The following is a 274904-nucleotide window of genomic DNA, read 5'->3' as shown; positions in this document are numbered from 1 at the left end:
TATTCACTGAAGTTCAGTTTCAGTAACCAACATCTAGTTAAATCCTTAGGACCTAGTGACCGCATTCCATGATGATAATATTGTCCAAAGTGTTAGGAATGTCATTAGATACCATTTTGGATGATTCCTTTAGACTTGAGACAACATCTAATATCAAGTTACAAATGGTGCCTGCATTTAACAACACACACACACATACACACAATAGGTATGCATGACCTTGAAAATTCAAGAACTTAAAACTTGTTCAGCAGAAAGATATTGGGAAGCATTATTATGAAAATAGACTTTAAAATGTTATTTGCAGGGAACATTGGAAGCATTAAGAGAAAAAAAATCCTTTCCTTCTTAGAGGCAAGTCTAAGAGACCGAAGTAAAGCAAATAGGATAATATGATTTGAATAAAGAAAGAGTTTGATTCTGTGAAAGACTCCTGAGACTTTATTTATATGGCTCTGGAGTAAACTCAATCACTCATTCATTCATTCAACACCCATGGAATATCTGAGCCCTTAGCACACGCCACCCACTAAGTGCTGGTATGGTTGCTTCAATGAAGATAAACAAGGTTCCTGTTCTTGGCAAGGTTCCTGAAACTTAACTTCTACTAAGGAGGTCAACAGACCTGCCTATGACTCCCTCTCTATGGACCAAGATGGCAAGAGAATAAGAAGAGAGATTTTTCAGAACATTCACACAGAACGGTGCTTACAATAACGTAGTCTTAAAGCTTAGCAACCTGGCCACACCTAGCAGCAAGGGAGGCTTAAAAAACATAATCATATATTTTAGATGACAAATGCAGAAGGGACAACTAGATACTGGAAGGCAACTAGCGGTCTATGCCATAATCTGTAAGGAAAGATGAGGAAAGTTTCAGCCTAAAGCAAGAATGGTGGTGATAAATTTTTAAGACCTTTTGCAAGCCTATATGAAAAACCTATTCAAGATGTTTTGTAATGATTGTCTCTTAAGTTTAGAGGATAAAAAAAAAATTGGAGAGAGGGAAGCTTAAACTGTGGAATGAAATTAGGTCAGATGCAAGAAAGATTTTATGGCAGTCAAGTGATAAAGCATATGCATCATATGTGTTGTGACTACCTGGTTTCCATCTTGAAGGCCATAACTAGTTGTTTTTATAGAACAGGATTCTGTGGATAAATCATATGTATATATATTTTTTCTGGGCAGTCTATAGTTACCATGTTCTTAAAGTAGTCTGTAAACGAAAATGCTGAGAAGTATTATCATACTGATATGATTGATGTATAACAACTTGATTTCTCTCTCAACTTTGAAAAATTATGATGTTTGTTGTTGTTTTAGTAAATCTGACCATTCAATGGTGCTGGTATTCACATTTTAGTCACTGTCGGTGCCTCTTCCACCTGTCTCTTTCCACTCCTTCTCAATTATCCTCCCACCTTTCTTTCTATGAATAGTATATGGGTTTATTCCTGCCAAACTGAGTCAGTTGAGATGAGAATGCTAATTTACCTGAAATGATGCTCTCAAAAAAAAAAAAAAAAGTATCAGTTTGCCATACCATAAGTACATATAATGTCCATTGGCCCCAAATGTCCAATGTGACTGTAATTCCTAACACCAGGCCATTTTATGAGATGAGCCCTAGGAAGGGCCTGCAGTTTGTTTTTTGTTGTTGTGGTACTGGGGATTGAACCCAGGGCCTTAGTGCTTATGAGGCAAGCACACTACCAACTGAGCTATCTCCCCAGTCCACACCTGAAGTTTTAAGAGAGTCTAAGAACTTCCTTTTTTTTCCTGAGCCCTTTACTCTTCTCCATCTTTTAAAATTTATTTGCTGCTGGTTCCTTTTCTCTAGATGCTATGGAAAATCTAAAACCTTTCTCAGCTTACACTAGTACTTCCTCAGAGCACCTCCAAATGAGGCTAGAAGAGTGGCTCAGGCGCCTGCTTTTCTAAAGCAGATGCCAACTCTACCCTCAGCATCAAGGACTCTAATGGCATGTGGTCTGCAGCAACTAAGGGAGCTGTCCTCTACATTTGGCCAGGAAACAGCTCACTGCAACATCCCTTTGGAACAAGGCAGAATATAAATAAATATATTGAATACCTCAATTATTTTTTTTCTTTCTCCAATCCTTCCCATGCTCCCCTACTCTACCTTCAGGATTAAATGCTTCACTGTTTCCAGTTGTTTCATTACATGAGATCTCAGTGTTTTTAAAATGTGTCAAGTTCTTCCCCTGGCTCCTCCCACCCCCAGTAGTGGGGATTGGACCTTGGTGTCCTCTACTGCTGACCTTTAAACTTTTAATTTTAAGACAGGGTCTTACTAAATTGCTAAGGCTGACATTGAGATCCTCCTGCTTCGGTCTCCCGAGTCACTGGGATTACAGGCATGTGCCACCACACTGGTTCTCCTGTAGCATTTTTTAAAACAATCACCACTTTATAAGGTTCGTAACTGATAAGGCAGGGCATAGTGGGGATCATTCCTCCCTATTCCTGAATGTCTGGAGCCTCAACTGAAGTAGATTGATCTAGCAACTGGATATGGCTGAGATGGCTTACCAGGGGCCATATTTCTGGATTGTCAGTACTGGCTGTACCTGGGTTCCTCTGTTCTCCTTGTCACATTTCTGAGGTGGGAAAGTCTACAGTGTCTTCTTCATCACATGCCATGGAGCCAGTTTGCTAAGTCTTAGATTTGTCATGACTTTTAATTGATTGTTAAGAAAGAAAAAAATGCATTATTTTTCTTCGTTAATGGGGAGTAGTGGGAAACAGGAGTAGGTAATCTCTCAGAGATTACCTCCCATGGCTGAGAGCATGACCTCTAGAATCCACCCAGTCTAGGTTCAAGTCCTCACTTGCAACTTCTTAGATGTGTAGTATCAGCCAGGTCTGTCACTTGCACTGAGTCCTGGTTTTTCATCTGTAAAATGGGTAATAATGATACCCTTAGCCCATGGGGCTGTTTCTAGTCTCTGGCCAGACTAAATTTGATTTCTTGGATCTCAATGAGTTGGAAATGTCAGGACACCAAGGATCAGAGATGAGTTCAAGGAAACCAAATCTAAGTCTTCTGTACCATCTGGTATCGAAGTAACCCTATTGGTCTTTAGGCTTTTTAGTGGTTAGAAAGAACATACATTTCTGCAGGTACTCTCAGAAACATTTGCTATAGGTTACTCTATTTTGTGATGTCCCGCATATTAAATCAAACTGAGAACATAGAGAAAATTTCTTAAAATGTACGCATTATTAATATCACATTTCTTAGTGATTATTTTGACAGTAGAACTTAGAATTCATGGTTTCAGCAAAGTTGTCTTATGTAAAATGAAATTGTTACATAAAACAAGATTTAAAATGAGTATCATGGTTTTGGGGAGGTACAGAGTACTGGGTATTGCACTCAGGGGCACTCTACTTCTGAGCTACTCCTCTAGCTCTTTTTATTTATTTGTTTATTCTTAAGTTTTGAGACACCATCTTGCTAACTTGCAAGGCTGGTCTGGAACTTGTGCTCTTCCTACCTCAGCCTCCTGAGTGGCTGGGATTATAGGTGTGCACCACTATGCCTATACTCAAATAGAGTCTTCTTTAAGTGTAGATAAAGTAATATCTTCAAATAACCCATGCTATGGTAATATGAAACTACCTTGGGGAAGCCTCCCCTGGGACCAAACACCTGCCTGACTCCATCATGCAAGGATTGCTCCTTCTCCTGGGAAGTTGCTGGGGTGAATGTGCTATTCACTGTTGCCTGTTTTCACAGCAAGGTGTGCCAAGGTCTATGTGCCCTTCTCCAGAAGTATCAAGGGAGGAGTCTGCAACATCTGCAAACTCTGCTTAGTGCTTTTATTGGGTAGAAATCTTGCTTTGTTGGCATTTTATGTTTCTATAAAAGATTAGAGAGAAACCTGCCCCTCAGTCCTCAATGAGGTGAGAGACCTATGATTAGGTAGCATTGTGATTAGGTAACTTACACAGGGGAAAGGAACAAACAGAGTTAGAAAAATGTATATTCCCTCCCTGGCAACCTATCCAGGTTTTTACTGAAGCCCAAATAATCATGGAGTAAACAATGCTAATTCTTAGGCTCAGAAGAATGTAATAATCAATTAAAATAAAGCAGCACTTAATAATGATTTGGATAATTGATGGTGCCCTATCTACCTTCAGGCTGTGGGCTGGGAAGCAGTGCTTTTCTGAGCCATAATGGAGCATGAAGCAAAAGAGAAATCAGTAGTACTTGTCCTGTCTCTATTGAAAGTGTTGGTTTCTTGTTCATTACAGATTTTTACATAACTTTTCATTTTTTTAGGGTAGTGCTCTAAACTATTATTTGATTACTGAGTTTTTGTGGTACTCCTTAAAATTGGCCCAAAGACCAATAGGGATAAGTGTTACTTTGACTGTGGCAAAAACCTCACTACTCACCCTAGTCTGGGCTCTGTGCCTAAAGCAATGTGAGTGGTATCTGAATATTGCTTTGGTCTGTGCTCAAAAGTAAATAAAGGGATAATCAAATCATGAACTTGTCTCTGACCCTTGGTGTTCTGACATTTCCAAATCATTAAGATCTAAGAAATCAAATTTAGTCTGGCCAGAGACTGGAAACAGCCCCATGGGCTAAGGGTATCATTATTATCCCATTTTACAGATGAAAAACCAGGACTCAGTGCAAGTGACAGACCTGGCTGATACTACACATCTAAGAAATTGCAAGTGAGGACTTGAACCCAGACTGGGTGGATTCTAGAGGTCATGCTCTCAGCCATGGGAGGTAATCTCTGAGAGATTACCTACTCCTGTTTCCCACTACTCCCCATTAACGAAGAAAAATAATGCATTTTTTTTTCTTTCTTAACAGCTAATTAAAAGTGATAAGAAAATATCTTCTATTAACTTTTAATGACTTTGTCTTTTTCCTCTTATGGAAGTATTATATATCCATTACAAAATACAGATGAACCAAAGAGATAAAAATAAATTAAAATCCTACCCCAGGAACCACCTGCTATTAGTATTTTGTGGTATAGTTCTCCAAACTTTAATAATAAAGAATAAATTATATGTATATGATTTAAAAATGAAACAATGGCACCCTTATAGTTTTTGTAATTTGCTTTCTTTGCTTAACAATATGCCTTGATCACTTTTCTCTGTCATTGCCTTTTTGCAGAGTAATTTGCAATGACTGCACAGTATGCATTCATCCACTCATGAATATTTATTAAGGGCCTGCTTCTCTCCAGGCATTGAGCTAGGCTCTGAAGATATGTCAGTTCACAAAAATAAAGAACCTGGCCCTTTGGGGTTGATATTTAAGTAGAGGGAGACCTTTAAAAAGTAACATAAAAAATAGATGAATAAATGTGCTAGTTAACAGGGGCACTATTTTATAAGGAATGGTCTAAGAGTCTCCTTGATAAGAGACTATTATGGGCTATATTGTGTCCCTTCCCCAACAAGATTTGGATGCTGAAGTCTTAACCCCCAGTACCTCAGAATGTGACTGTATAGAATATAGGATCTTTATGGAGGTAATGAAGTGAAAATGAGATCCCTAGGGCAGGTAGTAGTCCAATAGGAGTGGTGTCCTTTTAAGAAGAGGCAGTTTGGATACAGACACAAAAAAAGAAGATGGTATCTATAAGCCAAACCTGGAGTGGATCTTTCCCTTATGACCCTCAGAAGAAACCAATCCTTCAAGGACCTTGATGTTGAACTTCTAGCCTCCAGAATTGTGAAGTCACACATTTCTGTTGTTTAAGCCACCTGGACTGTGGTACCTCTGTTTTGGCCACCTGAGCAGATTAATAGGGTTGGAGAAAAGGCCTGAAAGATGTGAGAAGGTGTGAGCCTTGTGGGTTCTGGGGGACAGACGGAAAGCAAAGCTTAGTAGTTTGCCAAGAGGCCAGGTGCCTGGGAGGATAAGGGAGGTGGGGTAAGAAGAAGCAGCAGATTCCACCAGGTCCTTAAGCCCCCCCAGGCCTTGAGAAGGACTTCAGAGTGGGGGAAAAGGAAGCCGCTGGGCAGCCATTGGTCATGACATATTTTACAGAGATGCTTATGTGGAGTCCAGATTAAAAAGACAGTATCCTTACTAGTCAAATTATTTATCAGTGTCTTTTAAAGGTTTGAGTTACATGGGGAGGGGCTTCTGGGACACTGGCCCAGGCCCTAAGGCATCTTTATAACCCCAGCATCCTAATAAACAGGATAAGCCATTTTTAACCAGCATCAGACCCTTCCATGAGTCCTTCATAAAGGCCATTTGGTGGGACCTCTCTTCCCCCACGTAAAGGCCAGCTGGGCAATGTCCCTTCCCCTCCCCTACGGCCATTCCATTTCCCGGGCCATGCACTCAGGCTCCCAGGCCTCGGGACTTTCTGCTAACTGGCACCAACTGCTATCTGCCAGGATTCCAGTGCTCACTCACACTCTCCCCTCTGTGCTCCTCACTCCCGGCTTTCTCCAGGGCAACGCAGAAATGTAATCCTCCTCTGATAACTGCAAACCAAATTTCAGAGAAGCAGAGCACCTCTACCAGTCAAGTTGGGGAACAAAATCATGAGCATTCTGCCCTGCTTGGAAACTGCTGTCAAGTCAGAGGTAATGGCCATGGTGGGAAACAACACAGTCCAGGGTTGCACCCAACTGTGACTAACGTGCTCCCCTTTGGAGACTTTGTTATTCTCTGTCCATTCTTAAGCTATGCAGGGGTCTTCTCTTATGGATAGAGACCTCAGCAGCATCTTCCTTTAAGGGTATTTTTGCTTCCTTCTGCTCAAAGTCCTCCACCATTACCCACCCTCACAAGGCCTAGTAACTCTATCAAGATACAGTTGTCCTTTTGCTTTGGGCTGCTTCAACTTTATCCCTGAAAGCCAGATCAAAACCAGGGCACAGTGGAAAAAAATAAATAAAATGGATGACATCAGTAAGTGTGCCAAGTCAGCTCAGGACCCTGGACTTATGTGCTCCCTGGACCACGGAAGAAAGTTGACATCAAAAAGACAGGCAGTGGTACCTCTCTACATGAGCTGGACATTCCAAATGCAAATGCCCTGAGATAAGAAGGGCACCCCATGAAGGCCTCAGGCCTGGGGCCTCACTGTTGCAAAGGGCCTCAGTGCCCCCAGGTTATCCTTAGTTACAGAGAAGCCCTGGTTGGTTTGAAGAAGGAAGACATAAAGCAGTCAACTCAGTATCTCCTTACAGGGCTTCTGTCATGATCCAGAGCCAATTTCTTAATAACCCCCCTAATAACTCCCTTATGACTTTAAGAATGACATAATTTACATTGAACGGAATGTATGTTGGAATTGTTTACATGTTACATATTGAGATCTAAAATAGCCAACAAGTTTCATAGCTCAATTTTGGCATATCTTCCTCCTTTGGGAATTTTGTTTAGTATGAAAGTAGCCAGTACCTCTCCTGACCTCTGAAAGGTCCTACGAAAATCTGAAACCAAGGCAAGGTGACAAAGTCTGGTCATTCAGCACTAAGGGCCGCCTCGAATTACTTCTTAGAAAAAGAAAATGTTGCTGCAGAAGACCCAGAGGTACAAATGTTCTTCCCAGCCAGCCAGCTTCCGAATTCTTAGATGTTTAGTTTAATTTAGACTTCAGGGAATTTTCGAGACTAGAAATATCTGGGCAAAAAGGAACCAAAATCTCAAGTGTGAACCTGAATCTTCCTGGTTGGCATGAATCAAATAGGTCTCTGGAGTGAGGTGAGTGAAGAAAGGGATGTTTATCCCACAGAATCATCTCAAAATCAGATAGACAGTGAGTAAAAATGTGCATGTTCTTGCTGTGTATATTACCAGATTCTCAAGCTTTTTTCCTGTGCAATTCCAGTCTACCTTATTAGGAATGTTTTGCAGAACTATACCTTAATCTTTGTAACTGCCGTTACTAATCAGAAACTAACATGCCCACATGGTCAGCATAGAAATAACAGCATAAAACCTATCAACACTTCTCCTCCGTAGTAATACCATCATCCGGAGTCTGAGGGATCATGACACCGTCTGTATGTAGTTTTAAATTCCCCAGTGATGCCAAATATATTCATGTCAACAGATACTGTTCCAAAATACCAGCATTCAATTTAGCTGAATACCAGGAGACTGACTCAAACTACTTTGAAGCAAATAAATATATCTTTAACTCATATGACAAAATAGTGAAAACTCAGAAAAATCTACATTCCAAAGAGAAAATAGTAAAGACCTTTCCAAAAAGTTTCATAAATTCTATGTTTTCTTTAATTATATTATTGTAACTTTTAAATTCACGTGTTAATCAGCCATATGTGAGAATGCAGTTTTTACCAATTCATGATAACATTTAGTTCATTACAAATACATATGAGAAATGTAGAAAATCATCATATACCACACAATTTGACCTTTTTTTGGGGGGGGGGGTAGTGCTACAGATTAAACCCAAGGCTTCATGCATGCTAAGTATATTTTCTGTCACTGAGCTACATCCCAGTCCCTATTCAGTGTAGCAAACTACTAATAATCATGGTAAGAATAATCATCAAAGTCATGTGTCTCTTTGAGTACTTGGTATGAGCTAAAAGCTTTGCTAAACACTTTTATGATTGCCATATATAAACTTCTCAATGACTTTATGAGATAGTAAAAGAATTTGTTAATTAATGTCCTAGTGATCATAATGGCTAAGGTTTTTATTGAGAGCTTACAGTGTACCAACTGCTGTTCTTAGTGCTGTATATGTATTATTTCATTGATCTCTCATAATTTCTCATAAAGCGGTTCTTTCATTATTCCTATTTAAGGCTAAAGAAATGTGGCACAGAGTTGATAGGGCCTGCCCAAGGTCACATGGCTGTAAGTGACAAAGCCAACACACTCAAACTTGTACAGTCTGGCTCTCAGCTCAATCCCTGTCTTGCTAAGTGGTCGCTCAACTCTAGCTGCGTTTTCTTTGAGCCTTGGTGTGCAGGCACTGTATAAAATGATCCTTATGTCGTATATATTAATCAGATTTCTGTCTCTGCGGCAAAATACCTGAGGCAAAAACCAAAAAACATCATAGTTTCAGAGGTTTCCAAGGTTGACTGGCCCCATTACCATGGGCCTGTAATGAGGCAGAACAAAATGGCAGGGAGGGCAGGTGAAGGAAAGCATAGTGGCAAGGAAGCAGAGAGAGCAGGGGAGAGGAAGGGGCCAGGGACTCAATATAGTCCCCAGGGACACACCCCCAAATACACACTCCCTTCAACTAGGTCCACCTCCTGCAGCTTCCACCACCTCCCTCTAGTCCAATCAGCCATCATGAATTAATCCTTTGATGAATCTATCGCCTTTATGATCCAATCACTTCCTCTTAAAAACTTCACCTCTGAACACTGCACTGAGGACCAAGCCTTCAACACAAGAGACTTTGGGGGACATCCCAGATCCAAACCATAACCCTGTGTGAATTAAATTATTTCTCCATGAGGAGTTCATTGTTTTCACAAGTCTTAAGATGAAAGAAACCCTTACTGGTTTAGTATAAACATATCCAAGAGATCAAATGAAGTAAACCAATACCCCATCACCTTTGCACCTAACCAGTAAACTTGCTCTATCAGTTTAAGCGCTACTGGCTCAGGGTTTAGAGCTGGAATTTAAAACCTACTCTTGCATAAATCCCAAGCTCATACTCTTTCCACCTTATTGCCCAGGAAAAGTTGGTATTGCTTCTACAGGTGCAGAAGGCTGACTCCAAGGGAAAAGTATATGCACTGTGAGAATCCAGTTAATCAGGTCATGAAACAGGAGAAACACAGCAAACAGTGTGCACACATTAAAACCAGGACTAGACACACTTGTGCTGGTCCCAAAAAGGAGTCTAAAGGAAGAGCAAGTGAAGTTGCCATTTTCAGGAAACCAGCCCTGGAAGGTATCCAGCTTTTCATGGGCTTGTCCAGGGTGGAAGATAAGGGGTCAGAATCTATCCCATGGTTTCTTGTATTTTTTAGTTATTTGTTTAGGTCAATGGTTCAAAAAGACTCAAATGACAGGCAAATGGTGGAAACTAAAAAAAAAAAAAAAAAAAAAAAAAAAAAAAAAAAAAAAAATCTATTCTTGTTTGTGAAGTAAAAATCAACTTGTAGTTTTTCCTGTTATTCATTTTGAGTTTCCTCTTCCTCACCATTGAACGTTGTTTAAGGAATTACTTTGATATTAAGTTGCAGTGGTTTCTAGTTTCTTAAATTAATTTTTGAGATTCATTCATAGCCTAAGCTTTTGGCAGAGATCTTTCAAAAATTTGGAGATGGTGCCAGCCTAGCCTAGTTCACTGTGCAAGACATTTCTCCTGCCAAATGGTGCTTCATTTTTCTGAATGGTCTACATGATGACCTCTTTTCTTTCTTTCTTCAGACATGAGTCCCATCACACAGTAAGCTATTGTCATTTCTGTAGTTTGAAGTCATCTCAGTCTATTTCATTATTGAATTGCACTGCTTGAGCCCACAATCAGTGCTCACTGTGAATAGCGCCCCCTAGGGTTAGTCAGTGCACAAACTCACAAGTGTGGGCCGTGGCCCCAGTTAGAGCTCTGTGCAGGAACTGAGTCATGGAGGAAAGAATTTAATAACAGAAACTACTATCCTTTGATTTTTTTTTCTTCTCTATCTACAACACTTTGCCTTATTTCTTGGGCACTGTGACTTTTAAATTATTTTCTCTGGTATTGCAGGATCTAAATAGAGAAACTATACATTTATGTATGTGCACAAGACAAATGAGAAATCATGTTGATCTTGAAATAGGTTCAACTTAAGGTTTTGAAATTTGGGTTCCCAGGAAAATTTGTGCCATGGGGTACCTTTGGTTTATTTGATCACAGGGTTGGTGGTGTTTTCTTAATTTAAAATTTATAAGAAGCTGGAGTTTGTAAAAATGCTCTGTTAGATGTATGTTCTGGTTGATTAAACATTTTGGAAAGCCAAAATGGTTTTCAAATGTAGTTACAAAAGTTCCCATCAAATCCAGAATTTTAATTTGGGAGCAAGTCTGGGAAAGTGGTAATTTGATTTCCCCTACTGGTTTAATGCAGATATATGCTAGATATCAAATGAAACAAACCAACACTCCCTCACCTTTGCTCCTAACTAGTATGCTTGCTCTGTGAAATCTTTAAGTGCCCATCAAATTTCTCCACATTAGGGTTTTTTGCTGTCTAAGATCCTATAAGCCAAACATAAAAGGAAGCTGCATTATTTGATGTTATTATTTATACCTTTTCCCTTTTTAATAAATGCACACACATACACCCCAAATTTTCTACATGCAATGACTTTGATAATTAAAGTAAAATAAAAATATAATGATAATTATACAGAGAAAAATTGCCTTGCATGTAGGGTATGCTCAGTAAATTTAGCTCAATTGAAATAAAATACATTTGAATACATAAGGATCAAGACATGTCTCTTGACTTTAAAAAAATCATAATAGATAACCTAAGAACATAATCAAACCCACAAGTATTTATTGCAGTTATAACAGTGAAAAAATGGAGGCAATCTTCATAGACAATAATGAGAATTATGAAATAAATGCTGTATCCGCAAGAAAATATTATGTGATCATTTAAATTATACTTATAAATAAGTTATAAGTACACAGGAAATTCACATGATACAAAGTTTATAAAATTTATAAAATAAAGGATATACTGAATTACATTTTGCTGAAAGTTTAGCTTCTAAGGAAATATTGCACAGGAAAAGGTATTGGAAATAAATATGCTAAAACTACAGTGTTTTTGGATAGTGAGAATATTGATTTTTTTTTCTTACCTCTTTTCCATGTTTCAGTATTTGTCTCAAATAGTAAAGATTATTATTTTGATAGAAAAAAGCTAAAAATTATAAAAATATTTCCTTGGGAAAATTTATTCATATAGCAGCTCAAAGTCAATGAAAAGTTTATGAATTTCCAATCTAAAACAATCAGGTAACTTTCAATACAATACAGTGATAGTTGCATAATTGAGTTTCCATAATTCCTGTAGGTAATTTACTCTAAAGTCTAACCAATCAAAAAATTTGAGACCTGGCCTGGTGGTACATGCCTGTCATTCCAGGGACTTGGGAGGCCAGAGTAGGAGGATTGAGAGTTCAAAGCCAGCCTCAGCAAAAGGGAGGCCTAAGCAACTCAGTGAGACACTGTCTCTAAATAAAATAAAAAATAGGGCTGGGGATGTGGCTCAGTGGTCGAGTGCCCTGCGTTCAATCCCTGTTGTCCTCCCAACTCGGCTGCCCCCAAATTTGAAGCCTACCTTCAGTTTTCCAGTTTCAGTCTGAACCCTTTATGACTCAGTGAACCTGTAGGGATATGTACGGTTATGTCATATTTGAACACTTCTTTCTTTTACTAAACCACATATTCCTTTCATCTTTTCCTCTTTGTGTTCATTTATTTAACTGTATTTGTCTTTGGTCTATTATCTCAAGTTCTTGGGGTGCTAATTCTCTGACTCCATCTCTCCTGACTCCCTCAATGCATCACTCCCTCTCTGTAATTTTCATCTGTAAGTACATCTTTAGAAGGACCTTTAGATGGTCCATCTGCCTTGAGCTATAAGGGTCTCCAAAATTTTTTTGGAATTCCATGCCACCTAGGACCCATGTTTTTGCTGATCTCTAGTCCTGGGTTCTCATATCATGTGGACAGTATAAATTCAGATCTTATATCTTTGCACGAGCTCCACTTTCTTGAGACTCCTTACCCACAAAGAGCACGAGCTTCCTTTAGGCCATGGATATGGTATGTCTAGTTCTCTTTTCACACAGGAACCAGCCCTCCTGGGCTTCTGCAGCTAAGCAGAGGTCCTGGTCCAGCTCCCGGCCTCAGTGGTGAGCCTGAGTCACTGGCCTTCATTCTTGCTAGAATGATAAAATGCTAGCCAGAGGCCAGTAGGACCTATGTCTGAGTAGGGTACCCCTAGGGCTTCTTTAACATCATTTCATCATCTCATATACATACTGTTCTAGTTTTGGGTTTTATCTTTTGTTCTGGTGTCTAGGCATTTCTTTTTAAAGGCTATGTGTGTGTGTGTGTGTGTGTGTGTTTTAATGTTATTGCATTTGATCCAGAAATTATTGCAGTGGGATAAATTCTAGGGGACCCCTGAATTTTGGGGTGGAAAGAGTTACTTCATCTGGACTCAAGGAATGTTCTAGACAAGAACATCTCAGACTCTGTTTGCACAGCTGGTGTAACTATCCATTATGAGGGATTCCACAAGAGATTAGTCAATTAACAACAGAGCATCTAAATTTTCAAAAAAATTTCACCTTTTCAAATAAATTCAAGGCTCTTCCTATATGACACCAATTCTTTCTTTTACAGAAGTTATCTCAGGATGTCATCTTTTGCACATGTCAAGATGGGCACAAGAGCTAAGAAGTTAGGACTGTATTCATTATCCTCTTAGGCAACCTCTGAAGACACCCTCAACCCCCAAACATTAAATATCAATTCTTAAAAAGTAAACATTGTGCTTCATGATGACAAGGAGAAAACTAAAACTAGATTTTCTTTCTGCATCTTTCCCAGATTAGCCCCATGATAGACACTGAAGTGCAAAGTACTGTTACCATAAAGAGAAATGAGTTGGACTTTTTCCCTCATCACACTTGCAGTCTTGACCCTGCAAAAAGACTCAACAGAACAAACATGAAGCCTGCTTCAATAGGGTGTCCCCAACCTTGTGCCTCTTCTCCATGCCATCAGTCACTCTTTTTTTTTTCATACTAGGGACTGAACACAGAGGTGCTTCACTACTGAACCAAATCCCCAGCTCATTTTTATATTTGATTTAGATACAGGGTCTTGCTAAGTTGCTTAGGGACTCACTAACTTACTGAGGTGGGATTTGAACTCACAATCCTCTTGTCTCAGCCTCCCAAGTCACTGGGATTACAGGCATGCTCCACCGGCCCAGGCTATTAGCCACTCTTGCTGTGGAGATCTCGTGTTTCTGCTCATTTTGTCCTTATTGTGTTAAAAAATAATAATAATAATCAAGGGCTAGATACAAATAAGCACAACCCAGGAGGTAACTGATTGGTAGTTCTGATTTTTATCTACAACACTCTAGTGAATTTTCTTTGATTACATAAAACCTAAAAGAATAATTTTTTAACTTAATTTTTTTTTTTCCTGAGGAGAACATTACCAAATTTTATAAGCTCTTTTCACCTGTCACCTCAGTGACTTTAGGAAAAGGAGAGGGAGTTATAATTCCTTTCATTTCACAGCAGAAGCTTCCCAGTGCTGGAACCAGGGCTAGAGACCCTCACTGCCATGGAACCCACAGCCTGTCTACAGGGTGAACCTGGGACAGCTAGGCTAGCACTGATCTGAAACCTTCTTTAACTCAAATTTCCCTTTCGCAGCCATGATCTTGATTTTGCAGTTCCTTCTAAACTTCTTTCTCTCAGCTCTAGAGATGAGCCCAACCCTCTCATTACAATCTCCCTGCGTGTCGGTTCCACCACTAGTGGAATTCTCACACATACCTTACCACCATAAATCATCGCCCTGTTGTTTCTAAGATGAATCGATATGGGCTTTCACATGATCCCACTGCGCATTCATCCTGCTTGTGTTGATCATGGGCCACAATCTTCTAAATTATAACTGATAAACCAGCGTGATTCATGCAGGAATGGTCGGAATGACTGTGACAAATCTTTGGAAAGACAAACATTACTTTGTACCTCCCTTGTGATGGGAAAATTGTCCAGCATGCGAAAGGCAGCTGAATTTATTAGGTTGATATAACAATAATGTAACCCCTAATATATGGGATTTTTCTCACACTCTGATAACAGCTTTATTGCATATTATTCCCTGTCATTTATTGCTTTCTAGGACTATAAAAACAGAAAAAGAGCATGTTTTGCCTTGACTGGCTGACTTGAATTTGTGATTTATTTAACCAGAAATGTGCCCTCTAACCAAAGCACTTCAGTTTATGGTCATAGTTGGTTTGATGGTAAATTCGAAAACACGATTAAAGAGTGCTCAGGAAATTGAGCTACTTCCCCAAATTAGAGTTTCTAATTTGGTTGTTTATTTTAGGCCCAAACTCTACTTGAGATCTTATTTTTGTTCTCTAACTTTGTGAAACTTATACAAGATTAAGTCAAAAGGGCAAACAAGGTGATTTTAAAAGACCACACAGTCTCTTTATATTGCTTCAGCCCCCATGAGAGGTTCTGTCCAGGATGACACCCAGACACGTGAGGACTAGGAGACAGAGGCAGAGAAGAGCGTGTAAAGATGGAAATACCTCTGTTGGCAAAGAAAATGGGCAGAGAGGAAAGAGGCCTGGTCCTCAGCTCTGCCCTTATCCTGTCCACAGAAACAGGGGCACAGTATTCTCCAAAGAGAACATAAGAGAAAAATGTCCCAAGTAATGACACTGAAGGGTGACTGGCATGGTGGGAGGACAGTGCACAACAAACTCAAGTGAAGAGTAACTGAACCTGGCAGTGGGGAAATATGCAGATAAATACATTAAAAATATATATATTTACATATACATATATTTATATATTAATTACTGTGAGTTGGGAAATGTCACTTATTTGCACTTATTTGCTGTACTTAAAACATACATTGCACATGATTTTAAACCCTAGCCCCAAGTTTTTTTTTTTTTAATCACAAGACTGAGGCTGACACTATTGTAAAAATAGGTGAGAGCATCTGGAAGTTAGCACTTACAGGTTCTTATTCAGAAATCTCATTTAAACTCCTGAGTATACTATCAGAGAAGAGGAAGGAGATCAGGGGAGGGCGGAAGTAAAGGAGGGCAGTGAAGGCTGATCAAAGTTTGTTATATGAATGTACAAATATGCCACAATAACCGCCCCCCCCCCAGATCCTGAGTACACAATGTGAGAGATGAGAGGGATTTTCCAGACAGAAGCTGACAGATGATGAAGAAATAAAAAGATGAAACATTGAACACCCTCAAATGGTATTTCTTCTAGCATTTGAACCTTTTTAAACCTCACGATTTCAAGGTAATCCTCAAAAAACAAATTATTTTCCATTTAACAACCGATGAAGAGGTATCCACTTCCCACATGGGTCATTTCTTCACATAAAAACCATCTACTTCAGAGAGAATATATTTTCAAAAACCTTAGAAGTTATATTCCCTTTCCTTCCGTTCTTTTCTCTTCCTGAACAAGTTGGTTCTAAAGTCATTGGGTGGAACCAGTGAGGCGTGTGTCTGTGGTGGGAGGGGTCAGGGTTGGGAAGCCACAAAACCCCCAGAGTTGGGTGCAGGAGTCTGAAGGGTTCAAGCCTCAGGGCCTCAATGGAGGCCATTCTCATGGAAAGACAGTTGGCATGGTCTGGGAAGAGAGAGGGTTACCAGATGCTATGGTTTGAACATCTCCCCCAACCATGTTTAGGAATTTAATCTAATTCATGTATTGCCGACCTATGATGATTACATGATGAATATATTGATGAATTTGGAGGCAGGCTTTGGGAAGTAATTTTAGATGCGATCAGGAGGCTGGGGGACCCAGTGATCAGATTAGTGGTTTTATAAGACAAGGAAGAGACCTGAGCGCACACCTTCCTCTCACCTTGTGATGTCCTCTGCCATGTAATAACAGCAAGAAGGCCCTCACCAGATATATTGGACTTCCCAGCCTCCAGAATGGAGAGAAATAAATTTCTTTTTTTTTTTTTTTTTAATAAATTACCCAGTTTGAGGTATTCTATCATAATGGCAGAAAACTAAGACACCATGTGTAGGGGAAGGAAAAAAACAAAAAAAAGCACGATGCGTGATTAAATTTGAATTTCGGATAAACATTGAATAATTTTTTTAGTATAAACGTGTCCCAAACCTTGCTGCGCTACTTGTAGTTTATCTGAAATTCAAGTTTAACTGGGCATCCTGTATTTTCCTGAGAATTCCCTGAGAAGGACATTCACACAGAGCACAACCTGGGCTGGAGTGCCGATTTGGGGTGGCCGAGGAGGACATCTGGGAAGCAGGAAGGAGGTGACCCGCGATGGGGAGGAAGAGCAGGAGCAGAAAAGGGAAAACCTGGGCACAAGAGCGAGATTTCCAGGGTGTGAACTCGGTGGCTTAAAACCACAGAAATGTGTTCTCTCTCAGCTGTGGAGGTGAAATCAAGGTGTCTGTAGATTGTGCTACCTCCCAAGTCTCTAGGGGAGAATTCTCCCATCTTCTGGTGGCTCCAGGCATCCACTGGCTTGTGGCAGTAGAATTCCAGTTTCTGCCTCTATTGTTGCATGATTTTCTCCTTTCTCTGTGTGTCTTTTATAAAGACACTTGTCATTGGATTTAGGATCAGCCTAGATAATCAGGGATGATCGTCTCCATCTCAAGATCCTTAACTTAATCCTGTAAAGTCGCTGTCCTATGCAGTCATATGTCCATAAGTCTGGGACTTGGAACATGGACAGCGTCACTCTGCCTACCATGCCTTCCTTTCCCCCTGAATTTCTCACCCACACAGGTGTTCCCCAGCCTGGCTGGAGCCCTCCTTCCCAGTGTGAATTCTCTGCGCTCAACCACACCTCTTCTCTTCTTTTTTTTTTTTATAATTTTTATTGTAAACAAATGGGATACATGTTGATTCTCTGTACATGGAGTCAAGGCATACCATTTGTGTAATCATACATTTACATAGGGTAATGTTGTTTGATTCATTCTGTCATTTTTCTCCCTTCCCCCCACCCCTTCTCTTCTCTTCTAACACCACTTCCTCCCCTCTTCCAGTCCAGATTCTGCTCATTCCGCAAGTCCCAGTTCCTTTGGGAGTCTCCCCAGGCTAGTGGGCCCCAGAGACCACACTTCCTGAATCCCAGCACGAACATCAGCCACACCATTTATTCGGCAAACACTCTGTCTTACTGCCACATGTCCCCGACACATTGTGGGTGCTGCATACGTGTTGAGTGGATGCATTATCACACCATAAGCAAATTGAGAGCCATGACTGAGGCTGCTTTCCAAACCTGGCAGTAGAGGAGGTGAGGGGAGATACATAGCAAGAATGAAAAGATGCCTTACCCCTTCCACCGTGTGAGGACACAGAGAGAAGGTGGCATTTGTGAGGCCATGAGAGAAAGTGGGCTCTCATGGGAAGCCTGATCTTGGACTCCCCAGAATTTAGAACCGTGAGAAAGAAGTTTCTGTTGTTTATAAGTCACCCAGTCAACGGTATCTTGTCGCAAAAGCCCAAACAGGCTGATATTCTTCCTGCAAGAACATACCAAGAGCAAGGTTTTTTTTCTCGGCAGGCTGGTGTCATGGCGACCTTCGGTGACAATTTTGCCTGGGCCCTTTCTGCCCACTGCTCATGCTCTCTCGGTGACACCTATGTGCATGGCCAGAGGAGGCTCTTATGGGACGCCAGCAGCACCTATGCAAGCATTCTGGTAGCTTGAGACCATCCCTTCTTCCTTCTGGCCACCACGGTCTGTGGAGGGGTGGGTAGAAGGGGGACATGAGAGGGCCCCCCCAAACCCTCCCCCTCGTCTTGACGTTCTTTGAAACCGGTGGCCTTCTTTTGTCTGACCATCACTAGCAGGTTATTTATTGACTTGTCAACGTATTTTTTTTTTCTTTTCTTTTCTTCTTCTTCTTTTTTTTTTTTTTTTTTTTTTTTTTTTTTAGAATTTTGGCTAGGGGATTCAGCTTCTATGTTACTGTATCTTAACTTATAGGGTGAATACCTCTATTTTATGTGTAAATCAATCTTCCCAGTTAATGACAATTGCTTTCTGAAAATAGATGTTTTTACTTTTACATTAATATTTTTGAAAAAGTGTCACTCATAGATTAGTTCTTCCTGGTCCAGGGAAAGGGTTTAGGAAACTGCTGGGTTACTGTTGGCCTTATGATTCTAAGAGAGTTTACATCAATGAACACATCATAAAATGTTATCTGCTGTCGGACATACTTTGGGCGGTACTGGGGGTTGAAACCAGAGGTACTTTACCACTGAGCATTGAGCTACATCCCCAGCCTTTTTTATTTTTTTATTTTGAGACAGGGTCTTGCTAAATTGCTGCAGGCCTTGTTAAGTTGCCTAGGCTTTCCTCAAACTTTTGACCCTCCTGACTCGGTTTCATGAGTAGCTGGGATTACATGTGTGTGTCACTCACTGGGGCTCATCTGACACTTTTGACTGATGAGTTGAAATCTTTTTGAAAGAAGAGTTGAAACCTTTTTAATGTCATTCAACAAACATTTAATATAGGAACACTTTGCTGAGTTCTGGTGAAATAAATAAATGAATAAGAAACTGTCTTGGCCATCCATGGATGATAAGGCATGAGAACAGATAACTTTACAAGAACTATGTCAGGCATCCTTCTGACTACCAGTGCTGATAGATTGGGCCTTAGACCAAGAAATTTAAGCCCAGGACTTGGGGGGGGAAATAGGCTTTTCAACTTTCTGGGCCGAGAATCAAAAGTAGACCTCTCAGGTTTTAGATAACATTACAAAAAATCTTCACAGATTATGTTTGCTCTTGTTGAAATTTAAAACTTTTTTTATGTTTATAGTTGAAGTGATGTTTTATGAGTATATTTTACATTTTTTTATAAATGTGGATTTTGGCTTTTTTTCACTGATGATAAGAATGTTACTAACTTTCCCCCTCCCTTTGGAGAAAAAAAAATCAGGAAGGAACTTAAATACAAGGCTTTTCCTCCCATTTTACATTCAAAGTTGTCTTACAGGAAATGAACAAATAATGATTCTTGACTATAACATTGTAATTTTCAGCGCTGTAGTACAAAAAGAGCTTTACAGGAATTTTGTGTGTTCCGGAAGTTGAGATTTTAAGGACAAATGTGAAACTTAGATTTTCATTTCCTGTGGAATAAATGGCAGTCTCCTCAGCCTAGTGCTCAAGATCTGCAAAATCTTATCCAAGTTCATTTCCAACTTTATCTGCATTCATTCTAATTCCAAGTACCCACCAATGTCCTCTGAACCTTGCTGAGTTTTTTTTATTTTCATACTTTTTGGTGGGGAAACTGGAATGCTCTTACTGCCCCCCCCCCCCCCAATTCTGCTGTTAAAATCCCTAACTTCCAAGGCACATCTTCCAAGAAAAAGCATCCATTAAGTTTCCCACTCTCTGTTCTCCAAATTAGATTTTCCCCTTTCCTGAATTTTTATAATTTTTTGTAATTAAAAGTTATTGCTGCCAGGCCCAGTGGCACATGCCTATAATCCCTGAGGCTCAGGAGGCTGAAGCAGGAGGATGGCAAGTTCAAAGTTAGCCTCAGTGAGACCCTGTCTGTAAATAAAATATAAAATAGGGCTGGGGATGTGGCTCAGGGGTGGAGTGTCACTGAGTTCAATCCCTGGTACCAAAAAATAATAATAAAAAAAAGTTATTGCTTCCATTATCAGAAATAAAAACTAAAATTATTTAATTAATAGCTTACCAGATAAAATATGAACTCATTTTTTTTAAAGGGAAGGGAAATATTTTAAAAACCAAAGTGGTATATTCCTACTTCTAAATGCTTACACTAATTTAAAAGGAGATGTAAGTTCCAGGCAATAGAGGAAACACACTGACAAAACATAAAGTTGTTCTATAGACCACAAATAAGTATTTTTTTAAGTAATGTGGGGGAAGAAGCAGTAAAGACCTTGAATTACCTTAATAAAAAAAAGAATGTGATTATAAGAAGAAAAACACATTTTAATGGGAGGTTTTTAAAATGACAAATTAATGTATGCCATATTCCTATAGATTTTCTTCATATTAATATATGGGTTTAATGCAAATAGTAATAATGATTTGTTTTTTAAATTACAAAAATGAAGTTAAGTTTATTGAGGAAAGTTAGACAAAAATTAAAATACATTTTGAAAAAAGAATGCAGTGGGACTAGTTCTTCCTGATATTAAAGATATATAAAATCTGCAATAATTAAAGCTGAATGCTATTGGTAGATAGAGAGTCAAATTAATAGAACAGAAAAGATATCTCAGGAAAAACTCCTATTATGTATGACACTTTTAGTAAATGATAATAAGAAAAAGAATTTTCCATAAATGACATTTAAAAAATTTTAGCTTTTAAAAAAAGAAGCCCCTCACTTGATAATAAAATGTGTTCTAAGTAGAATTCTAAAAAGATAAAAATGTTTACAGATAAAATAAAACAGTAAAATTTTCAAAGTAGAAAAAAATGAATATTGCCAGGTGTGGTGACTCATGCCTGTAAGCCCAGTGACTTGGGAGGCTAAGGCAGGAAGATTGCAAGTTTGAGGCCAGCCTCAGCAACTTAGCAAGGCTTAGCAAGACCCTGTCTCAAAATAAAAAATTAAAAGGGCTGGGGGAGGTGGCTCAGTGGTTAAGCGCCTCTGGGTTCAATCCCTTGTAACCCCCCTGTCTCCCCCCCAAAAAGAATATCAAACATTGGAGGAAAGAGTTCTTTAATGTTACAAGTATGAAGAGGAATCAAAAGGGGAATGAAGTACTATAGAACCCCAAACTTTTGCCTACAAAGTATAAGCAAAAGCGAACAAATAACATGCAGCAACTTCATGCCCTGATAAAACTCTCTGTCCCCCACCTTCAGCCCCTCATTCCAAACACCTGGCATTCATAAGGAGGACACAGAAAGGGAAGATCAAAATGATACAATTTGGTTCTAGAAAGCATAGATGTAAATACTTCCATGGCAAAGATGCAAACAAAAATGGTCCTGCTGAGAGCTGAATCACAGTTGGACACCTGCTGGCTTTGTGTTCCCAGGTCCAGAGCTCCAGCTCACACTGGTTAGTGAAGACAGTGTCCAGGGTGGTGCAGGGGCCCTCGAGACTGGGGCTGAGGGTTGGGGCTCCCTCTTGGGGCAGAAGCCAGCTCACCCACTGCTTAGAACCACGGGCTCACTGGAAGCTGTGGAGGTTGGGCAGTAGGAACCTGAACCCTGATATAGTAATGGAGTCTGGGAATCTGTGAGATCAACGTAAGGCAGAACACCAATATGTGACTGCGTTCCTCCTCCTGAACTGGGGTGCCCAGGCGGCTCTGTGAAGGCAGAAGCAACAGTATCAGGTAGGAACAGGAAGCAGGCAGGAAAAGGGCAAGTGGAAATTAAGACTAAAACCCTTTCCACTCCAAATGAGCCTCCTGCAAAGTAAAATTCCAAAGCCACACTGAAACATCTAACAGAAGAAAAAGTATGAACCCCCTCATCCCTGTTGGAACATCAATTCACTCTAGATAAAATTAATTTTGTGGAACTGTTTGATAAGGAATTGAAAATAAATGTGATTATGATGCTCAAAGGGGTAATTGAAGATATTTCATTTAAAAAAGACATGAACGTATGACACACATAAAAAATTTAAAGAAATAGGTGGATCTGAAAGAGATTCAGTTTTTCAGGATGCAAAAACTCTGGAGATCTGTTGTACCACAAAGTGAACATAACTTAACATAACTTAACGCCACTGAACTATACACTAAAGAAAGGCTGAGATGGTAAATTTTACACTGTGTTCTCTCTCTCTCTCTCTCTCTCTCTTTTTTTTTTTTTTTTTTTTTTTTGGTACTTGGGATTGAACTCGGGACACTTAACCACTGAGCCACATTCCCAGTCCTTTTTTTTGGATTTTATTTGGACACAGAGTCTTGATGAGTTGCTTAGGGCCTCGCTAAGTTGCTGAGGCTGGCTTTGAACTCTCAATCCTCCTGCCTAAGCCACTGGGATTACAGGTGTGCACCACCACATGGGCCCACTGTGTGTTCTTTTTTTCCTATTTTTTACAGACAGCATTTTGATTCATTGTACACAAATGGGGTACGTCATTTCGTTTCTATGGTTGTACACAATGTAGAGTCATACCATTCGTGTACTCTTACATGTACAGAGGGTAATGATGTCTGTCTCATTCCACCATTTTTCATACCCCCCTCTCATTTCCTTCTATATAATCTAAAGTTCCTCCATTTTTATCTTACCCCCCACCACCCCACCCCCATTATATATCATCATCCATTTATAAGGGAAAACATTTGGCCTTCGGTTTTTTGGGATTGGCATATTTCACTTAGCATGATATTCTCCAATTCCACCCATTTATCAGCAAATGCCATAATATTATTCTTCTTTATGACTGAATAATATTACATTATGTATATATACCACAGTTTCTTTATCCATTCAAGCAGTGTGGAGAATCCTCAGAAAACTTGGAATGACCCATATTTTGACCCAGTTATCTCACTCTTTGGTTTATACCCAAAGGACTTAAAATTAGTATACTACAGTAACTCAGCCACATCAATGTTTATAGTAGCTCAATTCACAATAACTAGATTATGGAATCAACCTAGATGCCCTTCAACAGATGAATGGATAAAGAAACTATGTTCTTTAATATAATAAAAATGCTCATTGTCAGGTCCTAAGCAATCTTGAGTTAATTTTTCCATAGGGACAGGCAGAGAGTGGGAAGGGAAAGCAACGGGTATTTTCTAAAAGCTCCTAGTTGATTTTTAGTGTACAGCTAAAGTAAGAACCACTGAATTGGGGCTGGGGTTGTAGTTCAGTGGTGGAGTGCTTGCCTCTCATGTGTGAGGCACTGAGTTCCATCCCCAGTCCCACATAAAAATAAAGGTATTGTGTCCACCTACAACTAAAACAAAAAATTAAAAAAAAAAAAAACATTGAACTGCACAATACCTTTAAAGTCTCACCTAGAACAAAGCCACATGAATTTGAAAAACTAAAACTAACGCAAAGGATGGAAGAAAGTGTGTCCAAGGATACATCAGAGATATAAGGTGAACAAAGAAATAGAAGAAACAGCCAAACAAAGGCCAGTATGGCAATAATTGATATTGGACAAAACAGAACGCAATGCAAACACTTAAATAACAAGGGTGGTACATAATAATCAAGGGGGGAAATATCACATTCCACCATAAAGTTGTGTGGACCTAACAACATAGTTGCAAAACATGTCAGGCAAAAAGTGATAGCGTGAAAAGGAAATACAGATCTAAAATCATGAATGGGAAACATTTAACCCCTTTGTGAGAAACTATTAAAACTATCACAGGGACAAAAAACTTTAGGTAGGAAATAGACTATTTAGAGAATAAAATTAACAAGTTTGATCTAATAAGGGATATAGAGAATCCTGGAACTGGTAAACAGAGTATGTTCATTCTTTTTACAACACATGAGACAATTATAAAAATTGACGACATACAAGGTCACAAAATAAATCTTAACAAATTTCAAAAAAATCAACCTTGTACAGATTGTACATTTATTCATTTTATTCTGGTACATATTCAAAATTATGACCAGACATTTTTTAAAAAAATCAGATGTTATATATATTTTTTGGAGTGGGGGTTGTAGATGGACATAATACCTTTATTTTTATTTTTATATTGTGTGGAGAATCGAACCCAGTGCCTCACATGTGCTAGGCAAACACTCTACCACTGAGCCACAACCCCAGCCCCATGGCCGGATATTTTTTGATAAAGCTGTGTAACTAAACCACTTCAAAACTCCATGGATTAAGACAACAACTTGTTATTATCTCACATGATTTGGGGGCATTGAGTCAAATGATAGCTCAGTCACAAGAAGCCTTTTTCAGGGGCTGGGGCTGTGGCTCAGTGGTAGAGGGCTTGCCTAGCATGTGTGAGGCACTGGGTTTGATTCTCAGCACCACATAAAAATAAAATATATGTTTTGTGTCCACCTACAACTAAAAATTATTTTAAAATAAAAGAGGGCTTCTTTACTCACAGATATTAGGCACTTGGACAAGGAGGACTAGAAGAGCTGGGTGCTGGGTGGGCATCTGCTTCTTCATAGGACCTCTCCATGGGGCCAGCTTGAGTTTCTTCATAGCCTGGTGGCCTCAGGGAATCTGGACATTGTGACTCTGAGCTCCAAGAGAGAATCTTCCAAGAGACAAGAAGAGGAGCAGGGGGGTTGGGGCAGGGCGGGGCTTGGGTAAGTGGCAGCTGGGAGTCTGTGGAAGAACTTCCCAGATTGAAGAAGGGGGACGTAGACGCCATCTCCTGATATCAGGCATCAGTGACAAAGAACCAGTAGCCATCTTTAATGTGCCAAAGATTGGCAGGCCACACGGATTATTTCCATATTCCTGATGGAAAGGCTGTCAGTGGGTCAAATGATTGGCAGTTTTGTCCTTGTTGTGCCTGAGTTTCATTCGCAGGAGAGTGTGACTGTTTAGGCCAGGGGAGGGCAGAACACCTTGATGAGAGTCCCACTAAAGACATGCAATAGGGGAGTGGTAGGGCCCCAGAAAAAGTCAAGGTGGCATTCTCACCACAGCAAGAGGGGATGGATGCTGCAGAGGTAAAAACCAAAACGAAAACTGACACAAACAAACAAAACCCCCCAACGCAATGTCTGCCTCAGATATTTATTATTTGTTTTAAATCTACTTTTGTCCTCAGTGAGAATATTCCCACTAACCCATACTCTTGCCCTTTTCCTCTTTACACCTCAAACTTACTCTGTATCTCTCATTTTACTTCAATAAGAAATGCTTCCTAGCAGCAGGCCTTGGCAGGCATAGGTTGGGCTGGGGGATGGGGAGTGAGGATCAAAGAAAATTCAGACGTGGCATTTGCCCTGAGTGCTCACTCTCTAGTTGAGAGGAAATCACAGTCACATCAGAGAGAAAGAGGAACGTGCCATAAGGGGCACAGAAAAAGTGCTCTGGAAATTCAGGAGAGAGATTACTTCCAGCTGCACCCTTAATCACATGCTGCCTCCCGACATCTAGTGTATTGTAGTCTTGTCTGGTTATTGACTCTGATGTTGAACCACAGCAAAGCAGTCGCACTGAACAATCCACAGCGCTGCTCCTTCCCCCACATCCAGGTCAGCAGCTCCTCCAAGTCGGGACTGGAGAACTCTGATAGGCATATTGCAGAGGCTAATAGCTATAGGCTTAAGAACACCTGCTTCAACAGAAGAGCATGTCAATCAAATGTCATCCGAATAAAGCCTATAACAATGCAGTCCTTTATTAACTTACTAATATTTCTTCATGCATTAAATGAAATAGGAAATTCAAAGAGATAAATTAAAGATTGTTTTTCTCTATTGCCACCTTTATTTTTGCTGGTAGGAGAAAATGTCTTCCTATTGGTTTCTCCTGCTTCCAATTACTGACATCTCAGTTGGGTGTTTTATTTCACCTTGGCTGTGTAGGAATGTCAAATAAAGGTAATTGACCGTAACAGTGAAACACACCTCAGGGGTGTAGACCCTTTATATTGTAATCTCAGATTTCTTCATGTGTACACCATCAGCGTGTCACTTTTTGGCATTGCTTCCAAGTCTTTCTGAAAAAAACATACTATGTTTTCTTTCTTTTTTTTTTTGTTTCTTATTTTTCATTGACAGATGGTTAGGAAATATCTTCTTCACTCTTATAATTATTTCCCCCAGTTTTTCTCCATTTAACAGCAATTACTCTTATGCATAATCTTCCTAAGTAGTTATTTTCTAGCTCCTGAAGAGAATAATCACAGTGAATGTATTCATCTTATGTACTTCATGGTTTTTCTCAGCATGAAACTTCTACTGAATGTAATTTGTACCACAGTAACTAACATAGACACTTAAACACGCTTGGCAGTTAATTTTTTTTTAAGTGGACCATTTTTTTTTTTCTGATGAAACATTCATCTATTTTATGAAGGATTGTTTTCCTGGACTCTATCCAAAAGTACCTTCAAAGAGAAACTAGAAATATGACTACTGCATTTCAAACATTTTCCAAGGGAGAGGCGGAGTGAAAAAAATCTTTTTCTTTGGCTTAAATTACCTCACATTTATGCCATGGTAAGCAGTTTACAAAACATGCAAATTATCTGCTTTGTGGAGAAGTAAAAACCCTTCTGAATTTATTTCTTAATGCTAGCAATGTTGAAAACAATTTAATTTACATTATACCAAAAAAAAACCACACCACTTTAGATGGATTTTGTGCTGCTGTAACAAAATATCACAAACCAGGTAACTCATAAGAAACAAAAATCTATTTCCCAGTTCTGGAGGCTGAGAAGTCTAAGATCAAGGCACAGACAGCTTGGTTGGCTGGCGAGGGCCTCATTTCTGCTTCCAAGATGGCGCCTTGAATACTTAATCCTTTAGAGAAGACTGTCCTCACATGGCAAAGGGTGAAAGGCAAGAGTGATGAATTCCATTTGTCAAACCTTTTTATAAAGTCATCTAATCCCAATCACTAGGGCTACACCCTCAAGCCCTAATCATCTCCAGAAGGCCCCACCTCCTAATACTGTTACTTTGGCAATTAAGTATCAAAACAGGAATTTTGGAAGGGACATGCATTCAAACCATAGCAGACACCCAGGACCTGAATTTCAGTGTGGCCTACTTGCCCTCCAAAGGTCACACATTAAATCTGGAAAGCATTTACTACTGTGGTGTTTCTCAAATAGATTTAAAATGGTCTCACCCAGGATGCACTTCTAGAAAATGACATGCCATTCCTGGAAAATACCATAGAATGGAGATAAAAGAAAGATAAATGGAAAGTAAATGAATTTCTGGAGATAGTCCCCAAATCGGAACTCTCTAATTAATTTAGGAGAATCACAACTTCAAATATAAATGACAATATTCAAGAGAATCAATGCTGCTGTTAAAAAAGAGAGAAAAGAAAGGAAAAGAAATCAATAAGAGGGAGAGGGATCCTTTTCCCTTTCCCAGAGACATTTAGAGCAAAAATTACAAGCCAGTTACTATCAATTTCTGGAAGGGAGTCTTCTGTATCAAAACACCTCTCTGGCAATATCAGTAGGACAATACCCAGAATTACCCAGCCGGGCAATGTACATGATTATACACCTGAGGACTAATGATAGTGGTTCCCAGCCACTCCTGCATTCCTGAGTGCTGTCACATCTCCTTCCTGTTTCTCTCTGAGCCTGTCCCACCCTCATCAGCCCATGTCTGGACTGTCCCAGGCCCTCCAGCTGGTCTCCAGGTTCCAGTCTCTTCTGCAACTAACCCGTGAAACATTGTCCTCAGAGGTGCTGCTTAAAATGCAGGTGTGAGCTTGTTCTCCCAAGCTTTAAAATCTTTCAGGGAATGGCCTATTGCCATCAAGAGCCTGTGCCCAGATCTGGTCTTGGGCTTTACCTCCCTCTTCTTATCCCCCTTCTCTCTGGAGAAATGAATTCCCTGAGATTCCTCAAAGAAGGGTTGTGCTATTTACATCTCCACACAGTTCCTGATGGGATGGTGCCCTCCTCGAACGGGGGACCATTTACACTAGTAAGACCAAATCTACTTCTGGCAAAGATTACCTTGAGGGAATTAATTCATTTGGGAAACCTACTCTCCCCATGTTCCATAGTCCGATACCTCCTCCCACAGAAGTGGGTTGACTTTCCTCTGGATCATCAGTTTACCCTGTATGCAGGGCTGGTCATGCGTGCGTGCGTGCATGTTTTAATTTACCATCTGTATCTCACTTCCCTCAACCAGACCCTAAGTTCCTTAAAGTCAGAGTTAATAATAATATTTAACTTTCAAACTCCAAAGCCTAGCAAGAAGACTGCCATGAAATCTGTATTGTTAAATATTTTCTGAAGGAAGGAACTTTGGTGGTTGGGTGGGCAAGCAGGCACAAAGGGAGACACAGGACCAGGCTTCCCTCTGTCCCCACCTGACTCCCTATGCTGCTGGCTCTCTGCTCAGAACTAGAGGATTTGACCTAGCTGCCCACATGGCTACACTCAGGTCTCATGTAAACCCTTGACTCTACTTCCAAAGCTAAGCATTCTTTAGTCCTCACGAAGGCAACTCTTCTGCTTCCAGCTGTGGGGCCCAAAGCAGAGCCGAACATCGAGAGTCCAGTGCAATCTGACCACTCTACAGATCAAGCCTTGGGTAACTGAGGAAACGCCACTGTTTATGAAGCATCTGCTTCATGCCAGCTGACACACAAAGGCCTCCAGTACATGCCCACTGGGAGCACTGTAGGCTGGTTCATATGAGCATCACCATAGACACGGGGGCAATGTGCTGTGTTCCAGTGTCACCAGCTGACAGGAGTTCTTCAGCTCCATATATAATCGTATGTCATAGTGCCATCTGTCATTGACTGAAACATCATTATGTGACACCTGGTTGTATTTATTAGTTGTCTGCTGTATGGATTCATCATCTAAGAAGCTTTTGGAGCTGGGAGACGTCTTTGAGACCCTCTAGTCTAGTCCCCTCGTTCTATGAACCAGGTAACTGACAACTTGACAGGTTTGTAAACTGAACAGTGCATAGAATTATGATACAATCATGCTGGGCAGAGATGTTTAAACAGTTTTTTCCCTGAAAATAAGAGGAATACAAGCCCAATGTTGAAAATTTTAAAACTTAATAAAATCAGAAATTAAAAAAGGTCCACATTTTACGTGTCAATAATGTCATTTTATTGATAAATGTGGTTTGAGAATGAGTTCATTTGTGCCTCACATTTAGTAAACAGATGTATTGGGTGACTGATTATTTATACATCTGCATATACGTAAACGGCTGATATCATTTTCTTTATAACATGCTGTATTCTTTTCACTGAATATTATGATTATTTCATTTTAAATTTTTCTATAAATATTCTTAACTGATGAAAATGATTTTTTTTTTACTATAATCTGTGAGTAATGCTGTTTCACTGGGGGGAAAACATTTAAAAAGATAATTCCTAAATAAAAACTACCTCAGCCCATCATCAAGAGTTAATGCCACCATTACATTGATTTTGGTGGGGGGGTCATATTGTCTGTCATGCATATGTATGTAATTGTAGTGGAATAGACATTTTAAACTCTTGATACATTTTGCCAAATTGTTTTGAAGAAACTTGCCCTAAATTATCAGCATCCATGAGATGAGAATGTTTACCTTGTAATATCTTCATTAACTTTATATATTGTATTTTTAAATTTTTTTTTTTTTTGCTAATTTTATAGTGGGAAAAATGGTTGCAAGCGTGAACTAATAAAAAATAAATATTGGTTGTTGTGATTATTATCGCTCCCTTATAACTGTCTTATTTTACAGGGCAAATAAGAATGGGCATGTACTATTAAGAGCACTATATAATTAAGTTCTACTTTATATCATGTCTATGTACACTCTTTTAAGCCAAGGGAAAAATGGCTTAAATACAGTCTTGCAAAACTGCATTATATTAAAGGGAATCAAAAGAATAAGAAGGTACCTGGTAAGGCAGAACCTCAAGTAGAAGTCATGAAGGCAGCTTCACTATGTAATATATTTATTTATTTCCTCCCATGTTCCAAAAAGGGAAACCAACTAATACTGATGCATGCAACACCACGTGAAGCAGTCCGATCCCACCCACTATCAAAATTTCTTAGATATTCTGCTTGGCTATACTTTGAAGCCACACCTGATCTGGAGGATCTACACCAGTGACGTAATTCCCAGAACAGCCAAAGTCATAAAGCACAAGGATCTCAGAAAAAGCTGATTATCAGTCCACTTACCGCCCTATTCAGTCTCCCTAGTGCTGGGGTTGGTGCTCCTCCCGGCACTTGAAGCCTGAGGGTTTTTAAACAGATATTTATGCCAGCGAAAGTTCTAATATGAACGAGACACCATTGTTGATCCTACTACTGTGACTGCCCCGGTCTGGCGAAGGGAAAAGAAATCACAATTGCAGAAAGTCCGAGTGCAGGGTGGGTATTTAGAGTGCACAGCCCCGAGAAGCTTCCTCTTCCTTATCTGGGGGCAGGACAGCTGGTTTGTGATGTCAGTGTGAAAAGCTTCTCTAGATAACTGTGTGAGATAATCAAGGGAGAAGTAGAGCAAGAGTCAAGTAGAAATGCCTGGATTGTATTTCCTAACTATCAAGACTGGTGGAAACAAGTGTAACACTTTGAAAGCCGTCACAGCTGGAGAAGGCAATCCCAGGCTGTCATTAGTGTTGCCATCTGAAAATGAAATCACTTCATTCTGAATGTATTTTGTGGTCTGTGACTGTTACTTGTCTGGGATCAATGCTGTCATTGTTCTGAAGCCATTGTGTTAAAAATGCATGATAATCATGATAATGGAAGTATGGATTTCTCTTTCAAGGCCTTAGATAGCGGTGCCCTAACCAGTCTTTGAAGCCTGATCTCTTCCCCTATGCAAGGCTTTGCTCCAGGAAAACTAGTTACTCAGCATTCCCTTCCCTCTGCCCCGTACTCGAACTGGTTGGTGCTGGTCACTCAGTCTGGAGCACCCCTCTTACTAAGGCCAACCGGCAGTTTTTCCTATCAATCAATGATCATTTCAAATGCTATTTCTTCCAAGGCGTTTTTCTTCCCTGAACTCATTCTTTTCTATTCTGATGCAAGTTCTTTTTTCCTTTTTCATTTCTTAATTTAAAACTTTATACTTTTATAGAAGTTTTAGGTTCATAGCAAAATTGAGAGGAAGGTGTAAAGATAGCTCATCCACCCCTTTTCCTCACATGTACATAGCCTTCTTCATGATCAATATCCCCAGACTGGTAAATTTGTTACAATGAGCTTACATTGACGCTTGGTAATCTTCCAAAGCCCATAGTTTACATCGGGGTTTACTCTTGGTGTTGTATATTCTATGGATTTAGACAAATGTATAATGCCATCCATTTCAGTACCATCCAAGGTATTCTCAGTGTGCTAAAAATCCTCTGTGTACTCCCTAGTCATCCCTCTGGTCCCAATGTCCTTGGCATTCACTAATATTTTTACTCTCTCCATAGTTTTTCTTTTTCTTGTATTGTCATATAGTTGGAATTACATACAGTTGGAAGCATACAGTGGAATCTTTTTCAAGATTGGCTCCTTTAACTGAAAGTTCACTGAAAGTTCAGTCCTTGTCCTGATGCCAATCCAACAATGAAGACAAAGTTTTAAGAAGAAGGAAAGTATTATTATTTTGCTAGCAAAGGAGAAACACAGGGGACTCCTGCCCCGAAGTCTGTGATACTCCCCTCCAAGGGAAGCAGTGGGGTTTACAGAGGTGATTCAGAGAAATCCCAGTTTCTGAGATTAGGGAGGAGAGATCAGGAAGGAGAAGATCAAGGAAGAAGATCGGAAGGAGAAGATCAGGGAAAAGAAGATTAGGGAGGAGAAGATCAGGGAGGAGAAGATCAGGGAGAAGAAGGTTAGGGAGGAGAAGATTGAGGAAAAGCAAAGAAAAAAAAAAGTCAGTTTTAGAGCAACAGGGATATAGTCAAAGCATTAAAAGAACCAGTGTTACAGGAATATGCATTCAAGAATTCTCCATGTCTGTTTTAGTCAGCTTTTGGCCATTGTGACAAAATATCTGAGAAAAACAACTTAAAGGAGGAAAAATTTATTTTGGCTCATGGTTTCAGAGATTATAGTCCATAGTTGGCTGGTTCCATTGTTTTGAGCTTGAGGAAAGAAGAGGGCATGATAAGGGAAAAATCTGTTCACTTAATGGCAGCAAGGAAGCAGAGGGAAAAAAAGAGAGAGGGACCAGGGACAAGATTTGGTCTCCAAGGACATCCCCAGTGACCTTCTTCCTTCAACCAGGCCCCATCGCCTACAGTTTTCACCACCTCCCGATAGTCCTATCAGATATGAGTCCCTCAAAGGATTAATCCATTGATGAGGATAGAGCCCTCATAATCCAATCACTTCCCCAAAGCCCCACCTCTGAATATTGCTGCCTTGGGGACCAAGCCTTCAACACATGAGCCTTTGGGGAACATTCCAGATTCAAACCATGACAATGTCTTCTCATGACTTGATAACTTTTTTTCTTTTTCAGTGCTAAGTAAAATCCCATTGGAGGTACTGCAGTTTATGAATTCACCTACTGAAGAATGTTTGGCTTCAAAGTTTGTGCGGTTATGAATAAAGCTGCTATAAGTATCTTTGTGCAGATTTTTGTGTGGACATACATTTTCAGTTCCTTTGGGTAAATGCCAAGGGGCCCAATAGCTACAGCATAAGAATTTATTTAGTTTTGTAAGAAGCTGCCAAACTGTTTTTCAAAGTAGCTGTGCCATTTTGCATTTTCACCAGCAATGAATGAGCATTCTTGTTGCTTCACATCCTTGCCAGTGTTTGGTACACTATCATTGTTCTGGATCTGGGCCATTCCAATAGGTTTGCAGTGGTATCTCGCTGTTTTAATTAATTTGTATCTCCCTGATACCACACGATATGGAGCATCTCTTATGTTTATTTGACTTCTATGTTTCCTTTTTGGTGAGGTGTCTGTTAAGGTCTTTTGCCCATATTTAAATTGTTTCTTTTCTCATCATTGAGTTTTAAGAGTTCTTTGTAATAATCCCAGCATCCCTCCTCCACAAAATAGGGTTCTTTGTTTATTTTGCATAAGAATATTTTATCAAATGCACCTTCTAAAAATATTTTGCCTAGCACATTCAAAGGCCTTGGGTTCAATCCTCAGCAATGAAAAAAAAAAAAAAGAAAAGAAAAAAATATTTCATGCTCTTCACATTTTCTTTTGAAATATAGAAGTTTTCAACTTTAATAATATCTAATTCATCTATTACTTTTTTCATGGATTATGTCTTTGGTGTTTTATCTAAAAAGTTATAACCACACTCAAAATAATCTAAGTTTTCTAGTATGTTATCTTCTGGAAGATTTGTAGTTTTGTGTTTTAGATATATAATCTATTTCGAGCTAATATTTGTGAAGAGTGTAAGATCTATGTTTAGACTTATGTATTTATTTTTTGTACCTGTCCAGTTCCAGAACCATTTGTTGAAAAGACAATTTTTGCTCTATTGTATTGCCTTGGTTCCTTTGTCAAAGATTAGCTAAGGGTCTTTATGTGGGTCTTCTTCTGGGCTCTGTATTCTGTTTCATTATTCTATCTGCCTGTTTGATTACCACTGCCACATGGTCTTGATTACTGTAGCTTTGCAATAAGTCTTGAAGTAGGTAGAGTCAATCCTTGAACTTTGTTCTCCTTCAACATTGTGTTGGCTATTTGGGTTCTGTTGCCTGTCCATATACAGTCTGTTAAGATCAGCACGTTGATACCCTCAAAATAATTTGCTGGGATTTTTGACTGTGATTTAGAAAAACTTACAGCTTGACAATATTGACTCTTCCTATCTGGAAACATGGAACATCTCTCCATTTAGTTAATTTTTATTCTGGAAAAGGCTGTGTGAAGGGAGAAGCCACATCTTACACAATAGGAACAGACGTCTCCAGCTTGTTCCCACCCATTTCTACTGTGAACTTGTTGCAGAGAAGTGCCTATCCTGTTAGGGACTGTATGGGTCAATAGTTTGCATACAAGCGTGGCTGTATAACTTGTTCTTACCAGCAGTATGTACATGGAAGTAGTGGATGCCACTTCTGGGCTGGGTGTTTTAAGAAGTCATGTCTTTTTCACTATTTCACCTCTTTGCTAGCTTGAAACAGAAGAATCTCATACCACGATAATAGAAGAACTCAAGATAGCAGCTGGGATCACTGCGTCACCATGTGGAAGAAATTTGCCCTCTGACCTAGAACAGTAACCCTGCGCTGTTAAGTGAATGAAATAAAAGTTCATTGGGTTAAGCCACTGTAATCTAATATTTTACTTGTTACAGAGCTAGAGCCATTTCCCTGGCTAATACAATTTGGTATCCTTTTAGTGCTTAGCTCATTGCATTTCATATAGCAGGTGGTCAAAAAGTATTTATTCAATTGAATTAAAATTTCAGAGACAAACACAGGAAAAAAATTAGTTACACTGTTAGGACATAGTTTGAGACATCTGGATAACTCCAAAATTCTCTTCCAATCTTACTACTGAGTGCATTATTGGGGGGTGGGGGGGGAAGCCTCCTTTCCCAAGCCATTTGCTTACATGATAAGTACTTACATTTTGAGATCAGTTGTCACTTTGTTTCTGGCAAAGAGAAAAATAAGATGTTTTGAGAACTGATGGTCGTTCTGGCTGAATGTGGATGCCAAGTTTTCTTCTGGTAATGTGAGCCAGACTGCATAAGTGCGAACAAATAATGGCTGGACGAAAAGATACTTCTTTTTGATTGTCAGATACAATACTTGGGTCAGATTTTCAAATGAGACATATTTAGTAAACATGGGCCCTTGGCCAACAGTGTTTCCTCTCACACGGCAATCAGACTTTCATTATTAAGTGGTAATATTGTTAGCTGTGGTGTTGTTTCTGAGGTTGAGCTAAGTCCTAGAAAAGGGAGATGACTGTTTGCCCTACTGCCAAAATGTCACTGGGCCCTGGAAATCAGAATCTAAAGCTTGAAGAATATGAGGGACGAGATAAAGTAACCAGAAGCTTGGCATACAGCTTGACTTCTCTTTCCTTTTGGTACTAGGAATTGAACCCATGGCCTTAAGAACGAGCACTCTACCACAGAGCTACATCCTCAGCCTTTTTTATTTTGAGGTGGGCTCTCATTAAGTTGCCCAGGTTGACCTTGAACTTGCAATACACCTACTTCAGTCTCCAGTACAGCTGGGATTACAGACAGGCACCATGGTGCCTGGCTTAACTCTTTCTCTCTGTCTTGCTTGATATACAGCTTTTGTTGGGGGTATTCTCCAATCTCTCAGAGAGTTCTTTGTTTTTTAAACGTCATTATTTTTCCCATTTTATTTCTCTTCCATCTCAATAAACAAGCTTCCCCATTAAGTCAAGTTCAAAGACATTGTCTTATCCAGATAGCTTGAGTTACCAGACTGACCTACTGTACCATTTTCCACAAAAAAATGTGAATTAACTTCCATAATTTGATTTTTAGAGTTTTTGTTCCCAAGTATGAACTCATACTTTCTGATAGCCAGTGGGCTAATGATGATTTAGACTTACTTTGGGGGACCCATCAGTGAGTCATAAAAATCAAGATCAGTTTACTGAATTACAAGCACATTTCCAAAAATGAAATAAAATAAATAAAATAAAATAAAATAAAATATCATCCCCAGCACCGCAAACAAAACGAAACAAAACAAACAAACAAACAAACAAACAAAAAAATAGTGTTTTGGGCTGGGGAGATAGCTCAGTCAGTAGAGTGCTTGCTTTGCAAGCACAAGGCCCTGGGTTCGATCCCCAGCACCGCAAAAATAAAATAAAATATCAGAGTATAGCATAGCAGTAGTTATAGTACTGTAGTGTATTATAGTTGTGGAAGTATCAATTCACAGAACTTCTGTTTAGGTTTATTTTAAGTCATTATGTACTATGAGGCAAAAATAAAACATTTCTTAGTATGGATTGCATTAAAAATTTGATACCCATTGACCTGGCAAATATATTTCTGTCTATTATCAAATTTATAATTTAACTACACTATTGGGATTTTGGGGAAGAAAAAGGTAAGCTCATGATTTTAATAATACTTTGTTCCTTGAGGTAAAATGAAGACATGGAGGTAATTCCTTTATGAAGACACAGAATAAATCCTATGTAAAAGAATTTTACAATAAATACTTCAAAAAATGTTTTCTAAAACATCCATAAAATTCATAGATTATCACATTGTACTAAAGTCATATGTACTAATATAACATTAGCCTTAATGACTCACTTTTTAAAAAGAGATTTTTTGAACTACAATCCACATACTATAAAATTCACTCAGAGTGTACAATCATTTTTAGTATGTTTAAAGAGTTGCACAACTATTATCTGAAAAAGAAATCCTATGCCTGTTAGCAATGACTTCCCCCAATCCCATCATCCCTAAACCTGCTTGACCAGTATTCTTTTTCTGTGTGTATAGATTTATTCTATTCTGGACATTTCACATAAATAGGATTATACAATGCATATAACAAAACATTTATATTATATATATATATATATATGGAAGATTTTCAAGATTCATCCATACTATAACATATATCAATAACTCCTTCTTATGGCTGAAAAGAATTCCATTGTAAGGAGAGAACCTATTTTGTTTATCCATTCATATTGGGTGTTACCTATTCTTCTAGTTCCTCCAAGGAAAATATTCATGAAGTTGAAAGAAGTGGTTATATTTCCCAACAGTTTTTTGTCTGTTCCGTTCTGTTCCTCATGAAAGGGCACTCTGCTTATTCCATGTCACATCTGTCTCCAATGCTGGGCTGAGCTGCCACTCTTCTCTGAACATTCAAGGGCATGAGAAGGTTCATATTGTATGCACTGTTTTGCTAACTACTTTTTTTCCCACTCAGTTACTCAGTGTGAACTTTTTCCAGTGTTTTCTAATAATATAGTTTATAATGACTGCATGGGAATTCATAATGGCAAAAAGGAATACTAATTTTGGTCATTTGGTTGAATTTTGCCATTTCCCTGTTAAAAATAACATTTCAATGATTTTTAATAGGCTCTGGCGAGGGCAGAAACCTTGTTGATTCTGTTCTTTGTTGTGTTGCAGCATCTAATAGAGAGGTAAAAGGCACCCAGTAAGTATGTGTAGAATGAATGTGTTTGAATAACATGCATTTATGTATTTAAGCTTTTTTTTCACCAAGCTGATTAGTTCCTTATGAGAAATCCCCAGAGGAGAAATCGACAAGTAGATAGATGTACATATTTTTTGAACTCTTGGTCGGTATTTTCAAATTACCTATATAAAGGTTTGGCCAATCTCTGCCCCACTGGGTAAACAAGGAAAGTCTCTTCTTTAACGTGACCACCTGCTGCTTTGTTCAAATCTCTGTGATTTGTGGTTGAAGAATGGAGTATTCTTACAGTTTTAATACACATTTCTTATAAGACAAATACATTAAAATTTTTGAGGTCTTTGCCATTTTTCTTCCTTGACCAACCCAAACACATGGATTTGGGGAGGAGAGTCCAGGGACCACAACTGTGATAGCTCAGGGGATGAAAGGGCTGTTTTGTGGTGGGCCCAATCCATTTGATTTTAAGGCAACCTCGCAGGGTTCATCCTCATAGGTAAGGAGGAAAGCAGGGAATGGTTCAGTTGTACCTTGCTTCTGGCAGCTTCTCCTCTCTCTGCATCACAGCCTAGGCAATTCAGGTTTATCTGGTTTTGTTTCAGTTTTAACCAATGAGCTACATCCCTGGTCCTTTTTATTTTCTGTTTTGAGACAGGGTCTTGCTAAGTTGCTTAGGACGGCATTGAACTTGCCAATTTTCCTGCCTCAGCTCCCTCTGGAGTCACTGGGATTACAGATGTGAGCCACTGCGCATGGTCAGGTTTATCTGTGGAAACTTAGGAACTCAGTGCGGGCTCCCACAGCCCTTACTCCAGTGATGTTCACTTTGTTCTAGGTAGAGAGTCTTCAAGCATTTTTTGTTTTGCACTTGTGGTGGTAAGCAATTTTCAGCCAAGCCTTTCCAACACATATCAATTAATAAAGTCTATACCTTTACACAGTTACTATAATATGAATATATTAAATACATATAAATACATCACACAGAATTCAGCATTTTAAAGGGCATGGTTAATATATATATATATATATATATATATATATATATATATATTCATATGTATTCCAAATGTTCCTTCTTGTTCAATGACATTTCCCTTTGGCCTCCCCTACTTTGGAGTCCACTGATCTGGTGCATTTGCAGAAAAGCGGGTTGTGTCTTGTGTGAGCAGAGGAGGTGTTCATACATTTCTCAAGGAGTTTTGTAGTCAGCTATCTACAAAACCAGCACTTGAAACTACTATCCAGCAAACTGAACCCAGTGCCCTCTGATGCAAACTCTATACGATGAACTCCCCCAGAGGAGCTAACAGCACTAGCAGTCTTTCCCAGTCTCTCCATTTCCCACTACCTCAGAGTAAGGAACTGATCTGCTTTTTCAAAAATTGCCATTGACATTTAAGTAAGGGAAAGCATGAGCCTAGTCAGAACCCTCCCATTGCTGTTAGATTTTGCTTCCCAATGACTCAATCGAGTAAAATATTCACATCGCATCTTACTGTGCAAACACCTAAGGTCTCTGTTCAAAGAAATATACATGCAAAATAATGTAGAAGCTTAAACTAAAATAATAAAATAAAAACATACAAATAAAAGTAAAAGGAAATTTCTTTCCAGAAAAATTTACTGGCAAGTGTTTTCACATTTCTTATTTTAAAATTAAAAAATATATATATATGTGTATGTATATATGTATGTATATATAGATACATATATATATATATACATACACACACACACACACACATATATATATATATATATATATATATTTAGTTGTAGGTGAACACAATATCTTTATTTTATTTTTATGTGGTGCTGAGGATCCAATCCAGTGCCTCACATGTTCTAGGCAAGTGCTTTAGCACCGAGCCACAACCCCAGTCTTGGTAAAACCTTTCTTTAAAGAAAGAAAGACAATCATCCCATAGATTTTAGTTGGAAACTTTGGGGGGTAATGAGGTAACCAGGACCAGGGCCCAATAATGCTACCCTGAGAATCATGCTGTATTTGAAAAGTCAAGGGGCTTTGGAGCCAGACAACTACATTTCATCTAGTTTTGGATCCAAAGTCTGTCATGCACTAGCATGTGATCTTTAGCATTGAGATGTTTGGTCTAAAAAGGGGATAAACATCTCCTTCCCTTATAGCAAGATAGTCGTCTCTCCTTTCCACAGTTGCACTTTCTGCAGCTTCAGGTACCCTTGGTCAACCATCCTTCAAAAATACTACATGGAAAATTCCTGAAATAAACTATACGTAAGTTTTCAATTACATGCCATTTTGAGTAGTGTGATGAAATCTCTCTCAGTTCCTGTCTGTCAAACCTTGGATGTGACTTGTCCCTTTGTCTAGTGTATCCATATGTTAAACTATCTGCCTGTTTGTCACTTAGCAGCCATCTAGCTATCGGATTCATTGTCATGGTATTGCAATACTTGTATTCAATTAACCCTTGTTACTTAACCATGGCCCTGAAGAACAAGACAGATGATGCTGGTAATATGGTTATGCCAAGGAGAAGTCACATAGTTCTTCCTTTGAATACAAAGACAAATGTACTATATGATACTTAGATACCACATTCACATAAAATTTATTACACTACATTGTTAAAATGATTCAATTTTACTTATTGTTAATCTATTATTATGTCTAATTAATACATTCAACTTTATCACTGGTATGTATGTATAGGAAAAAACATGGTACACATAGGGTTTGGTACTATCCATGGTTTCCGGCATCCACTGGGGTCTTGGAATGTATCCCCCACAGATAAATGGGACAACTGTATTTTAAAAATCAAATGAGAGAATATCCACCAACCATCTTGCATGTGGTAGTTGCTCAGGAAATGTTATTCATTTCTTTCTCTCTTTCTTTTTTTAGGCCATGGAAATTTCTTTCATTCCCTAACTTCAAAGTTTGCCTTTTTGTCTTTCAGCTTAGATGATGTAGAAATTTCTCCTCAGAGTTCTTTAGAATCATTATGTGCCATTCAATCACCTCTAAGTCCATAACATAACCAAACGATGAAAGCTGGCACATACAGCCTCAGGTACTTCTATAATATAATTGACATCAGAATTATTCTTGGCATCAGAAGATGAATTTTTTTATTTTCATTTTTAATTATAGGTAACTCTGGTGTTCTAGAAATTCACATACATAGCAAAACACATACCCACGCCCACTGAAAAACCTGTCTTAGGAAAAAACTTCTCCATCCAGCTCCTTCAGTTCAAATTTTCTTTGCTCCTGATTCAGTTCTGTAAATAAAGGTTTATATTTAGGCCCTCTTTGAGTCCCCATATGTTCCTTCTAAAAGCATTTCCTATTGAGGAATTTCAAACAGTTGCTCTCTTAGAGAACCACTGAGTGAACGTGACCCTGTGTAGGTATGTGTTGGGCTTGTCTGTCGGTGGCACTGTGGCTGACCCAGGAGTCAAGGAAGCTCCTTACAGAAAGTTCTGCTGCTACATGGCTTTCCTGTTTTTCTGAAACCCTTTTTGCTAATGACCAAACACAGCGTCTGTGGAGGTCAATTTCATGTCCCCAGGGGTTCAGCTTTTCCCTGCCTTCCTCCTTTGGTCAGGTGTTCCTCTGTGGTACAAGGAGAGGAGTGGGCAGCCAGAGGCTGGGAACTGTCAGATCTAGCACCACAGGCCAGAAAGTACACAGGAAGAGGCCAGTGAGCACACACCGGCAGGCAGAGGCCATGGAGCTCTGAATCGTCCTCAGCGGCTGGCCCAGAGTGTCCCAGCTCCAGCCCAGGGCCCTGGCTCCAGAGCTGAAGTCCTATAAATGATCTGATCCCGGGCACCTCAGGCTGCACCTGCTCTCAGGGAAGTAAGTCACTTATGTGTGGTTGAAACAGCAAGCTAGGAGAGGGGAAGGTTTCAGAGTCAGTGAAACTGGCCCTGTAATGCCTCCACTGGTCTTTGGGGATCACTCTGGGGATTACTCACCCTACTTGGCAGGGTCCCAAATGTGAAGGACCCACCAGGTCTGTGATTGTGATGATTATAACTTACCTACTGGCCACTGGCCTCTGCTCCATCACTGGTCTGAGGTTAGGCCTTTTCTTGTTTTCCTGAATTTAGCATCTATTTCATCAGCACATCTTGTATCCCGCCCCCTACCCCTAGTTCCTGACTCTTGCTGTAGCTTTCATTGTTCACCCCTGTGGATGGTGCTCTGCTTCTTTCTTTCTAGAATTTTACTTGTTTCTATGGTGACTAAATGTTAACCATATTGACCATATTTTCTGAGCGACGGGCCCCTTAAACAAAGTCAGGATGACCATGGGGAGCCAGTGAATAGACTTGGCTTGGCATGTTAAAGAAATCTTTCCCTGGGGCTGGGGAGATAGCTCAGTCGGTAGAATGCTTGCCTTGTAAGCACAAGGCCCTGAGTTCGATCCCCAGCACCACCCAAAAAAAAAAAAAAAAGAAATCTTTCCCTAGCCTTCATGGACTCCAGAGCCATGAGGAACAGGTTAGTGAGGCATGCTCCTGGCCCCTGCTGGGGGCTCCCTGACTGCCCTTTCCCATGCTTTAGGAACAATGAGCTCCTGAAGCGTGGCTCAGTCCAGTCCCCTCCTTTCTCCTTGAAGCAGGACTGTCGGTAGAGCCCACAATCTGCCTCTGCTCCTCGGTGCTGTAGAAATGGTGTGGGAGGCCTGTCCTGAACCAAGTTGCCTGGAACCCAGTGGGGTAAGTCAGTGTGGTATTCTGCAGAAGCCACGGCCTCCAACCTCTTCTCTCTTCCTAAGTAAAGGAGATATTTTGGCCTCAGCTTTACTTATTGTTTTCTTTCTCATCTTCTTTAGAACCCAGAGAAGAAAAAGTAAGATGCTCTTTATGGGTGCACGCCTGGAGACTCCAATAGGACTGGGAAAGAATGGAGCTGGCACAGGTAGGACCAAAAGGAGTGGAGGGGACAGAGGCAAGCTGAAGAGAGCATACTACCCAAAAAGGGGAAGGCTACTCGATTCTAGCTCATTGCTCTCATGTGGGCATGTGGACCTAGACATTTCAATTTCTCAAAGAAATCCAGAAATCTTGATTTTTTAAAATCTGGTATGCCCCTACTTGTAAATGTTGACAACGAGACAAAACAAAAGCAAACAAATAAGACATGATGGAAGCCAAGTCTGTGTGGGACAAACAAAACATACTTCTGGTCCACGACTGTGTGGTGGCTGCCAATCTGGGATGTCACCTACATTCTACCAGGAATCCTCAACACTGCGTCCTCCCAGGTCATATTTACCGTAACTGCACCCTCACTTCCTTAAATCCTATCAGAAAAACTTGAACTCCAGATTCCCTGTGATGCCTGGAAAGGGGCACAGCTGTAAAGTATGAGTTCCTTTGGAAACACAAGCTAGCATTTTCATTTGCTAATTTGCTATTCTCCTTTGGAGGATATCTTTTGATCTGTCCTGCAATGTACCCACTTTTTACACATGACTTAGCACACAGAGGGTGGAAAGACAAATGGCTCTTTCCCTCTTCTTGGCATTATCAAAAGACTGTCCTGGTTTCTTGCCCAAACATGTGGTAATTACTAAACAAATAATGAAAACTACTAATTCTTCAGCATCATTGATTCTAAGGTAGCTAATAAGTGGAATTTGAACTTAAAATCTCTTGTAGTGAGGTAGGCAATAATTTGATGGGATGGTTTTGTATTGTAACATTCATTGAGCCACTTAACAAATATTTATTCAGCATTGTTGTTCAACTGAAAGACACAAATGTGATTGCAAACCCACCAGCACACAAGACTAGAAACTTCTCCCCAAGCTGCTGCTTCCATTGTGTTGCTGAACAAGAGCATCAGGCACCACTGCGGTTGTCAGGCAGCTGTGAACAAATGTGATTGACTAGCAAAATGAAAAGCCCACATGCTGCAGTTTATGTGGCGCATTGCTTCAGTGTAGCAGAGCAGTTGCCTCGGTCTCTTCTCTACGTGGTCAAGTCCTACAGAGGCACGGAAAACGTGATGATGAGGAGCACAGTTATATCAGGACCCCATTACAGTTAGCTTTCCAGGGTACCACCTTGAATTTAGTCCCCTACAGTTTTAAATTTTTAAAAATTTGTTCTAATTTGTTGTACATGACAGTAGGATGCATTTGTACATTTTGATAGATCATACAGAAATGGAGTGTAACCTCTCATTTTTCTGATTATACACATTGCAGGATCACATCGGTCATGCAGTCATACATGTACATGAGGTAATAATGTCTGTTTCCCTCTACTATATCATTCCTAGGACAACTCATTCATTGACTGAAAATTGGTGCCATCAAGGGTAGCCAGCCTGGGGTCACCTGGGGTTCTGTGACTCAAACAGAGGAGTTGGGTAGTGACGATGCAGAAGTGCCTCTCCTAGGGAGTTTTGGCACTTCCGGCACTTGGTTTGGTCGTATGACTTACTCCTTAGGCTCATTTCACGCCAGCTCCTCCTTGCTTGTGGCTGATCAGCTCTCTACCTGTGGGTTTTTGCATGTTCTATTCCCTTGCTTGAAATGCCTTCCTATTGGCACTTCAGCTAGCTGTTTCCTTCTAAAGTTTGAGATTTCTATTGAAGTGTCACCCCCTTGGAGCCCCCTCCTTCCCCCATCAAATGGCCTGTTCTTGTGTATTAGTAAAGATGGGCTAGACTTCACTGCAACAGCGAATCAACCCCAGATCATGAGGGCCTGGCACAACAAAGGTTTATTTCTTGCTCTGGTTTTAATGCAGTGTGAGTTGAGCAGCTCTCCTCCAGGCAGTGACTCAGGGACCCAGCTCTTCCAGTTTGCCCAGTCTGGGGGTGTGCAGATCATGGGGAGAGGGCTTTCATACAGGGGCATTATGGCCTACCTCCTGATGACCAGAATCCAGGTGCAGGAACTTAAGTTATTTGAAAGGAGGAAAAGGGCTGGAAATAATCTATGTAAAATCGTTTATATAGATTATTTTATTTAATCATATAGCAAACCTATGAGGAAAATAGTAGTATCATACTCATTTTACAGATAGGACACAGAGGCTTAGAGAGGGTAAGTGACTTACCCAAGGTCCCACAGCAAGGAGCTGGGATTAGAATGCAGGGCGCAGGCCATACTGAGCACAGCCTCTGTATTGCTTAACGTATTGCTCTCATGTCAAAGATAATAAAATAATAATATGCCAATTATACATTTGTATCCAGTGTTGGAAACTCCATGGTTTCATTTATTATTTATTCCCTGAAGAATAGTAGCTTAGATAGAAAAGACAGCTATGCTAAGAAGGCTAAGGAACACTGTAGACTAATGATTCTCAAATGTAGTCTATAGTTTTGGGGAACACTGATACTTTTTCAGTGCATCCATAAGATTGAAAGTATTTTCATAATAATACTAAGATGCTATTTTCACTTTTCATTCTCATTCTCTCATGAGTACACTTTGGAGTTTTCTAGAGGCTCCCTAACATGGGACAATGTAATTGCTGCGATGTTAGTATGTAATGGAAGTATGGTTGTTACTTTTAAATGGACTACCAGTTTATTATTTTAGGTTGAAATTTTTAAAAAATTAACACTACTAACAATGAATATCAATAGATATAACTCCCATAAAGAAAAGCTCTTCTAAGATCAGTCATGTGGGTGCTCTGTGGTCCAACATCAAATGAAAATCCTGGACACCAGGGTTCACATGGCATTCCTGGTTGGCAATACTTTGGAGGTGTTGTCGTATATTGTTACTGAGAGAATAAAACATGCTGTTTGTATAGCTGTGCTGAGGGAGGACAACTAGAAGCTGGTATCTCATCTGTCCTGTAATCTGCTCTATGCATCTTTTACCTTTGCTAATTTTAGTGTGTATGCTTTTACTGTAATAAATCACAATTGTGTGTAAAAAAAAAAAGAAAGAAAAAATTTTTTTGGGATCTTCAGTAATTTTAAAAAGGGTAATGAATCCCTAGACCAAAAAACTCGAGAAATGCTGAATGTAAATCGTTTAAAGCAACATGTTTTTGACAGTTTAATTTCAAGTATATAATAATTAAGAGCCTCAATTTAAAAATATCTTTAAAAATGCTTATGTTTCAATATCTTTATTTTTAAAATGAAATTGTAGCACACGTATAATACTAATTTCAGAATATCATGGAATACAAGATTAATTTAGAACATCAATCATAGTAAACTGGATTAGAGTTCTAAAACATGAAGATGGATGAATATTAATAAATTCAAAGAAATTTCCTCAATTTTCTTTGTTTTCCCTTTCTTTCTTTCTTTCTTTCTTTCTTTCTTTCTTTCTTTCTTTCTTTCTTTCTTTCTTTCTCCCTTTCTCTTTCTTTTTATTTTTGTGGTATGGGGATTGAACCCAATGCTTTGCGTGTGCTAGGCAAGTGTTCTACTACTGGGCCACATCCCAGTCCATAATCCCTGCAGCCAGAAGGGCCACCTCCAGTCATGCTGTAGAGAAGTCTTGGGGTGAGATGGGGCAAAACCTGGTGTTGGCCCAACAATAGCTCAAACAGAAAATCTCAGTAGGTCACAGAGAACAGAAGACAGACTACCGTTGGGGAACCCAGAGATAGCAATTCTTGCTCATTCTTAAAATCCTGATCCTGTGGGCAGGAGAAAGACAGTACGGTGGCAAGGCCAATTAGAAGTAGTTCAAGAGTCTTTAGGTAACAGAGAACAAGTCAGGGACCTAGCCTCCTCAGGACTGGAAGGAAACAACACCCAGGGCCATTTGTACTGGTGGTTGGCAAGGGGAGGATCAGTTCTTCATCCTAGAATGGATAGAAAGAGGTAGCCAGAGATTACGTTCCATTTCACAAATATTTATGGAATTTTGTGCTAACTCCAGTCATTGGCTGACAGTGAGTGTGATGAGGAGCCAGATGTCTTCCCAACATACACCTGTTAGGATCAATTTTTTGTTGTTTTATTTTTGCAAATATGACACCAGTTAGCTGTGATCAAATCATGTATGAGGAATTTTTAGGATGTTTACATTATTTCTACATTGTTTCCTAAAGACAACAAAAAAACATGGCATTCAATGGGACAGTATGCATGTATTAGGCACTTAAACCAGCTTAAGCAACAAAGGGAAATTTACCGGATTACCCTGCTGTCCCATGGGACCTGAGAGTCCAGGTGCAGCCAGGAAGGACCCAAGCTTCTGCAGAATCTTTTCTGCCCCAAGCTTCTGCAGGCTGGCTTCTCCATTTACACAACACTCTGAGGACAGTCCTGCACAGGCGTGACTTTATATCTTCTTCAGTCAGATTGAATGTATTAAGATTGTTTTTCTTCTAGAGGGGACACAAAAAAAGCAGCTCAAAGGGCTTAAACTAATTAGGGAATTTAACAGCTCACATAACAGAAAATTCTAGGACAGCTGGCCAGGTGGTCATAGGGCACCATCAGAAGCAGCCTTTCCCTTCACTAGGGCCTCACTGTCTACATTCTCTGCTGGTTCTGTCCTCTTGGGAGGAAAGACCAACAGAACCTCCAGGCTTCTTTCCTTTCCCAACGAAGCTGGTTCTCTGAGAGTCCTAGCAAGTCTTAGGATGGGCTCTGGTCAAGCTTAGTCTTGGTCACATGTTTACTTCTAAGCCACTTGACCAGAAGGGAGGAATGTGCTCATTTGGCCAGATCTGTGACATGTGCCTGTTATAGAGCGTGGGTCGAGGTTAGCCCCCCCCAAATAAATAACAGTAACAGCAATTGTTATATAGAGTAGGTGCTTTGGAAACAGTTCTAAGTAGACAACTCATTTTAACCTCAGGTTATTATCTCTTTGTTAACTAATTCAATCATGATGTTATTCTTATGTTAAGGAAACTGACACACAAGTCCCCTCCAGATAACAGGTCTCCAACTTACAATGTGCAAAAACAACATGCCCTCAGAGGAAACTGTACTTTGAAGTTTGAATTTATATCTTTTCCTGTGCTAGTGACGATATGCACAGTATGATCCTCCCTTAGGATGCTGGTCAGGGTGACAAGCTGCAGCTTCCAGTCAGCCACTTGATCATGAAAGGGAACAACTGACTCTGTAGTGTTCTGTGTTGCTAAGCTTACTGCCAGGAAATTGGGAGATAGATGCTGGGCAGGGAATAACAACACAGTGGATTCTAGTTCCACAGAGAATTATTCACCCATCCCAGGGTTGGATAACCACCATGGTGGGGGTTCAGGAGAGGAGGGAGAGATCAAGTTGCACCACGGTGGTTGCCTCTACTGTGACCTCAAACATGGACTAGTTTCAGAACTTAGAAAGGATGAAAGAACAAATGTCCTTCTATCATTATTGCCCAGTGAGGTGTCATCTGATTGGGGAAGGCAATTTTAGTCATACAGATAAAAAAAGGTTGGGGCGGGGAGGGAATTTATAATTGCATCTATGAAACAAACTGAGTAGACAGATCAACAGGAAAGAAGGCATATGAATTTGTTACACACATGGGGGATTCACGTGAAAGAAAAACGAATACCCCACAAGCTGGGTGAGATCTGGAAGCTTATATAGTATCCTAGGCTACAGAAAGCAATAGGGTCATGAGGCTGCTTGGGGAGCTAGTGATGACAAGCTATGGGAGGGAGAGGGGGAGAAATGTACAGGCTATACAAGTTGTCTTTGTGTGCACATATCATCTCTCAGGTAATGAAGCTTGTCTCAAGGAGGCCTGTCAGAAGAATAGGTGCTAGCCTGTGACAGCCCATCTGGGTAAGGTAATGACCTATGGAGTCTCTTTTCCTGTGATGTGATCTTCCCTGGTTGATCACCCTCTCAGGAGAGAGGATCCATGATAACTGGCTTCCTTTCTGGAGGATCTCTCCGTAGAACCAGAGACGAGGGAGCCTCAAAGAAAGCCTGGTCAGCATCTGCTCACCATATTCTCCCCCATCCTCCCAACCCATGCCCTCAGCAGAAGAGTAATCGCCATCCCAAGAAGATTCCCAAACTTCAGGTTGGCACTCCCAAACTCCTTCACTGTCACCAAAGGCCTCTGTGGCTATTTATATTCAAATCCACCCTAAATTCTGCTCCCCACAGGGACGGAGTGAGTATGAGAGTTTAGCCATCTGAAGGTGCACGGGGCGTTCACAGAGCTGGAGGGCATGCCCAAGCCTGGCCCCTTTTTGGTTGTAAAGGTTCAAGAGAGGGCCAGAGAAAAGGAGCCCAGCCCTAATTTTTTTGTAAAGAAAAAGCACAATTTTAACCTGTTATTATGATTAAGCTGTACTTTGGAGTCACTCATAGATAATGTGAAAAGTAAATCTACCTTTCTGCATATCCTCAGCAAGGCTCTTAGCAAATGGACTGTCTTCAGTTCTTAGAATCACCATTTGACTAAGGTGTTGAGTCACTGGGGCTGACTGGGGGCCCAGATGGAGGGCAATGAAGGAAGTCCTTATGAGCAAGGCAGATCTCCAAAAAGAAAAGTACCTACTTTGCTGAACAGCCAAACATCCATACTAAAAATATTCTACCTCATTTTTGAAATCTCATGGCATGTTCATACCTGTGTTCTGACAGCTTCTAAGTAATACTAACATAACAACATCCAAATCTCAGTCATTACAAAAGAGGTTCGTCTCTCATGTTTCTATATATAGTTTTGCTTCAACTGGGGACCCTGGTGCAAAGGGCTTCCTAACCTGAGATCTGTAGTTCTGAAGCAGCAGAAAAAGAGAAGGGGCACAGCCATAAGGGGTACCCACTGCTCCTGCTTAGAGGTGACAAACGCCACTCCCACCTACATTCTGTTGGCCAGAGCAAGTCATAGGACTAGGCTTAACTTCAACAGGGTGAGGAGATGCTACCAGGCTTGACTTCAATAGGTTGGGGAGACATGCTTCCTCCTGGAAGGGACACCAGGGACTGGCCTGTGAAAGACTGAGTATTGTAAGTAATATGTAATCTACCATACACCCATTTTTTTCAAGGACTAAAATGTTATTTTTGAATATTCACAGGGAGCCAATGGTTGTTTTGGTTTATGTGGATAGAAACAGAGCTCTGCTTAATGTCTACACTGCTGTACAAGTTGCATATGTTCTCAATTGTGTGTATGCACACACTTCCTTGAGTCAGTTGGTACCAATTACAGCATTAGAAGGGCTAAATGAACAAGTGAACATCTTTGTAGCAAACTGTAGGTAACTGTAGTGAGTCAAATATCCTATGTTGGCAGAGCACTGAAGAGGCTGGGAAGCTGACTTAAAGTCACATATGACTTCAGCAGAGAAGATGGAGAACAGGGAGAAGGAACGGCAAGGTGGGCAGACTCTGTGCCTGGCTTTAGCTAGGATAAGGACCCTGAGATCTAGCATTTAGTAATTACTCAAAGCCATCCTATTTAAAGTGTCAGAGGTACATGTATGATTACACAAATGGTATTACTCTACTTCACGTACAACCAGAGAAATAAATTTTACCCCGTTTGTTTACAATGAACCAAAATAAATAAATTAAAAAAATAAAAATAAAGTGTCAGAGGCAGAATTTAAATTTTCAAGATTCCTGGCCCCAAAGCCCATACTTTTTCTTGTGCTTAGTGCTTATTCTCTAAAGGAAAGCGATAAGAGGGAAAAAAAAAAAAAGGGGGAAGAAAGGGAGTTTTTCCTTCTTTCATTTTTTGACTAACATGTACTAACTGTACATATTAATGGAGGATAGTGTGATATTTCACCTCATGCACATAGCATGCACTCATCTATCGGGGTAATTAGCATTTCCCTCTCTGTGGAAAGGGAGGTTTTTTAAAAAAGGAAAAAGTCGAGAGGCAGTAGCAGCACAAAGTCATAGAGGACATAAGAGAGGACATACTAAGAGAAAAATGGAAAGTGATAAGTCCGAAAAATAAAAAAAAAAAAAATAAAGTAAATGAAGAGGGGAAAGGCTTTCACTGGTGGTTTTAAAAGTTCACTCAAGTCATTTTGACAGCTCCTGGCCCTAGCCTTCTGCCGGCAGGTGATGGAATCTGGGGAGGCCGGGACGCCCCCTGCCGGCTGGGAGAAGCGAGGACTCCAAGTGGCTCAGGCCACGCCCGAGGCTGTTACCCACGAAACACAGGGTTCCTGCAGGGGTTTTTAGAAGTATCAACTGACTCTCAGGTGGTGGGGTCCGGATTGCAGGAGTTTGCTCCAGTTCACTCTAACGTGCAGCCCGGGGTAAGAACCACCCGGAAGGAGGTGGTAGAGTAGCGTGGGTCCAGGAAAGAAAGAAAATCTTCAAGAGGATGCTGGTCCCCCCGCGGTCACACTCGCACGTGCTCATGTCGACCCCGTGCTCTCCGGAGGCCTTCAGACTGGTGCCCCGCCGCCGGCACCTTGCACATCAGGCGTGGGAGCCCCGGAGGAGGGACACCAAGGATCGGAATTTGCACAATTGCCTGGATCCGGGTCTAAGGCCTCCGCCAACGACAGCGGCCGCGCCCACCAGACCCGTTTTAAAATACAGACACGGGTGTCACGTGCCCACTCCTCGTTAGCGCTTTAGTTAAAAAGTGCTTTGTAAAACCAGCAGAGAAAGGGGATCACGTGGAGGGAGGAGGGGTGGGAAAAGGAAGGACTGGGGATGGAAGTGAAGCAAATTGTATGCAACTGTGAATTTCAAAATGAACCCCACTGTTACGTTTAACTACACTGCGCTAATAAAAACAAAAATATTTAAAAAGTGCTTTGTGACTTTCCACTCCATTGCCACCTAATTGGCGGTTACACCTCTTCGGACCCCACTTAGAAGACGCGGGACGTGCATTCTTCAGAGTCAACTTTCTCTTTCATCCGCTAACTGGTTGCCTTTAAAACTAAAATCCAAAAGAGCAAAAACAACCAGCGAGAATCAGCACAAGAGCATATCCGGTGCAAGGTTTCCCTCTCGCAGTCACCAGAACACTCCATGCTCTCTGAGCACCCTCCAGCGGCTCAGCATCTCGCCTTCTCTCCTCCCGCGCGTCACCCCTTCTTCACCCCGCCCCTCTCCTTACCTCTTTCGCACGCACCCTTTTACCCCCATCTCTCTTCCTCATCCCTCTCCCTCTCTACCCCTACCCCCGATCTCCCAGGCTAACTAAACTATGGAGCCAAATTCTTAAGGGACCTAGCCGAGGAAGCCCGGACCCTGCCCAGCCTCGCAGCGCCTCCTCTACGCCCCGCCCCCAGGCCCCTCCGCACCCAAGCACCTGCCCAGGGAACGGCGCGGGTGAGCAGGGCCGGAAACGCGTGTCTCCGGGCTCGGGACCCGCCTCCGAGCGCCTCCGAGAGCCTCCGAACACCACCCAGCGCCTCCGAACGTCTCCGAACGTTTCCGAGCGTCTCCGAACGCCTCCCGACTGCCTCCCAACTCTCGGGCTGGTTCTTTCCGCAGCCAACCCCCGGGCGGGGGAAGCGTAGCGCGCACGCGGCGCCGGGCACCCTCCCGACTGTAAGTACCCGCGTGGCTGCGTCCCGGGGACGGGTGTCCCGTGAGCCCCGCTGCGGGCGGCCCCAGGCGCCGTGGCCTTCACCCAGAAGCTCGCCGAGCTCCAGGGTGCAGCCGACTCTCCGCGCGGCCCGGGGGTCCCAGAGGGCCCTGTGGAACACCCCCTCGTCTCTCACTCCCACCCCTCACTTACTCCCGGAGCTCTGGCCCATGGGCAGGAAGGGGCACCTGTCAGTCCTTTAGGTGGCGGGCGGGGGCAGGTTTACCGGGATTCGGGGAGGCCTCCGAGTCACCCCAGCCCCACGGCCGCGCTCTGCTCGCGAGAGACTCGGAGCCCACGAGAGCGGTTGACTTCCAGTCTCCAGGAGATGGTACAGTGTCCACCGTATACACCGGCTGGTGTTCAAAGGCAGGACAAACCGTTAACACTCAGTTCCATCGTTGTCACTATTGACTGTAGCGGTTTAGAGGGGAGGATCAAAATAATAACGACCCTGCCCCCTCAAAAAAACCCCAAAAAACCAAAAAAAAAAAAAAAAAAACCAAAAACAAAAATAAAAAACCAACAGTAACAAACCCGAGCCAACCGGCGGCTGGTTGCAGCTGCAGTGGAGTGCTGTGCAGGCATCTTGGGGTCACCGAGCAGTCACCAATGCTTTGCACACTGTTCCGCAACTCCAAGTATGCGCAATGGTGACAGTGAAACTGTAGGACATCCTACAGGAGTCGGGTGCTCAAGGACTTTTTGCTAAAAGATACCATTGGCACGAATTCAGAACCAAATCTCACTTCCCATAAAACTGAGGGGAAGAGTCATGCCAAAGGAATTAGACTGGCTCCATCTCCTTTCTTCTTCTTTTGAACTTATATAAACAATTTAACAATCATTTGGAGTTACTTAAGAGATAATGCAATTTCTGGCCAGAGTGTCACGCAGGATACTTTTGCACGACAGGTCTCAGCAGAAGGCTGGTTAGACAAAATGGCCCTGGTGCCCTATGAGGAGACCATGGGAATGGGGCTCCAGAAATTCCACAAGCCTCTTGCCACGTTCTCCTTTGCAAACCACACGATCCAAATCCGGCAGGACTGGAGGCAACTGGGAGTCGCAGCAGTTGTTTGGGATGCGGTAAGCAACCCCAAAGAGTCTCTGAAAACATCCTCAGTTATTTAAAATGAAAAATACCATTATTGAGATACAATTCATGTACCATGCACTTCACCTATTTAAAGTACACAAATTCATTGTTTTAGTATATTCAGAATAATGTAACCATCACCACTTCAATTTTAAAACATTTTCACCACCCTAAAGCCCCTTCCCCTTACCAGTCATTCCCTTTATCCTCTCCACATACGTTGCATTTTAAAGGCGAGTAACTGAAAACATAAAGGGGAGTGAAATGACTTGCCAATAATTACTCAGTGAGTAACAGAAGACTGAAATGCTGGAGCCCTGGCTGCTTTGGACACTCACTGGGTTCTCTTTCTAAAATACCTCACCTAAGAATACATATAGTGACAAAGCGCAAAATGAACATCACGTTTTTTCTTTAAGTTTTTCATAGTTACAAATCATAACTGCTTTCCTACTTCCTCTTCCAGCACTGTTCTCTTCACTTGAGAATGGTGGCTTGTGACCCTGCACCACAAGGACTCTGAGAGGAGGGGCTCAATTCCTGTTGAGTAACTGAATGGCCTAAATACAGTTTTACAGTCTCAACATTGTATTAGGGTGGTTAGAGAAACATTTAGGGTTCATAATATTAATCTAACCTAGTAATACCATTTCTAGGAATCCATTTCTGAATAACTACATGAAAACTATTCCCATAATTAGTAATAAAGATAAATAATAACAAGAAATAGGATGACTGGTAGGTACTTGCCGAGGAGGAGATTTGCCAATTATACTCCTAGTATGTGGCTATGAAAAATAAAATATAGTAAAAATCATATTCCTTCTATAGGATTATAAGCAAATGCTAACTGACACAAGTTCTAAAACTGGCCAGAACTTCTTCTGATGCCCAAAACATGTGGCAAGGGCCCCTGTGGGCAATAAGAGTCAGTGATGCAACTCAGGCAGCCGTGGGTACTGCGCTGCCTCTTCCTTCTAGGTGACGTTGTGGCCTTGCTGACCTGGCTTGGTTTAGGAACTGGACATGCCTTAAACAAAATCACTGTTCAATGTCAGTTCTTCCAGAATGGTTTTGTGAGTATCAGTGTGAAAGTGCTGTGACAAAAAGTTGAAGCTTCACAGATTTGGTGTGCTCCTAACTATCAGTGCAGCGGCCTGCTGGGATGGTGGGTCTCTGTGTCTGTGCCTCTCTAGGAGGTTATCTCAAAGCAGCAATGCCAAGTTCCTGTGCACATTAGTGGATTGGGTGATGCAGGGCAGGGGGAGAAGGGCACATGGGTGGTCTCCTTCTGCCAGCACATAGACATCCTAACCCCACAGCTCCTGAAGCACTTGCTGACCTTAATCATACTCACACTGTGTTTTGACTCAGGCTGTCGTCCTTTCCACGTATCTGGAGATGGGCGCTGTGGAGCTCAGGGGCTGCTCTGCCGTGGAGCTGGGTGCTGGCACGGGGCTGGTGGGCATAGTGGCTGCCCTGCTGGGTGAGTGTGATGCGCTGGCTCACTCTGTGGTGAGCAGAACTCGCTGAGAGCTGTGTTTGCTATTTTCTTTGCATAAAATCCATGGTTGTTTCTTTCCCACGTGGGTTAATTTCTTTTGCGTGTACATAGATGAGCTGTCAGCCAGCTGCTGATGCTCATGGTAACTCCAGAGGCTAACAGGCTGATCTTCCATGCTGTGTTCATATTTTCCACAGAAGATCACTCTGCCCCCTTTACTTCCATGATGCTGATAGTATGGTCTTCAGGTGATTTGATTTCAAGAATAGTCTCATCCACATGTATAGTTTTTTCAGTTTAAGGTGCTTAAATCCATATGCTGTTGGATTTAGTCCTATGTTTTAATCAGCTTTTTGACTAAAAGACCTGACAAGAACAGTTTTAGAGGAGGAAAAGTTTATTTGGGGGCACACAGTTTCAGAGGTCTCAGTTGACAAATGAGACCCATTACTCTGGGTCCAAAGTGAGGCAGAACATCATAGCGGAAGGGTGTGGTGGAGGGAAGTAACTTAATGCATCACACCAGGAAGCAGAGAGAGAGAGAGAGAGAGAGAGAGTGAGAGAGAGAGAGAGCACACTAGCTTTGTTCATCAGACAGAATATATACTCTTAATATATATCTGACCCACCTCCTCCAGTCACCCCACTGGCCTACAGTTACCACCCAGTAAATCCCTGTCAGGGGATGGATTTACTGATTGGGTTAAGACTTTCATAGCCCAATCATTTCACCTCTAAACCTTCTTGCTTTGTCTCACAAATGAGCTTTTGGGGGATACCTTATATCTAACCCACCTCCTCCCCACCTACCCTACCTGCCTTCAGTTACCACTCAGTCAGTCCCATCGGGATTTCCATCAGTTTGCTGACTGAGGGACTTTTTCTTCTTGGTAGTATCAGCCCTTCCAAAGTTTGTACAGACATCTTATTTTAAGAAATCGAATTACTGATATACAGTTCTGAATTGATAGCAATGTTTTTTGGTTTTGATTTGGTATATAGACATTAGTTTAGGCCTAGAGCATGTGTAAGCTTTATTTAATATTTTTGAATTATTTGCTGTTGACTTCTTTCTACAACTTATATAGTTGAAGTTATGCAATGATGAGGATAGACCAGCTTCTAAGATATCACATATAATATTCACTACCCAGAATTGTCACCTGTGGCACTTGTTACTGACTCACTAAGTCTGGAGTGGGGCCTGATGAAGACCTACTAGATCTCAGACCACACTTGGTGGGAAAGATCCGACTTTCCAGAGCATTTTTAACTCATCACCTGTCTACAGGTATTCCAGGCTCTGCTAAGGCCCCTCTTTTGTTCTGTCCTTTTGCTGGTAACTCATTTCTTTGTCAGTATTGCTTTTGTTGCTTAGGTGTCTCCAAAAGGTGTCTCCAAAGTCTGATGGGGAGCTTGAGCAGGGGTTGTGGTTTCAACGAGATATCAGTTGATTGAGGCCCCTTTCTGTCTAGAACCACAGTCCTTCTGTCCTTGATGAGGCCTTTCTTGGTCCTCTGCTTTTATTCTCCTACCTGGGCCTTATAACATCCCCATGTATGTTGGGTATTATTTTTAATTTTCATTTTTCAAATGAAACTGGTATTCTGAGTATCTGAGGGCACTTTCTGAAGTTCCAACGAGTGGAACTTCAGAAATTTTTGAAGTTCCAAAACCAGACTTATTAGACACAGCAACCCAAGTTGTCTTTCTACGATAGCAACTTTTCTCCCTGCTGATAAGAGTTGAGAATGGACCCACCATTTGACCCAGCTATCCCACTCCTTGGCCTATACCCAAAGGACTTAAAATCAGCATACTACAGAGATACAGTCACATCAATGTTCATAGCTGCTCAATTCACAATAGCCAGACTGAAACCAACCTAGATGTCCTTCAATTGATGAATGGATAAAGAAACTGTGGTATTATATATACAATGGAATATTACTCAGCTATAAAGAATAATAAAATTATGGCATTTGCAGGCAAATGGATGAAATTGGAGAATATCATGCTAAGTGAGATAAGCCAATCTCAAAAATCCAAAAGACCAATGATCTCACTGATAAGCAGATGATGACACATAATGGGGGGTTGAGGGGGGCAAGAATGGAGGAAGGAGGGACTGTATAGAGGGAAAAGAGAGGTGGGAGGGGTGGGGGGAAGGAAAAAATAACGGAATGAATCAAACATCATTACCCTATGTAAATGTATGATTACGCAAATGGTATGCTGTTACTCCATGTACAAACAGAAACAACATGTATCCCATTTGTTTACAATAAAATAAATAAGTAAATAAAAAAGAGTTAACTTGAAGGCAAAATAGCTTTCTTCTGTTTTCTCCTGAGAACCAGGGCGTTGTGCAACACTTTATTGGCTGGTAGAGAAACATGTTAGTGTGGTAAACTGCGTAGGTTTAGTTGTACTTGGTTTTGACCATCTCTTTTTAACTCTTAGCTTTGTGACTCTAGGCAAGTTGCTTAATCTCTTAATGTTAATTTCCCCATCTGTAAAATGGGGGTAATAAGAGTATTTCCTTCACCACAAGGATCCAAGGAGATTGTGCATGGAATTCGTTAGCTCACTGACAAGTGAAATACTGTGTGTCGATTGTTCTTCTGAGTATTTCTTTTTCTAATCTAGAACTCTTGATCTGTGGGGTTGGGAAAGATAGCCTGAGGTATTTCAGTCCTGTCACAGAGCAAAAGATTAGTTAGTTGTTGCCACAAAAGACTTGGTTGGTTCTGGGAGTGGGCTGGAAGGACAGAACAGCGCACATATTCTGTTGATTGGAAAATGTGCTTCTTGGCGCAGCTTCATTCTCTCCTCTGGAAGTTCTTTCCTGCTCTATCCCAAAGAATTCATTGCTGCCTTATTTCTTTCCCCTGTACATAGGTTTCCCTGTACGTAGGCAGTTGTTTCATGTATCTGTCTCTCCCAGTAGGCTGAGGCTCTTGAGGAATGGGACCACATCTCAGTCTGTGTGTCTTTGGCCCCTAATATAGCACTTGTCATTTAGTAGATGCTCAAATAGTTCTGGAATAAGACATGGAAAAACTAGATTGAAGGCTTTTCAAAAATCAGGAAAGTTATTGTTTTTATTATAGAACTAGTTGTAATTCTATTACAAAAATAATTATTCATCACTCTACAACATAATTACCTTTAGGATTTTGAGGTATTCCCTTCCATTCTTTTCCTCCATTTGTATTTTTAATGTGGTTGTAGTTATGGTTATGTATATGTATACCGTCTGCATGTGTGTATACACACACATACATATACAAATGATAGTTTATTTACCATGACATCATAAGCTTTTCCCTTTGCTGCTATGTGATTTTCATATTGACTGTTTGTAATCACTGCACCGTGTTAGGCTGGAGAAGTTTTGATGTTCAAACCTGAGGGTAAGAAAAAAAAATCTTTTTAAAATAGAGTGAGTGGTTGTTTTAGTCAGCTTTTTCATGGCCATGACCAAGAACAGTTAGAGGAAAGGTTTATGTGGGGGCTCCCAGTATCAAAGGCCTCCGTCCACAGACAGTCTCTCCATTCCTCAGGGCCTGAGGTGATGAAGACATTATGGTGGAAGAGTGTTGTGGAGGGAAGTAGCTCACCTGAAGATCAGGAAGCTGGAAGAGACTTTGCTAGCCAGATACAAAATATATACCCCAAAGGCATGCCTCCAGCAACCCACCTCCTCCCGACATACCCTACTGATTGGTTAAAGCTCTCATAACCCAATGATTTCACCACTGAATCTTCTTGCATTGTCTCACACATGAGATTTTGGGGGGCACCTTATGTCCAAACCATAACAATGGATTTTTTTTTTTAAATGGTGATTTTGAAACATCTGAAAGGAATTAATTGTTACCTTTTGAAAAGTATTTTCACATTAGCTGATCCAGAGTCTGCACAGTGGGAAAAAAAAAAAAAGGTATTTTCATTTTTTAGGATCTTTGCCATTTATTTCTGAATTCAGAGAGCACCTACCAGGTGCCTGGTGGAATCTATGTGGATAGAGCAGGGGGCAGGCAGGCAGAAATGATGTCTCAGAAAGTTTACATTCTGAGTCCAAGGTGGGTGGGTGGGGGAGACAAAGGCTAATTAACATTAAAAAGCCCAAAAAGCAGTAAGGGCTCTGCAGAAGTTAATACAGGGCTGCTGATCACTGAGCTCTTCCTGTGTTCTGAGAGGGGGCGGTGTGTCTGCAGTCTCTCATTCTCAGTCAGCCTGCATGGTAAGTAGGACTGACCCACTTACAGTAATGTTCAAGAGTGAAACGAAGGGTTAACAGGGAGTAAGTAACTTGCCCAAGGTCACAAAGTTAATGGGTTATGGTTAGAATAGGAATCTGGTTCTGACTTTCAAACCCTGGTTTAGTTTGAAAGTCTTCCCAACCTTTATTCTACTTGGGAACTACTTACAGAAGAGTATCTTGCCCCATTTAAAAAGTTCTAGGCAATTTGATGCCTGACAAGGCTTGGGAGCCACTGTCCTAAGATACACCACTTAGGAAGAAGTTGCTTTTACTTTTCTATGATTCTAGTGCCCTCTCTGCTCTTTGACTTATGTATGTAACTTAAAGCTGGATCTCTCTACCTGGCTAATTCCCAGCACCTTGAGGAATACAGGATAACTCCCCATGCCGCTCACCTTTCCAAACTCTTCCTCCTCTGTTGTGAGTTGGCATGACTGTCCTTCATGACTGCCCCTCCCCCAGTTCCCTTGCTTGCTTATTCTGTCTTTTAACTCTCTCTCCACTCTGCCCCCAACTCCACTCTCCCTGCCTGGCTTGAGCTCTCATTATCTGTCTCCCACATGATCATAGAGCCCTCGCACCTGGCCCTTCGGCCTCTGTGGGGGGTCTCCTCAGACCCTCTCTCACAACAGCTGTCAGAGAGTTCCATCCGAAAGGTGAAGTTGATGGGGTGCCTTCCCATGGCCTGTCTGTAGGCCAGACCCCAGACCTCCCAGCAAGGCTTTGCGATCAGCCTCTCTCGGGCTTTGAGATGTTCCTGGGACACACACACTGCTCTGGCCTTTGCCTTTTGCCCTAGATATGTTTCCTTCACTCTTTTCCCTGGTTCATGACACTGTTCTGTGTTTCAAGTGTAAGCAGGTTTCCCTTCCTTCAGGAATATTCCTTTGCCTCTGCTCCTTTCGAAGAGTTTCTCCTTTGTGACACGTGATTTCCTGTGTGCACCCATGTTCCTTTATTTTATGCTCTCTCTCCCTTATGAGGCTCTCAGCTGTAGTGAGTTCTTTCTTGCTCATCTTTGTAGCTCATAATATGTGCTTGAATGTATGCATAAAGTGTGGCTTACAAAACCAAAAGTAATGATGCCTGTTTTTCTATTTCTAAATGAACGATGGCCTCTGTATTGTCTTATTGAGTCCATTTCCCTTCCTGACCCCGTGGAAATCTCTCCGACAGTCGTGTTGCCCCATCTTCACTTAGCACAGTACCAGTTTCTTGCCTCATCTTACTCTCTAGGCTGAAGAAATGCAAGCCAGATGCTTCCTCTGTTCCAGGCGTGGTACGTGCATGTGCATGTGACAGCAGGAGCATGGCTGCTAGGTTTCACTTTGAATTCAGGTTGGAAACCTCGGCGGGTTCTGTTTTTCCAGACTTTTTTATTGGTGCATTATGATCACACATTAATAGTGGCATTGTTGTTGCATCAGGGCCCTTGACTCCTGGACAGTCACACTCTATTTCCTGTCTTTCTCTGCTAAGTGACTGTTCCATGTTTTCGCTCTCATGCCTCCAGTCTTCTTTCTGCATTCTCACCCTCAGCCAATGACCCTTCTGCTTTCACAGGGGAGACTGAAGCACTCGGAGGAGGATTTTCCACCACCCTGCCCCCACCCTGCTGCCTCTACCCCCACCTGTGCCTGGACCATCATCTCTACCTTTCTTCCTGAGGCTGTAATTGAATGTCTGTCCCATTTAGGGCTAGTGACCTCACTGTGTCTCAGATCCTGCCCACTCTCACCCAGTCAGTGATGTTGTCCCTACATTGCTGCATTTTTGCCTTTCTACCTGATCATTTCCATCAGCATAGAAACTTGCTGTTACTTCTCCCATCTTTACAAAATAAGAATCATAAACCTATGTGCCTGGTTCTAGGTCTGTGCAAGGAACGCATAAGATGACCCTGGAATGTCTTGCCATAGTAGATTGCAAGGAAGCGTTCAAAGATGACCAGGGTTGTATCAGAGGCCACTAGCAAAAAATGGGGCAATTTGAACATCAATAATAATAACTTCAATAGATTAGAGTACATCAAATATGTTTAAGTCATGAGTTTACAACAACAAAATGAACCTACATATCTTTGGAGAATCCTGAGAAACCAGCTCTTTATTTCAAAATCGGGTTTATTAAAGGGAATGGAGAAGCAAAATTTATCCTGCCTGTCCTGTTGATACACAAAATGAGTAGCCACTTCTCTTTATAGAATGTTCTTAACAAATGCAAAAAGAATAATGTTGAACTAAGGATTTGGGCACTAAGCACAATATACCTCTAGATAAAGAATACACTGCTATCTCTGAAATGGTCTCATTCAAAAAAGAAAAACAAACAAATAATAGGAGATGCAGAGGACAAAGTCTAACTAAACAAATGATGCCATCTGCAAAATCCAGACCATGGAAACTAGAGGACAAATGATCGGTTCCTTTCTTAAACTGCAAAGGAAAAAAGGCTGTAAAGGAAACTGATAGATCAGAAGTAGACTTAAGACGTCCTCCATACCTCCCTCCCCAACCAGGCAGAAAAAGAAGAAACATGGACAAAGTTGTAACATACGGGGAAAGACATTTGGGTGATAAAACCTAAGTCAACAGTAAGAGAGGGATTCCCAGGAAACTGGAGTAGATACTGAAGGGTGAGCTGCATTTGGGAGCTGGCTGTGGCGGGTGTCTGGGGGTGGTTTCAGCAAGGTGCAAGCTCCTGGCATCCTTCACTCAGACCACGGTAGGGGTCTTCACTGGTTTTCTTACTTCTGGCCTTGCCCCACTACTAGGGATTCTTTTAAGCCCAAGACACACCACTGGTACCTCTGCTGAGCACTTTCCAGTGGCTTTCCATCTCAGTGAGAGCCAAAGTCTTTTTTGAAGCATGGCTAATGAGACCATACATGATTGTCCTCCCTGCCTCTCCCCCCTCCCCCCGACTTCTCTGGCCTCATCCCCCCTGACTTTATCCCTTGTTCACTCTGTTCCAGCCACACTGGACTCCTTGCCTGCCTGTACCCTCTGAGCCTTTGCACTCACTCTTCCGCTGTTATGGGGCACAACTTAAGAACAGACCGATCACCACTGAGAAGTCCAAATTTGAGAGTCTTTATTAAGCCAGGCAGCTGACTCTCTCACACAATGCCCCCAAAAATGGCTATTGGTAGAACAGCCCCGACCATAGGGTTGTAGGGGTTCTTACACCAAAAATCACATCAATCATAAGTGTCTGTTGCTATGATTCAAAATTACAAACTAACATCATGAGATGATCAACAGAGGGGGAAGTGGGTCAAAATGACCCTTACCTAGGTACAAACTAAAGAATGGTTACTAACATCCCACAATCACTGTTCACATGGTATATTGTTTAGGAGCAATAGGAATCAAAAGAGAGCAATTCTTTACTACATAGGAATTGTTATTCTGTGTTGTTAAACATGTCACACTAAGTAACTGATGATGGGTACAGAGGCGGTGTGTTCCCATGGGAGAAAGTTATTTCCTACATAACATGGAATCTCAGAGCAAAATGGAGTCTGTTTAGTCATTTCCCTTAGAGTCTGGCCTGTAACATTCTCATGGAGCCAGATCTGTTGGCCCATCACACCACCTGCCAGGAATGTTCTCCACCCACCCCCACCCATGTGCACTTGATGATCCCCACACGCCCTTCAGGCCTTCCCAGGTCACCTCAGCAGGCATTCTCTGTCTACCCAATCTTGAATTCCGCGCCTGCCTACCTTACCTCCTGACATTTCATGTTTCTCTGACTTTGTTTTTTCCTTATCTTATATCAACAACTAACATATTAGATATTATACTACAAAAATCATATTGCTTATCTTTTCATTTGAATGTAAGCTCTGTGAGGGTAGGATTGTTGTTATCTACCTGATGGTAGCCACTTAGATGTTTGTTGAACTGATGAATGTTATAGGAAATGGTCAACTGACATTAAGATCCTATTCAAACTTCTGGAATACTTAGTTGGGCAGAAGTAGCCTCCAAAACCCTCAAGACAGGCATTAGAGAAGCTATTAACGTGGATACAGAGGGGTTGTTGAGAAGACTAGATCATTCCAGTATTGCCAAGAAAGTTGGGCATCGTGGCACATGCCTGCAGTCCTAGCTCCTTGGAGGCTGAGACAGGAGGATGGCTTGAGGCCAGCTTGGAGGCTTGAGACAGGAGGATGGCTTGAGGCCAGCTTGGGCAACGTAGTGAGAACTTGTCTCAAGAAAGAAAGAAAGAAATCCAGAGAGAAAAGTTCTAAGTCCAACCAGAAGTCTGTCTACAGTTTGCATTATTCGAAGAGACGAAAACTACCATTGAATCCTGCTCCTCAGGTAGCCTACTGTCTAGCCAAGAGTAGTCAAAGTAGTAGTTCTAGGCTGGTCAGATCTAACAGTGTGAACATTTTCATTGTATCCCACTCTAGAACTACAAATGTCAAATGTTATGTGCCAAGATACAAACCTGGGTGAAAGCTGCCACTGGCGTGGTGCTGACCATTGCTGGTCTGGAGTCCTAAACTGAAATCTTACACTGAAAAAAGGTGCAAATGAGAAATACTTTCACGAAAGAATGAAACATTTTTAAATTAAGAATTTCAGGGACCAAAACTAAGCAGGATTTTAATTTCTGTAGATGAGATATATTAGGGCTATTGTTGCTTCACTTTAAGAGTAACTACAATTCAGGTTTTCTCTTTCCTTGGTTAAAAAAATTAGATCTTATAGTTCATTGTCAATAAACCACAAAAAACCATTAATAAAATACTGCCTCTTAATTTCCTACACCACACCTAGTAACTTAGCAGTTAATAAAGCTGAAATTTTAACTTATATTATTTTACTACTGTACAGTAATTCTTAAGTTTAAAAACTCTCCATAATTGTAGATGATTACATAAACACAGGTTGGCTGCTTCAAACAGCACTAAGAAAGATGGACTGGGGCTTCTCAGTATCACGTCTGTGATTCTTTTAAAAACTTTAACCTCACAAAATAGTCTTTCCCCATTTTTGATATCTTGTCATCTTTGTAATAATATTCTGCTCCCAGACTTTTCGTTTTTGGATTGCACTTTATAATGAGGTCTGTTGACATGAAGATCATGAAGTGGAAGAAACATATGAAGGTTGGCTAGCTCTGTTTGCAGCATTCAAAAGCATCAGCTTGTGTCCCTTGGTGACTCTGATTTATAGGCATAACTTCAGCAACAGCAGGTGTGTCATTGGGGCAAATCAAAGGATTACTTTTACCAGTAGGCAACGCAAAAGGAGCAACCAGTCATTGTTCTGATCCATTGTAACTCCCCATGAATGGTGTGGTATTCTGCACATCAGGTGGAATGTTTGTATGTATTCTTTCTATGTTTAACTTGACCCCTTCTCTCCCTCCTACAGTTGTACTGATATGCACCTTGCTTTCTCTTTGTTCCATGTTGTAGGTGCTCATGTGACTATCACGGATCGAAAAGTAGCATTAGAATTTCTTAAATCAAATGTTCAAGCCAACTTACCTCCCCATATTCAACCCAAAGCTGTTGTTAAGGAGCTGACTTGGGGACAGAATTTGGGGGATTTTTCACCTGGAGAATTTGACCTGATACTTGGAGCTGACATCATATATTTAGAAGAGACATTCACAGATCTTCTTCAAACACTGGACCATCTCTCTAGCAACCACTCACTGATTCTTTTAGCTTGCCGAATTCGATATGAACGGGATAACAGCTTCTTAGCAATGCTGGAGGAGCAATTTACTGTGAGTAAGGTTCACTACGATCCTGAAAAAGATGTACGTATTTACAAAGCACAGAAAAGAAACCTGAGGGAGGACTTATAATTAGCTTATAAGAATATTGTCATTGAGTGTGTTAGTTAAGGTCTTGGACTGTGAATCTCACCAGACTTAAATGAAATGGCTTGTTATACTATAACATCTATCTAACCAAAGCTTGTCAAGGGACAAAGCACATGAGCGGTTTTAAAACAAACGTAGTGCTTTGTTCCATTGCTGTGATTTTAGTCCTATCTTACTCACTCTGAAATTCCATCAACATTAAAGGGAAGTGTGAGATTGTCTAAATGCTGTTTCTGTCTCCCGTGTTGTTCCCTCTTGGTGAGCAGTGATCTCTGACATGAGGGCTGGTATAAAGGTGACTTTAAACCAGCTAAATTGTTTTTGGTGAGGGTAAATCATGCAATTTATTTTAAACACGTTTGGAGATACATAATGTTTATCCCAGTTTCCAAATTTTTTGAGGTTTAACATACATTCCCTGAGTTACTGTGGCTGTTGAAAACTTTTGTCCATTTAGGTTCTAAGCACTTTTGGTTGTTTGAAATTAGGTTGTGAATTTTCTGTGGCGTCTCATATTCTTTGAGTTTCAATTTCAGGCTTAGGTGTATAAACAAAGGAATAAGTAAAAATAAAATCTTACTTTTTGGAAGCACCTGAAGTCTTGAAAGATTTGTAGATTTGGAGAAGTTGTCTTCTTTAAATCAAAAACTGTGGCTCCCCTTCAGCTTTGCCATTCCTCATGCTTTTGTTTATTTGTTTCCTAGGCTTTCCCTGTGCCCTTATAATGCATAGGATGAGAGTTAAAAAAAAAAAAACAGTTTAAAATCTCATCCCTCCACAAGAGGGTAGCTTCTGTCATGTACCTGCAGTTGCTCATCCAAAGGCAGCATCGCCCTGAAGATCACAGCTTCTGGAGGGCCAGAGATGTTTCTGCTTCTTTCATTGTCGCTTCCCTATTATCTAGTATATCACAACCAAATAATGAAAAAGGCACGTTCCACTTAGAGGGTATTGATTTTTGGATTATATGGTTGCTACATTGTTTTATGATTATCTTTGATAGACTTTATAGATGAAGTCACCGTACATGAACTTTCCTTTTTGCAATGTAAAAACTTACACTACAGCTTAAATAAATTTAGACCATAAGACTATTGTAATCTCAATATGCTATTTGGCACTAGAGATAAATGCATTTTACAAAATATTATAAATAAGACCTTCTCCTTTTTTAACCTTTTAATAAATATTTTGGATATGAAAAATATCCAAGAATACATTAGTTTCTACATATATTTAAAGATTTTACTTTAATAAAGGTGAACTAAAAGTTGTGGACATTCTGTGATGTGCCAGTTTTGCACAATTCTGACAAATACACATGAAATGAAAGTAGCCCTAGCTTACTGAGTCTATAAGATACTAATATTATACCATGAACATGGAAGATCTCGTTAAATAAGTTTAAAGCTTGGCAGTATCACCAGCACTATAATGAAAACCCAATCTCATTTAGGTTTGTTATTAGAAATGAACATACTAATTGAAGTTCAGCTCTCTAGCATTGGCAGTAGGTATGTAAGTGGGTAGAGGTGGGGAGCTTCAGGAAAGTACCTGGACGCTGTACCAAGTGAGAAAGTAAGGTAAGATGTTACTGAGCTATAGAGTACATTTTCATAAAATATTAACATAAAAATCAGAAAAGCTTGAAAGAACTACTCCCCTATCCTGTTCTACAAATAGAACGTGCAAGAAGAAAAATCAGCAGGAATAGTTTGGTTGTCTGAGGGAAATCAAGTGATTTTTCTTGGCTCTGGGTTTGGAATGTTGTTGCAGGTCAGGTTCCTTGGGGAAACAGACTGAGAGATGGAGATTAGGCTGTAGAAAATTTAAATGGGAAGGCTCCCAAAATCAACACTCTGAGAGAAAGAAGCAGGATTGGGATGAAGGGAGCAAGCAGGCTGAGATGCAGTCAGAAAAGCCCTTAGCTCCTCTTTAGAGCTGGGATGGCCCTGTAGGGAGGCCGTACCGGGGCAGGGTGATGGGCGTTCGTGTCCTGGTGTGGATTAGTTTGCATGCAGGGGGTACAACCTTGCGCTAAAGACCATACCCAGAGGAAAATGAGTCCTTTAGAGGTGTGTGTAAGGAGGGAGAATGAGTATCTGAGTAGCCACACCATTGTCCACAAATGAAATTATGACATACTTTTTACTTATAAGTATTCATTTATCTGATATATGTACACTGTGCTTGTTTTGTCCTCAAAGATAAAAACCTTGTTCTATTAGTATCTTACTAATAAGCTTTAACTCTTACATTGCTTAATTTCTTTAAGTGGTTATGCAGTTTGGTAATTTAGTGTGTATCAGTAACTTTCCCCCAAGGAATGCCATATACTGCTGCCAAGATGCTATGTTAAAACATATATATGGCACCAGATTCTTTCTAAGCAGATTCCTTCTTAAGGGCAGCTTAATTTAGTTGTGATAGAGCTCTCTGGAGCCCTGCTATACCATTTGCAGGAAGTTTCTAGCAGAACTTTTGTTTTTTCGCACAAAAGGATCAAAATTCTAGCCCATCAAAATACTTTCTCTAATTTTGTTTTAGTGCAAAATAATAACATCGTCTGGAATGTTTTATCTTAGCAAATACAATTTATGCTCTCAGAAGACCAAGATGATGATACCTTATACTTTGTGTTTCAAGTGTTAACAGTGCCCTGTTCATAAAGGGAGCCCCATAAACACTCATGGGACAGATTCCTTCATAGTTACTTTATTAAATTACCTAATCTCTGTGCTTTATTTCTCTTTGCCCAAGGTAAGAAATGAATTCTCAGGAATATTAAAATAACAAAGCATACTCTTTATTTAAAATTCTCATTATAATGTTACACATGACAATAGAATGCATTTTGACACATCATACATAAATGGAGTATAATTTCTCATTCTTCTGGTTGTACATGATGTAGAATCACCCTAGTCATGTAATCATATATGTATACAGGGTAATAATGTCCAATTAATTCTATCCTTCCTACCCCCATACCTCTCCCCACTATTCACTCCCCTCCACCTAAAGTAACTCTATTCTTCCCAACTCCCCCACCCATTGTGAATTGGCATCCCCATACCAGAGAAAACATTCACCCTTTGGTTCTTTGGGATTGGCTTATTTCACTTAGCATATTCTCCAGCTCCATCCATTTACTGGCAAATGCCATAATTTCATTCTTTAAGGCTGAGTAATATTCCGTTGTGTGTATATACCACATTTACTTGATTCATCTATTAAAGGACCTAGGCTGGTTCCATAGTTTAGCTATTGTGAAACAAAGCGTACCAATAACAAAATTACATGAATTTTTATGTGAATTAATTAAAAATTGGTGCATTATAATTATATAATAGGGAGGATTCACTATGCCATATTCATACATGCACATAATTAGATGAATCCCATTTCCCAGTACCATTACTTTCCCTCCCCCGATCCCCTTACTCTACTATCTTTTATTATTAGTGCATTTATAATTATATATATAAGCAGGATTCGTTGTGGTGTATTCATACATGTACAGAGCAGACTTTGGTAGATTTCATTCCCCAGTACTTCTTCATACCCTCTCCCTGCTCTTTTGGCAGAGTCCCATGAATTTATATGCAATTTTTTTCCTTTTTGCAGTACTGGGGGTTGAACCCAGGGCTTGCTGCATGCTACGCAAGCACTCTAACACAGAGCTACAATCCTGGCACTGTCCCCTTGCCCCCGTGTTTTTGAAAATTTGAGACAGGGTCTTGCTACGTTACCAGGCTTAACATTTGCTTGTGATCCTCCTACCTCAGCCTCCCAAGTAGCCTGATAGCTGGGATTACAGGCCTGTGTCAGCCATAGCACACGGTTACACTGTGGCCCCCTGGCCCCTGCAGTACTGGGGACTGAATCCAGGGATATTCTACAGACTAATCTACATCCCCCACCTTTTTTGATTCTTTGAGACAGGGTCTTGCTGAATTGCCCAGGCTGGTCTTGAATTTATGATCCTCTTGCCTCAGTCTTCTGAGTTGCTGGGATTATAGGTGGATACCACGGCATCAGGCATACACAGTTCAGTGTTTTACAAGTGTAAATATTACTTTAAAAAAGTTAAACAATGAGAATATTATCAAGAAAGAATATTATCAATTTAGCAGAATTGGAGAAAATATTATAAGGGTCTAATATACAGAATGTATAAGAAATTCTAATTCAATAAGAAAACTCAGTTCAAAAACAAGCAAAGGACCTGAATAGACATTTTTTCCAAAGATATGTAAACAAAAACATGCTTGACATCATATAGTCATTAGGGAAATGCAAATAAAAAATCACAAGTCCACTTCACACAAGTGGTTATAATTAAAAAATAGTAAAATAAGTGTTGGTAAGGATGTGGCAAAATCAGGACCCTTGTACATCCATGGTGGAATGTAAAATGGTGCAGCCACTGAGGGAAAGTTTGGTGGTTCATAACCCAGCAACTGCACTCATAGGTGTGTGCACCAAGCACTGAACAGGGACACATTCATAATAGCACTATTCACAATAACCAAATGGTGTAAAGAACCCACAGGTCCATCAACAGAGCAAATGGGTAAATATATAGTATATGCATTTAATTAAAAATTATTCGGCTATAAAAAGGGAAATTAAGTACTAATACATGTAACAGTGTGGATGAACCTCAAGCAACCTGTTAAATGAAAAAGCCAAACACAAGTCACATTTTGTGTGATTCCATTTATTTGAAGTATCCAGAGTTGACCAATCCATAAAAACAGAAAGCAGACTGGTGGTTGCCAGGGGCAAGAGGGAGGAAGAAATGGAAAGAAACTTATTTAATGTGCAGGGTTTTACTTTGGTGCGTTGAGAATATTTAGAAACCGAACAGAAGTGGCAGTAGTATAACATTGTGAATGCACTAAATACCACTTAATTGTTCACTTTAAATGTGGTTAAGTTTGTTATGTGAATTATACAATTAAAACCAAGCAAAAATAACATTCAGACTCCTGGAAATTACCTTTCTTTCACTAGATGTTAGAATTCTCAGCTGGTTTGGTCAGTATGTATAAGATGCGGAGAAATTAAGGGTGGCACTTATATAAGGAAGTACTTTTCTGGGTCTGCTTTAGGCAATTCAGTGGACAATAGCACCATTTATGAAATAGAAAAAACAAGCTAAAGGAGGATTTGGAGGAGAAATTAGAAGTTTTATTTGGGACTCACGTTTTGCAATCTGAGTGGAAATGACAAATGAGTCTAGAATTCAGGAGAGAGGAAAGGGTCACCACTGTTAGTACGATTATATTCTTGGATGTCTTAGAGCGTTTGGAGGAAAGGAACTTTTCTTCCTTGTCACTCACTCCAGTGCTCAGAAATGTGTTCTCAGTATTTGTCAAGTAAAAGCAAAGATACACAAAGAGAAAATATGTATTCTGATTTTACTGGAGGTCTAAGCATCTGAACACAGCTTGCAAGTGAGCAGAGGATCCAACATGCTCAGCTACAATCTGGTTTATGCCTGTTGTCCCCATGAAATTAGCTATCACCTGTTCATGCTCAAAAACATCTGTACAAGTTATGTGGTCACTATGTAGAAGGGCAAAATTTATCTAATTCTTTCAATACAGTGACAGGTACACCAGGCTTAATGAATACCTCTTGGCAATTAAGAACATCATACACAGGAATAAATGTAACTGCTCATTTTCAGAAGTCCCAGACCTTATTTCAGAATAGTGTAGGAGAGAATCTTTCCTTACCCCTCAAGCAAAGAATAACTTTACTCCCTTTCTCTTCCATTTTGTGTGATCACAGAATTTTAGAAACCCCAGGGGACCAGAGAAGTTATTCTCACTATTCTTACCATGCAAACATGCATTTTATGACACTGATGAGAGTTGGCCATGTTTTCATTAGTTATCTCAGGAGAACAATAACATCTCCAAATCCTTAAATAAGTACTGTTCTAGCTTACTCAAAAAGTCTTGTGCTTACTAACTAGGAACGAAGTAAAATTAAGAAACTGAAGATATGTTCTTGTTGCTTGAATTACAATTTTCTATTGCTGTGCAACACAAGCTTGTGATAATACTCCAACCTAAGTTCTGCATGCTTAACAAAATAAACCCAAGTCCAAGAAAATATGACTGAATTCTACTAGCAAGAAACAAAAGCAGAGATTCCCATTCCCCAAAAAAAGAGACTTACAGAGTTTTAAAAAGCATATTTATGTGTCTGCACATAAATGTTTGTGTAAAAAGGGCATTATGACAGTTGATACCACAAAGATTACAGTAAGAAAAAGCACTTTATGACAATATTTCACAAATTCACAAGAATCACTTTAATATACAAAGCAATTGCTACCATTCTGAACACAAAGCAGCTACTATGTACATAGTGTTAATAAAATGCATTGTAACTTAGTACATTTTTTTCTTTACACGTAAAGCACAAAAAAATTTAGATAAAAAATTAAAACAGGGATGCTTTTAGAATGTAGGGAATTTTATTAGAAATGTATTTCCCTCATTACAGTTATTTATTTAGTATTCAACTCCAATAGAAACATCAGAGCTAAAAATTGATACCCTGTTTTGTGCTGATAGTTTTGGGGGAGGTATTCTTTACCCTAATCCTCAAGGAAAAAAAACAAAACAAAACAAAACGAAAACACAAAAACTCAAACACCTTTCTAGGAACTTCCCTGGTTATTCTGTTTCTAAAAAGTTTCAAGTGACACATCTGGGTTAGAAATAATTTCTCTGCTGGGATGGGGAAGGGAAGATTATAAGGGATGCATACAAATCAGTCAAGGACAACTTCACAATTGAAAATTGCTAACTAGCACTCTTCTTTGCCACCCCTAATAAATCTATACTCACAGAAAAATGTTGACAAATTATTTCCCACTTTTAATATAAATAATTTTATTACACACACACTGGAGTGGCAACCTGGATAAAAATATGTCTATAAAGCATTTATGAATTCAATTTTTAAAACATAAGAAAATAAAACCTCCCAACACAATGATAGATCATTTCATGTGGTTAATTAACATAAAAGATATTATCTACAGGGATTTTCTTCCTTCCCTACCAATTTTTAAACTATCTCAGATTTATTCTCACAGCTGAGATGCTCCTTAGACAGCTTAGAAGTACCATGCTTCTACAGACAATTTAAAAAGAAAGCCTGTAAAAGGAGGTAAAATGTGAATTTCATACTCTCTGACCCTTTTTAAAGAAATTTCCTGTAGATTGTTCGTTTTCCTTTTACCTGCTGGTGAGAATAATTTGAAATGTATCATGTTTTACCCAGCTGGGATCTGCATCCCATAGTACCAGAATGCAGTCAGGTCAATATTTTCTCTCTGTGCTAAACAATTCTGCCTGCTTATATATCAACTTGCTTCACAGGCTTTATTTTTTTTTTAATTTTTCTTTTTTTAAAAAATAAAATTTCAAGCTAAAACACCTGAAATATAATTCCTCCATTCAAATGTTATCTGGTCCCTCTTAAGTTTGTCTGCCCCCTGAGGACCCATACAAAGGCTTAAGCTACATTCACTCATCAGTAAGAACTTATCATAAGCAGAGGAGACAGATGGAACTGCAGCACCCTGTTTGATTTGTATGAAATTCTTCCATACTGACTCAACTGAATGATATGTTCATCCTCTCAAGGATTAATGCCTCTCCTGGCCATCAATTCTAGAAAGTCAAGGAAACCAGTTCCTAATACATAGAGTGACTCTTTAGTCAACTGAAAACCCAACATTATTAATATTAAAAGTATTCAAGATGTATGTAAGCCACCCAATAAAAAAGTTCCAGTTGTGCTTTGTACAACCAAGTGAAGAAATTCATCTCATAATTTTTCACCTGTAGGCTTACTAAAGCACACTTCATACTTGCCCCTTATTATCTGAGATCAAATTTAGGTAGCATTTCTTTGAATGTTAATAACAAAGCCAATTTAAAATGAGAATAATCTAGTAAAAATGACATGTGGTCTCCCATAATGATAATACTTAACTGCTTTAAAAAACCTTTTACTATTCTGGAAAAATGGATTATTTTGGCAAACTATACATAATATTAATGTTGGGGTGAGGATAAAAATCTCATTTAAAATTAGGAACATATTATTCTTTTATTTTTCCTTCAGTCTTTATTATCCATGATGAAAAAACTTAAGGTTTGAGCCCCCCTCTTTTAATTAACTGGGATAGTCAAACATTTCCAGATATTTTGCTTTCACAGCATTTTTAGGGCTAGCTTTTAGGTGTTAAAATATTTTAATTGATGAAAAGATTCCATTTAAAAACATCACATGATTTGGAGAGAGGAGAAAGACTAAGTCAGTTGATAATTGATGAGGAAATTTCTTAAGTTGCTGATACCCAAACTGGGTCTTTTTTAAAAGTGCAAGTTACACCAAACATTTACAAAGAATTAATGTAAATATAATCCAAATAAATATACAACGTTTGTTTTAGGTCAATGGGAAATAATATACCAACAGTTTTCTGGGTTACAAAAGCAACAAAATAAAACCTCTTGAGAAGAAATGAAAAGGTATGTAACCACTGTTTCTACTACGTGAGTCCTGCAAATGAAGCGGCTTTTGATAAAGAGACCAATTTGTTAATTAGCTGACTATACATAGCTGATCACAGAATTTAAAAGGTATTAAACACGAGAAGAAGAAATCTAGATTTAAGTCACTTCAAGTAAGTAAGAGCATCCTGGTTTATACAAGCCTTTGTATGATTCCGCCTGTCACCCATATGGTCAAACAGTAGGGATTAGTCCTGAGAGACAAACTTCAGCCAGATGACTTCTGATCGGACAGCCTGCTTGATTGGTATTGTGCTTTCAGATCCTAGCACTGATGCTGACCTACCACCAAAATACATTTTCTGACAAAATCCCTGCCCAAATAAAACACCAAAATTCCTCCCCCAGGATGATTTTTGAAAAATCAGTGGTTCCTTTTAAAAGCTATCTTCAAAATGTTCTTACCACTGTTAATAGCTGCCAGAGACAAAGCAGAAGAAAACCCAAATATTTCTGGGGAGTGGGGAGTTTTCAAGTGACTAGTAGCATATTTAAAAGTATCAAGCCAAAGAAAACTAATAAAAAAAAAAATACTTGGAAAAAATTAGATAATAAAATCAACCATTGAGTGCCAGAGTAATGCAGTCATAGAAACTATCAGAAGGGATGCAATAGAACACACAAAAATGTAAAATTTCATCTGACCTCAGTATACTATAATACTCAGCATTCCTGACTTAAGAGCTCTCAGAGCTTTAGATTATATACTGTATGTATATATATATATATATATGTACACATATATTATACAAATGCCATTTCTTCACCCCCCCACCTAAACAAACAGAGCACCTATGACAATATTATGGTTGCCAATATGGTACTTGAGTTTTAAAAAGAATGAACTTAAAATTGCATCTCATCGATTTTTTTAATAATATGAACACATTGGATCTAGCCCTTTCTAAGCCACTTTTCAGTTAAATGCTATCAAAGCTTGAAAACTCATGAGTAATATATCAAAAATAAACCCCTCCCCAATCATTTTTATTAGTTAATCTGTCCTATAGATAAAAGTGCCACATGGCCCTATATTTGCAAAGTGAGCAGTACCAAACTTGCTATTTTTCTAGGCAAATCAGTAGCATATGTACAGATTCCTATGATATTGTCATTCCCTTTTGGCCAATATGAAGAGAAAAACATTTATTACTAGTAATGTGGCCACATATATTCTTGGTACAAGATTTTTTTTTTATTATGTCATTTTCTTAATAAAGGTTCTCAAAGTTACAAGCTTAAAAACACACACGTTTTCCCTAATTCTTATATTAAAAAAAAAAAAAAAGCCTGCACAAAAGATACTTGATTTCTGTCTGTATAAACTGAAATCTTCAAGTCTCTCCAAGAGTCTAAACAGATTTAGCAACACAATACATTTCTCACCTCGCTATTAAAGTAACTGACTTCAAACCAGTGCAATCATCCTCAAGGCAGAGAGGACAGGTCTTTGTAACTTATAAATGCACCCAGCTAATATGAACATGATTGCCTTAATTTATTAGGGATCAAGAGAACCACTAATTTCCTAGTTAAGTAGAAACCTGCAACTTTTGAAAAGATGGGCAACTTTAGAGATTACAACTTGCCACACACCAATTTTTCACTTATAATGCTTATGACATTCAAAATGTTCAATTTGACATTTTGACTCAATGTGAAATAATTCCAGTTTGTGAACATATTTGTGATTTTTGCTTGGTTTCAGTTAACACCAAGTTTAGAAAATGACATCTATGCTGGTATACAAACAATTTTATGCTATCACTTTCCCCATTAGCTCAGCAGGACAAACATCAAACTTTATAGCCGTTTGAAAGCCTTCTTGAGAATCTGGTGAACTGTCCAAATATAAAGACTACATCACTCAATTCTTAGAATGATGCTCCTTCATAAACTCTGTTCATCCTTGAAAAAAGACAATGGTTTGTTATAAACAAAAATATAACATTTACAAATATTAAAAATCTTTTTAAAAAATGGACCCAATAAACTAACACTTGTATCTGCATTGTTATCATGATAAACAAATTTAACTTTCTTAAATAACCTATGACTAAATAGGCAACATTTTCTAAGTTGTCTGACTTTTTAAAAAGGAATTTCCTTCTAAAATAAGAAATCATAATCTAACATCATATCAGTGTCCAATTAAAAACAAAATCTACCTTGTTCTTACATTTTTCTTTTAAAGGGTAACTTTTAGATTTATTAGGCTTAGTGAATAAAATGGGAAATCAAAAATATTACTGGAAACAATGTATGATACATACAGACTGTTATAGTCAGAAATTTTAAAAGGTAGCTCCTTTATAACTGACAAAGGCTATACAGTATATTGGAAACCTAAAATGTAACTACCCTTTTTAGAAGAACACAAATGTTTTATAAGAATGATAGTCCAAATATTATAGTACTGTAGATTCTGAAGAAAATTAACTTTCCTTGTGCACATCTAACACTGTACTTTTTAGAACCATATCCTTATCAATTCTTCACTTAAAAAATTCACTAGAGGTTCTCTGATAAAGCATGTGAATCTGGAAAAGATTTAAAAATCAGTATTTTTCTATAACATAAATATATATCACTTTGCTTTTTTTAACATCTTGAAGGCTTTTCTGTTGGTGGTACAATGTAAGTGCAAAGGGCAGCAGCAAATTAGAAATATCTTTTTAAGTAAATGAGTGACGATATAAATATTTTTGAAGGTGAGGACAAAAACTTTTATTTAAAAACCTTGTTATATAACTCAAGGGGATAGTTTACTAGCCGGCATCTTTTTACTAAGATTTAATACTAACTAAAATAATCTTTGTACTTTTATTTATCTTGATTTAATTTAAAATTCAAATAACATGCTTTTTCATTCAGTTGGTTACTTCTTTTAATGTATTCAAAAATGCTGAACACATACAGAACTGGATTAAGAAGCAACAACTGCCCTAGGGAAGAGCTGTAGTTAAATACAGAATGTTTTTAAGAACCAAGGACAACTTTTCAGTACTGAAGAAAAGAACATACAGAGAAAGTACTCCGAATTCATTCCTAATTTCTTCAACACCATACTAAAATTCTTTTTTGGAGGGTGTTTCTTTTAACAATTTTACATAATTTACAATGAAAATGTGAAAACATGTCAATTTGGCAATCAACACTTCCTCATTGCAACTTACTTACTTTATGCATGCGGCCCACACATTACTTCAGCTCAAGAGGCTGGGGAAATTCTGTCCCTAAGGCAATCAAGGAGCTCAGCACAAACCTTGAAATCATTTTAAAAAAGATTTCATTTTCCTCATTTCCCCCATCAATTTACAAGTAAACACATTATTACTTCTTGAGGAGGGTGGGAGTTGAAAAGCAGAAGTCTCTTCATGATTCCTGGCGCTGAAAATTTCTTGAGGGGAGAAGTGGAGGCAGGTGTTGGAACATTCACAGTTTAATGCAAAAAGCACAAATGAATGAAATTCTGTAGTTGCTTTCAGGCAGTTTTGCGCATAGAAAAAAAGAAATGTTTAGAAAATAAAATGTTTATTTTGTCTTTCTGGTTGTGGCCAATCCAGTTCATTTTCCACCTTAACAGGTGAAAATTTAAATCCCAAATTAATCTGATTTGTGGCAGTAAAGGTCCTTAAGTGCTTTTAGCTCCTCAATCAGTGTCTTGTTTTGGTTTTCAAGCACTGCCACTCTGTTTTCTAAACATTTCACATATTCTTTCTTCTTTCTACGACACTCTCGTGCTGCTTCCCTACAAAGAAAGAAGGATAGGAAAAGTTATGCAAATTATTTTCATTTCATTTATTTTAGATTACTCTATTTTTAGAGAAATAGATCAAAACGTTTTAATGTATATTAGGTGTTTGAAAGATAAACGGAATGACTTTGCAATTTCCTTATATCAAATTCTGATAAACTATACGGAAGGCTGATTAAAAAACAAACAGGAAAACTCCATATAAGTTAAATGATCCCTTAAAGTTGCATCTCTTACTATTTATTAAAATGTCTGTTATACCTATAAAGCTTGACATTGTACCCATATCAATAATGAAGAATACATTAAAACAAAAATTCTTTAGAAAATCTTATAAGCTGATCATTTCAGAGCATTTTAAAAAATCTAATACAAGAGTCTCTTCATGATGGAAAGTTCTACCATGTTCATGGAGAGGGAGAATTAATATAATCAAAATGGCTATATTACCAAAAGCAATCTACAAATTACAGATTCAATGCAATTCCCATCAAAATACCAATGACACTCTTCAAAGAACTGGAAACGAGGTCTAAAATACATATGGAAGAATTAAAGACCCAGAATAGCCAAAGCGATCCTGAGTAACAATAGCGAGGATGGAGGAATCACAATACCTAATCTCAAATTATTCTACAGAGCTACAGTAACAAAACCAGCAAGGTACTGGCATAAGAAGATATGAAGATCAATGGGATAGACTGGAAGACACAGAGACAAATCCACATAAAATCATATGGTCCTTGACAAAGATGCCAAAGTCATATGTTGGAGAAAAGATAAGACTTTTAAACAAATGGTGCTGGGAAAACTGGTATGAAGAAGAATGAAATTAGATCCCTTTAACCCTGCACAAAAATCAAAGTGTATCGAAGAAAGACCTAGGAAGTACACCAGAAACAATGAAAATGCTAGAAGAAAATAAAGCAACAGAACATCCAACACACTTATTTTGTAGGCACTGATTAATAAAACTCATAAAGCTTAAGAAATAAAACCAAGAATTAATAAGTGGGATGGCACTAAATTAAAAAGCTTCTGCACAGCAAAGGAAACAACAGCACAAAGAGAGAGCCTACAGAATGAAAGACAATCTGCCAGGTACTCTTCCAATAGGGGATTAATAGCTAGAATATATAAAGAACTAAAAAAACTTAACCAAACTACTAACTGCATATACTCCATAAATGGACAAAAGATCTAAAAAGGTGCTTTTCAAAGAAAATATACAAATGGCCAGCAAATTATGAAAAAATGGTCAATATCCTCAGCATGCAGGAAGATGTAAATCAGAACTATACTGAGATTAGAACTGCAATCATTAACCATGTTGGCCTAGGATCTGACTTCCTTAACAAGAACCCTAAAACGCAAGAAGTAAAATCAAGAATCAACAAATGGGATGGATTCAAACTAAAAAGCTTCTTCACAGCAAAAGAAACAATAATGTGAAGACAGAACCTACAGACTGGGAGAAAATCTTTACCACATGTACCTCAGATAAGGCAATAATCTCTAGGATATGAAGAACTCAAAAAACACCACCAACAAAACAACCGAACAATAAATGGGCTAAGGAACTGAAGAGACACTTCACAGAAGATACATAATCGATCAACAAATATATGAAAAAATGTTCAACATCTCTAGCAACTAGAGAAATGCAAGACAAATTACACTGAGATTTCATCTCACTCCAGTCAGAATAGCAGTTATCAAGAATATAAGGAACTTTATTTAGATTACGTAGAGGGAAATGGGGGGGGGTATGAAAAATGGTGGAACGAGACAGATATCATTACCCTATGTACATGTATGATTACACAAATGGTATGAATCTACACCATGCACAACCATAGAAAAGAAATGATGTACCCCATTTGTGTACAATGAATCAAAATGCAGTCTGTAAAAATAAAAAAAAAATTAAGAAAAAAAAAAAGAACATAAGCAACAGTAAATGTTGGCAAGGATGTGGGGAAAAAGGTACACTACATTGTTAGTAGGGCTGTAAATTGATGCAACCACTCGGGAAAGCAGAATGGAGATTCCTCAGAAAACTTGGAATGGAATCACTGTTTGACTCAGTCATCACACTTCTCAATTTATACCCAAAGGACTTAAAATCAGCATACTATAGTGATGCAACCACATCAATGTTTATAGTAGCTCAATTCACAATAGCCAGTCTATGGAACCAAACTAGGTGTCCTTCAACAGATGAATGGATAAAGAAAATGTGGTACATATACACAGTGGAATATTACTCAGCCTTAAAGAAGAATGAAATTATGGCATTTGTGGGAAAAGGATGAAGTTAGAGTATATCATGCTAAGTGAAAAAAGCCAATCCCAAAGAATTAAAGGGCAAGTGTTTTCTCTGATATGCACATGCTAATTCACAATAAAGTTGGGTGGGGTAGGGAAGAATAGAGCTACTTTGGATTAGCCAGATGGGAGTGAAAGGGGTGGAGGGGACATGGGAATAGGAAGGACAGCAGAATGAATCAGACATTCTATGTGTATGTGCATATATGATTACATGACTGGTGTAACTCTACATCATGTACAACCAGAAGAATGAGAAGCTATACTCCATTTATGGATGTGTCAAAATGCATCTTCCTGCCATGTATAACTAATTACAACAAATAAAAAATTAAAATTAAAAATGGGCTTAGGACTTGAATAGATATTTCTCCAATGAAGATAAACATGTGACCAATAAACATATGAAAAGATGTTCAACATCAACTAATCTATAGGGAAATGCAAATCAAAACCACAATTATCTCACAGCCATTAGGATGGTTATTATCAAAGACAACTAACACTTCCTACCACTACCAGAAAATATCTATTGAGGAGGACATGATAAAACTGGAATACTTTTTGGACTGTCGTTGGGAATGTAAAACAGTACAGCTGCTATGAAGGGGGTTTCTTGAAAAATTACAAAAAGATATGTCATGTGATTCAGCAATTCCACGTATCACTATATACCCCAAAGAATTGAAAGCAAGATCTCAAAGAGACAGGTATAGTATTCAAAGCAGCATTATTCAAAACAGCCAAGAAATAGAAGCAAATCAAGTGTTCACTAATTGACAGATAAAGAAAATGTGGTATGTGCATACAATGGAATATTTCTCAGCCTTTAAAAGGAAAGAAATTCTGACACTTGCTATAATATAGATGAATCCACAGGTTGGGAGATAGGAAAATTCAGAGTTGTTGAATGGGTATAGTATGTCTGTATAGCAAGATGAAAAAGTTCTGGATCTGTTCCATCCTGATCAGAATATACTTAACCCTACTGAACTATACACTTAAAAATAGAACGTTAAATTCTGTGTTATGTTGTATTTTTTTTAACCACAGTTAAAAATAAAAATTATTAATTTTAATAAACTAAATTAAGTTTATTTGATAAACTGATAACTATAAACTTTTTTAGCTCTATGTGATCAAAAGCTGTATCTTATTTTTCATATCCTCAGTCTAGTGGGATCAATAAAAGATAGGTACTTATTGTTAAATGAATGAGTTAAAAGCAAAAAGATTTTAAATCTTTAAAATATGAAAACCCCTGCAATTTACAATCAATCATTTACATCAGGGTCAAGAAACAGTGTAGTAGTTAATATCTTCAGTGCCAGATTCCTGGGTATAAGTGGTTTCTATCCCTTACCAAGTACGTAAGGCAGAGATAAATTATTTAACATTAGTTTTCTGACTGTAAATGCGATCTACCTCAAAAGGTTTATGAGGAATAAATGTTAACACATACAAAGTACATGAAATATTATTTTCTGTTAAAGTGTTACCTACTATTTCTAGATAACTCGAATGGTAGGATAATTCCATTAATGTTAGCAGTAATTCCATTAATGTTTTCCTTCTTTACACTATCAATTTAGAATATCTGCTTCTAATGCAAGCTGATGGGGAGTGCTGCATGTAATGTTTTTTTCCATGTAGACATGCACATAATCCACTTTGCCATTTGAAAAGCTGCTTGGAAATGGGTTGAAAATGGCCCAACATTCCAATAAACACTGAAGAAAGCAAGTCAAGAGGTGCTTTGGGGTCAGAGGTAAGTGGTAATCTAAAAAGGACGATAGTGGGAATGAGTTACAAGTCAATTTGGATGTTCTATATTTGGTGAATTCTAACACTCAGAGAACGTGTAGGATATATGTGTATTCACAAGTCTAATTTCAACTACAGTTGACTAGTCTTTTTTCTCTTCTCTATTACATGAGAATTTATGGTCTATGAGTTGAACTGCCCAAATGAATGCTATATCTACCTGTTAAGTTTCCAAAGTTTCATATATTGCAGTACTGTGAAAGATATATTCCTCAAAAGAAATATGAAACACTGGGCTAAGAAAATTAACTTACTTCTTTTTGTAAGACCTCCTAGATCCTTTCAATGTACTAATGTGAATCGAGATCCTCCAAAGAGGAATTCCACACAGCATGTTCTAAATTTAACTCTCTCTGGGCTGGGAGAATACTAAATGTATTTCTAATAACACTGATGTATACAATGATACTCATTACTCACAGTTTAAAACAAACCAACTTGGATACAAATTTAATATAATATTATGGTATACTAGCAAGAGTTCTAAACTGGGGATCAGAAATACTGGGTTCAGATCCTGACCTTTACACTAACTAGTTGAGTAGTTTCTAGTGGGTCCTTCCCCATTCAAGAACTGCATACTCATCTGTTTAAAAATAAAGAAAAAATAAAACAAAACTCATCCTAAACTAGAGTATACGATAGCTTTGTATTAAGGCATATGCAAAGAAAAAATATGGTGTATCATTCTAAAGCATTAACTGATGAGGTGGTAGGCATTTTAATATTAAAATAAATACTATATGTTAAAGTAGAATACAACGTTCAAATGAAAAATAAAATTTTAAAAGAATCTCTTGCTTAAAGATTGCCTCTTAAAGCTTCTTGAAACTTTCTAACAAGATATTTTTAAGAACAAAAGAATGAAAGAACCCACCCAAGGGACTGGTCTGGGGACTCAGTGTGTACATTAACGTGACCTCTGATGTCTCTTTTTATACAAAAATAAGATTTTGTAATTCTAAGAATTCATGTAAACAGATGACCTGTAAATTCTCAAACTGGTTTATTAGGCATGCTTTAGAAAAAAGTTCTTTGCCTCTATGATATTCTTATTTTGTTTTACTTATTCTTCTTTGAGCACCTTCAGTTCTTCCTTATTATGTGTTTTTTCTTGTTTGCCTTTAAATTTGTACAGATCTTTACAGTCTTCGCCCACATGAATTATATTAATTTAAAAATCGGCACACTGGTTCTGGCTTCTACCCTAAGATGTAGAGAAGCACAAAGAATGTTACTCCTACCCTTACGATGGAAAAAAGAGTAACCAAATTTATGAGTGTTTTCAAATCTATCAGAGACCTAAGGCTACATAGCAAAGTGATCTAAAATTTAAGGAGACAATGCCTCAGAAAGGGAGGAGACAAAAACATACTCACCTTGGATAGAGGCAACTGGACAATGGTAAAAATAATTTTTTACCATTTCTCCTAAAATAGGCAAAAATCTGATAAAGTCCAGAGTGAGGGTAAGCTGGTGGATCAGTTTTTAACCTTTGAAAACTACTGTAATTAGGAAGTCTGAGTGCTCTCAAAGGCTTTTTTCCATGAACATGCTATCAGTCACGCATAGAAAAGACTGCAAAGAGTCCTTTGAGGATTCACTGTGGCACAGACCTTGGGAACATTAGAGTGGGAGGGACAAGAAACTCTATGGGGAGTTTATTTTCATTTTGGAACAAAAAGTTAATCCACTGAACACCAGTGGCCTTAGATCACTGGTGAGTACTCACTACAGTCTGGGGAATGTCTGAGGCCCTGTTAAAGGAGGGGCAAGAGAAGACCCTACCCCATGAGATCAACAGAAATACAAGCATGCCTAAAACCTAGTCTTAATTAGGACAACAATTTCAAATAACAACAGAAAGCTAATGGGAAAGGGAGAAGAAAGAAATGAGCTTGCAGACAGACCCTATGTAAGGCACAACACAAAAGGAAGATAGGAAATTTAGAATCAAACAGATATTGTTCTGGAAACTACTCCCCACCTTAGAAACATGCTAGTTCTCCAGGTATTTTAAGCCTGTGGTACAAGGACAATAGCCCTAATGACTCACAAAACAGCCCAACTCCTCCTCCAGATTGCAGTAAACTCCCTCCTTTCTCATAGGAAGTAAGTGCCCACTGCCAGACACAAAAACTGTTCCATGCAACATCTCTGGTCATACCAATACAAAGCAAGAGAACTGTCAAGAATAAAAAAGGACAATATGTAATGATAAAGGGATTAATCCTCTAAGACAATAATTCTAAATGTATATGCTCTTAACAGAGCTTTAACAAACACAGGAGGCAAAAGCTGATGGAACTTAAAAAAGAAATGAACAAATTTATGAATATAGTTGAAAACTTATCTTCTACCTATTTTATCTTCGCTGAGTGAAGACAAATTGATATTATTAACTGACTACATCTATTTGACATTTATATGACACTTGCTATTTAAGAGACTAGAATACAACATATGTTTTGAAGTCCTTGATTATTTGAAAAATTAAATATTAAACATTTCTAAGTGACTTCAAAAAAGAAGTCTCAAAAGTAAGAAAAAGTATTTAACTAAATGCAAATAAAAACACAACAAATAAAAATTTGTGGGATGCAGATAAATTAATGTTTGGATCGATATTATAGCCTCAAATACTCATGTTAGAAGAGAATGTCTTACATCATTCATTTATGTCAGGGGATGCCAAATTGTATCTTGCTACTTGTTTTAGTAAATAGGAGTTTTATTAGAATGTAACCAAACTCTTCTGTTTATATATTATCCATGGCTATGTTCCTGTTAAAATAGCAGAGCTGAGTTTTGAAAGGGACCATATGGCCTGTAGGGCTTTAAATATTTACTAAAAGTTTGCCAACTCATGACTTAACTTCCACCTTAAATTAGAAAAAAAAGCAATTAAAACCAAAGAAAGAAAATAAAGGAAATAAAGATCGGAGTACAAATCAATGAAGTTAATTATAAAAAGAAATTGAAAAACTGGTTGCTTAAAGAACTCAAATTATAACTATCAGGAATGAAAGAAGGGGCATTCTTACTGACCTTACATACATTTAAACAGTAAGTAAATACTACAAATAACTTTACATTCATGAATTTGACAACTTAGGAGAAATGGGCCAATTTTTTAAAAACACAAACTTCTAAAACTCACTAAAGAAATAGTCTGAATTGCCCCATATCTATTAAATAAACTCCACTTGTACTTTATTTATTTGGAGGTATTGGAGACTGAACACAGAGGTGCTCTACCACAGAGCTACATGCCCAGCCCTTTATAATTTTTTATTTTGAGATAGGGTCTCACTAAATTGCCCAGCCTGGTCTTGAACTTGTGGTCCTCCCGCCTCAAGCCTCCTGAGTCACTGGAATTACAGACATGCACCACCACGTCTAACTATATTTGTAGTTAAAAACCAAACAAATAGGCAGAATTGCCCTCCCCCGCCCCCTTGACAAAAACAAAACAAAACAAAACAAAAAACCCACCTCCAGGCCTAGTTAGTTTCAATGACAAACCCTACCAAACATTTAAGGAATAAACAATGCCGAGACTGTACAACCTCTTACAGGAAAGAAAGGGCAAACCTTCCAACTCTTTTTTTTTGTGTGTGTATGTGGGAACCCAGGGCACTAAACCACTGAGTCACATCCCCAGCCCTTTTTATTTTGAGTTGCTGAGGTTACAGGAGTGTGCCACAGTGCTTGGCTACAACTCATTTTGTGAGGTAAGCATTACCCTAATAAATAAATTTATGAAAATATATCATGACCAAGTGGGAGTACATTCCAAGTAATGCATGCTAAGAAAAACTATATGAGCATTTCAATAGATTCAAAAACAGCATTGACCATGATCAATGATTTATGATAAAAACTTCCGGAAAAATAGGAATGAGCTTTCTTAACCTTATAAAGAACATTCATTAAGAACCTATAGTTATTGGTTTTTTTATGGTTCCCCCAAAATGTCTATGTCCTAATCTCTGAAATCTTGAGTCTTATCTGATGAAGCTAAGGGGAATTAAGGTTGGGTTACTTAAGTGGGTCCATTGTAATCCCAAAGGTTTTTAACAGTGGAAGAGGGAGGCAGAAGATGTGACTATTAGAAAGAAGACAGAGAGGGGGGTAGCCAACAGCCACAGAATGCTGGGTAGCATCTAGAAGCTGGAAAGGGCAATAAAGCAGATTCTCTTCTAGAATCTCTAGGAAGGAATGTAGCCCTGCTAACACCCTGATTTTAGCCTAGTGAGATCCATGGTGGCCTTTGATCTTACCGAACTGCAAGATAACAAATTTGTGGTGTTTAAGCCATTAAATTTGGGGTAATCGTGTGAAAAGGTAGAACAAGGCAAGGAAGTTCTCTCTCTCTTTTTTTGGTACCAGGGATTGAACTCTGGGGCACTCTACCACTGAACCACATTCCCCAGTCCTATTTTGTATTTTATTTAGAGACAGGGTCTCACTGAGCTGCTTATTAGTACCTTGCTGTTGCTGAGGCTGGCTTTGAACTTGCCATCCTCCTGCCTTAGCCTAGCATTCCAAGCTGCTAGGATTACAGGTGTGCGCCACCACACCCAGCTAGGAAATCCTCTTTTATCACCCTTCAACATCATACTGAGATAAATCCTTAACCCTGAAATAAGGAAATAAAAGGCATGCATACAGACAAGAAGGAAAGAATTAGAACTTAGTTTATAGATAACATGTAGAAAATCCCAATCACAAAAACCCAAACAAAAAACCTTCCAAAGCATTGACCCCCATTCCGCCCCACAAAAAAAACCTAGAACTAAGTAAATTTAGAAAGGTCATAGGGTAAATTAAAGGTCAATATATTTATTTGGTCCTCCTTTTGGGCATAATTCCTAAAATGCTTGGAATCTCCATGGGATGGCGTTTTGTTTGCTAATGAGCTGACAGATGGCTTGGCAATCCCTACACAGATTCAGGATGAAGACCAGAAAGACCAAGGTAAGATTAGAAGGTTGGACTTTGAGTCCTATTTCTGAACCTCAGGGTGAGACAGGGATTTAGGATAAAGATAGCAATAGACTGAGTTTTAAACCGGTATGAAACTGTGTAGATACACCCTGGTACCACCTCCAGTCCTGTTCCTGACTATAGTCCTATAAATATTGAATCCCAGTCCAAGGCAGGGCTTCTCATTTGAGATAGCCTGGATTCTCCCTTGAATATGTATTTATTTTCTAAATATACCTCTTGTCTATCTCAAGTTTAAATTCTTTTCCATCATGTATGCCAAGAACCCTGCATATCCTGAGTTGAATTCTCCCCTCTGCCCTGGGAACTCCTTGGACCCTTGTCCAGAAACATCTCATCTTCCATGACAAAGAGGTAGAAGGGCTGAAGGTTGAGTTGATCACCAATGTCCAATGATTTAATCAATCATGTCTATATAATGAAACTTCCATCAAAACACAAAAAGATTGGTTGAGAAATTTCTGAACAGCTAAACACAGGGAGGCTACCAGAAGGATGAAAAAGAACATACTGTGTGCCTGTACAGTGTTATGCCCCAACTCCAGGAGAATCTGGGACCTTTCCAGACCTTGCCTTACGTATCTCTTCATCTGGCTGTTTACTTGTATCCTGTAAAATATTCTTTGTGACACTCAGTAAACAAATGTGTTTCCCTTTGTTCTACAAATTATTCTAGCAAATTAATTCAAACCAAGAAGAGGGTCATAGGAACTCTGATTAATAGCAGGTTAGTCGAGATCACAGAAAAAATAACCTAGAGCTTGCAATGAGCATGTGAAGTAAAGTAAAGGGATGGTCTGGTGGGATCAAGCCAATCTGTAGGATCAGAAGCTATCTCCCTCAGAATTATTTCTGAATTAGAGGATACCCAGCTGGTATCCCCTGTAGAGCTGATTGACTGCTTGGTGTCGTGGGGAAAAACTCCCCACACTTTGATTACAATAGTCGTCTTTTTAAAAAAAAAAAACAAATTTATGTAGTGCTAAGGACTGAACCCAGTGCCTTGCACATACTAGGCTATGCCACTGAGCTACAGCCCCAGCCTCTCAATAGTCTTCTGTTTATATGTTCAGTGAGACTACAGAAACTGGGTTTGGCCAGGTTTGGTGGTAATCAAATCAGCCCTGTAATCAATCAGCCCTGTAATCCCACCTTGTGAGGCTCAGGCCCTAAGCAACCCAGCGAGACCCTGTCTCTAAATAAAATATGAAAAAGGGCTGGAATGTGGCTCAGTGGTTGAGTGCCCCTGGGTTCAATTCCCCAGTACCAAAACAAACAAAAAACAGAAACTGGGTTTGCTTTTTCCCCATATTCTCAGAAGTTAGTTTTATTTCTATTATACCATCAGTGAACTGTTGAGTATTATTTCAACAGTATTATTATTTATTAGTACCTGCCACAAAACAAGAGCAGAAACCTCAGAAGTACTTAAGGTGTAAATCTAACAAAATATGCGCAGAAACTGTATGCTGGAAAAGAAGTGAAAAGTTATTGTATTCATAGTGTGGAAGAGTATTGTTAAGAATCGGTTCTCTTGAATTTGATGTATAGACTCAAGACAATCAAGCTTTCCATAGACACTAACAAGCTGATTTTAAATTTATCTGAAAATCCAAAACGATTCTATCCTAGAGGTTGGAGGATTCAGTAAAATGTGAGACTTCCTATGATGCTGTGGTTAGGGTTAGGGTTAGATTGTGTGAAACTGGTGAAAAGTATAGACACACAGATCAGTGAGATGATGTTAACCCAGAAAAAAGACCCACTCAGACAAATATAGTCCATTAATTTTTGAAAAAAGAGCAAAGGGAATTCAATAGTCTTTTTGAATGGTATCAGAACAAATGGATATCCATATATAAATAATGAATCTTGATACATCCCTCACATGTCACATAAGTTAACTCAAAGGGATCACAGACCTAAATGTAGAACAAAACTATAATGTTTTTAATGGAAAACAGGAGAAAAATCTGTGTGATTGTGAGTTAGGCAAATAATTCTTACATACAGTAGCACAAGGGTGACCTATAAAAGAACAAAATTAATGAACTAGATCTTATAAAAATGAAAACCTTTTGTTCTGCAAAAGACAGTGTTAAGAAATGAAAAGCTACAGACTGAAAATATTCACTATTAAAATATCCAACAAAGGACTTGTATCCAGAATAAAGATCTCTCAAAATAAAAAATATTAACCCAGTAAAAAATGGAAAAGAACAAAGAAAATACACAAATAAACACATAAAAGATACTTAACATTATTAGTTACTAGGGAAATGCCAATTATAACCACAACAAGATACCATTTATATACCATACTTTGTAGGACAAGAAAAAAAAGAAAAGGACCTAATAATATCAAGCTCTGGTATATGATATAAAGTAGTTAGAACTCTCATATATTGCTGGTGGGAATACAAAATGGTACAGCCATTTTGGAAAACAACTGGGGAATTTATAATAAAAGTTAAATATATATCTACATTCTACCCTGTCAACTTCCTTCTAAATATTTACCCAAGTGAACTGAAAATTCAAATAAAAACCTTTATCTAAATATATATAGTAACTTTATTCCTCCAAAATTGGAAATAATCAAGATAAACTTCAAGGTAAAAGGATTTAAAAAAAAAACAAACCCAAAACATAGTATATCTATATAATGAAATGTTTAGTGATAACACCAACTACTGATTCCTATAATAATATTAACGACTCTTAAATGCATTAAATGGATATAAAAAGCTACATATTGTCATTCTGTTTATATGAAATTCTGGGAAAGGCAAAACTATAAGGATGTAAACAGTTCCGTGGTTTCCAGGGACTCAGGGAAGGGGTAGAGGCTGATTACAAAGGGGTATCACAAGGGAGTATTTTTAGGGTAGTATTACTATTCTATATGGCATTATGGCGGTAGATACATGACACCACACATCTGTCAAAAGTCATAAAACTATAAAAAAGAAGGAATTTGCTATATGCAAATTTAAGAAAAAACAAGATGTTGGGGAATCCTAGACTGAGTAAAGATGGTGACAAATCTAATCTAATTACAAATGTATGACATAATTTCACTAAGCAGGGTGGAGAAATGTAGTTTTAAGTACCTTTGGAAAACAGCACTTTCACACAATACAAGGCTGAAAACAAAAAATGTATATAAAACACTGCACTGTAATGAAGTAAATTAGTTTCTCACAGGGGTACTCACTATCAACTCTGAACCTGCTACACATGTACACAAAGTTATACAAATATGTAAGCCAAGTTTCTGTCGGAAAAAGAAGTTACAAATAAGCCTCAAGGGGGAGGCTAAAACGAACCCTGTGGTTATATGGATTAGTCAGTGATGTTACCATGAATTTATTCACTTTCGTATACAAGTAGAGATATAGAAATAAGGATGTGTATGTACACGTATTTCCTAGTTCTATGTTGTGAGGTCCTACAAGTGTGTACGTGGTGGTGAATAGCATAATCTAGTGCCCAGTTCTGGGTTTCTAAATAGTATTTTCCAATAAAAAGGAACAAAGGCACACTGAAAAAATGGCTGATTCCAAGGCTAAGAAACAGAAAATGAGATGAGTAACTGAGTCTAGTTAATCTGGTAGCACCAGAGAGGAAGGTGCTTAAAAGCGGGGGTGGAGGGCATGTTCAAAGGACACAGAAAAGCTGTACGAGAGCTAGCTCCCAATGACTAAAGTTGGAACAATCTGAACAATATAACAATGACAGTAATAAATTATAAACCCCTCTCAATTACTGAGTCTATATTGATGTAAATAAATGGGAAGAAGGGACAAACTGTTCTTACAGAAAAAAATCAGTTAATAAAAGTAGAAAGGTTGAGAAAAGTAGAAAATTCCCATTAGAATAGCATAGTAATAATTACAGTGGTTATGATTCACTGGTGAATATAGTTTGAAAATTATGGATTTTAGATATTCTAACTAAAGATGCTTAACTGGCTAAGTCTATACAAATATTAACAAAATCAGAAAAACTCTGAAATCTCACACTTCTAGTTCTATGCATTTTGGATAAGGGACACTTGATTTATATTAAAATCAGTGGGTAAAACTTACAGGGAGATACTTGCATAGCTTCCAAACATTTTCTCTAAAAAACAACTACTGTGGTGGTTGTAACATGTGACCACAAATTCTTTGATACTCCTCCCCTTAAGTGTGGGCTGCACTTAGTGAAATCATTTCTAAGGAATGCAGTATATAAAGAGAAAAATGATAATTCTACAGTGGAGATACCATGGATAGTATTTTAACCAACTGATCAATGTTAATATCACCAGTAATAAGTCTTGCTGGTATGTGTTTCCTGATATGTTGTGATGAGAAGGGCATAGTAAACCACCACAGGATACTAAAAGAAGTCAGATCCCTACTCTTCAAAAGTGCCAAATATAGAAGGCTATGAATAACAAGCATATAAAAACTTTTAACAGATTGGAGGAGACTAGGAAATGTGACAAATAAATGCAATGTGGTATCTGGATTGAATTCTGCAAAAGAAAAGAAATATAAGTATAAAAAATGGAAAAATCTAAATAAAATATATAATTCAGTTAATAGCTTTATACCAAGGAATTTTTTAGTTTTGATAACTGTATTCTGCTTATGTAATATACTAGAATTAGAGGAAGTTGAATAAAAGGTATTGGAAACTTACCTTTACAACTTATAAGTCTAAAGCTATTTGAAAATAAAAAGATGTATGCAGGGCTGGGGTTGTAGTTCAGTGGTAGAGTGCCTGCCTGTGAGGCACCAGGTCCAATCCTCAACACCACATAAAAATAAATAAAAGTATTGTGTCCATCTACAACTAAAAAATAACTCATAAAAATGTATATATATATTTCTTTGTATTGGGGAAAAATATACTCTAATATTTTGGATGGTCCAAATAGATGCGATATTTTTAGCTTATGCTTTCTAATTTACTTATAATGAGCATATTTTACCTGTGTAATAATACATTTTTAAAAACAAAAACACATACACTCTTGAGTAACCTGCTTTTGTCCACTAAGAACATCTTCCTTGGCAAAAAAATACATCTATTTTCTTTTTTAATGAACAGCTGTATGTAGTTGAATGAAAATATCTTAATTCATATTAAATATACTTTGTTTGGAATTTTAAATACTTTTTACCCTATTGTTTGTGAATCTACCTTCATATCTTCATCAGTCTTCTGAAACTGTTAAAATAGTTCCAGTTTGTTTGCTTTGTAAATTTATATAGATCTGTTTAACTTTTCCTTATTTTTGTCCTTGCAAGTCTGCTATTAAAACCCCCCTCTGCATGCTAATGGTACATATAAACAAGGGTGGTAAATTATATTACTTTTGCAATCATTCCCTCCTTCCTTCCTATGGAGAGAGCTATCATCCAGTCTGCTAACTTTGGGTTTGTCCTTGTCTGTGCTGTGTCCAATGGAACACGAGTAGACATGATGTTCACCACAGTCAAGCAGATGCTTTAAAAAGCATTGCCCTTTTCCTGTTGTCACAAGAAAGGCATGTCTCAGAGGTGCTGCTTCTCCTTGGGCTGGGATCCATGAACCAGACAGCATGTGAAGAAGAGCCATAGGCAAGTGACTTGCACCTACCAAAATGTGACTTATAACTGAGGAAGAAATGTTTGTTCTAAGACAGTGAGATTTTGTGATTGTTACTGTAGCAACACAAATAAATATAACAACCATCTATATTTTCTCTTTCAGAATAATTATCACTTATTTTCATTTTGGAATAAATGGCTATTGGAGACTGTAGAATTTTAGAGTTCAAACTTTCCTGTCCAAGTTTAATTTAATACAGGTTATGTTTGATGTATATAAAAGACATTCACTCTGGTGAATATGTCAAGAGGAGTGCTTCTCTAAAAGTACTCATTATAACAGGAAATTTATGGGGATTCTGGGGTCATGATTCAAAGGCACTACTACAGTGTGAATTTCTTCTGAATCTTTTATTTTTACCTTAAAAATAATTTTTACTTGTCTCTAATCTTTGAGCAAAATGAACACCCAAGAAAAGCATTCCATAATTCACTTCCTGTGTTATATATTCACATTCCACTGCCATGGGCTCTAGTAAGAGTGCCACAGCAGTGAAGTAGCAGGTTAACAGGCTTTGGCAGCACACACAGGATCAAATCTCAATTCTATCAGTTTCTTAAAAGGTGTGAGCTTTGGCAACATATTTAACTTCTCTTTGGTTATTTGTGGGAATAAAATTCTACTTCACTGTAGGAAAAATTAATCATGTATATATAATAACCTAGAACTGCCCATACATAGTGGAACTTAATAAACAGTACCTCAGAGGAAAGGTCAAAGTCAGAATATATAGAATTATTAGATACCTGCATATAGGCGGATCTGAAATACATGAATATGGATTAAAGTTCCACGAGAAAATTTGAAAAGTAGTCAGAAAACCAGGTGGTGAATAAGCCAAAGAAGTATGCAGGAGTAATGAGCAGTCAGAAGTGGTACACACTCCATAGAGGTGAAGTTAAACAAAGTGTGTTTTGCCAAGTGTGTGTTTTGGGTGTGGATTTGTACCTTTTTATAGATGTATACATGGTATGATGGTCACAGAAGCCATATTTGATTGAAAGCTGAGAAAGTAGAAGCAGCAGTAATCTGATAACGAAGGAAAAAGGGAACTAACTAAATTCAAACAAAAGTATTTTATCAGAGTACATGGTTAATCAGGTGGTTTCCCTGTAGATCTCATTTAAATAAAGATTGTTAAGAACTGTAGCTCTTTCCCTAACTCAGAATGTGTTGTAGAGGGGGATGGGGCTCTCAGAGGGGGTTATAAATCTGAAGGAAAAATTATTAAAGAATAAAGGAAATTAAATTTGCCAAAGGAGCAAGTTTTCACAAATGGGCAGTGATATGGGTTAGTCTCTATACAACAGAGCAGATAAGAAGCAATAGTGAGGCCATCTTACACACTACAAAAAAAAAAAACAAAAAAAAAAACAAAAAACAAAACAACCAAAAAAGACAAACCTTTTTTCCTGTTTTGTTCCTTCGAAAGGATACTAGAGTTTATTCAACTATTGGAAAGGATTAAGAGTAAGTCCAAATCATGCACTGCAATTATACTGCCTCTGCAGTTTTTTCTACATAGGGGGAAACACCTTTTGTCCCAGAACCAAACTACATAGACATAATCTGAAGTTCTGCTGTTTTTAATAATCAGAAGGACTTATTTTTCTGATTGCTCTGCTATGTGTACTTTGAACTGTTTTTAGTAAGTGCTGTTTTTAAAATTTTATAACTAAGCTTTTGCTTGAGGCTTCTTAAACATTTGACTTATTTCTAACTTTAAAAAGGGTTAAGCATTTCCTTTTACATACTTTAAAACTGAAAATATTTAAATGCAAAATTTAATTTATATTTTAAAATACTTTAGAATAAGAATGCGGCTTTTATACTTTTGTTTAGAATTATAATTTAAATATTTAAAAAGAAAATCACTGATTGATGAAGAACATATAAAATAAAAGTCACTCTGCTGCTTTGCAACTTTTCCCCTAATCCCAAAATGGTTCTGCCATTGCTAACAGCTTAGATAATAATTTATTAACACAGTGACAGCTAAAAATATTTTAGAAACAAAGAGACTGACCTGCTGAAATATGAAATTGCTCAAGAAAGAAACATTTATGTTTCAGAGCACTGTGGTTACAAAGTACTTTCAGGGAAATAATCTTATTTGACCCCTTAGATCACCACTTTGGGTAGATGGTGGAATCCTGTTTTACAAAGGAGACAACTGAGGTTCAGAAGATTAATAGGTTCTCTGAAAGTCACAGCTCAAGGGTGGAGCCAGACACAAAGTTATATCTTCCAAATTCAATCTGTTTCTTTGACTTTATCACAGAATTAAGAACCCTGGGGTAAAAAAGTAAAATATTTTCACCAATTTAAAACTTTTTATATCTTCGTACATCTTTATTTTGATTTTTTTCTGTTTGTCTTAGTCCTTTTCATATTAAAATCTTAAACTATGCCAGGCATGTGGGAACAAGCCTGTAATCTTAGCAACCAGGGAGTCAGAGGTAGGAGAATCACAAGGTTGAGGCCAGTCAGGGTAACTGAGACCCTGTCTCAAATAAAAGAGAGGCTGAGGATATAGCTTAGAGGCAGAATACCCCATCCCCAATACCAAAAAAAAAAAAAAAAAAAGTACTTACTTACTTTTATTTTGATGGCAAAACCATTTATAGCAATGAAGTTAATTTCTAAGAATGGCTTTGTCTGTATTTCATAGATTTTGATAAGTAGTATTTTCCTCATTCAAGACTACCTATTTTAAGGTTTTTGTCAATAACATGGTATTAAGTTACTATTTTGAGTAAAGAAAATATTGGTCATTGATACATTTACTTTATTACACATAAATTTAATAAAATTTAACATTTAACATTTAATGTTAATACACATGTAATACTCTTGAACATGAACAATACTACTCATGAAAAAATTTTTAAATAATCTAGCTTGTTGGTTGGAGCAAAGTATGAACACAGAAAAGCTGCACATTAAATCTCCTGTGAGGAAACTGCATGAAAACTGCTTTATGATTTAGCCTAACCCACAATCCCATTAGTCACTTCACATGAATTTATTAAATAAAGTTTTAGTGAGATCCATCAATTCTATGGGGAGTAGGAGTGGAATTCAAGGCAAAGATCCTGTTATCAGATGTCAAACACATTTGGCAGAATCTATGGACATACTCAAGCCATAACAATCTAAGTAAATGGATTACACATACCTGTTCTTCATTAGACGAACCTCTCTCTTTCGTGCTGCTTCTTCAGCAGGCTGTGTAGGAAGTGCTGGGGAGGATGCCATAACAACTCCAGGGGCAATGGTGCTAGTGGGTGCTGTGCGAATCTGATACGTTTGTACATCTCCTGAGGCAGCTGAAAAGAATGGTGAACAAGGTGTAAGACACAGAAACAACATGACTTGATTCAACTATGTGTGTCAATCATCAGTCTAAACATACTTTTTGAATTAGAAAAGAAACAATAAGGAACAGATGATTCTGGCTAAAATGTTGAAAAAAATCACTTTTTGGGTCTTTACTGAGAAATAAACCCCAATTTAATGTATTTATTCGTATAGACACTCAAGTGAAAGATGTCTTAACCTATGTCTGCTGGGTCTTATATATGTCTTTCATTGGAATGTAGTTCTATTCTGTTGTTAACATGCTTACCAACCTTAAGTCTAAAAGGGAAGTAGGGCACAGCTTGGATGATCTTCCTAGATAGAGTATAGTCCTCAATGTCTTCCTTTGATATTGGTAAATTCATATTAAAAAATTTCAAGTAGACTCTTGCCACGACATAAAAACGACCATGATTTTTCATAAAATAGCAAAATGGAAGAGAAAATAAAGCATTATGGTCAACTACTGTAAATTTCTAATTCAAACAAAACTGAAAGTATGAAAATGTGTACCAATTGATGCCAATTATATTATTTGTAAACATTGTTTAATATAAATGATAATGGCTAGATAAACTCTAAGTTTTAATTTCCTAACTAAACAATCTACCATTTGTGAAAAGAAACAATCACTGTTTGTCAAATTGCTTCTAAAATCAGCTTAATAATATGCTCACCTAATAAGGAACCTAACATTTGAAAGAATTTGACGATTTTTATATAAAATTATTCATATTAGATATCAATATCAATTAAAATGTGTAGTTTGAGTGGAAAAGATTTATATACTAAACATGTTACCATCTTCAAACTGACGTTCAGAATTCAAATTCACTGACATCCTGCTTTACATTTTTTGAGTACCTGCATGTAAAGTGAAAAGGTGTTTTATTCCCATTAATAAGCAAAATATTATCTTTTTCAAATATTATTTGTTTAATAACAGAATATATTCTGTAATTACAGTAGGGCCCTTCAAATAAATTATGATTCTCTAGTCAGTGTTTTAGGATTATCCAAAAATAATTATCCATGGCGTAGGGATAGAACTGTCATTACCTAACATAGGCAAAATGCATCATTATTAATGAAAATATTTTTAGAAACATTATAATTTCCTCAATCTATAAATTTCCAATCTGGCATAAATTTATATTGATGAAATAGTCAAATGGATTCAATGAAAAACAGTCAACTCCTATCCATAGATTCCTGAAATAAATATAACAAAAAAATTAAAAAAACAAACAAACAAAAAAACAAAACAGAAAAAAAATCTATTTGATAATTCCTCAAGGATTTAACTACTACTTTTCTTTCCAGGACCAGTGGACTTATACACTGGTGTATGCTCTTTTGGAATGTAATGTTTTTATCCAAATAAAAATAATCTTAGAAAAGAAGACCTAAATTTCTTTTGAATAAAAACAAAACAAACAATTGTAGACCTCCGAAATTCTTACATGATTTAGCACAATTTCATTTGATAAACAAAAAACAAACAAAAAGGCCCAGAATAGTTGGATCCTGCTCAGTCACAAAGCAGATCCATGCAGAATTACATCTAAGAATCCATCCTTCCTAACTTCTGATTTCACTGTCTTTTGTTCTAATCTACCCTATTTCTCCTGTCCCCAAATAGTAAAAGTGTTAAAGATAGATATTAAATTTTTAAATACTGAAAATAGTTGTTTTTATGCCATGACATTTTGGTCCAATTTTGGGATAATGGAAGAGTTCTGGAAAATATTATCTATATCAAAGAAAAATTAACTACATTTTAGTTGTGCTTTGTAATGTGATACTTACTTTTTCTGAGTTTATAAAATTTTAATCTTTCAGAGAATTTACCACACCTGTGAATTCTGAATTCCCTTACCTTGAACAACAACTTGGTTGCTGGGCACTAAGATCTGCTGTCCATCAGTGGTCTGTGCATACTGTAGAATGGTAGTACCCGGCTGAGTGGCGGCTGCATTGGTCATGGTTAATGTTTGCAGGCCCTGTACCCCATCGGTACCATTGTTAGCCAGCTGTATTGCTCCTCCCTGGGTAATGGCAACTAAAACCCAATGGATTTTATTGTTACAAGTTTAATTAATACCATGTAAGACCTTTAAGACACTAAATTCAATGTAGAATAATTTGTAAGGCATCATCTAGGAGAAATATCACAGCAAGTAATATCACCATGATACTTGGTACCCCCAAGTAACTTTCTACTCAGGAAAACCACATCCAATTTCTACCACAGAGATGCATTCTCTAAACTGCATTATAATTTATAATACAATGCCAGTTAATAATTTTTTAGAAACAGGTAAGTGGGAAAATATCAAATTCCTTTGGGAATTATTTGGTTCCAAAGAGGTCCTGCCTATGATCCACACTGCTTTATTCTAGTATTAACCATATAATGATAATAATAATAATATATTAACAATATATTAATTGTTTAATATTTGTTGGGCGAACAGTAAATAAATTACTTGAGTGTAGAAAATGTGATTTTTCTTCTCTACACCTTTATCCACTCAGCACAGTGGTGGGCATGTAACAGGCACCCAATAAATGGTTATTTTAAAATGTAAACAATAAAACAGCTCATCGGTACATTCCATTTAACTCTTCTAGCAATTCATAAAATGCATCAAAAGTCTACTCAATAATCCAGGTGGGGTGGCACACACCTGTAGTTCCAGCTACTTGGGATACTAAGGCAGAAGGATCATTTGAACTTAAAAGAGTTCAGGACCAGCATTAGGAACACAGAACACATCGGAAAAAAAAAAAAAAAAAAAGTCCGCTCAATGAAACAAATGAAAAATCTATGAACTCAGCACAAGAAATCTCTTGTAGAGCTTAAAATTAGAGCTCAAGATCATTATTTAGAAAAAAATAACTGGTGCAATGGTGCATGCCTGCAATCCCAAAAACTCAGGTAGCTGAGAGGAGGATCAGAAGTTCAAGGCCAGCCTCAGCAACTTAGTGAAGCTCTAAGCAACTTACTGAGACCCTGTTTCAAAATCAAAAATAAAAAGGGCTGGGAAAGTAGCTCAGTGGTTCAGCACCCATGGCTTCAATCCCTGATGTTAAAAAAAAAAAAATTTACTGTCATTTCTATTCTATATATCTCAGCATTTTCGTATAGGACCTTTGCTTGATTATTACTAATTAACCACACTTGCTTTTCATCTGATAAATTAATCAATGTTCATATTAATAGATATTTGACTTTATAAAGAACTGAAATCACCTGTATGCTATGGTACATGGGAAAAGTTAATAAAAAGAGAAGTTATTCTTTTATTTGGCAGACACAATCCTTTAGATACCAACATTAAGAAATTTGATTCCTAGACAAATCTCCCTGCTGAGGGTCAGGTTTTCTAGAAACAAAAGGAGCAAAAATCACAATATTACACATAAAACCACAAAAGAGTTTTAAATGAATTAAGAGAAAAATAAAAAATACGAGATCAACAGGTCTGACTTAAATATAGTACTGTCCATTAGAAGGGAATTAGTTTGGGGGAAATGGGGTTGTGGCTCAGTGGTAGAGTGTTTGCCTTGCATGCATGGGACACTGGGTTTAATCCTCAGCACCATATAAATAAATAAAATAAAGACATTGTGTCCATCTACAATTAAAAACATAACAAAACAAATTTTTTTAAAAGGGAATTAGTTTGGAATCAATTGTCTACAAGCTCTGGGAAACTAATATCCTGAGTCATCAGTACATGGAAAAATGATTATTCACTGCTCAAATGGGAAATAAAAAGAGTTAATAGTTATTTGGTTAGTTTAGCAAAATGATACTTGTGGACATTAAGACACTGAAATATATAATTTATCCACTTTAGTAAATCTCAGGCAAGGGGAAAAATGCAATGTATAAGAATTACTTTTAGATTAATTTTGCAAGATTACTTGAAAGAATTAGAAGGTTAACAAAATCAATCTACAATTTCACACAGAGTTATATTTAACACATTATTTCTTTTTGGTTATACAGCCATGAATTAGATGTGGGAGGGAGGAATAAAAAAACTATACTTGAAAATATTTGTGCTGTAGTCCAAGTTCTATTACTAAATCATTATTTAATTCTGTTATCACTTCTGTAAAATAAAAACATCTAGTTGTAGCCACAAAATATAATTGCTGTAAACATTAAATAAGGTCACGTATATGAAAGTACTTTGAAAACTGAAGTCTGGTCCTGTTGAAAATATTTTTTTCTCTATAATAATGATTTATACATTTGATTACTCCTAAAGGATTTGAGAGTTTCAATAAAACAAAATTCATTAAAACAAAAATGAAAAGATAGAAGTAACTGTCTCTAGGTTTACATGATGATTCTACTAAAAAAATCTAGATTTAAGGAAATACACTAAATATAAACTTAGTTAAGATTCTATATATGTACATGTATATGTACAAGACATGTAAACATAGAAGGAAAAGAACAGAGGGATATTTCACTCCTACTACTGGGGAGGAATGAGAGAATTTTAAAGTTTTATTAATACTATAACCCTTTAGCACTTGAATTGTGACAACCACATGTTCATTTTATGAGCTAAGAATTATAAATGTTGTACATATATTAGTTATATTGTTCCTTAATGAAAAAAAAAATCAAGAACACAATGTTAAACTAGTTCTATCAAAACTGTGTGTGCCTATATAGAGAGGATAAGAAATAAAAATAGAGCTTTAAAAAAAATCTCAAAAAATGAATCTCTTGAAATTAGTTATTTTTGGTGGGGTGTGCAGAATCAAACATTTAGGGGGATAATGGAACTTCTCTAAACTTCACTTCCCTCTTTCAGATTCTGATCTCTTTCCTAAAAAGCATACTTTCTAATTCAAGTGAAAACTAGAAAGTTCTGCATTTGTGACTGTTACGAATAAGAATATATCATATCCCAATATGCTAACGTAAGCAAAAATAAAGGTCGTGTATCCATGTTGTAAAGTCACATCTTGAATAACTATATTTACCTGGATACACATCAATCTTAAACTAAAAATACACATACATGCACACACTCACACAGAGCTATGGATAGGTACCTCTTTGCATCTGTCAACAAAAAACTTAAGAAAGAAAAAAAAGGATAACTAAGCTTATTAAGCTTTAATAGTAAACCAGTAGCTTGGTCCCACCATCAAAAATTTTAGCTCTAGGGGTGATAAAAAGTTTGCTGCTTGGGAAATCTGTTTCTAATATGGTTAGAATGCAAATTACTATTAGGCAAACTGACACTGGTTTAAAAATAAAGTTAGTAACCTAGGTATCATGCATGAGGCACACTGAAAGGCAAAGGTGCAGAGTAAAAAAAAAAAGAGTACCATTCACATAAATGTGTCTGATCAAACCAAAGCAAAATTCAAAAGTACTTTATAATATCTAGGTGAAGATAAGAAAACATAAGAGATAAGAAGAGTGATCTAAGTGCCAGACAAAAGACATCGTGAAATGGAAACTTGAATAATTTTGTAAGACAAACTTCTGCTTCGTGTGAGCCAAAAAACAAGTATTCAGTTAATTTTAGTAGTCCTTGTATTTACATAATCTTAATTTGCTATACTACCTTTTACATGAAAAGGAGTAATAAGTGAAAGTGCTGGCAGACTACAACAAAGTCAACCCCACCCAGATTTGAAACATTATTAAATATGAAGATTTTTAAATGCAATTTTGGAAGGTAAGACAAATTATTGAAAATAAGTGAATAAGAACATTTTTGGCCTTAAACATAGTCAAAGTATGATTTATTTCCTTCATCTGAAAAAACTCATGCTCTTCCTGAACATCATATGAAGACTAAAATCTCTTTTCCCCCTGGTGCTGGGAATTGAATCCAGGACCCATGCATGCTAGGTACTCTTATCACTGAGCTACACCCCCACCAGCCTGAGGACTAAAATCTCCAGAGGTTCATTCAGTTCTTCAAAAAACTTTGGACTATGCATCTGCATAAAACAAAGGAACATGTCAACAGCTCACATATGTCTGAGTCATCCTGACTAGAACTTAGAAGAAAATACTCCTATTACAGACCTCTGCATATTGAACAGTAGAGGAAATATAACAGACTTGGTAATTACGATTTCTTTTAAAGAGAATAAAACAGTTTTTATTTTCTCTTTATAAAACAGAAATCTATTACTCACTATACTGTCCACTGCTAGTTTGGTAAATCGGAGTTGGCACTGTTACAGTGGTGATGGCAGGGGCCGAAGTCTCCTCTTCAGACTTCTCTTCTTCAATCCTTGGCACTCCTGGTGCATCAGAAGATAAGTCATTCAGAATTTTCCTAGAAAAATAGAGAACTACATTAACCAAAAGTATTTACTGTTTGAATAAAAATAACGAAGATTAGAACATTGGTAGAAAAGTGGTCAGAAGTTTAACATTTAAGAATTTTAAGAATAACCTCCAAAAGAATCAATGATATCAAATACAAGAACTAGAAAACACAAAACAAATAAAACCATATATATTTACAAGTACATTATTTGTATGTATGTGTGTATATAGAAAACTGTAATGTGAAGATATATTTCTTATATATAAAAAAAAGGTTACTATTCTAGACCTGCAAATTAATCTAGTTCTCTTTTGCATGACAATTTTAATGTCATTTTTAATTTTTAGTCTTCTCTCTGCAATGTTTCAAATTATTGTGAAACCATTTTGGTCATCCTCCTTGGATATAGTTCATTTCCTCTTTAGGTATTTTCCAGATGTAGTCTGAGCAGTGGGATTAATTCCCTTCTTTAATCTAGACACTAAATTTTTACTAATATAGCCTTACAGTGTATTGGCTTCCCCCTGCCTCAACTGTATTACATCAGTGATAAAGAGCGTAAGTATCTTTTTCAAATGATTTTTAATCCAAAATCTAATACTTGAATAACTGATTTGATTTTATTTTATACTCAAATTCAGAAGTTTTACAGTTATCACTAACATTTTACACTATTTGTTTCAGCTTATTTATTCTCCTATCCATGAGGGTAATCTGTTAATGTTCTGTAACTTAAAAACTCAATAAGCATAATTTCTGTTTTTCAGCTAAATTGCTACTAAAAATATCAAGCCAACTGAGATCAAGTAGAATGCCTTTCAAATACTTCCTCTGGATACAAAAATTTATTACTATAAAGATAGAAAGTTCCAATAAAAATCTACCTTGTATTATCAATTAATTCCCATTTCCCAACCTTGCATATGTATCATAATAACTTTAGTGGATAGCTTCCTATAATCAAGACACAGGGGCTAGATTTCATAAACTTAAAATAATGGTACTTTAGTGTGGAAGTTTGTAAGGAAGATGTCATTATCTTTAATAACTTTCTCTACGTATGTCTGGACTTAAAGCATCTTTTATTTGATCATTAAGGTGTTACTATTTAAATAGTCTTTACTACAATGTAGGCTATAAGCCAATTTAGAAAAATTAAGATATTTTTCAATATAAAGCTCATATCTTAATTACAACTAATATTTGCCTAGAATTTATATAGAGAACCTATATGTATCCCTGGTTGGATCTGCTTCAGGATCAAAGGTGTTATATACTAACATGAGTTATACTTTGAAGTTAAAATTTAACACTAAATTTACTAAAATTTACAAGAAACTATTAGCATAAAAGCATACAACATATACCTAGTATCATAAAAGTTAAGCCTTCAAAATCAACTTATTTATATTCATTAAGGATGCTTAATTTAAATGTGGGGATAGAAAAAGGGATTAGCTTAGTAGTTAAAAGTGGGAGTGGGGGGGACAACTACTTCTTCAAAAAAATTGGGATATACATAAGTAGGAAATGTTAGACTGAAAAAAAGGAAGATAATTGTAAGTCTGAAATTCATTAAACTCTAAAGGAAACTTAACAAGACTTGTGGAATTGACCTTTCTGGAGATGATTCTACATATGACAAATGGTTTTGATCTACGTAGGAGTCAAGGCATGGACTAAACAACATCTATAGCTGGACACAAAAGTACAGTATAATGCCCTTGAAATTAGAGGATGTTAGCAAAGCATTACCCTAAAACAACTATTAAATTGATAAATAGTTATCTGCTAAGCACCAAGTATAAAAATGACTAGTAAACATGTAGCCAAGTAGATGAATAATACAACCTCAGAACTGACATGTAACCAGAAAATCCTGTAAATTTATCAAATGTATTCCAAATTTTTTAACCGAAAAGTAGCACCCAGTAGTCTACAAAAACAGAAAAAAATAGTGTTTATCCAGGAATGTTGAGAGTTAAGAACAGTTCATCCTGGAAGATAAGTGATAAACTTGAACTTATTTAGGAGGAGTAACTCAAGATGAAGGGAAATCATCTACAAAGTACTGACTTGAGCAGTAAACCAGTCTTCTGGCATATCTCTATCTGCAACAATCTAAGACTTCCTGTACATCTTTGATTCCAAGTTCTAACTATTGAATTTCATACCTGTAGGAAGGCCTCCTTGAAAGAATCTCCCTTCGTTTTTGGGAATCAGTTACACTATCCACTGACTCTTGTGAATCTTCACTTTCTGCAATAGTTGAAATCTGAAAATAAAGAAGAACTTGATCTTGATAATCAAATTTAGTTTCCATTTAATTTCATTAACTTTAAGAAAAGGTTGAATACAAAAGAATATATATATATATATATATATATATATATATATATATATATATATGTCTTATACATGCTTAGGTTTTTAATGGGAGACAACCACAACAACCCATTCTCCCTTCCCCTTTACTTAACTTGTAGAATATTTAAGTTGAATTTAGAGAAACTAAAATATTTGTCCTGAAAACATTTATCCTTAATTTCTTTCAGGACTCCATGAAATCAATCCTGAATTAATCAGTATTATTTGTCAGTTTTTTCTTATCAGTTGTTAGGACAAAACTGCCAACTTAAACAAGGTTTCTGACACTAGGGGAGGAATGACTAAATATTTGGTCCTAAGTCTATATAGAGACTAAACAAATATTTCCCTTTAACTATTATGCAAACACTTATGCACTACTTAAAACGACAAATAAGATTAGTGTTCCCTCACCACATTCCACAGTTATTTCTAGCAAGTTAGAAAAAAGTCCTCTATTACATATAGACATGTTCAAAAGTTGACATTCTACTATTTTTTAAGCAAAAATTCAAGGTAAAGAATCATGCATTTTTGATAAATATCCCTAGATTGAAAAGAAATGAAGATTTGTGAATAAAGATTTTACATGGGATAATAGAACCAAGAATTTACTGAAAACTTACTGTGTGCCAGGTGCTATATACTAAAGCACTTGCATATATTTATATATATATGCAATTACTTAATATAGTAACATTACTTAATATAGTAACATTAGGCACCAGATGGGTACTAGTACTATATCCATTTTATAGATAAAAGAACTAAGGCATAAAGAAGTTGATAGGTAATTTACCCAAGTTACAAAGCTATGAAGAAGTAGAACCCCTGTTAGTACTTAGCATCTCTTTCAGACATTCTTATCAGTATCAAAATTCTGGTGGTTCCTTCCAGTCTCATATCAGACTATTCCAGTCTGAAACCAGTACCGTCAGAAGCAACAACCCAGTAGTATTTTTAGACTTTCTAAACTAGAAGTTCACACACCTAAATGTGCTTCTCTGTCAAATTCATATTTACAGACCTCTCTAGTCTAAACTGCAGGGGTCACATACTCTTTCTGAACTAGGTGCACATGATACTGTCAGAATAAGAATCAGATTTAGCCAAGACAAATGGGCCTGTATGGATTAGGTCCACATCAAAGTATATGACCATGGCAATAAGAAAGACCACAAGTACTTCAAAGATACTTGAGAAATTCCAATGGTATGCAGTTGGAGTCTAAGGGTTCTAAAGAATAACATACTTTAAAAAGAAATCAGGTAAATCTAGCAATGCTTTGTAAAACACACCTATAGTAAAGTAATATGCCCATTCAACTTTAAAGTATATGAAACATTTGAAAGACCTAAAAAAATCAACAGGCAACAATTAATGGATCCAGAAATGATAGATAAAAAGATGGGCAAGGCTGAATTCAGTGTATAATTCTCAGCAGAGTAACAATGCTACAAATTACTGCCAAAGGATCATGAAGGAAAAATTTCCAATTATTATTTGTAGCAGCTGTAAGTAGCTCAATCAACACAGCATCTGCATAAACTTTCTCACAGATAATGGAAAAGATCAGGATCTGTGAAAAAGCCTTAGCAAGGCATCAGAAATTCAAGGAACAAGGCTAAACTCAAAGTGGACAGTACTATGACAAGAGTTGTTTACCTTCGTTAATACTCCACTCAGAATTTACTTAGTTCCTCTGTGGCTTTCTTTCTTTGCCCTCTGCTTTACTTATATATGCCCATCCTTATAACCACCTTTTTAAAAAAATTATTTTATTTTTTATTTGTTCAAATTAGTCATACATGACAGGAGGATGCATTTTGACACATACATAAATGGAGTATAGCTTCTCATTCTTCTGGTTGTACATAACGTAGAGTTACACCAGTCATGTAATCATATATGCCCACAGGGTAATAATGCCCAATTCATTCTGCTGTCCTTCCTATTCCCATATCCCTTCCACTCCTTTCACTCCCATCTGGCTAATCCAAAGTAGCTCTATTCTTCCCTACCCCACCCAACTTTATTGTGAATTAGCATGTGCATATCAGAGAAAACACTTGCCCTTTAATTCTTTGGGATTGGCTTATTTCTCTTAGCATGATAATACTCCAGCTTCATCCATTTACCAGCAAATGCCATAATTTCATTCTTCTTTAAGGCTGAGTAATATTCCACTGTACCACATTTTCCTTATCCATTCATCTGTTGAAGGACACCTAGTTTGGTTCCATACACTGGCTATTGTGAATTGAGCTACTATAATCATTGATGTGGCTGCATCACTATGGTATGCTGATTTTAAGTCCTTTGGGTATAAACTGAGAAGTGTGATGACTGAGTCAAACAGTGATTCCATTCCAAGTTTTCTGAGGAATCTCCATGATTCCCAGAGCGGTTGCACCAATTTGCAGTCCCAGCAGCAATGTACGAATGTACCAAACCCACATCTTCACTAACATTTATTGTTGCTTGTATTCTTGACAACTGCCATTCTGATTGGAGTGAGATGAAATCTCAGTGTAGTTTTGATTTGCATTTCTCTAACTGCTAGAGATACGACCATCTCTTATATATGTGTTCATATATGAACACAGGAGGACTTTCTTCCAAGTTGAAACTCATTAAAACAAGCTATAAAAACTACTCACACAATAGTTTTGAAATGATATAAATGTTGCTATTTTATATGTGGTCTTTGATATTTCCCCCAAACTCAGTTAATCTGTGGTCCTTGGTAGAAAATTTGCCCTTCTCTGATCTCAATAACTTGGTAAAGACACAAATAAAAACATACTAGAGCAATTTTAGCAAGTTCAGGATATTTATTAACTATTATCCAAAATAATTTATCTTCGGTCCTTCACTAGTAGTCAGTTTTAATAATACATTTTATAAATCTTTAGCTAAATTTACATTATCTTTGGATGGACAAAAGAGATTTTAGATCCAAGAATTTTAATATATGTAGAAACAAAATTAAAATGTTCTTTCATATCCACAAATTCTTTGTGATAACTTCAAGGTGTAAAGTATCTATTCATCACCTACTTCACTGACAGTTTAGTTGATGTCCCAGCAATGTATAGAAATAATGTTTTTCCAAGTTTCTAACTTCTTTTTGCATTTTCATTTGTTTCTGTCATTAAAAAACAGTGTTGCACTGAATGGCACACACCTGGAATGGCAGCAACTAAGGAACATAAGACAGGAGGATCAGAAGTTTGAGACCAGACTCATCAGTTTAGTGAGACCCTGTCTCAAAATAAAAACAAAAAAGGGCTGAGGAAATAGCTCAGTGGTAAAGTACCCTGGGTTCAATACTCTATACTGCAAAAAACAAAACAAAACTCCCAAAACAATGAAAATGTTGCTTTCCTTTCCTTGCATGGAGTATTTAGATTATTAAAACTGCAAAGATATAAGATTTTTTTAAAAAAAGATAGTCAATTCAAATAGAAAGAATTAATATCACTATTTAGTGACTAACTTTTTAATATAAAGGGAATAGTGACTACTCAATATCACATAATGAATGTAATACCTCCTCTTTTTGAGTACTATGTAGCCTAATTCTTAAGGGCTGTCAAACAAAATCAAACCACCATGGAATGTACCAATGCTAAGAGTGCAAAGAGTGCAGCCTAACGTCAACTATGGACTTTGGGCCATGTTGTCAACGTAGGTTCAATTTTAACAAATGTACCAATCTGGGGGAGAAAGTTAACATGAGAGAGGCTATGTAGTGGGGAGGGTATTCTATTTTCCATTCAATGTTCCTGTGAACCTACAACTGCTCTAAAAGAATTAAATCTTTAAAGACAAAAATCATATTGGACCCACAGTTAAGAATAAAAATCGTATCAAAATCCATTTTAAAGTTATTAATTATAGCTCAATATAAACTTAACAGATGTAAAATAACCATATATCCCAATTAGAAGTATCACAGGTAATCACATTCTAAAGATAGTATTCTTTCCTGTGACCCTCACCTCTTGCCATCTCTCTTATTAATCTCTTCTTGAGTTCCTTAAAAAGGTCTTTCATTTTGGCTATTTCTGACAGTTAAGAAATTTTCAAAACACCAAGCCACTGCTTACAGATATGAAGCTTTAGGTTTATATTTCTCAACTTTGGTTTGTTTAAAATCCTATACCTTCTGTTTACATAAGGGGAAAATCTTTTTATCATATGAAACTTCAAAATAAACTACACAGTGAAACATTCTTAGATATTTTCTAAAACTATACCTGGTGCCCTAGAAACTTAAGTACTTTTCCTGGATAGGACTGACACTCTTGATTTAGATAGCTTTTACTCACTGGATCAATAAGCTCAGTATAATTCTAGAACACTGTCTTCAAACTCTTTTGATCTGCTAATCCCTTTATAAATAAGAAAAAGTTTTTGTTACTTAAATTATGAAACAAAAAGGGTTCTTTAAGAGAGGGTAAGTGTATGCATACTCAACATTAATTTTTTAAATTTCTTAAATCATTTAACTTTTTCACTAACAGAATTATGTGACTGAATATATTTTATTAAATGATTAAATAATCTTTCTGAATCATTGTTAGATTTTTTTTTTTTTTTTTTTTTTTTTTTTGGGTGCTGAGGATTGAACCCAGGGCCTTGTGCATGCAAGGCAAGCACTCTACCAACTGAGCTACACCCAGTCCTTTTATAATCTTCACTAAAATATTATAATTAATCTAAAAGATGAATTAAGATTATTATTAACCCTTTAATGAAGATTATAACAGTGATTCTGGACTTAGGTTTTTGGAAATGTGATTTAACATTTGCTAGTTTTGAAAATGGGAATTCAACTGAATATGCAGATAACAAAACATAAGTGCATTTTAAGTCTGTACTTACAAAATAAAACAATGCTTTTCCATTTTCCTCTACCAAATTATGCTAGTTATTAATGAAATCTATCTAGTGTATTTTCACTCCCTGGCTTTAAGTCAATTATTGCATGCTAATAGGAAGGCATTATAATTTCATATTTTTAACAAATTAAGTTCAAAACTTAAACTAGAAGCCTTCTGAACAGTTTAGGAAATTCTTTTTTTTTTTTTTTTTTTTTTTTTGGATACCAGGGATTGAACCCAGAGGTGCTTAACCACTGAGCAACATTACCAGCACTTTGAACTTATAATCCTCCTTCCTCATTCCTCCTCCCCCAGCTGCTAGGATTATAGGCATCCACCACTGCACCCAACTATTTCTATGGTTTTAAAGTATATAGACTTAAGACAAACTTTCATTGTTTGCTGGAGAAAAAAACATGAAAAAAGTTTCAAATTTCTATTTTCAAAATGCTCTCCTCACAGCCAAAGTTTCTTTCAAAAAGCATCTCATTTATGGTTAAAATGTCACTTCTCCCAAAAAAGGTAATTAAAATGGATTCTTTTTTCAAAAATATCTGTTAGGTAAGATATCCCTTGTTAAGTTCTTGTCTGCCATCATTAAGATCAGAAAATTGGGAAAAATGTCTTAGGTTAAAAACAAAACAAAAACAACAACAATAAAAAACCAAAAGCAAACCATTCTTAAACTGTTAAATACTTTGCTATATAATAAGCATAGACTCTATGTTGCAAACTTTTATTTTTGTCCTCATCATATTACAAATTATCAAAATTCTTATGTCCAACCACTCTCTTCCTTGCTTACTCTATTCTAGCAACATCTTGCCATTCCTTGATAACCCAATCATACTCTCATTTCCAAATCTTTGGATATGCTTTGGTTATCTTCCTGGCTTAGCCACCTTCACCGCCTCTGGTCTTTCCTCACTGTGTTTTCAACCACCTTACATAAAATTAAGCATCCTTCCTTTCATGTCTTTCTCTATTCCTTTCCTCAGTTTTATTAATCTATCACTTACTCTTACCTGACACATTTTATTTTTTCATAGTCTATCTCTCTTCATTCAAGTGTGATCTTCATCATGTACCACTGTTTGTTTACTGTTATCTGATAGCACCTAGAACAGTGGCTAGCACATTGTGTGATCATTAGACATTTGTTGAAGAAATGGGATATAATAAAGTAATATATAATCTGCAAATCTTGTCTGTCAATTTAAACTGCACTGTAGTGAAATGTGGCCAAAACTAATGAATGTAAAGTGAGGATGCTACTGTAAACCCCAAACACAGTTCAACACCCAGTATTTTTGTGAGCATTCTCACACAATCTATGAGGTGATCTGTATGTACACACAGGAATAAAGTGAGAACAAAGTCAAGATGTATATAAAATATCACTATAACTTAGCTTCTAACATTTTTAGACTAAAATATATAAACAGAAATTCTAATATCTTAATCTTCCCATCAAAAGAAATATGTACCATGCATAATTTGGAAACTTTGTTACATTCCAATATTCTCTCATCTAGAAGTTTGAGGGGCAATTTCTCTCCTTATTTGATCATCTCTTCTGATGAAAATTATTTTATTTTATTTTACTTTTTTTGAGAATAAAATATAGCTTTATTGCAACACTGGAAAGACTGGAAGCCATTAAGGCCTACTTCTTAATAATCTTTTAGCCAGCTGAAGTGACCACTAAAGTTTAATAGATTCTCCGTGGTTTAGACCCTTTAAAGAAAAAAAAAAAAAAGAGTACAATTGTATCTCTATTTATAGAATCTGTTTCGAGAAGTTCAACTTTTCTTCTGTAAAGACACACATACTAAATTATAAGCAGAGCTCACCTTAATGGAAAATGTGTTCTTGAAAATATGAATACATGTTTTTATACATGTCTACATAATACCCAGATTCAAAATTATGTTGCCCCAAATAAGCATTATAATTAAGAATATAATCAACAATTAAATATATAACCAAAAATTGTAATCTTTGTAATTTTTTTCTCAATATTTTCTACTTTAATTGTTTTAAAAGGAAAAAGTAAAGACTAACATGCCCAAGATCATTTGACTTATAAATATGCACACTGGGTCTAGAATCTAGGTCTTCTGACTGAAGTCAAGTTCTTTTCATGGTCATCAAGAGGAAGACAGGGTGGGGAATCAGTAACAAGATAGTATAGAGAATGGTAAGGTAGCATTCAATGAATTAAAAACTAAGGCAAAGAACTATTGCTCAGTCACTGTGATTTCACAGAAACATCACATTCTTTGATAATTATTTGGATAACACTATCTCCTACTTACTAACAATGTCCACTCCCCATATCTTACAGTAATTTATCCAACTTGATTTCACATGAAAACATTATCCCCACTGTTTAAGTAAAGAGTTGAAGCAAACCAAAAGCACAAAGACAGAATGAAGTAGAGGAATTAATAGCAGCTCAATGATCAGTATAATATGGCTGACAAAATCTAGTATGTCCTTTGATCACATTAATAGAATGCTTCCAGGAGAAAGGGGGCATGGGCACCTCTCCACTCTACAGATATCGAAGAGTTCTGGCTATCATACTCAAGGAAAACACAATTCTATCCTAGAAGAAAACAACCAGGATGGTAAAGAGGAATATCAAAGATATACCATACAATAAAAGACTGAAGAAAAACAAAACTTTGTCCAGTCTGTAAATTTCTTTTTATAAATAGGAAGGGTGAGGGAAATGGGGAAGAGGAAACAGATCAACAGAAAAGGAATCACTTGTTAATCTAGTTTCTGAGGATAGAAATGGGACCACCAGGTGAAAATTTTAGAAAGATATTCTGGCTAACCACAGGAAAGAACATTTTAGCAATCACCCCTAATTCTAAACAGATTATACCAGGAGATACAGCTTCCTTTCTCTGAAAGTGTTCAAGTAATTCTGGACTACAATTTGGAGGAGAAATGTTATAAAAGGGATATAAGCAATAAAATAAGGGGTGGGTAGGCAACAAGTTTGGCTTAGATATGAAGACCTCTAAGACTATTACTCAAACCATGAAATTTCATGTTTATATAGAAGGACAAAGACAAAGAATAATTTCTCACCTTCCTTTCTAATAATAGTTCTCTTCAAATCTAGGACCTAGGACTCACCTGCGTTCCGGAGAAAAGTCTTTTTAAGTCCTTACAGGAAGACTGTGAAGCAAAAAATATGAAATGGGAGGCTGGGGTTATGGCCTACTTGAATGAATGTTCAAGTCTTTTTTTTTTTTTTTTAAATTTCAATAAGCTCAGTTGCAAAGATCCTACAATGCTCTTGATTCCCTAAAGTTAAACAGAGTAGTCACCTTTAGAGGTCAAAAGTGCCTTTATTTCCTTTGGATCAAACCAAAGAAAGAACTCTCCAAAGAACAGGATACACATAGCATAATCGACAACCTTTAAAATGTACTTTCTAAATATATTATTTCCAAGTTATATACTCTAACTGAAAGTCCTAACTATAGCCAATATTAAAAATGTTTTATGTGATCCCTCGGTCCAAATAATATCTCAGGTAAGATTATTATTTTATTTTTTATCAAGATTTTTTTTTTCACACAAATGAGGTTTTAGAAAATAATTGTGAAATTACAATTTTTGTATCTTAATTTTCCTTAACTGAAGTATGTCAGTCTCTCCCAAACATTTCCACTTTATCTCATGTATTTAACTGTTCTCCTAATCAATTCTTTTTTTTCTGAAGCTTACAAGTCATTTTCTTTATGTCTCTTCTTGTGTATATATGTTCCAATACATAAAGTAACTATTCAGATGCAGCACATTCCTTCACTGTGAAGTAAACTCTGAACTAGATGTGTCCTTATTTTCATAACTCATGAAAGGAGACAGAAATGGCTATTAACAACATATATAAAAAGACTTTTTATACACATACCTGAACTGTCTGGACTTGTGGAGACTGAATAACTGATGGCTGGGCCGCCTGAATAACTCCATGGACTTGAACTGTTTGCCCATTGGGCAGCTGTACTAAAGTTACGGTGGGAGCAGATGATGTTGCGTGAGCTGCTGGCATAGATACCTACAGTGTTGAACATGGAAAAAAATTACCATTACAGATACCTCCTTGGGATTACTCAGGTTCAATATGAAGTAACTTTTTAGAAGCAAAAATATGACCTTTCTGTGAGGCAAGTACTTACTGATGTGAAAAAACAAAACAGTGATTAAATTTAATATTCTTAAAGCAAACAAACACCCTACATATCCCTTGTCCCCTCACTTTCAACTCCTCTCAGTGATGAAAAGGTTATTTTAATGTAATATAAAAATCTGTAACAGACTTCTGAACACTGAGTACCACTTTATTTGTATGATGCTTTACATTTTCCTACTTGCTTGCATATCCTATTTGTCATTTCAATTTTCCAAGAAACTGAAGACTAAGTAATAAGGATTATTCTTACTATTACATAACAAGTTCTTAAAAAGATGGATTCCGCAAGATCAACAGATATGCTACCTTTGAGGAACATAAAAGTCTTCAGAATATCATGTTAAATAACAGTCATTATAAAATCTTAACTGTTTACTAACTTGAGCAAAACTGACCCAAGGCTAGAATATACACCTTACAATATGCAATTCAGTTTTTTTTTTTTTTAAATCTATTCCCAGGTATGCCTTTTCATTAATGAGAAAGTATTAAGAGGCATTATAACTAAAAATTTCTATTCCTTCCCTCCTTAAAAATCATTATAACTGGCAATATATGGTGTTTTAAGAGTCTGTTTTAATTTTGAGTAAACGGGCAGAGTTGAAAGAATGTAAGAGAAACCAATTTTCCCCTGTAGCACAAAGTATGCAATTTTAATGAGTTAATATTCAAGTTAAAAGGGACTGTAAGTCATATGTATTAGATGGTATTTATTGTTCCTATACTCTTAACACATTCAGGGTAGGAATTTTATTTGTTCATTTGGTAAACAGGTATTGGGACCTATTGTCAGGAATAATGTACATAAATTGAAACTACAAAAATGAGAAAAAGATATGGGTCCCTGACCTTAAAGAAATTATTGACATGTTGTCTACGAAGGAATGAGGAAGACACACTAGTAAATGCAATTGAGTGGAGTAATGAGGTTTGTTAAAAGAAAAAACCAACATACCGAACACAGCTACCCAATCCAACCTGAGAGGCTACCAGAGAACAATGTGAATTTGAAACAATGAATACAAGTTAGACAGGTTATGACTTGAAGTGGGGAGAGGCACAAAAGTTCAGGCGGAGAGAGTAGTAAAGCAAAGAGAAACAATGTAGTTTGTACATGGTAGACAGGGATAAATAGTAGTTCAGTACTACTATGGCAAGTAAGTGTCACTGTATCATATATGAAATCAGGAGAGATACAGGAACAGAGGTAGACAGGGAACAAATAAGATAATTATAAAAGCCCCAGTAAATGTCGCATTAAAGAACTCGTATTTTATCCTGAGTATTGGGGAAGCCACTGAAAGGCTTTTGAACTCCTAAGTATCATGGTGAGGTTTGCAGTTCATATTAGATACTTTTAGTGGCAGCATGGTAGATTTATACATGGTGGGGGGTAGGGGCTGGAGTTGGAGAAACAAAATGAGAAAGCCGATGACATAGTTAAAGTGAGATGGTGAAAGCCTGAACACAGTGCAGTAGTGGTGGTAGGGATAAGAGTAAGAAAAGGGATTTCATGAAAATCTGGAGGCAGAACAAAGACTTTATGAATAGGTGAGGGAAAAATAAAAAATGATCCACATGATTCATGTATGAGAGAATATGGGTAAACTATGCCATCAACTGATAGAGAATGTAAGAATAAGGTCAAGGTTTTGGAGAGCTAAAGTTGTGGTAGATGATGGAATTACTGACATCTGAATTTGCAGAGATGTTTAACATGCAGGTAAGCATTTGACTGCAAAGTTTTGGGGAAAAAACCCTACCAAAGAAGTCTTTGGCACATAGGTTAAAATCAGGAGGTTTCATCTTAGGATAGTTAGGAAACCCTTTCATATTAATCACTTTCTCTCCGGCCACTTTAAGGCTTACTTAGTTTTATCTAGTTCTCAAAATGTGGTCCCTGGACTATCTGCATTAATCATATGGAGTGTTGTTTGTAAAGTCAGAATCCAAAGGGACACAAAGATACTTCAACCCTAAAGTCTGAAAGGGACAACCTTATGATTATTCAGAGTAGCTCATCTTAATTACACAGAAAAGCTCTTCTAATATTTGAAGAAACTATGTCCTCTTTCCTAAGTCTTTTAGTGCAAATATAACAATCTAACTTAATGGATAATCCCTTTCCTACCCTGATCACTCTTCACAATAGCTCCTCTCATTATAAATTTATATCAAAGTTTAAAATTAAAAGCATTTATAATCCTACCACACAGACCTAATCATTATTAGTATTTTTGCTATTAATTTCCTATGTGTTTTAAAGCCATAGGAACACTTGATTATTACAACACTATCATGAAACTGTTCTATCTTTAAATACATAATAAATATCTTTCCAATACTATTAATAATCTTCGTTAATCGCTTCAATGGCTTAATTTAAAAAAAATTTTTTTTTAGTTGTCAGTGAACTGTCAATGATTTTATGTGTGGGGCTGAGACTCAAACCCAGTGCTTCACACATGCTAGGCAAACGCTCTACCACTGAGCTACAATCCCAGCTCTCAATGGCTTAATTTTTATAGGCAGAAACAGACAAAGTGTAGAACAAAGGCAAAGGAAGTAAGTAACAGTAATAACTTTTTTCTTTTTTTTTTTTTTTTGAGACTGGAGAGCAGATAAATGAACAGTAATGAATTGGGAAAATCTCAGACAGACTCATGAGCTGGAGATGGGGCAAGCCTGACTGGCAGCACAAAATCACAAACCTCAGAATCTATAGCATCCTAGAAGACAGTGAAAAGAGGCTGAAAACAAGGAATGCTGGTTGAAGGCTCTTTGAGAAACAATTTGGGAACCAATCCCAACTCCCTGTGGAAGAATAATCTACTGTATTCTTAAAGAAAAATGGAGATTATTCTTTGCTTAATCCCAAAGGAGCACTGCTGAAGGTGGCTACTAAACCTCAGCCCTCTTTTCTCACTTGGCTCCCAGGTCTTTTCCCTGTAAGAGACTAGTGAATCCTCTGGGAAACTTAATCAATACCAAGAAGACATAATTATGGTTGACATTAGGGCAACCATAATTACCCTATAGCAAAGTTCACTTCTCATAGCTATTAGGCTCCTAACATACCTACAAAGCTTCCAATACAGCCTCTTACTCCCCTACTTTCATTTACTTATTTGGTGCTGGGGGCTATATCCAGGGCCTAATACATGCTGTCTCTGAGCTACATCGCTAACCTCCAATTTTAAACCTGAGCAGATAACCACGTTATCAAACATTTAGAGAAAGCCTCTAATATGAAAGATGGAGACCAAAACAAATGGTAGAGGGGAAATATATGGTGGAAAACCTACGTGGGAAGAAAATAACTTGAAACAACAAAAAACTAATAACTGTTCTCAGATAAAGAGGAAATACTGTCTTTGTGAAACAGGACACTATTAAAACACAAAAGGACTATTCAGCAAACAAATTAAATTCTTGGAAACAGAGCAGAAATAAAAATATTCAATAGATGGGATGGAATATATTGAGGAAATATCCCAGAGAGCAGAGTAAATGAGGGAAAACAGGAGAGGATTAAAAAATGAGAAAAACATTCCTAGAGGTATAACCTTTGGATCATAAGAATCCTAGTGAGAATTAAGGAAGAGGAGGAAAAACAAAATCAACCAAATAAAGAAATTCCCTTTAACAGAAGACATGAGTTTTCAATATAAAAGGTCTCATTGAACATAAAGGATAAAAACTGGTCCAACTTATCAATCCCTATGATAATGAGATTTTGAAGTACTGTGACCAGAGATTTTATAAAATACCAGAGATGCAAAATAAATTTAGTCTTTCAAAATAACAACATTAAAATAAGTTGACTATAGATCAATGCTTTCAAACTTTAAAAAAAATTTTTTTTCTTTACCAAGAATTCCTCACCAGTCAAGCCCTTTCTGAAGATACCACTGGATACATAAGCTACAGAACAAGAACACAAATCCTACAAGAAAAAAAGTCAGTAGAATGAAAAGAATGCCCAAGATGATGCTATCATGGGAATGATAGTATCCCATGATGATAATGAGGACCAGACCAGATAGAATATGTGACCAGAGACAGATATATTGAGAATCACCAAGATGCCTGCTGGCATTGTATCTTTCTTTTATTACAGGGGAAGAAACCTTCGATGAGCCCATATTCTCATCGGTCTTGCTTAACTTGACCCTATAATGATTATGTCCTTCCTTGTCTAAATTCAATTATCTCCAAGTGTATTCACTCTGTTTTATCCTGACAGCTGGAGGTGGGCCCTGGTTATCTTAGGAGAAAACTCCTTCTGACTATATTTCTGCAGGAGCTCCAGTATGTGGTCCACATTTTAGCTCAGGCAGTTCCCCCAACCACCACACACTCACCCAACCGTGGTGAGTTCTCAGTTTTCCAGGACTCCTTCTTGCTCAGTGACTTCACTCAGAGCTTTTAAACTCTTGAGAAATTAAGCAAGACATATCAGAGCTTCTACCAGGGTTATGTTCCTTGGAAGCCTTCATCTTAAATAGGCAATAATACCAAATTCTTACCTAGCAGATTTCCATTTCCTATTTGCTTTTTACATTAACTACCTTTTTCACTTGTGTCCAGGTATAGAGTTATTAATAGAATATTTTAGGAAAAAAATACTTGAGAACAAAAAAGTAAGCAAAAGAGGATATACCCTTAAAAGACAGGATTTTTAAGACAAAGACAAAAATCAAAGAATCAGGTATTATATTTAAAATATCTATTTATTTACCTATCCTATTTTTTTAGTGTAAGCATACATAAGCAGAGGCTTTCATATTATGTACCTCCACGTTGATAAAATCTGAAAGGAAAAAAACTGCTGTCATAACCAATGTTCTCTGCCCTTGTTTGAGACTGCCAATTAATTCACACATCAGTTAAAAATGTCATTATTTTTGGATCATGTCACTACAAATGCTGTATTAGTATTTAATGATACATTTTACTGTTATGTTACTGAATTAATACTATATTTCTAAACATAGCCCAATACTAAGTAAACAGGAATTATGATAATCTAAAGAACATCTCTTGGAAGCATATTTCTCTTGAAAGAGACACAGCTTGGAATCTCTCCATGGTTTATACCTGGGCTAATGTGGCAATCTGTGGCTGGGCTTGAACTGTCATTTGTTGATTTTCAGCTTCTGTTACAGCTGCATCTCCACTCTGCTGGTTCTCTGCTCCAGATTCCATGGTCATTTAGTTACCTACAATAATATGGAAGAGTGTTACAAGCACTACAGTGCTTTGTGCTTTTGTAACTGTAAAGGCAAATTTTAAGTTATAAATAGGTATATGTGATGGTTAGGTAAGCAAATATATTTAGAAATATAGTTTAAATATAATGTAACTGAATTATTAGCAAATGTGTCCAAATTTGCTGAACTATAAAAGTTCTAGTCCCTTACTAAAAAGGAAAAAAAAAATCAATCTGTTTCCTTGATTATTCTTCAGACTGGGATATTACTTCATGTTGAAATAAGAAGGGACTTCTTTCTTCCTTAAATCTCCCCGTCAGTAGGCAGGGAGGGTAGCAGCAAAAATTGTAATTTTTCCAAACAACACTCATCAGGTACAGAGAGAGGGTAGAGAAGAGAAGCAAGCTAATGACAAAGTCTGTGAGACACTGGCTTTATGGTATGCCTTATAAAAGGTATTTTCTCCTAAAGGAAGCAGTACAAAAATTATAAGGTATTCCTACAGGAGATTATTGGTGGTAGGACAAAAATCAGTCCACATTTTAAGAGCCTAAGTTGTGGTTTAGCAAGGTAGAAAGATGGAATAAAAGATCACCGAGCCAAAGTAGAGGCCCCAAATACTGATGAAGTTAGTGTTCTGACTCCTTACTCATGTACAGTACGCAACATTACACTATGCACATACACACACAGAGAAATAAAATGCTTTTTTGAATGTTTAATTGTGAAGTTCTGGCTAAGTCAACCAAAACTGATATTTATCTTGTTTTGCTAAGAGCTTAAAGGTGTATTTGTTGGGTAATCTGGTATTGCATAGCAGCAAAAATAGTTACATGTAGGTTAGAGAAATTTCTGATAATTGGGGAAGCAATCCTATCTAAAAACTTTAGGATAAGAAGGGATGTTCCTAGTATACTATTGTTATTATTCAGTGCCTAGCATATTACCCAACAAAAATGAATTTATTGTGAAGGACTATTTATGGTTATTCTACAAATAACACAAAAAAATCCCAATGCTTTTCCAGAATATAGCATTTATTTTATTACTCTGTAATTAATATTCAAAATTGTCACTGATCCTTATGTTAGTATTATACATCATCACAATATACTGCAAGCTTATACATCTTAGTATCACTCATAGAGTTCTACAAAAGTGTTTTACAAGTAACAAAAATGGAAGTGAAAATATTTTGGTGGAAATGAATATTAATAGTTCAGAAACATCAGAATGTATAAAACACAGACGACAAAGGCAAACATAACAGACTTCACTACATCATTATTTAAAACATTCATAAAATTGCCAAGAAAAGTACACTGGGAGAAATATCTGCCACAAATAATCAACATGGTAACATCCAAAATATAAAACAACTATAAGTAAATGAGATCTCATTATTGACTGGTTCACAAAGATACAGTTCAAAGGTATTGACTATAGGATTTTTTTAATACCAAAAAACCCAAACAATCATTCATCATTAGAGGGACCATTTTAAAACAATTACAGCAGTAAAAAAGCATGAAATCTATATACAATGTAATGACATTATTAACAAAATACCATTATGTAAAATACACACAAGTAAACAAGTGGTTATAAAGACACATGCATGTTTTGAAAAGGTATGAGAAGTTAAGCACTAAAGTGGTAGCTCTAAAGAAGAGGATTTATAATTTTACCCAACAATGACTTTTAATTTGTATTCTTTATATACTTCAGAATTTCAGTATCAATTGAATTTCTCTTCTGTGAACATAGATTCAGGATTACTTGTACAATTTTAAGAAACTATTTTTTGTATTGGAGATTGAAAACAGGGTCATTTTACCACTGAACTACAGTCCCAGCCCTTTTTATTTTTAGTTTTTTATTTTGAGGCAGGGTCTTGCTAATTAAGCTGCTGAGGGTGGCCTCAAAGTTGTGATCCTCCTGCCTCAGTCTTCCGAGTTGCTGAGATTACAGGTATGTACCATCATGCCCAGCTAATTTTAAGAAACTCTATTATCAGATGTCATATACAACATTTTAAAACTATGAATCAGAAATATACTCCAATCATGATTTCGATACTTGCTGACAAAACTTTTTCAAATCTCGGATACCTTTATATGAAATTACATTTTTGATTAAATTTTGTTTAAACTGTTTATCCCACACTTCCAAATAATAGAGAAAACTTTTTAAAAATTATCAAATAACTTTGGTTATCATCATTTGACATAATTCACTGAGTTACTACACAAGGTGTACTTACAATCCGTGCTCTTTTAAAATACAAAAATCTTAAGAAAATTTCACATGTAACACACAATAACAACCCAAACAGTTCAGCAATCCTAAAACTTATCTACACTTTTGGTGGTGGAGGGAGGATGGCATATGAAAGCAAAATACTTAATCTCAATAACAATAAAACAAATAAATGAATCCATTCAAGAGTATGAGGCAAAGTATATTTTTCTCCCCTAAATCATCACTTTACACCAAAATGAAAACAGATACAAATTTATCATAATTGGTAAAACATACATAACAATTCTAAAAGACTTTGTTCCAAGCCATATATATCTATATGTATTTTTTAGCTACACTGTCATCCATGTGTAGTTTCTCTCTACCATTTGGTTAAAAGCAATCTAAGGCATAGACAGATCACACATCTTTTGTTTATCTAACACACTGAGACTACTTAGTTGTTTGTTTTTTAATTTAAGGTATAGGGCATCTCTACAACTTTTCGTTTCAGAAAATAAAGAACTTATATTGTAATAAAGGAACAAAGCCATTAACTAATAATAGCTGCAAAGGCACACTAAAAACAGGAATCTGACTTTCATCCTACTTCCCGCTCTAATTGGATTATTCTTTCTTTTTCTTTTCTTTTTTTTTTTTTTTTAAGGTGCAAAATTTCCAAGGGATAGAAGACCCCATTTAAACTACTAGTATTTCATCATTTCATTCAGGCGGCCTATAAACCTCTTCAGGGTAGAAGACAGTCTTAATTTCTAAAACTTTTTTTTTTTTTTTTTTTTTTAAACAGTGGGGATTGAACTCAGTAGCTTCAGTAAATACCAACCGTTTGGGTAATAGTAGAAATATAGTATTTTACTGGAAAATTTAGGCCTTTCTCAAAGTGCTGGTGAGAATTATTTCAGGAAGAACGACTGTTTCAGATAACAAACTCTTAGACTCAACTAAAACAGACACTTCTCTTATGCTTTTCAACTAGAAGGTATTAAAAAAGCAGTTTCCCAATTGGACTAAACTCACATTTAAAGTAAGTGCATTAATTTAGGTCTTTGAAAGTTTTTGCTCTTTTTGTTTACATACGCAGGTATGGGGAGAAGAGAACTGTATAATAAGTATTGTGTACAGAATTTTCAGTTTTTCTATTGATTCAGTGTCAATCTGGATAGCAGTGCTATATCCAGACATTAGGATTAGCTTAATTAGAACCAGTACCTGGGTTCCTAAGGTTGTTTGAAGACTGCTAATTCACTAAACAAATGCAAGGTTTTAGTGAATATTGGGGAGGAAAAAACACTGATCCTCCTACCTCAGCCTCCCAAGCCCCTAGGATTACAACAGGCATGTGCCACTGCACCCAGCTACTTTTGCAGCCTTTCCACAGTGGAGATAAGAGCAGATATTTAAAACTTTTCGTTTAGGTAAAGTGTCAAATGAACATTCCCATGATCTTTGAAAGAAGAGAATATTGTTCTATAGTTGTCACAAAAGTAGTGAAATTTCAAAGAGACATTAAGGATAAATACAGTATTAATAAATTTAAAGAGTAACTTTTGTGATAAAAATGGTACATAAACAAAGGCTTGAACTAAACATTGACCTTAAGAAAAAAAGATGGAAGTCAGTGGTTGGTATCAGACTTTCTATAGAAAACAAGAGAAAAAACAACAGTAATACAGAATGGTCACTCTAAAGCAACAGGCAAAATGAGAATGTAAGAATGATGTCTCTTAAAGTGATTTGGTTTAAAGTTTTTATAGTGCAATGGATTTTGCTTTTAGTCAATACAGCAATACCTGGGGGAATCTGCCACAAGTGAAAAAATCTACTTTACTAAAATTAACAATGAAGTCTAAAATTTTTATCAATTTACATTACAGATGTACTTCTTTTAAAGTATCATATCTGAATATTACATATCAGGCATTGTGCAAGCTACTGGAGATAAAACAATGAACAAAATAAATCTTTAGAAAAGTTTCCTTTCTAGAGCCTATATGTAGCACGTGGGGGCAGGAAACAAAGTAAACAGATAAAATGTACAAGTCGGATGGTGAGAATTGTGTAGAAAAATAAAGTTGGGAAAGATGTTGGACTGGTTTTCAATATTATGAAGGCTAACCACTGACCCTTATTGACAAAGTAGCATTTAAATTCACCTGTACAGAACTATACAGAATAAGGGACTAATTCTGGCAGTACTGTTTCCCAATTTGTCTATAGAAAGTTAACACAAATCTTTAAACTACAAGTTAAAGCTTACCAAAGAAAGCCCATACCTCCACTTTTGCTAAGAACACTAAGGAATGCTGTATATCTTCAATTGATGTTTTCCCTAAAATGTACTGACTTTTAATAAGTGCCCCAGTCTTAAGATTCTCTATATTCCAATTTATGAAAAATAAACCTACCTTCTCCACAGTCAACTTTTTAATCTCCTTAATTTATGACAAATTAAATACTGTTTAGGATGGGGTAAGTATTCAGAGAAATGAACAGTAAATTTTGGCTGAAGAAGAAATAATGCCTTTGTAATTAATGAAACACATTCTGGTTTTTGTGGTTGTTGTTAGTGGAAATGACCTTGCACCCCAGCCAAGTGTACAACTCCCCAATTCTCACCAACTCAAAATTTCAGGGATTTGAGATAATCACATAAGCAAAACCCCAAAGTCTCCACATTAACCATAGCAAAAGGCAGATTTGGGCACATTATTTTAAAACTAAATGACTATTTTATTGTCACTGTCAAATACCTTAACTAAAAATATCCTGTAAAAGTATTCCCTCAAACATTGCACATGATACATAATAGTTTATTCAGTTATTTTGTGCCTGTACTTAGTTTTTAGGATAAGTGGTTCAAAGTTTGGTTAACACATCCTTATACCTTTGACATGTGTTAATTTTCTGAAGTATTATGACTAATTTACTAAAGTAAGTTCAGGTGCTAAACAACAGACTTTAGCATTCCAGGAAACAATCAATAACCATATTAACCTAGACATATCTGTCATTTACCTTTATATCTGATCTGGCACAACTGAGATGTAGTCAATACCACAAATTTAGCAATGCTCCACATTTCTGATGCTAACAATAATCTACTGGTGTTAAATACAGCATACCTTCATTGAAACCAGAGAAGGAAGAAAGGATATTCGACTGCTGTAAAAGTATGTATGTATGTGTGTACAAACACATAACCACCCACAGGCAACATAACATAGGTCAACCTCAATTGTATAAACTGCATAGGCCGATCACACTTTAACAATATAAGATTATATACATCTGAAAGGAAGGAGTCAGAAAAAGCAATGTGATTAAATAAAATAAATTAGTATCTTTATCAGAATAAGAAAATTCTGACAGTTTTCAGAAAGTTTTCTCTGTCCTCCTACCAAGGTCTTTCTTCTCTATGGGAACAAGTCCACCTTTCAGGCTCTTATCTTCACATTGCAAGTCAAGGAAAGTTGTAGTATGAAGTTAACTCCGTGACATAATGAGATTTAAATTATTTATAGGACAAAAATAAAAACAAGCTTAAAGATTTCCTTATATATGTTCATGAATTCTTTAGTATAACCTCACCACCACCACCACCACCAGCAAAAAATGGGGAGCACAAGCAAAAGGAAATCTTTGTAATGCTATTTAATAAAACAAATTCCCTGATTTGCTCTTTGATTGGATTTTACTCAGAGAAATGGTTTAATTTCAATGTAAAATTTTATGATTTTTGTGACTACCAGGATATTTGATTACCATCTTTAATAAAGTTTATTTTTAAAGCATGTAGCATACCTTATGAAAAAGATATGGTCCTCAAAGGAAGTATTTAACAAGTGAATTAGAAAGATGTTATGTATACTGCATGACTTATAAAAGACATTTCTTGAATATATGGCTAAGTCTACAGAACTTTCTCAAACTTTTTGTTTGTTTTTAAAATACTGGCAAAATTTACCTGCCTTGTTTTTCTTGAGGGAAGACTACTGGTTGGCTCTGAAACAAGCTTTCATGTAGCTGGTCACCAAGAGACAGTGTTGCTTAGCAAAGCAGCAACCATGACTATGCATTATTTCAGATGGTAACATTTTTATGCCATTTTGTCCTATTCCCCTTTCTTACAAAAATCCACCTAATGTGTTTGTAGCTTTCAAGAAATGTCCATATATAAAGTGCTACTAAATGGATTTTTGAAGCTAATTTCTTTTTACACACCTCCTAGTTACTTGTATGTATGCAATTATTATGTTGAATTAAGTGTGAAGCTATCTTCATTATTTCGTTAAGTTCTGCTTTATAAACTAGCTCCATGCTGAAACTTTAAGGACTGAAAAAGTTATGTCCTAAATTTAAATATTAATAGCCTACCATCCCATTTACTCAACAAAACGTCAGTAACTATATGAAAATCACTACATTCAAATGGGAAATAAATATCCAAGTGTTTTTGGCTTTTCTGCTTCTAAGTGTATGATGTAACATTTGTTACTTTTATAGTTCTGTTTTGAACTAATATTTGAAATGCTATTAGTGGTGAAATTATTTACAAATGAGACATGGAAGAGTAAAAATTCAGTTTTTCTAAGTGAGCACATGTTATGCTAGGAGCCATAAAGACAGGAACTCTGGTTTTATCCCTGACTTCACAGAGAACTAAAGATGTTATACCACATATCTCTCAGTATTATAAAAACTATATATTTGGCAATGACACTGCATAGACTATGAAGCAACAATGCAAATTATTTCAATTACATGCTGCTTACTAATCAGGCAGCAAGCAAAGGAAAAAGCCCAAGAACTCGAGATACCAAAGATATATTGAACTATATTTAAAAATTGTCTGTGGTTAAACTATAAAGCACTTTATGTACAGTTTTTTTTTTTTTTAACATTAGAGTTCACTTTTGTGGTTATACATTTTATGGATTTGGACAAATGTATAATGGCATATATCTACCATCATAGTACCATACAGGATATTTTCCTCTATAGACAGTTTTGACAAAAGACTCACTTAAAGGTCAAGTATTATATCTTTAATCTTGAAACAATCAGCATCAAGTTTAACTTTGCAGGCAGATCAACAATTTTTTTACCACCATGGTACTGACTTCTGGAAAGATCATTTCGATTAGTATAATCTCACGCTATTCTCATGTTTCACAGGAGAGTAGTACTGTATTAGTAAAGAATCAGACAAAGTAGAAAACCTTTTAAAGATATGGAAAATGAATCTAATTTCCTCAGTTTTAAAAAAACAAGTAAATTGACCAAAACATGTATGTCTGCTTCCTTTAATCTGCACAACTCTAGACAACTGCTTTTAACCTTTCCTTTCAAATTTGTGACCCTGAGATCATTCATTAAGGAAATGTTTGGTGCCTTCTCTGTAAGTCTTGTTAAAACTATGGGGACGACAGCATAAAGTACACCAGAGATTTTTCCTCAAAGGGCATACAATCTAATAAGAAATAAAATATGTACAATACATTAAAGAGCTCCACAAGTACAAACTAATCCTATGACCAGTATACCTACAAGTTCCCTTCAAACATGTACTGTATAGTAATAGTGATTTAAAAACAAACTTCTAATTGGAAATGACAAGAATACAATGAATTATGGAAAAAAGGAAAACATGAGCTGGCCACTTATAGTACTCTTTATACTGATCAACAGATCTGATTAATAACATAATGAAATCAATACATTTTTCCATGACTTTGGCTAAATGAGCTACTTATAAACCAAAACCAATACTGCTTAGGAACAAAAATTTTAGTAGCCATTAAAAAGGCAAGAACCTTGAAAACCAGAGAGAATGCTACAAAAGAATGAAGAAGATTCTTAGTATGTGGCTTTACACAGCAAGTACCTCAGTTAAGGTCTCCAGAGCTCAGTTTAGTCACTTGTGAAAAATGAAGAATCATTACTCCCTTCATGCATAAAAGTCTATAGCTGATTTTACCCAATACAGTAGAGTTTGAGAGAGAGATTATGCCCACAGAGATCATAAGTAGTCTCATAATAAATAAATCCTCAAAGGTAGATCCAATTAAAATGCTTCATCAAAGTTTTCATTTCCTGATTTCCTACTTTGCTTTTCATCAGTCAATACCAAAAAGGAATATGAACACACAATAGGGGGAAGACCACAAGGAGATTGTGTATAACTCCAAATATACGTTAGTGGCTTTGGTTATTTTTCACTAAATAGTGGTATACTGTTTGTTGGGCTTTTATAAACATTAGAAAATACCTGTAATGGTTAAGTAAGAATTTATGATGCTTTGAAAAACACTGTTATTTCCTCAAATAGTTAAGTGTAGTTACCATATAAATCAGTAATTTCACTCCTATATACCCAAAAGAAAACATGACCACATAAACGTCTTAAGTTAAAAAAATCCAAATGTACATGAACTAACGAGTGAATAAAATGCTGAATATTCATAAAACGGACTACTATTTGGCAACAAAAATGAACTAATACTACAATATGGATGAACTTTGAAAACATTATGCTAAGTAAAGCAGCTCATCACAATAGAATTGTTTGACTCTATTTACATGCAATGTCCAGAATACGCAAATCTGGAGACAAAGTAGATTAATAGCTGCCTAGGGCTGGGTATAAAGGGAAATTAGTGGGGATGACTAGGAGATGTGGTGTTCCTTTCTGGGGCAATGAAAATATCCTAAGGTTGCTGTGGTGATAGACGCACCACTTTGTACGCATACTAAAATCACTGAATTATACACATCAAATGGATGGAGTGTATGGCATGTGAACCATATTTCAATGAAGCTGATAAACAATCTGTAATGTTCATTTTTAAACTAAAATAGCTGAAAGTCAGGGACTCTACATTTTAGGTCAATTCATCACATAATTCCTATGTATTTATCTTTCTCTCCTCTTATATGATAAAGCTCCCTGCCTCAAAGTCAGGATTCTTCATATTCATCTATAGTTAATCTTTCTTTTCTAAAAAAATTTTTCAGTTGTAGATGGACACAATATTTTATTTGTTTATTTTTAGGTGGTGCTGAGGATCGAACCTAGAGCCAGGTAAGAGCTCTACCACTAAGCTACAACCCCAGCCAATTAATCTTTCTTTACCAATTTCTACATATTAAGCTCATCATACTTCAGTGCCTTCATTTGTGTCTTTCAATGCTTTAGAATACACTTTAATTCACCTATTCAAGTTATTTTGAATTCAATTTAAATTCTACTTTCCCCACTAAGTCCCTTCTATTCTAAACTCAACAGTTCTTCAAGGCAGCAGTGAAAACTGATATTCTGCCATAAAAGAATTTTTTTCCCTTAATTATCATCTCCACTGTTGCATCAAATACTTGGAGGGTAGGAGCTGTACACTCAGGCTTTCTTGTTTATAAAAACTAATACAATCTTCATTTAACACCCAGGTATTATTTCTATAAATGCTTAACTAAATAACATTTCTTGTGATTATTTTTCAATTATAAAAGACTGATGGCCAATGAATGTTCAATGAATAAATGATTAAACAAATGGCAGTATGCAAAGTTCATGTACTACTATTATGTGTCAAAGCAAACAATAAAGGGGCTGATTCAGGAAAATCCCTTTAGGAGTACAAGTACCTCAGAATAAGCAGTAATTTTTCACTTTAGTGATGAAAAACAAGATACTTCTGAGCCTCCTATTGCCATTTATATGAATAAGGACAAACCCCTCAAAAACGGTTTATTCATCTTTGGCTGGATTACAAACATTTTTAGTTAAGATCTATACTATCATATAATTACAACCCCACTCTCACATGCAGGTAACTCATTAAAAATACACTTAAAATTGATAAATCAGAAGTTTCAGAAAAAAATTCACTAATCTTTGGGAAAGACACTTTTATCACTACTCGAAGAAGTCAACTTCCAGACCTGCCTCCCACTCTGAGGCGAAGGTCCTTAGTTGGCTATTTTATCTTCTTACTTAACTTTCTTCTTCAAACGTTGTCTTTTTTTCTCTCCTTTCAGTCAATCCCTCTGACATCATCCTCTCCAAACCTTGCTTTTAGGTTAGTGGTCCTAGATTAATACAACAGGAGAAAGAAAACTGATAGGTGTTTTCATATTTGTTCACATAGTCAATCTCATTTATTGTAAACTTCTTTATTAATTTAATGGTGAGAAAAGGCAACTTAGGCATTTAAAAGTTTACCAAAGAGTGCTCCTGGTTTATTTTTTTGTGGTGCTGGGGATGGAACTCTGGGGCCTCATGGTTCAGTGGTAGGTAAGCGCTCTACCACTGAACCACATTCCTAGCCCCAACTTTTTTTTTTTTTTGAAGTTGAGACTTGTGTAACTATCCTCAAGCATTAAGTGCACAGTTTCAGATAAGTTTTCACTGTTGGGGATGTACAATGTTTGTAGGAAATTACAGACTGGACATATTGTCTTCTTTAGGTTAGCAATTTATCTGTTGGGACAAACATCATAATATCAAAGATTGGAGAAGTTTTAAAAATTTTGGTAACTTAGTTAATAGGTGACCAAAAATCTGGGCAAAATATAATTTCATCTCAAAAACCTAAAAGGTACAGATATAATGTGGAAGAAATTTAAAATTATACTTACTTCCTACAACTTCAGTAAACTGACCAACTGTGGGCTCCTATAAAATGCCAAAGGCTAGTATATATGTTAAAATTGGCTGGAAGAATAACAGTCATTCTCACATTATGAGTTTGTTGCTTTAGTTCAATGACCTTTACTTCTACCCCAAGAAGTAATTCACTGATTCTATGATATGATGCAAAATCATTTAACTATCTAGTAGCCAGCAGATGTGTTCCAGAAGTAAAATTTTCTGCTTTTACACAGTTCAATCATCTATTCCATTTCCACCCAAAAATCTGTAAAAAGATACCTGCTTTGTAAACACCTTAATCATGTAGCAGGTTAAAAAACTGCACACATTAACATTTTATTTCAAATACTAGGAAAACCTGAACATACTAGTAAAAAGACAATTTTATATTAAAACCTGTATGGTCACAACTGCTTAACTATCAACTTCAGAAAATAAAGTATACCATGACTGTTTTATTTAATAATTTTTTTGGAAGATAAGTGGCATGTGTTCTTGCTGCTAGATTAGTTATCACTTTGAGTTTTAGTCAACCTAGAAAATATATAGCATGTGTATTTTAAAGATAAATATACTAATAGCATGTATATTGAAATGTACCATAACTTAATGCTGCTTTGAAGAGCCAAGAAAGAAAAATAGAGAGATACTGAAACTTGTTTTGTGCTTGAGAAAAAATGTGTATTATTTGGTCCACTGACAATTACACTAGGAAATATTAGACAATTATCAAGGTAAATTAATAAGTATGTAAAAAATTAACGCAGGGAGAAAGCTAGTACACTAATCAACCTTACTGGGTAATACATTCATGAACTGTCTGTTTTTAAAGAGGGAAAAATCCCTGGACTATATGAAACATTCTTTTCAGAGAACTTTAGAAATTCTTTTGGCCAGAATACCTGAAGGAAACGTCTCTTCAGGACTCTAAGAATCTCAATTAGAGTTAAACCCAATTTCACTTTGTGAGTTAGTTCTTACACACAGCTTGCTTGCCTCCTATATGTATACTGATGATTGAAAAAAAAACTTAAAAACTGAAGCAAAACATACCCATGTTTATAGCAGCTGAATTCACAATAGCTAAGCTATGGAACCAACCTAGTTGCCCTTCAATTAATGAATGGATAAAGAAAATGAGGTATATATACATAATAGAATATTAGTCATAAAGAATGAAATTATGGCTTTGCCTGTAAATGGATGGAACTGGAGACTATTGCGTTAAGTGAAATGAGCCAGTCCCCCCAAAACAAAGGCCAAATGTTCTGATACGTGGATGCTAACCCATAACAAGGGAGGGTGGGGAGGGGAAGAACAGAAGTTCACTGGATTAGACAAAGGGGAAAGAAGGGAAGGGAGGGGGGAGGGGAATAGGAAAGACAGTAGAATGAATCAGATGTTGCCTTTCCTAAGCTCATTATGTGAATACACTACTAGTGTTGACTCCACATCATGTACAACCACAAGAATGGGATCATAATTATAATATTACACTCCATGTATGTATATCAAAATACACTCTGTTATGTATATCCGAAAAGAACAAATTTAAATAATGAGCAAAAAAGGAAACAAAGCAGCTGAAATATCAACTTCTGATCACAAATTATTTTGTATTTTTCTTTCAAATGAAATGGTTTTCATGGTATAATGGCAAATTCCCATTGTTTAAAAGGTCCTTTTAAAATCTAAAAATAAAATCAGTTCAGTAACAGGTTAATACTTACAAACATATCCACCTAAAGAAATGCTCCAAAATTTATATTAAAAAAAAAGGGGGGGTCTTTTATGTGTTGATACAAACCAATTCCTAAGTCATATTTAGGGGTCATAAGGGGCAAGATCCATGATAGTGTGTACAATATGCTATCATTTGTTTAAAGGCAGATACAGTACATATATATGTGCTTGTATATATAGACATATTATCTCTGAAAAGACAAAAATTAGGCAACACTTTAGTGATGGGAAAAGAAAACACAGGACGTTTTGCTTATTTTATGCATTTTGAATTATGGATCATGTGAATACATTACTTGTTCCAAAAACAAAACTGAAAATATAAAAAATATAGTCTTCCTCCTTACTTCACCTAGGGTGATTTCTTTCATTGCTTTCTGATGACAAATATTCTGCCTTATTAGTCATTGTGTTTATAACAGTTCCTTGAAGGTAGAGGAAAGACAGAGTAATTCATCTTTGGATTTATAGCAGCTTCTGGTTCAATGTATTAAACGTGATTAAGTATGGATAAGTTAAGAAACTTGCCGAAGGTCCCACAGGCAGGAAGTTAAAATAAAGCTCAAGATGAATAGCTGTAATTAGTTGATTCTTCCCTCAGGTACTTTATCTTACAACCCTATAAATAGGTGCTATTATTCTAATCTTACAGATAAGGAAACTGAGGCTAAGAAAGATCAAAAAATTTCCCCTAGGTCACAAAATTCTCTGAGGGTAGGCACATGATAGTAGTGGCAATGCCAGGGTTTAAACCCAGGCCTATGATTATTCCAAACCAGATGCTCTTTCAACTACATTCTCTGTCACAGTAAGCGCTAAATAAATATTTGAATTCCTATAAACTGTTGTCTCAAGTGATACTGAAGTAGAAATTAGTTCACACATGGGCAAGAAAAAAAATCCTGCATTTTTCCACTCCCTGACATCTGTTACATTCTTAAATTCATATTTGAGCTCTATTCAAAATAAAGAATTCATTACTGGAAGTTACACCATACATAAAGATTTTTGCAAGACTATTTCACAGATTTGGCTATAAGCAAAATTATGTAGCTATGGCTACAAAGACATTTATGGAATAAATGAAATAATAAATTTCAGTGATACACTGTAAGCATTGTTACAATAATACTTTCTGCTATAAAAAAAGGAAAAAAACATTTTAAAATGAGGTGAAGTGGAACATACATGGTTTTCTATAACTATATATTGTACCCAAACAAAATCAAATAGCTTAGAATGAAAAACAAAATAAAGCTACTTCTCTGAGGAGAAATCAAAGTTCCTACTAATCAGATCTAAACAAGAATATGAGTTTATGGAAAGCAGAAAAATGAATTTTAGGGTCAGGTTTTCTAAGTTTCTTCAGGTTTCTATGTGAAAAATAATTTGTTCTAAAGAGGTAAACACTACAGTTTTAAATTCCAAAAGAAGTCCTCTTTTAACTTTCTTTAGGCACATTCTAAGAATTTTGTTTGCTCTCTAAATGCATGTATCCATCAGGAGGAGGGAGGGGGAAAAAAAAAAAAAGAATGAAATGTTTTTTACCCCTAGGAGAGTAGAAATAGTTTAGAACCAGATTCCAGGTGAATGTTCAAATACTAAATTAAAGAACATAAATGTTTGAAAAGTTCCACCTGAAATTGCTAAGAACCACAAATTATGAATCTATAAATAATATTTAAAAGATCTTTTGAATAAGATTAAAGAAAGAACACATCAGAAAACAATTTTTGAATGATCTCCTAAGGTAAGAATCATTGTATTTTTTTTTTTTTTTTTTCATTGTTGTATGTTGTCTACAAAGGAAAAAATTCTAAAGTGATGCTGGTTGGTAGAAAATCTTTAAGGAAATAACAGTAACATCATCAATGCTATATATAATTTCCTCAATTGGGAATCCTAAGTTCCCAATTCTTATGGGGAAAACTCCCTTTATTGTGTCTTTTAATTTCCTTGGCAATGACAACTTGCCAATGTTGTCTTTTAATTAACAATAAGCAATGCAAAGCTGGTTTTGGACTTCGATATACCAAAAGAAAAAAAAAAAAAAAATCAAGAAGACAGTGCTTATATTACCAATCAATACATTTATTCCTAACCAGAAGCCTTGAATCATTCAAAATTCAATCATACAGTGACAGGTAAATAACCTCATCTTTTAAACCACATAACATAATTGTCGGGGACTTTACTTTTAAATTAGAGAATGAGCAATAAGTGTACAAGATTTCAACAGACTGCAACCAAAACTATCTTAATCTAAATCTTTAGAAGGCAGACCTGATGCAAGCTGAGGCTAGAATGAAAATTTAACTTCTTGAAAAGGTTTGACAAATTTAAATAGGTCACACTGCAAGTACTTTAAAAACGTCTTTTAATCTTTAATGTGTCAATTACGTCTGTGGTTCTCTTTTCCCCACGTGCGAAGAAAAAATAAAGTTTCTTAGCTTAAACTGTTGTCAGCCTTCCACTGGGGTTACCTATAGCATTAGAGACAAATAATCCCCATTTTTATAAACAGTATTAATTACTTATTAAAGTTTAGACAAAATATGTGAGAAACGTGGTGTACGCTGGGGTGAGCAGAGATCCAGATGACTCAAACACCTTTGGCAAGATCGCCCCCACCAAAAAATTGATATAAAACAAGAGTACTTTGGCTTATATTCGTTTCTACGAAGGGTTTCAGAATGATAAACTTCAAGAGATTATTACCTTATTGAAAAGGGTTAAAACCGAAACTATTTTCAAACACCAGCTTCCCTTTTACAAGATCCCAACAGTTTCTTTTAAAGTTATAAATTTGTTTTTCTCAGCACCCCCTTCCTCTCAAAAAGAATGCATTCCCATGACTACTTTTTTTTTCCAAAGCGGGGTGGGGGGGGAGTTAAAAATTCCCTTAAAAAGCACGAGCTCTCATCTCAAGTCAGCAGCGAAGGGCAGAAAACAACATTTCCCCAACGGTGTTGGAAGCAGGGGGAAAGGGCAAGAAAAAAATACAGCACCAGAGAAAACCTTGGGTTTCGAACTTTATTGCACAAAGAGAGGCGAGAGGAGAGCAGGTCGGACGTTGCCGCTCTTCCCCTCGCGAAGCGGGCGCGGCGGACACGGAGGCGACCGGCAAGGCGGCAGGCACCTTCACCTCCTCTGCCCTCAACTGTCGCCTTCTTCCTCCTCCACCCCCCACGGGCACCAGGCGGCGGCCGCCCCGGCGGACCGGACAGCCCGGCCCGGCCGAGGCGGGCGGCGGGGGCCGGCGGGCGGCGCGGGGGGCAGCGCCGGCCCGGGCGGGCGGCCTCCCCCGGGGCGGCTCCCGGCTCCGGCTCCGGCTCCGCGCCCGGCCCAGCCCGGCGGCGGGAACGCGGGCGCCAGCTCGCCGCAGCCGGCCGGCCGCCCGCACACACCCCCGGCCGCCGGCTCCCACCCCGCCCGCCGCCCCCCGCCATGAGCGCCGCCGCTGGCTGCAGGCAGAGTCGCTGCCGCCCCGGCCGCCGCTGGCTCCAGTCCGCCGCCATTATTCTTTGTTCGCTGCGAGCGGCGGCGATGTTGTGGGGCTCGGGCGGAGGCTCCATCTTTACCGCGGCCCCTCCTGCGAGGGGAAGGCCCCGAGCGCGGGTGTCCGGCGCCTCCCCGTCCCCCCTCCGTCCCCCCGGCTCTCTCGGGCTCCTGCCTCCTCCTCCTGCTCCTCTTACCGGTGGTACAAGCTCCTCCGTCACTGCTTTCGTTCGCGGCCCGGATCTCGCTGGAGTTTTATTCTCTCCCCCACGTAACACACCGCGTCAAACTACACCTCCGCCGCGTCACTCACCAACACTCCGCTTCTCCCAGCCGCCCGGGCCACAGGCAGCAGCAGCCGCCGCCGACTGAGGAGCCGCAGCCAGGGAGCCAGCCAGCGCCGCCCAGTGCCGAGTGCGCAGCGGCCGCGCACGGAAACAGCCGAGCTCAGCCCGGAGCAGCTCGAGCGGCCCCGCCCCCGCGCTGGGAGCGGAAGTTGCCGAAGGCTTTCGGGCTCTTTCGGGCGAGGCGGAGGGGCTCTGCTGGGAGAGGGAGGGAGAAGGTGGGCTGGTACCCGCTGTAGGAGGAGCGATTCAAGCCTTTCCACGGCGTTCGAATGCATAAAACCAGTTGGCGGAAATTTGGAGGAAGCGGGGTTTGTGTGTGGCCAGGTGGGGAATTCCCGGGGTGTCGGTAGTGGTGAAACCCCCGCGCTGGCCTGCCCCTGCGGCGGCGAGTGGCGGGCTCTAGGGCGGCTGCTGCGGGGCGGGTCTGAGCTCCTGGCCCCGCGAGCCCGGGAATTTTCAAACGTTGGAGACGCGCCGCCGGGGCCGGGACGTGGCTGAAGTGCGGGAGTCATGCGGGCTGGGCAGGCAGGGCTGCTGGGCCTCGGCCAGCGCCCCGGGTGCCTGTCGACTGCGCTGGATGTCTGCCGGGAGGGGCCGGGGCGTCCAGGGCCTCGCTGGGGAGAATTTTCCCGGCCTGGCGCCTCTCCGAGCGGCTCGCCCTACCAACTCCGGGAGCCCGCGGAGCAGGTCGGCCGCTGGCCAAGCTGTTCTTTTCAAGGATGGAGGCCACGGAAGCCGTGACATCTCGCGGTGTTCAGCTCAGCAGTGCGGACAGGCAAGGCCCTAGTGATATCCGCCGCCGCCCGAGTTCTCAGAGCAGTAACCTGCCCTGGCCAAAGCTGCTCTGCGACATTCGAAATATGCCCTCACGCCACCTCCCCGCCTTTCTTCAGACAACATCCTGTGTCGCTTTCTTTTCTTAGCCATTTCGTATTGCAGTGGTTTGCACCCCTTGCATCTTTTTCTTCATCCAGCCCATCTTAACCTGACAGTGTGACTTCCGTGACCTCCAAGCTACTGCAAACTGCTCTCAGGTCGGTCAAGGCCAACCACTAACTCTCCGTTCTCCTATTTATTGAACCCTGCAGTCTTCTTCCTGGGCTTTCAAGTCTCTTAATTATTACTGTTCATTCTGATCACTTCCCCTTAATGACTTCTGTTCCAAAGGGTTGCTCTTCCTGTTCTTTTAGTTCCATCCCTGCTTTCTCAGAAGGAGTACTGAAGATTATATTTTCAGCTTTTCCTTGACAAGCTCTTTCCCAACCAATGTTTTAAACATGCTAATGTCTCTTATTTCTTTAAAAAGATTTCTCACCTCCCTAGATCTCTAACAACTCCAACTGTTTCATACCCTATAGATTTTCTCTCATATCCCACTGCTTTACCCTTTCTGGTCTACATTCTGTCCTTACTCACCTGAAGTGGCTCTGAATTGTTAACAAACAAACTTCATGTCTGTCAAACCAGATGGTTTTCAATTCTCATTTTACAAGACCTTATCCCAGCATTTGACACTGCATCACACCCTTTTCCAAATATACTCTTCCCCTTTGCTCTTAAGTCAGTTTTGCATGTTTGGTGTTTGCTTTTTAACCACTTTTTTTTTTTTTTTTTTTTTTTTTTTGGTACTGCAGATTGAACCCAGGGATGCTTTACCACTGAACTACATCTACAGTCCTTTTTATATTTTGAGAGGGGGGTTTGGGAGATGGGCTGTCTTGAAGTTGCTGTGACTGGCCTGGAACTTGCAATCCTCCTGCCTCAGCCTCCCAAGTGACTGGGATTACAGGCATGCTCCACCATGCTGGACATCATCTCCACTGTCTTTATCCAGCTCATGTATTGGAACGTGCTGAGCTGAGTTCTGATCCTCTTTGAGTTTCACAATATACGTTACTAGGTGGTCTCTTCCAGTAGCTTTACACACCAGCTGTCAAAAAAATTCTCCAGAGGTAGGTTCTTGGGGGTGTGCCTTTGTGGTTTATATTTTGTCCCTGGCTAGTACAGCTCTTTCTTTGCTTCCTGGTGGCCATGTCCTAAGCTACTTTTCTCCGTCGTGCCCTTCCGCCATCATGTTCTGCCTCAGCTCAGGTCCAGAGTTGGCCAGCCATGGACTGAACCTCTGAAATCATGAGTCAAAATAAGCTTTTCCTCCTCTAAGTTGTCTTTTGGTCACAGTAGTGCACACTGCCTAAAACAGGGTGAAGGGATATACCTATTGTGCCACAGCATCCTGTTGTTTATTTTTAAATTAGCAAAAGTGAATAGATGTATTTTCATATATGATACATTGTAAAGTGGCTAAATACAGATAAGTTATAATGCATTAAAATAAATGTAATTTCTATGTCGGATCTCACCTTGAACTCTAGATTCATATTTCCAATGACCTTTGGTACACTCTCGTTTGCCTGACTGGGACAGGTCAAACTTGACTATCTCATTCCCTCCAAAACACTCTTTCTGTAGCCCCAGGTTCTGTAAAAGTTAACCTACTCAGTGCAAGTTAGACACCATATTCCTGCAGTACATATGAGAATTACCAGATTCCTGGCTGGGGGAGGGAGGGATTTCTGACCATGCCACTTTTCCTCTCCCACTTTAGTCTAAGCTACCTTCATCTCTTTTAAGTCCTATAATAACCACTGTCTTCCAAAACTGCTCTTACCTTATTCCAGTCTATTTACCACACTGCTGTCAGAGTAATCTTAAAAATGTAAATCTGAACAAGTGTCTACCCTTCTTAAATTCCTTCAGTGGCTTCCCTTTGCTTGCTGAACTTTGCATAAGCTCCATTATCTGGACATGGCTTTTCCCCCAGCCTCCCCAACTGTCTACCCCTAATTCTCAGTACTCTAGTCATATTAATTAGTCTTTATTTTTTCCAGATCCCCCCACCCCACCCTGCCGCCATTATTTCTCTTTTCCCTACAGTAGTCTCTCCCTTCAAAGTATTTACACACGCCATTCCCTTTCCCTGGAATTCTCTCAACCCACTCCCCCTGCCAAGCTTTTCAGATTCATCATACTTGTATCCTGGAATTTCTTTGCAGGAAAAGACCACATCTGTCTCGCTCACTGCCTGCTTTCCTCTTCCCTCCCATCCCTAGCAACAGCACAAGTCTTGAACAATGTTGTTTTCACCAACATTTATTAGATAAATAGTGCATTTCTGTGTGGTCCCAGGAAAAAAAATTTTTTAAACATTTTTAGGTTCAATACCTGGCTCCGTGACGTTGAGTGGAGGGGCTATAATAAAGTACTATAGACTGGGTGACTTATAAACAACAAATTTATTTCTTGTGGTTCTGGAGTCTGGAAGTCTGAGATCAGGCTGCCAGTATAGTCAGGTTCTGGCAAAGACGCTCTTCTAGTTTGCAGGTGGCTGTTTGTTCCTTGTAGTCTCAAAATGATGAAAAAGGGCAGGAGTTCTCTTGAGGTTCCTTTATAAAGGACACTGATCTCCTTCAAAAACATTCATAAAAGCTCTACTTTCATTTCCCAGTTACCTCCAAAGGCCCAATCTTATGCCATTACAGTGGGAGTTAAGATTTCAGCATATGAATCTGGGGGGAACACAAATATTCAATTCATTGCACTGGTTCAGCCACTTACTAGCTAGAGACTTTGGACAAATTTTTTACTCTTGTGCCTCAGTTTTCCCATCTAAAATAAAAATGGTAATAGTGTTAATCTGATGATTAAATGAGACAATACATGTGAAGTGCACTTGAAACAATATTTTGCATGTAATAATTTTTAATACATTTTCAAAATTGAGTTCATCATTTTCCTGCTCTTTTTCTTGCCCTGGCCTTATACACAATACCAAAGTCTTGGAATTTTCTACTCATAGTCTATATTAATCCACCAAATATGACTTTTTTATCTTAAAATATTCTCATGGTTATTCTTCCCTTTTTTTCAAACTGATCTTGATGAATCCTTATCACATCTCTATTATTTTGCTAATCCTGTCTGCTTTGTAATTATAAAGGTATTTACACATGCCCTTATTCACTTGTGCCATGCTGTAAGACCAGTGGAACTCAAGTTAATAAACTGTGTTGCTCTTGATTTCTGCTCTAGTGGCGTCTACCCATTTAACTTGACCCATTTACTCATTCATTCACTTACCATTCATTCAAGCTCAGGTTATTTTATTTATTTTAAAAATTTTTCATGAAGTTGTTTTTGTTGTTTTGTTTTTTGTCAATGGACCTTTTAATTTTTTATTTATATGTGGTACTGAGGGTCAAACTCAGGACCTCATACATGCCAGGCAAGCACTCTAGCCACAACTCCAGCCCTCAGGTTATTTTATTCAGTGGGTTTAGTCCAGATTTGAAATTCAGTGTCCTAAGTTCATATATTCTGCTCCAACCTCTTCATAAAACAGGCATGAACTGGAAAGGTTAAACTTCAGCATCCAATTTTTGTCTCTAGGACTTGGAAGCCACTTCCAGTTTTAAATTAACTTTCCCAATTGGAAGATACGGTCAATATCAGAAGCAACAGATCAAAGTAGAAGGAACATGGATATAACAACACAGTAAAAGATGGATGAATATCTTGAAAGAGGCACTAAAAGAGGGGAAGTTTTGATGAGATAATCATACAAGTTTTCAAGGAGCAAATGATATACAAGAACTTTTTGCTAACCACAGCTTCCTTTTCCTGTTTTTTTTTTTTTTTTTTTTTTTTTCTCTCTCTCTCTCCCTCTCTTGTTTCCGCTGTTGAATCTTATTTTCATCCTCACAGGTTTAAGTTCCAGGAACCCTGTCTATCCTAGTTCATCACCCCTCATAACTTGATTTTCTTTCCTACCTAACCCCAAGGCCATGATGGCTTATTTATTCTAAAAGTATCTGTTGAGCACCAACTTTGTGCCGTGCTTTTTTTTTCTAGAAACTGGAGTTCTAGCAGTGAATAAAACATCATCTCTACTATCAAAAGACTAAAACCTTCAACTTCTCTACATTTGTCTTTTGGCTCACCTCTGTGTGCTCTCATCTAGTCTCAAGATAATAATTACTATTGTCTCTGTTGACAGAGCTTAAAATTACTTCTCCCCAAATCACTCTCCCAAACTCGACTCATTTAAATAATACCTACTCACATATCCACTAGAATGTTGTCCCAGCAGAACCTGAGGCAAAAGTTACCATGCTGCTATTTTATTAGGGAGTCATATCCCAGGGAAATAAGGGTGGGGAAAAACAGTAAATCAGAGGAGAGGGTCAGGATTCAATGAAAAGAATGCTAACCCTTGCCCCAGTGCACACCTACTTCCACAAGAGATGGGTATCAACAGACTGTTAAAAGATACATGACCAACAAAAAGTTGTACCCCATTTGTGTACAGTGAATCAAAATGCAGTCTGTAAAAGTAAAAAATAGATAATTAAAAATAAATATACATGACCTGGGCATGAGGCAGAGCACTGTTGGTGCCTACTACCTGAGGTTGATTGACCAGTGGCTTAAGGCCCACAGGCAAACCACACCTAGAGGATCAGAGGTGCTATAGATTTCCTCTAGACCTTAAATTCAATATGTCCAAAATAGAACTGGTTGTCCCCTTCACTCCTACACCTGCAGTCTTTCCCACTGTGATTGGTAAGGTTAAAAACTTTGTTTCATAGAGCCCTTCTTTCTCCCAAATCTATTCCATCAAGAAACTATTGGTATCTTCAAAATATATCTCTAACTACTTAACACCACTGCAAGTGAGCCTGGTGCATGACATCGTCATCTGTTGCCTGGATTGATGCGAAGGTATCTTAAGAAGCTACCCTGAATCTTTACTTGGTGCAGCCCAGCTACACTTCTGCCTCAGCACCTTGGCTGTACCAGTGCTTAAAATAGTCTTTTTCTAAATAACCAGAGAGCTAATTCACTCACCTTCAAATCTTTCCACAGAGAAGTTTTGAAATTCTCACTGAGGCCTTGATTGTACAACTTAAGATTACAACTTGACATGTAGGGTGTGCCAGGCCAGCTCAGGCGCAGGTAAGAGCCAACAGAGTCGTAACCCAGACCCCGGGAGTTGGGTAAAAACAGGCTTGTGGCGAGCAACCTGCAAACTCATTTATTGCAGGAGAAACCATACATTTTATAGACTTTTAACCCAAACACAATGTGCCACGGGAGATCAGACCACCAGGGCCCCTATACAGGTTCCCTTGGTAACACTAGGTAAATTTGGGGACAGTTTTTTACTTTCCTAAGTGACGAGAGCGGAATGCTTCTCTCCGTAGGTATTCCCGATGGGCATGAATGTGCAAAGGTTTTCCTTACACACCTGAGACCTTCATGGCTGCTAGCCAAGACTTAGGATTTCTCCCAACATTGACACTCACCTCAACTGTCCCATACACAGACCTTCCCCTAGCCTCTGCATGGGGCTTACTGTCTTCAAACATACTAATATATTTCTTTTTATGTTTAATGTTGACTATTTCCCTGGCTAAAATACAAGCTTTAAGAACCAGAATTTTTGAAACCATGCCCTGACATAATAAATCTTCAACATGTATTTGTCAGATGAATTTCCAACCTGCCTATCTTCAGTTTGGGTTTGTTTTCTTTATTGTTCAATCAGTTAAAACGAAGAGGTATACAATAGCTTTCCTTTTTATTTGATGGTATTTCCTACAGTGTTAATATGATGACTATCAATAAATATTTCTGCATGAGGACTCAATCAGAATCCTTAATATCCTTTTATAATGGCAAAACTTCAAAATTCATGAATGACCCAAATGTATCCACTAGTAAACTCTTAATTCATTTTCATCTCTCCTATGTACATGCACCTTTTAACACTATGACATTATAATTATTCATTCACTGGTCTACATGCTTTATTGAACTATGAGCTCTCTGAAGGCAAAGCTGTTCTGCTGGATGTGTATCCCTAGTAACTGGCACATTATAGGTGCTTGATGATGTTTCTTAAATGAAAGAGTGAGTGGATGGTTAGAGTTTCTTTGACACTTGTCAAGGGGGTAAGCCCTGCCCTGCCGGCTCAAGCAGCTGGTCCACTCAGTACTTCTTCCCCTACAGTGTAGATGAACGCTTGAGACCCTTCATAGTTGAAATCTGGGTAAGATGGCACTGTTACCAATGCTCACTAAGTAATCATGTAATTTTAAGTTGATTGTCTAAATACAGAGGAGAGAAAACACTGATCTCACAACAACTGCTGGTAGTCTGCTAGAGTTCCTCATGTAAATTAATATTTTGCATCTTAAGGTCAATTTATTCTAAAACAACAACAAAAAAAAAAAAAAAAAAAAAAAAAGAGAAACCAAAACTCTTGACTTCAACTTCTCTTTTCCAGCTATTCTATCATTTTTGTTGTTGTTCCTTTACAATAAATATCCTTGAAAGAGTTTTTATATTCATTGTCCTGTTCCTTTCTCCCATTTTCTGTTAAATCTACTTCCACTGGCTCTGGCAGCCAGCATCCCACTAAAACTGCCCTCTATGTTACTGAATCTTGTGGCTGGTTCCCATCTCCATCTTACTTGGCCTGTCAACTGCTTTTCACACAACTGGTCACTCCTTCCTCCCTGGACTTTTTCTTCTCTTACCTGGTAGGACACTTTACTCTGCGGGTTTCAGTCCTACACTACTAGTCACTGTTCTCAATCTCTTTTGTTTATTGAGAAGGTCTCTCTCTCTCTCTCTCTCTCTCTCTCTCTCTCTCTCTCTCTCTCTCTCTCTCTCTCTCTCTCTCTTTCTCCCTTTCTCTCCCTCTCTCTCTTTCTCTCTCCCTCTCTCTCTCTTTCTCTCTCTCTCTCTCTCTCTCTTTCTCTCTCTTTCTTTCTCTTTCTCTCTCTCTTTTCCATTGCTGTATCCTTAATATCTACAAGAGTACCTGGTACATAGTTGGTACTTAAATGTATGTTGGATGAATGCAATTGAAATTCTAGATTTCTTCTCTTAGGCATTTGGTTTGCAAAAGCATGGCTTCCTCAGGCTGATCATGTCTGAATGCATCTGTAAATACGTTTAATAGTTATTTGACAGAATGTTTTATGTCTTAAATAATACAGATTTGCAGGCTTATGTTTTCTATTTTTTGCTTTTAAAAATATTTACTTCTGGCTATTCATTTTTGTTGTCTTTTACAGAAGTATTTGCCAGCTATTGGAAATTTTAAAAATTTGGTCCTTTGTGACAGTCTTAGAAACACTGGTTTAGGGTATGAAGGTAAGGCTGGAGGGTAAAAGTATCTGAGAATTATTGTGCTAGAGCAATCAGCAAATGACCAACACTACATTTTCTGAATATCCTTTCCACTCCACAGTTATGTCCATGAGAAATTATATAGAAAGAACAGAAGCACATTGAAGTCTTCACTCCCTGTCCTGCCTAATTAAGTTGTTTACAACACACTCCTCTTCCTCTACCCTGACCCTTCAATAAAGCACCTGGAAAAAACCCAAAGAAAACAGTAGTATTTTCCAAGAAGCCGTGAGAAAAATGGTAGTTTCCAGGAAGCATTGGTAACCCTGAGAAGGTGAAGACATTGAACTCTGCAAAGATAACAAGCTTACTTTTTTGTAATCCCATCCACATTCTGCATTTCTTCTTTTTTTTGGCGGGGGAGTACTAGGGATTAAACTCAGGGGCACTCGATCCCTGATCCACATCCCTAGCCCATTTTGTATTTTATTTAGAGACAGGCTTTTGCAGAGTTGCTTAGTGACTCGCTTTTGCTGAGGCTGGCTTTGAACTCCTGTCTAAGTTTTCCAAGCTGCTGGGATCACAGGTATGCTACATTTCTGACTGTACTATTCTCACATAAATGTTGTTAGTTATCTATCCAAGGAAAAATCTAATCACACAAAATCAGAGAGGCGCTTGCCTTTAAACTGGCTTATTAGGTTCTTGCTTCTTTCTCTTTAGGCTTTATGCCCATGCTATCTAATGCTTATTAAAGGAAAGTGAAGAAAAATCTACATTAAATGTCTTTTGGGGCTTAAAAAATTGGTGCTTTACTATGATTGAAGTAAAGTTTCTCATAGGATATTTTCCATAAGTTCCAAAGAATATTTCTTTTTTTATGAGGTTTTTTTTTTTTTTTTTTTTTTTTTTTTTTTTTTTTTTTTTGTGCTGCTGGGAATCGAACCCAGGGCCCTGTGCTTGCAAGGCAAGCACTTCACCAACTGAGCTATCTCCCCAGCCCCAAAGAACATTTCTTGTTAAGTGACATTTCTTACAATATATGATTAAAAAGGATAAAATGGTCAGTAATTCTGCCAATCTAAATGCTGAAATTCATACACATCTTCCTATAACTATTCTATGTTGGTTTTCATTCAGTTATGAATGTTGTCGTGGTAACCCTGGAAAACAGAACATAGCAGACTCATGCCCTAACAGGAATCATTATGACCTAAGCTCAGGTACAGGAAACAGTCGTTCAAACCATGCTGGAAACAGCATCCTATTTCTGCATAGTGAAAGGTTATTACAGCATGCTGAGCTTATAAAGTAGGAGTTCTTGTGTTTCCTAAAACTAATCTTTTTTCAGCTGTCCAATACTTAATGGGTGGTTCTCATGTTTTCCATTTTTCTCATACACTGCACATCTCCATCAACAGCTTCCAAAGATGGAGCTGGAACGAGGCGAGGGACTCTGTATTTTCAAAAACTCTTTCCAGTATTTTTATTCCCTACTCACCTTTTCCCCTTCTGCAAGGATTTAGGAATACCTTCTTTTTTTTTTTTTTTTTATCGTAAACAAATGGGATACATGTTGTTTCTCTGTTTGTCCATGGAGTAAAGGCATACCATTTGTGTAATCATATATTTACATAGGGTAATGTTGTTTGATTCATTCTGTTATTTTTTCCCTTCTCCCCCACCCCTCCCACCCTGGAATACCTTCTCGTTTGCATGTATAAGAATAATGGGGAAGGGAAGAATAAATTTTTGTTTGTTATTGTTTTTCAAATTTAAGGTTAGTTTTTTTCCTATGACAATAAGACTGTGAAATATTACCTCTCTTTTCAGGATCTGTCTACCAGCTTTTTGAGAGTATAATTGACAAAAATTGTATATATTTAAATGCAATGTGATGTTTTGATATATTCATACATTGTGAAATGATCCAATCAAACTAACTTTTTGTCACCAAACACTTTTTGTGGTGAGTGTTATGGGACGCAACTTAAGAACAAACCAATCACCACTGAGAAGTCCAAATTTGAGAGTCTTTATTAAGCTGGCCGACTGTCTCACACAATGCCCCAGAAAATGGCTATTGGGAGAACAGCCCTGACCGTAGAGTTGTAGGAGTTCTTATACCAAAAATCACATCAATCATAAGTGTCTGTTGCTATGATTCGAAATTACACATTAACATCAGGAGATCATCAACAGAGGGGGAAGTGGGTCAAAATGACCCTTACCTAAGTACAAACTGAAGAATGGTTGCTAACATCCACACAATCACCGTTCACATGGTACATTGTTTAGGAGCAATTCTTTACTACATATGAGTTGCCATTATATATTATTAAACATGTCACACCAAGTAACTGATGATGGGTACAGAGGCGGGGTGTTCCCACGGGAGAAGCTCATTTCCTACATAACGTGGAGTCTCAGGGCAAAATGGAGTCTGTTTAGTCATTTCTCTTAGAGTCTGCCCTATAACATTCTCATGGAGTCAGATCTGTCAGCCCATCACAGTGAGAACTTTTAAGATTCACTTTCTTAGCAGTTTTATGAGTGTGCAATACATTAACTATAGTCACCATTCTATACAAAGAGATCTCTAGAACCAAGAATAAATCTCATTTGTATACATTCATAGGCAGCAAATGAGAAAAAAACCCTTAAAATATTCAATGTCATGATCACTCATATCCTTTGTGTGTGTGTGTGTGTGTGTAGATTTTTCTTACCAAGGAATCTAGTCATGTTAACTGGATTCTTATATTTGAGAATTTGATATACTTTTTTAAAGGCCTGTCAAACATGACAATGGTACAGTGTGTGTGTTTGTTATATTACACCTGCTATAGTGTGACAACTTCCCGGAGAAGTCTTCTTGCCAACAGGACTTAGAGGAGGACACACGTGTCTGTGTCTTAGTCAGCTTTTTTGTTGCTATGACTAAAAATCTGACAAGAACAATTTTAAGGAGGAAAAGTTCATTTGGAGGCTTATGGTTTCTGAGGCCTCAGTCCATAGATAGCCCCCTCCATTACTCAGGGCTCAAGGTGAGGCATAATATCATGGCAGAAGAGTGGCAGAGAGGACCAACTCAGGTGGTCATCAGGAAACGGAGAAAATCCACTCACCAGATACAAAATATATGCCCCAAAGGCACACCTCCAGGTCATGCCCTACCTGCCTGGTCACACCCTATCTGCCTTCAGTTACCACTTAGCTATCTCATCAGAGGGATTAATTCACTGATTGGGTTAAGGCTCTCATAACCCAATCATTTCTCCTCTGAATGTTCTTGCATGATCTTTTGAGGGACACCTCATATTCATACCATAACATCTATACTTCTCCTGTATACTTATAAGCAAAAAAATTTTTTTATCATTAGGGTTTATATTTGTAGATCAGAAAAAAATCTTTATTCCATCTCAATCTGTTGGTCAGAACAGACACATTTACAGTTCTGAGATCTGTCTGAGAGATCCCTTAGTATGTATATTCTCGAATTATGAATAAGGTTTATAAACGGTGAAATAAAATTGAATTTGCTCCCAACCCTGGATTTTAACAGTACTGCTTCTTTTTTTTTTTTTTTTTTTTTTTTTTTTTTTGTAGATGGACATGATACCTTTATTTTATTCATTTATTATGTGGTTCTGAGGATTGAACCCAGTTCTAGGGAAGCCTCACACATTCTAGGCAAGCACTCTACCACTGAGCTATACTCCCAGCCCAGCAGTACTGCTTCTTCATCAAAGTTCACAATCTCCCTAACTAGAATGTGATCTTTCAGGATGAGTACCCTTTTTGTCTCTCTATTCCTTCAGTACAATGACTGGCTAGATCCATAGACTGAACCTGCAAAACGCTGTTATCTAATATGTTACTTTTGAAACTCCGTAAATGTTACTGTCTCATATCTACTCTGTGGCACAGTACTAAGTAGTTTTTGTTATTGTGGTTTTGAGCTGAGCCAGTAGAATGCTTTTGTAATTGTGTGTCAGAGTTTCTTGTACTTTTTCCAGGAAGCTGGAACTGAATTATTTTCAGAACTTTTATATAACCTAGTCTATCATCTTTAGGCCAAGATTAAACAAATACCGTATGCTCCTGTGGCCTACATTATACAAAATGTGAAAGGGCTATAACTGAAACACTCCCTAAGTGGCTTGCTGCCACCAAGAATACTTACTGGAATTATCCAAAATACATGATGAAATCAAAAGAGCTTTAAACACGCCCTTTCTTCCCCCAGGGCTTTCCCTAAGTCACCCCTTCCCTTTGGAGCTTGCTGCGCATGCACACAGAGGCAAGGCACCTGTCAGGTGTTAGGATTTACATTACCATTCATGCAATTGTCTAACCCACTAGACTGTAAGTGCCTCAAGGCCAGGAACCATCCCTTTAGCCTCGGTATCTCCTTTGGACCCGTTTTTGTTTGTTTGTTTGTTTGTTTTTAACCTGAACAGAGGGAACAAATACAGGACCTGAAAGATTGAAATAAGTTTTCTCTGTGGAGCAGAGAGAGCAGTCACAGCTCAGGGTGACATACAAAGCAGGCACGAAAGACCCATACTGAAGATTTGTTCTCAAATTCTTACCGGTGAGAAATTACAGACATATCTCATTTTATTATGCTTCTTGGATGTTGTGGGATTTTTGTTTGTTTATTTTACACATTGAAGGTTTGTGGCAAACCTGTGTCAAGCAAGTCTGTTCAAACCATTTTTCAACAGGCTGTACTTCCTTCACGTGTCTGGGTCATATTTTGGTAATTCTCTCAATAGATCAAGTTTTTTTCATTATTATTATTATATCTGTTGCAGTCATCTATGATCAGGGATCTTTGATGTTACTCTTATAGTTGTTTGGGGTATACCGTGAATGTCATCATGTAATAGGCCAACTTAGTCAATAGGCCTTGCCTGTGTTCTGACTGCTCTACTGACTGCTATTCATTCCCCATCTCTCTCCCTCTCCTCTGGCTTCCCTATTCCATGGGACAAAACAACATTAAAATTAGTTCAATCAACAAACCCACAAAGGCCTGTAAGGGTTCCAGTGAAAGGAAGAGATTCAGGTCTCTCACTTTAAATAAAAACTGGAAGTGATTAAGCTTAGTGAGGAACACAAGCCAAAAGCTGAGATAGGTTGAAAGCCAAGTCTCTTGTGCCAGATAGCCTAGCTGTGAATGCAAAGGAAAAGTTCTTGAAGGAAATTAAAAGTGCTACTCCAGTGAACACAAAAGTGATAAAAAAAAAAAAAAAAAAAAAAAGCAAATAGCTTATTGCTGATATTGAGAAAGTTTTAGTGGTCTAGAAGGAAGATCAAACAAGCAGCAACACTCCCTTAGCCAAAGCCTAACCCAGAGTGAATCCTTCTCTTCAATTCTATGAAGGTGGAGAGAGACAAGGAAGCTGCAGAAAAGAAGTTTGAAGCTTGCAGAGGTTGGTTCCTGAGGTTTAAGGAATGAAGCTGTCTCCGAAACATAAGGTGCAAGGTGAAGCAGCAAGTGCGGACACAGAAGCTGCAGCAAGTTACTCAGAATATAACTGACGAACAACAAATTGTCAATGCAGATGAAGCAGCCGTCTATCGGAAGAAGCCATCTAGGACCTTGATAGAGAGAAGTCAATGCCTGGCTTCCAAGGTCAAAGGACAGGCTGACTTGTTAGGGGGCTAATGCAGCTGATAACTTTTAAGTTGAAGCCAATGCTTATTTCCCACTCACCAAATCCTAGGCCCTTAAGAATTATGCTAAACTACTTTGCCTGTGCTCTATAAATGGAGCAAGACTAGATGAATTTAAGCCCATTGTTGAGACTTACTGCTCAGGAAAACAAAACCTTTCCTCTTCCTCCTCCTTCTTTTTCCTCCTCTTCCTCTTCCTCTTCCCTTTTTCCTTCTCCTTCTCTTTTTTAAATGGGGTCTCACTATTTTGCCCAGGCTGGTCTCAAACTCGTGTCTCATGAACACACAAACTCAAGTGATCCTTGCATTTTAGCCTCCCAAGGAACTGGGACTACAGGTATGCACCATTACGCATGGCTAAAAATAAAGATTCTTTAAAAAATATTATTGCTCATTGACAATGCACCTTGTTTCCCAAGAGCTCTGATGGAGTTGTGTGAGATTAATGTTGTTTTCATGTGTGCTAGCACAACATCCATTCTGTAGCCATATATCAAGGAATAATTTTGACTTTCAACTCTTATTATGAAATACATTTTATAAGGTGATAGCTGTCATAGACAGTGATTCTTCTGATGGATTTGAGCAAAGTAAATTGAAACCTTCTGGAAAAGATTCATCATTCTAGGTGCCATGAAGAACATTTGTGATTCATGGAAGGAAGTCCAAATACCAGCACCAAGTTTGATTCCATTAACATGAGGTTAACCCTCATGGATTACTTTGAGGGGTTTGAGACTTCAGTGGGGGAAGTAATTGCAGATATAGTGGAAATAGCAAGAGAACTAGAATTAAAAGTGGAATTTAAAGACAGAACTGAATTGTTATCATCTCACAATAATACTTTTGTGGGTGAGGAGCTGCTTATCGATGATCAAAGAAAGTGTTTTCTTGAGATGAAATTTATTCCTAGTGAAGATTCCTAGTGAAGTTTAGAATAATATCTAAACTTAGTTAATAAAACAGTAGCAGGGTTTAAGAAGATTGATTCCAATTTTGAAAGAAGTGCCATGAGGATAAAATGGTACCACACACCATTTCATGCTATGGAGAAAACTCTTATGAAAGGAGAATCAATCAATGTGACAAATTTCATTGTTGTCTTATTTTAAGAAATTGCCACAGTCATCCAGCATTCAGCAACCACCACCCAATCAGTCGGCAGCCATCGACATGGAGGGAAGATTCTCCCTTAGCAAAATAATTATGATTCACTGAAGGCTCAGATAATCATTAGCAATAAAGTATCCTTTCGAATAAGGCATGCTCATTGTTTTTTAGACACCAATGTCATTGTACAATTAGTAAACTATAGTATAAATCTGTGATTTGTTTTACTGTGGTATTAGCTTTATTGAGGTGATCTGGAACTAAAACTCCTATATCTCTGAAATATGCCTATGTTATATAACAACTGAGGTTCCCCCCCAACATACAAAGTACAGAGATCATATGGTATGTACAGAACTTGTAGACATTACATTTTCCTTATTGTTTTGAAATTTCTCTTAAAAAGGGGAAAATAATGGTAATTGTGTCATAGGAATATTGGGAGAGTGAAATGAAAAGATCTGTATACATGATTTAACACCACCTCTGGCACATTGGAAGTGATTAGGGATATTGTGTATTATTGTATGTCATTGCATCTAATTAAAATAGAGCTTTCTTTTGTCACTAAAAAAAAATAATCGCCAATTAAACTGACATGATGATTTCTTATCACCCAAATTATTTTATATTAATTGAAAAACTTTTAGACTTATTCAGGCAGATTTTTAAATCATATTTCATTCTTGTGCTATATATAAAAAGTCAAATCATTTCAAGTATGTAAAAATACTAAAAGTCCTAAAGAACTTATGTTCAGAGTCTAATTCCTCTAAATCATTTTCCTGTGCAGACATTGATTTCTTTGGTTTTTTTTTTTCCCCCTCATGATAGTGTTGTCTATCACATTAGGAGTGTTGGAAATAAGAAACGCAGCTTTTCTAAAATGTGCCCCTCTGCCGAATCCCAGATTCTCTCAAACCACTAACACCCACTCTCCTTGTGTTTGCGCCATCTTACCAGAAAGTGTCAATGGACGTTTTCAGATAACAGATACATTTATATCCGTCCCCCCCACCCCGATTCCTGCTCTTCACCTCCTAACCTGTTTCTTCCTTTCAACTCCTAACCCCATGCTAGCAGTCACTCAGTACAAAACCCCCTGGCGTCCTCCCTGGACCTTTTCTCTCTTACGTCGCATATCCAATCCAACGAGCCTCTAAATCCAGAATCTGCCCCTCTCTGCTGCTGCTGTTCTCTTCATCTCTTCATCTCTCACCTATAATTACCTCTTAACAGGTTTTTCTGCTTTCATGTTGGCCCTACTACAATCCTGTTCCCAACACAGTGCCAGAGCAAATCTTGCAGTACTCAGTCAGACCACTTGTCTCCCCTCTACTCAAAACCATGTCCATTTCACTCACAGTGAAAGTGTCTGCAATGGCCCACAGGCCCTACAAAATGGATGCTCCCTGCTTCCCCTCTCTCCTTTTCTCCTTTTCTGCTGCACTTTGCTCCAGACTCACGGGCTGTTTCTCAATCTTTTAAGGTCTGTCCTTGCCAGAGGAGCTTTGCTCTAGCTCTTCCCTCTCCCTGGGATCCTCCTCCTCCAGGACCTGCAGAGTTAGTTCCCTCACTTTCTTCTAGACTTTGCTGAAATCTCATGCCCTCATCAAAACCTACCTTGAACACCCTCTCAAAGACTGCACTCTGAACCTCCTCCATGCCCCAGTCCACCTCGTTCCCCCTAAGCTACTCCATATTTTCTTTTTCCTTGGCACTTCCCGGTATAACATGCTATAAAATTTACTTATGTATGATGGCTTATTGTTTATTATCTCAGAAGGGTCAAAGCATCTTGATTTGTCTACTGGTATTTCTGAATGCTTGGAACAGTACCTTACAGGCAAGTCACATGCTTTTTGAATCATACTGCATTGTGATAAGCCCTGCAACTGAGGTCAGCTCCAGTGCCGTGAGAGTGTGTAGAGATAGCCCACAGGGAGGTAAGAGAGACTGAGAGTCAGTGCCTCAGCTGAGCTTTTAAGAATGAAGAGTGAGGCTGGTAAAGGAACCATGAGAAGAAATGAAATCATAGGTGCACATACTTCCTTGGTGTCTTATAGTGGGGGCTGCTGTAACAAAATACCTTAAACTGTATGATTAAACAACAAATGTTTATTCCTCACAGTTCCAGAGTCTAAGACCAAGGCACCCACAGATCTAAGGTTCTTCGAGCCAGAATAGAGACTTTTCTCCTTGGAGGTATTCTTTTAGCATAGACCAGGGATTGTATTCAGAGTTAAAATCTTTGCTATATTAGTACCTGGAATAAAACATAGACCCATTCTTGAATCAGCTTTTTAACTTATGATGTATGATTTATGTGTTTTTAACAATAGGTACCATCTGCTAGCTTCATATGTAAGTAATTATTTTTGATAATTAGATGTCAAGCTCAGTTGTTTCTAGCTGCTGGAGGATTGTATGTACTGTCAACATGAAAATATAACACATTTCAGAATTGTGCGTTCTTGAAAATATTTGCTTGTGACCTTTAAATTTCAGCAGGTTGGTGCAAAGTCCCTCTTCCCTCCTAATTTTGATGAGAAGAAATGTGTCCCTCCCTGGTACACAGTAATCCATATACATTGTTTAAATGAATGAATCACATAAACTTTGATCTAGAGGAAACATAGTGTAAGCCTTAAGGACTTGCAGAAACTGAACTTAATGTACTTTTTTGTGCCTGTGAAATAGGGTTCATCATAGTATTTACCTCAGTCTTTGTGCATGAATGTCCGATGATTTGCTTATGTAAAGTCTTTGGCATATTTCTTAATACATTTATTAATAAAATTTATTTTATTAATATATTTTAATTTTAAGGACAGTTTTAGACTTATATAAAAAGTTAACAGTACTGAGAATTCCTAGACACCCCTCCCTGTCCCATACCATCTAGTTACCCTATTATTAACATCTTACGTTAATATGGAATGGTCATGATATTTAATGACCTGCAAGTTGGTGCAACCATTATGGAAAACAGTATGGAGATTCCTCAGAAAACTTGAACTGGAACCACCATTTGACCCAGCTATCCCATCTCCTGGGTTTATGCCCAAAGGACTTAAAATCAGCATACTACAGTATTTTAGTCAGCTTTTTTACTGCTGTGACTAAATGATCTGACTAACACAATTATAGAGGAGGAAAGCTTTATTTGAGGGTTCACAGTTTCAGAGGTCTTACTCCAGAGAAGGCCAGCTCCATTCCTCTGGGCTCAAGGTGAGGCAGAACATCATGGCGGAAGAGTGTGGCAGAGGAAAGCAGCTTGCATCATCAGGAAGTAGAGAGAGAGAGAGAGTCTCCACTCTCCAGATACAAAATATATACCCCAAAGCCACGCCCCAATTCCAATCTCCTCCAGCCACACCCTACCACTTCAATTAACCCCACCAGGGATTAATTCTCTGATTGGGTTAAGACTCTTACAACCCAATCATTTCTTCTCGGAACCTTCCTGCATTGTCTCACATATGAGCTTTTAGAGGACACCTCACATCCAAACCATAACACACAGTGACTCAGTCACATCAATATTTACAGAAGCTCAACTCACAACAGCTAAACTATGGAACCAAGCTAGGTGTCCTTCAACAGATGAATGGATAGAGAAAATGTGGTATATATACCGAATGGAATATTACTCAACCTTAAAGAAGAATGAAATTATGGCATTCACCAGTAAATGGATGGAGCTGGAGAATATCATACTAAGTGAAATAAGCCAAGCCAAAAACACCAAATGGCGAATGTTGTCTCTGATATGTGGATGCTAATTCACAATAAGGCAGGGCGGGGTGGGGGTGCTAGGGAAGAATAGAGTTACTTTAGATTAGGTAGAGGGGAGTGAAGGGGAGGGAAAAGGGTATGAGAGTAGGAAGGATAGTAGAATGAACCCTATGCACATATATGATTATATGACTGGTGAGATTCTACGTCATGTACAACCAGAAGATGAGAAATTATACTCCATTTATGTATGCTAGATCTGACCAATATTGATTGCATCATCGTTATTACCTAAGGTCATTGTTCATTCAGAATTCCCTAGTTATTGCCTAATGTCCTCTTCTCTTCCACGATCCTATCCAGGATGCTTTATTGTATTTAATTGTATTATCTCCATAGTCTCCTTTGGCTGCGACAGTTTCTCAGACTTTTCTGTTTCTAATGAACTCAAGAGTTTGAGGAACACTATTCATATATATTGTAGTTACCACTCTATTGGAATTTGTCTTTGGCACATTTTAAGACATCTAAAAGTGTTGGTTACTGTTGTTATGGCTTATCGTTCAGATTAAAATGTGAAACAGAAGTGTGATGTGGGTGGGAGAGTATTGTTGAATATTCATTATTGAAAAGAAATATTGATTTTTTTTTTAAAGCTTGGTCAGTTTATCAATGCTGAAAAATTGTTTGGATAAAATTTGGTTTGCCCACATCCATCCTTCCATCTGTCCATTCAATTCAGTAAATATATGCCACATCCCTGTTGTGAGGGTAGACATGTGTTGGATGCTGGAAATTCAATGATAAATGAAACAATTGCCTTCATGGAGCTTCAGGTCAAGTAGGTAGACAGTTACTAAACAACTAGAGAAATAAAAAATCTGAAAGATAACTTGTAAGAAGTACAGAAAGTGAAATATCCTTATATTTAAGAATATTTCAGTAGGTGAGAGAAAGGGAGACTAAGTTTGTTAAGATCTTGCATTAGTTAGATGCTAATCTTTTTTGTTGTTCTTCTTAGTTACACATGACAATAGAATGTATTTTGATATATTATACATATATAGAGTGTAACTTCCCATTCTTGTGGTTGTACATGATGTAGAGTTACACTGGTTTTATATTCATATATGAACCTAGGAGAGTTATGTCCATTCATTCTACTGAGTTAGACTCTAATCTTAATTCTGAGAGACAAAATATTTAAAATAAGGAGCTTAAACAGGTTAGAAACTTCCATGTTCAACATCATTAGTCCAGGGCTAATATGGAAGCTTTGTAGTATCAGTGTACCAGACTCCTTCCGTCTTGTTGCTCTGCATGGATTCATTTCTCAGGATCATCTCATGGCCTAAGACAGCTTCTTGATCTCCAGCAGTCACAACCAAGTTCCAGCCAGCATGAGAGTGAGAGAGGGATAGAGACCTCCTCCCCTTCTCCCTGTCTGCTTACTTCTTGCTAGCCAGAACTTAGTCAAAATGGCCTTACCCAGACCCTTTAATTTTTACCCAGGTGGACATATGTACCAGTTAAAGATCAGTTTGTTACTATAGAACAGTGATTCTCAAACTGTAGTAAGCCACCTGCAGGATTTGTTGACATATAGATTGCTGGGCTCCACCCCTAGCTTCCCTTTTAGCTGGAGGGGGACAAGAATTTGCATTTCTAACAAGTTCCCATGTGCTGCTGATAATGCTGGTCCAAGACTACATTTGGAGACTCATGGCCATCAAAGAAGGCGGAGCATGGGTACTGGGGCAGAAGTCTTTGATGCAGATTGTCATTTGGTCTTTGATCATTTACAGTTCTGAATTGAGATGAGGCTTTTTGAGATCAAGTATCTCATCTTTGATACGTCAGTTCTGGGTAACTAAACACAATGTAGTCATTTTTGTATAAGGTCTCTGTTTTGGTTATCTTGCGGTGAGGTAACAAACTTCTTCAAAGCCCAGTAGCTTAAAGTAGTCATTAGCTTATGTTTCTGTGGATCCACAACGTGAGCAGGACTCAGTGGAGAAGGCTTGCCTCTGCTCTACAGGTGCTGGAGCAGGCAGGTGCAGCATGGTCTCCCCACAAGCTTGGGCTGTCAGTGGGGCAGTTTGGTCTTCTCTATGAATCTCTTTGGCAGAACAGCCTGGACTTCCTTACATGGAGGCTCCAATAGAGCAAAATGGAAGTTCCAAGTCTCCTTAAGGTCCAAGCCTACCAGTCATACTGAGTTCATCTTGCTAGATGCTGTTGGTCAAAACAGGTCATGAAGTCAGCCCAGATTTAAGCAGAGAGGAGACCACTGTCACCTATTGATGGGAGGAGTGCTAAGGACACATGGAAAAAGAACATGCAGTTGGGAGGGATTATTGTAGCTGTCTGCATGGTCCACCACAGAAAGGAACAAGAATGCCAATATTACTGTCAGAATCTCTTTTGATTATCACACGGACACAGACTTGTTATTCACTGGGGTTTATCTCTATCAGGACCAGAGTGTAATTTGGATAAAACACTTCCCAAATATTTTGGTGTACGGATAGAAAAAAATTATGGCCAGATCAAATGAGATTTTAGAAAGTTTTATCAGTTATTGAAAAAACTTTCCTATGCCTCCATTGATATGAAAATTCAGAAATGAGGGATGAGAACAAATCCTGGAAATAAGCTCATAAATAACTTCCTGTTGACCTTCTTTAAATACATGACTATTTTGGTTGAAAGATGAGGATCTCAACTTTTGAAAGCCAGTATTTAAAAAATAATGTTATCCTACCCATAGAATGTGACTGGACTGTGAAAGAGGTCTACTTACAGTATGTTTTTATGTGAGGTATCAGGATGTGGACAGAGACTCCTCTTCCCACCCCCACGCCATGGCATTTCTACACGTGCTTGAGATTTGAGAATGCGGAGTGAGTCACTGATTGTTTTGAGCATTGCTCACTTTCACTGCACTCTAACACAGAAAGTACTTCTGGGAAGGACAGGACAGGAAATAAGTAGCACTGTAGTATGAATAATTTAGAGGAACACTCCTCTGTGGAAGAATTCAGAGAGTTCCAGATGCCTTTGGAGGAAGGGGAAGCCGAGAGGCAGGCAGTGGGTGGGGAGAAGGCCTGGTAAGGGCTGGGATATGGCTCAGTGGTACAGTGCTCACATAGCATGTGCCAGGCCCTGGTTCATCCCCAGCACCCTTACCCTCCCTGCAAGAAGGACTTCTATGTTACAATTCCTGAGCCCAAGTTTCTCTGTCTTACAGGCTCCTGCTTAGGAGACGCGAATTAGGCTTATGTGATGCTAAAACAACCAATTTCATATCCTGTGTTTATTTTGGATAGAACCTTTTCTTCCCATCATATGATAGTTTTTCTCTGTTTGTGGTTTTGCCCCTAAGCAATTTTCCACAAGAAGTCTTTCTTTACTTTTAATATCCTATCTCTAGTAATGGGCTTTGGGGCTTTTCTCCTAGAATGTCTTTAAGCTTTTGTGATTTTGCTTCGGAATGAAATAACTCTTTCAGTCCTCAGCCCGGGCACTCAGGGGGACCTCTGAAGTTGCTGGTCCACTGTGGGAAAATTCCAGCCTGGGCAGAGGCTGTGTTGTTTGTTCACCAGGTGTCAGATAGATCACAGAGCGGGGCTGCTCACAGCTTGTGATCCCTGGTTTGAATAGCAAGCTTATTTACTTCTTCGACTTTCTTAAGGGTGCCCAGTCTCTCTTTTTAATTTATGCCTTTACCCAGTGAAAACCAAATCCAACCCCAAATTGTCACATTCTAGGAAGTTGCATTTGTTTGAGGAGCTGATAGAGCACAGGGCTGTGATTTTATTATTCCCCCAGAAAGCAAGAGCCTGTTCTGTGGTTCGGATGAAAAGCTCTGTGACTAACAGGATTCTTTCTTCCTTCCTTTCTTTTTTTGGGTTACATTTCTCTCCTCTGCTGCCAGGTCACTTCATGATGGTTCTCCGGCTGAAGTGATTTATCACGTAGATTGAAGAAGTGGGAACCGTCTGGTTTGCTTTTACCCGCTAACGGCGGGGCTTCTATTCCTGTGATCAGGGCAGGCGGACGGCCCATTGCTTCAGTTGTGTGAGCTGAGGGAAGGAAACTTGACTCATAACTACTGTGGTTCTGGAGAAGTCCCCGGCATGTCGGGCAGCGAGCCAATGGGTGCAGTCTGCCTTCTGGTACTCCCGCCTCAAGCAAAGGCTTTTGGAAGGCAGGGTTTAGTTTTGCAGCCAAACTAGAGATGGAGGTCTTTCTGCAGTAGTCATGGGGATCTACTCAATATGGATTTTTATAGTTAGCCAGAGTGAGCTGAAAAGTAAACTGGAACTTGAGCGGGCTGGGCATTGTGCCTCTTTTAAGACTCTGCCTGAGCTTCCTCCTCCTCCTCCCAGCTGGTTGGCAGGATCCCTGGGGATACCTACAGGCTGTTGAGAACTTCTCAGGATTGGACACTCCTTAGTCATAGACGAGCACATTTTTGAAAAGATGTGGCAGTTTGACAAATCCAATTAGTAGCTTACTGTCAAAACAATAGCTGAAAGAGCAGGTGATAAAGCATCTCTAGACTTGACAGCTTTCAGAGGTCCATCTGCAAAACAGGTGAGCCATGGACAACGAATGGGGAAAGTGCTAATTTGCTAATACATCAACAAGTGGAGAACAAATGTCAATACAATTCCTGGTATTCTCTTAGAAAAACCTCTGCTTAGGAGTTCTCTGGCTTCCAGCCTCTGTGCATGGGCTTCATCTATATGCCTAGAATTGCCCCAGTTTCTAAGTCAGTCATAGCAAGTAGGAGCCTGTCAGCAAACTAGAAAACCAGGAAGAGAGAAACCATGCTGAGGATCTGAAACAGAGGGCATTTAATACAGAGAACTGGTTATACAGGAGCTAGAAAAGTTGAAAAGCCAAACAATGGTTGGTGAAATCACCCAAAGCATAGCAAGAATAGAAAGCTACAGCTTCTAAACTGGAGGCTTAGAAAGAGGTACTCTTACTAAGGAGGAAGCACTAGGGTCAGCTGGAGGGAAACTACTGTAGGCCTGACTTTGGGTAGCTAAAGCTATGGAGGAGATTCTGAGATAGTGTCCTGGAGAAGGACAAGCCTCTCAAGATTCTATCTCCTGGGATCCAGAACAGAGCAGGAACATGCAAGGACAGGCTCCTGGGGGGAGCACCATGCAGTGCACGTACATGGGAGGGAGCTCAGGATCAAGTCTTACTGGGTGTAGACTTAGTGTCTGCTGTTGTGGGGGTGACTCCTGGTTGCCATGAAATCTACAATGGCAACACCTCCAGCCATCCCTTAAGGTCCTCCTGGTGTCATCCAATCACATGGATGTAGGTCTTTATTGAAAACTCGTTGAACCATAATTAAATTATACTTTAATAAAATATATGTTAGCATTAAATATACAACAAGAATATTAGGCTCTGGCGTCACATTGTGTTTGCTACTTACTAGCTATTACAAACTGGTTGTGTCTCCTTCAGATTCATTTGCCGAAGCCCTAGACCCCAGCATGACTGTATTTGGAAGGTGATAATGGTAAAGTGAGGTAATAAGGGTCCTGTGTTAGTAAGCATTTTACTGCTGTGGCAAAGTGCCTGAGAAAAACAACTGAAAGGAGGAAAAATGTATTTGAGTTCATGGTTTCAGTCCATGGTTGGTTGGCTCCATTGGTACAGGCCTGTGGTGAGGCAGAACATCATGACAGAGAGGATGTGGTGGAGCAGAGCTGCTTATTTCATGGTGCCAAGAAGCAGAAATAGAGAGGGTGGGGTGGGGGTGGGAGACAAAATACAGTCCCCAAGAGCACATCCAGAAGGACCCATTCCCTTCAACTAGGTCCCATCTCCCCTAGTTTTCATCACCTCCCAATAATGCCTTCAAATGATAAATCCATCAATGGATTGACACAGGATAAGGTCAGAGCCCTCATGGTCAACACTTCCCCAAACCTCACCTCTGAACACTGCTGTCACTGGAGACCAAGCCTCGAACACATGAGACTTTGCAGTGCATTCCAGATCCTAAGTACACCAGGCCCTAATCTGGTAGGACAGGGAGTCCTTAAAAAAGAGGAAGAGAAACCAGAAAAGTCTCTTTCTTCACAAGCACATAGTAAAGAGGCCATGCAAGAACTCAGCAAGACATTGGCCATCTGCAAGGAAGAGAGACTTCATCAGAGACTAACCATGCTGGTACCTTGATCTTAGACTTTGAGCTTCCAAAACTGGAGAAAATAAATTTTTGTTGTTTAAGTCAACCAGTCTGTGACATTTGAGTCATGGCAGCTGGAGCAGACTAATCCACTAGCTATATGACTGAAAAAATCATGTTTGGTTTGTTTTTTTTTTAATCTACCTTCCTTTGTTAATCTCAAGAACAGAAATGATGAAAGTTCCCCCCTCACAGAATTTTTGGAAGAATTAAATGAATGGGAATTTAAAGCCCATAACATGTAGTAGGACATGTAGCTTTTACTGTTTATAACCTTGGATTTTTGCCTTAGTATCCCTGCCCAGAATTCAGGGTCTCATCTTCAGTTAGATGCCTCCTGAGTTCCTAGCCTTGCACCAGATCTTCCTAGATATCTCCCTTAGATTCTGCTCCTGGCAACCTCCAGCCATCACTTAAGGTCTTCCTGGTGTCACTCAGAACTGTTATTTGCTTTACTTTTAGTTGTCTGTACTCCCTTTGGCAATTCCACCTCCACCCTAAGAATGTCATATTGTTACAAGGAGGTGCTTTGGTCTATCTACCTAGTGGCCCATGTCTGAGCCAGCATTCAGATTCTTTCCCATAACCCCATCCCCTCTAGTCCCAGCTCCATCCCACAGCATGTGCGCTTAGGTTGGTTGGTCCAGCACGATTCCCACCTTCTTTAGCACTTAGGCTTCTTACACTAAGCCCATTGACCTATGGCAGCTCCTGATTTTTCTGTTCAGAAGTGCTTTGGGCTGGAAAGGGGTATAGATGAGCTTGCTTTGAAGCTGCATTTGTAAGGCAAGCATGGTGTTTCAGGATATGTTATTGAAAATTAGGTTGTGGGTTTATTTGGGTTGAATTTTGGGGAGAATTATATTTGCCCATGTCAGGGGCCATGGTCACAGGCCAATCAGATACCATTTCCCAATATCAGTCCTTCTCTTGGCACATCGTTACTGGTTTCACGCAGGCATTGGGATCTATAGTGGTCTATCTCAGGTTTGTTAGGTCATTTGCAAACAGTGATCGTTGGTGTACGACTTCTTTTGTACTAGTTTTCTTTTTTTTTAAATTTTTTGTTTTTTATTTTTTTTTTACAGACTGCATTTTGATTCATTGTACACAAATGGGGTACATAATTTCTTTTCTATGGTTGTGCATGATGTAGATTCATATAATTCATGTAATCATACATGAATGTAAGGGTAATGATGTCTGTCTCACTCTACCATTTTTCATACTTCCCTCCCTCGTATTTCCCTCTACATAATCTAAAGTTGCTCCATTCTTCTCTCACTCCCCACACTCCCACCCCCATTATATATCATCCACTTATCAGGGAAAACATTCGGTCTTTGGTTTTTTTGGGATTTGCTTATTCTACTTAGCATGATATTCTCCAATTCCATCCATTTATTTGCAAATGCCATAATATTCTTCTTCTTTATGGCTGAATAATATTCCATTGTGTATATGTACCACAGTTTCTTTATCCATTCAAAGAACCTAATCAATAAATGGGTCAAGGAACTGGACAGGCACTTTACAGAAGAAGACATACAGGCAATTAATAAATATATGAAAAAGTGTTCAACATCTCTAATAGTTAGAGAAATGCAAATTAAAACAACTCCAAGATTTCATTTTACTCCAATTAGAATGGCTATTATCAAGAACACAAACAATAATAGATGTTGGCGTGGATGTGGGGAAAAAGGTGCACTTTTACATTGCCAGTGGAGTTGCAAATTGGTGCAGTTACTCTGGAAAGCAGTGTGGAGAATCCTCAGAAAACTTAGAATAGACCCACCTTTTGACCCAATTATCCCCCTCCTCGGTTTATACCCAAAGGACTTAAAATTAGCATACTACAGTAACACAGCCACATTAATGTTTATACTGGCTCAATTCACAATAACTAGATTGTGGAACCAAACTAGAAGCCCTTCAACAGATGAATGGATAAAGAATCTGTGGTATATACTAGTTTTCTATTGTTGTAATTACAGAATGATGCTAGCTGGTTATAACAAATTAAAAATTGAGAAGTTTATAAAGTACAAGGGATACACATGTCTTCCTTACTCTCCTTTGTTTCGACTCTCCACAGAAATCACTATTGGTGATCGTTCAGTGCATCCATTCAGATTTTTTCCTGTGCTTAGATGAACACATACTTTCATGCATGCACCCACTCTTTTCTCCCCACTATTATCAGAGGAGGGGGAGAGAGAGAGATAGATAGATGGAGAGAGAATGGCTCATATTTAAATTAGGATTGTTGTTTGCAAGTAATGGAAACCCTATGAAAAATCTATAAAACAAATAGAGGAATTCCCTGCTAAGAGAATTTAAACCTCAGGGCTCCCTCTTTTGTCTCTGCTTCTCTCAAATCAGCATATTCCACAAACAGGAACTATGGTCCCCAGAAGCTGTCTGGCTCACAGCTTTGTCTTCAATTCTAAATGAATTATTTCTAAGAAGCACTTTGATTGGTGAATCATTTAAACTACTTTTGACTAGAAGCAACTGAAAACCCAAATAAGAGTGACTTAAAAAATAGGAGCTCATTCTTTTCACAGATCAAGGTGTCTAGAGTTAAGTGGTTGCTTGTGGCCCAAGGCTGCCATAATGGATTAACTTTTCCTTAGTTCTCTAGGTCATGCCCCCATGGTTGCGATGGATAAGGTAGCTCTGAACATCATGTCTCCATTTGGCCAATGGCATCTTTAAATTCTCTCAAGCGCAAAGCCTGAGGCAAAGGCTCGTATACAGTGAGGTGGGTAGGTGATGGCAGGGTGCAGGACCAGGGACTGGGGGAAGGAAATGGGGAAAGAGGGCCAGTTAATGAGGGGGGTGACAGGCTGGGGATGACTGGTGCTCAGTCCTGCTAGGTCCTCCAGAGAGGCCTTATGAAATGTGTTTGAGAATTATTATCCTGGGGAAACAAAGATTCCCCATCACTTCTGTCCCCAATTAAACAATATGACAATGCACAGAGCTTCCTATCAGTATCTATAGGTGCAGAGCACACACGGTTCATAGCTACATCACACTTCACCATACACACGAGTTACGCTTTAACCATTCTCCTATTAACGGACATTTACAAATTTTACATCTCGTTGCCATAAGCATTGAGATGGGCGTGGCTTTGGTTAGGGTTTTGATTCTAAGACTGAGGGACCCCTCTTTTATCCTATTTCAAAACTTGGCACATTTAAAAATATAGAAAATTTCATCTTGCCAAAATACAATCATCTCATACTAACCTATTCAGAACGAAAATAGAAAAGAGGTAAAAATAGCTTCTAAGTAGCCAAATAGATGACAGACAGCCAGGAATTCCAGATGGAGTTGGCAGTTCTGTGTGCAATGTCGCTCTGGCTTTGTCTTGAATCTCATACTCTTCCCTTGTAAAAGAGAGCTTTATTAAGATCCCATTTAGCTTCATTTTATTTAAAATTCTGACTGGATTGGTATCCTAGTAACTATTTCCACAGCAAAGGAGAAGGGAAGGAAGCCACACTGGAAAAACCAAAATGAAAAAGTGACCACAGATAGTAAAAAGAGGAGGCAAAGGACAAATAAAATGTCCTGTACATGCCAAAGAAGGTCGGCATTCTATCTACTCCATGGAACAGTAAAAAATCCAGGGTTCACAGTCAGAAAGAATCATTAAAATTGCTTCCAGAGTGCTCTTTTAGGCAAGGAAATGAATAATTTATTTTAGGCTATTATATCTTTTCATGCAGTATTGACTCAGTATAGTTATTCTTTTTGTGTAATATATTTTAGAGAGATTTCCCAGTAGATAGGTTTAAAAAGATGAAAAAAGTTGGTTCTTAAAGCTCTGGGGATCTTCACTCTCGAAATAACCGTTTTCTATGGAGCTTTAGCCAAGAAATTTCCTCCAGTGAGAGGGAAGTGGAGCCACGGGGAGGCTTCTCAGCTCTTCTCCCAGGGGCTTCCGACCAGCGGGTACCAACTTCCTCCTCTGACTCAGGCCGGCCGGGCTCCAGCCAGGGAATGTGCTTCTGCAGTTACCACCAGTCCTTTGTGGTGGTGATATTAATTGAGGAGGAAAAAGTCCCCCATCCTCCTAGAAAATTTTTAAAATTTAACAGATGGGCTATGGAAGGAAGGGGCAAAATAAAAGTTATTTTCCAGGAAGACAGGAATTTGGGAACTTTTTCTAAAAAAGCTCTATAAATAACAGATGTGTCATTCATTTCTTGTTCAGTTTGTGTTGCTATCAGTAGACAGTAATATCTCAGTGGTGGCACTAGCTAACTGGATGTTTGTGTGTGTGTGTGTGTGTGTGTGTGTGTGTGTGTGTGTGTGTGCAGGCACACACAAAATTAGCTAATTTGTCTTAAGACACTAAGTCTGTAGTAATTTGTTATAGTAGTAATGGGAAACTACTACACAAGCTCTGCATTTAAGAAGTATTTATGAAATGTTTACTATGTGCTTAACATTGTGTATGGGCAGAAGATACACAAAATACTATAAATGTTGTAATATCACATGCCATTGATATTTCAGAAGATGAAATAGGATTTGTTATGTTGGCCTTATCGTTGTGGGATGGTCATAGTTGCCTAGGTAACCACTGATTCATCTGGTCATTCACATTTATTGAGTCTCTCTGTGATAAGCAAGATGTGAACAAGATATAGTGAATTAGTATGACCAAAGAGCATTCTTCATATACACCACCATACAGTTGACTCCTCCTTCAGTCTTTTCCCAATCACCCAATTCTTCAAACTTCAAGTCTACAAAATAATTAGAGCTGAGGCTTTCAACCAGTGGTTTATGTGAGTCATCATTGCAGTTGGTGTGAAGAGGCAGGCAAAACACAATGCCTGGACCTGCCCCTAGAGTTTCTGGCTCAGTAGTCCAAGAAGCGTTTGGCTATTAGTTGTCTTTTGAAAGCTCCGTATGTAATTCTACTTTGCTTTAGAAAGTGAAGTAAATATAGGAAAAAAGAAGCAAGTCACAAAAAAAAATCTCAAAAAGTTTAAAAATTTTGATATCAAATAGATGGATAGGTGGTAGTATGTTATTTGATTACAGTCTAATACAATGATAAGTTAACAAAAGACAGCCACTCAGAATCTACATGTGGAAATTAATAAAGCACATCACTAAATGTCTGACCAAAAAGAAAGTAAAAGATAATTGTAAAATGTTCAGAGAGAAACCACGACAGAAAGTAGTATATATCAAAACTCTAGAAAGCAGCTAAAGTGGCTTTCTAGAAGAATGTATACAGCCTTGATCTTTCTTTAGGAATTACAATTGAGAATAAATCAACTAAAAAAGAGAAAATAAACAATAAAAATAAATCCCAAAGCATTGATGAATTTACAGTCAACTAAAAGATATAAGATGGTAAAGATAAAAGAAATTTAATGAAGTGAAACTATCTTTGTAGAACTGATTAATAAGATCAAAAATCTGTTTCTTGAAAGATGAAAACGTCCAACAAATTTTGGTTGTAATAAAAATTTATTATTATTATTATTAGTAGCAGTAGTAGTAGTGGTAGTTGCAGTAATGTGGAAACATGTGCGAAGTGTTCTATACCAGACACATTTATTACCTACCAGGTGTGTATGTGTTTTTCTATATTTGCAGGCAAACCTGGAGCCTTACAGGTTTGCTGAACTGTAAGCAGTATGAACTAACCATTTCTGAACTAAAGCTTTTAAAAGCCTGTGTGTGATCCTTCAGCTCCTTTCTTCCCCTGCAGCTGTGATCTTGAAAGCCAGGTATTGAGATAGTGAAACCATTTCCAAGTGAAGTGTACATTTTGGGGAACTGCCCAATTGGCATAGCACTCTGTGAAGAAGAAAGTAAACTATTAAGTCATTGGCTTATATTTTAATGTAGCAAAACCTGTCTTATCTTAATTCTTTTTTTTTTTTTTTGAGGGATATATTTCTTTTTTAAAAATTATTTATTTTTTAGTTTTTACAGACTGCATTTTGATTCATTGTACACAAATGGGGTACATCATTTCGTTTCTATGGTTCTACACGATGTAGATTCATACCATTCGTGTAATCATACTTAAATGTAGGGTAATGATGTCTGTCTCATTCCACCATTTTTTATACCACCCCTCATTTCCCTCTATGTGATCTAAAGTTCCTCCATTCTTTCAACCCCCCACCCCTCACTCCCATTATATATCATCATCGGCTTGTCCAGGAAAACATTCAGTCTAATTCATCTTACATAAAATATGTGCTTTTGGCAGTTGTTAGATATACACCTATAACTTACCAATTTGTTGGAAACAAAGTGCAGAAAGAGTGGAAAAGAAGAAATAAGCTGAATTTTTCAACATTTGTTAATTTTCCTGTTTGTTGAAAAATGTATCTAAAGTTCCAGTTACCAAGATCAAATAGCCCAGGTTATTCACACCCATAAATACACATATACCTCAAAGGTTGTAGAAGGAAAGGGTTTTTAGTCACCTTCTTTACTGTTTTCTGTTTAGAACATTCCTCTTACTTTGCTAATTCAGTTACTTTAAAAAGAATAAGCATCAACTCTTTTTAATTTTCAACTTCAAAATGTGATTTATTACAATGAACTCTTTACAGCATATTTCCATCAAAATGAGAAAATAAAAATAAAACAAAACCAACAGGTCTCTACATTAAATGACCTGCAACTAAACTTGACCTGGTTTTGATGCCAGTTCTCACATTCGGATGCAGTACAGCTAGTTATTTATTAACATATGTTGGAATGCTAGTTCTGTGATATTCTTACAGGAACATTTTAAAGTATGAGTCCTATTTCTGTAACGTACAGAATATTGAATGAAGCCTGCAATGGTTAAGTACATTGATTCAGTTTGCCTAAGTTCATATCACAACCCCACCACCTACTAGCTAGGTGATCTCGGGCATTATTAAAGCTTCTTTGAGTCTCAATTTCCTCTTCTGTAAAATGGGAGTAACAATAGTGACCATCTCATGGGGTCGTAGTGGGGATTCCAAGTGTCACTCTATGTAAATTACTCAATAAATATGGCTGTGACTGTTGGTGGTGATGGTGATGATATTTTAAGACTGAAGATATTTTCAAGTCAAGAGCTGGCACCAAGGAACAGCTCTGCCTCTTCCTGTGTATCTTTGAGCATCTTCTCTCATCTTCAGATTTCTTGTGTATGAATGAGAATAATTATATTTAACTACTAGGTATGTCAGGAAGATAGAACCAAATAGTTTTACAAATAGTACGTTGCACAGAGATGGCACACAGAGCCATAATAGCTATTATTATGAAAACCAAAAATTGGAAAACCACTCTTTGGTTTACCTACCTACCACAAATATCATCCCAAATAATATTTTCCACCACCATTCTCTCCTACTCACTCCTACGCCTTAATCATTGTTAGTATTGTTTTCTGAACTATAGGCAAATTCTGAAAACAAGAATTCCAATATAATATCCAATATTTTTGGTGTTTCTATTTTTTTTTAATGTCCAGATGTCTTGGGGTTTCAAATCTGGAAACTTGAAAATCTTTTTATGTTGTTATTGTTATGGGGCACAATTTAAGAACAGACCGATCACCACTGAGAAGTCCAAATTTGAGAGTCTTTATTAAGCCGGCTAGCTGGCTGTCTCATACAATGCCCCCAAAATGGCTATTGGGAGAACAGCCCTGACCATAGGGTTACAGGGGTTTTTAGACCAAAAATCACATCAATCATAAGTGTCTGTTGTTATGATTTGAAATTACAAGCTAACATCACAAGATCTGAAATCATTAGCAGAGGGTGAAGTGGGTCAAAATGACCTTACTTAGGTACACACTAAAAAATGTTTACTAACATCTAAACAATCATTGTTGGCATCACTGTTCACATGGTACAGGAAAAATAGAAATAAAAAAGAGAACAATTTTTCATCATATAAGAATTGTCATTTTGTCATCTTGTATTGCCAAACATGTCATGCTAAGTAACTGATGTTGGGTACCCAGGCGGGGTGTTCCCATGGGAGAAGCATTTCCTACATAACACGGAGTCTCAGAGCAAATGGAGTCTGTTTAGTCATTGCCCATATAGCCTGGCCTATAACATTTCCATGGAGCCAAATCTGTCAGCCTGTCACAGTTATACAGATTTTTCTTGCCCATATGAAATTTTAACTCAGAGTCCATGTGTTTGCTTTTCCTCTTTTCCTTCCTTTCTTCCTCCCCTCACACCTTCCTTCTGATACTCCTTTCTTTACTTTCTTCCTCTTAATAATCAGGTTGCCTCCAAACTATTTCAGAAAAACTCCATGGCATGAAGGACTAGATCGGTTTTGTGGAAGAGCGGTTCTGAGAATGCCATATCAAAGTTAGCACTGACCTCTTGGCTTCCATGAACCCATCTGCTCTGCCATACGGAGGCTGCCATTGTGCCAGTTGTTGCTTTCACTTTCATTTCTGCCTAAATGTTACATTCTCCAAATGCACTGACTATTAATTTCAAGTTAGTCATTTCATCTTTTTTAACTCACACTTCTTTCTTAAATGCTACTGTAAACTTGTGGTTTAGATTTTGTTTTGCTTACTAAGTCCTTAAAGAAGACACTGAACAATTAAAATCCAATTTAGTCTGGCAAAATACTTCAGTAATATAAAATGGTATTGTTTTATGGCCAAGTCCTGACCATACAGGGAAATTGTTTCGAGGAAAGCAAACATTTTTTTGCTTGGATTCCAAGACTATATATTTGGTACTGAGGGAGATTGAATTTATCTCCAATAGAAGATTCTCACTTTCTGAAAAATGTTAAAGCATATGAACTTTTGAATATATTATTAACAATTTATTTCTAGAGAGAAAAGATACAAATGCATATTACTAGCTAGTGCAGGGTACTTATTATCTATCCTCTGAAGAAGGGGAAAGGTCATTGTGAGGTTTGGGGAGGTCAGGGAGAGAATCACTTGTTCAGGCTTGTTTAATAAGACTCTTGGAAGGGCAGGAATGGGAGAGATTTGTGGTCCATGCCCTTGTCTCTTCTAGGGAGTAGGAGCACAGTTGGCATATTCATTTTCAGGGAGTGAGATGGCATAATGGTGAAGAGCACAGTCTCTGAAGGCAGACGGGCTGACTTGAAGAGCCTGCTCCATCAGTCACTAGTCGTATGAACTTGCATAAATAAACTTCACTGAGCACTGGTTTCTTCACCTGCTAGGTAGGCACAGTAATGACACCTTTCTTTCTGGGTTTGTTTTAGTCAGCCTTTTCGCTGCTGTGACTAAATGACCTGGCCAGCACAACTGTAGAGGAGGAAGAGTTTATTTGAGGGCTCATGGTTTCGGAGGTCTTAGTCCATAGAAGGCTGGCTCCATTCCTCAAGCTCGAGGTGAGGCCGAACATCATGGGGGAAGCATGTGGTACAGGAAAGCAGTTCACAGGAAGCAGAGAGAGAGTCCTCTCCTCAGATACAAATATATACCCAAAGCCACACCCCAATTCCCACCTCCTCCAGCCACATCCTACCACTTCAGTTACCACTCAGTTAATCGCTATTGGGGAATTAAATCACTGATTGGGTTAAGACTCTTACAATCCAATCTTTCCTTCTCTGAACCTTCTTGCATTGTCTCACATGTGAGCTTTTGGGAGACACCTCACATCCAAACCATAACAGGTTTCTTCTGAGGATCAAGGGAGAGAATATTTGCCACAGGGCCAGGCACAAGGTAAACTAAATAAATATTTTAGTATTGTTATGATTGTTTTTTAGTATTATATTGCTTTATTATTATTATCATCAAGTATTATAATAATTTAGTTTAGTTGAAGAATAAGTTTTGTTCCCTCCTCCAAGTGATCCTTGACTTTAACCTCCAACTTTAAGATGGGAAGAGCTTAGTTTATCTTATTCATTTTTTTTCCTGTTTGCTGAAATCTAAGGAGGATAAATCTTCCTGTTCTCTTCCTTCTCAATCCTTTTTTTTCTCTTCCACTTAAATGCAGTAAAAGTCTGCCTAAGGTAGGTTTCATAAACCTGATGGCGGAGGAAAGTGGTCACTTGCTCTTTCCATTTGAAATGTGGATGTGGGTACAGTGGAACCTTGTTGGAAGAAACAGTGTTTTAGAACTCTCGGGGGCCTGACTTTTTGGGATTGAAGGATTCAGTGCTCCCAGGCTTCCTAAGGGTGATTTTTGTTTTGGAGCGGTTTTTGATGGGCTGTTTTGTTCTAGTGACTGGGGACTCCTCAGACATCCGTGTGACTTGCTGGGTGCTTCTTCCTTCTTGGTTACCCAAGCTGCTGGAAGATGAGAGGAACATTGTGTCAGGTTCTCTCTGGCCGTTGTCAGCTGTAAGGAAGCTGAGAGAAGTGAACTGTCAGCCTCTGGCTGACACCGAGAAGTAAGGAGGAGGCAGAAGCTTGCCAAAAGACTCAGGCAAGGTCAGTAATAGAGCTGCAGGGTTGAAATCAGAGTGTGTCCGGGATCTTTCTAGCTCAAATGGTCTGTTATTGTGCCTGCACTTCAATAATCTATGTTGGTGAATGTATCTTTTATTTACAGAGTTCTTTCTCATGCACTTACTAGCTTGGTCCTCATAGCCTAGTCAGGGGGGCCAACAGAGGTCTAAGCCTACTTTATGGAGAAGAAAATCGAAGCTTTCTTTAATAAGTTTTCCTAGGCTGTGGAGATATGTGAACTACGATGTATTTCCTAATTCCTGGTCCCACTGCTCAGAGTGCTTTTGGCTCTGCTGAACTTTCCTGGGTTAAGACGGTGGTATGACTTGCAGCCCAGTGAGAGAATCTCTAGGCCCTGAATTACTTCTGCTATCAAGAATTTCTGAAATTCCTTTATTTTGAATTAACCATTTCTTTGATTTGGCTACTACCTCTCCAAGCCCTCTCTTATAAATGCAAAGAAACCTTAGAAGAGGTAGGTCAGTCATAAATGGTAACTCAACTTCCCTCTTGACAGCCAGCTAAGATCATAGCAGTTAGGGATGAAGTGTTGGTGGCAGAAAGGAGAGGGAACCTCTGGAATTTAATGTGCTGAGAAGATAGGGTCTGGGAGGGTGTACTGGTTTTGTCTTGCTGTGTTAAAAATTTCCACAATGTCAGTAGCTAAAAAAACCACACATTATCTCTGTTTCCATAGATCAGGAGTCTGGGCACATGTTATCTGGTTTCTCTGCTCAGGGTCTCATAAAACTGCAGTCAGAATGCTGGCTGTACTGTGTTCCTTTCTGCAGCTGGAGATCCTTTTCCAGGCTCATGTGGTTATTAGCAGAATTCAGTTCCTTGTGGTTGATGGACTGAGTTCCTCAGCAACTAGAGGCCAACTGCAGCTCCCCACCACATGACTCTGGTTGACCTTAACAAGCAACCAGCTTTTTCAAGGCCAGGTGCCCATTCTCTCTAGTTCCTGTGATGGAGTTTTGTCTAATGTAATATAACAATGGGAGTGACATTTTGAGATTTCATATGGAAATTCAGACCATTAGGAAAAGCTGGGCTCTCATTCTCATTGGAAAGCAGCTTATGGGAATTGAGTAGTGGTTGTCTCCTTGGAGAGGGAAGATTTCTTTAGTCCTTGTCTTCCACTGATGCTGTGTATGTATTCCTAACTGACTTGCTTTAATCAGTTACCATGCCCATTTGTCTATAGTGGGCATTTGAGTTTGTGACCCAGGATTACATTTTGGAAGAAACAGAGGAAATGTGTGACTCTAGAAAATGAAATAAAAAGGCTCTGATTAGTTACGTGCTGTGGTGCATGCTTGTAATTCCTGTGACTGGGGAAGCTGAGGCAGGAGGATCCAGAGTTCAAAGCCAGCCTCAGCAACAGGCAGGCACTAAGTAACTCAGTGAGACCCTGTCTCTAAATAAAATACAAAATAGGGCTGGGGATGTGGCTCAGTGGTTGAGTGCCCCTGAGTTCAATCCCCGGTACAAAAAAAAAAAAAAAAAAAAAAAAAAAAAAAAAGGATCTGATTGAGAAAAGAGGATAGCTAAGGAGTTAAGGCAATTATGATCCATATCCTCCCATATATCTAATTATAGCATAAAAGAAAGTAGGATTGAAGAGAACTGAGTTCTAATACTGACTCTGCACTCAAATGCAAGTACTTGACCCTGGAATTTATTTTCACCGATCCTCAGTTCCTCATTTGGGATGCTTCCCCTCCCTGAGGTTCTGATTCAAATATGTTTGAGTTGAGGTCCTTGGAATCTGTAATTTTGACAAATTCCCAAGGTAATTCTTAGTGGTCAGGCAAATCCTGATGTTAGTCAGCAGCTATGCAGATATAGATATAAGAACCAGCTCTTGGGGCAGGACAATAACAATTGGTGCTCACTAAACAATCAAGAACTCAGGGCAATATTGTAGTTCTAGCAAGAATATTCTCAGAGAGAAAATATTATGAAGTTGAGAATCTGGAAAACGGAGTCAGAAACCAAACCATCTAGATTGGCTGTCATGGCAGGGTAGGGGAAGTGTGGATATAGTGCACTAGTCCCCTTCCACCACCATCACCTCCTTCCCAGTCACTAGCTCCTGACTTCCTACAGATCAGAGACACAGGATGGTGAGGGTCATTCAGGTTCTGAGCAGGCTGCAGTTGCAGGCGGGCTCACTGCAGGGGCTGACAATTCGTGTCTTATCTCTTGAAGCAGTTCGTAAGCTGCCGATGGGGCAGGACTACCAGTCCAGTATAATGCAAGGGTTCATTAAGTGCTGGTGGACTAAGTGAATCAGAAAGAAGTGAGCATTCACTGCCATTGTGAACACCTGCCCAGGTCTGGTGCTTGGTGCCACTTGCATGTACTCTCTTACTCTTGGCCTCCCCAAGAACATGGCCTGAAGTCCTCCTGACTCCCAGCAGGCTCTCCTGAGCTGAGAGCCATCTTTGGAGAGATGATAGTTAATGAGGGACCTGATGTATAGAAAATATTTTATTTCCAGGCAAAAGCAAATTAAATGCCTACAATGTCTGGGTTTAAAATGCAAACTATCATTTTTCATTGAGAAAAAGATCCTTTGGATTTCTGAATTTCAAATTCTATAACACATTTTCCCAAATCAAGGGAAATTTCTAGTGACTTACAAGTGCAGAAATTCTCACTGTAGGCAAACTTGAATTTTAACATTACACCATCATGTTTAAAAGTTCGAGAGAATTGTAAGGGATCTAATAACAAATGTTGATTTTCATGATCGTTAAAAAAAGTAAAGTTTATCAAATGGGGCACATTAATATTGCATAATTTACTATTGTCAGTCAATCTTGCCCCAAGAAATTTGTAAAAATTAAAGGACATGAGGCAAAGAAGGACATGCAAGTTTTAGGAAGTAGTGCTTGGGATAAGACTTTGCTTTCCCTATCAGGATAGCTGCTGAAATATAGTTTGGCAATTATTTTTGGCCCTATATTGTAATACCTAACATTGGTTCAGTTAAATGACACAAGAAAGCATTAAATATTCATAGCTGATAGTCCTGATAATAACTTCACTTGTACCAAAGTAATTTTTTAATTTATGGGCTTCTGGGGCATTTGTGGTGCTCCACAAAGCTCAGAAAAGACAAGTTTATGCTCTGGGCCTTCTGAGAGTGCTTAGCATTTGGATAGCAGTGACAGGTACCAGCTGAGTGACTTTGTGACTTATTAAGAAAGATGGCCTCCCAGTAGGTATGACAGGCTGCACTGCTTGGGGGAAGAAAATTTTCAGGGTATGATCACCAGTGACTGCATTTGAAGTCACTTTTCTAGAAGCAGTGATGGACCTTTAAGGGACAGAAGAATTGTGGAGGATACAAAAGGGCAAGAGAACTATTTGAAATGAGGGGAACAGTAAGACCAAGGCACGGGTGCTGTATCTAGTGTGTTCATGAGACATATTTTGGGGGCTAAATGCCAAGTAGTAGGGGGGATCTGGAAGATGAAGGATATGGGAAGGCAGCCTGGGAATAAAGTAGATGGAAATATAAGGTTTTCTTTGAAAGTTTCTTAGTGGAGGAATGATGTAGTCATAATAATTTTTTTGAAATGATTCCCATACAGCTCCTGCATTCCTTGACTCACACCAACTCTGTGATGCAAATACTGTTCTTAGTTTCCTGTTTTATGGATGTGGGAATGGAGCATGGTAAAGCGGCCAAGCTAGGATGTTTGACCAGGGTGTTTGACGTTAGAGAGAATGCACTTACTCACTGGGTGGGCCAGTACCCCTCAGCATGGCAGATGGTTTTTAAGGGAGATTAATCTGGGTGATGATACTCTGGGAGGGACAAAAAGCTTGGAGCTGGGAAATCCAGTTAAGAGGTGATGACATAATTCTACTCTCTGAAAGAACCAGCTCTCTTCTCCTGTCTGAGCCTTTGCACACGCCACTCTTTCTGCTCGGAGCACCTTTCTCATGTCCTGATTCACTTGATTGACTCCTACAGTCTTGGATTGTGCTTATCACTGTCTTGCTGGTGTGTGGACAGGTGCACATACAGACTCTCAATGAATATTTGTTGAATCATTGAACAATCTGGGTTAGATAATTAAATAATGCCCTCCCCTTCTGTAATACTGATGTCCTAAAATGGGAACTTATACTTCATGTATATATGATATGCCAAAATACATTCTACTGTCATGTATAACTAAAAAGAACAAATAAAAAAATTAAAAAACCAAACAACCAAATGTGAGCTTCAACAACAACATTGACAACAAGAATACTGATATTCTAGTCCCCAGAACCTGTGAATATGTGATACGTTGGCTAATGTGGCAAAGGGATGTTGCAGATGTGTTCAGTTAAGGATCTAGGGCTGGGGAGAATGTCTTGGATTGTCCAGGGGGTCCCAAAGTAATCACCCCTTTCCATAAGAACGTGGCAATAGCTTGAGAATGAGGAAGAAGATGTGAGGACAGAAATAGCAGTCAGAGAGGTAGTGCTGCACCGCTGGCTTTAAAGCTAAGAGGAAGGCGCCACGAGCCAAGGAATGCAGGCAGTCCCTAGAAGCCAGAAATCTAGGGCAGGACATTGTCCTTTAGAATCTCTGAAGGTAGCATGGCCCTGCCAACAACCTTGATTTTGACCCAGTAAAACCTGCTTCTGACTTCTGACCTACAGAAAAGTAAGAAAATAAATCTACAACTGAGATTATTTTAAAAGACTAAGTTTGTGATAATTTCTTATAGCACAAGAGGAAACTAACACAGATGTCATGTCTGAGCAACTTTTCTTGATCACCTCTTCCTGGAGGAGAAGGGTCAGTGCTTCTGTTCACATCCATACACTCTGATGTCACTTTTCTGTGCCTCAGTGTGTAAGGTAAGTACTTAACTCACTATGTTCGTATGAGGATTAAATTACTTAATAAATACAAAGACTTTAACAGTGTCTTTTATTTAGTAAGTGCCTGATAAATTTTAGCTGTTATTATTACCTGATCACAACCCAATTATCACAACATTGTATTTTTTTTTTTTTTTTTTTTCTTTTTGTGCTGGAGATTAAACACAGGGCCTGTGACGGGCTGATAGGTTTGGCTCCATGGAAATGTTACAGGCCAGGCTATATGGGCAATGACTAAACAGACTTCATTTTGCTCTGAGATTCCATGTTATGTAGGAAATGAGCTTCTCCCATTGGAATGCACCACCTCTGTATCCATCAACAGTTGCTTAGCTTCTCCCATGGGAACACCCCTCCTCTATACCCATCATCAGTTACTTAGCATGACATGTTTAGCAATACAAAATACAGTTCTTATATAATGAAAAATTGTTCTCTTTTGATTCCTATTTCTCCTAAACAATGCACCATGTGAACGGTGATGTCAACAATGATTGGATGTTAGTGACCATTCTTTAGTTTGTACCTAGGTAGGGTCGTTTTGACCCACTTCCCCCTCTGCTGATGATTTCATGATGTTAGTTTGTAATTTTAAATCATAGCAACAGACACTTATGATTGATGTGATTTTTGGTCTAAAAACCCCTGTAACTCTATGGTTGGGGCTGTTCTCCCAATAGCCATTTTTTGGGGAGTTGTGTGAGATAGTCAGCCAGCCGGCTTAATAAAGACTCTCAAACTTGAACTTCTCAGTGGTGATCGATCTGTTCTTAAGTTGCGCCTCATAGCAGGCCCCATGCTACGTCCCAGCCATTTTTATTTTTATTTATTTTATTTTGAAACAAGTTCTTGCTAATTTGCACGGGCTGGCTTTGAACTTGCTGTCTTCCTGCCTCAGCCTCCCAAGTAGCTGGTAGTACAGGCGAGGGTCTCCACTCCTGGCCCACCTTTGTATTTGCTAAATGAAGAAAGTAAGTGGGGTTGGGTGTGGCGTGGGAAACTGAGGCAGGAGGATTGCCAAGTTCAAAGCCAACCTCAGCAATTTATCGAGGCCCTAAGAAACTCAGTGAGACCCTGTTTCAAAATAAAATATAAAAAAGACAGGCGATGTGGCTCAGCAGTTAGGTGCCCCTGGGTTCAATCCCTGGTATAAAAAAAATAAAAAATAAATAAAAAAGTGAGTAGGAATAGAGGTAAAGAGCTGGATATGATTAAGAGATGTCTGATTTGAATGCTTCTTCCACACCTATGGGTCTAATTCCAGGGCATCAGCAATCATCCTTTCTGGAACTGATTTAGTAAACATTTTTCCTCTTAATCCTGTCCCATAAAAGGGTTTGTTTACTGGCTTCCTCCCTGCAAATTCCCTTGGCACTCAGCTCTACTGGGACCTGGTCATGCTCACTGGTAGCTCCAGTTCCATGAACTCAGTCTCTGCTGCCTTGGGAAGGGAATTCAGATCATTTCAAGGAAAAAGGAGAGGGACGGTTCAGAAGTGGGTAGATGGTTTCAAGGCTGCTGACTCAGTGACTGGCTAAGAGGAGTGAACGGGAGAGGGGGCAGGGGCCCCTGCTGTGGTGGCTTCGCCTTCCCTGGCTGACCCTGCAACCCTGGTGCTCTCCTCAACTGCCCCAGTCTCAGGGTACCCTCTTGCCAAAGGGGCCATCATAGAACCTGCTTTGTGAGAGTATCGTGAAGGTGAAAGGAAAAGCGAGCCTCAGCAAGCCAGCACAATGCCCCTTCCATGGGCAGGACCTCTAAATGTCTCTGGCATTAGTTTGAGCAGGAATGACAATAAATAGACATGACCTATAAAGGTGACTTTCAAACTTTTGGGTTTTAGGAACCCTTGCTTATACTCTTTTTTTAAAATTTATTTTTATTGTAAACAAATGGGATGCATGTTGTTTCTCTGTTTGTACATGAAGTAAAGGCATACCATTTGTGTAATTATACATTTACATAGGGTAATGGTGTTTGATTCATTCTGTTATTTTTTTCCTCCCCTCCACCCCTCCTACCCTTCTTTTCCCTCTATACAGTCCCTCCTTCCTCCATTCTAAACTGTGGTATATATATACAATGGAATATTACTCAGCCATAAAGAATAATAAAATTATGGCATTTGCTTATACTCTTAATATTACTGAGGACTTCAGAGACCTTTTGTTTATATGACTATCTAGTGAGATTGACCACATTAGAAGTTAAAACTGATAATTATAATGCACCAATGGAAAAAGAAAACAAAAACAGAAGCAATAAATATTCACCAACCAGTTTTAAAAAAAGAAATTAAAACTGAAATGTTTAAAAATATTTGTTAAATCATGCAAAGACAATAAAGCCATTATAAGTTAACATCTCTTTTTAAAAATAAAAACTAGTTTATTTTTCCAAAACAAGAATAATTGAAGTGGCATTGCTTTACACTTTACAAAATATTTTTAAAAAATTTGTTCTTTTTAGATATACGTGGACAGTAGAGCGTATTTTAACTTCATGTCTGGCTTAACAGAAGGTAGCCAGGTGCTTATATCTGCTTTTGCATTAGTCCGATGTGGTATCACATGTCAGGAAGCCTCTGGAAAATTCCACCGTACACTGGTGAGAGAATGAGAGTAAAAAGTCAAATAACACCTAAGTTTTATTACAAAATAGTTGGACCTCGATGTCTACCTGAAGGAGACTCAGGGTTCTCTTGTGTTAAATAGCTATTTTCCAGTATATAATCTTAATTCCCTTGCCATTTCTACTGTTGCCGTTAAACTGTTGGGGGTCGAACCCAAGGTTTCTGCCATTTTTCTATTTGAGAACCACTGGTCTATAGGATCTCTCTGAGTAAAGGAAGTTCAATCTGTGTGTAAAGATCTTGTTAAAAATGAGCTTACATGTCATCTCCATCCTGATATGCAGAAAAATGATAGAGTCTGAGGATACCAAGTGTTTCTGAGAATGTGAGACATTGGCGGCTCTCGAATCTGTGCCAGGAGGAGTCTAAGATGGTTCGATCACTTTAGTACCTATTACCAGTTTTCTCTTTGGAGTTTACAAATGCATGCATTCTTTCACACTCCTTTTCTACACATTTTGAAAATTAAATAAATTATGGTATATCCACAAAATTGAAAACTCGAATACTATACTTAATAGTAGTGCTAATAGACTACTAAGTGGACAGTAATATATAGAACCTGGGGATATAGCTCACTGGTTGAGTGCTCGCTGAGTATGCATGAGTCCCTGGGTTCAGTTCCTAGTACTGAAAAAAAAAGAAGGGATAGTAATGTGTATTTGCATAATATAATGCTATAATTAAAATGAATTAATTAGTCATGTGAGTGTGAATAAATCTCAAAAACAATGGTGAGCAAATAGAATAACAAAGATCATTTATGTAAAGCTTGAAAATATGCAAAACAAAACTATATGTTACTGATGGGCACATACCTATTCAGTGAAAGTATACAGTCATGCACAGGAATGAGAAGTACCAAATTCAGGTCGGTGGTAATCCCTGAAGAATGAGGACGTGTAATGAAACCAGGGAGCGTTATTGGAAGGCTTTACCTTTATCTGTAAAGTTCTGTTTTTAAAATTTGAAGGAAAAAATTCTATTTGTTTAAACTTTTTTTTTTCTAGTAAAGAGAATATGGTAAGACAACAAAGTCATGACAATAAAAAATGAAAACTTTCTGCTAGAAGCCTGTGGATGATGACCCCAGCTCCTTTGCTCATGTTGGCTGTATGGAGAGGGTTCAGTTATGAGCAGGTAGGTTCGAAATGTTCATTTGAATTTGTTTGGCGCTAACCATGAATTTTCCCACAGAAAGAGCTCAGCATGTTGCCTAAAAGCCTAGACTAGGCACATCTGCCCAGTCTAGAGAAACCTGTTAATCTCACAACCAGCCTAACCAATGGGAAGAGAGTAGCGGAGTTGATAAGTGGCTCTTTGGGGAAAGTTCCTTCTGACATGGAGAGCCAGGGACATGTCCATTCCCTGGCAACCTAGTCCTAATACTCCCTTTGTGTCAGTCTCCTGCTTATCATTGCTATGACAAATACCCAAGCAAACAAACTTAGAGGAGGACAGGTTTATTTTAGATTATGATTTTTAAAGTGTTAGTTCAAGGTCAGCTCCACTTCTTTGGGCATGAAGAGAGGGAGGCAGAACATCATGGAGGAAGGGCATGGTAAAGCAAAGCTGCTCACTTCTTAGGAAGAGAGGAAGAGAAAGGGGCTAAGATAAAACATAGTCCCTAAGGGCAAGCTTCCAAAGACCCACTCTGCTGGACCAGGTCCTATCTCCTGTAGGACCTCCCAGGAGTCCATTCATCTATCAGTGAATTAATTGATTGATAAGGTAAGAGCCTTCATGATCCGATTCCTCCCAAAGCCCCACCTCTGAGCATTGCTGCATTGGGAACCAAGCCTTCAACACATGAATCTTTGGTGACACTTCATATCCAAACTATAATATCCCTCTTGCTTCCTTTCCAGTCAGGTTGTTAAATGGTTTAACTGTGTCCTCCAATCACATGAGTGTTGAAGGCAATCTCCAGGACAACAGTGTGGAGAAGCAGAACTTTTAAGATGTTTAGGTCTTAAATAGATTAATGCTGTTATCATTGTGGGAGTGGGTTAGTTAGCATGAGAGTGGGATTCTTGTAAACTTATCTCTCTCTCTACACCATGTTATGACGCACCAAGAAGGCACTCATTCTGAGACTTCCCAGTCTCCAGAGGCATGAGACAAACAGACCTCTATTCTTTATAAATTACCAAGTCTTAGGTATTCTGTTATGGCAACAAAAAACAGGCCAAGGAGGGGACTGTTAAATTTCTGAGCCAATTAAGGTTGGTTGGGGGTAGAATCCCTATCTGGTAGGACAGATAGATGGTCTGGGAATTTGGGACCAGGAGTTATGGGACATTAAAACTGCCAGCCCAAACCTCTAAGTTGGAACAACTTTTGATATTCAGCTTTAGAGTCATCCTTCACTGATTTTCTGCTAAGCCTACTTGTACTTCCTGTTTTACAGCTGCACTCTTTCTGACCTGAGCTTTTCTCTTTGGAAAAGGCAGCTGTCCCACTGAGCTTCTCAGAGGCTGCCATAGATACTCAGCTTCTGGTGGTTCTAGCATTTCCTTATAAGCAGTGCTCGCGGGTGCTGATATAGTGGGACAGAAGGTGGCATACATTTGACACACATAATTTGGCATACATTCCTGTGGAATAGGGTGGGGCTACAACTCACCCACCCCCAGTTCCCTGTCCAACTCACAAGAGTGAATTCCCTTCTCCCCCTCTCCTGCTCACCTAGTATCTCAGATGAGTGCTCAGATGGGATTATCAATATAGAGCAAAAGAAAAGGTAAGAATTTTAAGTATTCTCTAGGAGTCTCCAGTATGTGTTGGTTCTCAAATTCATTGAAATGCATGTCCAGTACATTTTAAATTATATTACAATTTTTATTAATAACTTATATGGGAAAAGAACTGCTTCTTATTTAACCCAACTGCTCTCATTTTTAGACATTTCAGTTTTTATCACATTGATATATTTATACAGTTGTATATTATGGGGGTAGATTCTTTTTATCTTACTAATCTCCCTAATTATATTCACATTTCTCTAGAATCCCACCTAGTTGTCACCCCCCTTTATTTATTCGTTGAAGAGAGTCTCTTGCCATTAAACTTTTGATCTCCCTGCCTCAGCCTCCTGAGTAGCTGGAATTACATGTGTGTGCCACTGTGCTCTGCTGCTCACTTTTTTTTTTTAGTTGTAGTTGGACACAGTGCCCTTATTTATTTTTATGTGGTGCCGAGGATCAAACCCAGTGCATACAAATGTGTGGAGCAAGGGCTCTACCACTGAGCTACAACCCCAGCCCTGCTCACTTATTTTTAATGCCTGATTATATTCTGTTGAGTGGATGTTAATGGAGAACAAAAAGTGTGTTCTGAGTTCTAATTTAAGTATCTAATTCTGATACTTAAAGTACCAGAGGGTTGATTTAAAAATGAAAGGCGACGGCTGGGCATGGTGGTGCACACCCAGAATCCCAGTTGCTCCAGAGCCTGAGGCAGGAGGATCTAGCTCAAGTTCAAAGCCAGCCTCAGCAATTTAGTGTGCCCTAAGCAACAGAGTGAGACTCTGTCTCAAAATAAAAAATAAAAAGGTCTGGGATGTGCTCAGTGGTTAGCACCTCTGGGTTCAATCCTTGGTAACCATCCCCTTTCAAAAAAAAAGAAAGGAGGCAGTAGATGTAGAGTATTGACAATAGAATCTAGACAGGATAAAGGCTGACTAAATGTTGGCTGTTCTTATCCATAACGGTATCTTCACCTTTGTTCTTTTAAAAGCTCCATCCATTTAATGAAAATCTGGGCTTCTCTAGTGACCCCTGTCATCTGTTTTGCATTTAGAGACAAAGGAACACGTAGTTGACTACTGGAGCTCAGGCTGACAAAAGGATGCAGCTTCATTTCCACTTTGGGAGAGCAGCTCAGTGAACTTCATCTTCCTACTTTACCATGTGAGTAACTTCTGGAGTCGGGAGAGTCGGGTGAGGACCAGACAAGGATCTCTGAGACAAGCACCAATTTTTTTTTTTTTTTTTTTCCTTTCTCAGTGAATTCAGCACCAGACACTTATGGCTGCTAGGCCTTAAAGAGGCAGATGAATGACATTTTCTGCTCTGAAGTCCCTCACTATGTAGTGAGGAAGGTGTTAAATTGAGAAAGAGTGTATGGGGAGGAATGCTCACCCCTGGGAGGTCAGGAAGGTGCCAAACCCACCCTGGGCCCATGTGGAACTGAAATAGACAGGGTCTCTCCCAGGAGTCAGTCCATGTTTTAGGCAATGGCATCAGAAAAGCCACACAGAAGCCAGGTCACGAGGGCATTGTGTGCTGTAGAAGGTGGATTTCCCTATCCACGGACTCCAACAGCAGTGCAAGAAGTTATAAGGTAAAAAGGGACAGAAGAAATGGGCAGTGAGGGGCCACGCTCTTCCTCCCACGCATTGCCCCTTTGTTTCTCTTTTCTTGTGGGCCTAAAGATTTTATCCCTCAATAAATAGCACAAGGGTTCTAGCTAGGGAAGAGAAGGCGAAAGGAGGCAGGAGAAGAAATTCCAGATAATGACAGTGCAGAGGAAAGGGGAGTCTGGGGAGCCAAGGGCTGGTCAGTCATTTGTATTGAAGAGTCGGATGCCATGTAGGCATCTAAAAGCCAGAGGTGGTCCTAGGAAATACATTTCCCATGCTGCACAGCGATTCATCAGTCCTGAGCTTTACCTGCTAGTTATTTATGAGTTTGTAGAACTTGAATAAATGCCAGGCAAGTTTTTTTTTTTTTTTAATGTTTGGTTTTTCATTTAGTAAGTTTATTTTACAATTTTTTTCCTATGACCAAGTCATAAGTTAGACCCTCATAATAAAAGGTGAAGAGTACTGACATTTTAGGTAAATAAGACAGTTGTTCTGATAACCCCCAATCATCAGCCAACTCTTCTTGCAACTGTGAGGCAATTAAACAAAGCAGGGTGATTTTTTTACTTGTGAAATATGAATGTGTGTAGACTTAGCAGATGGCATCTCGACATACCAACTTTGTGAGGCAGTTCAGTGAAGTTAAAAAATATATAAAGTTTTTAAAAATATTGAGCTCTTTAAATACTTTTGCTTATGGTACATTAACAGAGAATAAGGTGCTCTACTCTGTACCTGATGACCGTGATATTGGAACATCTGACTGATTTCTCTAAGTAATTTTTTGATAAGTTGTTTTGATACACCTTTTAAAAGTTAGATGACGACTTCTTAGTTTAACAACTATGATTTAAGAGTAATAAAGATTTCAACTCTAAGAATAAGCCACATGATGTTTCAAATCCAACGCTGTATAGAAGATTCTAGATGTCATGGTAGAATTTTGTTTTGGAACAAGAAATGGAAATGAGAATCAACTAGAAAAGTCTAGTGAGAGATCATTCAAAAGCCTCGTATTAGAAACTCTTTAAAAAGGAAAATAACATGAACAGTGATTTCATCAAAATGAGGTGTAAAAAATAAACAGATGGGGACCCTTGCAGGAAAAAAAATTGTTATAGCAAATCTGTTTCCCTTCCAAATAATTTCCCAAAATAGTCAAACCTGTAAAAATTATGTAATGTGCGATTGGTAATGTTTAATTGAATCTCCTTTAGCCTTTCTTTCTCTTTTTGGATCTGTACCTGTGACCATCCATACGGAATTAGACATGCGTTTCTCAAAGCCATAAGGAGAAAGCAGAAATACCCACGAGGCATCCACTAGCAACTGGGCTTGCGTTTCAGATACATGGAAAGGAGATTTGACTTCTTAGGCTTCAACAGGAAGACCACGTGCTTCTTGTGTGACATGGATCTGGAGTGGGGTGGTCCAGAGCAGGTGCTGGTTCCAGAGGAAGTCACCAAGGAGCTTCTCCATGTCTCCTGCTTCTCTATGGTGGACTCAGCTGGACAACCAGGCATTGTGTTTATGCTCCAGATAAGAAAAAGTAGAAGGAGCAGAAGTGAAGGTCAGAGGCCTGTAGACCCGATACCTTTAAAATGCTGTCCTGGAAGAGCCACCCTGTGATTTGTGCTTACATTTCATCAGCCAGCATGGATTTCATGGCTGTCTCTGACCATAGGGAATCCGAGGCAGGGGAGGGGTTGTAACTGGGAGCTTTGTCACTGTGAATGGTATCTAGTTCTCTTGATAAGGAAGAAGGGGAGGATGCTTCTGTTCTTGATTGAAAAAGTACTTATCCTGTTTGCCATTAAATGGAAGTTAGGTGTTCATTGCAAGATGGTTGTGAGATGCTTACATAGGCCTTCTGCTTCTCATTTTTTTTCTCTATAAAGCATGAATCACAGCCATGACCATCCAGCATAGGCACTGAATGGACAAGAGGCTATCCAAGACAGTGAGGTGCGTGCATGAGCTCCTAAATCACACTACCTGGGCCCTCTTCCTGGCTGCCATTTATGAGCCGTGTAACCAAGGGTATGTGTCCCACTTTTGGTGTCTGTCAAGGGGGGGTGACAATTGTATAAACTACAGGCACTGATGTGAACAGTAATCAAGTTAATACATAAAAAGTGATTAGAAAGAGCGCTGGGTTCAATCCCCAGCACCGCAAAAAAAAAAAAAAAAAAAAAAATCTCTTTGGGGTTGGGGAGATAGCTCAGTCGGTAGAGTGCTTGCCTTGTAAGCACAATGCCCTGGGTTCGATCCCCAGCACCGCCCCCCCCCCCCCCCCCAAAAAAAAAAAAGAAAGTGCTTGGCATATAACAAATGCTCCATAAAAGTTAGCTATGATTATATGGTATTTTCCAATTATTGATTTAGAAACAAATAGGATTAATCTGTAAGTACAGGCTTGCCTTCTACCATACCTAATTTCACGAGTGTTTTCTTTATTGCCATTTTCTTTTCCTTCTGCCCACCCCTTCTTTCAAAAAATATTTTGGCGGGGCATGGTGGTACATGCCTGTAATTCCAGTGGCTCAGAGACTGAGATAGGATTGTAAGTTCAAAGCCAGCCTCAGCAACTTGGTGAGGCCCTAAGTAATGTAAAAATAAAATGTAAAAAAAAGGGCTAGGGATGTGGCTCCATGGTTAAGCACCCCTGGGCTCAATCCCCAGTAGCAAAAACAAACCAACAAACCAACAAACCATATTATTCCTGAGTCTGCTTTGACATCATTCTCTGGTTCAGAAAAGAACCCCTAAGGGACCAAGGAAACAACTAGGTGGCTTTGGTACCTTGGAGAAAGGAACCCATCAACTGAATGTTGTGAACCACTGGGATGGAATGGAATGGGCTCTTGATGTGGGTGCCAATCCCAGCAAAGTGGTGGGGCCTGCCAGCAGAGATGTTCACTTCAGCTGTCACACATGTCTCATTTTGGACTCTCCCCAAGACTCTTGACTCAACCCTGCAGTGGTTTGAAATGGATTTTAGTAGAGCTTCATTACATCTTTATATCTATTTTTTCCTCTTGGGATATAAAGACAGTATCGCATGCTTAGATGGTATTCTGTATAGACCTCTTCTAATGTCCAGCGCTCTCTCTCTCTCTCTCTCTCTCTCTCTCTCTCTCTCTCTTTCTCACTAAGTCCAAGAGTGAGGTCAGGGTTTCAGAGGCCCAACTCAGTTTGCTAACTGATGGAATACTGAGGCTATTTTGTGTTGTTTTCCTTTTTATATTTCTTCCTGAAGCAGAATTATAAGTAGGATGCTCTATGATCTATGGTCGAAAAGAGAATAATCAGGCAAATGATTTCATTGTAATGTCTATTATGAACCTAAGATATAATACATTAAGTCAACAATTCGGCTCAAAGACAACAAAGACAAAGGTACCGCGTGTCTCCTCTCCCTTTCCAGTTCTTTTTTCCTAAGTTGTCTCTAGCTAGAGTGGTAACAGGATTTTAAAAGTGGGTAAAACTTTTTCCCAAAAACTTCACTTGCCAATTTTTACTTTGAACGACTTTGTGACTGTTGAAACCCCATTTTGTTTTATACTTTTTGAAAACAAAAAAGAAACGAAAATCCACACTAATAAACAAATCAGAATGTCTTTAAAGCCTTTTATTTTCTAATTGGAGAAATTTCTGGAGTGATAAAGGAAAATAGTTACCACATTTGTATCTGAATATGCTTTCTTGCTTTTGTTCTACATCAGGGGAAGTGTTTCTAAGATTCTTATGTAGACTTGATCTTCCTTTGTTAAGAATACTGTTTTTCAGAATAAATTTTTAGAAATTCTTTTTTTTTTTTAATCTTTAAAAAAATTTTTATTTGTTCTTTTTGGTTATAAAGAAAAATTCTTTGTAATTTTTACTACCTTGAACTTCCACATTCCTATTGAGGGTTCCATTCCCCCTGAATTCCTGTGGGGGTTGGGGGTGACACCTTGGCAGCATGTCTGGTGCTGAGGGTGTGCATTTTATTTTTTTCCAGCAAAGCATTTAGCTCATTTTCTCTCACCTCTTCCTGCATAGAGAGAAATGTAAACAGCGACAGACCAAGCTCTTCACAACCCTTTCCCTGATTTTTTCACCTTCCATGGAGTTCAAATACATGTAAGAAGAAATGATCTTATTTAACAATAAGCTATAGCTATTATGGCAAAAACTAGAAATTTGTGAGATACCAAATCACCAGGTAGGTTCAAATCTGCTAAAACTTGCCATCCTGTGGGACAGTGGGTGAACCTTTCTGTCTGTGACTACAGGAAATCCCTTGTGACCCTTCGGATATGTGAACTTAGAGCATTTTTTCATTTAAGCAAGACTCCTCAATCCAGCACTACCGATTCTTTATGGCAAGGGGCTGTCGTGTGCATTATAGCATGTGCAGTGGCATCCCTGGTGTCTACCTGACAGGTGCCAGTAGCACCCTGCCTCCAGTGTGACAACTGAAAGCATCCAGAAATGGCCTAATGTCCCTGGGGCAATATGGTCCCTTGCTGGGAAACACAGGCTCACTGTCATCTTCAGTCCAAAGTAAAGTGACAGGTTGTCTACAAAGCACAAAATGGCAGGAGAATGTCAGCGATTAGAAACCCTGATTGCCGTTGTGGCAGCTCAGGCAGACTTTATACCCAGTGTGTCATAAGGCAGGGTTGGGGATCAGCCTCCCAGTGCTGGTCTCAGTCTGCCTAACTGGTCCAGTGAATCCTAGGAAAGGGAAGGAGCAAAGCAGATCATCTCCCTTCGCTCTGACCTGTCCAGGATGCTCATGATGCTCGCAGGCTATTTCCTGGGGACTTTCTAATGTGTGTGTTTCTAACTGTAGGAGTGGAAAAAAAACCTCTTCCTCTACTCACCTGAGGTTCATGGCTCAGGCCCTTATGACACAGGACAGATTTACAAGAGCAGAGCACACAAATTCATCTAATACAAGTTGCATTATATTAGATATAATATACATAGGCTTCCTTACACAAGAGTCCTCGTAAGGAAATTAAGACCTCTAAGAAATGGGTGAATCTGAGGATTTTAATTCTACATTTGATGAAGAGTGTAATCATGAGGAAAGAGCCTAGGGCCCAAATGGTGTGACCTGGTGGTGACAGTCTGGGGAAATTAGCCGGGTCTGTCTGTTCAGGCCCTCTTCTGTGGCTCAGGAAGAGGGATGTCCCTTTCCCTTTGTAATAGGGAGGACACCTCTCACATGAGGCTGTGACCTACTTCAGAGGAAGGTCAGACGACCCTTCCTAGCCTTCATGATCTCTGCCCCAGAGGAGAAAGGTTGAGAAATGGTGAGAATGACCTACCTGCTCTGCCATCTTCCCAAATTCTTTCAATTAAAAACACCTTGGCATAGCCTGTCCTCAACCCCAATGTAATGTGTATATATTCTAAGTATGCAAAAAGGAGTTTTAGAAAGGATTTCAGTAGCAATTACTGATTGTTTGAGTCTATTAAACAATGTTAGAGGTTTTATTTCCTTTCTCCCAAATCTTTGTCTTTTCAAAAATTATTTGTGATAATTTTTATTACACAGCTAACACATGTTCACGACTGAGAAAGTAAGAAATAGTTAGAAGCCACAAGGGGTCTAGTTAGTGGGGGGATCATCCTAAATGGTGTTATCTAGAAATAACTACCAGTAACGTTTTGATGTATATTTTCTGAACATGTGATCATATAACAATGGCTTCTTTTTCTTTAGCAAGTCCACTTTGGGTAACACTTTCATATGCATTTTATATCTAACAGATGTCTTTGGACTTATGGTGATTTTTCAAAATCCTGGTGAAGTAGGAGGAACAAGTACCATTACCTCTTGTTGATGGAGTAGTGAAAGGTGTAGAGGGTTCTGAAGGATTACTTAATGCCACTGAGTTTACCGAAGGAGAAGGTTTGAATAAGGTCATGGGTTTTCAGCTTCCTAATTCAATATGTTTTCCATTAGCCTATTTTAATGATCTAAAATATATGTGAAAACCTTCTTTACCAAAACTTTAGGTCCTTTAGAGGTAACTCATTATTTAAATAATGCCTGAAACCTTTATGGGAAGTTGTAATGGTGAAGGGAGAAGATGGAGGAAAAGGGCAAAGGAAGTGGGAAGGGATAAATCAGAATTCCTGTGTGCAAATTTTGCTCCTTGCCCTGCTGCACTTAAATTTGCTGAGTTTTGTGGCTGCTAAAGAATAAATATGTGCGTCACAATTCTCAGAGATACAGCAGAAAGGGATTTAACCTAAAGATGTACGAGGTACAGACAATAGTGAAAATCAGTGAACCGAGCTGGGTATATGTAAGAGAGGGGTCGGGACTGCGGTCATCCATAGAGGACATACTGCATCTCAAGAGGTGGTCACATTTCAGCTCTGGTGTTAAAATGAGCCCAGTCCTGTCAAGTCTTCTGATTTTACTGAGAAATCCAAAGTTGGATTTTTATGTAAAATATTTTGATTAAGAAACCCAGTGCAGTTCATTTTATTATGTTTGCGAGTGGAGTGTGCCCTCTAGGCCTCTGTCTATTCTTGGCCTATTCGATTTTTGCTTTCCAAATATTTTCAGAGTTAGAGTTCCACCAAGGATTGATCTGGTGAGTATAGTTTTTCCTTTCACCTGCATATATTCCTCAAGAGGGAACCTCAGAAAGTGATAAGTCTTTCCTGCTCGATAAATCCTCCCCCAACCTTGTCTCTGTAAGAAGCATTTCCCCTCCTCAGGGCTACTGCCTGCCTTCTGTCCACATCTAGCTCCTGTGCAGGTTGCCCCCTCATGGAGGGGGGCTCAAGAACAGGCAGGGAGGTGGCAGGCTTCTGCCCAGTATTTCTGAAGTCAGGTCTAAGCAAACTGCCACAGTGTCTACACTACAGCTCTTAATCTCATAGTCTCCTTTTGGTCTAGGATTTCTTTGTCATTGTGACTGATCTGATCTGTTCCTGAAGAAAACCAGAAGGCGATTTTATATTCATAACCATAAGCCATTTTTATTAACCTAAAAATATATTCATGAACTTGTTTCCTTCAAATAGAACAAATTCTTATCCCTAGAGAAAGAGGATAGCAGTTTCTCAGATGGTGTTCAGATTAGAGAAACCTCAACATCTTCTGTCCTGGAGTCCTTCTAAGTTTGCTTTCATGAGAAAAACATTTCTTCCCCAAGGAATTGAATTCTGAAGTTCAGGGGACCAGTAGCACCATATGTATTTTCTATTCATTTCTTCCAATGGCCTGTAAAACGTGTAAAAACGGGACAAACCCAACCCCAAATTAGATATAAATGTAAAAAGGGTGATGTGATTCACATATAATATATTTATTTTATTCACACATGCAATGTTGAGTGGATGCACTATTCTATAAAGCACTTGGGGAGTACAAGGGACATGAAAGCGACCTGATTTTAAACAGAATCATACTATTAAGAAATTGACCACGAGAGGGCAGCATTGTCTACACAAATCACAGAATTGCAACTAAATTTGAACTTCAGATATTTTTGTGAGGCTAATCCACCATATTTGGTTTCAAACACAAGGAATAATAATAGAAGCAGCATTATTCATGCTTAAATTCACTTTTTTTAATAAAACATTTTTAATCCTTTGGTCGGGGTAGTCATTAGGACTAGGCTAATTATCATCTAACAATGGCACATATCTTTTAGGCTCCTTTTATTCATTCTCTTTTCCAGCATATCTTCTTCATATTCTGTACTCAGTTTTTGTAGTTTGATTATTCATTTTAAAAATCAGCCTATTCTTTTAAGATCCTGGCCATGTGAGTTGATCCTAGTCAGTTGCTCAGTTTCAGTACTATTTATAAAGCTCTTAGGCCATGCAGTGTAGTGGATAAAAATGGGCCTCAGCTGTGGGCAGGTGTTGGTTCTGCCGCTTAGAGATTTGCTCTTCCCCCTCAGTGAACTGAAGGTAATAATAGCATATACCTCACAGGGCTTCAGAATGGATATATAAAGTTCCTGGTGCATAGAAAGTGCTCAGTAAACATTGTGGGAACAGTAGTGTTTTTTCTTTTTTTTAATCAAATGAATTGTGAGCATTTAAAAATATGGAGAGTTTATATAAAAACACCCACTGATCCAGTTTTATCACACAGGTTACTTGCCTGGCTTCTGGTCCTGCAGATTACTTGCCTGGTGTCTTGTGGCTGCTCAGTTCTTCCATCTCTCATTGTCTCTTCCTGATCTTCAGATGATGATAAAAATGGTATAGCCAGCAGGAACAGCTGTAGGAAGGAAGATGCAAGGTGTCAGATTTTTTCCTTCAAGTTGTAGGTGATTGCCCAGTCCTAACAACTCTGAGCAATCCAAGGCCTTTAGCACTGCAGTGTAATCTCATTGTTTCTTTTGTCAGACTTTGTTTTGAGGTTGAAGGCTTTGAGAGGCTAGGAGAGAGCATGTCCTATGGGAAATTCAGCTTCATTCATTCCCTAGGTGGCAGGTTGTGGGGTCAGGATGGTTGGACTGTGGAGGATAGCTATGGCCTAATGGGAGAACAAAAAGCCACTAGGGACAGTTCCACGGTGGCATTCTTTCTCCTATTCCCCATTCATTTCTCAGTTCTCCTACCCCTATGTGTAAAGGATTTCTGATTTTTATTTTTCATCTTGAAAAAACAAAGCTAGATATATGAAATAATATTTAGAAGGTTATTTCTTCCTCTCGGCAGGAATGTAGGGAGAAAGCTTTGTGCCCTGAGAGTTCAGGGGGGAAATTCAGATCCTTTCATCTGTCTTCCGAAAGTGTGCTAAGTTACCAAAAGAAACCACTGCTGCTGTCCCCAAACACCTAGCAGTTCAATGCTCAAGACAGATGTGCTTGTTGCAACCGCTCTCGGGGTGGCAGCAGACACTCAGAATGGTGTTTCCATCTAACTGATTGCACTGCGGCTCATTGAAAAGCAGAGCACATCGAAGGGCCTCTGCGAGAACACTTTGCAGACTATAAATCGGGGCTGGAGGAGATGCTTAATTAAATCAGTCCTGAGGTCACAGGAAGGAAAAGCACACCTCTCCCTCCCAGACTTGACCTGGTTCACGTAACATGGCAGCTAGAGAACTTGGAAATGTGTTAGTAGGGCTAATGTAAATATACCAGAAGAGGCCACTTCCCTGCCCGTTGATGAGGCAAGAAGTCCTATCTAGCAGACTTTGACCTTCCAGTTTAATTCTGTGTGCAAAAGACACACAGATGAAGATGGCCAGAGAAGCTGAATTGCTGTGTGTCAGATTGTAGTACCAAGGACAAGGTTTCTTGAACTTATTTCTCAAGAGTCCTGTTATTTGCCAGCAGGGATTTGGGGAGCCCAGAATTAGCCCTCTACCAGAACTGAGTTTTCAAAAGGGCCAATCACCTCCCAGTTCATCAATGAGGACACCTACGGTTAGAATCTGGGATCTTAGAAGGACACAGAACAAGGTAAAAAGGACAGGCCATTAATAAGGCTGGGGCACTCAGCACACCCCAGGCAGGAAGGCCCAGCACAAACCAGGGCCTCTCCTTCCTCACTGACCTGTCTTTGAGGTCATGAGATTGTGTGGTCATGTGTGTGCCATCTCTCAAAGACCTTGTCTCCCCACCCCTCCCCAAATTTAAAGGAAGGATCACATGACAGGAAGAAAGAGAGCAGAACATAAAGACAAAAGGACAGTTCTCGAAGGTGTGATCTTGGTTAAGCGAGATGGAAAGAAAGCGGAAGAAGTGACTTTTATCCGGTCCAGCTAGTGGACACAGGGTTCTGAGCCCTGGCCATAACTCTGCTTCACTCCTGGAGCCCTCGGGGTCCAGCCAGGAGGGTCGTGATGTGGAACAAAGAAGCCTGCGCCTCAGCATCACTCCCCCCACCTCGCGTCTGTGATCATATATTGATCACACTTATTTTTCATTCATAATTTTCAATGATGCCTTATTTCCCATGATACATTCCTATCAACCCCATTAGACCCTTCGGATCTATTTGTTAGCTGGGTCAATTCTTGTTAGGACTTTAGGTTAAGTCAACAGTACAGGGAGGAAGGAGGAGAGCTTTAGGGCAGGGTTTCCTCTCTGAGTGAGGGGCAGGCACAAGCCTCCCGGCTGGCCTGTTTTTTTATTTCTTAATTGTAACCCTTACTCTCTGGCACCTTCAGGTTTTCTATCCTTCTCTTCTTGCTTTCCTGTCCCTTACAAATCACACGGAGGGTCTGAAGGACAAGGCTAGGGTTTATGGCTGTGGTCAAGTATTTTCTTCCCCCTTAGCCATTGTCCCTTATCGCTGTGCCCTTTCTAATGAACAGCAAGAGAAGAGACAATGAGGAGGGATCAGAAGTGGGGACATCAGGACTGCAAAGTAAGAAGGTGCGTGGGTGCCAGGCATGGTGGCACACACCTGCAATCTCAGCCACACGGGAGCTTGAGGCAGGGGGAGCCCAGGTCCAAGGTTAACCTGCGCAACTTAGCGAGACCCTGTCTCAAAGCAGAGCACTTGTCTAGCAGGAGTGAGACCCTGGGACTGAACCCCAGTAACCCCAGTACCGCAAACCAAGCAAACACCATCACCAAAAAGATATGTGGGAGGCCTGCAGGGCGGGGGGCCTGGAGACAGGGACCTAGGATCCAGTGCTGAGAGGAAGGAGGGATTTGACTTCAGCAGTCATCACCTCTCTGGGCCTCGGTTAGCTGGGCTGTAAAAACCAAGCAACCAGATCGGATATGCTCTAAGGCTGGCCCTGGGGTTCTCTGAGTTCATGATCTAGGAAATGGCAATTTGAAAATCCAGCAGCACGCTTTGAGAGTTAATTTATGTAAATAACCCCCCCACTCTTCCTGTAATCTGTATATTTATACCCCATTACCAATGCTATTGTATATGAATAACTTATTAGAACCAATCACAAAAAGAAAAATAAAAGGCAGTAAATGACTGAATGATGAAGGAGGCAATGGTCCTACCCAGCTCATTCTGGTGAGTACTTTATTTCTTCTGTATTTGGGGTTGCCACTAAAGCTGGGCTGGAACCAGTAAATATTTTTAATGTGGCAAGAAATTTCAAAGCATACCATGCACTGCACATTGTTGTGACTAACAGGTTTATTTCTTTTATTATTATTACTATTACTATTGTTATTGTTAACTATAACTTTTTGGTCCTGATCTGGTTCAAGAGCCCTGTGCCACAGTGAGATGGGTGAGAGGCCAGGTGGAGCCACCTCCATGTGCTGGACCATCTGCTAATAATTCACTAAACAATGGCCAGCGCCCTTCCGGTAGGGAGCATGGAGCTGATTCTTCACCCATTTCAAGAATATTTATCTTCATTACGCCGTTGCCATATATATTTTAGGCTAATCATGTAGAGGGTTTCAAAACCTCTTTAGACCCACGCACGTTTTGCAGGATCTGATACCATGTGCCTTGTGCATCTTGTTCCACCCACTAGCAAGTTTATTCTCTTCTCAAGTGCATTAAGAAAACACACACACACACACACACACACACACACAAACCATCTGTCTATTCTTGTGAAAACCTAATAAAAGTAATAGCAAAGAGAGGCAGGGTTTATTCAATTTGCTTTTGATCTGGGCAACATTAATTTCCTCGTCTCAAGACAGCCCATATCATAGAAGGATTTGATAAAACTCAGTGAAGGCAGATGTAGGGCTGGTAAGGGTCACTTAGTGACTCCTACTGGTACAGAGAGAGTTAAACTTAAAAAAAAAAAAATGAAAGGCAATCTTGGCTCATGTTACCCATTAGCTGGGTATACTATTGACCAAACTTATAGTCAGATAATGCAAACAATAACAAAGTTATTGATTGAGGAGCTGTCAGGCAAATAGGTACTTATCATGATGCTGCTGATAAGCTCGGAATCTCCCTCCTGTGGCAGCGACAGAGGCCTATTGATTTTGTACTTGGTCATCTGTGGCTTCCAGCCGACATGAGATCTGCAGGCTGATTCGGCATGCAGGAGCAGAACTCATGGCAGGGGAACACTGTGATCACCTAACAGAAGGCCACCAAACTCTGGCTGTGGGAAGGGTCGACGCCATATCTAGAAGAGGAGCTGGCAGTGCTGCTGGGTCACAGACCTCCCTGGGGCTGTCTCCTCCTTAGGGTACATTTCTTTCCCCCATGCCTGGATGCCTCCTCACACAGGAGCAGGCCCTTAAGCAGCTGGCATTAGTGCTGAGCTTGGAGCTGGCAGTAGGGGTGCGGAAGACAGATGAGACCTGCAGACCCTCCCCACTGAAAACCAAATGCATCACCTCCACGGCACATCTGCTCCCAAACCTGGGCCTTCCAGTTGGCAGGGAAATCTGGCCAGACGTATTATTATTGCTTCTCCCAGCATGTGATCAGCCTCAGGCATTCATGGTTGATTGTCTAAATTTTAGATGTGAACCAGCAAAACGCCATCTCTCTTAGCACTTTTAGTATTTGCCAATTACATGGCTGTGAAGGAAATATAATAATACTCATTATTTTTTGGATAGCCTTGCGAGAAAAAGATGCTTGATGTCTGCCAAAGGGACCTGGGTGATTGTTTGACCTTGGAGGGTGGTAGGGGGAATTGGTGTGGATGAGAGCAGTAGGGGGTTATTTATTTTCCTACTTTCCCATAGACAATTCTGTAGCAGATTTGCTGGTCTCATACATGAGGGAACAAAACACTTTGTTCTCATTATTGCCAGTTCTTGTTTATGTAAAATAACATCAAAAGGCATGTGATATTTGTGTAAGATCATGTCCAGGAAGGAGGAATTCTATCCATTCATTCATTCCAGTCATCATTCATTCAGTGGGCAGCTACTGAGGCTTTACCATGGGCCAGGCGTGGGTGCAGGGTACAGAGCGAGGCAAGGTGGCCAGTTCCTGCCCCTATGAGGGTTTCCATTTGGTGAGGGTAGAGGGGAGCAGGGGGTGGCAGTACACAAACATGTGTATCTACTCATTTTCCTATTTTTGGAGATTTAGATTGTTTCCAATTGTCTCGCTCTTGTAAATAAGCCCTGGGCCTCTCAGAGGCCTGGGATTACTCTGGGAAAACCACGGTTGGTCTTAAAGGCCTCGCTTTCTGAGCCAGGGTGGGTGCCCGCATTACAGATGTTGTTTTTGAGACTTCTCTTTTGGAGTTATCTTTAAAACTTATTTTTAATATTCTTGGTTCTTGGAGGGTGAGTTTAATTTGACTTTTAGAAATATTCAAACATCATCTGGCCTTACATCTGGTGAACGTGATGGTGTGAATCATCTTTGTCTTTTTTTTGTTGTTTTTGGTAAAAACGTGTGACTACAAAGTAATGCCATTGACTTTTTCTTTGGAGGGGTGGGAGGGTAAGACTCCTAAAGACACTCTGAAAGCGATCAAAACTTCTAAGCATTTGGAACAATGGCAGTGTCTTTGTTGTAGGAAAGCAGGACAAGGGTGGGAACACAGGCTGAGGTCAGAGGTTTTCACCTCGCCTCCTTCACGTCCTCTCTGGATGACCCTTCAGCCAGTTCCTGAGTTCACGCTAAGCTTCCAGGTGATCATTTGCACAATGAAGCTAATGTGGCTTCACTGCACAGTTATTATGAGAACTTAAAAGCGTCTGCTACAGTGCCTGATGCCAGGGCCATTGTTGTTGATATGAAGTTTCTCAAAAGGAATAATTCAAAGGGAGCCACATTTTTTTTTTTTTTTAAGAACTCTAACTGCCTACCTGTTCACAAAAGATCTCAATGCCAACCTTTGTCAATGCCATGCTTTATTGGAGATGACGTTTACTGTCTCAGATCTTCTTTTCATTCTTCTCCACCCTACCCTGCACCTGTGAGGATGTATTGGTCAGACCTTGGTTCCCCGGCTTCTGAATGGGTGCAGACAAAAGTGGCACAGACAGGCCACCAGGAGAGTGGTTACCCCACTTGCTTTATCAAAGGGTGCATTTCTTCCCTGGGGACCACAACTCTCGAGAGCCAGGTCCTCTCTGTCAATTGGAGCTCCCTTCCCTTTCTGACTTCTCGCCCCACTGGGTAACAATTGTGCGGTCATAAGCCCTGGGGCACTTTCCCAGCCTTACCCATACCCTCAAATATACTCTCCGCTGAGGTCTCCTGAGCTTCTGAATCTGGATTTCTGACTCATCCCGTTTCCATAGAATCAGTCTTCCAGTAGGATAAAATTTCCTAATGTTAAGATAAAATGATTTGATCGTGTTGATCATGTCTGGAAAGAGAATGGGATCCTATAAATTGGGAGACACACAAGAAACAGAATTTAACTGAGAAACTGAGAGCGGGCTTCAGACATGCACATTCTGACGTTCAGAGTTTGCTTTCTAGGCAGATTGTCAGAGTTCGCTCTTTCTTTTTCCTCCTGCAGCGTTCCACGCATCTTCATGTTAAGTGCCTGCATTGTCAGAGGAGCACTTAGAGTAAGTAATGTTGCTCAGTGAGTCACAAATGGAATCCATGTCAGCCAGTGTCGTGAAATGGATCTATAACTGGCTTTTTGTCCCTCAATTTGAGATGATCTAATTCAATTTCTATGATTTATGGCTCGAGAGAAGACACTTTCTATCCCCCTTTCCCACTTTCCTTCTTTTTCTCTTTTACCCCCCACTTTCCCAGGATCTAAAGGAATTTTTTTTTCTGAAGGTAAACTTAAGCCCATGATAACAGCCTACTGATAATTGTGATTACTTTGTTTTACTATTGCTGTGAATGCAGGGGATAACTGTATCTTTGGAATTGTGAGATTTCTTTTTTGTTTTGTTTTTTCAGTACTGGGGATTGAACACAGGACTTGGTATATGTTAGGCAAGCAATCTGCCACTGAGCTACATCTCCAGCCAAGATGAAATTTCTTTTGTTGGAAAACCAAACCATATATTTTTTTGAAGATCGGCTGTGCAAATCATGAGGACTGTGTTAAGGCAAATACCTGGTCTGATGGCCCACATGAGCTGTTCAGTTAAAGATAGAAATGGCCATGGTGGTGGACACTGCCCAGCCTAGATCCCTTTGCCAGGTCAGTGCACCAGTGTTGACTGACAATATTACCCAGCTTCCCTTTCTCCAAAGAAGTGCCAGCAGGAGCCCCCCTACAGGAGGTCCTGTCCCTGCCACTGAGCCTGTACGTGGCTGACATGGAAGTTCAGCTCAACAGAGGCCTCCCATGGTCCACTCTGGATCTCCCAAATGCCCCCAGTCTGCTTCCCTCACCTCCTTACAGCCTCTCCACTTTTTTCTGATGAGTATGTCCTCCATAAATCTTCTGTTCCTGAATCCTCGTGTTATGGGGCTTAACTTAAGAACAGACCAATCACCTCTGAGAAGTTCAAATTTGAGAGTCTTTATTAAGCTGGCCAACTGACTGCTTCACACAATGCCCCAAAAATGGCTATTGGGAGAACAGCCCGACCATAGGGTTACAGGGGTTTTTAGACCAAAAATCACATCAATCATAAGTATCTGTTGCTATGATTTAAAATTACAAACTAACATCATGCAATCATCAGCAGAGGGGGAAGTGGGTCAAAACGACCCTACCTAGGTACAAACTAAAGTTACTAACATCCACACAATCATTGTTGACATCACAGTTCACATGGTGCATTGTTTAGGAGAAATAGGAATCAAAAGAGAACAATTTTTCATCATATAAGAATTGCCATTTTGTATTGCTAAACATGTCATGCTAAGTAACTGATGATGGGTAAAGAGGCGGGGTGTTCCCATGGGAGAAGCTAAGCAACCGTTGATGGGTACAGAGGCGGAGTGTTCCCATGGGAGAAGCTCATTTCCTACATAACATGGAGTCTCAGAGCAAAATGGAGTCTGTTTAGTCATTGCCCATATAGCCTGGCCTGTAACATTTCCATAAGCCAAATCTGTCAGCCTGTCACACTCATCTCTAGCTCTGCTTCTCGGGAACCAAGGCCTTCTCTCTGTTGAATGGTTGAAGGAATTTTAGGTGAGAGGTAGACGGAGACAGGTGCAGTTACTGTATTTGCATTCAGTTTATTTGCTCAGGGCTGCTTCTCGGAATGCTCTTGGAATAGGTGCCATTTTGATGGCTTCATCTGAGGAAACTGTGGTCAAGTTCTGACTTTTACCTGTTGTGAGAGGATTTTGGATATTTTGACATGAAACTGTCTCAGGATAGATAATGCATACACCAATTTTTTTTTTTTTTTATCAGAAAATGTTCGCCATTTGTTCTGAGAGCATTTGTGCCAGCAGTTTTTGTCCTTGAGCCTTCTGTTGTAGTTCATGGTATCTTTTTGATGACTCTAAAATAGTGCGTAACTCTCTGGGAACGTCTTGCTATTCCTCTGTGGGGAATACCTTCTCCCTTCCACATTTGCTATACTCCTCGTCACATTGAAACCACACTCCTGGAGCATTCTCCGAGGGACCCTGTCCCTTTCTGGCCGCTCCAGTCATTCTTGCATCTCTCTGACCTTCATTCATTAGATTTCACACAGCTGTGTTCAATCTGTCAGGGCTCAAAACACAATATCCCAAAATATGGCACTTTGTGAGCTGAAAGAGATCAGAAGTCCTCAGAAGAAGCCTCAGAAGCCAGGCATGGTGGCACAATGCTTATAAACCCAGCTACTCAGGAGGCTGCGGTTGACTAGTGCCAGGTCAGGCTGGGCAACATAAAAAGGAAGTCTTGGAAGCAAGGTCTTCAAGACCTGACCTTTGCCTGCCCTCCTGTCTCCTTCCTTCTTTCTCATCTGAAGTAAGTCAGATAAGCCAGAATTTCTTTTCCTCAAGGCAATTCATAGACAGTAGAACTTCTCTTCCCCAAAACAAGCCATCAGACCTAGAGAGGTCACTCTCTCCCTTTTCTTTTTCTCCCTTGAAGACTCTCATTCTAGGGCTGGAGGTGTGACTCTGTGGTACAGTGCTTGCCTAGCACGTACAAAGCCCTGGGTTCAACCCCTAGCAATCAACACACACACACACACACACACACACACACACACACACACACACACCAGTCCTGCCCCATAAGCAGGAGGAAGTAGGGCAGCACAGGGAGCCCAAGAAGGACAGACAGGCCCCCTTACTCTCTATTAGATTATTATACTTTTTTGTCCCATTACATATTGTATCTAAGTATGAAAACATGTTTTCTTGTGTGTCTGGCTATTTATTTATTTGGTACCCAGGGGTGCTTGACTACTGAGCTATATCCCCAACCCTTTTTGTTTTTTATTTTGAGACAGGGTCTTGCTAAGTTGCTTAGGACCTCACTAGGTTGCTGAGGCTGGTCTCGAACTTCCCATTCTCCTGTCTCATCCTCCTGAGCTGCTGGGATTACAGGTATATGCCATCATGCCTGGCTCTGGGTCTTTATTTCTGAAGGTTCCCATGTCATGTAAAAATTTGGTGAAGTCAGTCTGTTATGCTTTTCTCTTGTTATCCTGTCACATTATAGGAATAATGGCTATGGCCCTGATGATGGGTGAGGAAAGGTGTCACACTTTTCTGCCCCTACAAATCATACTTAAGGCACCTATATAGACTTTCCTTATTAATTTTAAAAGTTCTTTTGTGGTATAATATGCATGAAGTTACACATAAGTGTGCAGATTGAGGGATTTTTACAGATGCATTTGCCCAGGAAACCACCACCTGGATCAAGATCTAGAATATTTCCAGGGCCCAGAGCACCTTATCAGTCCATTTTCATTTGCCCACCTGGAAGAGGTAAACACTATTATGACTTCTAGTAACACAGTTAGTTTCATGTGTTCTTGAACTTCATATAAGTGAAGAATATAATATTTGTATTTGCCTTTCTTTACTCATTATTATGTGAGATTCATCCACATTATTTTTTATTTACAGCATCACTTTTATTTTTTGGTGTTAGGGATATAGCTTTTCTTGTTATGTATTTTTGTTTCATATTATGTTTTTGCCCTGTCTTCCCTTTTACCTTGAATCCTTATAGAAGTTCAGGCTATTTTTGTGTATTTCACATATTATCATATTCTGCAGGTGACTGCTGACTAGAATCTAGTTCATACTGTTACCTAGTGAAATGAGCTTTCAATCCCCCCCCCCCCATTGCATTGCATGCATAGTCAAAATAGTTGTGTCTGGGGTTACAGCATGTTTTACTGCAATGATAACAACAGTAAAAGTATTAATAGGACCTTTAATCCAGTAGATTCAGAATGGCTTTCTGTTTCCAGTTCATCTTTTTATTTTCTCTTAGAACTTGGCAGGAAAGGCATCAAAAGTTTACCCTTTTGCTCATTGGTAAGCTAATATGCTCTGAGAAGACACTGACCCTAAGTCCTAGAAAACACAGTGGAAAATGGAAGGAATTGTCTACTTTTAGCTCATTCTTTTTCTTGGATCCAGTCCTAGGGTGTTCTCATCCCTGAGAAGTGCTTTAGGATTATTCCCATGGAGGCAGGTATATCAGTACAATCACAAGTATTAGAAGTTGAAAGTTTTGGACTCCTATTAGCATGTGAGTTCTTCTTATACTGTTCTTTCATTGTGTGCGTATGTGAGGGTTGATGGCTTGTCTTTACATTTATTTTTTTCTCCAACTTTTGTGATGCTTTTTATAGATATTAATTTAAAATAAATCAAGTGGAGGAAGTTGTAAATGTACAAACACTACAAGGGGAGGTGTTAAGTGATGACTTTCCATAGTAAAAGCACATGATATTTGAAGTTTCTGGGGAGTTCACTACACTGGGGACCACAGATCTGGAAAGACCACAGTACCGCCTACCTTCTCATCATTTTTATTTTGGGGCACCAGAAATTGTCTTTCCTGTGGGTTCATGTTTCTGATTTTTAAATGAAATGAGTGGGGAAACAGGATTCATTTGATAAAAAAAAAAAAAGAAATGAAGCAAACCTGCCAGATAATATTTGAAATCTTCAATAACATACAAATACTTTTTATTTGATTCACAAATATATGCAAGTGGAACTGTTCTGTGAAAATATGCAATAGACAAATGGAGAGATTTAAGATATGGTTGCTAGAGAGGAGTGCACAAGTTTTGAGAGAATTTGTAGAAAGGTTTAAAATTGATTGCATCTTCTTGCTTGCTCAAAATTTGAATTGTTTTGATTTTGGTTTGATTTGTGGCTTGTTTATGTAATAAAAGTTCTCAACATTGTCAAAACCTAATTGCTTCTTTATAAATACACTGAAATGGGAATTTCTCCCAAATTCTAGCTTTGAATTTTTTTTCTTTCTTGAAATATAATTCATGTATTATACAATTTATTCATTTAAAGTGTACAATCTGTCGGTTTTTTAGTTTGTTCACAAAGTTGTGCTGACATCACCACAGTCAATGTTAGAACATTTTCAATACCTCAAAAAGAAACTCCAAAAACATGAGTAGTCATTTCCCATTTCTCTTCCCTAAATGCCTTTCTCTTCCCCTCAACTGTACTCCCTACACCAGGCAATCACTCATCTCTCTGTGTCTGTATACATAGCCTATTCTGACAATTCTAACAGGATTTCTCTTAATTTTAATTCTATATCCTTTGATCAACATCTCCCCTTTTCCTCCCTCTTATCCACTAAAGCTTCTGGTAATTATCATTGTACTCTGGGCTTCTAAGGGATCACTCTCTCATTTTATTTTGCAGTCTAGGGATTTAACCCAAGACCTCACACATACAGGTGTTACATCTCCAGCCCCATCAGATCAACTTTTATAGATTTCACATATGTGAGATGATGCAGTGTTTGTTTTTCTGTGACTGACTGACAAGTTTCTGCTAAGTCTGTTGCTAGGCATATTGCAATTCCTCTCTAAGTGATTTGTTTCTTTTCTCTTTCTGCTTTCTGGACCCTGTCTTTGATCTTTGTTTTCTTATAATATGCATAAGGTAGTTTTATTTGAACTGATTCTTGTTGGTGTTCTTTGTCTGTCTTGTACCTGGATATTTATATTTTCCTCCAGGTTTGGAAATTTTTCCCCCTATTATTTCTTTAAACAAACTTTCTGCCCTCTTTTCTATCTCTCCTCCCTATTGTATGCCAGTGACTCATAATCTTCTCCTTTGATATTATCCCATAAACCCTGCAAACGTTCATTCCTTTTTATTCTTTTATTCTGACTATGTATTTTCTTTTTTTTTTCTGACTATATATTTTCAAACAACCTGTCTTTGAGTTCACAGATTCTTTCTACTGCTTTATCAATTGTTATTGATGATCTCTATTGCATTTTTCATTTTGTTCATTATGATTTTCAGCTCTAGGATTTTTATTTGATTTTTTAAAATTATTTCATTCTCTGTTAAATTCTTCTGTCAAATTTCTGAATTATTTCTCTGTATTTTCTTTCAGTTTGTTGAACTTCCTGAAAACAGCTATTCAGAATTCTTTGTCTGACAGTTCATGCATCTTCATCTCCTTAGAGTCAGTCATTGGTACCTTGTTTTGCCCATATGATGATATTATGTTTTGATTATTCTTGTTCCTTGTGGGCATGTATCAATGTTTGTACATTGAAGAAGTAGGAGTTTTTAAAAATTTTTTTGATTTGTTCTAATAAGTTGTACATGACAGCAGAATGTATTTATATATTTTATATATCATACATAAATGGAGTGTAATTCCTCATTTTTCTGATTGTACATATTGTAGGATCACATAGATCATGCAGTCATATATGTACATGAGGTAATAATGTCTATTTTACTCTACTATCCTTCCTACCTCCATACCCCTTCCCCTCCCTTCACTCCCCTCTACCTAATATAAAGTAACTCTATTCTTCCCTGTCCCCACCCCACCTTATTGTGAATTATCATCCACATATCAGAGAAAACATTTGGCCTTTGGTTTTTTGGGTTTGGCTTATTTTACTTAGCATGATATTCTCTAACTCCATCCATTTACCAGAAAATGCCATAAATTCATTCTTCTTTCATTCATGTGTGTGTGTGTGTATATAAATAAAACATTTTCTTTTTTATTATTAAAATCTTTTTTATTTTTACAGACTGCATTTTGATTCATTGTACACAAATGGGGTACAACTTTTAATTTCTATGGTTGTACACAATGTAGATTCACACCATTCATGTAATCATACATATACATAGGGTAATACTGTCTGTTTCATTCTACTATCTTTCTGTCCCCCACCTGCTCCCACCCCATTTTCCTTGACCCCATCCAAAGTTCCTTCATTCTTCTCTTACCCCTGTTACCCCGCCTCGTTATATATTGTTATGCACTTATCAGAGAAAACATTCAGCCTTTGGATTTTTGGGCTTGGCCTATTTCACTTAGCATGATGTTTTCCAACTTTATCCATTTACCAGCAAATGCCATAATTTTATTCTTCTTTATGGCTGAATTATATTCCATTGCGTTATATATACCACATTTTCTTTATCTATTCGTCAATTGAAGGGCATCTAGGTTGGTTCCACAATCTAACTATTGTGAATTGAGCTGCTATGAACATTGATGTGGCTGCATCACTGTAGTATGCTGATTTTAAGTCCTTTGGGTATAAACCGAGGAGTGGGATAGCTGGGTCAAATGGTAGGTCCATTCCAAGTTTTCTGAGGAATCTCCATACTACTTTCCAGAGTGGTTGCACCAATTTGCAACTCCACCAGCAATGTATGAGTGTGTCTCTTTCCCCACATCCATGCCAACACTTATTATTGTTTGTGTTCTTGATAATAGCCATTCTAATTGGAGTTAGATGAAATCTTAGAGTGGTTTTAATTTGCATTTCTCTAATTACTAGGGATGATGAGCACTTTTTCATATATTTGTTGATCACCTGTAGATCTTCTTCTGTGAAGTGTCGCCCATTTCCTTAGCCCATTTATTGATTGGATTCTTTGTATTTTGGGTGTAAAGTTTTTTAAGTTCTTTATAAACTTTAGAGATTAGTGCTCTGTTTGAAGTGTGTGTGGAAAAGATTTTCTCCCACTCTGTGTGCTCTCTTTTTACATTATTGATTGTTTCCTGTGGTGAGAAAAAACTTTTTAGTTTGAATTTATCCCATTTATTAATTCTTGCTCTTATTTCTTGCTCTAGGGAGGTCTTGTTAAGGAAATCTGATCCTAAGTCAACATGATGGAGATTTGGGCCTACTTTTTCTTCTATTTGGTGAAAGGTCTCTGGTCTGATTTCTGCGTCCTTGATCTATTTTGAGTTGAGTTTTGTGCAGGGTGAGAGATCAGAGTTTAATTTCATTTTACTGCATATGGATTTCCAGTTTTGCCAGCACCATTTGTTGACGAGGCTATCTTCTCCATTGTAAGTTTTTGGCACCTTTGTCTAGTATGAGATAACTGTACTTATGTGGATATGTCTCCATGTCTTCTATCCTGTACCATTGGTCTACCTGTCTATTTTGGTGCCAATACCATGCTGTTTTTGTTACTACTGCTCTATAGTAGAGTTTAAGGTCTGGTATTGTGATATCTCCTGCATCACTTTTCCTGCCCAGGATTGCTTTGACTATTCAGGATCTTTTGTTCTTCCATATGAATTTCATGATTGCTTTTTCTGTTTCTATGAGAAATGTCATAGGGATTTTAATTGGAATTGCATTAAATCTGTATAGCACCTTTGGAACTATGGCCATTTTGATAATATTAATTCTGCCTATCCAAGAACATTTTCTTTAGCCATTCATCTGTTGAAGGGCACCCAGATTGTTTACTTCAGACTTTGAAGTCTGATTTTATTTGGGGCATCCTTCAGCAGTAAGTCTGCCCAGCAGTTTTAGGCAGGTCTTCTACTGTAGTCCAAGTGCTTGTCCTAAGCCCAAGATTGCTGCAGTAGGAAATGCACTGGGCTGGGATTCCCTAGATGCTAGACTGGTGTTGTGCCCTGGTTACTGAGGTCTTCCTGTCACTGTGCATTATTCTGAGCCCAAGACCTCTGTGGTTGGGCAGCAGTGAGGTGGGCTGTTTTGCTGTGTCTACAGGTTCCCATTTTGTGTTTAAATAGGTATAGAGATTCAATCCATGGGTAGTGACCTGGATTCAGGTGCTGTGGAGGATCTGTCTGGTGTTGGGATTTACTGTGGCAAATCTGATATTGGGTTCCAAGGCAAAGTTCTATGCTTAGTTTCCTGTCTTCCCCCAGGTGGGTGGTATCTCTCTTCACACTGTGCTGCCTGAGGTTGGGAGATAGGTGATGTGAGTGTGTCAAACTGTTCTTCCTATACTCTTCAATGCAGCTTTCTTATCATGATACCATAACCAGGTAATGTGATCTCTCACTTAGTTTGCTCTGCTAAAGCACAAGTATTTTTATGGATGGATACTTGTTCAAATTGATATTTTTGAGGGAAGATGATTGCTGGAGAGTCCTATTCTGCCATCTTGATATGCCCCTTTTCCCAAAATTCTGTTTTTTTAAGCACAAACTCATGGCTTGGATAATTGTAAGATTCTTCTTAACTTCTAAAGTGATTAAACAGGAAGCTTTAAGACAAAAGTATGTATTAATGCCAATAAGTTCCCCAGTTTTGAGATCTGTTTAAGTTCTTTTTATTTATTTATTTTTTTGGCTCAAGTCATGAATATGCCATATTAATGAATAAATAATTTTTTTCAGAAAAATCCACATTATAATTAAAATTATTAAGAGATCTGGTGAAGGCACTGACAGGGTTCAGAAACTGCTCCTCCCAATATGGTACTGTGACATATTAAATATTTTAAGTTGAAGGAATTTGAGAAATAGCAGGTGCAAGAAGGACTCTCTGGCTTCCTCTTTCTCTCCTGAGGCAGGTCACAGGATCTTCATGTGAGAAGTGCTGTTCCTTTACCTAGAGGAAAGGAGAATCCTTACTTCTGAAGATGGAGGAATGCTGAGAGGAATCTGAACGCATCGGCCTTATGAGATTTTTACCAGTTTACTACTCGTTGTTTATACCATTTTGTCTTATCACATTTTCCCATGACTTTGCACTCTTCTTTAAATTTCGTATAAAGACACATAAGCTTCACCATTTCTTTGGCTATTCTTTTCATTATGAAGGGTCCTGTGCCACACAGACCTTGTTAAATAAATGTCTGTTTTTCTCTTATTAATCTGCCTCTTATTAATATAGTTTGCAGGGCCTCACCTTTCCTCCTTACCTACCGCATGTATTAAAATTTAGGTAATTATGTTCTTTTCTGTTTTTAAAAAAGCTCAAAACTCCATAAATGGGAAAGAAAAGTCTTTATAATCTGCTTTTTCTATGTGAAATGTAAACACACAGAAACAGAAACTCCGTTCTGGAAGTATCAGTTAGATCAACTACATGGCAAATTTTCAAGTTCTAGAATGGTTGGATTTGTAATACACGAAAGTTTTGGTCTTCAAGAGAAGATGAGATCTAGAGAGGAAAGCAGGTAGTGAGCTGAGAGTGTGAGCGTGATCTTAATAGTGTCTGTGTTTTATTGCAAACCTGGAAATTAGACATTTTCACATGCCATTTTTTTTTCTTTACCTAACAGTTCCCAAATAAACAGTTAAAGTGGTTTTAGGTGATTAAAGCAATATAGAAGATTAGTTTTGTTATGTATAATCACCTTTGCTTCTCCTTTATTGATGAAAAGAGCTTTTCTCAGCAGGTTGTGTTATCTATTTTAGATATTGCCTGATCTTGTTTTTTAAATGTAAATCAGCTTTTTAATCTTTTTTTATGTAAATTTGATAGCCCCGACCAGCAATTATTCTGCTTTGTTGCAGCTCCCTCTTTAGAACTGTCTCTGTTTTATGTTTAATTGTCCTAATTGTCCAAATTTGAATAAACCTGGAGAACAGCAATGGAGATCATTACTTGTTTTTAAATTTACAAAAAGGTTTAAACACTCCTTCCTGAACTCCTCTTTAATTCTTTACACTGTTAATTATGATCTTAGAGATTGGAAAACCTTGTTATTGTCCCTGGAGCTGCTACTCCAAATTATAGGTTTGTTTGTTTTTGTTTTACTACTTTATATCAGATGTCTCTTTGTGAACATGATAAAAAGCTCATCAGAGAAAATTTGTTAAGTTCACTTTTTAATCAGTGCAGGATTTGAGCAAGGGGATATTTGGGTGAAGAGGTACATTAGGTAGCCTTAGAGGTTGGAGCCAATAGCTCTAGTCTGGGAGAAAGAGATTCACCCATTTTATTAACAAACAAAAAGAAAACCAAGTGGGTCTTATCTCAGTTTGTTGCGATTCTTTGCAGTTTGGGGTTCTCTGTTTTGGTTAAGATCAAGGCCTTGGTCAAGAGACACCTGATTCAGCAGTTAAGCACAGGTTCATCTGTACCTGGTACATCTATGACCAGTACATCTATGTCTGGCACCATGTAATTGCTTGGAACTCCCCACTTCCCTCCAATATCATGCTGAGAATCCACCTTTCATTAATTTGCATGTTCACTCAGTAGCTAGGGACACTTGGCATGATAAAGGACGTAGGTTAATTTTTGGTTAATCTGCCCTGCTAGGTTGAGTGTGCTCAGATATCCATGAGAAAAATCCTGCATATAATATAGGAAGTCACTTATAGAATACAGTAGATAATAAACTTGACAGGTTTTCATGTCCAGACCTCTTCAAGGGTGCCTAAAGACACAGAACCTTGCAGCAACCTTGGCAAGTCACTAAGACCCTCTGAGGTTAATTTCCCCACCTATGAGGTCGGGGATAGAAATAATTCTCAGGGGTACAATCTAAAGCGAACAGACAAGCGTCAGTGTTTTAAAGAGGCTCCATTATCATACACAAGGTCAGATCAAATGAAAATGAAATGTTCTTTTGGAGCATCTTTGAGTTTTAGCAAGTGAACTCTAATCATGCTTTGCATTCACAGACAGGAAATGTCTATTCAGAAGGAATGAATAATAGATAACTACTTTCTTTGCTTTATACCTAGTTATAATTCTACAACTAACATAATATTAAATGAGTTCCCTTCCTCCTTCCTGGTGATGTTTCATATTCTGGTTACATTCTGTAACCTCAAAACTCAACAGCATGAAAAATCAAACAGCTGGGGAAAAATGTATCTTTAATTTTCCCACCAATTTACCACCCCCTGCCCTCTTGTTCCAGATTATCTACCCTGTTCTTTGACAAATGGTATATTTTAAATCCCTCTACTCTCATAAAGATGATGGACCTCTGCCAATCTTAGCTCGTTTCTCAGATCTAGCTTTTATTTGCTAGATTTTAAAACCAAGGTTTGCTCTCACAGTGGTGTGTTAAATACCTCATTTGCTGAATCATACCTCAAATAAATTTAACAAAATTGTTTTGCAATTGCATGTATTGTTCATTTTTGGTGTTATATTGCTCATGAGAAGTAATTTACATTTAGTAAGAAGTAGTCATAAAAAACTTAGTTGCAAGCTATGTTGTTACACATGGAATATTACTAGTGAGAAGAAAGGGGACTAGGGTCAAAGGATGACCTATTGTGACCTGAAAGAAATTACAGACATACTTTTACTAACTATTCATTGAAAAAGTGAGGGCATGATAGTTCTGAGAAATGTAGTGACTTGTTCAAGGTCACACAGCTGGTTCGCTCCAGAGTTGGCCCTGAATCTCATGGTTTTTGGCTTCTGGTCCAGGACACTTTCCATCACAACATGCAGCCTCTTAGTTTGTTGGTTTTGGGTCAGAAACATAATCAACACAGGGCAGGAAGCCTAGATCATGAAAAAGTTGGAGGGGAATCTAATGAAAACCCAGCTTTTATGAAAGTTCTGGGTAGTTGACCTGTTCTATGATATATTCATGGTGTCTAGCTGAAATTGGAATTTGGTGAGTGGCTATTCCTCATTGATCTCCTGGTTCTCTTCCTAAATTGGTGATTTTAGAGCATACAGAGAATGCATGAATTCTAACAGAGTGTTAAAAGTAATATAGTAACAAACAAGAGTAAACAAATTAAGAAAAAGTAAAAACAGTACAGAAGAAAGTAAGACAGTAATAAAAGTAAAATTTTAAGAATTCTATTGTGAGGTGATGGAATAGCAGAGCACCTGCTATTAGCTGCAATAAATTATCTGAAATTTATTTAGCTGTAATAAAGCTATAATTTAGCTGTAATAAAGTATTTGAAAGAAAAGTATTTGGAGTCAAATAATCTGCTCAAAAACCAAGATGGCAGAACTACAGCAGGCAGGGTTTAGAGCTCTGGGGCACACCCATTGGATGTACAGCTGGCATGGGTTGCTGCTGATCAAGCCCACATAGGTCCTATTTAGTTATACACACATATAACATGTGCCTATATGCACATGCCATTTTTATGTTTGTGTATATGGTTTTCATTCCACAGGGTGGGATTCTTTAGTTATTGTGTAAAATCCATTCATAAAGAAGGTCTTCAGGAATTGAGATGGCAAATAAATCTTTTAAGCAATTATGAGGGAGAGGCCAGGTAGGTTGAACCTCTTACAGAATTGCTCAGCACCCTTCATCTGTACCTATTAGTGTCCTCACACGAAGTCCTGTACCTGTGACTCTTCAGTCTTGCTAAGCAGTCTTGGAAAAGCTCATATACTTGTATCAGTAAGCATCTGTATAAAATGACTTTCTAATATCCATCTTCAGTGTTGATCCTGTGGGAAGAAGAACCAGGAAGAGAATGCATCTGCTGACTCAGACTTTCAGGGAATCACCTTATCAAAACCACCATGTGAAAGTCAGGAAACAAGACATTTCAAGAATTCTTAGTTACCATCATTGTTTTGGTTATTGAGTCAGATAACCAAATCCAGCTGGCATCAATGTATCATTCAGAATACTATCATTTTAATGTATTTATCTTAAAATATACTTTATTTTTATATAGTGATTTTATTTTAATTTGTGAATTAATTGCTATTATTTGAATGCTTTTTTTTTCCTCCAAAATTCATGTTGAAATTTAAGCCCCAAAACAACAATATTGAGAGGTGTGGACTTTGGGAGGCAATTAGGTCATGAAAATTCTCCTCTCATGAATGGATTAGTGCCTTGTTAAAAAAAAAAAAAATTGGAGGTACTTAACTAGTCTCTTTTGCTCTCTTTCCCTTCTGCCTTCTGCCATGTAAGGACACAACAAGAAGGTCTTTACTGGACAGCAAGTGCCAGAGCCTTGATCTTGGACTTCCCAGCCTCCAGAGAACTATGAGAAATAAATTTATATTATTTATAAACCTACCAATCTCAGGTGTTTTGTTAAAACAACAAATGAGCAAAGACATTAATCTATACCTATATTTAATATATTTTGAAGTTTCTATTGACCCCTATCCTGGGAAGTCCCTTTCTGATATCAGGTTTCCTAGGAGGTGAATTTTAATCAGAGTGTTGATTGTTGAGCGGAGAGTAAAAATTGCTTTGGAAGGATGTTTTATGGAAATTCTAGGAAAGTCCAGTGAAATATTCCTACCTTACAACTGAATACACTGCTCTAATGACCAAGTAAAGGAGTCCCCAAATTTAGTATTCTTTTACTCTCAAAAACATGAGTTCTTCTGGAGGCAAAATTGATAAGTTCTATGTAATAGGCAGTGTGGTCCCTAAAGAGGTCCAGGCCCTCATGTCTGGAACTGGTATGTTACTTTGCATGTTGAAATGGACTTTGCAAGATGTAATTAGTGTTATGGAAATGGATTATCCAGGTGAGCCCAAACCATCCAAGCCCTTTAAAGCAGAGACTTTTCTCTGGTTGGAGTCAGACAGATGCATTAGTATAGGAGCAGGAGAGAAACTCAGTGAAATTCCAAGAGTAAGAAGAGTTGGAAGTGCTGTCAATTGTTCTGAGATGCAGGGTCACCTGCAAGGTCTCGAGAGAGGACTTGGGGAATTAAGGGCATCCCTCAGCTGAAAGTCAGCAAAACCAGAGACCTTGATCCTACAACTGCAAGAAGGAATCCTGCAAGTGACCTGAATGAACTTTCTAGCAAACTGTTTCCTAAAGCCTCCAAAAGTGGAAAATAGCTCACCAATACCTTGCCTTGGTCTTGCAGCCCCTGGAACAGAAAAACTAATTGAACCACATTCTGCCAAGACTACTGACCCATGAATGTTGTGACACAATAAATGAACACTATTTTAATCCTTTAAAATTTATGATGCTCTGTTATGGTTTAGATGTGGTATCCCCTAAAAACTCACGTGCGAGATAATGCAAGAAAGTTTGGAGGAGAAATTATTGGGTCATAGCCTTAACCTAATCGGTGAATTAATCCCTGATGAGATTAACTAGTGGTGACTGGAGGTAGGTTGGGTGGGGCTGGAGGAAGTGGTTCATTGGGACATTGCTATGGAGTATGTATTTTGTATCAGAGAGAGTGGAGTCTCTCTGCTTCCTAATCATCGTGCGAGCTGCTTCCCTCTGCCACACTCTTTCGCCATGATATTCTGCCTCACCACGAGCCCCATGAGCTCTCTAATAAACTTTTCCTCCTCTACAATTGGGCTGGTTGGGTTTTCTAATCACAGCAGTGAAAAATCTGACTAAAACATGTCCCTCTACAGTAGAAATGGAAAATGAAAGCAATATTCGTGTATTTAAGATCAGTCTGAGAACACAATCTAACAAAAACCAAGAAACAGAAGCACAGTGGTATGTGTGTACAGCCTCCCCACCAAACAGAATTTAAAGGACAAGGACAGTGAAACACCAGAGAGGTCATTCAAACACCAACTGTTTTCTGTAAGATATAATGAAAAGTAAACATCTGTTTCTTTGCATAATTTTGATCAAAGGAGCATAATGTGTTTTGCACACATTTGGAGGAAAATCAACTGCATTAGGGTATTCATCAGGGAAGAACTATACAGGTGTCAAATAGGTATCCAGGACTCTGAGCCTGGAGAGGGTAAGCAGTCTCTGAGCCATGTACTGGGTAGAAACTGTGGTGCAGTCACAAGTGGGAGGGAGGAAAGAGGGCTTTTCTCTGGGTAGGCTAATCACTCACCTGTACTTGATAGAATTCTGCTCGCTGCTGCTCAGGTCAATGTTCCCCTAGTGCTGACTCTTACTGTGTGTTAATTTTATTTATACTTTTTAAGAGCACCTGTCAGGGTTCTAGGGAAATCAGTATATATATCTGAAATAAATGTTCAATGTTGAATGAAAGATTTTTTTTTTTTTTTTTGGATACCGGGCCTTGCTATAGCTGCCCAGGCTGGCCTCGAACTCCTGGACTCAAGGCATCCTCCTCCTGCCTCAGCTTCCCAACTAGCTGGGACCATAGGCACATGCCAACATGGCTGGGATGGGAAGATTTCTTTTCTCATCGTTTTTTAACTTCCTGGTTCAGACACCTAAAATAAAAGATAGATTTGTCAGAGAAAAGCATACATATTTAATTAGTAGAAGTCTTATGTGACATGGAAGTCTTCAGAAATGAAAACCCAGAGAAAGAAAGACATCTCTGCATTGTTATGCTATTTGATGAAAGTAGTGGGGAATTATGATTGGATAAAGGGGTATAATCTAATGGTAATAAGCAAGGCCAGTTGGCTCAACTTCTTCTCTGTGTTCCTGTGTTTTTAGAGATCAGAACATCCTTCAGTATAGGGTGGTCCATCTGGAATGAAGTCTTTATGGCCTGTTTCAAGGGATGGTCAGCTGGGTTTCTATTTCAAGGGAGATGGGGTAAGGGAAGGTGAATGTTGTCCTTCCGTTGTTTTCTCAAATGCCAGGTTACGATATTTTGGCTCTGTGTGGCCTGAACCCCATCACAGGTATTCAGCAGAAAATGCAATTTACTGCTTCTAAGGGTTTGTGTGATAAGATTAGGTCCACCGGGATAACTCAAGCCCATAAACTTAATGACATCTGCAAGGTGCATTTTGATATGCAAAGAAGCATACTCAGAGGTTCTAGAGATGAGGGCTTGGATCTCTTGAAGGGCCATCTGCCTATCACAAAGGGCTTATCAGTTTTCCTTCTCATCTCTCTCTCTGCTCAAGGGGAACTAATACTTTTGATGGAAAAAAGGCACTGAGTCTAGGGCCTCCACTACCTGGTAATTAGAGCAGTATACTCAATTGTGGGGTATGTTGCTGGACTACCCTGGAGTTTCTATAAGATGTCTTTTTAAAAAAAAATTATTTATTTAAAAATTTTTTTTTACAGATTGCATTTTGATTCATTGTAAGAAATGGAGCACATCATTTTGTTACTATGGTCGTACATGATGTTGATTCATACCATTTGTGTAATCATACATGTACATAGGGTAATGATGTCTGTCTCATTCCACCATTTTTCATACCCACTCTCTCTCATTTCCTTCTACATAATCTAAAGTTCCTCCATTCTTCTCTCACTCCCCACATCCCCACCCCCAATATGTATCATCATCCACTTATCAGGGAAAACATTCCGCCTTTGGTTTTTTGGGATTGGCTTATTTCACTTAGCATGATATTCTCCAATTCCATCCATTTATTTGCAAATGTCATAATATTCTTCTTCTTTATGGCTGAACTCAATCAATAAATGGGTCAAGGAACTGGACAGACACTTTACAGAAGAAGACATACAGGCGATTAATAAATATATGAAAAAGTGTTCAACATCTCTAGTAATTAGAGAAATGCAAATTAAAACAACTCTAAGATGTCATCTTACTCCAATTAGAATGACTATTATCAAGAACACAAGCAATAATAGATGTTGGTGTGGATGCGGGGGAAAAAGGCACACTTTTACATTGCTGGTGGAGTTGCAAATTGGTGCAGGCACTCTGGAAAGCAGTGTGAAGAATCCTCAGAAAACTTGGAATGGACCCACCTTCTGACCCAGTTTATATTTATTATATTTATATTTTTTATATTTATACTTATTTTATATTATATTTATATTTATATTTATTTTGACCTCGGTTTACACCCAAAGGACTTAAAATCAACATACTATAGTAACACAACCACATCAATGTTTATAGTGGCTCAATTCACAATAGCTAGATTGTGGAATCAACCTAGATGCCCTTCAACAGATGAATGGATAAAGGAACTGTGGCATCTATAAGACATCTTTTCAAAGCAATTTTCTGCTCAACAAGCAGTACACTGTTAAAATTCACCTTCCAGGTAAATTGATATTAGGAAGGAACTTCCCAGGATAGGGAGTACAAACAATTGGGTCAACAGAAATTTTAAAATAAATTCAATATAAGTTAATATATAAATTAAAGTATATACAATGGAAATTACAAATATAAATCTATTATCTATAATTTATAAAATGCATAATGATAATCTATATTTAATCATTGGCCTAATTTGCTGACATTTTGGCTTATGTCTCTTAAGTTAGCTTATGTATTCATTTATTTATTCTATTTTATTTCAAATTATTCTTCTCTGATACAATCAGATCTGGTGGTTGAATCCTTCATTAAAATATTCAGTTAAAACAAATATTGAAAAAGGATAAATGCATTCTGTCATTCATGACAGTCCTTCACTCGTCTTTTGATACAGCCTTGAGGCTTCTTTATGTATGCGTCTATTGCATGAAGTCTTCTTTGTCTCTGTTACACTAAACACATCAGTATTCAGTTTTAGTCTGCTTACTGTGGATGAGAACTTAGGGACCTTTGCAAAGCAATTTGAATGCAGAGTTCTAGAATTTTATTTTGCCTATTTTGTAAGTTATCATTCCCACATCTAAATGATAGCATTTCCCCCACTAACCCATCATTATTAAGTCTTTCCAAGGGTTCAACCAAGTTTTTATAAAAAGAACTCTCTCCATACTCAGATTTCATTGGTTTCTGTAACTGATTAAATTATGGGATTACAAAAACAAGTACGAATGTCATTAACAGGTGTGGGAGAGTAATAGACTTTAGGTAATTTTAAAAAGAGTTCAATTTATGGGAGCAAAATCACAGAATCTTACGGAGTAGTCCACAGACACAGGTTATTCATAAATGTATGCATGCATTCGATATTTATTTAGTGACTACTATAGGCCAGACACCGTTTGGGACCTGAGTGTATGGAAATGAACATGATTGACAGAAACCTTTGTCCTTCTGGAGCTTCCATCTGGTGCTGGCATGCAGCATGCTGGGACATCAGTCAGCACATATTGCAGAGGGAGTAATACCATCAGTTAATGAAATGAGTTGGTCACTTCAAAGAATCCTTGCTCTATTTTCCCTTTTTAAAATCTTCCTGCTTAACTTAAGTTTATTTGCAACCCTCTTTCTCTTTTTTGTCTTTCATCTTATCTATGGTCAACTTCCCCCAGATTTTTCTCTGCAATGTCCTTTGGCAAATGACAATCAAGAGTTATCTCGTGGGTCTCTCTTTCTCTCTTAAATAGTCTGCTTTTCCAGTGCATCCCATGAGCAGATGTTGGGAACCCCTGACCTTAGGAACCATCTTCTCCATCACCTTCTGAAAATGGGACTGGTTTCAGGAGCACATGACCTGAGCATTTCCACAGGGCCCTGTGCTCAGAAGAGTCACATGCTTGGTTTAATACTCTCCTGTCACCGTCTTGAAATTCTTCATAATTTTTTTGAACAAAGGGCCCCGTTTGTTCATTTTCCCCTGGCACCTGCAAATTATGTAGCTGTCCTTCCCAGAGAACCTACAGTAGTTCCTTATTTTCTGACTCTATCAAATCTAACCTCTTCTGCCTAGCCACCAAGGTGAAAGTCCACATTCCCATCTTGATGACCTCTTGTTTTAACCTCTCTGTGATGGAGTCTTTGTTCAAGGCTGGTCAGACTGCTGCCCTTGCATGAAATTGACCTACTTCTGCCCCGTGTGGTGGCTTAAGCAGCTCTTCCTGATGTCAATGGGCCCTGTTTTCTCTCTGCTCCAACTTGACTCTCCAAGCCTTTATAATCTGACTCGGAGCTCACCCTCCTCCAACTTGAGTTTGTTCTCTCTTAGTATTTATGTAATTATAAAGTTAAGCTTTCTAATAAATTTGTAAATAGCTACTTTTCACTTAGTGTTTACCTTGGGCCTCTTTGGTATGGAATGACCCGCTTTCATAATCTCATCTTTATGTGTAATTTTGCATTTTCTTTTCAGTTTTTCATACTTAGCACAGTCCGACTCTCTGTGTAGACTTCAAATTTTCTGAACCCACGGGTCATGTCTCCTCATTCATTTGTATTCTCTCAGCACTATACACATGGTGTTTGGTGTAGTGCCAAGGCTCTGTGCCTGTTGCCAAATTGACTGACAAAATATTAATAAAAGCTGAAAGTATAAAGTATTGCACTTCTTTCATCTACTGATTTTTGCAGTTAGCAGCATCCCAGGAAGACTTTGCTGGCCTGAGGACTTTTAAAACTGATCTGCACCATAACTTGAAGTAATTGTTCTTGTGATTGAAACTAACAACTATATAATGCCTGCTAGGCATAATGCCAAGACATGATTTGATTTCTGGTTAAATTTGCAGCTAAGTTGATTTTTGCAAAATGTGCCCACATGTGCTCAGGCAGTAGGAATGTCCTCCCTACCTCTGTTCACTTTCAAAAGGGCACCCATCCACAGAGTTGGATATCCTTCACTTGTTGGAATATTTGACCCTGTACATTTAAGGCTGAAGCTTCTAAGGCTAATTAGAAAAAAATTGTCGTTGATAAGCTTCTGTCAAATGTAAAATGCCATTTTCAGATGCCTTTAGGACATCCATTAAAAGAGCCAGAAAAGGGGCCATGGTATTTATCAAGTCAAGGGAGACTCATGCCTAATAACAGTGAGTTGTTTTATGCCATTAAGAAATGAGCAGACCTGTCAGGAGAATGTTCAACATAAGGTAACGTCAAACTTGCTGGAATAACTTACTCACTGCGGGGCTCCCATCTGTGAAGTCGCTGGGGAAGTGGCTGCCTCCGTGTGATTCCTCAGATTTGTCAGTTAAATTAGATGCCCAAAGGCAAATGCAGCTGACAGGGGCATTATGGGACACTCCTGGCGGATTCAGAATCCATAATCCCATGAGTAGGTCCCATTCACAATTTTGTTCATGCAGATCCTAGGGATCATATCTGATTTAGAAAAAGCAAGTGATAAGAAGGGAAAGCCAGCAGGTCAGTGTCTTCCAGACTGTCAGTATCAATATGCCTCATGTGTATTTTGATGATTGGGGAGATGGGAATGACTTCGTATTGTTTTCTAGTAGAAAAGTTCCAGAATATTAGTTTGAGAAAAGCGTTTGCAGGTTTTTAGGAATTAGACATTTTGGTGCACCAAGGCAGGCAACTTATCCAGGAAGTCGTGTTTGTGGGATGCTGGCTGAAGTTTTACAGGTTTTTCCCCATGACATACCAACCAGAGGGTAAAAGTAGCTTACAATAGCAGAAAGACAATTCTCTGCTCTGACCTCCTTCAGCAGCTGTAGAAAGGCAACCATTAATTTATTCTAATTTTTTGCTCTCTTTATTTTTCAGCCGTCTTCCCCTCAACCCCACCATTCTGCACCAGAGGACCTTCAAAATACCTTGGGGATATCTTGAGTAACAGAATGTAGTAGGCACACTAAGGCACTCCTCAGAATTCTCCCTATCACTTCCTTTCCTTCTGCCCACACTGATCTAAATTCCTTGGACTAAGCTGCTAGGCGTCAATTCTTTCTTCTCTTTAGGGTAAGTAAGTAATTTTCCAGAAAATTCTTTGAACCTTAATGAAATACATTTTTTTTTACTTTTTTTTTTTTTAGATATACATGACAGTAGAGCCTATTTTGACATATGATACATGCATGGAGTATAACTTATTCTAATTAGGATCCCATTTTTGTGGTTGAACATGACTGGGAGTTTCACTGGTGGTACATTCACATGTGAACATAGGAAAGTTCTGTCAGATTCACTCAACTGTCTTTCCTATTTCCGTCACTGCTCCCTTCCCTTCATTCTCCTTTGTTTAATCCACTGAACTTCTACTCCCCACTCCTATTGTGTGTTAGCATCTACATATCAGAGAGAACAGTTTGCCTTTTTTTGGGGGGGGATTGGCTATTTCACTTAGCACGATAATCTCCAGATTTAACCATTTGCTGACAAATGCCATACTTTCATTCTTTTTTATGACTGCGTAATACTCCGTTGTGTGTATATATATCACATTTTTTTATCCATTCATCTCTTGTAGGGCACCAAGGTTGGTTCCATAGTTTAGCTATTGTGAGTTGAGCTGCTATAAACATTGATGTGACTGCGTCACTATAGCATGCTAATTTTAGGTTCTTTTGGTATATACTGAACAGTGGGATAACCGGGTCAAATGGTGTGAACCTTAATGATATAGACTCATGGTAAGTCTACTTCATTAAACCCCAGATCCAACCAGGTGTGTTTAACTCATAGGATGAACACAGAGTCAACTGGGAAATCCCACCTGTCTCACGTCAGAATAGTTGTTAAATGACCCCAAGACTTAAATGTCAGGTGCTGAAAGAGCAATATTGACTGGACTATGGTGAGTATTTCACTTAGAATAGACCCTGACACAAGGCATCAAATCCAGGTGGCACATTTGGGAGGTGGAAGGAAGGATAAGAGTGGGAAGACGAGAGGCCAGTAGAGGTTGCGCTAATGAACTATCATCACTTATTCTGCCTAGGAACTCCGGGAAAGTGTAAACATACTTCAGAGTTATCCCACCTGAGAGGTGAGGACACTCGGGTGCTTAGCTACCAAATCGCTTCCAAGGACATCCACATTCCTGCTCTTGTAGCTTGCCCTGTTAGAGAGCTGACGCCATTTTCAGCTGGAAAACATAACAGGTTTGTGGGTATTCACAGTTAGCACGCTTTAATGTTTAGATGGAAGTGGATAGGGAAGGGCCTCTGCCTGAGCCTGTTCCAGTGAAAGCAGAAGAAAGAGTAATTAATGATCATAATTAGCAGAAAAGCCATCTTTGGGTGGTTTACCTATGAGTGCTTAAACAAAGTGCATGTCATACAAAGAAAACCAGGAGACTGGCAAGTGAATACTTTGAAACACCTAGAGTTTTATAATTTCCGCAAGGAAACTAGTAGTCACTTGCTTTGGGGTAAGCATGCAAGAAGTTTTAACAAGAGAAGAGAAATTTGATAGACAGATAGGCTCAAAGAAATCTGATTGTACAATACACTTTGAAATGATCCATTGTGGACTTAATCTCCGCGTAAACCCAAGAGTTCTTTAGCTAATTCTTTTCCCAGTGAAGGAGCCAATCAATGTTCTTTCAGGGGAGAAAATTACTGGAGAGTCTTGTATGTGTTTTGATGCCCTAATGAGGCACTATGAATTACCCTACCCAAACCAATTAAGTCTCAGCCTGGGTAGAGGCTACTGAGGAGATGAGGACACAGTATGCATTTAGGGCAGAATTAACTGCTTCCACAGCCTGGAAACATGCTTGGGGGAAAGCCAAACCTTGTAGGAGTGCTGCTGTCCTTAAAGCTGGCAGCCAAAATGGGATCTAGCCCAATGTTAGCTTTTGATGCTTCTGCTTCTTTGGCCTTAAATTTTAAAAATGTCTGTAAAACATAAAATATGTTTGAACATTACATAAGGCTATTAAGACAGGGTGAATCACAAAAACACGGTATGTCAGAGACAATAAAGTAAGTGAAATGAACTGCTGCTGACTAGCTGCTTGACCTTGGGCCAGTTGCTCAGTCCTTTCTTGTCAATCAAATAGGAAATTATAGCTCAATAATGTGGTTTTGGATTGCAGCTCAATAAGCAAGCTCTAATCTCTTGGTTACGCCTTACTGTACCATGGGAAACCAAGCACTTATTTTCATTTTAATGTGATCTCTTCCAGTGGACTGTGACTTTCTTAAGCACCCAGCACAATGCCTGGCTTGGCTTAGGAACTCAGAAGCTATGTGTTGAATAAATGTGGGATGAATAGTGGAGGAGGTTATTTCACATTCTATGTTGCACCTAGACATATGTGAATAAACACCCCATCGACACAAATATCTGTTGAAAGAGAAGGAAAAATGTTGAATTTTTTTTTCTAATGTTGAATTTTTATATAGCACAGGTGCATTAGTGGCAGAGAGGAAGCATGACAGGAAGCTGTCACTGGTGAGAGGGTATGTTGGATGGTGACTAAAACATGGGCTTTGGAGTCAGGAAACCCTGGCTAGAATTTTGGCTCGGTTCCTTGCTAGCTCTGTGTTCTTATACAACTCACTTAATTTCTTGGGGTTTCAGTTTCTTTTTTTGGACCTTGAAGCCTGCATTAAGGTTATATAACCCTGAACCATCTAGAAAGGCTTGAGAAATAGTCCATAACTCAGAAGAGCTCCGTTTAAGGTACTCGTCGATATCTCAATATGTATAAAGTTCAGGGTGAGGTGCAAGACATGCTCACTAAGGTGCCTTTCAGGTCAGTGACAGGAGTCGATAGGTATTCGACAGTAGTTTTCCTTTGTCTTTTCCACCTCTGTGATCCCACGCTGAGTCCTAGCTCCATCTTCCTAGCACTAGGATTGTCCAGGGCTGGTGCAACTCTTGCTTATGGGTCCATCTTTAGCAGGCGATGATGGGAACAGATGGTAGATCCTGAAGTCCTCCACGATCTAGGCATGGCTATTCCAGATTCTTCAGAATACAGCATCCATGGGACAAACTTTTGCTCCGATTGACCGCTTCTTATAACATCATTTTGAGTAACTAGGCCGAAGTCATCTCCTGGGTGAGGGTGTGAAGGGACAAGAAGAGTGGAGAGAACATATCCATTTTTCTGCAACACTGAAATAAGACAGTGCAGATCATCTATTTTTTAATTTTTTAAATTCTTTTTTTAATTTGTTCTAATTAGTTATACATGACCGTAGAATGCATTTTGACTCATTGTACACATATGGAGCACAACTTCTCACTCCTCTGGCTGTACATGGTGCTGAGTCACACCAGTGGTGTAATCACACATGTATATAGGTAATTATATACATTATTCCCATCCCCACTGCCCGACTTCTCCCCTCACTCCCCTCTGCACAATCCAAATTTCCTTCATTCTTTCCTACCCCTCTCCCCTGCCACATGCACACAATGGATCAGCATCTGCTTATCAGAGAAAACATTTGGCCTTTGGTTTTTTGGGATTGGGGATTGACTTATTTCACTTAGCATGATATTATCTAGTTTCATCCATTTACCTGCAAATGCCATAATTTCATTTTTCTTTAAGGCTGAATAATATTCCATTATATATATATATGTACCACTTTTTCCTTATCCATTCATCTGTTGAAGAGTTCCATAGTTTGGTTCCATAGTTTAGCTATTGTGTAGATCATATGTCTTTTCAGTATCAGTCACACAGAAGGTGCACAAGACAGAGTGACGTGTGAGTCTTATGGTGTTAGTGATCAAGGGACACTCCTTAGTTCCACTTGCGTCACCTCTTTGAATGTATATTTAGATATCAAAGAAGATGGCTGAAAATCCTTTATTTGGGTCACACCCACCCTTGAGTAAGGATTCAATGGATTGAATCTACCTCCAACAATCTCCAAGTAGGGTTTGGTATCAACCTCCCTTTCTGAAATGGAGAAACTTTATGTGACTATTGGGGTGTAAATGTCTTCTCCTGGGAGATGTCCCTCTGTTTTTCCCTCAGTGACCAAGGAAATGATCAATAACTCCTTGTCCCAGAAATTCTGGAAATCTTTCTGTTTTTAGGTCACTTTGAATAAAGGCTGTCTATGGAAAAGCTTTTGAAAAAAATGCATTCTATCTTCCATAATGAAATAATTAACTGCTCTGTGTGTGTGTGTGTGTGTGTGTGCGTGTGTGTGCGCACGCGTGCATTTTACGTATTTCAAGTATCCTAAAGCACATCTAGTCTAAGCCCACTTTAAAGAATTGAAAATGTAAACTTTTGTTTGCTGTGAATCTTCCCTATCTTGTTTTCTTCTTCTTTCAATATTTCTGGATGCAAGAGCTTTGTCTAGGGGGAAGAATAAAAAAAAAAATTATATGCTTGTAGACTATTTTGAACAGACTGATGTTTCAAAAGATTCCTTAAGATAAAACAAAATTCACAGCTGAAGTTTCGTAGCTGCTTGGTGGAATGGTGGGCATGGCATAATGCTTAATATAGCTTATTTTTATTTATTTTTTTACACCCATGTAATAACAAAAAGACACAATGACACGGAGAGCCATAAAGCCAAACAACTCTCCCATTTCATTTTACAGCACAAGGCGGGGAAAGGCACAATTTGGTATCCTGACCATTTTTATAGGGGTTCGGAGACAGGTTAGACACGTCTGAAATATGTCCTTCAATTCTTAGAACTCTTTCAGGCATTCCTGCTGAAGGATGTTCCTTGGAGAAATACTGCTATAAATACAGGATGTTTTCATTACTGCATGTGGTTGATTCAGCCTGTTGGCTACATGACATTGAGAAGAAGTGCCTGAGAAACGACTTCATATAGACCGCGTTCAAACAGTCCCTGGAGCTCCCCAGATCAGAACGACTCTAGTGGGAGTGCTTGGAAATGAATGTTCATATATCACTGAGGTCTTTAAAAACAGGTTTAAGGTTCTGTAGGCTGTCTCCCCCAGTGCAGCGAAATGATGGAATGATAGCATGTATGGAGATTAATTTCTGCCTATGAAACTTTTCACTTCTCCTTATTGAGGAAAGCTACAAGATCAATAACCCAGAGGGTCAAAACAAAAACAAGCAACAACCACAAAACCCTCCACAAGACACAAAGATAGAGAAGGAGGATTTACCTGGGGACGAATAGTAAATATGGGGGCACATAGGGTAGCCTCAACGTGTGTGTTTTCTTTGGTAGTGTGTGGCCACATGCTTATGGAAGAATAGCAGCTGGGTCTTCTGAAATTTATGTTATTTAAAATAACAATATCTGGTATTTATGTAGCTCTTTACAATTTACAAATGCTTTACTTCTTTTATTTGAGTCTTAAAATAACCTGAAAAGAGGGATGATATTTTAATAAATGGTGAACATGAAGCTCAGAAAGATGAAGGGACAGGCCCAAGGTCACACAGCTAACAGGTTTCTAGATCTTCCGACTCTCAACCTATTGCTTTTTCCAGTGTTCCACACTGACAAATAAAATATTGCTTCTCTGTTTCTGTAATATTGCCAGTGTTGTAAAAACATTACAACTCCCACTTCCCTGATCAAAAATTAACTACTTTTTATTGAATAGAGGTTTTATGGCATGGAAGACGGAGGGATATAGCACTTTTGATGCAGGGTGGGTAAAGAATTGACTGAGAGATGCATCATTCAGAGAGATGTTGAATTGGTGATGAAACATGCCATTTTGTGGTACTTATTGCAAAAAAATAGAAAATAATGAGCAGGTTGGAGAAAAGCAGAATTACGAATTGAGAGAATTATTTACTATAGTTAGATTAGTCTGTGGGTAGGATAAAATTTATGAACAAGGGCAACCCTTGCCTGCCAAGGCAAGGATAATGCAATTTTGTGTGCAGAATAGAGCTAATTATTACCAGGAAGGACTCTTTTCTCTCTCTCCTTCTTTCTCTCTCTTTCTCTGTTTATTATTGCCCTGAATATATAGAAACTTGTATCTATATATCTACCAACTGTATTTCTTTCTCTTTTTTTTTTTTTTGTAACACACTAAACAGTTTGGAAATCATTATCAGAGAAGTTTAAGAAGACACAGATATTAATAAGCTGATGGAAGAACTGGGTTCCAGCTTGATATAAATACACGTCAAGAGAATGTAGGGTGGATTGGTGGGTGATTTCTGGGTATGTTGCAGACATAGAAACCAATCAGCTGTTAAAATAATAGCGACAAAACAACCCCAAACCCTGATCCCCAGCTCACTGAGAGGTAGTAAAGAGAGGAGTGCAAAACCAGTGTTTCTGGCGATAGGGCTCTTCTCCAGGTTTGCCACTGACTTCCTTTCTGTGCCTTAGACCTGTTCCACAATGACTTTTCTTCCTCCAGCCTCGTCATCCTACCTGTAGGATCCAGAAACACTTCTCACTTATTGCCTTTCAAGGCGGCATCCTAACGTTTCTTCCTCTTATTTTTAATTTTGAAAAATTGATTTTTAATGTCTTTAATTTTTCATTTCGAAGATTTTTAGCTTTGAAGGTTTTTAATTTCACAAGGCCCTAGGTTTGATCCCCAGCACTATAAACAAACAACCAGCGGTGGATTTATTGGGTATGAAATTCTGAATCCAGGAATATACACATAAATCTCAAACTGAAAACCCAAATGCTGGTTTATCACAGTGAAGTTTCACTAGTTTGGATTAGTTCACGGAAAAGACTGAATTAGTGAAAAATCTGAATTATACTACATTTTGTAAAGAAGTGCAGATGGAAATTTAACAACTTACAGAAACATGCCTAAAATAAGGTCAGCATAAATTTTTCTAATAATTTGTTTAAAAAAGCAAATGAATATATATGTATATATATATATATATGTATATATATATATATATACACACACCCGTATATATTGTACCAGGGATTGAACCAAGGGGCGCTTAACCACTGGCCTACATCCCCAGCCCTTTTAATTTTTAATTTAGAGAGAGGGCTTCACTGAGTTGCTTAGGGCCTTGACAAATTGTTGAGGCTGGCTTTGGAGTTGCGATCCTCCTGCCTCAACCTCCAGAGCCGCTAGGATTACAGGTATGCACCACTGAATGAATATTTTTTGATATGTATACTAGCTGCTTTTAAGTAAACTGATTCAGAAGTATTCAGAGCATAGCCCTTTAAAACAGCAAGCCTGTGGTAAATATTTATTGAATGAACTCCAGGTCCTGCACAAGGAATGGGAAATATAAAAATAAGTAAGTTCTGGGCTCTTTATGGACAGGGCCCCTGTCTAGGAGAGGAGACGCATGCATAGACGGTTATGATGTAACCTAAGTAGAACTATAAAGATAGAGACAAGTTACATTTTCAAAAAGTATGAGTTTTCATAAACATTTTTTCATAAAATTATGTTTACATTATTCATTTTCATGATAAATATTTTATCTCAGATAATGTCTTGCCACAATTATGAATTTCAAATGAAAAGAATGTGACTTAAAGATGGTTTACTGTAGTACAATAAAGAGGAAAGTGAAGGATGTGTTTGTACATCTTCCCGCATTAAAGTTATGGAGGGAATCACATGCCCATACAGCCAGCATTTAATAAATATTAGATAATACTAAGAGATAATAGAAGGCATAAGGCGTTTGGGTTTTAGAAATACAAATATTAGAAACTGAATTTTTTTTCTGTAAAATACACTTTAGATCAGAAAATTGTATTTCCTCCCAGTTGCCTGCAGCCCATGCCACACTGTCTTGTCAAATTGAGCATCACATACCTTTCCTTTTCCGGTGGTGGTGAAATTGGCTGTTTTAAGTGGATGGGATATTGGCATCACGTTGCCACATTAGTATTTCAAAGTAGTAATAAATCCCATGTACTCTTTTTAACCATTACTTTCTGGTTTAGTACTGCTAGTAATAATAAGTGCTTTCTATCATAAGCCGGGAACTATTCAGGATTGAAAGACATGATCTTTACAACAGCTGCCAAACTCAGCTATTATTATCCTGATTTTATCCATAAGGAAAATAAGGTTCAGAGATGATAAGTAACTTACCCACAAGTCACCGAGCCAGTAAAAAAGCAGCAGCATTGGGAGTAAAATCCCAGTCTGCAATACCTAAATGCTTTTTATTACCTACAAAATAAATTCATGTGGCAAGCACTTTGATGTCATTTTCTCACTTAAGTCTATGAGGCATTTTAATTCTTTATTCTTTATTTTAAAAATAGAGGTTCAAACAAGTCAGGTGACATTCTCAAAGCACCCAGCTATTAAATATCAAAGCCTGCAAGTCCAGGTTCTTTCTACTACATTACCAGCTTTTCTTATGGTACCTTCAATATTATCTGAAATAAATCAAATGCCCAGAGTAATGCCCTCAGGATTTCCCAGATGTAGAAAATTCTTGCTGATTTATCAAAAGATAATAACTCAGGGCTAGAATCAAGGGGAAAGTATTGCTAATAAACAGAGGGAGGAACTACATTTAGATTAAAAAACCAGAGATTTTTTTAGCATAGCACATTTATTGAGATATAATTTATATGCCATATAATTCACCTATCTAGTGTACAAGTCAGTGGATTGTAGTGTATTTACAGAGTTGTGCAATCATTACCACCATCAATTTTAGAATATTGTGCATGACAAGACACCCTATGTTCACTAGCCGTCACTGCCCATTTCCCTCTACAAACTCTCCAACCTTAGGCAACCACTGATCTACTTTTTGTCTCTATGAATTTGTCTATCTTGGATATTTCTTATACAAGAAATCATAAAATCCATGGTCTTTTGTGACTGGTTTCTTTCACTTAGCATAACATTTTCAAGGTTCATTTACATTACCATATCATTTATCAGTACTTCATTCCTTTTTGTGGGGAAATAATATTCCATGGCATAGATATACCACATTTTATTTATTTATTCATCAGTTGATGTATATTTGAGTTGTTTACATTCTTGGCTATGATGAATAATGCCACTATGAGTATTCACATGCCAATTTTCTGTGGACATGTTTCCTTTCTTTGGTTATATAGTTAGGAGTGAAATTGGTAGGGCATATGGTGACTGCATGTTTACCTTTTTAGGTAACTGCTGGGCTCTTTTTTGGAGCTGCTGTACTAGTCTATATTCCTACAGCAATGTATGAATGTTGCAATTTCTTCATAGCTTATCAGCATTTGTTATTTTTTTTTAATCCCTACTGGTTGTCAAGTGGTATATCATTATAGTTTTAATTTGCACTTCCCTGGTGGTGTTGAGTGCATTTTCATGTGTTTATTTGTCATTTGTATATCTTTTTTGGAGAAATGCCTGTTCAAATCCTTTGCCTATTTTTAAATTAGGTTAATTTTTCTTTTTATTATTGAGTCAGAAGAGTTCTTTCTATATTCTAGATACAAGTCCCTTATCAGATATGTGATTTGTAAATATTTTCTCCTATTCTTTGGGCTTCTACCTTTCTTGATGGTGTACAAATTGTTAAAATTTTGATGCAGTATAATTTATTCATTTTTTTCTTTCTTTGTTTTTGCTCATAGGGTCACATAAAAGAAACCTTTCCCTAATCAAAGGTCATGAAGAGTTATACTTATGTTTTCTTCCAAAAGTTTTATAGTTTTTTAAATTGTTTGTTCTATTTAGTTATACATGACAGCAGAATGCATTTTGATTCACAGTACACAAATGGAGCACAACTTTTCATTTCTCTGGTTGTACATGACAAAGAGTCACACCATTCGTGTAATCCCACATGTACATAGGGTAATGATGTTTATCTCATTCCACCGTCTTTCCTTCCCCCTGGAGTTTTATAGTTTTAGATCTTACATTTGGCCCTTTCATCCACTTTGAGTCAACTTTTGTATATGACATAAGGTAAGGGTCTAATTTTTTTCTTCTGCATGTGGCTCTCCAGTGGTCTCAAGACTATTTGTTGAAAATACTCTTCTTTTCCCATTGAATAATTTTGGCACCCTTGTTGAAATTTATTGATCAAACTTATGTAGTTTTTCTCCTGGATTCCAATTTTTATTTCATTGACCTATTCTTATGCCTGTCTTGTTGACTGTAACTTTGTGGTAAGTTTTGAAATTGTGAGATTGGATTTTCTCTTTCAAAAGTATTTCTTGGTCTTTCGAATTTCCCTATAAATTTTAAGGCCAGATTATTAATTTTTGCAAATAAGTCAGTTGGAACTTTGAGAAAAAATTTTAAATGCCTACTGAATTAAAAATTATTATTTTAATGTATTTTTTAAAAATAATAATTCCATATACTAAAGGAAACATTTAAAAATGTTCTGTGATTCTATAGTACTACAGAACTTATTTATCCACTAATAAACTTTGGTAACAGGGACACAAGGTTGAGAAGAAGTATTTCCTAGTTAGATACGTATCTAGGAAAGTCATTGGGCTTTTCTGAGCTTATTTATTAATCTATTTAAAAGTGAGATAAATTGGATTACATTAAGAACCAGGCACAATTAGAAGAGTGGAAAGTCAAGTCATCAAGAGAAAGAAAGATCTGCAAGGCATGTAACTGACAAGGAATTTGTATTCAGAATAATAAAGAAGTCCTAACAAATCGATAAGCCTGATTCAGACTACCAACAGAAAAATGGCTGAAAGACTTGAACATGCCCTTGACAAAAGAGGACACACAAATTGTGCCCATTTGTAGACTGAAAAATTAATATAAAGATATATTCACTTCCTAATTCCTAGAATCTATGAATTTTACATTATATGTCAAAAGACTGAACATTACCTTATATGATAAAAGATATGATTAAGTCAAGGATCTTGATAGGAAGAACATCCTGGATTCCCTGGATGCTCTCTGTATGTGTTAATCTGCTTCATGTTACTATAATGAAATACCCAAGAAAACTGTTACAAGGAAAAAGGTTTATATTGAGTCACAGTTCTGGAGGTCCCAGTCCATGATGCAGTGGCCCCATGGCTTTACCTCTCTGGTGAGGTTGTTACCTCATGGCAGGAGTGCATGACAGAACAAACTGCTTACATCATCAGACAGGAAGCAAAGGAGAGATTGGAAGAGACTGTGGTCCCACAGTTCCCTTTGAGAACACACTCCCAGTGACCTAAAGACCTTCCGCTAGGCCCTACCTCCTAAAGGTCTACCACTTCCCAAGAAGTGCCATTCTAAGGACCAATTCCCTAACACATGGACCAAAGCGTATCATGCAATTATATGTGCTCTTATAAGAGAGAAATAGAGGAACTTTTGATAGGGACACATACAGAAAAGGGGACCTGAAGACAGTTATAAATTGCCAAAAGCCAAGGAATGCCAATAGCCACCGGAAGCTGGAAGAGCTGAGAATCGATTCTCTCTTAGAACCTCCGGAAGGAGTACAGCCTTGCTGATACCTTGATTTCAGATTTCTGGTCTCCAGAATTGTGGGAGAATACATTTATGCTGTTTTAAGACACCAACTGTGTGGTAATTTGTCACATCAGTCGTAGCAAAACTAATAAACCACCTTTATTAATTATCAGGGACAAGCAAATTAGAAGCACAATGTGATTTCTCTATCATTGGAATGCTAAAAAGAAAAAGGTAATTAGAGGATGTGGAGCCTCTTGAAACCCCAACATTACTGGTTCAGTAGATATTACAACCATTTTGCTAAACCATTTGGGAATATTTTCTGAAGTTGAATATATGCTTATCCTGATTTTTCACTCATAGGTGACATGCCCAAGAGAAATGCATTCTTTCGCCCCAAATCATGAACATTAATGCTTACAATAACTGTGTCTATATTAGCTCAGTTGGAACTTAGAAGCAATTCAACTATTCTTCAACAGTACGATGGATAAATACTTGTTCTTTATGAGATACTATACCATAATATGAATGAAAAACTGCACCTTTCTACAGCAATATGGGTTAATTTTACAAACACAATAGTAACAAAAGAAGTCATAGACACAAGAGTATATATTATATGATTCATTTACAAGAATTTCAGAAACAGGCAAAACTAATTTATAGTGTTGGAAGTCATCATAGTAATGATTCTTTAATTAACTAACTTTTGCCATACTGGGGATTGTACGCAGGGCCTCCCACATAGTAGGCAAGCACTCTGCCACTGAGCTACACCTCTAGTCTTTTGTATTATCTTTTAAAAAGGCAGTGATGGGGGCTGGGGTGCACAAGAGGTTAGCCTCTGACAGAAGATTTGTTTTTAAATAAAAGGCAATGAGGGGCTGGGGAGATAGCTCAGTCCGTAGAGTGCTTGCATTGCAAACCCAAGTCCCTGAGTTCGATCCCCCGCACCTCAAAAAAAAAAAAAAAAAAAAAAAAAAGGCAATGAGGTTAATAAAATCTATCTTAACTCATATGGATTATGTTTAGTTCAGTTATGTATTTATTTAATGAGTATTTATTGAGCTTCAACTATTTGCCAGAAATTCTTTTAATCCTAAGACAGTAAACAAGACAAAGTTTCTCCTCTCATAGAGGTGACATAGTCATGGTTCCCACTCTAAATACTGGAGTACACTGCACGTTGATGGCCCCTAGTGATTCATGTATGTGACTTTCAGAATTTGGGGCCCTCTCCAGCACTGAGTCTGGGTCTGGCCATGTGACTTTCTTTAGCCAATGAGACATTAGCAGGGAAATGATGTAAGATATAAGTAGAAGCTAGAAAAGTCCTTACACTTTGGGGGAGCTTTAGCTCTGGTAAGGCTCCCATTTGGAAACCAGCTGCTAAACTGTAAAACACTTTAACTTGCTAAGCAAATTTTGAAAGTCTATATGGACAGAGTGCTTGGAGGATGAGATTCCATCTTGGATGTTTCAGCCCCAAGTAAACTCCCAGCTCAGTGCAACCAAATAAGTGACTTCAGCTATACTCTGTTGGGTAGAAAATCACTTGAAACAGCCCAGTCAATCCACAGACTTGTGAGAAATGATCAATTGTCATTTTTTAAACCACGACATTTTGGGTGGTGGGTTATATGGGTGAGTAAATAAGGAATGTAATTTTGGAGTGTGATTTGGGCTATAAAAAAAGTAAACAGTAATGGCATAAAATGATTTAGGGGAAATTTCAAAGTTGGGTGGAGACACATTTTGACGTCTTTACAGTCATGTGTATTTATATTACGAGGGAGTTTCATGCAGAAACTGAGGAATTAACTGTCAGGTTCTATGGGGGATCAACACGAAAGCAAAAACTCCAGAACAGGAGTTCGAAGAGCTGGATTGAAGTTATCACTCTGCTTTTGACCTTAGAGCAAAGCGCTGACTCATTTCAAGTCTCAGTTTCTCTGTCTCTAATATGGGGATAAACATATTCATCTTGCTTTACCCTCCAGGATTGCTGGGGAAGTAATACTTGGTGTCATATGATAGAATACTCCAAAGTTTTGAATGCTGTTTAAATGATAATTGTTTCTGTAAAAACAGAGATTTTAAAATTTTTTTGTTTTTGCAATGCTGAGGATTGAACCCAGGGCCTTGTGCTTGTGAGGCAAGTACTCTACTAACTGAGCTACATCCACAGCCCAACGGAGACATTTTGATCAGTCATTTTCTTCCTGAGGTTTCTGCTCTGCTCACAAGACAATACATTGAAAACCAATGAAGTAAATGTTATCTGCCATAATCACAGTCTGCCTGCACATCCTACTGATATGGTCTGTGTTACCATTAGCCTTTTTTACTTATTTAGCATCCACTGGGACCATGATTCTGCAGTTTTGAATAATCCACCAAGTTGTCATGGAAAGCTGATATTCTCTATTTTGATAATGAAAAAAAAAAAAAAAAAAAAAACAATGAACAGCTTTATTAGTGTAAAAAGTCACACAATTCAAAGCCTCTATTCCATTAGGAAAAAGCTCAACATATGTCATGTCACATTAATAAATACTGCATGTGCAAAGTATACCTTACATCAACAGTAAATTCCCCTATGAAAAAATTGATTTGCTTTTAAATTTTAATCAATTTTTTTCTTTTTTCTTTTGCCTGTATTTCCTGATTAGTTTTTTCCCTTTCCTTTCTCTTTTACCAAGAATGTTAGTTTGCACAAGAAATGCGACATTCTCTAAAGCAAATAGCAAAAAGAGAAACAAAATGCAGAAAAAAAAAAAAGAGGTAAGGAGAAATAAAAGGGGGGGGGGTGTAACAAATTGGTCATTAAATGGCCAAAGATGCACAAGATAAAAGAGAGGGAGGCAAGACGCGCATCTACTATATTAGGCTTCGGTGCAGATGTAAGTATAAAATGCTCCACAAGTCCTGTAATTGAGAAAATCTATCAAATGTCCTGACAGCTGCTCCGGCATTTCCAGAAGCGATAAAACGTGAATTTATTTCACTCCTAGAAAAAGGGGCAGTATCACCTTCTGGCGGCTTTAATGAAATGCCATAAAATTCGAGGAAAAACTGTGTTGTAAAGTCATAAAAAGGTAGTCGGAAGTGGATTGTTGGAGATGCCGCGGGAAGGGTGGGTGCATCTGAGGAGTGACCAGCTCAGCAGAGGCAGCTGGGCGTGGTCCCCAGCGCAGGGGGCAGTTTGTGGGGTTCCAACCCAGCATCCTTGGCTTCCCTTGGCTTCGGGTGGGTGGAGAGTAGGATGAAACGCGAAAGCGCAGCCTAAGCTGCTCCCCCGCCCAACCACTTTCACAAGGTGGCAAATGGCTTCATGGCTCTCTGACTTTTCACATACCAGACCGGGACTAATAAGCGCTTTTCAGGGCTCACCAACCCTTTTTTTTTGTAGTTTGCAGAGGTGGCCTGCATTTCTCCGTAGAGAAGTAATGTAGTAAATTGTGATGGATGGTCCCCAGCCATAAGGTCACCTTTTCTAGCTGCAGACCTGAGCAGGAGACTCCCCTGGCTGTGGGTTCTGGGGGTGGGATTTGGAGCAATCGCGACTGGATACTCTTATTCTGCTTTAGATTCCGATTATTCAGAGCCAGGCACACTCTTAACCTCCCAATTCCTTCTGCCCTGAGTTCTCTCTCTTACCCCTTATCTGTGGGTCTGCCTCTTCTCCTGGATGGTGAATGCAGGGATTGCCTCCAAGTCCCTTGTTCAGGCCTTTGGGACCTTGCCTCGCCCTCTAGGTGTTTCCAAGGGGCAATTCAATGCCTTCGGAGGCTCAGATTGTCCGTAATGCCTTTTATTTTTCTGCCACTTTTGTGGTCAAATAATTGCCCTTAGCATCATCTACAGAAGCCTAGAGTGTCCAAAGTTATTGTGCAGGGAGCAGTTACATACATTTACCTTGTATTTCCAAAGTTTGATTAATTTAATAGTCACATTAGACTAAAGAATTCTATTTCAAAGATAAATGAAGAGAGGCCCTGAACCTCATTGTCAATTTCTTTGGTCAAACTCTTTGCATACATTATTAAGCTGAATTGTAAGCCCTGAGAACAAGGTGCCTAAAATGAGGGGCTTGTATGTGAAAAAGATGAAGACCTGCTAATAGGTAATGATATTCAAAACAGACATGGGAGATAATATTTTAAATGGAAGCCACTGTGAGAAAAATGGATCCCCTTAGGATATCTTAATCAAGAATAATTAAAAAAAAAACAAATGAAATAAATAATTTAAAGAAATGATTTTGGGATGATGCAAAAATGTGAAAGAATCAATAACATTAATGAAGACAAAGAAAATAAAAATGGTTTGGGAAATTTGACAATGGCAGTGAGCATTTTTCCCTCTCAGTGAACTGGTAACCTTGAACTGAGGGCATAAAGGGAGGATTTCCACAGTATGGGTTTGACCCACACCATAGGTTAAAGGAATATCAGTAAGAATGTCAATCTCGGGAAAATCTTGTGAGCACTCTTATTGAGTTATGACTGTCACTCGAGCAGTGTCTTCAATGGAATAGGATATAAATTTCCCCCAGGCAACAGGGAGTGCTTGGAAGCCAACAAAGTTTAGTGATCATCCTTTCATTTTTCTACTCTCAAGTCCTTTGTCAGCTTCAGAACTGGGAAGTCAGCTATTAAATTAGAGATGAAATAACGCCAGACTCCAGATGTGGCTGCCTCACACTCCTGACTTCAGCCAGATGTGCCCAAACCATTGCATTCATCATGATTACAGTGAGTGGTGGGAAAGTGTCGTAAGACAGCCGTTCCCCCCCAGGAGTCCTTAGTCCTGGCTCCTTCACACAGGGAACTTCCCCTTCCAAGTGGAAAGTCACTGTGCAAGGGGCAGGGAGTGATGGCAAAGGCTCTTCAAAAGTCATGTAAAGAGAGGTATCAGTTTTATTTTTATAGCTCATTGATCCCACTCTTGCTTCCAGTGATCTCCATGAGATTATTTACAAAGATCTTTGCACAGCCCTATATTGAAACAGCCTCCCCTGCTCTCGCAAATCTCCTGTACCTTGGGGCAGAATTTATCCCTTGCTTTCTGTTTGGAATAGATTATTTCACTCTTCTCCCATCTGCCTTTAACCACTTTGGGTCAGTGGAAAGTTACAATGGGCATCAGTTGGAATGGGAACTGTACTGCGGGCATCATGAGGGCTCTTGATCTCAATTTGCATTTGGAGGACATTGAGAAGCCAATTAGTTGAAGCTCATGGTGGTTGTGGAGGAGCCTGGGCAGGCTGAATTAAAGTCCTATTGTAGTTTAAGTGCACTTAGGCATAGTTATCCTGGTCCAGGCTTGAGCTGGTCTCCAGGGTGATAGTGAGAAGGATGATCACTGTCCCAGTGGTACAAATCTTTAAATCATCTGTCTTCCACAGTTGGAGATTAGACTGCAGGTAACTGAAGGGCGTGAGCCTGGCAGCTGGTGTGTGGAGCTGGACAGAGGGAGTGCTTTCCATGCAGCTTGCAGTCCACATAACTGTAACTGGTTCTGTCAGGTGTGAGCTGAGCCATTGTAAGAGCATGATTGGGAAGGAGTGAGCCACATCCTGTGTGTAGTTTAAAGGTCATATTTATCAGGAATGATTTTACTTAGATGCCACAACATATATCCTCTGAGATTTTTTTTTTTTTTTTGGCTCTAAGTGCGACTTCTCTGCTGAATGAAATGATAACTCCCATGTCACAGTTAAAACAAAATGGACCATGACAGTGAAAAAGGTCACATGTAGGTTCTAGGTGTTTTATGCTGACCAAACATGGTAGGTCATCCAGACAATATGGCACTTTTTATTAGGCAAATGTACTAAGATTATTTGAAAAGAATTTTTAGAATATTCTAACATTTTAATTGATATTCTACTATGAATACAGAGGACACATTGTTCTTTGAAATGTTTTCTACTCGTCTTCTTCACCTTGATGTGTGGAGAAACTTCCATCTCTGACTTCTTCTAAAAGGCAAAGAGCAAGAGCGAGAGCGAGATTGAGAGAGAGAGAGAGAGGTGCACGCAGGCACGTGCGGGGGAGGGGGATGGCAGTGAGAATCAGGCACAATTTTAGTTCATTCGGAAGTTGAGGAGACTTATTTTTCAAATGTATTCTCTCAAATCCAGATTCGTCTAACAGATGCTCTCAACTCCCATGCTCCTTCCATCTGTAATTCAATTTCCCTCTAAACGTGATGCTGACATCTGTTGCAATGCAGATACATACTCAAGTACCTGCAATTTCTCTGTCAAGCTCAGTGTCATGTTGAAAACTGTGAACTTTGCAGGGGTGAGGAGCAGACACTGCTGCCACAGGGCTGCAGGCAGAAAGAAATTTAATGTCTCTTTCATGGTTCTGATGCCTCAGCATATTTTCCTCTGACATGGAGGCTCTTGTTAAAGGTTTTCAAGGGGACGTAAAGTGTTTATTTAATAGTGCGATTAATTGTTTAGCTTCATTACTGGAGCCACCTCAAATCAGCACACGCTAAGACACAGCAGCAAGGCAGGAATTGTGTCTTTAGATTCTTCCTGACAGGGTGGATTAGGTAAATTACCATGCAATTCTCTAAAGTATCTTAAAAAAAGAAAGAAAGAAAGAAAAGCACCGCATGTTGCATTTAAAGATGCTGATCTTTGTCCTCCTTTCTTTTTGATACCCTTCCCCCAGCATTAGCATAAAGCAAGACCATTTAAGGTGTGGATTGAGTTCAATCATTCCATCATTAATGAATTCATTAAACAAATATTAGTTGAGTCTCTATTTTATGATAGTATTGTACCAGATGCTGGGAATAGATAGGTTGATAAGACATAGACTCCATCTTCGGGGAATTTTAGTAGGATTTTGTTTTAGAAAAAGTACTGAGATTTACCCAGGCTTTAAGAGGTAAGGAAAACAGAGTTTTATGCCAAAGGAAAATTTACAAGCACTGATAAGAATGCAAACCTATTATTGGGTTAGAGTCTCCGCTTTACCAGGGGCATGTTTTTGCTGCTTCGTAAGAAAGCGATAATCTTCACCATGTACCAATTAATTTGGAGCTGATGGGCATGGGGAGAATGGAATATTCCTCTGACCCTTCCTGCCTCTCCCATGGCAGACAATCAGCTGACCTCTGAAGCATGACACTTGATCATCCATGTCATTTCTTTAGGTAGCTTTGCTGAGGCTACAATAGAATCAAGAAATCATCCGGACTTTTAAAAAGATTTGTCACAACATTTAACCTGGACAGTGTTTCTACCAATTACCTTTATTTAAGTTCTGTACTGAAAGGGCTTAGTGGGTTGTGGGACTGGTTTGTGTCATTTAACTCACAAGGGGACGTAGGATGAATGTTCCTTAGAGAGTCAGCCTAGCTGTGACTGTTAATAGACAACAGGATTGCAGGCTAAAGTCACCAAGCTATGTGTAGGTGGTTGCAATGGTTTGACTGTCCCCTCCCAATCTTAGCTTGGAAATTTAAATGCCATTGTGACAGTACTGGGACCTTTAAGAGATGTTAGGTCATAGGGTTCTACCCTCATGAGTGGACTAATGTCATTATCTCAGGTGCTGGTTTGCCCTCTTGCTTTCTCTTCCTTTACCCCTCTGTGTTGTGATACCTTCTGCATGTTCTCATGCAGCAAGGAAGGCTTTGCCAGTTGTTGGCACCTTGATACTGGACTTCCCAGCTTCCAGCACGGTGAGCTAATAAATATCTTTTTTCCCCATTTATTTATTTATTTTTAAAGAATTGGTGCATTATTGTTATACATAAAAGTGGAACCCATTGTGATATATCCATACATGCACAAAGCATGATTTGTTCAATTTCATCCTGCACTTCCTCCCTTTCCCATCTTTCCTCCCTCTTCATTATAAATTGCCCGGTGTCAGGCATTCCTGTTATAGCAGCACAAAATAAATTGAGACAGTGGGTCTGGCATAAAAGACAGATAAAGGAGAGTTTGAATTACTCATCTCAGTTGTGAAGGAAGTTTCCTCTAAGATATTGTGAACTGCTGGTTCTGGGTTGAATCTGATGTATTATATTGGGCCTGCATTGAATTAAAACTTTTATTCTTAAAATTAGTTGCCAGCATGTAAAAACTGGAAGATTTCACAGTAAAAAAAAAAAAAAAACAAAAAAACTATATTCTATTCAAAAATTGAAACATCTAACAACCCAGAGCTTACATGGCTTCATAGCAAGAGTGTGTTGGAACCGAGTTCCAGTTACCTCTTTAGATGGGCTATGCATCTTTCATATAACAGCAGTTCCTACTACTCTGTAATGTCTTATACCCAGCTCCCTTCATTATTTAGTTACCTGCATAGTCCCCTGAACCACATGGATCATTAAACAAAAAGTATTTTTAGTCAATAAGTTAACCAAAAAGTTTTTATTGGGTCACTGCTCTATTTCTGTGAGCTTGGTAGGTACTGGGGGAGAAGCTGGACTATTCCTGCCTGCAAGAGGAGGGAGAGTAACTGAAGAAAGTTAGAGATGTGGACTGGAAGAGAACACAAATCATCCTGAGAATTCAGAGAAAGGAATGCCCTTGAAGTTCCTAGTCCCTAGCCTTCTGAATTTTACTAATTTTTTTGCTCAGGAGAAAAGAATAAAAAAACACATTTCTTTTAGGAAAGAAAAGTTTTTAGGAAACTAAGAATACAGGTTTGTTTTTTTTAAACACATCTAAATGCATAAGTCACTTGTACACTAATCACATTTTCAAGAAAAATCTTTGTTATGCAGAAGAAGAACCCAATTCCAGGCAAGAAGTATTACTTACACCTGTGAGAATATAAAAAGAAATGATGCTGAATAGACCACAGAGATTTGGAAGAAGGATGAACAACACTACTTCTATTCTGCAAATCGTTGGGAGCTTGCACCAAAAGTCTCATGTGTAAAGACGATTGTAATTATTGAGAAAGACCTGGGCAATGTTTTAAAATTCTAGGTTTAATTTAATATCGACTCTCTGGCTAGACTTGTGCCCTGGGTTTGCTTTATGAGAGAAAGGCTGACATAGAAAGTAGTAAAGGTCAAGGTCTTATTGGTATTAAATGAGAAAGACTTGGCTACTGTCCCTAGAAGCAAACTCATAGCCCATTATACTACCATTTTGAAAACAAAAAGTTGTCCCTAATAACTGGACAATATAAAGCCACTGATATGGCTGGGGGACTCTAACATGATTTAGCACATGCAAGTATATGCATGAGACACCATGCTTCTCACAGTGAATGCTCATCACTGAAGACATCGCAGAAGCATCTGGGAAGTCCTTGCTTGAGCTTAACATTTATTGACAACTTATGTCTCAGACACTGTGCTAACTGCTATATATGTTTTATTTACTTCTTACAGCATCCTTATGAGTTAAATTCAAGTAATACACTATTATGGATTAAAAAAAAAATGAAAAACAAAAACCCTGAAACAGAGAGGTAAGTAACTTGCCAAAGTCACCAGCTAGCAAGTAGCACCCAGTGGGAACTGAACCCAAGCATCTTGATGTCAGTGTCCATGCTGTTAACCACCAGGCTACACGCACGTCCAATGTGCCTTGGTCTTTCACTGTGTGGATTATCAGTCCCCCAACTTTCCCATCTTAGAAGAAGCTGGATACTTTAAACACTTTGGGACATCCATGAGTTTACAGGCTGTCTTCCACACTGAGCAGAAGACTCTAGTCGTTTTCTTTGTTTCTACTCATGTACTTGTAGCCACTGCAGGAGAAAATTACAAAATCAGGGCACATGGTCTCACCACAGTGACAACATAAGCTTGTGAATGACTCAGGAGCTGCTGAGCAATGCCTGCATTCACTTAGAGAAGCGTCTAGGACAATAGCTATTTTAGACACGCCAAGGTCGTGAGTTCTAAGCGCAGCCATCTTGCTCCAGGAGTATTGGCCATAGTGTGTGACTTGTGCTCTGAGGGGTTGAGAAAATGAAGCCTACTTAGGCAGAAGCTACCTCCCCTCTGTTGCTAAAACAACCTTGTGTGTGCTCTCCATCTTTTAATTTTTCCCTCTGATCTTAGGGGAAGAAAAACTCCAGTCTTTGTTTTTGAAACGAACTCTACACTTAGGTCCATCAATCTCTTCCTTTTTGCTACTTCTAAGCCGCTGTTACTTTTGGTGTTTCCTATACTGGAATCTCTTTTCTCTCTATCAATTCTTTCATGGAGGCATGAAGGTAGAGTTTTCCAGACGAGGTGCTCAGCCTTGGATCAGGCTATCTGACCATGTGCCCAGGCTGTCACTTACCCACTGGGTGACCTTGATCAATTTACTTAACTTTCCTAAGACTCTATTGAAGATGACTGTGAAGCCTAACGTGGTCTGGAGGATTAAGTGAGATAATCCTGGCTGTGGGACACTGTAGTTTATGATCGCTCTACTTTCTTTTGATGCCAACTTTCCTCACCTCCTCCCCATTCCAGTCCACATTTATGATCATTATTTCAACCACTGATGTGAAGTTTAAGTTCCATGATGTGACTCCCTGCCTACTGTCCTATGGTTTTAAAGCACTGTCTTCCCCCACATTGCGAAGTGGGCTGCTATATTAGAGCTAGTAAATATTTATGGTCTCATCCTCACTGTCCTCTGTTCCTTCTGGGTCTCCAGAGAGAGCCAATGGCTTTTGCTCCCATTTCACGGATTGTCATCTTCCATAGTCCTTTTAAAAAAATCATTTCCTAGTGAACTCTTGCAATGCTTTCGATTTTCTTTAGGAAGAGGAAACGTCAGTAATACCAAAGAGTACGGAGCAGCTCCAGAGTCAGAATACCTGGGTTCAAATCCCAGTGTTGCCTCCTATTGTCTGTGTGACCTTCTGCACAACACTTGCTGGGTTGTCATGAAATTTACGATGAGTTTCCATGAGAAGAATGCTTGGAAGCGTGACTGAGGTACCTTACTGTTTCAAGAATTAGCACTCGGCTTCCTCTCTCTTGTCCTGTATCAATAGATCAAGTAAACGTGGAATTACATGGATCTTTGAATCACGATCAGAGTCAGAGGAGTCAGAGATAATTACCAACAGGCCCTAGTGAAAAGATAAGGAAACATGGGGTGTGTTATAGTAGTGTTAAATTCAGAATAATAAAAGGCTGGGACATCGTGTTATTGCTAGCAGCGATGACCTGGGAATCTTGATAAAGTCTAAGGATCCTTCCTTGTTTGATTCACAGTCCTCCTGCCCTCCTGGCTTGATTGGTTCTGATATAACTCTGATTAGGGCAATCTGCCTCTAAAGGAAATTGGGAGCACAAGCACACAGAGCATACTAACGCCGAAAGGGCTCTTGGGGATACCTCCTCTCACTCCCTAGTTTCCACAGGTGAGAAAGTCATGCTGTGATACCTGTGAGCTGCCCTCCTCATTCAGGAAACAGCAGAGTTCTAGACCCACCGGGGAGCCTCACTTCCGGGAGGTCAGAAGGTGAGTGGCAGGGATCTCTGGGCTGTGTGTTGACTCATTTTGTGTGTTTCCTGTGTGGTTCTTGTGCCTTTCATCTAAGTTCCTGACTCAGCTTAACCCCGCTTAGCTTGCAAGACCTTTCAGGGAAATCAGAGCATGAGATGCAGTCACTGCAAGTTGTCACACATGATTAAGTAGCTGGAGGGAGTGATTTATGTGGAAAGATTAAAATCCCTAAATATGTATGACCGTGTGCTGCTCTGATTGAGTGGGGCTTCAGGTATTTGAAAACTGCGCTGTGGGATATCTGCAGACTTCCACAGGGGTAAGACGACTTTCTAGGACCTGAAGGGCCAGGTAGGTGGCAGAAATGTGATGATATTATAATAGGTACTACTTCCTGCTGAAGCTGAAAAGATTAGATTCAGACAGGAAATTCTTATGCAGCATTTATTTTGTCAGGGCACCGGATATCTCGGGAATTTTCTATATGCAGAACTGGACGTCCTGTGCCGAGAGATACACGGTTCTTGGTAGCTCTTATCCCCTTGCTCTGCAGGGTCTCCCATTCCTGGGGTTCTCTTTGCTTCCTCCTGCTGTCCCTCCACCAAGGCCCCCACTTTTCTCCTGCTACCCTGTTAGCACTCCCTCATTACCCCTTTTCCACCATTCCCTGTCAAATAGAGCTTCTTGAAGCCTTGACTTTAAGTTAGGACTGTGAATCTAGAGTTAATTGGACAAACCGTTTCCTATTAAACTATCTGACAGATAATTAACTGAATCTCCAAGATAACATTGAGCAAGCCTTTAGTAGGTGCTGGGACTTTTCCTCACTCTGTGTTTGCCTCTGATGTTATAGAGAGTAGAGGAAAGGTTAGGGTGCCTTTCAGCAGCCCCAGTTGCCCCATGCAGGCCACAGCATGCTGTCAACATGGCTGAGCATGATTGTGGGCAGAGATTAACTGGAGTGGTCCAGGAAGGCTTCTTGAGCAAGTGATGCTGAAGTCAAAGACTGAAGGATGAGCCTGAGTTAGCATGGAAAAGGGGATGGGTGGGAAGGGGAGTATCTCAGTCAGCTCAGGATGCTGTAGCAAGACACCATGGACTGGGTGCCTTAAATAGCAGAGATGTGTTTCTCACAGTTCTCAAGTCTGGAAATCCAAGATCAAGGTGACAGCTGATTTGGTTCCTGGCAAGAGCCCTCTGCCTGGCTTATGGAAGATGGCTGCTCTCTCACTGTACTTTCAAATGGCAGAAAGAGGAAACTCTGGTCTCTTCCTCCTTTTGTAAGGGAAGAGACTCCATTGGGGGTGTGGGGCACACTTATGACTTCATTTAAACCTAATTACCTCCCAAAGACCCCACATCTTTATTCCACTATATTAGGAATCAGGGCTTCAATACATGAATTTGGGGGGACGCAGGCATTCAGTCCATTACAGGGAGTATTTCCTGAATTTTGAAGGATAGTTTTGTTTTCCATTATTTGATTCTATGTTATTGTGTGGACGACATGATCACCATGCCGTTAACTGTGTGATACACTCAATACAAAACCTGTGTCCTGGTGCAGAGATCCTCTTCTTCTGAAGAACAAGTCGGAGGCAATGTCTTTGTGCTTCTTCTTGCTTCAGTGATCTTACTATGACACACCAGGCCCTCGGTAGTCTCTGCCCCTACCTGGGTGTCTTCTGCTCCTACCTTGATTGAGCTCCCCCATAACACCATGCCCTTGTATCCTCACTGGACTTTTCTTCTGTTGCTGGGTTATTTTTCCATTGTTTGGATTTGTCTGCCACTCTTTTGACTTTTCTGTTGATTCACCTTGAAAATCAACCCCTTTAGGAAGTCCTCTGGAATGGAGGTAAAGACACTGGGATGCATTGTTCTTATCTGTATTCAGCACATAATTCAAAATCACACTTATTTGAAGTTATGTTGCTCCTTCTAGTCTATGAATAGTTCCTATTCTTTTTGGGGACGCATAGGGCCTAGCACAGTGTTGACCACTGCGTAGGTACTCAGTCATATGTGACAAATTCAAATAATGAATGAATGAATACATGGTGGCATTCATGTGCTTATTCTAAATTTCTAGTGGTTATGCATAAACATTCATGGATAAATGATAAACCAGAGCTTACATAGTAGAGCATTCTGAAATTTCTGTTTTGTTTAGCAATTGAAAAACATGCAGCCATTTAATCACTCAGCCCAAGTAGCACAACTGGTTTTTTTTTTTTTTTTTTTAAATGGGTAAATTGCAGGTGTCTCTCTTTAAAAATAATTTCCTTAAATGTGCTAAGATTTATTTTTTGGCTCATATTTGTTAGGTTATTATAGTGTTTTAAAATATCTGGCTCGGATAGTTTGAAATTCTTAAATTATACTTTAAGCAGCTATTAGCATAATGATATTATCTATTAATAGAGATTCCTACAGGAGTAAAGGTATCTGCAATTTACATGAGTCAGAAAACTTGGTCTGATTAGTAGCATCACAACAAACCCAGCATGACTATTGTAATGACTACACTTCCCGTCACTGCAATTATCTCCTAAAACTTTTATTGGAACATTGATTGCCATTTGCTCACTCATTCACTTTGAGAAAGTGGAAAGATGAACAAGTGCCAGCAGTGCATAGTGTCTTTGTGGGTCCTGTGCATGGCTTCAAAAGGAGCCTTTTGCAGTGGTCGGGAGACCTGTGTGATCTTCTGTTGGGGGTTCAACAGGAATGTTAGATTCCATATTCTTTCAATTACTAAGGATTTCAATGGAGATGAATGAGACCTGCAAAATTTAAGAGAAAAAAATATGGAATGAAGATGTTTATTTGAAGAACATTAGGCAGAATGTCTCCCCCTGCCCCTTCCTCCCCAGAGCACCCTTTACATCACACAATTGAAGGGAGGTGTGGAGGGAGGAATTTTGCTTCCTCTTATCTCTTGAATCCATCCACTTCTCTCCATTGCCACTGCCAAGTCTGTAAGCCAGGCCAGGCTACTAACTCTGGTTCATTCTGTCTCTTGCAGCCAAAGGGCTCATTGTAAACAGCCTGCTGGTGTCACTCCCCTGCTAAAAGAACAGACTCCCCAAATCTTTATTATTGCTAAGCATGGGCCGGAAAACAAAATGCCTTATAAGTCATAATCGTGCTATCCTGAAATTACCTTTCTTATTTATTTATTTATTTTTGCTACCAGGGATTGAACCCAAGTGATGATTAACCATTGAGCCACACTGCCAGTCCTTTTTATTTTTTATTTGAGATAGGGTCTCACTAGGTTGCTGAGGGACTCAGTAAGTTGTCGAGGTTGGTTTTGAGCTTGCAATCCTCCTGCCCAGCCACCTGAGCCACTGGGATTACAGGAGTGTGCCACCACTCCTGGCTCTTTTTATTATCTTTTTATTATTTTAATTGTCTTTTGTTTTTTATTAACGTGTATTCATTGTATGTATTAATGGGTTCTGTGTGTTATTTCCATACAGGCAAACAACATCGGTCATATCCAGTGATCCTTCTTTCACTCTCTCTCTGCCCCACACCCTTACCCATCTCTGGTAATCACTATTCTACTTTCAGGTCAACATTTTTAGTTTCCACTTATGAAATTGTCTTTTGGCTTTTATGTTTTTCTCACAATTCTGTAAATCCAGGGAGTGCAGAGCTTTTTTCCCGGTTCATTCTTAGTACTTAACATGGAGAAGAGACAGCCAGTAATGGCTAAGACAGGGAGCCATTTGACTTTCCAATTTTGTTTGTTGTTGCCTTTGGTTTAGGTTAAAGGCAAAGAGTTTATTTAGCCCCGGCATCTATTTCTAGCCATTGTTCTACACTTCCCCTCTTCAGATTGACTTCCTTTCTGGAAGATACCTCAAAGAGCATAATCAGTGAAACCATGATTCTAATTGGATTGTTCTGAGTACAGAAAATGTAAATGTGGGCAATGTGACTTAAAATGTTCAGTCTGTTTCTCCCAAAGCCAGTTAGGAAGAAGTTGAGGCTGATAGAGCAGAACTGGGTTTACATGTGTGCACATGTGCATTCACACATACTTGTGCACCAGTGTGCCCATCTGGATGTATGGATGTATTTGCTGCCAAATCCTATGATGGATTAGCTTTGTTAGGAGTTAATGGTTGTGACTTCTTCTGGTCAAGCAGTGGCTGAACTATTTTCTTTGCCAGAGAATGACCTATATGTGTCAAAATAGTATTTTTTCAGAAAGGAAAAAGTAGCAAATCCTGGGAGGTTACACTTAGATGTCTGATCACTACTGTAACCTGAATTTTGTGGCTAAAAAATTTTTTCAGCCTTATGGAATGTGACTGTATACGTGTGCATACGTGATTGCCCTTGGTCTAAAGCAATTTCAAAGAAAGTAGCTTAGACGAAGAAAATGAAATTGCAGAATATGAAAAAGGCAACCCAGGTTATATAGTTCCAGGTAGTTATAGATATCTTCACTTTTTTTGTATTTATGAAAATTATTTTGCATATCCTATTCCCCCCTTTTTTCCTTCAATCTCCCCACATCTCCCAGTAAGACTTCTTGAGAGAGATGCTATAAAAACTTTGCTGGCTCCTTTATTTCTATCACAGAGCTAAACGATAATTGTGGACATGTTCTCCTATTATTGCTTAACCCTGTGCAATAGGCATCTGGAGCAGCTTGGCTCCTTTTGTCTAACAAATGGGTAATGCGTTTAAACAAGCCTGGTGGGTTCCTGCCAGGATGTAGACAGACGAAGAAGCAGAGTCTGAAGGATGCCTCTTTCACTTCCTCCCTGCCCTTCCCAGTGCTGGGTCCACATGGTCAAATGCAGAGGCTTAGCAAGAACCTAACAAACTCACGTCCTGATAAATCATGGAACAAATAGATGTGTCATTTGCATTTCTTCTTGAAAACTAATCAGGCGGTGAAGTCCTGCCTTGGGTCATTGGCAAGAACTTTAGTGATTGCTTAGCCACTCAAACAATTTCTTCTTCCCTTCAGTTGTCTGGGGCTTTATCTTGTATCTTGTTCCTTTAAATAAAAGAGCTGACTTGACTTGTCTGTGACCTCTGGAAATAATTTAATTCTTACAGTGGGGACAAGTAGCCAGACTGCAGAAAATGAAAATTCCTCTCTGAAATACCCCCACGCTCACACGCAGAGACACGTGGACTCCTCTGTGCTCTCTGTGGCTTAGGGAAAGAGTTTGGGGGAATATTTGTGTACTGTTTGTCCTTTTTATATTCCAACCCCTTTTAGAGATCAAAGCTATAAATCTCAACAAGAGATGTGGGAAAGTCAACCTTTGTATAATCAAGAGTATATGTGGATTTTTATGAGTTACCATATCCTGTGGTAGAGAGAAGTCAGTTCATGTAGTGATCTAGCCAGCCTGCACTTTAATAGAAAAGCAGTGCCTTAGTAGAGAAGGAAGTCAGAGAGAGAAAGAAACTAACCTTAATTGAATGCTTAATTAGTGTCAGTGCACTTGGAGTCAATTAGCATGTTTAATTCTCACAAAAAGCTGCAACACATCTATTTTACAGATGAGGAGATGAGGATTAGAGAGATTTTAGTAATGTGCTTAAATTCACACACATGATAAAAGACAGAAGCTCCGCATAGGTTTCTCCCATGTTATCAAGTGCTCCAATTACACAATCTTAAATAATTTGTGGGGAAATGCCCAGCAAGTAACACTTTTACCATGGACGATGGAGAAGCTTTTCTACTTTATCACAGCAGGCCTTTTTCTTGTTCCTTTGCCTGCCTGCCTTGCCTGCTTTCAAGAGTCTCATCCCTGCCTGGTACCCCAGGGGATGCCCCCTGAGTCCTGCAGGCCTCACTTCCCTTTGGAATGTTCATGGCACTGACAGCCACACAGAATTAGGAAGGAAGCTCTTTTTACAGCTGGAAGGGTGAGGATGAGGGATGATTTCTCAAGCTCACCCTAACTTTCCCATTCATTCAGAATTGGCTGAAATATTTACATAGAATCATCAAGCAACATGCCTTCATGGTGGCCTTTCTGAGAACAGTGAGCAAACCATAGTAGTTATCTACCTGGAAGGTAAATTGTTAGGGACTGAATTGTCCCTGCCACCATGCCTATGTTGAAGTTCTAACCCTGGTACCTCAGAATATGACTGTATTTGGAGATAAGTCCTTTAAAGAGGTAGTTAGGGTAAAATGAGGTCATAAAGGTGGACACTAATCCAATATGACTGGTGTTCTTCTTAAAAGAGGAGTTTAGGACACAGATATGTGCACACAGAAGAAAGATCACGAGGGGTCACAGTGAGACATCTACAAACCACGTTGGGCATCCACAAACCAAGGAAAGACACCTCAGAAGACACCAAACCTGCCAACACTTGGATCTTGAACTTCCAGCTTCTAGAACTGTAATAGAATAAGTTTCTGTTGTTTAGGTCACCCTGTCGTGCTATTTTGTGATCAAGCAAACCAATACATATAGGAAGACACTGGATGCACTTAGGATCCCTGAGCAACTTAATAATCTAGTTGGCGAGATAGATGCTATGTTTTTCTATCTCTGTATCTCTTTATACATCTATATTATTGGCTATAAAATGAGAGCAGCAAGAAAGTTTTTCAGGGTTTTAATACCCCTAACTGGGTAAGTGCCATCTGTGGGGTTTTGGAAGACTTGAAATTGAGTATGTTCTTTTTAAAACCTGATAACACCTGCTTATTCACCTTTCATGTGGACAGATAAGGGTTGTTCTTTAAAAGATTTCCTTTTGTATACTGGTAGGCTAAATAGCCAGAAGTTGGCAAGGCCTTTTGTGATGTTTATTACAGCAGCCATGGAAATAAGTTTGTACCTTAGGTTCTGTGATTTATTTCCATTATGAATAAATTTGGGATTTATTTCGAGGCTTTCAAAAGTGGGAATGCTATGGTCTCAGGATTATTTTGTATTAAACATTGTCTCCCTCACTGTTGGCTGCATTTCAGGTGCTGGCTGAATTCTGCACAGTTGGCTGTGTCAGCATCAGAAATACTGGTGAATGATAATAATTATAATAATTACATATATAAAAAGGATGGAATCGGATTGCAATTCTATTTGGCTGACCTTGATATCTGACTTCACTGACTCAGTTTAGGCATCTTGAAAATGAAGATAATTTTGATAAGTACCTTTTATCTCTGAAGACTGGGAACAATCATGGTTGAAGAGGGATTTGAATCCTAGAATGAAGGTGCTTTGAATGCAAATTGTCATTTATATCGTCAATATGTTTTACAGGTTCACATATGTCTTGGACAGGAAGAAAATCTGTCAGTTCAAGACTGACTTCCAAATCAAATGAATAAACATGGTAGCCAAGAAGATCTGACTCTCTCCAGAAGCAGCATGTCTACCTTGCTGCCACCTTGAACTAGAATTGCCACCTCTTGCTCACAGAATTTTTCACTTGAAAGACGAGCTACATTTTTTGTTCCCAATTTATAGCCACATATCCTAACCTCTAACCTGCCTTCTACTTACTCTCTCTTTTCCAAAAGTTAATTCTCTATTTCAATGGGAACTTGTAAGAGAAGTGGAGTGAATTATTGAACAAGGAGAAAAAACAATCATCCAGAACCTTCTACACTGACATAGAACCCACTTTAATGACATGGCCACATCAAGGTTCAATTCACAATAACTAAGCTATGGAACCAACCCAGGTGCCCTTCAACAGAAGAAAGGATAAGGAAAATGTGGTACATATATACAATGGAATATTACTCAGCCATAAATAAGAATGAAATTATGGCATTTGTCCATAAATGAATGGAATCGGAGGCTATTATGCCAAGTGAAATAAGCCAATCCCCTCCAAAACCAAAGGCCTAATGTTTTCTCTGATATGTGAATGCTTACTCACAATAGGCAGGGGATAGGGAAGAGTGGAGATTCACCTGATTGAACAGGGGGCAGGGGGAGAAGGGAGGGAGGATGGGAATTGGAAAGACAGAGGAATGAATTGGACATAACTTTCCTGTGTTCATATATGAATACACGACGAGTGTAACTCCATATCTATACAACCACAAAAATAGGAATTTGTACTCCATGTGTATATAATGCCAAAATACATTCTACTATTATGTATAACTAAAAAGAATAAATAGAAAAATTTAAAAAAGAACCCACTTTGATACAGTTAAAACTCTGTCTAAACAATAAGCAAAGGAGGGAAGATGGAGAGAAATGTTGCTCATCCAGTGAAGCCCATGGAAACAAAATAGGACCTGAGAGAAATATAAAAAAATATAGAATGCAACTAGCTTTTAGCCTCCAGGAGCTCTGAGTCTGTTGAGGAGAATAGATGTTCTAACACTTTATGAGACTTGATGAGAAAATTTATGGTTGTTACCAAAGCATTGCTTTCCTTCCATCTCCAGAATACAAAGCTCTTCTTCCCTGTCTCCCGAGGGACCTGAAGTCCATAGGCAGTCTCTCTCAGAGTCTATAGGAGTGTGCTGGCACCAGAGGGATAACTTGCCTGGGTGAGGAGGGCAAGAACTTGGGTCCTCTCCTGTGGGTGCCACATCTGACAGCAAGACCCACTGTGATGGACATGTCCCTAATCAGCTCACAGCCATTTCTAGGACCACTAATAAGTCCCTAAGGCTTAGAACGATGGGCTTAGTTCTGGGTCTTTGAGCCCTGATCTCTTTTGCTTCTCTTTTTCCCCAAAACTTTCCTCCTCATGATCTGAAAATATCTTCTCATAGTTCCTTAAAATGAACCATTAATGACATTCTTATTTCTGGAAAAACAGAACCAATTTCCTGTTTTCAGGGCAGTTACTTTGATGCTTATCACTATCCAGAAACCACCAAGGTAACCTTCTGTTCCATTTTTTGTTGAAGGGAAGAAAAACAATAAAGTTTGAAAACTTAAAGACAAGAATGGCCAATTACCAAGTAAGCAGAGGAATATAGTCTGAGTGGCAAAAAATGATAAGGAGTTTCATATATCTTATTCTATTGAATCTCCATAGTAAAACCCACAAAGTAGTTGTTGTGCTTCTCATTTTATTGAACAGAAAGCTGATGCTCATAGGAGTTAAGCACACTTGCTTACAGTTATACATGGAATAGAACCAAAATCGCATCTACTTTCTGTTTCCCAGGATAGTGCTCCTTCTACTGTTCCATAGGGGCTCCTGGGTCAAAGGAGGACTCACTTCCTGTGAATTTGAATGTCCTGGATAAGAGATTATGAGGACAAATTATTGAACTGGTTCTTGACTGAATTATAGGCTTTAGCGAGACAGTGGAAGAAGGCAAGACTATTCCTGAACTGGACGGATTAACATGACTAAAACCACAGGCTGGGAAAGCACCAGGTATATTTGGAAGACTGTGTGTAGAGGAAGGCTCATTCACACAACCAAGAGGCACCCAGCCAATGGGAAGAGAACAATGAAGACCGCTTCTGCCATTGTTGTGATTGGGGAGTTTCAGGCACCTCAGTTAAGTGAGGAAAAACAGTGCTGACCTTTCCTCACAGGCATTCTGGGATTCTGAATCACCAGTGAGTGGGAAGTGGCACGCTCCATTATCTGAGGCATGATATTATACACACCAGCTATTTTGTGCAGTTGGATCTTTGTTTCATTGAAACAGTTTTCTCAGTGTGAGCTCAATAACAAGGGGTATGATGGTGGTTTTTCTATGTTGCCAGAAACTGGGTCTGAATTTCTTCCAGTGCCTCCTGCTCTAAAGCACCTCTTATGATTAATTAACCTTTTGTGGAGTAACTAGGACATCTGTGTGGGATGAGATGTACTTTGGTCAGACTTCAGTTTTCGGTTGTTCAGCAAGAGGATAATTAATTATAAAGAGCTGCATATGAACAGAAGATTGTTGGAGGAAATCCAAATGAAGCAAAACATCTAATTATCAATGAGCAGGAAGGTTTTTTTATTGTTGTTGTTGTAAGGGTGAATAAAATGCTTAATTCAATATAAATAAGAGGTAGTAACAACTTAAGATGCCTGGTTTGACTGTATACTTAATGTAAAAATTTGGGATATTTGTTTTTTGGAGATAAGATACAATGTACTAACCATAACTGGACAAATTGGAAACAGAGGACAAGTTAGTGTCTAAAATAAATATGTATTCCCCTTTGAGATAATTGTTGTGTTGACTTTAACAAGAGTATATCTAGAATCATCTGACCATTATTACCAGTGACAAATAACAATAAACATTTCTTGTCTAGAGAAAAAGGTTGGATTAAGATGCAAGGTAAGAGATAAAATGCAGACTGCTGAAAACAGTGCAAAATCAATTTCTTTAGCATAAATGGTTACTGTGATGGAGATGCTTTCCAAGTTGCTTTGCTTTCTGAGGTGAATCATCTCCAGTATTTAGCCCACATCTGTACAATACAAAGCTCCCACAAAACCCAGAGGTCAGAGAGTCCAGCCTACTTCTTGGCTATAGGGATAGGGTAGGTTAGTGGATAATGTGAGAAATTTCCACTCGCAAACAAAATGATCCCACATTCTCTAAACTTCTTTATAAAGACTGCATCATCTATTTTGATGGGTGAATATGATTCTTCATGTTTAGAAATTTCACTATACTTCCATTGGCATGAAGATTTGTGTCCTGTCTTGCTTTTCTCTCCTGCTGCTATGAAATAGCTTTTATTCCTATTTTCTTTTTCTCTAAATGTGTGGCTTCTGTGGCTTCTTGTTAGTACTTGCTGCTTACTCTGTATGTCTCTTGGTGTCTACAACTTGCTGTTTCTACTGTTATTGGGAGACAATTCTCCGTGGATCTCTTGCATTTTGTGCTCAGAGGCATTGACAGCTTTTGTTCTAGACTATTTGCTCATGGGTATTTTCATAGTGAACAGGCTTAGAAGATAGTGATAGTGTTATTATCCAGAGCAGAGGGCAGCTACATTTGCTATTCAGTATAATAAAGATTGCATTGAGCAAAGATAGGGCAGGTTTGCAAGAAATCCATTTTAAAGGATTTAGGTTTCCTAGATTCCTTTTTATTCAGGTGGGATGCAAACCAATTACATCAAATGACCTCTTTGGGATATAGAGGGATGGAGACAAGGAAAACTGAGGCAAATATGAAGCTGATGCTTACTGTGTTATAGTATGTTTTTGTCTCTGATCCAGGTGTCTTGTGTCTTCTACTAGCTTCCATTAAATTGGGACAAGATACGTTGCTAGCTTGCAAGGAAGGCTATTTCTCTTCACTGTTCTTCAGTGGTGTGTCTTCCATATAAACTCCCCAAGAGGATCTGACAGGGTTAATCAGTCACCATCCAGTGTAGGGGACCTCTGTAATGTTGAGCTCTTAGGTTAGACCACTTTCTAGGTTAGCCAATAGATTGCTGGTTTTGGGTCAGATATTCTTTCTTGGACCACTCATCTGTGGCCACATTTCAAGGTCATTTTATTTAAATATTGGGGTCCATAAATGAGGAATTTATTAAGAGGGGGCTGTGAGAGAATCCTTTGAGGTTCAGACATTAACACTTGCATTCTTCATAGACTCCCTAGGGAAATTTTATTGACAAATAGCTGTCACCTTAACTATTGTGAGTACTCTGAAATTTTTGTGAACAGAAATAAGTGTATGTCTTCTGCAACTTCTCTTCTCTCCCTAAAATGGAAGCGTTATAAACTCCCCAAAGTAAATCTTTCTGAAACTGGATGTCTGAGATGAATGCTGTCATGCTTCTCCCTTAGCATTTATTCCTCCTCTGGAAGAGCAGCCATGGTGTGACTCAGGTATAATTCACTGCTCTTTTCTCAGCAGCTGGTAAATGGTACATGCTCATAAACATTTGTGGAATGAACCAAAGAATGCTATCTTTTGCTCCCCAGAATTTATCTGTTATTTCCTGACTCTTGTCATACTTTCTTAACTTCCTTGAATGGACTTTGGTTGCAAGATATGTAGGATTAGTTACTAAAGAGTTAAATAAAGAGACAAAAAATATTATGGTACTTCCACAAACAGTGTCTACCATCTTGGGCTCCACATTGTTCAGGGATGGATTCTCACACTGGTGACTCAGCAGCCAGGCCATACTACTTAATCAGAAGTTATAATTTTGGTTTGAACTGTTGGTCCATTATAATCTACAGCTTACATCTTGTGGTAAAAGAAAAGACTAACTAGTTTTGCTGAAGTACAGGGTTATTTTCTTCAGAAAATAATCAGACCTAGAACATTGCTTCAGAATTCAACCTTATCTCCTTTGAATGCAAAACAAAACTAAACAAAGAAAAATATTTAATAATTGAATAATTCTGGATAAAAAAACAAGTCAGAGAAGGCCTTACTCCATGTATGGAGGTCTCCCTTCCATCTATTATAAGTGGAGGACTAAGAGGAGCCACACCCGAAAAGAGAGAATAGTGCAACCTTGCTAACCTCAGCTAAAGGCCATGTTAATCCTGGTGGGCCCGCAGGTTAATACTCCCAGCTCGCCAGACCACATGCTTGCTGATATCAGGATTTTCTAGTACATGTGGAAAACAGTTGAAATTGGAATATCTGGGTCAGCATAATATATTGTGTGCTAACTGACAAAAATCTAACCTGAATAGCTTTCTCCAGTACTCAGAGTGTTCTCTTCTTCTCTTTCAGGAGTTTTGGTAAATCTAAAACATAGGAGAACTTCTCATTATGTACCTAGCGATAGCAAATCCACAAGTTGCAACATGGAGGTATATGGGTTATTATGTAATGATCTACCATCTGGGAGTAAGGCAGAAAATCTTCTCTTCCCAGAGATGCATCACTTACACCACTAAAACCATGCACCTTGGAATGTCTTCTTAGAATCTCAAAGCTGGTTGGCAAGAAACCCAGACTGAGTGATTGACTTATCAGTACACCTAAAACCAAGGCCATGTGTTGCTGTGGAGAGCAAAGAGCCTGCTGGAGTTTTTGACAAAAGGTTCTTTGTCCTGGTCTAATTTGAATTCAAAGAAATACCTTTACCAACTAAATTCTCTATAGTTTCTCTGACAGTTGCCTTTCAGTCCTCACTGTTTTATTAATGTAAATTTAGGCACAATTATTTTCTTAAAGTCCAGGCAATCTCCATTGATTTCTTTCAGTGTTTAGGAGTTCTAAATACCACGTTCTGTGAAGCATTCTGATGGTTGTGATTGTCAATTCATTTTCCTTTTCCAGTTAGGAAAAAAACAAAACCAAACCCTATTAACTATTTCCCCATGGTATCCTTCCAAGCAGTAAGATTCCCAGCAAAGCTACTTAACAATTTCTTAGCTACTCTAGTTTTCCATGATGAGACTACCAACAGATGCCCCTATAATGGAAATCTCCATTGACTACTGTGGATCATCTCTCTTCAAGCTTTGTAATCTGCAGCAGGAAAGCATTTTCTAAATCCTCTGTCTTTCTGGATGGTCTGTTTCCCCTTTTGTCACAATACAAATCTCTTCACTGGGCTTCTACCTTCTTGCCTGGGCATTTCTGTGCAGGACTATATCCTCTCACCCTGCTATAGCACTTGATTATACTTACTTCCTCTATTATTCTTTTCTTTAGTGTGTCTTTTTTTTTTTTTTTCTTTTAAGCATGGATTTATTTTATCCAGCTGGTTCCAAAAATAGGGACCATATCTTCTAATTCTTCTTATGCCGCTAAATACCACTTAGCACATTGAAGATGTCTAAGAAATATGCTGCACTGATAATACCAGCTTCCTGGTCTTAGCTTCATATGAATTAGTTTTATTTTTCTTAAAAAATTCCTTAAATTTATTCTTTTATAAATAATATGCAAATTGTTTAGAAATCACTCTCAGTCTTCTTAAAAACTCACTTTACCTGGTTATAGATGTGTTGAAATTGGATATGACTAGAAAGGAAACTTGAATGTGTGGTCTGTGATCTTGCTGCTTTCCTTAAGTGTTACTCAACATCTCGTTAGTGGCTTTTTCATCATTTTAACTGTAGCTAGTTTATTAAAAGGTGTTAGGCTTGGTACGGCTTAACCAAGAAAAAACTTTCATTTTTCTTCCACAATTGCTCCTTATTTTACTTGATCAGATTTCCCTTCTCTGCTTCCTTGATGACAAACTGGGTAGATTTCATAGCTTTTCAGGCAATTTCAAAGTTATTATTAACAAACAAGCTAATTTTCAAGTATTTAAATAAGATAGCACAGCCTGATCTAATATAAAAATCCAATTTCTCATCCGACTGAAGCTCCTCTCCAACATGATCCCCATTGCTCAGACAGGACATGATATCTTGGGGCTGTGAGACTTGGTCTCCATTCTGATCTTTCACTGCACGTCCATCACTCAGCAGACTGCTCCTGGATTCTTGCAGAATAGGTCCAGCAAGGATGGAGGGACAGGTAAAGAGTGACAAAGCTTCTAACTTGGCTGGTACTCATATAATTGAGCATCAGTATTCTTTGTTTGGCAGGTGAATCAGTGCTTGGTATTTCTCAGGGGTGTGTTTCATGGGTAATTCAGGATCCTTTTTCCCACCCACTATTCACTCACTCACTCAGAGAACTCTGTTCTACACTGAATAATATCTGTCCTGGCTAACCTCTTGTGACACTCTTCTAGTTCTTTGCTCTGGCAATATACCCACCAAGTTCTCTTTACGAGGGTCCCCAAGTCATGAATACAGAATCTTTTCAAGATGTCTTCCTGGTATTCACAAGGCCCAGGGAATCTTGTCTTCTTGTCCTGTTTATTCTCCAGGGACATTTCCTATCTTGCAGGATAGCCCATGTTCTCTGAAGAATTCTTTCTTGTCCTTTTCCCTAAGATCATTCTGTCATAGTCTAAGGTGTTTCAAGTGGTGTCAGAATCCTTCCTACTTTGTTGGGGGCCTTTGCGTGGAGTTGGGTAAGGCAGATTACCTCAATTTATTTTTCATTGGAAACAGGGACTGACAAAACCACTTCCATTTCTTTATTCCTCTAAAGATCTGTCCCTGTTATGCCAGCAGGCTGTAAATGATGGATAAAATTCCCAGGACTAATTATGGCTACTTCTTAGTCCTGCAGGGAGGATCTTTGAAATATGGAATGTGTAATTCCTTGTTCTCAACTTGGTTTTTAACCTTGGAGACATCAGAGGAAGTTTCAATTAACGTCAGGCATGGCACAAAACAATTTGTGGCACTGAAGTTCTCATGTTTTTTTCTATTTTTTTTTTTTTTTTTTTTTTTTGCAGTACCGGTGGTTGAACCCAGGACCTTACATGTACTAGATAACTGCTACATCCCTGACTTTTCTTCCCCTTTTCTTGAGACAGGGCTCACTAAACTGCCTCAGCTGACCTCAAACTTGTGATCCTCTTACCTCAATCTCCCCAGTAGCTGTGATTACAGGTGTGTGCCACTGCACCTGGCTTGATCTCAAGTTTCTTTAATGAAAAATTAAGTATGAGTGAACATATTCTTCCACTATTTAGTCCAGATTATTCTACATGGTTCTTAAAGGCGAAGCTAGGTACTTTGAAAGCCCAGATGTCTTGTTCTCTTTTTACTCAAACATCAGACCTATTATTACCAAACTCAAGGCGTATGATTAAGGAAACAGGAATTAGGTAGATTAAAATAGTGGAACGGTTGAATAATATTTAATTTTAGTATTCTTCATGTTGATTCCTCCTTTGGTTGAACAGTCAGCATGACTCTGTGGTCTGGAATCAACTGTGTTTGTTTGCCCAGTTATGGGTACTCTTCAGTACACTCTCCATCTGTGTAATATAAACTCCATGCCTGACTATCTTGCTCACCACTATATATTATTTCCAGCACATAGAACATGGCTGGCATACATAAGTCACCCAATGCACATTTTTGAATGAATAGAATCTTTCCGTTCTGTAGGTTCAAAACCTATAAATAAGGGTTGGTATAGGAAGGTTGGTACCATGCCAAAATTTTAAACACTAAGATTCAGTTGTGCTAATCAATAATTTATCCAGTAAAATTAACCATCTGTCCTGTATTAAATCCTCATTGTACCATCCTGGAAGAACCTGGTGGGGAATCTTGATCCAATTCTTATGGTTTGAGTGTTTGCATCCCAACAAATTTATGTACTAGAAACTTATCCTAATGCCACAGTGTTGGGAGGTGGGGCCTAATAGAAAGTGTTTAAGTCATGAGGGTTCTTTCCTCATAAATGGATTAAAGCTTCAATATAAGGGCTTTCTGGAGTGTGTTGATCATCTTCCACCCCTCTTCCATTGAGAAACAGCATTTCCCTCCCTCTGGAGGACATAGCATTCATTGTACCATCTTTGATGTGTAGACTGGGTCTTCAACAGACATCAGATCTGTTGGTGCCTTTATCTTCCCAGCCTTCAGAGCTGTGAGCTAATAAATTTCTGTTCTTTATAAATTGCCCAGTCCATCTTATCTGTTATAGCTGTACAAAGTAGACAAAGACACAAATCAAGCACCCAACCAAGCTATATCCTGTTAGAAGTCTTTTCTGGTTAAGTTTTTTTTTTTTAGAAATGTTTGTTTCTTGAGATTTTCTGACTAAATGTGAATCCGCATTAAAAGTGGTGCATTTTGTTTACAAGTAATTCTTATTGCTACTAATAACACTACTGGGAAATACAAAGGAACTAACACAAAGCTATTCTAAGGGCTGTTTCACCAGCCAGTTTTAATGCTACTAATAGAACTTCAGGCATCCAAGTTTTATGTGTACTCTGAATTTTAGAATAACTCAATAATTTCTGTTTCTTATTATTTCCAGAGTCAAAACATTAAGGGTTTTTGAATTGTGTTTGATGAAATTACTCACAAGAATGTAGAGTTTTATGAAGATATATTTTATTCTACTGAGAGGCAACATTAGATGGTAGAAAAAATATATCTTTCAAAGCCCCAAATCTTGAGTTTGAATATTTTGGGTCTGCCACTTGCTGGCTAGTGACGTGGGTAGGTTCTTAATTTTTTCTAGGCATCAGCTTCTCAATCCATAAAAAGAAAATAATAATATTTTTGTCACAGGGCTTTTGTGAGGACTAAATATGAGTGTTTAGCCTGATGCCATCACTTAGTAGGTGCCCAAAGAATGCTAGTTTTCTTTCCTTTATGGTATATAAGTATTCGCTTGCTCAATTTTGCCCAGAGTTCTTTAGAAGACAAAGTCTATTGAGGAAGTAGTTCAAAAAATTTTGGAATGCTTTTTGCACAAAATTTCTCACACACCTCAGGATCAAATTAGATATGTTGGGGTCATCTCTTTTCCTCTTGCTCACCTATTTCATAAGTTATGTCATGATGATTCTACTGAATCATCCCTGGAGGCCCTTCAGTTTTGTCTGAACCCCTTGGTTCTTACCTTCTCACTAGGATAAGTCCTAACCTGTCTCTTCAGGTCTTTTTCCTTTAGAATCTATCCTCTACTCTGCATCAGTGACTGTTTTCTAAAATACAGATAAAATTATATTACAGTTGGTCCTTTGTATCTGCAGGTTCTGCATTTGTGGATTCAACCAAATGAAGACTGAAAATATATTTCAAGAGGTAGTCTGCTTCATGCACTTTGGAGTGTACTTCCATTGAATTACATAAGCTCTATATGCTTTTTTCTAAAAAAAAAAGAAAGAAAGAAAGAAAGAAAGAAAGAAAAAGATTAAAAAAATGTGACTACTAAACATGTGTAGACTTTATTTTTCACAATTCCCTCAATAATATAGTATAACAACTATTTAAATAGTATTTACTTTGTATGAAGTAATATAAGCAATCTAGAGAGGCTTTAAAGTATGTGGAGGATGTGTATCAGTTATGTTCACAAATTATACCAGTTGACATAGAAGACTTGGGTATAAGTGGCTTTTGGTATCTGCTGGAGTTTCCTGGGGATACCATGAGACATAGATAGCAAGGAGCAACTGTGGTCTTCTCATGCTTTAGAGCCCCCAGTTGCCCATGGGTTAATATTTGTCTATGCAAATTCTTAGTGTAGCTTAGTGCTAAGCAACCATGCCATTTGACTTTTCTTCCTGTCTACCTTACGTTCTTATTACATTGACCTTCTGTCTTCTGACAGCCTTTCTGCCTTGAAGAGTAGTTCTCTCTATCTAGAAAATCCTCCCTCTCTTCTGTTTTAGTTAAGTGCTACTCATCTTTCAGGACCCAAGTAGCATATCACTTCTTACCATCTATCGAGCATGTAGACATTGGCAGGAGTCTAGTGTTGTAGTACAGGCATGTCCAGGTGGGGCAGGGGTGGGTAATCCCTTCTGCTGACAGCTCAGTGATGACACATACACATTCCATAAAATTCAAAACATTATTAAAATTCACTTTATATTATACCAATAAGGCAATTTATATATTGGCAATCTGAAAATAAAATTCAAAACAAATGCATAATAATAAAAGATGTTAAAAAGAAGCCACATTTTGCAAATAAGAGGTCTACAAATTTCAGTCAAGGAAAAATATCATAAACCAACTTCTGGAACAACTTACTCGACAATAAAATTTGATCATGGGTACAACATTAAAATCAAATACTGCTGTGTGTGCTAATTATAAAGTATATGAAATTTTAGCCTGCAATGAAAACTGAACAAAAGAATAATGCTTAAGTTGATGATACTGCAGTTCTTGATAATAAAAATATAGTATCTTGTATGAATGTGGTCTGGAAACCTTAAAAAAATTAGTCATTAATTGATCTGCCTGTGGAGAATGTTGCTTCTCATTGCTTCAGTCTACCTGCCAAAGCTCAGTCAATGAACAGTTTTAGGGAATTCTCTGTGCTCTGGACCCTGTGGTAGGTATTGTGCAGATGACAAAGAAGTACAGAAAAGTGCTTCTTTCCATCTGTCTCCTGCTCAGCACTGCTTCACCGTGGACTTTCTCTTCTGTCACAACACTCAAGGTTTTGAGTGCCATTCTTTATCCACACCAGTCTTCTGAATTCAATTTTGAGACTGAAGTTCTGTTTTCACACCAGCTTATCGAATCCGACACTCCAGTTAGAACAACCGTGGTCTGCTTCTCTGAAGAGGGGTATAATGAACTGGTTATCTTAACCCTGTTGTGCCCCCTCCTTTGCATTCAATTACCTTCACCTCTGTTACTAGATTCTTTCTCAGCCCAGTCATGTTTCTGGAAAGGACTAGTTCCTAAATTCATTTTCAATTCCCATTTAGGGAGATTTCTGCTTCTCCCCATCCCACCCCCAGGAGATTCTGGAACTCCAAATTGACTCAGGGGAGGTGTTGCTTTCCAACTTTTCCACCTGAGTTTTCACTAATGTCTCATCAGCAGGGAGGAAAAATAAGGCCGAGGGTAAGTGGATGGAGTGATTTGAAGAAACAGAGTTGGGGGAAGACTCCTGAAGCCAGGAAGGAACAGCTCAGGGGAGAGGTGGGAAAGAGGGTTAGTGATGTGCTTGCAGTTTTCTCTGCAGTCTGGTCCTGAGTATTGAAATGGCTCTTCTGTTCCGGGTCTAGTTTCATGAACTCTGCTGCTAGACATTTTTTTCCTAGTGAATATTTATTACCCTAACTGTAATCCTTCATTTAACATAATATAAAAATTGTGGAAAAAGAGAGTAATTAGTAATAAATCATCATCTCCTCCATTAGCAGTAAATAATGCCACTTTGTCAAAGTCATAATCATCAAGCAGTCAGCTAGAGGTGATTATGTGTGCTACCCAATTGGAATCAGTCCAAAAACAAACCACAGCTCCCGTTTATTATCCTAATTATGCCTTAATATGATGCCATCTTTTTCTCTCATAAACTTGATGACAATAAAAGGGTAACAATGAAAATTGACAGGATAAGTGAGCAAGGAAGGTAGCTCGAGAAACCTCCCAGCCCTGCCAACTACCAGCCCCTTTAATTTCTGATGCTGAAAGAGGCTGTGCGACTCATGGAGGGAGTTGAACAGAATCGGGGAACTCCTGGGCTGGTGGATGCGACTATGTAGGATAATCTTTGGCCTGTGAGTCCATTAACCAAATTACATCATCATTTTACACTGTTCAGTGGTACCCACGATTGTTATCTTGAAATTGTGCAAAAGAGAGGACATAGTTCCAACACGCACACAACTTAGCTAACACAGAAATAAGCAAAGTGAGAACTGCCTAAAGTGTGCTGAGAAATAACCTTTTACCCCAAATTATTATTAACTTGAGATTTTCCAGACTATTTGAGAACAGTGGAATGAATGCAAAAGGTTTTCATGAGATTTTCATGTAATAGGTTGTCCTGGCTCATTATCTAGGGTTATGAGTTTCCTGGGTTGGGTGGATCCATGACAGGACTTGATGAGACTTCTGTGTTGAAGGAGGCGAGTAAGGGACAGTTGGGGCTCAAAGGCCTAATTTAAAGATCACAGGTAGTTGAAGAAATCAGGTTTGAAGGACAGAGAAATAATATTGATGTGATAATTGGATGAGAAAATTAGGACTTTCCCTAGAATCAGGAGAAGGTCAACTTAGGACCTGGTGAGGGATTTGGGGGAATTAGGTTTCTATTACTTGCAGCTAAACAATCCTAATATATGATAGGAGTCTCCAGGCATAGGAGAGACACAATGAGAAAGGATGAAAAAGATTTCATGATGAGGAGGGAAAGCAGGTTTGATGAATAAGAAACTCACAGTGACCGTCATTATAAGGGCTGAATCTGGGGTTGCAGCTTGTGCCCAGCGTTCACAAAAACCTTCAGTGATGAAAATGTCTAATGGTCCAAGCTTAAATCACATTAAGAGATATGAAATTCATTTGTGATGGACCTCAGCTCTGCATTGCTGGTGCCCCAAAATTAAAAACTCCAGGTGACAAGGACTACCATCTTTGGTCCTTATGCTTAAGTCTCATCTCCAGCCATCTGCACCTCACATCCTATATACCAGCTGATCTCTAAGAGAGACTATTTTAGTTCTTATAATGGCTCATGTGATTCCTAGCTCCTGTGCCTCCCAGTCTCCCTTCTGCTTGGAAGTTCTGGTTCTTCTCTTATGAACATCCCCTAGTGTCCATCTGAGCAGCTCCTAGGTGTTCTTCCAGGCACCTCTTTCCTGAAAAACATTCCCTCAGCCCTACAAGCAGAGTAAGCTCTTCCTTCATTACCCCATAATTACCATTACCTACTTGTTTATGTCTTCCTTGCAGACTCAGTTTCTTCAGGGCAGAAAGCACATCTTAATCATCTTTATTTCCTCTATGCAAGCAGTTTTGGACCATATTATGTGTTCAATAAATATCTATTGACCCAACTAAATGAACCCCCTCAAGCTAGAATACAGATGAAGATCAGGCATGAATGATGGGAGTGTGCTTGTATAGGCTTGCTGTACTTCTAGCAGCCAGGAGATGAAAAACAGTGGAAACTGAAGAGGCAGTGTTGTTTTGAAGAGAATGGCTACTTTCCCCCGACTTCTGTATGTTTTACAGATTATGGAAGTAGGTAATCACTTGGGTAAGTCAGAAGAACACAAGTTGAAGGAACCTTCTTTTGGGAGAGGGCTGTAATCACATAGATGCACAGTCCGGGATTTGAAAGAAATAGGATTTTGCTGATCTTCCATGAAACTGCAGTGTCTAAATCTGAATCTCTGTTCATTATTTCTGAGTGCCGTTTCCCCATTTTCCTCTGCTTAAGGGACATTGCCAACTTGAATGTTTCCATAATTTTAAACTTAATGAGTGTAAAACTAACTCATCAGAATACCTCCCACCCCAGTTCCTCCTCCAGCTTCCTTCAGAATCGTTCCTCATTCTCACATCGCACACTCTCGAATGCTGGAATTCTCTCCCCCTAGCAACTGAATAACCTGAGTCTTCCCATCTCTTTCCTTAGAATGTCCATTCCTCATTTCCAATTTCACTGTCATTGTCCTTCTTCATTCCTGGACTATTACAGTAATTTGAAGGTCTCCCAACCTTAAGATATTTCACTCTACAATGTGTCTTCCATACCAACATGGAAGACTAAATTAGTCTTCCCTTTTCGTCATGCCAGTTTCCTGATAAAAATATTCAGAAGCATCCAGCACAGTGCCATACAAAAACACTCTAACTTAATTAAAATCACAACTTTATTGCAAGTGGAAATTCGGACCATAATATTGAGCATATGAATTGCTGCAATACCAGTATTATAATAGACAGAAACATTATTTCATAGATTGCTAGATACCTGGCATTTTTCTCAAACTGGGGATCAAACCCAGAGCAGCTTAACAATTAAGCCACATCCCCAGAGCTTTTAATTTTTTTATTTTGAGAGAGTCTAGTTAAGTTACTTAGGACTTCACTAAATTACTGAGACTGGCCTTGAACTTGTGATCCTTCTGCCTCAGCCTTCTGAGTTGCTGAGATGACAGGCATGTCCAGTGATATTTGCAATTTTTCCAAAACATTTTTTAGTAATTTATTTCTTCCTATTATAAAAGATTTATAAAGAGAAAAACAGTTATCATTCATATTGAGTGGAGCAAGTGAAATACTTAAAATGTAATTTGCTCATTTATCAATTCCACACATATTATTGAGTATTTACAGTGTGGATGGTAATAAGGCTCTCAGGTGCATTGGAAAGAAAATAATTTGGATGAGGAGACATACAGAAGAATGTGAACTAGGCCCGGCTTTCCTGCAGCTTATTGTCTTCTGGTCGTATCTTTCCTATTGGATCAAGAGCTATAAGACAGAGAGCAGCCGGGAATGACTGGCAGTTTGATAGATAGATAGAGAGGCTGCAGAGTGTGAGGTGGGGCCAGGGTGGAGTAGATAGGTTGGAGGTGGGGGTGACCTAGGGATCAGGCTGAGTAGAACTGTGGCATGAGCAAAGGCTTATTTGTCATCCAATATCTAAAGGAAAGGTAGACGCCATCAAAGCGGCCCTTGGGACACTGAGGTCAGACTGGTGCTGAGCCCCCCAGCCTGCCCCCACAGAGGCTGGTAGCTGAGCCTGCCGGCCTGCCCTCCTACTTCTGAAGGACACTGTTCCTGCCTACGTGCTGACTCAGCAAACACTCGCTGGGGCTCCCCAGCTTCTTTGGAGGCTGGTGCAGGCATTTTGAATTATTCCTGAGGGCAGGGCCATCATCATTGGAAGGGCAGCTCCCTTCCTGAGACACCTACAGGAGACTGGAGGCCCTTTGACAGGTACCTCTATTTACTCACTCACATTGTACACCCTTCCCCATCCTCTTGTTCACAACTAGAAATACTGTAAATAGTAATTGAACTAATCCTGTTCATTACAATAATGCTAAAGTGTTTATAGGGACTATCTGGTTCAGGGCTGCATTTTCTCTGTATTGGGTGCTACTGGTATTGATTTCCCCTTCAAAGGAGAGGTAGTGGAAAACTGCAGGGTCATAATAAGCCTGCGGGGGGGCAGGGGGAACTTCAGTATCTCTGATCTTCACTGCTAGAGGGGAATATATAGAAACAATATAAAAAAATAGGGGAAGAAAGTGTCCCTAACAAACCAAGATGTTACTGTAATAGAATCCAATGACAGCATGGCAGTAGAAATGACAGAAAAAGAGTTTAGAATCTGCATACTTAAAATGATCCGTGAAGCAAAAGATGAGATAAGAGAGCAAATGCATGCAATGCATGACCATTCTAGTAAACAGTTAAAAGAACAAATGCAGGAAGCAAAAGAACACTTCAAAAATGAGATAGAGATTCTGAAAAAAAACCAAACAGATATACTTGAAATGAAAGAAATGATAAACCAAATTAAAAACTCAATAGAAAGCATCACCAACAGAATAGATCTCATGGAAGACAGAATCTCAGACAATGAAGACAAAATATTTAATCATGAAAATAAAGTTGAACAAACTGAGAAGATGTTAAGAAGTCATGAATGGAACCTCCAAGAATTATGGGATATCATGAAAAGACCAAATTTAAGAATTATTGGGATTGATGAAGGCACAGAGATACAAATCAAAGGCATGAACAACCTGTTTAACAAAATAATATCAGAAAATTTCCCAAACCTGAAAAGTGAAATGGAAAATTAAATACAAGAGGCTTATAGAACACCAGGTGCATAAAATTACAATAGAGCGACACCAAGACACATTATAATGAAAATACCTCACATACAAAATAAAGATAGGATTTTAAAGGCTGCGAGAGAAAAGCATCAAATTATATATAAAGGGAAAACAATATGGATATCAGCAGATTTCTCAGCCCAGGCTCTAAAAGCAAGAAGGGCCTGGAACAATATATTTCAAGCTCTGAAAGAACACAGATGCCAACCAAGAATCCTATACCCAACAAAACTAACCTTCGGATTTGATGATGAAATAAAATCTTTCCACGATAAACAAAAGTTAAAGAATTTACAAATAGAAAGCCTGCCATACTAAACAGTCTCAGCAAAATATTTCATGAGGAGGAAGTGAAAAGCAAAAATACAAGTCAGCAAAGTGAGGAACTACCCTAAAGGAAAAGCCAATCAAAGGGGAAACCAAGTCAAGTTAAAAACCAAACATAAGCCAAAATGACCAGGAATACAAATCATATTGCAATAATAACCCTGAATGTCAATGGTCTAAACTCAATAATCAAAAGACATAGACTGGCAGATTGGATTAAAAAGAAGGACCCAACAATATGCTGTCTTCAAGAGATTCATCTCATAGGAAAAGACATCCACAGACGAAAGGTGAAAGGATGGGGAAAAACATACCATGCACATGGACCCAGTAAAAAAGCAGGGGTCTCCATTCTTATATCAGATAAAGTGGACTTCAAACCTAAGTTAGTCAGAAGGAATAAAGAAGGACATTTCATGCTGCTTAAGGGAAGCATAAAACAGCAAGATATAACAATTTTTATGCTCCAAACAAGGGAGCATCTATGTCTATCAAACAAACCCTTCTCAATTTTAAGAATCAAATAGACCAAAACACATTAATAGTGGGGAACTTTAACACACTACTCTCACCACTGGACAGATCCTCCAAACAAAAACTGAACAAAGAAACTATAAAACTAAATAATACAATCAATGATATAGACTTAATGGATATTTACAGAGTATTTCATCCATCATTGAGCGAATATACTTTCTTCTCAGCAGCTCATGGATTCTTCTCCAAACAGAACACATGCTATGCCACAAAGAAGCCATTAGTAAACACAAAAAAAATAGAGATCCTACCCTGTATCCTATAAGGCCATAATGGAATGCAATTAGAAATGAACGATAAAATAACAAACAAAAACTACTCATACACCTGGAGACTAAATAATATGCTATTGAATGATGCAATGATAACAGAAGACATCAGGGAAGAAATAAAAAAAAATTCTTAGAGGTAAATGAGAACAACGACACAACATAACAAAATCTTTGGGACACTATGAAAGCATACTAAGAGGAAAGTTCATTGCATTGAGCTGGTACATTAAAAAAATAAAAAGTCAACAACTAAATTACCTAACATTACATCTCAAAGCCCTAGAAAAAGAAGAACAGATCAACAATCAAAAATAGTAGAAGAAGGAAATAATTAAAACCAGAGCTGAAATCAATGAAATTGAAACAAGATACAATTCAAAAAATTGACAAAACAAAAAGTTGGTTCTTTGAAAAAGCAAACAAAATTGATAAACCCCTAGCCACACTAATGAAGAGAAGGAGAGAAAAAACTCAAATTACTAGAATTCATGATGAAAAAGGAAAGATCACAACAGACACAATTGAAATACATAACAATTAGAAGCTACTTTGAATTCTAACTCCAACAAAATAGAAAATATTGAAGACATTGACAAAATTTTAGAAACATATGATCCTCCCAAACTCAATCAGGAAGATGTACACAATCTAAACAGATCAATTTCAAGCACCAAAATAGAAGAAGCCATCAAAAGTCTACCAACCAAGAAAAGCCCAGGACCAGATGGATTTTCAGCTGAATTCTACAAGACCTTTAAAGAAGAACTGATACCAATACTCCTCAAAGTATTCCAGGAAATAGAAAAGAAGGGAACCCTTCCAAATTCATTCTATGAGGCTAGTATCACTCTGATAACAAAATCAAAGACACATCAAGGAAAGAAAACTTTAGACCAATATCCCTGATGAACATAGATGCAAAAATCCTTAACAAAATACTGGCAAATTGCATACAAAAATATATTAAGAAGATAGTGCACCATGATCAAGTGGGGTTTATCCCAGGGATGCAAGGTTGGTTCAACATCCAGCAATCAATAAATGTAATTCATCACATCAATAGGCTTAAAGTTAAGAATCACATGATTATTTCAATAGATGCTGAGAAAGCGTTTGATAAAATACAGCACCCTTTCATGCTTAAAACACTAGAAAAAATAGGAATAGTAGGAATATACCTCAGCATTGCAAAAGCTATCTATGCTAAGCCCATGGTCAACATCATTCTTAATGGAGAAAAACTGAAAGCATTCCCTCTAAAAACTGGAACAAGACAGAGGTGCCCTCTTTCACCACTTCTATTCAACATCGTTCTTGAAACACTTGCCAGAGTAATTAGACATACCAAAGAAATTGAAGGGATACAAATAGGAAAAGAAGCTGTCACTATTTGTTGATGACATGATCCTATATTTACAAGATCCAAATAATTCCACTAGAAAACTTCTAGAACTAATAAATGAATTCAGCAAAGTAGCAGGATATAAAATCAATAGGCATAAATCTAATGCATTTCTATTCATAAGTGATAAATACTCTGAAAGAGAAATTAGGAAAACCACTCCATTCACGGTAACCTCAAAAAAAAAAAAAAAAAAAAAAAAAACTTGGGAATTAATCTAACAAAAGAGGTGAAAGACCTCTACAGTGAAAACTACAGACCATTAAAGAAAGAAATTGAAGAAAACCTTAGAAGATGGAAATACCTCCCATGTTCTTGGATAGGTAGAATTAACATTGTCAAAATGGCCATTCTACCAAAGGCACTATACAGATTCAATGCAATTCCAATTAAAATCCCAATGACATTCCTCATAGAAATAGAGAAAGCAATCATGAACTTCATCTGGAAGAACAAGAGACCTCGAGTAGCAAAACAATCCTGAGTAGAAAAAGTGAAACAGGAGGTATCACAATACCAGACATTAAACAATACTACAGAGCAATAGTAACAAAAACAGCATGGTATTTGCACCAAAATAGACAGGCAGACCAATGGTACAGGATAGAAGATACAGAGACAAAACCACATAAATAGTCACCTCATACTAGACAAAGGAGTCAAAAACATACAATGGAGAAAAGATAACCTGTTCAACAAATGGTGCTGGCAAAACTGGTAACCCATATGCAGTAAAATGCAATTAAACTTCTATCTCTCACCCTGCACAAAACTCAACTCAAAATGGATCAAGGACATAGAAATCAGACCAGAGACCCTTCACTAAATAGAAGAAAAAGTAGGCCCGAATCTTCATCATGTTGGCTTAGGATCAGACTTCCTCAACAAAATTCTCAAAGCACAAGAAATCAAAGCAAGAATCAATAAATGGAATGAACTCAAACTAAAAAATTTTTTTCTCAGCAAAGGATACAATCAATAACGTGAAAAGAGAGCCTACAGAGTGGGAGAAAAATCTTTTCCACACGCACTTCAGATAGAGTACTTATCTCCAAAATTTATAAAGAACTTACAAAACTTTACACCAAAAATAGAAAGAACCCAATCAATAAATGGGCCAAGGAACTGGACAGACACTTTAAAGAAGACATACAGCAATTAATAAATATATGAAAAAGTGTTCAACATCTCTAGTAATTAGAGAAATGCAAATTAGAACAACTTTATGATTTCATCTTACTCCAATTAGAATGGCTATTATCAAGAACACAAACAATAATAGATGTTGGTGTGGATGTGGGGAAAAAGGCACACTTTTACATTGCTGGTGGAGTTGCAAATTGGTGCAGTTACTCTGGAAAGCAGTGTAGAGAATCCTCAGAAAACTTGGAATGGACTCACCTTTTGATCAAGTTATCCCACTCCTTGGTTTATACCCAAAGGACTTAAAATCAGCATACTATAGTAACACAGCCACATCAATGTTTATAGCAGCTCAGTTCACAATAGGTAGATTGTGGAATCAACCTAGATGTCCTTCAACAGATGAATGGAGAAAGACACAGTGGTATCTATACACAATGGAATATTAATAAGCCATAAGGAAGAACAATATTATGGCATTTGCAAATAAATGGATGGAATTGGAGAATATCATGCTAAGTGAAATAAGTCAATCCCAAAAAACTGAAGGCTGAATGTTTTTCCTGATAAGTATAGAATGATATATAATGGGGGTTTGGGAGTGGGGAGGGAGAGAAGAATGGGGAACTTTAGATTATGTAGAAAAAAATGAGAGGGAGGAAGGTATAAAAAATGGTGGAATGATGCCATCTTTTTTCCATTCTTCTGTCTGTCCTACACACTTTTCTCTATCTTCCTGGCTTTCCACTCTCTCTAGCGCATGCCCTTCCTTTTCCTTTCTATTTTCCTCTCGTTTTCTCTCTTACCCTGCAGGGAGACACTGCTTATTAAATTTCCTTATGTGAAAAAAAAATGGTGGAATGAGACAGACATCATGACCCTGTGTACATGTATGATCACATGAACGGTGTGAATCTACCTCGTGTACAACCACAGAAATAATGTACCCCATTTGTGTACAATGAATCAAAATGCAGTCTGTAAAAAATTAAAAGATAAAAAAAAAAAGCTGCCCTTGGATTTTCTGTGTCTACCAGCTATAGTAGTGATTGCATAAGGAGTATCACTTGGCTATCATGTCACTGTCAGTTTTGGGGGGAGATTTCTGAACTTATGTAATGCCACTGCTTTAAAGTCTCAAATGGCACAAATGATAGATGCTTATTGGCTTTTGGGGAGCTTTCCCTGAAACTAAGAGGTGAGAATAAGTAATTTACTTGGGCCATAGACTCAGAAAACAGAAGCAAGGGCATGGAGACCAAAACAAATATCTAGGAAAAGCCAAACGAAGGAGCATTCCTGAACTGTTTTATGCTATGGGCAACTGGGACTCAATCTCTCTGGGACCTTCTGACGTAGTGTGGGGGCTGCATCTCAGGCTTGTGACATGGAGGGGTCATTTATTCACCAACACTGCCCTCCTTTGGAAAAGAGTGAACTTCCCTGCATTTTCATGCCTTCTCCTGCTTGAACAGAGAGCTCTGATGGCTAAGGCAGAAAATTGGAGCCTGCCATGGGATCTGAAGGGCGGACCGAGGTCCTGTCCACTTCACCTGCAGCTGACACTGGAGGTGGGCTCAGTAGATGTAGCTGAGGCACAAAAATTGTCTGCCAGGACCTTACTTCTCACCCAGAATATCTGTAGCCCTTTGGGAATGAAGGAATGTCATAAATTAGACAGACCGAGAACATGGGTTACCTTCCTGAAAGCACCCAGAAAAATCACTCCAGATGCAGGAACTCAGGCAAGAGATTTTATTAAGCGGACAGGCTGGGTGTCTACCTGCCGGGTGGGGTGGGGAGGGGGAGAGAGAGAGAGGGAGAAAGTGAGTGAGTGCGAGTGAGAGAGAGAAAGAATAGCAGTGGAGTCATTCTTAAGTAGTGGAGTTTTGTGGGCTAATAACAACAGACCAATCACTGACTAGGAAGTTCATGGGCTAACGATCTGGATCAATAACTGACTAGAAAATTCATAGGCTAACCATCTGGGTTGTAAAATGGTGCAGGGGGGCAGAATACTGGTGGCAGCAAAATAGCAGATCTGATGCCAATATTCCTCTCTTTTTGTGTTTATAGATACTGGAGTGGGACGATGGTCTTTCTTCTGTAGCTTCTTCCTGCTGGTTAGGGGCAAAGAGTCTTATTCCTGTAAAAAAAGAGGATTAGGGAGGGTTTTAGTTGGGAGCAGAGTTTTTGGAGCCGGAGGTGTTAATAGTGAATCACAGGTCTTGGCTTTGGGTGTCAGAGGCTGGTAGTCTTGAAGGAGAAACAGTTGATATACCAATTGGTTGGTGAACTTGTGTGTGTCCGCCAGCTTGGGAACTTATGGATCTGATTTTGTAGGAAATTCTGTAGGCAATTTAGCAGGCATGGTCCTGTTTAGGAAGATCTGTTGACCTTAAAATGACCAAAAATTTCTGACTGGCAGTTTCTCTTGATGATTATCAGGCACTCCTGCCTAAGAATCTTTTGTAGCCTCCAGTCTTACTTATTCTTGGGGTTAACATAAGTGTACATCTTAAGTTACATTTAACTATTGTTTCTTCTTTTAATGCTCAGGAATGGCTGTTTTGGTTTTAACTGTTTCGCTAGGCATTTAAGACCACACTGGTCAAATTGACCTTGTTTTTATCTGCTGTTAAGGGTCAGCTGAGTTCCCACAGGATTACTTGTGGAGAACTTGAGAGCAGCTTCTTTGTTCCTTTAGTGCCATTCACTAGGTAGGGTCTCCTTGATGAGGTGGCTTCCTTTGGTAGCATCAGGGATGTCTCCCTTTTTTCAATGACCCTCCTCTGCAGCAGGTGCACTGATTGGCTTTTCATCCTCTAGTGGTCTCATTAATTCCCTGATTGGGAGGTCATGTGGCCCAGAGTTTCAAAGCTCCTTAGAGAAGTTCTCTTGTTCCCTGGGCTCTGGCTGACTCTGAGGGCAAGAACAAAATATTGGTTTTCTTGGCCCCTGTATTTTAATCTCAATCTCTAAGTTTGATCTTAAACATCCAGCAAGCCAGTCTCACCAGTCATAAAGTAAGAGTACTGGACTTTAACTTTAATGTTTATGACTTTACAGTTATTTGTCCCCTTTTATTTAATTGGGATCTATATTATCTGTCCTATAGGTGATGGCTTACTATCTCAAATTAATTTAGATCTTTTGTTCTTGAAGCAGTACTTCTGCAAAACATTAATCAGGCAACAGTTATAGTGTTTACAAGGAAAATACAAAATGGAATTAACACCAGTAAAACATTTAGTTTGTGTAATCGCTATCTTGAATTTTGGCTGAACTATCCATTATATCCCCTGTTTGAGATCCCAGAAATTTTTCAACAAAAAACCAATATTTTGAATATAACTTTAAATAAGCTGATGTCTGGCTTATTTTGGAGCCATTCTGACATGCAGCAGGGTGGGAGGCAGAGCCGTATCTCAGGTAAGGTGGGACTCTTTACAAATCTTAGATAAAGTGTTCTAGTTCTGAAGTTGATCTTTGCCTCCTCTTTAAACATCATTTTAAAAAGTTTACATGTATTGTTTCCTGAGTCTATGTGAATGTTAGTTAACGCAATGACATTACATCCAAAACATAAATCAAGGAAAGGCTGAGAGAGCTTTGAACTTTCCTTTTGTGTGGCAAAGTGGCAAAATGCTTTCCTGTTTCAGGATATTAACCTTTAAACAAATCAGGCTCTAACAGGTCCTGTTATAGAACATTACATGATATAAATAAATCCCCAATACCATTCTTATTGACACAAAGAGGAGCGAGAGTGAAGAGAAGGTTTGAACATAGGGAATCTCTACCTGCTGGCAGCTATGGTGACAGAAGTTGTGTAAGTTCCATTCTGTGACTGAGAGGAGTCATTATCTAACTTATATTTAGACTTTGTTGTTACAGAAAATGAGTCTGTGAGGTTTGAGATCTGGAGTCAAATGGAGAGGACGAGTGTTTTTGAGGAAACAGCCAAGCGGGTGGGTGTCACAGGGAATTTTAGATTGGGCAGAGCCCATGGCTCAAAGTTCTCAGGAGCTGGGAGAAGGGAAACAGGAGAGGAAGGAGTGTCCCCACAACCTCTCTGATTTCCCACGTAGGAGCAGACCATCAGTGAGGGTTGTCACTGTCCCTGACAGGTCTGCCGCTGAAGCTGAGGGAGACCCTGCCCAGCGCTGGGGTTTTTGGAGAGAGAGAGAGAAAGACGAGAGAGAGAGAGAGAGAGAGAGAGAGAGAGAGAGAGAGAGAGAGAGAGAGAGAGAGAGAGTTTTCAGGAGTTCAGGGCCACCAGAGAAGAGTTCTGAGCACTCACCTCCAGTAGGGGGAAGGCAGTCCAGAGTCAAATTCTGTGGTGGGCGAGGAGGTCGGCAAAGGCAAGAGGCAGAAACACCCGATGGTGGATATTGGCCAGAGAGGAGGGCGCACAGTCAAGGCAGCTCGAATCCCCATGAGGGGAGCCAGCAGGGAATGACAGTGGATCCCATCCCAGGTTTCATCACAGAAAGACTTTCCCACCCAGAAACACTTTCTTCTCCCTTCTACTCAATATATTTTTGTACCTAGACCCTATTATTTTTCTTCCTATATTTTGACCCTTTTCTGTTCACGTTCTGAAACGACTCTTATTATTGTTTCTGAATTTAGATAAATTACTCCATTTTAACAAGATGAAATATTTTGTTATACAGTACTCTAATTGAAACACAGTTGAAATTTTTGTATCCCTTTGTATATAGAATTATACCTCTTAGGACTTAAGTCTTGGTAACCTTGTTTTTAGTGTGACACAAAACAATTTTAAACCCCTTTTATTTACCAAACTATGAAAACACCAATAATGTTTAAGTATGTTACTCCATGGAATTTAGGGAGTTAAGAGTACTCAATGTTATTTAATAGTTAGCATTTTAACTTTGTAAATAAATCAGATGTCTCTAACAAACACATTTGAGTAATTCCATATATGTCAAATCTAATCTACTTATTTTACTGTAGAAACCAAGATATCAGATAAGTGTATTTTTACACTTCCTGAAATATTACTTTTATCCCAAGAATTTTTGAAGGGTAAAAAGCACTTCACATTATTTTATATATAAAACCAATGTTAACTATGCAAAGATTTTTAAAATAAAAAACAAGACTTCAAAAATAATTGCTGCTTCAAACTGGACTCAAAGGTGCTTATGTCTCACATGATCTCGCTGAGATGATTAGTCAGCCTGACATGTTATTCAATTAGACCCAAATCTAGGTGTTGCTGTGAAGATCTTTGGTAGATGTTGCTAATACAGTAACTTGCTTCTTATCCAGGGTTGTTTTCCACGGTTTTAGCTAGATTAGCTGAGATCTAAAAATACTCAGTGGAAAATTCCAGAACTAAACAATTCCTAAGTTTTAAATCAAGCACTGTTCTAAGTAGCATGATGAAACCTTGTGCCACCCCACTCTGTTCTGCCCTGGACATGCATCATACCTTTGTCCAGCATATCTTTGTGCATATGCTACTGGCCACCTGCCAATTGAAAGAGAGAGAAAGAGAGTCAACAAATGCACTAGTGAGCACAAACGAGAGTGTTCATATAAATATTATTACAGCAGGTTGTTATAATTGTTCTATTTTATTATTAGTTGTCATTTCTTATCTCTCTTTTTTTTTATTGTAAACAAATGGGATACATGTTGTTTCTCTGTTTGTACATGGCATAAAGGCATACCATTTGTGTAATCATAAATTTACATAGAGTAATGTTGTTTGATTCATTCTGTTATTTTTCCCTTCCCCCCACCCCTCCCACCCCTCTTTTCCTTCTATACAGAGCTTTCTTCCTTCATACTTGCCCCCCTCCCTAACCCTAACTCTAACCCTAACACTAACCCTTCCCTCCCCCCATTATGTGTCATCATCCCTTAATAGCGATATCATTCTTCCTTCGGCTTTTTGAGATTGGCTTATCTCACTTAGCATGATATTCTCCAATTTCATCCATTTGCGTGCAAATGCCATAATTTTATCATTCTTTATGGCTGAGTAATATTCCATTGTATATATATACCACAGTTTCTTTATCCACTCATCAATTGAAGGGCATCTGGGTTGGTTCCACAGTCTGGCTATTGTGAATTGAGCAGCTATGAACATTGATGTGGCTGTATCTCTGTAGTATGCTGATTTTAAGTCCTTTGGGTATAGGCCAAGGAGTGGGATAGCTGGGTCAAATGGAGGGTTCATTCCAAGTTTTCTAAGGAATCTCCACACTGCTTTCCAGAGTGGCTGCACTAATTTGCAGTCCCACCAGCAATGTATGAGTGTGCCTTTCTCCCCACATCCTCGCCAACACCTGTTGTTGCTCGTATTCTTGATAATCGCCATTCTAATTGGGGTGAGATGGAATCTTAGGGTGGTTTTGATTTGCATTTCTCTTATTACTAGAGATGTTGAGCATTTTTCCATATGTTTGTTGATTGCTTGTAGATCTTCTTCTGTGAAGTGTCTATTCATTTCTTTAGCCCATTTGTCGACTGGATTATTTGAATTCTTTGAGTAGAGTTTTTTGAGTTCTTTGTAGATTCTGGAGATTAGTGCTCTATCTGAAGTATGATTGGCAAAGATATTCTCCCACTCTGTAGGCTCTTTCTTCGCATTGCTGA

General features: G+C 38.5%; 2 protein-coding genes and 2 long non-coding RNA genes across 7 annotated transcripts; 2 read left to right on the top strand and 2 right to left on the bottom strand.

Moving 5' to 3' along the window:
* Positions 1-42419: 42419 nt before the first annotated feature.
* LOC306655928 lies at positions 42420-52448 on the bottom strand. Its single transcript, XR_013762355.1, has 3 exons — positions 52195-52448; positions 46696-46880; positions 42420-43550 (listed from the first exon to the last, which is right to left on the bottom strand). It is a non-coding gene; the product is annotated as an uncharacterized lncRNA (long non-coding RNA).
* METTL21A (methyltransferase 21A, HSPA lysine) lies at positions 51865-64996 on the top strand. The gene is made up of 4 exons (XM_079130705.1): positions 51865-52008; positions 52961-53134; positions 54519-54630; positions 64356-64996. Exons 2-4 carry the CDS (start codon positions 52988-52990, stop codon positions 64751-64753), a joined length of 657 nt encoding a protein of 218 aa, XP_078986831.1. The 5' UTR covers positions 51865-52008; positions 52961-52987; the 3' UTR covers positions 64754-64996.
* Positions 64997-72115: 7119 nt separating this feature from the next.
* CREB1 (cAMP responsive element binding protein 1) lies at positions 72116-134887 on the bottom strand. Of its 4 annotated transcripts, XR_013762347.1 has the most exons (10): positions 134670-134845; positions 118210-118331; positions 112828-112974; positions 112044-112085; positions 103809-103909; positions 101498-101640; positions 97188-97370; positions 95127-95277; positions 76564-77134; positions 72116-75291 (listed from the first exon to the last, which is right to left on the bottom strand). XR_013762347.1 is itself a non-coding variant. In XM_079130696.1 (9 exons), the coding sequence occupies exons 2-9, from the start codon at positions 118321-118323 to the stop codon at positions 76990-76992; spliced, it is 1026 nt and encodes a 341-aa protein (XP_078986822.1). In that variant the 5' UTR covers positions 118324-118331; positions 134786-134887; the 3' UTR covers positions 72116-76989. The 4 variants fall into 4 exon arrangements, 3 of the variants coding, with proteins under 3 accessions (XP_078986822.1, XP_078986821.1, XP_078986823.1); XM_079130696.1 differs by having other exon boundaries at positions 72116-77134; positions 134786-134887; XM_079130695.1 differs by having other exon boundaries at positions 72116-77134.
* Positions 134888-135052: 165 nt separating this feature from the next.
* Positions 135053-199452, top strand: LOC306655921. Its single transcript, XR_013762348.1, has 6 exons — positions 135053-135143; positions 147482-147615; positions 174970-175102; positions 178769-178898; positions 181560-181669; positions 199356-199452. It is a non-coding gene; the product is annotated as an uncharacterized lncRNA (long non-coding RNA).
* The last annotated feature ends 75452 nt before the right edge of the window (positions 199453-274904 follow it).

This window comes from Sciurus vulgaris, assembly GCF_902686455.1.
Source record: "Sciurus vulgaris genome assembly, chromosome: 3".
NCBI lineage: Eukaryota > Metazoa > Chordata > Mammalia > Rodentia > Sciuridae > Sciurus > Sciurus vulgaris.
Note: the sequence above shows the minus strand (reverse complement) of the source record. Positions and strands in the feature narration are given on the sequence as shown.

Bases quoted from the DNA above. Each gene is read 5' to 3' on its own strand.
- METTL21A (XM_079130705.1), top strand. From the start codon at position 52,988: ATGGCCCTGGTGCCCTATGAGGAGACCATGGGAATGGGGCTCCAGAAA. The intron at 53,135-54,518 runs GTAAGCAACCCC...GTTTTGACTCAG, and splicing joins CAGCAGTTGTTTGGGATGCG to GCTGTCGTCCTTTCCACGTA. The intron at 54,631-64,355 runs GTGAGTGTGATG...TCCATGTTGTAG, and splicing joins CATAGTGGCTGCCCTGCTGG to GTGCTCATGTGACTATCACG.
- CREB1 (XM_079130696.1), bottom strand. From the start codon at position 118,323: ATGACCATGGAATCTGGAGCAGAGAACCAGCAGAGTGGAGATGCAGCT. The intron at 112,086-112,827 runs GTATGTGTATAA...TTTGCTTCACAG, and splicing joins CACAAGTCCAGACAGTTCAG to TCTTCCTGTAAGGACTTAAA. The intron at 103,910-112,043 runs GTGAGTCCTAGG...CTTTATTTTCAG, and splicing joins GACTTTTCTCCGGAACGCAG to ATTTCAACTATTGCAGAAAG.